Source organism: Tinamus guttatus, unplaced genomic scaffold, assembly GCF_059628265.1.
Source record: "Tinamus guttatus ecotype Peru unplaced genomic scaffold, ASM5962826v1 Tinamus_guttatus_pri_ptg000510l, whole genome shotgun sequence".
Taxonomy (NCBI): domain Eukaryota; kingdom Metazoa; phylum Chordata; class Aves; order Tinamiformes; family Tinamidae; genus Tinamus; species Tinamus guttatus.
In genome coordinates, this window is record NW_028289044.1 from 2,587,211 (window position 1) to 2,875,568 (window position 288,358).

Here is a 288,358-nt window from a genome sequence, read left to right on the forward strand (position 1 = left end):
GACATGGGCCTGCACAATCTGGATCAACTTCCCCCACATTTAGTGCTCTTAGCCTGAGGCATTAGGTTTCTTCTCCATGCATTCAACGCAATGTTAGCCTTCAGCCTGACCTGCCTTGTTGCACTTTGAGATAAACAAGGGCATAGCAGAAATAGAGAAGGGCAAGTGTGCAAGGGAGCTCCTGCTACTGCTGGCATCTTAGTCTAAATGGGCAGGGCAGTTTCTGGGAGGTAGAATTGATTTTATCTCCTCAGGTAGAAAACGGAGTTGAACTTGTGTTTTCCACATCCGAGGCAGGTCTTTTAAGCATTAGGTTATTGACGAAAAGTGTGCTCTGAAAGAAAGAGGTCACCCACAGCTCTTCATAGCTAACCCAGGAAGCTGTTGGCCTGCAGGACACAGCGCCGTGCACCCCTGCATCTGGCCCCTGCACTGAGTCGAATGCTTTAACCCTAGAAAGGGGCAGCACCGGAGACAGGTCCCTGTCCTCAGAGCTCCTCGAGGGCTTGCCAAAGGCCGTAACATGCTCTGGGGGTTGAACATCGGAATTTCAGTGGTAGTGAGGGTGACAGAGCACTGGAACAGGCTGCCCAGAGAGGTTGTGGAGTCTCCTTCTCTGGAGATCTTCCAAACCCGCTTGGACGCAGTCCTGTGCCACGTGCTCTAGGTGACCCTGCGTGTGCAGGGGGTTCGACTAGATGATCTCTAGAGGTCCCTTCCAACCTTAAGCATTCTATGAAATATGTATGGAATATCTATGTCCCTTCCATTCACTGCATAAGGCATGAGATGCTGAACACACATCTCTTCATGCACCAAGAAATTCAGCATACAACTTCAGAGACAGTTCTTTGGTTCCTCTGCCCAAAATCTTTAAAGCATTTTGCCAAAATATCTTATTCCTAACTATTCAGTGGAAACAGAGTGTTATTAGGATAAATGTAATCCTAAATAAATAAAATAAATAAAAAGAAAATTCTCAAGCATAACTGTGAGAGATGCAGAAAATAAGATGACATCTGTCCTGGCAAAATGATGGGCTTCTTAAACATATAAGACCACAGTGAAACATCTGCTTCTCACATACTTTCACCACAGATTATATATATATAGGAATAGGATACAGGCCCTATAGGTAGGATACAGACCCGGAGTTCCTCAAGTGGGAATCTTTTGATCTAGAATTTTGTGTTTCCTCCATTACTACATTTTACATTTATGCAGTGACAAATTAATGTATACTGGGAAAAAGGGAGCCTGGCAAACAAGGGAGGAAAAAAAGTGAAAAATTGTTTCCCCTTCTCTGATGTACAATGAATACATTGCACAAACATATGCTGTTGCATTTTCTTTGGACAGAGAATATTTGGTATATTAGCTTGAGCTGCAATCAGTGGTTAGCTCAGTCAAACAAAAACAGTATCATTCAAAGCTATTAAAGAGTTGCTGGAGTCTGGAAGGAGAGGCGTCTGTGACAGCGTCTGGTGCTCTGTCGATATTTCTATGCTAGGACTGGTGCCCCTATGAAAAGTAGAAGCTTTTCTGCATGATGTGTGACTCCCTTGGAGCAATGCTTAAAAGTAATTGCTAGCAGTGATTCTAGCGACTTGTTCTAGGGCTTGTTTTTTAAATGTGACGATCTTTGTGTTTGTCCAAAAAAAAAAAAAACAAAAAACACAATTTCAGTCTATTTTGAGAACCTGTTTGTGTTCTCTGTCCTGGTTTTACCTTGTTGGAGCTCTCCCTCGGCACAGTTTTGGCCCTGAGAGTGGATGGGAACAGCCCCTTCCCCCGGGCCACCGCTGATTCCTCCCGGTGCCTCCTCCACGGGGGGACCGTTCCCGGGGCTGCGCGAGCGACGCGACGCGAGCGGCTGCCCCCTTCTCCAGGCGCTTCCCGCCTCGCGCATCCCGGCACACCCGCAGTGACACAGCCAGCGCCGGGGCCTGGGAAACGGCAGCGTTCCCAGCTTTGCGGCTCCAGCGCGTTGCTCGGCCACCAGCTCCTTTGCAGAGCCGAATAGCTGAGGCGTTACCAAACGCATCCCAGACAGCGCGGAGTCGAGCATCCCGCCCTGCGCTGCCTCCATGTTGCTTGAGGTCAATTATTATAAACTATCAATTTCTCAGGAATGCCATTACTTTAACTGCTGCGTAAACTGAGTTTCTGCTTCTCAGCAATTACAACGCACAAGATCTCGAGCAGTAGTAAACCCTGAGTTTTCTCTGCTTCCCTCCTTCCCCTGCCTTTACAGAGTTAACAGTTTCCAGCTGTGTGTTTTTTGGATGCATTTCCACACGAGCTTTTTCCATAATATAGAGCCGGCCCACTTCCAAATCCCAGATGTGCTATTTATTTACTCTGAAGCATCTGGGCCCCGACATGGTCATGTCACTGCAACGTGGCAAACTTGTGAAAAATCCAACGGGCAGCCAGTTAGCAAATTGCACCGCACTGGCAAGCGGTGAGAAAATGCAAAGGGGAAAGGATGTGGCGGGAGGAGTGCAGATGAAAAAGGAGCAATTTCATGTTTTTCTGCGCTGTGCTTTCTAACGTTACAGATGACAAGTGGCAGTCAAATTGGAAACTGGGGAGTTGGCTGTTTTGTAAGCAGGGCCCTGAAGACCCTGCAGCCACAAGCAGCAGCGCGGCAGGGCAGCCTCTCTCGACAGGGATCCTTGGAGCAGCACTGTGCTCTCTGTTTCATGCCCTAGCATGATTCTGCACGTCTTATGTAAGCCCGTGCAGTCTTAAAAGACCCTTGAAATGACCACAGACACTAGAATAATTAAGAAAGGTACTTTAAGTTTGCCTCTAAATTTCCTTTTGCCGCAAGGGCTCTGTGGGAGGAATATTTTCCGCTCGGTCTTTATGCCTGAGAAAATAGCCCTGCCGCTATCATGCTGTATCAACAAACCTCTGTTTTTGTTTTAAAATGTAAAATACGAGAAGGAAAAACAGCCATGCTCTGAAATGAGAACTTTTTACAAGGCTGCAAAGCAATACCGGGAGCTAAACTGCAGCACCTTGGTTACTGCTGGAGACTTTGGCTTACATTTAGCATTATGTCCAGCCAAAATTCTGAAATTGCATTAGAGTTACCAAGCTTTAAATCTTTATGTGGCCCAGGAGATACTGTTGTTTAAGCAGGTGTCAGCATTTGTTTTAAGAAATGGAATCAGAGTCGCATGTGAAAGACTGAAGAGTTGGAAGACTGTTAAAGACAGCATGGGAGAAGCAAACTAATCTATGAAAATGAAGTGTTCCTAAGGTTGAGCTTAATCATAACAATTTTCGGTCATACAGAAATGTAAATGTTTCTGTTCCCAGTCTATCCTTATTAGCCTCACTGCCCTACAGTTTTCTTTACATTTAAACACTAAAAGTATATATGTTCTCTCTTTAAAACTGAAGTAGGATACCTGCCAGGAAAGATGAAAAAGTTTATATAGATGAAAAAGTCTATAGGAATAGAAAGGGCTAATACAGGAAAAAGGGTTGGTGACATTGTTTTCCTGAAGCTAATGATGTGCTTTACTTCATGATAGAAGAAAGCAGTCTGTCACCCATGCCACATGGCAAGAAGAAATACATGGCAGATTTGTCCCTGTCTCTATGTCCATCACACTCTTTCAAGAGTATGAAAGAGAAGAAAATATGTATATACACTGTAGCAGCATAGAAATTTATCTATCTGCCTCAGGTCATTCCTTTCTCTGTGTCCTGTTTACCATTCAAATGGGCAATGAGATATTCAATAATATAAAAAAGTTCCCAGGAGCTGCTGTAGTTCTGTCAAGAGCTACTGGAAGATCAATAAAAAAATCATATAATAAATGAAAATCATATAAAACATTTTTCAGCATTATATTCAGTGAGATTCTTCATTTCCAAGTCTCCTCTCGGCAAAACACTTTGGTAGCAATAGTGGTGTGAAAACATGCCAGGAATCTCCTGCCCTTCAAAAGCAACATATGCAAGAGAAGGTGCAAGAGCCAAGAGGACAAGGGCTGAGTCACTACTGACCCTGCACGACCAAATGCAGCGCTGATACACAGGCAATTTTGTCTAGTCCCACGTGTGTTCTTTGATTAAAACAATCATACAGTAGCATCGAGGACCTTCGAAGAAGTGTCCAGCTCCTGGGCTCTGAGAAACAAATGCAGGTGTCTTTGCTGCGTGGACACAGCTCCCAGGTGCAGTATCTCCCGTGATGCCGGGGCTTGTTCCACACCAGCATGTGACAATTTCTCTAGCAAGTTGAGAGAGACTCTGCTCTCAAAACCTGGCCACGCTGCTCCCCAGTGAGGGAACAGGAGACTCCTTTTTCTTGCAAGCTTTGGGGGTTGTGGTTGCCCCATGGCAATGGGGTGAGGAGTGGGAATGGGAGGAAGGCAACCATCTCTCTTGCACCTTTTCAAGGGAAGAAGGGCTTTTTTCCAGCAGTGATGAGCAGAGGACAGGAGGAGCATGTGGTTCCTGTCTCCAGTGCAGGCCGAACTCTCGTGTGTCCTGTTTTCTTCACCATCATAAATAGGGAACTTGCAGACAATGTAATTTAAGCGCTCAGACACATTTGTCTTTTCATCGTTTCTTATGAGAAAGCGCCACTTTCAGCAGCAGCCCATGGCTCTTCCAGGGCTCCAGCGTGGCAAGGAGGAGGCACAAGCTTCATCCTCGCACCCATAACCCATGTGCTGCCTCTCCACTCCTAAGGCAGTGCCCCAGGGTGCCACCGCAGTGGCAGCAATGACTACCCGAGCTTGCACAGGGAGGAAATTAAAGCACTTGGTCACTGCAACACCACCATTTCCTGAGATCACAAAATTACTGCAAAAATTAAACTTGACTTTTCCCTGTTGTGATGAAGCTTTAGGGTGCCTTTCAGAGCAGCTTATCAAACTGCCTGTTCAGTTCCTACGGAAGACACAAGTGCCACTTACTGCTATATGTGGCCTTCTACTGCTCATGGGCAATAGCTGCTAGGTTTTCCCTTCGCTCTGATACAACTCTGCATGTGATGGTATAGCACGTCGACTTATCAGTACAAAAACACAATTATCAGCCTTTTCATCCTGAGAACTGAGCAGCACTCAGCAAAACAGCAGTTCAGACACCCTCTTATTTTGGCCAATTGAAAAGCAATCCTCTAGCCACTGCTTGAGAAGCACTGAGTAGGTTTTAATTAAAAGAAAAAAAAATCTTAAGAGGTAGGAAAAAAGACCAAAGTTTTTGTAACCTAAATAATAAAGTACAACCGCCGTCCATGAGCAGAATGTTGGTTATTATTGATGGTAGATGTGTCAAACGTCTTACAAGATGAAGGAGCCAAGTCCATTGCGTTTGTGGCACCCAATGTGCCAGAAACATAGAAGGATAAATCTGGTTTACAGAACCTGGGGGCCCAGGTCTTTGACACAGAAGAGACACACACTGTTTCTGGGCCAAGTGGTTCTGTGCTGATGTCCTGCACCCACCTTCTGGACCAAGCGACACGATCCAGGTTCAGCCCTTTGCATGCTCGCTAGAAAATCACCCTGCCTTTATCGCTCCCTTTTGAAAAGCAAAACCCCAGGTCAGCACCAAACAACCCAATACACAGTAAATGTTAATCTGATTTAGAATCACACATAAATGCTTTGTGGATTAGTAGCCCTGCCATCATTCAAGGTCATCCCTCTACTGTAGCCAAAAGGGTAATGTCTCATTACATTAAACCCTGAGTGTTTGGGCCCTTGGCTGGGCTCAGCTTGGTGATGTAATGCTGCAGGGATAAGCTAGCACAAGATCCCCACCAGTGCAAAATCTGCCTGGAGATAGGCTGGGTCTGACCCGCTGCTGTGGTGGGTCGGAGGTGTCCATCACCCTTCTCTTCCAGGAGGTGTCAACAGTTTCCATAGCCCTAGATGCCCCTCACTCACCAGGAAGGCTGCCTAATTGCCATGGTCAAGAGCAACCCCTTCCAACACCAGCAAGGAGAGGGGGGCGGCTTTAATAGCTCCATGAAATGGAGCTCCTGCCAAGCTCTGCGTTCGGCAGGAAGCCACCACCTTGTCACAGACCTCTGGGACATCAGCACGGGCTGCTCCCTCCCAGGTAATGCCCTCTTGGAGACGTGGGCAAAGACAGATGTGTTTTTCCAGCAGGAAAGATGACCCATTTGCCTGGAGACTTCTCACAAGGTCTCTTTTAGCTTGTTTGGTGCCTTTCTTGGGAAACTTTCTCTTGGAAAACTAGGAAAGATGTGGTGGTCCCTGATTTCCTTTTTATTACCTATATCTAGAAAGTTGCATGCTCAGAAGCCCCCCTTCCTCTGGGCATTTTCTTTTTTATTTATTTATTTTTTAATTATGCCTCTTGGCCTTGTAGCTATATCTTCTCTCCTTCCAGAAGGAACCTGTGTTATTGTAGGCCACATGAACTTTTCTATAAATCAGTGACCTTGCTATTCCAAGGGAAAAAAAAAAAAGGATTAGGTAATTCTCATTCTAGAATTTTGGGTACAGAAATATTAAGCAAACTCGTTATTTTTGATAAATTAGGATATTTTTCTTGAGCCAAAGGAGCTGCCACAATATACGTCATCTTCTTCTAAGATTTTTTTTTTCCAGAGGCTGTACAAATTCGAGCCCATCCTGCTTGTTTTGCACGGAGATTCTGGAACCAAATTTGCCTCTGGAGTAATTCCACCAAAACAGATGGAATTACAGGAGGGTGAAACATTCCAGTACATCAGATGATAAAAACTTCCTGATGTTGATAGACTGGTATTTCGATAGAAATACAGTAGTGACTGGTCCCCATCTCTCTGATTTTTTCCCAGCTGCCCTGAGTTCTTCAGTGGAAAAGGGAATTGAGGAAAAAGCTGTCAATCCCTTGACAAAACAAAACAAAAAAACAAAAACAAAAAACAAACAAAAAGCAGACAGAGCAACATGCCAGTTTAATTTACACTAATAGAAGTCTTGGTCTCCACAACCTCTGATTACAGCTTCAGCTGGAATGGAAAGAGAACAGTGGGTACTAAGAATCTCTGCTGTAAATGAAGCTAAGTCATAAGATTTGGCTATATTCATCAAAAAGCACAGGGTGACCTAAGGCACACCGAATTCACACTGAAGGTCTATTGGTTTTGCTACAGTTAGGGCATACAGAAAAAATAAGCCTTTGAGCTCACATATTCACATACTTTTTGCATGAAGAACAATAAAAAGTCTGAATTTGTAAGCTGTTAGGAGCAGTTTCCAATATCTGCTGGAGTTACTGACTCAGGATATTGATTGCTCAGAATTGAATCCATTTGATGATCTCAAGTCTAAGTAATGATGCTGCTATTCCAACCCTGCCTCTGCAGTGAGTGGGACTTTTTTGGTAGAATAAGATGTAAAGTATTTGATTCACAAGCAGGAGAGAAGTGTTTTTAATGCATTTGTAATTCACGCAAAACCAATTCCTCTTTTGCAGCAAAAGGAGCTTATATCATGTCTGTTGGAGATGGGAGTTTAATATAAGTTGTATGTTACATCTGACGGTTTCTCAGAAGTAAAAACCAAAGCTATTTGGAAAGCTTAGTTTCTCTCAGTAAAAATATAAAATGAAATATTTTAAATGAAAGCAGCTTAATTTTGCAGGGCAAGTTAACAAATCAATAAAAATATAGGAAAAAAATAACTATAAGAGCTCCCCTTTGTTTCTTCACGAAGTGGAAATGTTCAGTTTTGTAAATGTTCAAAATTAAGCTATTGTTTTCAACTTTTTTTCTGAAGAAAATCTGAACTTTGGGACTCCTCAGTCATTTCACTCCTGCCACTGTGGAAGGGTCCCACCAAGGGCAGTCCCTGTGCCTCCCTCACTGCCCTTGGACCTCCCACCCTTTCTTCCCCACCTAATGCACAACAACCCTACTTTGCAAAAAGGGGGCAAGTTAAATGGTTGTAACACGTTATTTGGAGCTGCCAAGTGTCACTTATGCTGGCAGACTACCAAGCATTTGGCAGGCTGGTCAGGCATGTCCACAACTCCCTCACAGCACTGGAGGGAGGGGACAGCCCTGGATGTCATGTCGGCTGCTTGGAGGACACAGCAGAAACGGAGGGCGTAATGCAAAGGTCACCAGAAAGGAGAGGAGGAGGTGCAACGTGAGGGGAACCACGGTGTTTGCATGCCATTGGCAAGCAGGCACTTTAGCAAAGCAATTTGCCACACTTGTCGTGACGTGATGCTTCTCATCTCTGATGGACAGTGCTCTACCAAGCTATTGGGGTGTTTCTAGTGATGTTGCTGAAAGCACAAGAGACCTAACAAACTCATGGCTGAGTCTTAAGTTAACCTTGTGGGCCTTGTAGAACCTATCCAGACCTGATTAATTAAGGTTAGATTGTCATAAACACCACCCAATCTAGGAAGCCCCTAGTACCAGCCATAGGACGTTATCCTTTTCAGAAACGGTCCAGGCTCATTCCAGCTCCAGATTAGTTCCCAGGAGCATTCAGGAGATAAGATACTGGAACATATGCCTTGATTTTATTCATACTCCTTTCTTCCTATCAGAAACTTTGAATTATTACAACTATACTAATAAAGTCAGTTCTGAGCGGCTTCACAGTTAAGAAGTTACTTGTTAAATAGATGAATTTAGGAAGCTGTAACATTAAATGGCCACTCAATGAAATAACATGGATTTAACATGGACACAACTTATTATGTGTCTCAGCTCAGACAAATGAGGACTGAAGTTCAGTCCTACCTGCAAGTGAGGGAAGTAGAAGTCTGTATATGAAGTGTAGACACATGAACAGGCTTCAGGAATGATGCCAGTTAAACTGCAGCTGCTCTCAAACTGCTAGCACGGGGTGTTCCCACATCGTGAGGGAGAACAGCAGAGAGCAGCTTCTCTTCCTTCACAGCCAGAGTCAGTGGGAAGAAAAATTACTTACTTTATCACTATTCTCCATAACTCATGAGAGTCTCCAGTCTCTACAAAAGTCCCACTTAAATATTATTAATTATACGGACTCATACAGAAAGAGAAGGTGGGTTATAAAAATAAGATACCAATCCATTAGTCAGGAAAAGGATGAGAGCACAGCAAGCTGTGTGTATGTGCATATTCTCTGATTTGCTACATGTAATTGTATCTGTTATAACAAAACAAAAAATGTTGATCTGCTCAGAAGAAAGAGTGGCCAGCTGGAAGAGCATCACCTAGCAACTGGACATTGTATTTCCCTTCATGTCTTCAAACCAGTCTCTAGTCTCCTGCTGCCTTTTCATCTTTATTGATGTTTTTGCCTGTCACTAGGCAGAATTCGCCCTTGGCCTCTGAACAGTGGATTTACATCAAGAATTGATGTTTCATTCCAGCCTGGGTCCTGTAAATTGTCTTTATCCCTCCTTTCCCATTTCTGAAACGAAACAGTAGAGAAAGTGACTTTCTGTTAAAATTTTATATACTTATGTATTCTCCTAACATGGATAAGACTATGAAAGTCTGGAGAAATCAGCTGAGTAAAGATGTGCAAATTATTTTGCTGGGAGAAGTTAAGAGGAGCCAGGTTAAATCTGCAAGGAGCTGTACTGCTGCTTATTGCACATGCAGCTGCAGGATGAAACCCTAACCTGCACAACACAAGCAACACAAGGCAGCATGTTGACCAGAATCTAACCTCCAGGAAGTGTCACACGTTCAAGACCCAAAGGGAAGCATGAAGATTGCCATGAAGTTACTGAATAATCACCCCAGCGATGCTGAAGCAAAAGTCTGGGGGAAATGGAGCTCATGCACCCCTGTGTGAGCGCAGTGTGAGACCATCCTGAGGGCTGTCATAGCCCGCAGAGTAGGCAAGTGCCTGCTTGCACCTCAGCAAGATGCAAACCCTCCTGACTGCAGTGCCAGGCTGACCAGACCTTCGGCTCTCCTCTTAGTCCACTCGAACAAGGCAGGCAGTACTGAAAGTTACTTGGCATAATAAATAAAACCAGTGCTAAGTAGTCTACAGACCACTGTTTAGGTCCTTTATCCTGCCCTTCTCCAGTCTCAGAACTGTTAGGTTCTTCTCTTGAACAGAAGAAGCATCATTTTTCTCTAAAATCTTTTAGCAGCTCTCTGTACAGGGTTGTGTGGCTGCCTGCATCCCTTTGGGAGAGCACATGATTCCCCCTATTGATAGTCACTGCATCCAGCTGCTTCCTAAGTGACTTTTCAACCTGGACAGAACTCACAAATTCATTTTAAGAGACACCAAAACAATTTCTTCAGCTAAGATGGATAATAGAAGATTTCCATTTCCTGGCACACACAGATAGGCTTTAATCACTGACGGGGACATGAACACTCAGATTGACATATGCAATTTGCAGTTCCTGGAAATGCTACGTAGGTTTCGTAGCAAAGCGGTGGAATTTGGCAGAAAGATAATTCCAGCTTCTCTGGGGGCGCCACTTCTTTGCAGAGAACCTTTTGTTCCTTGAGTACCTTCTGCCTCTGAACATCACTGAATTCTTTAGATGTCCCCTTTCAAACAGGTCTCTCTCTCTCAGGAAAGCATCAATAAAGCTAATACTGTTAAACACTATTAGTAAGGAAAAATGTAAACTTTTTTTTTTTTTCTGTGAATGATACATGTTGATTTTCAAGATTTAGACAAATATGTCACTATCTGTTTATGTTGCTGCTGCTGTTCTGATCTTTCATCAGCAGAAATACATAAATATCTAGCTCCTAAGAAAGGCTGAAATGTTAACTCTGTGAAATACTACATAGAATGTATACCAGAAATGGCTAGAAGATTATGTTGAATACAGACTAGGAAAATTAACAAAAGATTAGGTTTTTTTTGGTAAATGTTATCAGTGTAGATATGTAGGGCTATATGTCTTCCATATAATACTACCAAATTAAATTGATTTACATCACCAGATAAGTCTGAATTCCATAAAACAGCTTTTAAACTCCTGGAATAAGTTTTATTCCTTTTTAGGATGTGGTTAATTCCCTGCATTTAATTATGGCTGTTTGCTTCACTGTGGATAACTTTTAGAGGATTCTGTTTGCAAATAAACCCCAGTATTACTGAAGCTCTGGTGTCCTGGATCCTGTGAGAACCAGGTCTTTTGGTTCACTGATTGAGGAGGAGCTCTGTCAGCTCTTCCCTTCTGTTAGTGTGTGATCAGTTTGCATGATCCAGAGGGATGGGGCTGAACTTTGTGTAATCAGAACATAGGCGGCTGCATTTACTTTATAAATAAAAAGACCAGAAAATGTTTGTTTGGATCCTTCCTTAGCCATGTACTATTAGATTATTTACAATCACAAGCTTCCGCTCCCTAAATTAAACTCCAGTTTTAATTTCCACTCCAATTTGGAATGAATATTCATCCCAAAATTTTCAGAGTTCATGACTATAAGTCAGGATGTTAGTCCAGCAACTTGTCCAAGATCCATGTCAGTGGATTGAGAAGTCACAGCAGTATCCCCACGAAAGAACTTCATGAACTCATTCTGACCTCTTTGCTTCTTGACTATCCCCCAAAAGCGAGCATCACTCAAGGGCCTCATGGTGAAGAGAAGTGCAAGTGATACAGCATCAAGTTATTTTTCTTGCTTGGTGGCATTTCAATCTATAGAAGATGCATAGAACTAATACAGACAGATCTTGGCTGTCTGAGCAGGAACTATGAAGAGGATTTACAAGAAGCTTAAGCCTGAAGTAAAGATGTCAGAGATGCTCAGATCACCTTTAGAGTCAAGGCCTGCTGTATTCTGAAGAGCCCACATTAATCACATTTTATATAGAAAGAGGCTTTCGAAAGCTATTGCTACCTGCCTGGTAAATTCAACTGTAATGATGTGTATTGAACATCAGTAGAAATATCTTTATGTTTACTAAATGGAAGAGTCCAAAGGTGATCTGAACTTCATAACAAAACCTTTTGTTATATATTTCTGATTAGACACTCATTTACATTTTGAGATGCCACAAATCTTGGCCAAGGGAAGTTTCTGATCAAATTTTGATGTAGAAACAGAGCACAGGATGTTTAGTTCCACCCCAGAATCTCTTAGGACAGTCAGGGATAGCAGCTTCCAAGCAGTGGATGTGTTCAATACGATTCTGCTCTCGTAGTGGAATAAAAAGCAAGCAGCAATATTTTAAAAACAAATGCTACTCTTTTAAAATCGTTTGGTATTTACTGTTATACCTTGGATTTATTGCAAGTCTTGTACCAGGACATAACAGCTTCCCTTTGGAAAGCTGTGTTCAGACAGTAAACCTTTACAAACGTATTCAAATAAGAGTCAACAAACCTCTATATCTGAGGATTTTTTCCTTAAATGGTAAAACAATGCTTTGTTTATACATGCTTTCACTCAGGTTAATAGCCTCTTTGGACCATGTTATTTGCGTATGTTCCAATCTAGGACTGGGGTAAGTCCCAAACAGTTCAGTATTGCTACTGATTTAGCCCTTAACTGATTTATGTATGTTTTAGATCATTTGGAGTAGAGAAAAAATATACTATTAATGTCTAAACATAAGGACAGATATTTTAAATTTTGGAATCTGGTTGTAAAGGCAGTAACATCTATCACTGCACAGAAATAAGTCAAGGTGTTCACACCAGAATCCCTGCTGCGTTTCCCTCTATTTCCCACCCTCAAGGCTCCAGCCTATAGTGAATGTCTTCCTCCTCATCTGTGAAAGGCAGCCCTCTTTGCCCACTGTGCTCCTGGTAATGCCTGAATTACTTCAGATTTTCCAATGCAATTAACTTACTGAAGCTGAAATAAAGTCACAAACAAAATCAGTGTTCCCTCCCTTGCCTCTTGGGGGACAAACCAGAATTTAATGAATTACAAAACTATGTTTTGCAAATAAACTACCTCTTCCTGTAAAATGTGGTCTGCATATAGAAACAGACTGGAGTCTTCATTGGTCCTTCCTTCTTCTAAGAAATGACAGAACAGAACTTATTTCCCAACCACAAGTTTCATGATAAAGGAGGTAAAAGAATAATCTGCTTATTCAACTTCTATTCCAACATGAATTCACATGCTGTGAAAATCTGTTTTCCTTCCAAGATCCACTATCCTCTTATTTTTCATCGTTGCAATAAGACAGAGACCCTGACACTAAATACTACCTAGTCAACTTACAAGTGTTTCCAAAAACACAGTAGAGCCCAACTTTTCTAGATCAGACATTTTTTCCCCATCACTATGGACCTTAACAAAATGTAGAACTTGGCCAAGACGGTACATATGTATTGCAAGCTCTGCTCTTTCCACCAACCACAACCCAAGGGCTTTGCAGAAAGGACTGTGCTCTGGTTTGTTTGACTTTCTGACTCTGGGGCCCCTGAAGAATCAGATATCACAGCTTAAAACCTGTTAAAACATATCTCGGTTTCAGAGCTTAAAAGCAGGTAACCCATAACTCAGGACCTGAAAGCACACTTAGCAGCAGGCAGGGATCCCTGAAGATGACAGCTGGAAGATGAAAGATACTTTATTTATACATCTCAAAACACTTCAGAATTTCAAACAGCAGTGCTCTTAACTCTGTGAATAGGTCAAAGCTCTTTGCCCCTTTACCCATTGGAGTAAGACTGTAATACTTTCTGAAGAATGTTACAGATCATTAAAAAGATGATTTTTCATAGAAACCAGCTACACCAACATACAGCAAAACACACTGACACCTGACTACCTGTTGACCTACACTATGCTTTAAATAAGCAAACTCTTTCCAGGTTGTTTCATTGCAATAATATGATTTGAAATCCAGACAGACATTGATATGTTTTTAACTTCTAGCAGTAAGCTTGTGTAACACGTGTGTCTTATGGAGGGATTATTTTAAGGGTAAGATCAGGACACAACCAGAAAAATAGGAAAGAATTGGGAAGAACGGAGAGAGAGCTTTCCCTCCCAGGCTGAGAGGGATTGTTGCAAGTGCACAAGGCAGTTCTTGGTGCTACTCCTTGGCAGATTGCAGGTTATCCACTTCCAGTTTCTCTGTAATGCTCCAGATCCGGAATTCAAAGTGATCCTGGACTTCCTTAGTGATTCCATACGCATGCTAGTTAAGAAGTCTGTTTGTGTGGTGCTTCACAGAGGAGCAGCCTTACCCATCGTCACTGGTCCACATCATAGAGTCATCATCATAGAGTCATTAAGGTTGGAAGGGACCTCTAGGGGTCATCTAGCCCAACTCCCTGCACACGCAGGGTCACCCAGAGCACATTGTGGGATGGAAGTTGATGGCAGAGTTGCCTGGGATCCTGAAGCTTCTCCTCTGATACGGACAGGACAGATGCCCTGAGGACCATCTCTGTGGCACAGGATGGCAAAGAGAGGGAGCACCCGTGCAGGTAGGCACCTGCACATGTATGTGAGGGGTTCTTGTGATGTTTGTGGCCTACAAGGAGGAGGCGTGCGTGCATGTTAGTCTGTGTGTGCATGCACATGGGTAGAACTGCTTGGAATTAGCTACAGGAGAGGATCTGGAAATACATACTGGCCTATCACTGTTTTGTAAGTGGCAAGTATGAAGCTTATCTGATCTACTGCTGAAATTGATCCTGAATGGATAGTTCAATAAATCAATAAACTGCTGAAATCCTGATCTGGTTTAAACTACGCGCGCTGGGCAATTTTCCCCTCCAAAGGTGTCTAGCTATTAAGAGAAGGGATCAGCCAGATCCTCCTGAATCTCCTTGAATCTGTCTGATAAAATCTGAAAAATAAGATTTCCTAGAGAAACCAGAGGATCCTGAGAAATGGCAACCCTTTTTATCTCATATGTTAATCCTCCCTAAAGCCTTCTCTGTAACACCCCTCAAAGCAGTATTTCACTGTATAAACAAGGCTTTGCATAGCCAGGATGTAGGTATGTTGGTCTGGGGGCAGTAGGCCCATTATGGTGACAACTATTACCCAAAACACAGTTCTGCTACCATTACCAATGATGATGCCCAGCCTAGATTGCCTTAGTCTTACTTAATTTTTTGATTTTGTGCCATTTTCTACTTCCTCTCCAGCAGAGCAGAGTAGGGTGTAAATAGTCACATGCCAGCCCGTCCCCCAAGTAAAGAGCCCCAGACATGAGAGGACACCACATAACGCTCTACATGCACCAGCAGAAATGCTGCTTCCAGAACTACTGCATTTTTTTGCGACAGGGGGTTTGAATATAGTTGCTACTGAGTTATGCTAGTGGGGATAATGTAGAGGAAGTTTTCACTGCTGTATCAGTATACAGCACTGGTTATAAGTTACCTGCAGTCATTCTGCCCTGAAAAAGGCCATTTTTCTCTATGCATATTTATACGCAGCAGTAAGAATCTCACAGAGAAATGAGAAGTAATTTAACTTTGATAGCTAATTTTAAGTTTTCCCACTACCCCATGAAAATGCAGTTGGCAGCAGACGCTCTCAGAGAGTGCATTAGCACTGAATTCATTCAAACCTATCTGCACGGGCAGCAAAAGAGCTGGAGCTTTTTGTACATTATTCATGGAACCCTTTGGCAGCTTCCTCGGTGTCAGCATTCACAGCTTCTGCTCTGCACTGTCTCCATTGTCCGACACGGCTCTAGCGTTTGAGCTCAGCGTTTCCGATGGTAATAAATACACTACAGGCTTCCGGTGCTATTGTGCAAAGGCAGAGCATGAAGACAGCCTGTATTCTAAAAGGATAGGCAAAAATCTTCATCCTCTATCTCTTTCTTTTGATTGTGATTCAGCTTTTTTTCCAGCTCATCCTTTTGGCAGGATCAGCCAAGCTCGCTCTCCACTTCTTTCACTTTCTTCTGCACCAGTTGAACAGTTGTCCTGAAATTTCTCTTGGCCCAGCAGGGACGAGCAAGGACAAAGCATGGGGTAGGGCAAGGAAAGCCAAGAAGTGGACCTGACAGCAGTAAATCAAGGTTTGTGAGTCCTCTTTTCAAAACTCTCCCATACTCCCCCATTTTTGTCAATGCATCATTATCACACTTCAACCCTCCCAGCTGTAATTCGTGGTAGCTCTTCTTTCTGTTGACATATGCATGATCCTGCAATTTCTTCAGTTATGTAGGCCTAATATTATATCAACTGGCCAACAATAACCACTTGAAAATGGAAGTTTTTAAAAATGCATGTATTTGGGAAAGTCCTTCTTGGACTGACATGTGGCATTTCTGATGTCACCTGGATCCTTTTGAGAATAAGGTCTAGATTAACGTTTTCAGAACACACGAGTTGGTTTGTAGAGAGTCTGGAGGAGTCAGTTTCAGGTGCAGCGCTCCCTCTCCACAGAAGAAAAGGATTTTCTGTCACTGCCTCCCACTTCCTCACTCGCTCTGTGTGCCCCTCATGTGCAGCTTCAGGAGGACTTGGCAAAAGAAATCTTTAGCATCTCCAAGTCTTGAGCCATGGTAAAGTATGTGCACAAAATTATATTGTAAAAATATCCAAAAGTAATGAAATGGTAAAGAACATGTCCCCAGCATGGTGTTGGGCTCCCAAGTCACTTTTTAGATGACTGAAATGTTTGCTTTGCATCACAGAGCTTTCCTGCAAAGTCTGTGCTTGGGCTGAACCTCAGTGGCTTTGTCTGGGTCTCTGCTCACAAGTGTCTCTTGTACCATGTTTAAGAAGAAATAAATCTGCCATGTTCCCTTTAAAGTTACAAAATGTACTGTCTGAGATTGTTGCCCTGGGGTTTGGTACGAAAGACAAATGGAAAATACAGTTTTTCTTAAACCTCTGCTGTCCTTTGTTTGGGGCATTTGACTCTAATCCTGCTTAGTCATAAGAAGTTTATTATTTGCTTAATGTTCCTTTTGCCTCTCTGAAAATAACTGAATTAAGAGAAACAAAATGATTAATAGGTCCCCATAAAAATCATAAAGTAAATGGACAGCTCCTTCCGATCAGCTCAACATTCAGGCTCACTGCAAGGGCTGGCAATCATTTTCTCTGAATACACAAGACAAAGTTCATGCCCAGCCTCACATGGAGACCTTCAGCTGCCATGCTCAGGACAGCTGCAATTCTCTGAGATCCGATCCCATTTATGGCCTGAATCCAGATTCAAGCCCCATTGCCATGGACAGGAGATGGCTGTTACCACACCTATGGGAGGACCTATGGCGCAAAGCCATCAGGTCCCTAACAGAGGCTCCAGGACCATCATCTGCAGAGTTTTTTGGTTCACCTTCTGCTGATTGGTCTTCAGTTTGTTCAATGGATGCCTCAGACCCTCATTGCAAAGAAATCAGTGGCCTGTGAAGGCAAGTGAAAATAAATACTCTTCACTTCACTGTGTCCACCAATCTCCTGGCAAATAGAATCCAATTTTATATTTAGTGAGTTACCCAGAGAGAAAGGCAAGATCTAATAGACTTCTTGCACTCCTGAGTGCTCTCATGCAGTTCTCCCCCTCCACATCCATTTGGGGAGTGAATTCAATTAAAACGTACTTGCCAATTTACAAAAACCATTAACATGTTAATGAATGATTTAGCAGATTTACGGATGGGGAGCAAGGACGTAGCTTAGGAAAGCCATCATATGATAGTGAGGAACAGTGCTGGAGGAGCGTGGTCTTGCAGGACGCCCAGCCTCCCAGGTGTGGATCGGATGGTCGCCAGCCCGTCCCTTGTGCAGGGTCCTCACAAGTGCAGCGCGTTCCTGGCTGCCCACAGGAAGCAAACCCAGGCGGAGCAGAGTGGCAGAGCTGCTCTTGGGCCCCCGGGTGACCACGAGGCAGCCATGGGCAAGGGCAGACCCTGGATAATGCTATCAGGGGGCAGGCAAGGAGGGAAAATGGCACTACATGCACCAGTTTAAGCCTTTCCCTCACACCCAGCAAAATGAAGATTTGTGGCAACAAAGCCAGCGGTGCTGCCCTTGCTTGGGAGCAGTCGGTGAGAATGGGGCCTGGCTGCAGTCTCAGCACTTTGGTGAGGGCTCCGGCCCAGCGTGGCCCGTGACGGCCCAGAGCTGCAGGCCGCGGGTTCACATTACGCCGTATTCAGCAGCTGCGAACAACAAACACATAAAACGTGGTCTGCACCATGCCACAGGCCATGCCCAGCGTGGCACCAGCCACGTCAGTGGGCAGCAGACATGGGCTCCTCGCTGCCCAGCACCTCCCCGCCAGGCCCAGCGGCCGCGCGCTCCCGTGGGAGCTCAGGGAAGGGCCTCCACAGCAGCAGGGTTTTCTTGCCTGCCTGAAGGATCCCAGTGGCTCAATGAGCAAAGCACCAACTTAGCATCCAGATCATAAGAAATTCTTCCCCCCACCTATTAACTCTTTGCTAAATCCGTGCTGGAACAAAAAGTGGTGGTAACTGTCTTTCAGGAGGGAAGCTGCCACTTTGGAACCGGCAGCTCGTCCCCCATGTGCACCTTTGCTAGCTCCCAGAAAAAAATGGTATGGATTTGGGAGCAGTGGAAAAAGACTCTTTCTCTTTTTATTTTTCCTGAAAGGAAGAAGCAATGCTATTGCCAAATCCCAAACCTAATGTGCCATTTATGCCTTATTCAAGTTTATTTAAGTTTAGGAGACTAGAGCTAGGAATAACGTAGCTGATGGCCCTCCCATACTTTTTCAGTGGAAACAAGTTGAATGAGAAGCCACATCATCATGTATTAAGGTTGGGGTGTTTCTTCCCTTTCAAGAAAAAGAAAAGAAAAATAAAAGCTCCTATGGAAAATGGCAGCGTGAAAAGCAAAGACACCAGGATTATTGCAGAGGCTAATAACTCATAATTTGTGTTTGCAATGTTGTTGACCAGATGAATCAGGCATGTTTTGAGGGGCATTCATCAGCCACAAGCTTGGGTTATGCAGTATTTGCCCAACACAGGTTCTCAGATCCCTTTTGAGAAGAGCAGGTGGTGGGAAGCTCCTGGGGCTCAGACCAGCTCAGCTAGCCTGGGTTTCAGGCCTGAAGTGTCGTGAGGGGCTCCATTTTCCCTAGCTTTGCATCAGGGTGTAGCTCCGAAGTCTTGGCCAATCACAACAGGGCCACGTGTGAAAACAGGACTCTGGGAAGACCCAACAACTCTTAACTAGTTATTTCCACATATTTTAGGTTGCAGCAGTTGTATAAATTGATGGTAGCTGATAGATTAACCCAAAGGCACTTTCAAGGTATAGCACATCAGATTCAGCTAACTAAGCAAACCTCTAGCACTAAACCATAACCGCTCTGTTAGGAGCCATTATGTTCCCACAGAAAACACTCTCTCTCCCAACATCATTCATAAACTTTGCAAAATTGTCTGGTTAGAGTATATTTTACAAGGAATTTTGGCAACAATGTCTACTTGCAAACCAGATTAATATGACAGACCATGACTAGAGTTTCCCTCTGAAGTCTGCTGGACCCTCCAGCTAGGCCAGGATTGCACAGTTTATCTGGAGCAGATGCAGCCTCAGTGCTACCAAACAATTCAGAAACTGAGCATCCTGCAGTCCAAAGAGGGGCCTCAGATGGACACAGGAATCCCTAGCAGGACCATGGTAGAGCTGGCTTATCTTTCTACCTGTAGGATATCCTTCTCCTTTCTATTTGAATACTGCAGGTGCTTTTTAATCACCTAATCCTTTACCTATGAATATTTATGATCATGAAATAGAAATGCATGCTTGTCTCTTGGATAAATTCTTCATCGTACATCTAGAAAATACAGGGACAAGTGGGAGTAAATTAGAAGAATAATCATTGAACAAGCTTGGGATTTCCCCTGCGCTCTTTCTTCAAGCTGGACAAGCTATGCTGTGTTTATTCAAGGAGCCTGTTCAGTCAGCCACCACAGATAAGCAAGGGTAGCCCAGTGCCCTCTCTAGCTGAAATGTCCAGAAATGGCTTAACCTCCCACAGTCAGTACTGGAAGCATCTGGATGGACCAGCATCTGTCTCAGCTTCTGCTGCTGCTGTTTGGATCAGGGTAGGAGATTTGCTGGACCAAGGCTTGGGGAATGGCTTCACTGCCCTGCAAATGCCACAGCATAGGAAACCAAGGGACAGGACTGAAAAGTAAGGGACAGTAAGAAAAGGGACAGGAAGAAAATATTATTTTTATGATTTATATTAAAATCTTGTATTGGTCAGGGAGATGCTAATTCTTCAGATGACAGTGAACTCACTGGACCTCTAGAGAGATTTTCTAAGCTCTCTGAATGAGTAAGGAAGAAAGGAAGGAAGGAAGAAAGAAAAAGAGAGAGAAAAGACATACTTTATAAAAAGCATCTATCTGCCAGTAAAATGCACATGACAAATACAAGTATCACAATTGAAGGGTATATTTTTCCAAATGAAAAATTAAAAAAAAAAAAAAGATCAAAAGCAAATATAGGTCATTCCACTAGAAGAGGGGACAAAACTGCTAGTCAGAAAGTCCTTTTGAAATTATTGGATTTATTGCTTTCTGGCTTATTTCATGTAAAACCCTTAATCTGGATTGAGAGGTGGCCCAGTCTCAGGCAGCACAACCAGTGCCCCTCCAGCTTACAAAACGGACCCCCACATCAAATTTGCCCTTCTGTCCCAATGTAACCCTCCTCTTTCCCTGGAATTACATGCTGGCCGCCAGGCTTCAGGATTACTGAAATAACTCACTCAGCCACTGGTTCTTGCCTGAAGTGGCACACAAGGCTCCAGCGTTTGTGTCAGGGGAGATAAAAGACGGTTTGAATGATGTGAAATTGCAGGTGCTACTCAGTTCTGCAATTCGTAAGTGGAGGTGAATAATTTTACTAGCCATCTTTTGCTGAGAACAGAGGGAAATAAGAAGGGACAAAAGGTAATCACAGTATCATCTCCTGCAGAAATTTTACACTTCACTGTCTTGATTTAAATCACACCAATGCAAGAGACAGGGATGTCTGTGACTTACTGAAGTGGCTGAATATAAAAGAAACCTTCAGAGCTCTCTATAACTCTGCTTCATGTGGATGCCGTCTTTGGGAGAGCGCAGAGGAACTTCCCTTCGCCAGGCCCTATCACCTAATACAACAATAACAACAAAATGCCCTTCCTGAAACCTCTCCCCTCATCAACAGAAATTTTAAGAAGGCCAGGTCTTTCATTAATGATCACGTATTTTTCCCTTCTACTTCCATCATGACACAGCATCGACTGAGCAAAAATGAGCAAAAGCAACTGTTGCCCCCCTGCTGCATTTGCTGCAGGAGCTGGGGGAGAGCAGCGTTTCAGTGCTGTTCAACACAGCAAGTCAAGGCCAAGCGCTGAACTCTGTGGGTAAAAATAAATATCGAACAGCTGCTCTTTCAGGCAGCATTATTCACCCTGCGCAGTGAATCAGGAGGGGATTCGGAGGAAAATATAATCTGCGATCCTATAAGTAGAGCATGGATCATGGCGCAGATGTGGAAGGGGAGGACTTAGGGCTGCTGGCACCACCTCTGCTTTAGTCGTCCCTTACCTCAAGTACTTGTCTTTGCACCTTTAACGTGCTTCAATTGTGAAATGTTTTGGGTGCTGAGAGAAAAGAAGTGGTCTCTGGGGTCTTTGTCATTTCTAAAATAGAACATAGTTTAATAGGACACTTAAAAATCCTGATTTCATCACTCTGCCACTGCACATCATCCTGCCATGTTTTTCTTTCTTTCTGGGCCATGCGACTCCACTCCATCTTCCAAAAGCTGGTGTTGACTTCCAGATCTTTTACTCCAGATTTTTTCAGTCAGATCTTTTCAGTCAGATCTTTTCAGTCAGAGCATATAGCTGTGACTGAGTCCTGTCCTTACCTGCTTGGGGATACTAGCCCTGAAAGAGTGGCCAGGGCTTCCAAGTGCCTTGTTCATTCACGCATATGCTTCACACTGGACTTTCCAAGTCACCCCTTTATGAACTGCCCCTGTGAAGCAAAGAGAAGAACTAATTAGGAATGGGGAAAACTTCAATCCACCATTTCCCCCTTTCCTCCTTGTACCAATATGAGCAGGGAAATGGGCCAAAGCTTAATGCTTTTTAATGTGAATGAGGCACTTTGATATTGCAGGAGATGTGGCTGATCAGACAAGCGTCGCTATTCCTAATTTGGGGAACAACAAGCAGTATGTTATCAAACTGCCTCAGGCTAGGCCAGCTTAGATCAAGCAGGAAACCAAATGTTGATGTTTCAGACATTGCTCAGCTCTGAGGTACTCTAGCACACTGAAATATTTGTGCCATAGCAATGAGATTCAATGTACTCGCTGTTTTCTCACACTGTTTGAACACCCACGAGGGGTTCTCATGAATGCCTGCCTGGAAGTAGGCAGGGGTTTGCTGATGCCATAATTATCTTGAAATGGTTGCATTGCTTTTTTATTGGATTAGCATTAAAAGCCTAAATATGAGCTTTCTGTGGGATGCTTCAGTGTAATTAGCTGTTAGAAGACATGTAAATGTGTATACAGCAGGGCAGAAACTAACTCAATCCATCACTTATGAACAGGCAAAGTGTCACTTTGTCATCTCTGGACTGTGAAGATGCACGGAGGGAGCAATAAGCTGAAGTTTTAGGTTGCCAGTGAACACAGGTCTATTTAAGGTCACTTATGACAGGAGTTGAACAAAGGACTAATATGAGCCTGACAAATCATGTTTGAAAATATATTTATTCTGTCAGATTTCATGAGTGGTAGCTATTTCTCCGTTCAAGCTGAATGATAGCATTCAGCTTGCATACTTACTCATCCTGACAGCTAACAAGATAAACATGTCAGCATGCGAGTTGCCAAATATTTTCCCATGGAATTCAGACATAAGTTGCCGACAGAGTTGGCTTTCGAAAGGAGGATCCTAGCATTAAAATACACACATATGCACAACACAAACACACTCCAAGCCTGCAAAGGAGATTTTCTGCCGTGCTGGACAAAACTTGTGTTCGATGGTGCACTTCAGCTCTGTCTACCATGACACTCTCTTCTGACCTGTTAGCAAGGCTTTGAAAGTCCTATTTTTGCTGCAGAAGATAATTGCCAAGGGAAGATCCGCTATTCATGCAAGTTCAATAGGAGCCAAGAGCCGGGCAATGTTCATTAGGCCTTGGCAGCGGTGGATTCAAAGGGCAGTACTGGCAGGCCCCAAATTGGCTTTACCTTTCATTGCAGGGTAATTCTTCACGGAGCCTGAGCTTGTGACCTTTATCAGAGTGAGTTTTATTTGCAGATTGGGAAATGGCAGTGTGTCCTTTAAGATGAAAGGAATCAAAACACAAGGGAAAAAGAAAGCTTTTGCAGAAGCAAAAGATCTGACTGAGGAACTGTTTGGAGAAGTCTGTATAAACAGACCTGTAAGGCTGATGATAGCACATATTTTAGCCACAGCTTTGGAGCCTTTAACTAGATAATGAATGGAATTTTAGGTTTTAGCGTCCTCAGCGAACCTCTTTTAATAATAACTGCACCTATTTTCTCATGTAATTTAAACTAATTCCAGTGTAATATTCTCCCTGGCTGCTCTGTTTTATGTTTCTCTGCCTCTCCTATTCCATGTAACCAACAGGTAACATTCACTGCTTAATATTTTCTATCTTGTTGAAGCTCAAAAGCATTTTGCAAACCACTAGCCTCATCCAGCTGTCTACTCCCATCTGTGGAACAGGATTAATGTTCCTCAATGGACTCAATGTGAAGGCTTTTATAGAGGGCTCATGTTATCCATCAGTGAAACAAATCTAGATTCATCAAAACCCAAGTGACTGTGCATGCACAGAGGAAAGATGTCACTTAGTTACTTGTTCCGTGCTTAGCTTCTAAGCAGGGAAATAAAAATACAATCCAAGTTGCTTGTCTCGAATGGCTGAGGAGCCTTTTCACACCCAATTTGAGACAAAGGCCATATTGCCTTGTCCACGCTACGGAAGGCACTTCTACCACTAGCAGCTGGCACTTCTGCTCCACACTTCTGGAAATACAAAGAGAGAGATACACAAAGACACCTGCTTTGTCCAGGTGTTGGGTGACACAACCTCATCTCCAAAAACAGCACTGTAAGGACGAGGTGGACCAGGGTCTTTTGCTGCCAGCACAGGCACCCGTTGCTATTAACAATGGGGATCTAACTTTTAGCTCTTGTTGGGAAGAGGAAAGCTCCAAATGCCCCCTATGCCTCACAGGATACCAGAAGATGAAGGACAAACAAGGGCACAGAACAGAAAGTTGCAATCCTGTTCAGACACTGCATAGCTCTGGAGAAGCCTTAGGCGATATTCAGTACTGGCTTTGATCAAAGGTCTCCAGTGCAGGAAAGTCCCCTAAAAAATACACTTCAGAACACTTCAAAACCCAGACTTGGGATGCAGTGGTGCAGTATTTGGCTTTCTCCCTGGGACACTGGCACACTAGTCCTCCACAAGAGCCTCGTGAGACTTTCTCGCTGGCGCTGGGGTGCGATGGTCCCTCCGCTCGTCTCAGCAGGCAGCTCCACGGAGCTCAGCATGGAGCAGGGCAGGCTGGGCCAGGCAGCCTCCGAGATCTCACTGGCCTGGCCCGTTGCCTGAGTGCCCCTCGCTGCACAACTGGGACACTGCACATTCCGGAAAGGATCCACAGCTTCCACCTCCCGATTTAGAGCATCTCTGCATCCTTCTGAAAAGACATCAGCATAGAGCTTGCGTCTAAGGTCCAAGCCAGCCAAAGTCTGTGTTTCTTTTGATCAACCAGTAGACAGGAGAATGGCACTGCGTCTGTCATGCTCTCGGGTGGCTTCTGGTGGCCAGCAGATCTCCGGTTTGGCTGGACAGGGCTGCCTGTCCTCGCACGTGGTGTTTGTGCAAAAACCAGGAGAGCAGGGCAGATGCCTGCAGGCCAAGATGGGGCTCACAACCACATTTAAGGGTCAGCTAATAGTATGTGTCAACTTAGGTCCTTCTTCCACTCTCTGTGCCACGAGAAGTCTCAGAAGCAACAACACTGTAGACAAAGACAGTTTCTCTGTAGAGAATGAGAAGTTGGATCGTGCCTCTTCCCAAAGGATAAGTCAACGCTCTGGCTTTTCCTTTGATCCACTGGCATTTCTGAAGGAATTTACACAGCATTTAATGTGGGCTGTTTCTCAGCATTAAACAGGAAAGGGATTTAAACTGATGCTCTGTTTACATCAGCAATCAATGTGCTGTAACACTGTGGCGTGCAGAGGTCATGTACACTAAAATAAATAAATAAATATATATATAAATAAATCCTTGAATCTCTTGGGTCAGCATTGTTTCAGTCTCATCTGTGGGTGCCAGTGTGGAGCCCCAGAAAGCAGAAAAGGAAGAGAGGTTGTGCAGGGAGACTGCATATTTCAGCCAGGCATGAGAGATGGTGATTTGGATGGAGATTGGATACAGAAAAGCTAACAGAAATAGCTCAAAGTTGGATTGCTCAAGCTCTGAAGAATCAGTCATTGGATGACATTACAATGCACTCAGAATCACAACCGAGAGACGCCATAATATACCATGTAATTACAGGCTGCAAACAGTAAGCACAAGATGACAAACTGGGGAAAGCAGAGCATATCATGCAGCAAGTGAAAGCACAGCCCTAAATATGACTGCCTAACGTCAGAGATTTGTTGTAATGCTAAAGTCACCAATACTTAGTGTTGTATTATGTTTGTAATTTTACCCTCTCGTAATTTAATGCTAGTCTATCTCTCATTATTTCATGAGACTGTCAAAAGGGTGAGCTGAATAAGCAAAAAAGAATCAAAGAAAGGCAGTATCTGAAAAAAAATACTGATATCTCCACATTTTTGAATGAATTTAGTGAAAAGTGAATTTTCTTCTGAATTCATTAGAATAGATAATATCCAAGGATATTATCTGTAGATAGGTTTCTACCTTCCCTCCTACTTCCCCATCTTTTAAGAGAGAGGGAAATAAAAGAGAGCAAAATCTTATAGTCTGAATATTCATTCCATTGCAATCAATAACAGAAGAAAGACAAGGACAAAAAGGAAATAAAAAGTATCTTTTAAGTCTCAAATTTGGAAATACTTTAGCAGAGCTCAGGAACAGGGGAAGGTGAGTCTCTGCAATGCATGAAAGTGGAGCTATTTTGCAGGACAAGCATTCCACAGCAATTTCTCTTTATAGGTGGCCTGTACAAGACAGGAAGTTTGTGTAATTAAGCTTGCACTACAATTTTTTTCCACCCATCACCCTCAAAATGGTGTTCTAATTGATGGCATTTTAGATTTTTAAGTAGGATTACTTGCATGTTTGTTAAAATAGCTAGATCCTTTTATTTCTAAAACACAAGGCCTGATGTATATACAGTTGAGTTCATGTCCTGAGGATGTTCATGACATGCAAACAGCCCATTGCAAACTCTGTAGGCTGGATACAAACCAAAAAGCTTAGTTTATCTCACATCTTGTTACCTAGAGGTGTGCCCAGCAGCACAGGCAATCCTCTTGGTATAGTTGAGGGCATTCTATAAGAAACACACAAAACAGAGGCCCAGGGTGGTCGCTTGAGTTTAACTGGCATTTTACAACTTTAATGCTTCTAGTGTTATTTTCTGCATGGCATTTACACGCACATACAGATGCAGGGTTATTATGGTAGGGAACTCAGACTTTTATTGATGACTCACAGGAATCTGAATTAAATATGGCTTATTATAGTAATTAGGACCGGCATATCTACACTAATTTAGAGTGAAGGTGTGGGAAGGAGAAAAAAGTCTATTGTTTCATATTATTTCAACTTCCAATGTGTTTTGGAAAGAGGGGTATGAAAAGACAGGAAGACTAAGTTAATTCTACCAAGGCTTTTAATGCTCTCCCTAAAGCAAAGAATATGTTGGAGCTGTGAATAAATAAATAAATAAATAAAAGAATAAGGAAGAAAAAATAGGTATCAGAAATCACTTAACTGATATTATTTTTCTGTAAAAGAGGCCTAGGTGGTCAATGAAAGCCTGATGGGCTGCATCACAGACATACCCTTTGCAATGGCAAAGGGGAAAGGCCAACAGCCTCTGCCCTCTTGCAGGGGCTATTGCTGTCGATAGGCATCTGTCAGCAAGAGCCACCCAGGCTGCAGGACGAGAAGAGCCCTCTCCCCCTTCCCATCTCACCTGCATCCTTCCTCTCCACCTTACTCACCTAGGATGTTATCTGAGCCCAGGACCTGCTTTGCTCCAACATAGCAGGATGGGATTTCTGAGACGTGAATTCTAAGAGATGGCTTTAAGGAAAGCTTCTTTACCTAGCAATCACTATTAGTGATAATAATGCAATAACTTCTAGAAGATTGAGACACATTTAGGCTCCTTCCTGTGAAGTACTACAGAACTGAATGAAGGGATCTGGTCTATTCCTTCTCCAAAGTCCTGCAAGTTTCTGCAAATCCCACACCTTGTAGAAGGCATGAAAACTGAGGGCCTGTTTTCATTAAACACAGCAACCAGTGCTCACCGCAGCCAGGGGTTCTTTTCCTGGCAGTGACTGTTGGCCTTTGCATCCACGTGTTGCTTCATGTATTTGATAGAAGTCAAATGGGAAGAACCAAGGGGAAGTTCTCTTGCTCCCGTCTGCAGGTGGAAGGAAACACTCAAACCTGCTGGTGGCCGACCCGAACGTGCGACTGCTGCTGCTGAAGACTCTGTCACCGTGCAGAGCTTTTCCTTGATCGCCTCGGGAGGAACAAAGGAAAAAGGCTCCGAAAAAAGCTAAAAAGCTCACTCTGCCTCTCTTTACCCAGAACACAAGCCTTGTAGCTTGAGGGAACTCAATGAGCTGGATAAATGAGCTCTCTTACCACTTCTTCACTTCTCCCAGCGTCTGTCCCAGCAACATGCTTCTTCCAGGAACTTTTTTGTATCTCTTTTCTTTGTATCTCTTTTATGCTGTCTTTTACACATGGAAAAGTTTCCTGGATCAGTCAAAATAGCTGCTACCTGTTTCCTCAACACCTGTTTCCTTCCTAGATGTACAGAACAGAATAGCCCAATTCGATGCACATGCAAAGATATTTTTTAACTTTTTCTTCTACAATTTTGAATTAAAACAAGCTGTGCAAATAATAATTTCTGGAACTGCGTGATCTGATTTTTTGTTAGACTCTACATCCCCTGTAAGACAGGAATGTGCCTCTGAATATCTTCTCTGTACATCTCATGTCTTTTATCACAGGATCAAAAACATGAAGACCTTTGTAATACACACTTTCAACTGAAATCTGTCTTTCCAATTTAACAACTCTCATACAGCAAACATCATGATCAGCATCTTACAAACACAGAGTACCTCTCTATATATTATTAACACATATGCGTTAAGCTAAACAGGTTTCACTCTTCCTGGCTCTCAGTAGCTGACTCTTCTCCCCAGGCCACCACATCCTATGAAATGTTTGCACATGCAGGTGGCTGTTCTGGTGGCAGAGTAAGTTTTCTTTGCTTTACTATCACCAGTGTTGCTCCTAAAGACCACTTGCAACTGTTTTTGCATGGAAAAAAGAAAACAGTAAATACAGATTAACATAACATTTTCGAACTAGCTTCTTTTTCCTCTCTGTACAAAATTACATATGGAAGAGTCCCTCAGCATGATGCCAAGGAGTATTTTTCAGATTAGAGCAGGGTAGAACAGTGCAGTCTCTCGCATGCCTGATGTTTATATCAAAGCTTTGCTGGTTGTTTTTCATGGCCACAACAAGGTTTATCTCAGGACTAGTGGCGGGACTAGTCGCTGTCACTGCATCCTCACGCAGAGCAGAGCAGAGCAGAGCAGAGCAGAGCAGCAGCTCGTTCACTGGCAGAACCAGTTCCCTGGCCAGCAGCAGGCAGATTTGTGCCCAGACACCGCGGTGGGTTACAGTGGTCAGGTCGCTGGCAGCTACTTGCACCCTCTCTGCGTGTTCATCTGAGATTCCCCATCTCCAGCACCCTCCAGGACCTGGACAAAATGCTCTGTCACTGCTTCACTGTGACTCTTGCACTGAGCCTATCACTTGAACGCTGCTGACGTCCAGCACACCAGACAACACCTTTCTTGTAAATGATCCCTCCTGCCAGCCCTTACTTCGCACAGAGGTTAGACGAATTGAATGGAGAATAATGTCAGAATTGACTTTTCCTGATTCAGAAACCTCCCCAGCCATGTGAGCCCTCTCCACCGGGCCTTCCTCAGCACTGCCAGGAACCTTTTTGGCTTGCTGTTTGTCCATAATATACTTAGCTAGCTTCATCAAGCAGTGTTTAGAGATCAAATATAAATGCCTATCCCAATAAATGGGGGGCCAGTTCCACAGACCACAAAAGTGCAAGCAGGCAGCCCCAGGGCTTATCAACAAAACAAGGTAGCACCATCAACCTGCAATTTGCTCTGCAAATAAGTGCAAAATCTTGGGTAAACACTGATTTAGTTATGAATAATTCATAGTTATGAATATTCAGGAGTGTAAGTTGATAGAGTTAGATGTATACAATTCACTCAGATTCCAGTTTCAGAGTGTGTAATGTGATTTTACACCATTTTCTATAAAACAGTGTAAATTTGAGTCTTAGCCTACATTGGTGCAAGACCTTGGATGAAGGCCTGCGAGTTTAGGCTGTCCTAGCTGTGGACATTCAAGATTTATGGCTTTATTACACTGTCTGTTTTAAGCACACCATAAAATACATTACCGGGTCCTCTCAATAAAATCTGAGATCATATTGAATGTAACTAACTGGCTTTATGCCTTAATATATATTTCATTAGCAGGTTTCCTAAGCTTCCTATGCTTTTACATGAAAGCAGGTCTATATATAGCAGCAATCTCGAGGCACTGAGAAATTTAGTTTTTCCACCATGCCTTAACCATGAAGCCAGAACACATAGCAGTTTTATAACAGTTTTCTTTGAGAGGTATGGAGTTTCTTTAAACTGGAAATTAAAAGGAAAATATGGAAGTAGACTGCTGTGTCTGACTTGAGTGGTATTTCCTTTAAGCAATTGCTAGCACAAGAGAATCACATCCATAAGGCTGGTTCTTTCTGAGCCCATCTCTACTCACGTGGTCCTGATTCAGCCCCAGATGCAAGTCCCAGCATGCAGCACACTCATCTAAGAGGAAAGCTCAAGGGACAGCATCTCTTCTGCTTTTTTTCCTGCCTTTTATTTTTTTCTGCTTTTTTTTTTTCCTAAGACACAGTCAGAAACATTAAAGGGATGTGTGCAGGTGATCCAAGCCCAAAGGAATCAACGTGGAAGGCAGCATTTGCAGCAAGCTCTGGAAAGCAAAAATTTGAGAGCTTTGCCAGTTGCTAATGAACCCATGTCCCACTGCATCAGAGCAGAGCAGAACTCCACAAAGCTCCATAGATACATTCCAGTTAATATCAAGTGCTCAGAAAGCATTACTGGAAAATGGGGATGATGAAGAGTCTCTTGATGTAAACAGCCCACACCACAGAGCCTGACTGTTTGAAGGTAAATAGGCGGCTGTTTGAAAGAGGAAAGAAAAATATTTTTAAAGCTTAAAATACAGTCGGGCTTTTGTTGTTGTTGTGTTAAACCCTTGTTTGGTTTGAGGTCTTGTTGGGCTTTGGTAGTCAGATCTTAGAAATTGGGAAGAGATCTGAAATAAAAGACTTCTAACAATGGAGCGAAAGACAATAGGGAGCATCGACAGGAGCGCTGGGCTTTGTTCCAGGCAGAGCCCTTTCATTTCCCGGATTACAAAGGGAGACAGGAGTGGGTTTTCTCAAGGCAAAATGAAAGAGTCTGCCCCTTTGCAGGCAGTCGGGAACCCAATGCAACGTTTTCTGAAAGGCTGCCAAGGTGACATAGTTATGTTGAGGGAATCATGTTCAGTTTCTTGTGAAAGCTCTTGTTTTGCAGAAATTTGTGTGTTGTAACACTGTGCTTGGCTTCACTGAGGTTCTGATCATCTTTCCCCAGAGATCCAAAGAACCTGAGGCTTGAAAGCTTCAATTCTTAGAGGCATACTACCTATGCATTATAATATCCCTTTTTTAATGACCTTATGTTGGTTTTCGGGAAAGTCAGGTATTGATCTTGAAGTTCCCTTTATTAGCTGCCATTAAGAGACTTTCAGAGGACTTGCTACATCATAGCTCTCTGATCTTTTTTCTCTTTATTAACCACACAATGTTAAGGGGAGATTTCTTATAAGATATATCCTCAGACGAATTCAGTATTGAGAAAATGCACATCTCCCTTTTATCTCACACGCCACCTCTCTCCTGCTAGGAAATGTGCACCTTCCTATGTGCAGTATCTTCTGCTCCACTCATAAACAACATTTTTTTTTCTAAAGATTAAAGTACAAAAGATTCTTTGATGCTCTCTCATTCCTATCGTTTACATGTCAGTATTAGAGGTCAACCTACAGGCTTGCACAAAACCTTCCAGGGGACAGGGGGCAAATTTGGCTATTTCAGAATCTCCTTGATAAAGAAAGATGAGACACAGATGCCCTTTGGATTTTGTAAGCCTTCTTTGGATATATTATTGAGATAATGAATTTCTAGTGGCATATTGAAAGCAAATAGCACAGCAATATGATGACTGAAGAGCACTGCTTACATTATTTCTGCAGCAGTTTTCACCCTTGCCACCAGGCTGCTGCTGGAGCGCCACAAGCCAAAGGCCACCAAAGGCTGGAGAAGCAGCAGAACAGTTGGCTGGTTTTCTTCTTCCATTAAGCATCACTGCGGGTAATGTATGTAAATCATCAACATTTGGAGTCATATGAACAACATTTTCTTCTAGAAGACAAATTAAAGGCCAGATTTTTCCTCTCTGAAAATTATGCAAGCACCCTGAACACCAGTGCTATCCCACGGGTGAGTTACAAGCTCCGAAGAAGTTTGTAGAGAAGATTCATTGCAAAGAAAACTTGCTCGGGGGAAGTTGTGGCAAGCCCCATCAAATTCAAACTTTAAAGTCGACCTCGACGAAAGACTCAGAATTCATTGCATGAGGCAATCATCTTCTCCAAAAGGAAAAAGATGAATGAAAAATCCTGTGGCAGCTATATTATGCTCCACAGTTTCCAACCACAACTACTTTTGGCATTGTGGATTGGGATTGCAAATTTCATCTGAACCAAAACTCTAATATTTGAACCACCAAGATCAGCCAATTTTCACCTACTTGGGTGATGGAGACGAACCCATAGGTTAGACACTTCCTCCGTGCAGCTGCCTCAGGTTTGTTTACAGCTGCTTTAAACTTCCAAGCCTGCCATCAACCTGGCCCAAATCTTGGTTCTGTAATAACATCTGAAGCAATTGTAATGTTTTTTGGATTCAAACCTCGTTAATTTTCAGAACTTCTTAATTTTTATCCAGGTTACTGAATACAAACATTTTGGTCTTCATTTCTTTCAACTACAGCTACCAGGATAGTTGAATACTTAGGGTATCTTGGTGCTATGTTAACTTACTTGGACAAATTGAGAAATTCATATTTTATCATTTGCAGTTCTGGATCTCTTGCCTTATATATTGCATTTCCCTAAAGATGTTCTGTTTCCTTCCACCCTAGAAACAAGAGTATGTTTTTAGAGTATATTAAATTGGTGTTAGTGATCATCGCCGGCAAACTGACATGGTTACTAAAATCTGCAGCCCTATTCCAATTTAAAAACAACTGCTGCATTTCAGATTGAATTGCATGTAGTTGTTGGTACTAGTTTTTTTACTCACTACTTTTTGATTACACCAGTGGATGCAGGAAGAAGAAATTCTCCTCTTTCTACAGGCTGTGTAAATTGTGAATACACATATTATTATCAACAGAATTTGAGGCAGATTTTTAAAGAAAGACTTTGGAAAAATATTTGAAGGCAGTGAGTCATTTTAAAAATGGTTTTAGCTTCACCTTAAAGTACAAAGAAAAGTTTCATATAGCTAGGGTCTGTTGTAATTTCCTTTTGAATTTCCTTTAGCAAAGAGATGCAATTAATACCATATATCAAATCTAGAGCCAATGGTGGGCAGATGAAAAAGCAAGTTAATTGATTTGGGAATTTGAAAACTGAGTTATCAATAAACCATCTTCATAAATCAGTAGCATTATTTCAAAATTTAACTTTAATTTATACCTGAAGAACTATTCACTATCATTAAATGTATCTCCTAATAAAAGAGAAAGTAAGTGAATTTGTAATAAAACTGAATATAGGGGAAAATCCTGTGACATTTCAGTAACTTGTAAGTGCTTTATGAGGGATAATTTTTAATTACTTTTACAAAAGACTCAGTAACCACTCTGAAAAGCAGCAGAATATATGAATTTCAGGTAGGTTTCTATTCAGAATCATGAAGTAGCGCAGAACCTATTTCTGTTTGTGGCACTTTTTCTGAGCTTATTCCAGCAGAGTTCATTTCCTGCAGTTATACAAAAATGACTTTGGAGTTTAGGATTAAGCATAAATTAGACATTTTATTTAATGTACTTTGCAGTTTTATTATGCTAACTCTCATTTTTGTAAAAGGAGTTCAAATTTTGAATATCTTCCCTTTTTCCAGGGTCATGGTGTTACCATGTACGAAAATTTCTGCAATTACCAATTTTATTTTTTTCCGCCTGATGCTATTTTCTAGAAGTCTCAGTGCAGAACTTTGGGTGGAAAAGTCTACTATTTCATATGCAGCCACATTCTTAACAAATAGAAAATACCCTACAACTCCCGTGTTTCAACTGTTTTGAGGCCAAAACCATACAAACCCACCAAATTCTGATGTGTTTCCCATTCCAAACAATGAATCAGTCAAGTCCGTCTTCACAGTGAGGATGGACTGCAGGATTCAGATTTCAGTGAAGCTAAAGCAGTATTTGGTTTTAAGGTTAATTCACCTTTGGAGTGTAAATTAGATGACATCAAAACCTCAGCTGTTTTCAGGTTATAACTGATATCTCTCTAGAGCAAATAATGTATTATATTTTTTGAAACATGGAGATGGGGAACTAGACCCTTTTTTAGTTTTTGACAAATTATATCTGCACAGAAGGTGCACCTTTAAGGAGCGCCAGGACCACCCAGCATGATGGTTACGAAGCCAAAAACGAGGCCTTGGGAGTTCCTCGTTTATTGTCCGATGTTGAAACCACTAAACTGAGCTTATTTTTAAGAAAAAACATGGCCAAAAAGTAAACTTTTACAGCATAGTAAATTTAAAGCTTATTAAAATGTTGGAGATTAATGGCAATAAGAAGATTTTTGTAGAAATCGGGATAACTTTAGGAATAAGAGTGAGTCTAATGTAACTGCTTTGTTTGCTATAGTGCAGAACACCAAATACCATCACTCCACATTTGCAAATGTTTTTAGAGAAATTCCTACTGACTTGGCTGATCTTTATCTGAAGTTGCAATTTTCATTGCTTCATATTTTAAGCCAATGTAAATCAAAGGAACTCTGGGATCCTATCCCACAGTTATTTTAAACTGGGCTGATGATTTTTTCCACAAAGGAATCTAAAAGTGGTAAGAAAAAAAAAAAAAAAACAGGTATTAATTTCATTCTGCTACATTACAACAGCATCGTACCAGAGCTCTCTCAAGGACCTAGCTGGTTAGCAATATGTTTCCGTAGATACAGCAAAACTCCTAAACGTCTGTTTTAAAGGACCATTTACTACTGTGTCAATAAACACTGCACAATAAACAGCATTGGCACATTTGCAATTTCTGTGAAGTTTGTCAAATCCTGATGTTTTATATAATCTTACACCTCAAACAGATTTAGAAGTGCTGCAGCAGCTACTCTTAAGAGTAAGTGCTGTAAAAATACCGAACAGTAATGTTTTCCCCATCCATCACTTCACAGATGAGGAAGGGAGGGATAAAGTTTCCATTGACACCTAATAGAGCACACACAGCAAATGTTTACTCAGTTCTTCTGCTTTGAAGATACTGTCAAGAGCTCCGTTGACAGCCATTTCTGTTCCTGCTTGTTTAGACACAGCTCTGAAATGCAGAGATATGGAACATGAGAAGTATTAGACTCCCGTGACTTTGCAGCATGATGACAATGTTACATATTACAAAGCCATTGCAAATACAAATATAAAAGATGTTCGAAATACTGCAGTACTGAAATTCAGGCTACTGGGGGAGGAAAAAGAGCCTGTGACCCCAGAGCTTTTCATGAACTTCTAGCATTTGGAGTGTGAAAAAACACATTGGCCTACACACAGTCAGTAGGCATGAAAGCCTTCTACTCATCGAAGCTCTTTGGGTACATGGAGGCTGTGAGGACTGAAGGGCGAAGCCGAAGTGTGCAGGAGCAGGCACACAAACGCAAGGCACACAGTGCTCAAATTAAGGCTTTTATTACCTCTGCCTCTGCACTGGGGTTCCCCCTGTTTCCCGCTGGGAGGAAGAGAACAACGGGGAGACTCCAGTCACCTCTGAGCACTGGTCCATGGCGTGGAACAGAGGGGAAGCTCTCATACAGCTACTGAATGTGTGATCATCCCGTGTTACAACTCAATTGGTGCTCATAGCAGGTAGACAGCACGTAGGCATCATGCGGTACCATGTAGACAACAAGCAGAGTCTGTGTGTGTGGTGTATGTGACATGGCCATAGGCCAAGCATGGAGTATAGCATAGTTAGGTCAGCGTGCACCAGATCAGTCTTTTCATCTCAAGGCTTTTCGTCTCCTCCATATTCTTCCGCATCCTATTCTCTAGAGAGGCAAAGGATTTGGGTACCCAGGGGACCGGGCAGAGTCCCCATGGCAATCCTACAATGGACGAATAGAAAGAAGACCGGGAGGTTAACCAGCTCCTAGACTCTGGTCAGGAATCTTCATCTCTTGGGATGAGTTGAAGCCTGGAGCCATTGCCCTTCTCAGCGACAACGGGGCAACCAGCGGGGCTGACACGAAGTGTTAGGCTGCCCAACTACCGGCTTATTACTTATCTGTAACACGATGAAGTGGCATCACCAACCGCACCAATCATTTCTTGCAAAGCATTCTCAGCAGATGTTTCTGGCCATCGCCCCATAAATTTCAGCTTACAGAGTGCTTGTAGCTGTTCATATCACATACCCATATCAAACACCTACAAGATGGGACAACCCAGTAACCCTGAATCACCACAGAGCAGTCTCTCCTGATATCAACATGCACTGTTGAGAGTTTGCTCAAGAGAGAAGTATATGCAGGTTTTCCTTATTTGTCCTCTGAGTTCAAGTAAATACCAAATGTGGTACTTTCAAAATGAGATTTTATTCAGTAAAGTCTATGCTTCCTTTTATCATTATGCCTAATTAATCTTCTTTTTATAATTTGAGATTTGTTCCTGCTGATAAATGGACTTGCTTTTTGCGACATTGATGGGTTGTTGTTTAATGAATATGATACTTTCACCCAGTTTATGGAATTATTTAATATCTTTTCATACCTATGGAAACTCAAGACAGGAACAAAGACAAGTTTCAACAGCTGCGCATGCAAAGAACTAAGTTTAGCTAAAGGTATTTATACATTGAAAACAATGTACTTTTGTAATTTTATGAACACTTAACAGGACAAAATTTTAAAACAATCACTTCTGTTGCTCATGCTTTGCACCAAATGGGTGCAGTTGATCGATCCGGTGTCACAGGTCTGTGTCTCGTGCCTGCTGTTTTGGGACATATCTAATTTAGCAATGTGCAAAGTCATCATGTCTGGAGTAGACGGGTGAAAATAATAAATTAGGGGACTTGACATTTGAATCTGGGAAGCCGCTCTGGCCAAGCGAGCTTCCTCTTTTCAAATGGGAAAACCCCGAGTGCAGTTACTGCTGAGCAGGCTTATATTTATCACAGCCTCTAGCGGAGGCGCAGGCGGTGGTGACTGGGGAGAAGGAGCCACCTCAGTGTCGGGGACGCCCGGCCGAGACCCCGACTGAGGGGGGACCCAGTGCCTCGTGTCACCGATGCTCGTGCCCTCTCCTCCACACGACTGAGGTATGTGACCACACTCGGGTCAGCCATAGGGCGCCTTGTAGCTTCGTTTACTTGTTCCTCCGTTTTCTCTAACTAACCCCTGGAAGTCCCTGGTTTCCTGTGCAATATAAACAAACCGTGCGATACCGCACCCGGGATGGAGTGTGTGTTCCCTTGCACCCTGGATGGAGTGTGCATTCCCTTGCACCCGGGATGGAGTGTGTGTTCCCTTGCACCCGGGATGGAGTGTGTGTTCCCTCGCCGCCCGGAATCCGCAACCCCCACTACGTGCTTTTCCTTCCAGTAAGTTTCCCGTGTAGCCAAAAAGGACCCCTGCTTGGAGGGACAGCAATATCACAGCCAGGCTTTGCTCCCAGCCATAGTAAATATGTAAAGCCATATCCTGTTTACTATTTTAGAAAAGGCACATAGGAATCCGCAATCCCATTTGCTTCTTGACATTTGATGTTAAAGATTCAGGCTACATTATAAAGGTTTAAAATAAACACTCTGCTAAACCCTGCATTGACAATTGCTGCTGAAAAGCAGCATACATTTTCTTCTAGATATTTATAGCTGTCTCTGCTTCTATGATGAGCAATTTGGACAGATAGAACCATCAACATTTCATTTCAATTCAGAAGCTATGCAGTGATTTACGCCTGCTAAATTTCCATGGTTGAGTATCTTATGACTCACATTTTACTAATTCCTTTTATTAAACTCAACTTACTTGATGATAGGCAAAGAAAGAAAAGCATAGCCATTTTATCAAAAAATATAGGCATTTTCTTATCTGGATTTGAACAAGCTTTAGCCTCTCTATACTTTGAATCATGTTAACAGCTGTGATGCTCTTCTATCCCGCTGATAGAAACACAAAGCAAAAATGGGCATGATGACTTCAACTGTAAGAGAAGCATGAAAGTTGCAATAAGATACGAATTTTCTGCACCTATATCGCAGACATAGTATCCCTGGAAAAGGCAGAGGTATAGAAGATCGAAGTTAAATAACATATTGAATAATCACTTTCACAAAAATGAAGTAAAATATTCCAGAAATTATAATACGACTCACAAGGAACCTCTGTGAAAGCAGTTTCAAAGCAACTCTTCCAGAGTTTCAGTCCACACAAAAATCTTCAGATCATGTTGCATGCCGCTGCTTTTTTTATCTTAATTCCTACTATTGTTGCCACTAGATATCACCAGAATTTTTTTGGCAATTTCTGCATAAAAAGTATATGTGTATGTTATGCATAGAAAAAGAAATGTGTGTAGGTACATGTCAGAATATGATTTAAGGCTAACAAAAAGGGTTCACCCCTCTTTTCTTCCTTATAGAAGTCACTAATTCAGTTAGCTGGGAGAAAACATAAAATGATTTTGTAATTTCAGACTCAGAAATGCTACTTTTGCACAAAACTTTACACTTCAAAATGATCTCAGTGACATAAGAGGAAGTCACTATGTCTTTTACAAGCAACACAATATGGATTGGTAGGAACTTTTGTGTCCCAAATGGAGCTTTAGGACTCACTAGCTGCATGGATTTTGGAAAATAATTTAAGCTACTCTGTTTTCCCCTCCTGAAAAAAAATTTCCACAGTGATACTGTCCTACTACAGAGTGATTTTGTGAGATTTAGTATGCATGCAACAGTCCAAACTTCTGAAATGACATATATATATATATATATATCCCACTGTGTGGGTAACAGACACTTACATATAATTGCCCCACATCCTTCCTGTATGTAAACTCCTCTAGTTTGAAATAGATTTGCCTGTTGTCCACATCCTGGCTTAAAATGGCAACATCAAGAGGAGAGAAATTTTGTTTGTTTGTTACGACAAACAGCAAATGCAAACAGAAATGTGCTGAACACAAAATACGCGGTTTAGAGATGAATTCTCATGCAGCTAAAAGGCCCTAACTTCTTATTCTAGTCCTCCAGATGAAGCTTATCTCTCCTATCAACTTATATTTCACGCGCATCATGAATGTTACACACAGTGTTGTCAAACCAGGCACAACACAGACAATCATCACTACCACCATTTACCAGTGAAATGTAGCTGGGCTTGGGTAGTTCTTCTCAATTCACCCAGCAGAGCAGAGTGAAAAAAGAAAATCTGAGGTCGCTTTCCCTGCCTCAGAGTCACTTTGCTCCAGCACTTCATGGTCCCCCTCCAGAGCAGTCTTCCTTCGATTCTACATACCTGACTTACACTTGATTTTATAGAAAACCTTGACTTCTGATGGAAGGTCACTGCACTGATCTGCCAGTAACATCTACCAGCGAAAATAGTAACTGCAAGCCCTGATGCAGTTCTCACCCGTTTGCTTCTGCCTTGTTCTTTGTAATCGTCTCAGTTGCTTCTTGCAGTTTGTGAGCCTCAAGGCATATATTATTGAGATTCTTCTCAGTGAGTAAGTCATTCCTAATATCCATATTACAGTACAGGTACTGAAAAAGATAAGAGGGAAAGACCGAAAAAGCCCTGGGAAGAGAGAAATGTGACACAAACTGAAGGAAGTTGGTGTGTCCTGCAGTGGGATCAAACTGCAGACTAAGGACGGAGCTGGATGTAACATCCTAGAGTTCATTCCTTGGGGGGCAACGTGCATTACTGAGAAGGGAGGTGCCTCAAGGCTTCCACTGGGTCCTAATACAATATAATAACTAAAAGTTTGTAATTATTAAAAGTTGTAAATATTTGGCCACAGCTAGCCAAGGCTTAACCCAAGTGGGTTGGAGCTTCCAGAAGTGGTGAACATTAAAGACTAGAACATCCACGTGAATAGTGCTTCTAGGTATATTGTGTAGATAGGAAAATAAAAATACAAGTTTCCATAAGTTGCCTGCAAATATAAAATGGACTGTGTACAAAATACATTCCTTTCTGTTATCTGTGATCAGACTCCACTATGATTTAGTAGAAAAAGAAAAAAAATTACCATATTTCTCTTTCAGAAAGTCTTGAAATTTCCCATTGAGCAGTGAGCTGAGATACACACATCATTAATTTCTATGCAGAAAATATTGTTCACTTCAACCAGCAATTAGTGGTAACATTTCTATCCTGTGCAGTGATGAGACTTTTATGCTAATCACTCCATAGCAGTAAATTAATCATTTGGGCACATTTAGATGGTATGTATATTTCATGAGACAGATACAGATATCAAGATCAGTTTGATATTTACTTGTGGTAAATGGCAGTGTCTCAACTCGTTATGAGGGAAGCATACTAACTAAATATACTGCCAGAGATGTTTGCGGTGCAATAGCAGAAAAAGCACAGCTCCATCCCTCGAAATATCGAAATATCCCCAGAAATATCTCTTTCTGTACCAAGAAATATCTCTCTTTCTTTGTTTATAATTATTTTAAGGGTAAAGGTAAAAATCTTGCAGGATCACCTAAAATGAAATCATTCAAAGACACAGTGAAACTCCAATAATGTCTTGACATATGAAGGACAAAAGCAGCAGCTTGGTTTCTCATCCTGTAATTCTTCTTTTATTACTGGAAAAATTACCTACTTTATATTAGGCAGTATTGAAAAGAGACTTTTCATCAGCATTTGTGCTATACTCTAGTCAGCTAAATGAATTATGTATCTGACTCGTCCTGCTATAACTCTGTCTGATAGCTTTGAGCTGTAGCAGAAAGGAAGCCTACCCAGGGGCCAACCTTCTTCTCAGCAGATGCAAGAGATTTATAATGTCTTCAGGAAAATGTTTATTGGAAATTTAAATTTTTGACACATATTTAAATACTACTGCTCTTTCTTCAATTCCAAGCTTGCAGACATTTCAGCAGAAAGCAATCTAGCCCATAGCTGAGAGCATTTTAGTTTATCGGAGGGAAACACACATGTGGTGTCTTTATCTTAGTGTCGTCATAATACTTGAGAAGAACAGAATTTTATGGCAGCTGGGCATGACAATAACAATAAGAAAAATAATATCCTCAGCTATTACTGTCTCAACTAAAGAAAGTCAACAGGGTTCCTTACTCTAAGATCAGTGGCAGTATACGAGTGGAAAGCAAATGTATGTTGGTATACCTGAATCACTTAAGAAATGCTCTTGGAATAGAAAATTGAACATCCTATATGTGGTTAATTGCCAGCAATTTAAAGACCAGAATTGCTACAAAGATTAAGATGAGCTATTGCACAAAAGCTACAAAAACTCTGTGGGAAAAGGAAAGAAACTTATTATCATCTCACTGCTTATGGAAATTTTGAGAGGTACATCTGGGGTTATTATGAGAGCACATTTAACAGCTAAACTTTTAGATCTGAGAACTATTACAAATAAGACAAGAAGGAACTGGTGGATCAAGAAAACTCCTTTTGAGCAAAGCCTGTTTATAACTAAAAATATATTTTGTTTTCAATTTGAGAAGTAAAAGATGTTTAATGTAACTATTAATATGAAATTAAGAGGTTATTTTTTATTCTTGTACATTTTTTTCAAAATCTGCTCTTCAAATCTGCTCCTAGGAATTGTGTGCCCAAAGTTAATGCAAAAGTTAAACTCTCCTCAGGGGCATCATGGCTTAATTTCAGTGGCCTATCTTATGACACCCATGATCCAACACGTATCTCAGGGAACATATTTTGGAGTTATGTGCATATAACAGCATTTGTTGTCTTCCACTGAGAGAATTCTTGATTCAATGTATCTTCTATTTGACTTTATGGCAATTAAGCATCTCATTCATTAATTGAGGAAAAAAAAGCAAATAAACCCTTTTTCCAAATAACCCTTGGTTAAGGCTAACAATATTAAATTTAATTTCACACTGAATATACTTACAAGTCTGTGATGCTCAAGTGACATAGGAGGACTGAGGAAAAAAGATGTGGAACAAAGTTCAAAAAACAGTCAATAATATTCTACCAAGGTCAAAAGGTTGGACTTAGAGACAGCTGGGAATCTGTCAGTGGTAAATACAAGAGCTGTGCTCTTGTCAAGCATATAAATAAAAAGCCAAACATATATATGATGGCATGAAAGCTGAGGAAATTTGTGCTAACTGTATTTCAAAACTGTTTCTTCATAAAGAAAGAGCAGAATATGTCTAAACATTTTTTTATGTTCCTGGAGTGATTTGGAGGAAAAAGGGGGAAATACTTAATAAATTTTATGTAAAATTGCTATTAGGGCTCTACCATGGTAAACAGATACCATGGTTATTGCTTCTATAAACATGAATGGCTCATCCCTAAGCTCAACCACAGAACTGATTAACAGCACTGGGAATTGCCTGCCATTCCCTTTAATACCCTTTATGTTGTTCGTTATGTTAGTGCTTTTGATTATATTGCAGAAGTTATGCACAAATCAATAAGACTGCTTGTTGTAAAATTTAAAGGCACAAAGGAGGATCATGTCACAAATACATAAGCAGAAATCATATACCCTAAAGTCTTTCTTCCCCCAACACTACCTATATGCTCTTAATAGGCATTTCCAATACTCAGCATCTGAAAAAACATAAACTTATGGTAAAAATACAAAATCCAACAAAAAATATGCAGGAATTAAGTTTCCCCATCAATTATCATTAAGAATGCCTTCCTCTTGCCTGCACTGTGGTAAGGAGATGCCATCCCACCAGGCCAGGAGCAGCGCTGTGACCCATGTGAGCTGGTGGGATCAGCATCTGCTCTCAGGCTCCATGTGGGTCAGTGGGCTGGTGGGGAAGGTCCCACATCACAGTGCTCAGGGTGCTTCTCCATAGCATGACATTCCAGAACAACAACAACAACAACAACAAAAGCAGCCATGTGAGGTAATTGCATGTTCCTATGATGAGTTTTCCATCAGAAAGCAAATGACACACACACACTTTTCCATGTGGGAGTGACCAAAGAAACACAAAACGGGCTCTGGTTTGGACATCTGGAACTAGCCAGGAAACGTCCAGGCTGTGAAATATGGCCAACAAATGCCTGCAAAGAGCCATGAGAGGCCATCCACCTGGGGAAACACATCTAATTCCTGTTATTTACTTCCCATCCTGTAAATCCTCCTTCATCTGAGCCCTGCATGAAGCAGCCTGTATTAAGAGCAAGCAGGGGGGGCTGACTGAACTATTAAAAGCCCTGTTATTTGATTCTTACCATGCTACTTACTAAGATTAGTCCTATAACCAGAAAACTGTACACAGAGTAACATTATCTTAAGAGAGTACAAAGGAAATGCTACTTTATTAAAAGCACGTCATTCTAATAGATTTAAAGAAGACAGAAAATAAACCCATAAACTCGTACACTCACTCAATACCATAACTGTGCTGATGCAAAAGATTTATTTGGTGTATGTTTCCTGTTGCACAGGATCACTTTAAATCACATTCAAAGAGGTATCATACATTGATCAGACATTAAAAAGCATTTAAAAGAAGAAACTTTAAAGGGAAATCACAATGGAGATATTAAAACAGGAAAAATAGAGAGGAATATTTAAAAGAGGATGTGCTTTGAGGGAAAGAGAAATAAAATGTGCAGCGTGAAAAAAGGAATTTCCCACAGATGTAGACTGCACACATTAGGGGACTCATAATCTTTACTGAAGAACAGAAATCTTCTCTCTTGCTGTTTTATTACCTTGGCAACATCTCCTCCATGTCAGCAATTACATAGGAGACGACAGTCCAAACAGCAGCACAGAGATTCATCTGGTTTGGATCCTGAACTGTCATTGTGTCCCCACGAGAATGATGAAACCAGAAGTATTTACTGATGTCATCACGCAAGCTGGCACCTACGGAGAAAAAATGGGCAATATTCCATTATATGAATACAAATATTTAAAGAAGAATATAAATATGAATCCATTCTTGTGCTGTTTATTATTAAAGCCACAAGCATCTGTATAACGTTCCACAGTGTAACTGCAGAGAGCCCTGGCATGTGCAGTTTCTGGGTTTTAGGGTAGATGAATAAGCACAAGGTAGCAAAAGCTCATAGAGGGGAAGAGCTGCACTTCCCTGGAGATACACATCTCATTAGTAACAGTGCACATCCATTTTTGCTCTCTGACTACCAGAATGCTGTCAGGAAAATCCATACAATAACCCCACACGTGGTGGCACTTCCTCTTGTCCTCGATCCAACAGAAACGGATTCTTTAGTTGTCAGATATAATATCAGCATTTATGACTACTACGATGATTAGCTGTGACTTGGTAACGGGTCCTTGCGTTACTGGTATTTGTGTTGAGGGAAGCTTGGGAATCAGCTTCTGCTTTTGAGCTTCCCTTCACAATGGGGATGATAACTCCAGAGCAGCTTTTCCATGATCCCAGCCAAAGAAGCTGATCCTGGTGGCTTTCAGGAGCCTCCATCAGCAGCAGCTCCACTGAGATCCCAGCTCTTCCAATTCAGGAATCACCAACTCTTTTGGGGACACCGGGGGCATGGAAAGGACAAACCTTCCTCAAACTGCATAGAATCATAGAATGCTTAAGGTTGGAAGGGACCTCTAGAGGTCATCTAGTCCAACCCCTCTGTGCATTTGAGCTGCACAAATAGTGCTCAGGAGCAACGACTCAAGATCCCAGAAGAGATGACAACCAAGAGGAGCAGGAAAAGCCACCGCCACAGCAGGCACAGTGGAGGAGACGCCCCTGTTTCCCAGCCTGTACAGTGTACCAGCCAGGGGTCTGTCCTCTCTCTGATGCCCTCTCCCCTTGCAGGTTCCTCACTCCCAAGTTCATTAGCTTTGCCTCTTCTTCTCTGGTTTCACCAGAGAAGGTTCCCTCTTGCCTTTTTTTTTTCCTTTTTTTTTCTTCTTTTTCAGTTTAATCAACTCTCCCAGAGACAAAACTCTGCCCCACTTACTTAGAAAATAAGTGTGACATTTGCCAACAGCACACTGATTCACGGCTTGTAAATCCTTTGGGTTGACTCATTTGGCCTGCAGGCTTGCCAGGGCTGAAGTCTGCAGTCCCCAGTGTCAGCAGCCTCTAGCACAACAGGCTCCACTCTTGCTTGGTCATAGAAACTCAGAACAAATGCTGACACGAACTTGAGAGTGCCAGTTATTGCACCCAGTCAAACACACAGGCTGGGTTTAGATACTACTATGTAAAGCAGTACAAAAAGATGGATTGTTTGATTAAAAAAAAAAACACACAACTAAATAATTGTCCAGATTTATTCATAAATAGCAGAAAAATCAGCATCAAAAGGTAAGGGCTTTGATAAAATCATGCGTGTTCATAAGAATTACTATTGTGATCTTCCTTGGTTTCACTGAGATGTCTGAAGCCTTTAAAGAGAATGAAAGCAAAATTTCTTGCAGTGTAGCTGTACATTCCTATAATACAAATCTTTTGATCACTCCTATAGTCACTCAGGGCTCACTCCAACTCTTACTGTGGTTAACAAGCATATTTCCATCACTGCACAGGGAACTGATTTGGACTGCTTGTTTCACTGCAGTTTGCAAATCCATCCAAGAGATACGAGATATAGAACGCAAAAGCTGCAGCTTACAGTTTTACAGTTTTGAGACTTAGTTTTAGGTTCTCTTCTTGCTCTTATGAAACTTACCTGCCCTGACTTGAGCCCATGCAATCCCACAGAAGTCACTGGGTGGGTTACAAGTGTTGAATTATTTTCCAATAGTTTTAAAATTTAAATTATGTCAACTGATACACTTTTAAAATTTGATTCTGAGTTCTTTTAAATAGGTACAAGTATAAAACAATAGAACTATGTGATAAATCATAGAATCATAGAATCATAGAATGCTTAGGGTTGGAAGGGACCTCTAGAGATCATCTAGTCCAACCCCCCTGCATACGCAGGGACACCTAAAGCACGTGGCGCAGGACTGCATCCAAGCGGGTTTTGAAGATCTCCAGAGAAGGAGACTCCACAACCTCTCTGGGCAGCCTGTTCCAGTGCTCTGTCACCCTCACTGTTAAGAAATTTTTCCTTAAGTTCCTATGGAATTTTTGATGTTTCAGTTTCTGGCCATTTCCTCTAGTCCTATCAGTGGCCACCACTGAAAAGAGACCATCCCCGTCCTCTGCACTCCCTCCCTTGAGGTATTTATATACACTGATTAGATCCCCTCTCAGCCTTCTCTTCTCCAGGCTGAACAGGCCCAGCTCCCTCAGCCTCTCCTCATAGGTCAGATGTTCCAGGCCCCTGATCATCCTTGTAGCCCTGAGCTGGACTCTCTCCAGCAGCTCCACATCCCTCTTGTACTATGGAGCCCAGAACTGGACACAGTACTCCAGATGCGGCCTCACCAGGGCTGAGTAGAGGGGCAGGATCACCTCCCTCGACCTGCTGGAGACGCTCTTCTTAATGCAGCCCAGGATCCCATTGGCCTTCTTGGCCACGAGGGCACACTGCTGCCTCATGGTCAACTTGTCGTCCAGCAGGACACCCAGGTCTTTCTCCGCAGAGCTGCTCTCCACAAGCTCGGTCCCCAGCCTGTACTGGTGTCTGGGGTTATTCCTCCCCAGGTGCAGGACCTTGCACTTGGCCTTGTTGAATTGCATGAGGTTTTTCACCGCCCAGTTGTCCAGTCTGTCCAGGTCCCTCTGGATGGCAGCGCAGCCCTCTGGGGTATCGGCTACTCCTCCCAGTTTGGTATCATCAGCAAACTTGCTGAGGGAGCACTCTGTGCCTTCATCCAGGTCATTGATGAATACATTGAACAGGACTGGACCAAGGACTGACCCCTGGGGGACCCCGCTAGCCACAGGCCTCCAACTAGACTCTGCACCGCTGATCACCACTCTCTGGGCCCTGCCATCCAGCCAGTTCCTAATCCATCTCACTGTCAACTCATCTATCCCACACTTCCGGAGCTTGCCCAGGAGGATGTTGTGAGGGACGGTGTCAAAAGCCTTGGTGAAGTCGAGATAGACGACATCCACCGCTCTCCCCTCGTCTATCCAGCCGGTCATTTCATCATAGAAGGCTATCAGGTTAGTCAGGCAAGATTTTCCCTTGGTGAATCCATGCTGACTACTCTTGAGCACCTTCTTGTCCTCCATGTGCCTGGAGACAACAGCCAGTATGAGCCGTTCCATCACTTTTCCGGGGACGGAGGTGAGGCTGACTGGCCTGTAGTTGCCTGGGTCCTCCTTCTTGCCTTTTTTGAAGACTGGCGTGACATTGGCCTTCTTCCAGTCTTCCGGCACCTCCCCCGTTCTCCAGGATCTTTCAAAGATGATGGAGAGCGGCTTAGCTATGGCATCTGCCAGCTCCCGCAGCACTCTGGGGTGCATCCCATCAGGGCCCACGGATTTGTGGGTATCGAGGTTCCTTAGGTGCTCTCTGACCCAATCTTCCTCTACCCAGGGCAAGTCTTCCTCTCCACCCGCTTCTTCTCTTGCCTCTAGGGCCTGGGGCTCTAAAGGGCTGCCCTTGGTAAACACCGAAGCAAAGAAGGCATTGAGCAACTCTGCTTTTTCTGTGTTATTTGTAACCAAGGTGCCCATCCCGTCCTCCAGCGGACCCACGTTCTCCCTGATCTTCCTTTTGCTGTTAATGTATTTGAAGAATTTTTTTTTGTTATTTTTAACGTCCCTTGCCAGCTTGCCTTCCAGACGTGCCTTAGCTTTCCTTGTCGCATCTCTGCACTCCCTGACTATGTTCCTGTATTTCTCCCAGGGGGCCTGTCCCTTTTCCACATTCTGTATACCGCTGCCTTCTGCTTGAGCATTGCCACAAGCTCCCGGCTCATCCACGCAGGTCGCCTGCCCCCTCTGCCTCCCTTCCTACACACAGGGATGCACTGCTGCTGGGCGTGGAGGAAGTGCCGCTTGAAAACTAACCAGCTCTCTTGGGCCCCCCTGCCTTCTAGAGCACTAGCCCATGGGATTCTACCGAGGAGGTCTCTGAAGAGGCTAAAGTTGGCCCTCCTGAAGTCCATCGTCGCAAGGCTACTTACAGCCCTGCCTCCTCCTCGTTGAATCCTGAACTCCACCAACTCATGGTCACTGCAGCCGAGGCTACCCCCCACCTTAACATCTCCTACTAGGCCCTCCCTATTTGATAGCACGAGGTCCAGTAGCCCACCTCTCCTCGTCGGCTCCTCCACAACCTGCGTCAAAAAGTTATCGTCGACGCTCTGCAGGAACCTCCAGGACTGCTTATGCCTGGCTGTGTTGTCCTCCCAGTTGATGTCGGGGTAGTTGAAGTCCCCCATGAGAACCAGGGCCTGTGACCGTGAGGCAACATCCAGCTGCCTGTAGAAGGCCTCATCAACCTCCTCGTCCTGGTCAGGTGGCCGGTAGCAGACACCCACCACAGTGTCTCCCACATTAGCCTGCCCTCTAATCCTTACCCACAAGCTCTCAACTCGCTCATCCTCGACTCCCAGGTTGAGCTCCATGCATTCCAGTTGCTCTCTCACATAAAGAGCAACTCCACCACCTCGCCTTCCCAGCCTGTCCTTCCTAAAGAGCACATAGCCTTCCATGGCAGCGCTCCAGTCGTGCGAGCTATCCCACCACGTCTCTGTGATTCCGATGAGATCATGACGCTGGGACCGCACACAGATCTCCAGTTCATCCTGCTTATTCCCAATGCTTCGCGCATTGGTATACAGGCATTTCAGGGAAGCAACAGAGGCCCCAGGTTTCCCAGGAGGGGTGAAAGAGGACCCTCTGTGATCATTTCCTAAACTCTTTGAATGATTAAATTCTCCACTGCAGATGCATTATAAGTTAAGCCATTGATGCAAATTCATTACAGTTTCTGAACTGTCTTTTATAAGACACAAATTTATTGCTTGGAATTTGTAGCACACATTGCACTAATCATAATAATTACGGATTTAGAGTAGTGTTTTATCTCTGTGAAAGGATCAAGAACAAATACCTTTTACTTTGTAAGGCTTAATTCATTGAAATGCTAAAATACATTTGTTCCTCTAAATTATTTTTTTGAATCATAAAATAACCTAACTTTGTCATCAAACAATTACTGTGCAAAACCTCTTTCAGCAAAATTTGTCAGAGAGTATAAGAACACAGAATATCAAAAGGTTCCTAAAGTGGCTGTGATTTAGACTGTCATTGAAGACAGGAACCCAACAATATTTTATGAGACTAATGAAAGGACCCCAAGAAGGCAGGTTATCCTATGTAAATAAAAACAAAAGAGAAAAACTCTGAGCACAAGAAAAGATTTTTACAGCCAAGGACCTCATGAAAACCTCTAGACCTAGGGTGCCACAAATAAAACTGCAAGCAATTTTCATGTCTCCTGTTCAAACTTGAGATTACTCCTTACTGACATTACTTGCCAGGAGGTATTTATGACTTGTGGAGGTGGCCAGGCTACAAGAAGACACTGAATATTGCTGCTTCACCAGCAAACATATTCAGGATTGAGCTCAACATATGCAGGTGATTCTGAACCGTGAAGCTCTGAGACACTCTGCCAATACTCACTTCAGATTTTTGATAACAGAATTACAAATTCTTGTCTAGGAAATGTCTGTAGATTACTTCCAAATTGGTAGATTTGGGAGTCCTGGTTGACAGCAAGTTAACTGGGAGGCAGCAGTGTGCCCTGGTGGCCAAGAAGGCCAATGGGATCCTGGCCTGGATGAGGAGGAGCGTTGCCAGCAGGTCGAGGGAGGGGATCCTGCCCCTCTGCTCAGCTCTGGTGAGGCCGCATCTGGAGTATTGGGTGCAGTTCTGGGCTCCCCAGGACAAGAGGGATGTGGAGCTTCTAGAGAGGGTCCAGCAGAGAGCCACGAAGATGATTAAGGGACTGGAGCGTCTATCTTATGAGGAAAGACTAAGCGAGCTGGGCCTGTTAAGCCTGGAGAAGACTAAGAGGGGATCTGATCAATATGTATAAATACCTGAGGGGAGAATGTAAAGAAGATGGGGTCAAACTCTTCTTGGTGGTGGCCAGTGACAGGACAAGGGGTAATGGGTGCAAGTTGAAACACAGGCAGTTCCATCTCCATGTGAGGAAGAACTTCTTTACTGTGAGGGTGACAGAGCCCTGGAACAGGCTGCCCAGAGAGGTTGTGGAGTCTCCTTCTCTGGAGATCTTCAAACCCCACCTGGATGCCACCCTGTGCCACGTGCTCTGGGTGTCCCTGCTGGAGCAGGGGATTGGACTAGATGATCTTTAGAGGTCCCTTCCAACCTCAACCAGTCTGTGATTCTGTGATTGCAATCATGTGGCATTATCTAAGTAAATTCAGCAGGATCCTACAGCCACTTTTCTGAAAAACTAACAGAAGAAAAAATGATTTCAGTATAGCAATCATTCTACAGAATGCAGGGGAAGGGAAAGCAGAAGTCTGTGTAATGCTTCACACAGCAAGATTTCAGAGTCAATTGCATGACTAATTATACTGTATCCTAGATAGCCACTCTGTTATTAAGCATTCTGAAACAAAATCTGCCTGGAAATCAAGCCTGCCACTTGCAGAAGCTTGAAAGATAGTAAGAAACTGAAAAATACTAATTGGAAATTTTAAAAATTCCAGTTGCCAACTTTCACCTAGAATTGATTTTGCTGTTGTGGTGGTGGTTACGATTTGGATGGTGACAGTCCCCTTGGGAGCACTAGCTATTATTAAATGGAGGCTTGTTATTGCAAGCTACACAAGCTAGCAATAAGGGCAAACAGATGAACAGCCTGCCAATAAATTATTTACCTGTCTCCATGATAGCCACCGACAAAGCGGTGAGTGCATTTCCCAGCACAGCGTGGAAAGCCTGAATTAAGTACTTAAAAATCCTCCAGTGGAAAGTGTTACATAGGCATTTGTCAAGTAGTTAATTTTGATTTCCAATGTAACCTGCTCAGATTAAAAAAAAACAAGTGAAGCTCTGGGCTCCACTATCACACTCGTGTTCTTCACAGTTAATGGAGAACGCTCTCGTGTGTGCCAAGACTGCAGAGGAAGAACATTCAAAAAGAAAAAGGGAATGTTTGCCAAGTAACCTTTCTTAATTACCCTTTTCTGGTCTGTTCACATTTACAGCGATGCAAATCACATGAGAAACACTGCTGGCTAATAAGGAATTTGGGAAGAAACTGCTTTTAGCTGGATTTAGCAACTGTTGTGGCATGAAGAGAGAGAATTTTCAAAATTGCTGCCCTAACTACTGCATTTATTCTATGAGTGCATGAAAGCATTGGAAATTAAAAACTAGAAATAAATTATTATTTGAGACATTCTGGTAAAATGAGACATAAATAATTCATAATTCCATTGCAAAGTGGCAGAAAACTCTCTTTAATACAGTGGTGCATACAGTGGTCATACAGTTGAAGTCTGGTATCAGAGACAAACACTGAGGCTATTCATTCTCAGTTTGGGATTCTGGTTTCTTTGTTATGGGGGCTGGGGATTTTTTCATTTTGTTTTGTTTTTGTGCTTTCAGCTCCTTCTGAGATCATTTCCTCACACTTGACCTGCTCCTGAGTCTTCATGCTGGGCAAGCCGCACATGAAAGTGATTCTTTTCCACAGATTACGCTAGAAAAGATGTTTCCCTTGTGCCAGAACACGGCAGCAGCTATTTGTACAGTACTTGCCAACCAGATCAACTTACTGCTTAAATGTGATAATTTTAAAAACATGTAGAACCATTATGTGCTCTTTTGTGATCAAATGCTTGTTGAATACTCAAACTGCATCAGGGGACTTGGGATGATGTTGGGGTAATGATGGTGTCATCGAGGCTGACAAAATCATTAATCACTAGGGTGCCTTCAGCATAGCAGAGAGGTATTTTGTGACCAAATCCAGTTTCTAAGACACTTATTGATTTCAGGTATTGCAGGCTGACTACTGCTCATTGAACTACCCAGTTCAATGAGTGTCTCAGAAATAAATACTATTCTCTCCTTTTTCTTTCCTCTTTCCTGCTTTTTAGACTTGACACCTTCTAGGCTCTGCCACCAAGGCCAAGTGTTTCTGCATGAATCAATTCACTGTCATGCAAGTGTGACAAAAATAGGCCAGTAGTGTAAATCTGCACTAAAGCAGTCAATTGCTTTTTAGTTAATTGATTAAATCACAGCCATTGTAAGCAGAGGCAACCACCAAACACCACAACTCCTGTTGCTGACCTTGCCACCCTGTGCACTTGTCCTGTTGGTGACTTGCTGGAGGTGCTGTCCTGAGAAAGTATCTTGTGCCCTGGTCCCTCACATGGCACGAGGCTCCATGTGCCCCTTCCTGTGCCGCTGCACCAGGATCGTCACCTCCAGAAATGGTACCTCTCTCTCTCTAGAGCGTGATAACCCCTGGTGCCATTTCCTTGATTAATTCAAATTTCTGTTATATTGGAAATAAAACAAATTCTTCACTTCTTTTAGCTCATTCTTACCCTGAACTCATATCAAGAGTTTCTGTAAAGCCAGTTATTTTATACATGGTTTGACTCAGGACATAAGGCAAAAGGTGCTGCTTTGGTAGCTGATACTAAATGCAAAACGTGAATATTCGTTAGCTGGTGACCAGAATACCTATCCGCCCTATATCTACATTAAATAGCAATTCTTTGCAGATTAGTAAATTCTCTCTTTTTTTGTTTCTTCGGACAATTTAATGAGATAATGCTACTAAGGCAAAAGGATGAACGAACCACAAAGTGAATGAGTTTGTCAGTTAGGACCTGGCTTCTTGCCAGGCACAGTCAAATACCTGCACCTATTTGCATTGCTGTGCTAAGTCAACGTTAAACTCTACTGTCATTTTTAAGCTTTAAGACTACTGCCATTTTGTGCAAGCAATGACTGGCAAATTAGTTACTGATTATCAGCACGACTGCAAAGGAAGTTTTCATAAAACTCAAACATCTTTGGGGGTAATCTGCATTATCCACAGAGTATTTTTTTAATGCAACACATTTTGCATTCATTTTTTCCTCTGCATTTTCTTTCACTTTTTATGTACTAAATAACACTGAGTTGCCAAGTGAAGCCAATTATCTGAGTCTTAAAGTCATATGTTTGCCATATAGCCCTATCAGTGTTTTCCCAGTTGTTTTTGCTTTCAAGAAAACTTTACAGCTGTTCCATGAACCTTTCAAAGACCTTGGAAATTCCCCACTGTCTTTGTAATTTCTCTTGAGGGTGCTGGTTCTTCAGTATCCCAATTGCATCTTTGGGATACTGACCTCTACACCCATATATAGTGAAGTAAATACAATAATGAACAGCGGCTACACATAAGCAGTAACTTTTTTAGGTTGTGTTTTACAGCAGGCCCTAGAGGATATATCAGAACACTCCAGTGTTTCACGCACTACACATCCCTATCCAAAACCAAGTCTCCTGCCCAGAACTGGCACTCCAAGGAGGCAAGAGGGACACTGCAGGACGAGAGAGGCAAGAGGATATGAAATGACACATTTGTTTTCTCACAGCAACTGAGAGAGGAATAAATGATAGAAATGTGAGTCTAGACCAGTGCCTTGCTATGCAAGCGATACCACCCCTGACAGCAAAGATGGAAATTCCTCAGCAAAGGACCTTTTGCACATTTCCATAAGCTTATGAAGCTCAAATAAAAGCTTTGCAAGACAGCTTAGGTGCACGTCTCTCCCGTCTCTCACATCTGTGTGCTCTAGCTTCGTTTTACAGCAAAGACAAATCTGCATAATATCGAAGGAACTGCTGGCAGTAAGATGTTAATGCAAGCACCTGATTTCAAATCTTGTTTTTATTTCTGCAGTGGTTTAGCTCACCACAAAAGACAGATTCTATTTTCTTCATCTGTTAAACTCATGATTGCTTTTGTTTCCCACTTTTCCTCAGAAAACAAGAAAAGCCTCCTTTACTGCCTTATCAAGTTTATTCTAGTCTCAGGTCTTTTAAATGTCAAAGACACTACTCAGAGTGGCACTGAAAAACTGCAAAGCCCTGGAAGGGAACCAAATGTGATGAAAAATGTATGCCATTCTTTTATGCAAAGAACTTAGAATTAGCAAAAAATATGTAAAGGACACATCCCAATCTTCTGTGCAGTTAGAGATGGCTATATACTATGAAAGTAGAAAATACTGAAGGCAAGTGCAATTTTCTCATCCCATTAGAGTGCTAACTCAGCGCTGGGCTCCTACATGCCCTGCTGTACATGTCCATGCATGTTCATGCATGTGCAGCCCTCGCGTGTCCAGCAGCAGATTCAGCAGCTTCTCCCTTCTCATATCGGCCATTTACCTGCCCTGGAAATACTGGGAGGCCAAAACTGCAGGGCATATGTGAGGAGAGTGCCCTCAGTTTAATGCAATCTTCAGAACAAATACTATAACAAAAAAATATTTATTTTAGCTGGTTCCTGTATGTATTTTGCTGCACATATTAACCTCTTTTTCATGAGTTAATTCTTCTTTTATGGGTAATTGATAGCTGATTTTAATGCCAATTATTTCATTATCTATTTTTCAAGTAAACAAAGACAACGCAGAATGTTCGTGTTGTTTAGTGAGGCACTGACAGCATTGGTTCTCCTGTCATTTACCCTCAAATGATGAAATTACAGGCTAAGTTGCTTGAGTTTCCTGGCTACAGACACTGAAATAGTTTCCTGTATGGAGCTTATAAATAACATTAGAAGTCCTGCTGCTTCACCTCCTGAGTCATTCTCTCAAAAGTCTTTAAAATTCATGATTCAAACAACAAGGCAGAGGGAAAGCTTCCAGCCAGTTGTTCCAGTGGCCAATTAAATGAGACCGCAGCACAAGCAAGACAATATGAAGTGTACATTATTTCTTGTTTTGTTTAATGCATTTGAGAATTTATCCTTTGGATACACTCATCGGTCTAAATTACAGCTCAGGATTATCACAGCTACTTTTGCCACATATTAACCTTTTACTTATTGCTGCAGAGGAACGGTGGCAGCTGGAGATTCAATCTAGACTTGCATAGAATCCCATAAAATAAGGAAGGGAAGTAGTTCTACTCCACAGGACATAGGTTGAGCTGAAGCTAAAACAAGATATCGAAATCTGCTCTTGCCTTAACAAAACCACATGAAACTTCAATAGCAAGAAGGTGCTGGAAGCTCTTTCTCCACCCAACAAGCTATTCCTTTTGAAAAGGTCACTCTCTCTGGCTTAGTATCCACGTGCCCCCACCTTGCCCTCCGTCGTCCCCCTGCCTGCTCATGGACAGGACACTGCAGGAAACTGTGGGGACAAGAGGCTGGGCAGGGGATTTGAGAAATAACATGAAAAATAGGGAGAGGATCCTGCATCATTTCCCTGGGACATCCGCGAAATGCCCCAGTGCTCCAGAAACTGAGTTCCAGTTTTCTCAGCTCCAGAAACTGAGAAGTCCTGAGCTGGAGGCTGCATCAACTCACTGCATTTTGGCCATCTCTGACTGCTCAGTCCTCTGCAACTTTATCATATCCGTTTTTTTATACCTATGCACCCCACAGCACCCCATAGCCATGGACTTTGTGCACAGCACTTTGTATCCTGCCAAACTGCCGCCTGGTTGCTTCACAGAGACACACTATGGTTCTCGTTTTGTGAAAAATAGCACCCTGCCACTCTTCATTCCTCTCTGCACCACTGGTGGATTTATACAGTTTTATCACGTCCTAACTCAGCATTTTTTTGCCAAGCTGAAAGAGCCCTCCTCATATGGAAATTATTTAATACCTCTAGAGACACTAGTGACCCTTTTGTCCATCTTCTAATTCTGTTTCATCATTTACGAGATGAGAAGCCCAAAACTGCTTACGAAAATTAGTATGTGACCAGACTCATTACGTGACTGCAGTGTACCACTACACACTACAATAATGATGTTTCTGTTTGTTATCTCCTCCTCCCCCTGTAGCACCAAACACTGCATTTTCCACTGTCCCTGAGAACTGAGTGGATAAATTCAGACAACCATCCACAGGGACTTCCAGATCTTTCTAACTAAAAACAACTAATTTGCAGCCTGTTGACATGTATGCATAGCACACGCTATGCCCAATTTTGCATTTATTAACAGAAATATGTCCTTGGCTGATGCATTGCCTAGACACTTACTCCTGTGAGATCCTGGTCCCATTTTCACAGTCAGCATTAGTTTGGGTACAAATTATTTGGAGCATTCATCAGCAACCTTTGTGAACTTGTTATTCACTCCCTTTTCCCTAACGCTGCTGTTTCATGGCTTTGTCACCAGCCTGCGTCAACACATTCCTATTTGGGCAGGGCATTGCAATTTAGAAGGATTACATATCTGTGTGTGCACTTATACATATTTTTAGCACACACATATATATATACACACACACACATATAAATACATGCAATACATAATTGTATACATATATATATGTGTTCTGAATACTTCTATATAGCTTGTTTTATTTCTGATTTCTTTAAAACAAGGCACATGACTGCACATGTTAAGTAGGGGCTACTTAAAGATGATGATAGGTTTAAAACTGACTTGAAATCCTAAGTTCTTTACGTTTTGCATTCTTTTATGAACACCACATAAAACACATAAGTAATTGAAAAACATTCAATTTTTCTAGGTTAGTATTCCTTTTTATGTGTTTATGCCTCAGCTCAGCAAAGCAATTATTATTTCAGCACATGATTTATTTCAATGACACTAGGTTTTAAATGTCACTCCTGAGGTCCAGGCAAAGTACTTTATAAGACTGCAATATATGTGAACCATTTTTACTAGGCAAATGCATTTTTTTATTCCCTATATTCTCCATATAACTGCACCATGAATATCTGACATTATAAAGTTGCCTAGAAACCCAAAATACTAAAACACTTTCTTCATTGTCTTCTGCTAGTCAAAGAGCGTCTTGTTAATGTTCAGTAATAGACATTTGTTCCGCACAGACACCTCATGCTCCAACTTTCCAATAATCCCAGAAATTCAGTGTAAACATGCATGCTCTGCTACACTTCGAATGGGCTAGAGAGCTGATGTCAAGACCTGGATCAGAGCCAATGATCCTTATATCAATTTTTTTTTTCAGTATTTGTGTCTGCAGTAACTGTGAGTATCCGCTTATATTTTCAATCAATTCAAGACGCTTCTTTGTATTCTACAATTTATGGAGATACTTTCCAAGCCAAACTTGCAACACATTTTAATGCAGCTGTTTAGGTCTGCTTTCACAGAGCAGGATGGGGAGTTAGAGCAAACATGCAGCTTTCCCTTGAACTTCCATTCAGACTCAAACGTTCCCCCACAGCATAGGAATATGACTGGATGTTTAATCACAAACTTCCTCTTTCTGGCAATTAGCAACTTGTAGATCCAGCTACATGGAGTTATCATTCTGCCCACATGGTAAACAAAGACCATTAATGACTATCTTGGTGCTTAACAAGCTATTAAAAAAAATGGTCTTCCTACTGTAAGACATATTCTCCAAAAAATACAACTTAATTATATTTTATGTAACAAAAATTGAGCAACTCTGAATTTATACAAACACATGAACAGGATGAACAATGTTTTTAACTGCCTCGTTATACATATCTCCCTAGGATTATCAAACACTTCAAGGTGATATTGGATTTCAGATGTATGACCACTAACCAAGGCTGGAGGAATGCCATGACTGCTATAACAAAACACGCTAATAATATTTACGGTTAATCTGATTAATGCATACTTGAATAATAAGCCAATAGAGTCTTTCTACTAACAGATGTTAGATGCTTCAGATATTGGTGATGAAAGAGCTCTTTCATTTGATCTACAAACAAACATGCATCTAACTAGTTCATTATTAATAGAAAAACAGAGACGTGCTTGAAACACAAAGTTCAGATCTATGTTATCACAAGGTTCAGGGCTGTTCAGAATTGGGCGTTTGTGCCATTTCTAAAACAAAGTTCTGGTAATTCCTCCCAATCTGATACACAAACTGCCTTTTTTTTTTTTTTTTCCAACTGTCCATAAACACAATGTAACACGATTGTGGAAGAGCAATTGAAGCTAACTTTTCAATGTTCTGAACCAATAAATTGAGTATTTTTTGCCAATAAACTGAGAGGGCTGTTTTTAGGCTTCATGAAGTAAGTTAGAGTGCCCCATCCAGAGAAGGAAACAAATTGAAGGATTTCTGTGGGACTAACTGGGAGAAAGGGAGTGATTTTGTACCTGTTCTGAATCCATAGGACATCACTTACTGTATGTGGACTCTTGACTAATCCACATGGCAGAACTACTATTAGAAAAGGACAGAGTAAATAAAGCTTTGTCCTTTTGACAGCTTGATTTTTTTCTATCTGTAATTTTGAGCTGATGTGATAGCTGTTTTGTTGTGGTGCAAAAAAGCTGAATGACTTGACAAAACACTAATATATGAAAAGTAAAACAAAACTTACACTCAGAGAAGCGAACACTGAGTAGGAGGTAATTGAAAGGTTACCTTTTTAACTTGTTTTTTTTTTTTCTCTATAAGATCCATAGCTGCAAAATAGCCTTGCATGATTATTGGTGGAATACTTTTCATTTCCAGCTGCTACATGGACTGAACAAGAAATGACAGGTCTCATTAGTCCTATGTAGGCCAACCATAGCTAATATCAGATTCCTCAAAAGAGGTGGAAAAAAAAAATCTTTTCAAAAAAACAGCCATAGAAATGTCAATGCATTGACTAAAGAAGTGAAAACTTTCTGCCATCACATATTCTTTACAGAGTCAAAAATAGACCAGTAAGGCTTCAAATGAGTAACCCATTTCAGGTAAGTAAAGTCAAACTGTTGCAGCCTGACTTCACAGAGCTGCTGGCAGGGTCCAAATGTGGCCCTGGGTTTAAAAAAACCCAGTGTAGCAGAGAAGGCAGTAATAATTACTTCAATAATTAGATTCTGTCCTGTGCTCTCTATCTAGAGCCCAAGGCTTATCTGGAATTAGAAAGGGCACCCTGCATACCTTTACGGTAATCTACTCTGGTGAATGGAGCAGCCAAATACTCTTCTCTTGAAACAGTGAGAGCGCAATCACCTTTTTTCCTGTCTCAATGAATTTAAAATATACTGCAAATCAAAAGAAAAGAGAGAACAAATGAAGAAAAGAAGCAAAAAACCCAGAATAATGCTATCCAGGAAGGGTGCGTGTATTGAATATTACCTGATTTTTTTCTGCAGAAAAGATGCTCTACATTCTTTGTATTATAAAGAAGTTCAACAGAATCCTAAACAGGGAGGAAGAATATTTTTTTTGCACAGGTTGACGATGCAGAAAGGAAATGATCCTGAGCAAAAAACATGGTGCCAGAGAAAAGCATCTAAGCAGGAGCCTTCACTAATGGGCACAAGACACGTTCCTCACAGCAGGGGAGGCAAAGCCAAGGGGCAGTTGTCCTGGGAGGACTGACACAGTGTTCACCTAAGACACTATTAAAGCAAGGATCCGTCCCGTTTCCGCAGACACACGAGAGCTGGCTCAGCAGACGGGAATATTCATCATGTTAAGTTACTAGGGACGTGTTTCTCAGCACTCTCTTCGCTAAGGTCGCAGCAGGAATTCGGGCAGAGCCCTGTGATTCTGAACAGGGCACCCTACGCCGCTGTCCTTTCCAACATACTCCCGAATTAGAAACTTGAAGTCAGTATCATAGAATCACAGAATCATAGAATGCTTAGGGTTGGAAGGGACCTCTAGAGATCCTCTAGTCCAACCCCTCTGCACACACAGGGTCACCTAGAGCACGTGGCACAGGACTGCGTCCAAGCAGGTTTGGACCAAGTATTTGGACCAAGCATTAGTAAACTGAAATTATTACTGTGTATTCTAGGTAAAAATCATCAAAAGTACCATGATAAAATTCCCCAAAACATTGCACGATGCCTCAGAACTGTTTTACAATAGGCCGCTTGTTAGCTACTTGTCAAACCTAAAGAGCAGTTCTACACATAAAACAGAAAAAAAGCAAATGTCATTTTTAACTATGGGATGATCTCTTTTTTCATCCAAATGTATAAAAAAGTAAATGCAGAACACTTGGAGGCTTCGAACTGCATCCAATTTATGGCCTTTTAATTGTGCTTGTACACAAATATCTGCACTATAAGCTAGCCAGCAAGTTTTGGTGGACAAGGAACCTACTCAGAGTAATTAGGAATTAAAGGCAGAGACACACAGACTAATTAACTTTCCTCAATGATTCCCATTTAACACATCTTAACGATTTAAAATTAAGCCAAGCTAATTGGGGACATTTTCTTGATTAAGATTTTAAAACATGTTGATTTTGGTTGCACAATGGAATTCACTTCCTAGTTGAAAAGGCTGGAACTGTGCAGCCAAGAAAAGAAGTCATTGCAGCTAACTTTCTAAGCCCTGATATGTTCAGTCCATGGTTTGGAAACTTCCACACAGTGAGAGTGCAGGAGCGGCTCTGCCAAACCCTGTCTATATACTGGTCTCAATTATAAACTTGAGACTAATGGTGGTTGGAGATCTAGGAACAATTTTCAGCGTTGATGGCAGCACTGCAGTGCAAACAGCTCAGGAAGCACATTGTTAAGCTCCTTGGATCTTTTGTTAGAGGGAAAAACATCCCAAGAATGAACTTGTGCTTTGCCATATTTCTTCTGTAGCTTTCTGAGCACAGGCTGTGAGCAAATGAGTGCACATCCTGGCTTGCTTGAAAGCAGTTTAAACTGTGTAGGTACAAACTGCATGTCCAACACTTTTGGCTCCTTTCTCCAAAAATTTCTATTAATGCAACAGAAGGCCTGATTTAGTCTGAGAAGTGAAGCGTACCAAACTACAGCCTGAGTGCAAGAAAAACATCTGGAGAGCCTTCAGCATTAGTTTTCTAAAGACTTCTTTTAGCAACATGTTGCATGCACCAGGGGCCTTAATTCTGTCCTGAAATATAAAAGATAACATACTAACGAACTAGCTATATATATGTATTTTTTAATTAAAATTAAAAATTAAAATACATATATATTTTAATTACAAACACATTCATCTTATTTCAGCATCTTATTTTGAATGGAAGGTCTGCTGGTGCAGTGTCTCATTTGCTTGCAGATGCATTTAACACAGAAGTGAAATAACAAGCAAGGAGTCAATAGGGATCATTGGTATGAATAATAATTCTTGTTTATCTCTGGCCTAATTCTGGAAACACTTTAAAAGTTGCTTTCAGTTGAAAATAGCTAGCCTTTGAAGTTAAAAGCCTTCAGCTAGCCCAAGAATCCAGAAAACACTACCCCGTTTCTCTCCTCTTCCCTCTTTGCTTTTAATTTGTGTTGCACTGCCTTTAAACTTGGACCAAGTTCTGCAGTTGAAATCCGCAGACAGTCAGTTGCAGAATGGGGGGGCTAAGATTTATATTACTTTAGAGACAAATGCTCAAAGGAAAGAGTGCAGCGTAACTCAAATATTAACACTTTAAATAACATGCAGGACATCCTTTCATATAAAAGGCCCCTGACTGTATGGAGTACATGGAGCACTATCTAGGCTATATGTGGACTCAAGCTACTTAAAACATAAAAGCAGCTGATTTGGGAAAAAACACAAGAGGCCAACAAGCCCGCAAAAAAACAGAGCCACTGCCCTCCCTACATCTATCCAGGCATCTTTCTCAATCTGAAGCTGTGGGACTTTTCTCCCATGTAGCACTCCAGCTTTTTTAAATGAATGCTTGATCTGGGTTGTCAAAACATCTTGTGGTGCTATTTTTTTTCCATTCAGTTATTCATTGACTGAAAAAGTACCTTATGTCTGAGATACGAAGTCAGGGCCGATACTCTGATCCTACAGCTATATAAGAAAGGAGGCTTCCTGACAAAGGAAGGAGGGAGCCTGATAAAACCCAGAACTAGCTTGGTTGTTTATGTTCATGTTTACATCAAACTCGGTAGAGAAGCTTATACAGTTTAAAGAATGGTTTGCTTTGATTAAACTAATAATTTATAACCCACATTTCATCACTGAAGTAATACATGATGTGAAGAACTACAGTTTAACGAAATCTTGAAGACAGTCTGGCAACTAAAGGCAGAGCTATGGAAAAGTTAGGCTTTTCATTTTGTAACAAATGGCAAAATTCTGGGGGGCAGATGTTTCTATCTCAACAGAAAAGAAATCCCAAATTTTTCTCACAAAGTGTAATTAAACAGTAAAGTCAAATACTTCAACCATGTAAGTTTTCATGACTGAATACATATGTGAAACAAAAACCCTAAAAGAAAAAAATACATATTTTCAATCGTTTTTCTAAACTTGAACAAGATGTTTGTTCTTACTGGAACGCATAAAAATATTTTCTTTTATAATCTCATCAAAACAGATGCTACTTATAGAGGTCAGTGTTTCTCAAAGCCTTTCCTGCAAAGCTTGAGGAGCTAGTCTACCTATGGAAACTACTTCTGCAATGAATTGTGAAATATGAAGTATGTAGAAACACCAAATAATATATCTAGGGACAATGTCTTTAGTATAATAACACCATGGTGACTTCAGACGCAACTAGAATACAGGATGCTCCAGCACCTTTGAGTACTCAGTATGTATGATACTCAGAACACATAAAATATGGGTTAACCTCTGAGGTTAATACATCCAAGTAAGCCCTGAGGCCTCCAAAAGAATTACCAAAGTAATGCCAAAAGACACAAAGAAACTGAGGTATATTATAATGTTGTCCCAAATGGGTTGGACAGTGTGCTTAGGGATGAAAAGCTGAAAGATAAATGTATATATAGAATGGGACGGTCTCAGAATGGTCTGAGGCCGGTCACTGTTTTCATTATAGATCAGAATGATGGAATGGAGTCTGCCTGTGCTAAGGGGCAGCGTTGACCAGGGAAGCACAGCAAGGACCCTGTGGGCAAGATTCCAGGTGACCTTGACAAACTGGAGGTACTGGAAAAACAGGACGCTGTTCAGCAGGGTCAGGTGTAAGGTATTACAACAGGAAAGGAAAGGTCAACCTCGCATAGAAGTCTACTGCGAGAGAAACAGTCGTGTCCCTGGGTTCCCAATGGGGAGAAAACAGATCTAACAGGCTTAAACTGCGACATGATTACTTAGGTTAGATATTAGAAAAACCTTCCTATGTACTAAAAATAGCTCTGTTACAGACGTGAGGCTGGTGAGACTGGGTTTCCATTATGGTAAGTCCTCAGGAACAGCATAAACAGCTATGAAAGACTATGAAGACACAGACACAGCAAAATCATGCAGGGGCAGAAGGATAGTTAGAGATCAGATCAGGGGGATCTCTAGGGACCTCCTGGCTGGCTCTGTCATTCTATGAAATCTAGTTTGTTGGTACAGATTTCTGAAACAGCTCCTTAACAGACCACAGATCTTTGTCTGACTTTACTTCATCTATGACTATGGCCAATTTTGGCCTGCCGGGTAGAAGGAAATTCAGAATCACTATTCCAGGTGGACCTTGCATGCACTAAAACAGAGGGCAAACTTCTGCAGAGCCTCATGTTGCATTTCTGCCACAGTCTAGAAATAAGAACTTGACATCAGAAAAATGTCCTACTCCTAAATATTTCACATGTATGGAAAATAGTTGAGAAAGTCTTACCTCTGAAAGCCTCCCCTCCATCTGCTCATGTATGGACAATTAAAGACTGATGTTCCTTAGCCTGCTCCTAACACCTTCCACAGTTTTGTTTTGCTTGGTGGTCGTGGTGGATGTTGGGTAGTGGAGACAGGCAGGCAATCCAGACATTCCTTGTCCAGGTAAAATCACTTTAGCATTCCTACAGTAAGTCCTCAGATAGATAGAAATATATATATATATATTTTGTCTCATATTCCAGCTGATGACTTGTTCGTAAATTATATATCAACAAGGGTATTTGGTCCAGCTGTAAAATTCCAGTGTTTTAAATCCTCACATCTTTGCTGGTAGGGATATAGAATCCCCATCAGCAAAAAACAAAACAAAACAAAACAAAACAAAAAGAAATCCCTTGAGAAACCAAGGTGCAAAACATTTTTCCCGCACAATGTCACATAAATCATTTTAAACTGCTGCAAATTTTATGATTCATAAATATTTGCTAACACACGGTTGATCCCTTCTGACATCAGTTGGATAATGGAGTCCACTGACAACAAACTTGCTCTTAGTTGCAGATGACGTTCTACAGTTTTAGGAGTAATCCACAATCCCTCAGGAATCTGGAGACCACACTCTGAAAACCACTGTTTTCAGCTGTTTCTTTACTTTAGCTTTCTTTAAACATAGTAACAAGAACTACAAACATTCTACTGTTCTAGAAAGTCATTGCTCAGATTAGTTAATAGAACAGAGCTGTTTTTAAAAACTAGTGTAGCCAGGTGAACAACAGAAGAGTGCCCATTTTCCTTGGTGGATATCCAAGCTCTACGTGGTGACTGAGGCAGCACTCTGTCAAAGGCACCACAGACAGCCAAGAGCTGGGGAGAGAGTGGCCCTGATGGATAATAATTCTTAATTAGGTTTTCTGGCTCTTTGGATGGAGTACTTGAATAAACTGCTGCTCACATTCAGGTGTATATTTTTAGCTTGAAGACAGATTTGTTTACTGACTGTTGCTAAAATACATTTGTAGGAAGCTTTTTTCACATAAGCTGCTATTTTCTTTACAAGCATTCAGTAAATCTGAGCAGCTAAACCTACTCTTACGCTAAATACAAGCAAGGTCTGATGACTGCAGTGGGACTGGCTTAACTATTATGGGAGCAAAGCTTCTTTCCTCTTTATTGCATGTTGCCGAAAAAGATTTTCTTTCACAGTAAGTTTTTTTTTCTGTGACCAATTCTATGCCTGTTCAATGTTTTTATCTGATTGGAATTATATGAAAACACAACATAAGATCACTCAGAAGAGGGAGATCTGGAAAAAGTCTGTCCAAAAAGGTCATGTTGCTCAATAAATTCTGCCTTTCAGAAATCCAATGGCACTGCACATTTACCCTGGGACCAAATCTGTAGAAATCAGTTTGAAGACAAAAACTTTGAAGGGTTGCAATTCTGAAGTCTGCAAATGTTAATATTTTTGAGGACAGACTGTTTTCAGGACAGACGGTTGGCTTTGTTTCAGCCAACAAAACAATTTTGAACTTGTTCTTTTGAGGAAGATATCTTTATAAATGATTTTTTTTCAGATAAGTTTACCATCAAAAGCATTCTCCAGAAGCCTCAGAATTTACATATAAAATGCCTGCTGCGAATTAAACCTTGATGTGTTAAGGAAGGGACAAGATTTCTGACTAATATCCAAAAGTGTGTTACTAAAAAGCTTTTTGATCCAGGATCAAAAACATACCTGGACCAAAGCTATCATGTGCCCTGTTAAGATACTTTTACTGCCTCCTTTCCCTATAGGACTTTCAGATTGCTAGGGAAAAAATGTTGCAGAAATGCTATATTACTAGCTATATTAGCTGCACTGAGTATAGAAAGATCACTAACAAAGTAATGAGCGTAGTTTAACATTAAAGTAACATTCATTGCTTTGCCTTTGTCCATTCCAGGTTTCTGTTATAAAACCTGCTATATCTCTGTCCCTGTCGGATCTCTATGAATGTATCCTCTTGGATTTAAGTTTTTGGCCTCACCAGACTGGATCATACTCCAGATTTTATTCAACATTGTATAGACAATGTCTTTCCAGATGGCCCAACATAATATACCTGCAGCTTAGCCCTTTGAGAACATGAGACTAATGGCAGATTGCAACTTATTTAAAAATAAAGAACGATTATTTGACTTAATTCCTGCCTGGTATTTTGTCCCTAGCATTAACTTTGGTGTCCACCAAAGCTCTTGCAGTTCTTCAACGTGCAAACCTCTTATTTAAATCATTATAATCCCTCTATTCTTCTGTGCTCTCAGATAAGGCCATTCCAAAGGAAAAAACAGCATGCAGAGTGATTAGGAAGAAAATCAACTGTAGAACATGGAAGTTCAGGTTATCATCCATTAATTATCCTGTTCATGAAGAAGTCATCTATTTTGAGCTTCTCTTTTCCCAGCAGCCTCTTATTAAAAGGAACAGATACATTAATCCAATGAAAACATGTAATATTCAGAAATTACCATTGAAAAAGAAAGCTAAGGAGGAAATGCGAATAACTGTATCAGTTGCTATGTGTCTGTTCTTATGACAAATTATTAGCAATACAACGGTGCTTAAGGGCACACACCAAGATTGTGGCTTTAGAGGAGGAGCTTTTGCACTCCTGCAATGAGTATATAACTGCAATAAGTACATAACCTGAACATAAAAGGATCTGCATGGATGGCTGGAAGATGAGAAGTACTAATGCTCCTTTTCTTTCTCTCTCTCTACAACTGACTAACCAATTATCCCAAACCATTTTTTTTTTAACAAAGACAGGAAACAGACAAAAATCTCTAAAATAACAGTGTCCTAGTACTCCAATATATAGTAAAATTATTGGGTAGTTATTATTCAGTAGTTCTATAAGGCAGCACATATCCAAAATGCTTAGAGGCACCTCTAAGCATTTAGAGGCACCATCCACGCAGTCATGAGCAATGGCTTTTTGTTGTTGTTGTTGTTGTGTTTTATTTAAGGAGGTGGCGTGAAAGTCTTTCTACAATCTAAAACTGCAAAACTGCATCAGTGCCTTGTGCTGCAGAATGATACTGAGAATTGATGATGAGTTGACCTGACCACTGTGACTCTTGACAGGATCCTATAAGGGACTTCACTTATCACAGTACCAGTCAGAAGAGCACAAGCAATCTGGAAGATTTCTGGAATGTGTTAGGAGAAATAAGAAAGAAATGATTAGCAATACATTAGCCAGCAGCAGTCTTAGCTGCAGTGACCATGATATGGTATAGCTTAATTTAAGATCTGAAGGAACTCAGAAAGCCACGCAGCAAAATAACAAACTGAGCTTCTTACGAGTCAGCTTTGGTTTGCTTAGTGAACTGGTCAGCGTGATCCCAACAGATATCACAGAGACCTGAAGGGGAAAGAAGCCCCAGACAGCTAGTTAAGCATTAAGGACAAACTCTTCAAAGCACACGGATGGTCTATCCCGAGGTGTCAGAAAATGGGCTTGTATGGCAGGAGGCATTTTGGTTGAAGAGAAAACACCTGACTGAGCTCAAAGGCAAAACAGGGAAGGGACAAGACATAGTAGCAAGGATAGGCTACATAGAAGGAACATAAAACACCATCCAGACACTCAATGATGAAAGTATGAAGGCCAAAGCTCGGCTTAAGTTGAAACTGGCTGCAGATGTGAACGGCAACACGAAAAGCTTTCACAGATACTTCAACAAAAGGGGGACAGAATAAAATGTTAGCTCACAGGCTACTTCATGATGAAGAACGAGGAAAAGCTTCATGTACTCAGGGTCTTCTTTCTCTGGATCTTTACCAGCATGGTCTGTTCAGGCCTCCCAGGTCTCTGTGTCCAGTAGCAGAGTTGGAGATGCACAGGTACTACTCACAATATCAGAAGATCAAATTAGGAAGTAAGTAAACTGGGCCTACATAAATTTATGGGACTGAATGGGCTGCAGGAGGGAACTGGCCAACACCACTAAGAGGTTGCCCTCTATCATCTCTGAAAAGTTCTGATAAACAGGAGAAGTCCCCAGTGACTGAAAAACGCAAATGCTATTCCCATCACCAAAAAAACAGCAGGATTCAAGAATTATAGGCCAGTCAACTTCCCATCTCCAGGAAAGGCATGGACTGGAGGGTGAAATAAAACTTCCTTATGGCAGACAAACCTTTTTTTTATATTTACTTCATTATTTGCATGAGCTTCAGTGAAGTGGAGGACAGGTGTAGAAATAAGACTTATGCAACTTGCATTTCCAAGCTGCATATTTAACACGTTGACACTGAGCACTGTGTATTAATGTCGCATACTTGGTCTTTTTAGGCTCAACAATGGCAAATGATTCCATATGAACTGAATATTCCCATGCACAGAAATATAATTCAGCTTTCCTAAGCAGTAAACAATAGAGAATTAATATGCCTCTCAGAGGCAGAAAAAAAAAGAAAAAAAAAGAAAAAGACACGCACCAAAAACCTAACTGGGATCCTCAGTTAGATATTTTTCAGTCTTTCTTTTTTGAGACAGTTCGTATCCTCCTGCTAACAAGGTTTGTGGCAGGAACAAATTTGTTGATGACTTATAAATGATTAAGAATTTTGTGTGGCTAAATAAGAAACGTATTCAATATTCGTTTTTAGCCTTAATCAACTTCACTGAACTTCTCTGAAGAGCAAACATCCAAATATAGGAGTATTACAGGAGTGTTACAGAAATAACATTGAAAAAAACATATTAAAGAGAAAGACGTCCATCAAACAAAAACTCTGCAGGACCATTAGAAATTACAATTTTCTCTAAATCAATTTAATTTCAGTTTTCCCTACTAGATAAATGAGGTTATTTAGTATTTATATAATGTTTAATGCACTGGAACAATTTTATTTCTTCTGGGTTTATGAAAGCAAAACAAAATGTCACAGCTTCAAACTCAGCTATTGCAATATTCATGTAGGATTATTTCATGACTTCTTTGCCACAGATTTTTAAAACAGGAATATAAGCAGTATCTAATATCACTTGCTAAACCAGTGCGCTGGAATTCTTAGTAAATAATCACAAATAACATTGTCTATTAAAGAGCATCTGATACTTAAAAAAGAGAGCAACTAGAAATAAAATAAGAAATCAAAGCTGTTCAGTAACATACCGTAAAACTTAAGTACTTTTGATTTCACATTTAAATTTCTTCTAGAACTGTCAAGTTAACCTGTTTCTAATTATTCCTGTGTCTAATCATAATTAAGATTCCTAGACATTGTACAGGTCAAGGACAAGATGTACTGATATTCAAAAAGTAAATATATTTGAAATAGGTGATTAAATAGGAAGTAGAAGCATTTTCATTACAGAAAATGCTTGTAAGATTTACGGGCAGATTTATAGATTTGCTTAAAGCTTACATAAGCTATTACCGTCTAATGAGATCTTCTGAACAACTCATTGGAAAGAGCCTCACCTTGTAACTCCAGCATCAAACCCAGTCCTCCAGCCTGAATTATCTTTGACTTTTTGAAGGACACCCAACTCTTTATTTTACACATTCAAAATAACGGAGAATTCATCAAATGTGCAAGCTCCTTCTGTAGTTAAAAAACCCTGTTCTTAAAAGGTGTTCATTTTCTACTATTTTGATCTTGTTTAAATTTGGACAGACTGAATCTCTAATGAATTACTTTTTAAAACAAGACTAAAAGGTGTTGTCATTAGAAAAATCTTTACTCAGCCTAATATGCATGCTGTAATTGAGTCATTGTTTAAATTGCATAAACTGAAAATAAAATCAACATTTTTCACTCAAACGTATAATTTCTAAATTTAGAAGTCTTCCCATATCTTCTTTTGTGATCCTGCTTTCGCTAAAACTTCACTGATAGTTATATATGAAGGACAGCCACTTAATGCACCTGCTAGTAAAAGCAGCACTCACCCTTGCTTACACAGACTGTTCTGTTCTGAAGATTTCTATCACTGTGCTAATAACTTCATAATAACTATGACAGTGGGAACTCATACTTAAGGTGGACGTTTAGAAAGTCCATTTAGAAGCAGTCTTCTTTTATGTCAGAACAAGTGTGTATGGGTGGTTTCCAGGTATTTGTCACAACCATCAATTACTTTGACACAAAGATGACATACCATTTTTTACCTGAGGACTGCCTTGAGCCCTAGCACTAGAAAAGCACATGCTCCGGTACAAAATGGGCTACAAAAGCCCTCTTAAAACTGCTAGTAAAATTTTGCAATCAGGCACCATGCCTAACCACCTAATTCCATCCCTCTCTCCAATGGTATCTCCCCTGCTGAATATCTGCATGACCTATACTTAGTCTACTGGAAACAAACAAACAAGCTTGGAATTTTGATGCTTTTCGTTAATTATTACAAGTTGACAAATTCCAATATTTCGCATTTGAAAACTGGAAGAAGTCCAATACTCCAAATGACATCTAAATCCAAGAAGAATACAGGTGGACAGAACTGTAAATTATGATCAAGTTTGTCTGGAAGTCAAATGGCACAGTTAGAAAGCAAATAAACTTTAATCTACAGACTATTTTTTTCATTAAATGATTAGTCTCAAAGACATTAGTGGTAACTATTAAAAACAGAAAAGGTGATATGATAGGCTAATATAAGTTACTCATCATCATAAAAAGTTGCAGTACATTAATTGTTCTTAATTAGTCTAGAGCAATTTCTAATTTCAAAAGCATATTTTATGGAACAATGATAAATTGGATCATAGATAAATTATTTGACAGGTTAATATACACAGTTCTAAATGCAATCAGAATTTTAAATGGTTCTAATAACTGTAGCACTTATAGTTGGTTCTTTAAGTGCCAGATAATTAAAATTGTTCTCTTAACATACCGGTTTCATTTAATATTTCCCAAGTTAACAGTAAATTTGACTTCTGCAGAGGATCATACTCATTCACCCTATTTCCTTTTGGAGTGATGGAGTAAGACATTTAAAAGGAGATGAATGATCTTGAAAAAGCAATACAATATTGCTAATTATTACACTGCAGTGTACACCCATGTCAGACTTACAGACTCACGCTTATCTCAGAAAATAAAACACCAGGCAAGGTACAGGTGTACAACAGCAGCACCGCGCTCCTCAATTGCAAGCAAAACCAAACCAGGCACACGGTGGTTGGCTGGTATTGGTAGCGTGCACAAACACATGTCCAGAGCACTGCGACCTCAGAGGGAGTTGCAGCATCTCCCAACAAGTGTCTAAATGTGGGTGACGTGTAGGAATGTGTACGGGGAGAAGGGGAGCAGCAGGCTCTGGAAAAGGAGGGCAGCTAAGGAATTTCACCTCTTAGGTAATAAGAAAGAAAACAGTGCGTGCAAAGGTCAGGTATCCGAAGACCAAAATGTGTCTTTTTTTAGATAAAAGTAATAAAAAAGCACTATAAAATATAAAAATGAGAGAAATGATATATGACAGCACTGGTTTGTTGCCTCTGAGAAAACGATTAATACATCTAAATATAAATTAATTTTGATTATTGGAGAAACGTTAAAATTAAATTAACTACTGATTTATTTGTTTTGGGGAGAATAATTTTTCCTGTGGGATAATGTAGCAAAAAAAGCAAGACAGGGTCACTGTGGAGACAGGGAGACAGGAACAACTAACAAGGTTCAGAGTGACACAGAAAGACTTTCACCTCTGTTTCTGGTTGAATTTTAAATAGAGGAATTGCCACATATTTTCTAAGAGATGTTTGATTTCCTGGGTCAATGCGGTCTCAAATACAGTTCAGTTCCTAATGGATAAGTGTTCCCATCATAAGCCCTGTATCAACAGATAACCTCATTTACAAACCCAACAGAAAGGAACATCTTGAACCAATACTCCTGAAAATACAGTGTCACAGTAGTTTGCAAAAATGGGAGACCACTACTTTTTCTCTTCCCTAGTATCTAAAGCTGAATTTTATTAATATTATTTCACTGCATACCATAATGAAAATATAACCAACTCATTCCCCTCATTCTCAATTTTTGAAAGTTTATAGGGAAAGCTGGCTCAGCCTTAGTGCTGCTACCTTAGGGATCAGTGTAAACAACTTTAGAATTAGCCTTGTGATCAGACACATTGCTTTTTTAACAAATACACCAAACAGCGGTCTAGCAGGGTTTGCTAAATGTTTTTCACCTTTCCAGACAAACAAGAAGTCTGTTGTAAAAAAGCAGGCAAAGAAACCACAGGGAAGCAAAGTAAAGATCCCCAACAAATCCCTCTTCCTCCTTTAATTTCAAAAGATAGTCAAACTTCTTGGTTAGAACACAGTGCTGAAAAAGCCAACAGTGCATCAGGAGTTTACATATATGCTTGATGAAAAATAAATACATACCTGAATATTTAAAAATAAGGCTGAGAAAGATAATTGCATAATTAATAAAGGAGTAGTCTTAGGTGGCCACCTCAAACTGAAAAACCGCAGCATAAAATGTGATGCCACAAAAATCCAATTTTATTTGATTTGTGCTTCATGAGAAAGCATAACACTCACTATATAAATATTTAGAGTAGCTGGAAACTGGTTATCATTAAAAAAACAAAAATGCAGACATTTCTCTTGTTGGGCTGAACCGTTCTCAACATAAGCAAACGTAAAGCCCACCGGTGGAAATATTTCTAACATTTTACAGTCTGCAGTCATACACCATTAGACTGCTGTGCTCTAAGCAGATTACAAGATTGTACTTGAGAGGTATGAGTTAAACTTCATACTACAGTTGCCAAGTACTCTGCACATCCCTGGCTTCTCTCATGCTAAACTTCAGGACAGTCAACACTGTTTTCGTGCAAATTCAACTAAGCAACATTATGAATGACATTTCATTGTGTGTCCATTGAAAACACGTCATGTGGCTTTTTCTGGATCTTTCAGACCAAAAGGAGAGAGAGGAGTGGAATTTTAACAGTAAAAGTTGACCATAAACTCAATATACTAAAGGAAAATTTTAGAGAAATGATGTCAGAAACCATCTTGTTTTTCAAGTAGTACACCATATTTTCTCTGTTGCAGAAACAAAGCCATCAAGTGCATTTTCAAAAAAAAATTTAAATAAAATTGATGACATGTCAACACTTGGCTGCTTGTTTAAGTTGGACAAAATTATAAAAGCTGTTACAGTGTGTTCAATTTGTTCTAATGTTATTATATACCATAAGGACTCATTGAAGCAGTGAGAAAACTGCAGACAAGGCGTGAAGATTACAACATGTCTTAAAGTTCTCCCCGATACAGCATGAAATACAATCTGAATCAGCAGAAGTTCTTTTAGTGGAGTTAATTCTTTCACATCAGGTCCCAGTAGGGAAAAAAGGATCGCTGCTCTTTACTCTCTAAGAACATTTTGTTATTTGCTTAACAGGAAGTTAAATGAATCAAAGCTTCAGACAGAAAAGAAAAATAATTAATGTGCCAAATTTTTAATAGGAAGGTAAATCAGATTTACAGAAAAAAAAAAAAGTAGTCTCTGCTCTGATGCACTTTGTATTTTCTCAAAGTTTAAAGTGATCTCACAATTTATGGTATTTTTCATAGCTTTTGCTTTCTGAAGACACTGTAGTTAGTCTTATCTGAGTGCTGAGCCACATGACAAGAAATCTGAGTGGTATTCCTGCTTTTTCTGCATTTTGTTCCTGAGAGTAAGTGTCACGGCAGGGTCATGCTGCGCAGAAATCGGAGGCCTACGCAGGCCGCACACCGGGAGCAGGTCCTGGCCTGCACCACCGCCTCAGCCGGGCCCTCGTATTGCCTGGGAAGGGGCTACCTGGAGCGGGGTGTAAAAGTGCTGGGAAGTGTGCGATCCTTCAGAGAGCATGGACAACCATGGGACGGTGCTCTGGGCTCTGATGAGTTTATTTTATACACGGAGTCCATCTTACAAATCAACCTGCTGGAGGAGTGGGGATTGGACTCGATCATCTCTAGAAGTCCCTTCCAACCTCAACCATTCTGAGATTCTGTGGTTCTGCCCGGTTATTACTAGTGGAATAGCAGGGCTCAGTACTACCTGCCATCACTACCACCATTGCATTTTCAGCTGAAAACACATTTGAATATTAATTTTTTCTCTCTTCCATCAGCCTCTCCCTCGGACCGGAAGCACAATGAAATTGCCTAGTTGCTGCCTGCCCAACACGCAAGCACTTCTAACCCGCCAAAGCCTTTGGATGTGTTTTCTAAGCACCAGCTCAATGGTAAATTCTCATAGTTGTCAGGCTACAACTCTGGGCTACTGTGCCCTTGCACGGGTGCCTAGAGGCAGTGGAGGATGACATAGAATCATAGAATAGAATCATAGAATGCTGAAGGTTGGAAGGGACCTCTAGAGATCATCTAGTCCAACCCCCCTGCACACGCAGGGTCACCTAGAGCACGTGGCACAGGACTGCATCCAAGCGGGTTTTGAAGATCTCCAGAGAAAGAGACTCCACAACCTCTCTGGGCAGCCTGTTCCAGTGCTCTGTCACCCTCACTGTTAAGAAATTTTTCCTTAAGTTCCTGTGGAACTTCTGGTGCTTCAGTTTGTGGCCATTACCTCTAGTTCTGTTAGTGGCCACCACTGAAAAGAGACCAGCACCATCCTCCTCACTGCTTCCCTTAAGGTACTTATAGACACTGCTCAGGTCCCCTCTCAGCCTTCTCTTCTCCAGGCTGAACAGGCCCAGCTCCCTCAGCCTCTCCTCATAGGGCAGATGTTCCAGGCCCCTGATCATCCTTGTGGCCCTGCGCTGGACTCTCTCCAGCAGCTCCACATCCCTCTTGTCCTGTGGAGCCCAGAACTGGACACAATACTCCAGATGCGGCCTCACCAGGGCTGAGTAGAGGGGCAGGATCCCCTCCCTCGACCTGCTGGAGACGCTCTTCTTAATGCACCCGAGGATCCCATTGGCCTTCTTGGCATGTAGCCCTGGCCTCTCCACAGGGTTTACGGTGTCCTGAGGCCAGCACTCAGCTCTAACGCTCAGGCAGGACACGCGGTCAGAGCCTCGGACAACGGCTGCCTTCCAGGGGCACACTCACATTGCGGTATTACACTAAATTCCTTGAACCTCAGCTGGACAACGGCATGCCAGATGTGCGAAGCTCTGGGTTTTTAATAATACCATTCCTCTATACTTCTTGCCCAATACACATTTTCTTTTTGCTTTGAAAAACAGATTTCCATTACATTTATCAAGGTAATCAATATCACAATATCTTTGTACACCACAGAAAGTGAGAAGCAAAGAGCTCTGTACGTAAATATGAATCATGTATTTTGTATGTTACACCTTCCACAAAACCAGGTAAGAAACAAGGCAGTTAATCGTAAATTAGAAGATTTGAAGGCTATAGAAGTACTGGTAGAACTAGCATGATACACGCAATGGCCTATTTCAGTCATAAATCACTAGAAAAAGAGAACCTTTAACTTTTAAAACTGATCACAGTTTTAACAAATCAATGACATAAATTTATTTTTGTCATGCTATTATTCGAGCATGGCAACAACAATGGAAATTCCCTGCAGTTTTATTCAGGCCAGCTCCTAATTGGAAATCTTTTATTCTGCAAAACTTTATGCTAGAGCACAAAGTCCTCATAGCGGGGTTAATGCAGGAGTGGACTTCCCTCAATGCTTACAAACCTCTTTTCCAACAGCTGCTCCTCCCTTAGACACAGATAGTACTCCAAACCAAACCGGTTTGAAATTGAAAAGAATATTACCCCTTTAATATACATTAAAGCACTGTAATCTTTTAAAAGACAAGCCCCAAATAATTGTTATCTCAGCATATAAAACAGTGAAAAAACCCCTAGATTTCCAATATATAATAATGATAATAATAATAAAAATAATAATAAAAAATACTTATTGTGCATTGGAGAATTTCTCTCTGCTTTAGTTTACTATTTATAAACCACCAGTCTGGGATTAATTATTATAAATCCTTAAAGCCGAAAAGAAGATTTGAGGCATGTTACGTTATGTATAATCTATACCATTATTAAACTGAAGCTCAAATACACATGATGCCCTATTTCTGTAGGTAAACTTTAAATATTTATCTATGGTAAGTTTTATTCCCCTAGAGAAGTTATTTCTTATTATTTTCAAAACATTAGACTGCCTGATGTGATTCTGTATGGAAGAAATAATATTGTTTGTAAAGTACTCAGCATACTCACCTGGCACCCCGGCCCTCATCCAGTGATCAATGTCTGTTCCTTCTGCAGGGTCATAAATATCCGTAATATTGACAGGCAGCAGGAGCGTCATGATCTCTCTCACAATGTCACGAGCTTCATTGGTACCAGTAAAAGCCAGTCCCATTGGCTTGAAGGTGCCCTCATCAGACTCCATGACAATATCAAAATGGGAGATATTTTCCTAAATGTGTAAGGAAAGAATAAATTATTTCCGGATTTCTGTTCTTAACTATCAGGATATATTGTAATAGCAGACAATATCAAATTTGTTGAACAAGCAGAGAAATGTCCCCTGTGATCATATCGAATATAAACATAATTTAATCTCTTGGATTAAAAATATTGCAATAATTCAAGTTTGGTTTTGAGGTAATTAGTATTTTATTTGATCCACAACATGGCTGGTCCAGTGTTCCCAAAATAATTGTACTGAGGCTTAGAAGGTATCGTCTGGAAATGTAAGCCATTACCACCATCGCTTTATTTTCCTTGCAGCTCTTGTTTTCTTCTCAAACCTAAAGCTTAAGAAGTTCTACTGCAGAGTGGAGAGCATGCAGTTTCTTCAGCTTTAAGTTAGACATTTTAAAAGTCACTGTGGTCACTGTGAAGGATATCCTACCAGCTGTTGTCTCTTAAAAAGCATATTATTTTCAATACACTGTGTGGTCCACTCTGACTTAGGTAAAGGACTGAAATTCTAAAGTTCAATCTGACCTGAAGGAATTAATGCTTATTTGAAAGAAAGCTAGTGTTTTCAAGGTAAACCTTTAGAGGAAAGATGAAATTTTAAGAATATATCTATAAATGGCATAATAACAATTGCTTTCATGTGCACTCGGAAAATTATTTTTTAGATAAAGAATAAAACTTCCAGAGCCATTTATTTGCCTCTTAGGCACTCAGAGCACACAGTCATGAAGGTCTAATTGAAATAAAGTACTTATGAACTTCACAGGAAGGTAAGTTTTATTCTTTGGAAGAGCCACTTAACCTGTTTTTGCACAATAATGCAGCTTACGGCCAGTCCTGCAGAAAATGTTGTACTTCAAAACAGCTTAAAAATGATTAAGAGAACTTACTCACACTTGTAAGGGTGAGAGATTTTACTTGTATGCCCAGATCTGCTTTCAGAATTGTATTACTGCCATATCATTAAAAGGACTACTGCTGTCAATGAGTAAGTCAGTAAGTAATTCCTTCAGCTTTTCCTGGATATAAATATGAACTACAATATGGTGGCTGTGAACTACAGGTGGCTGTGAATACAATATTGCACAAATACCAAACAAAACCCCATATGTTTGCAGAAGTTTATAGAATCTGCCAAGAATTTTGTCTTACATTATTGTATTTATGTTTATACTTTTATTTATACTTTTCCAGAATTTCTCTCTTTTGAGTGAAATAAGTTCAAACATAACAGATATTCACTTCTAACTTAGAAATATATGTATCAGCTAAAAAAATGGTACACACTACTTGCAAATGAAGAAACAACCTTAAAGTTTTATAAAACTTTCAAATAACCAATCCACCTATCCCTTCATCTGCTTGACTGCTGAAAGTCAAGACGAAATAAGTGCCACTGTCACTAAACTGGCAATTGCTATTTTTGCATAATAAAAAACCCTTAAGTCTTTAAAAGTCTAAGCATAAAGAATTAGAATACATGTGTGTGACAGGGTGTCTAACCCTGTTATCAAAAGCGGTATTAGAGGTCACAAATCTCAACATGAGATCCTGATACGTTGATCCTGAATGTTGATAATGAAGTGGAAGAGAAGCAGGCCAAGGAAAACACACTATTGCAAAAGGGACTAAGGATGCTAAAAACGTTCAACAGAAAGAATCTCTTCTTGAATGAAAATCTTCTTCAGATTATAAGTCAAAGCTGAGGCAGTGTAAGAGCTAGGGAAGATGCTACAAATTTCTGCTGGTGAATGGAATCAGAAGCAAAGATTTGCCATTGAAGAGCCAGTATTTACTGAAGTCAGCATATTCATGCTTTGTGAAGAGGTGGAAAACAGAGCAAAGGGATGGTGCCAGGCAATCATACGTGATCATTACTAGCAAGAGGGAACTCAATAATATTGCCCACTGGACAATACTGTGATGGAATTGATTCAGAAACTGACCTTTTGGCTGAGGTTTCAGAGCAAAACTTCTCATAATTCTTAAGGAAGTTGCAATGGGTGGGAACAATAAAACCAATGGAGAGGATTACTCAGGGCTGGGGGAGGATGGCACTAAGGTAAGGGGAAGAGAAAGTATGGATGGATACAGTGCGGATACTCACAAGAAAAATCTCCACCTACCAGTATGTGGAACAGAATTCCTAACTTACAAAACTGTAGAAACTGCTGCGGTAGGAGGGCATTTGCCAATTGCTTTCTTTCTCATATAAATGTACACATGTGCTTTCAATAGGAAACTGAGAAAATGAACCACCCAGAAGGCATCACACTGTATTTTTACACTTCATTTATACCATAAAGCTGTTGAATTCTTAGAAAATGCTGTAGTGAAATGAAAACAGAATGTTTTGGGGAGAGAGAGCAGACTCATTGGGGATCAAGAAATAACTACCTGAAGTGCCATATGTCCTTGAGAAAGCTTTTTGTCTGCTTGGTTCAGTAGAAGGTATGACTAACTTTAAATCTGTTCTTTGTCAAACTTGCTAGTAGGAGATTCTAAATATATAAAAAAAGGTGGTGGGGGGGGTTGGACTGATTTCATCATACCCACTTCTGTATATATATATATATGTATTTTAGCACTTCTACTTATACAGAAAGAAATATGCTTTGGAAAATGTGCTATGGAGAAAAAGCCTCCTTCGTCCGACTTGGAGTGGGAATAACTGCTATTTATCAAAGCAGCCTGAGACTGTACATTGGCCAACGAAGTGCCCAGCAATATGTAACAATAAAATTTTATAAAATACCTGTCGGCTCAGCTGTTTCCTCCATCTCCCCATATTGAATGTATCATTTAAATAAACAAGCTCAGTGTAAAATCAATCCACAGTTGTTTTTCAGAGAATAATCCCTTTTGCTGCATCCTGTTACTGTGCCACTTAGCACACACCAGGACATTAAATCTTGTTAGTGTAGCCTGCTGCCTAGTTCTCTGAACATCAAATGAGATGTTTTTCCTTATCATTCCTATGACTGGGTCAGAAGAAGTCACTTCACTTTATCTTATCATGTTTACATCTTATAAAAAGGATCTAAATGAAACATTACAATCAAAATTATAAGGGAAAACTGGCTTTGTACAGGTCATTATTTTCACTGAATATGCAAATAGACAGGCTCCTTGCTAAAACCTCCTCTAGTTTTTAAAATTTCAAGTTCAATTTCTTTTATTTGTTTTATTTATAAAACAATCTACTTTTATCTCTGCTAAGCAAAACCAAAATATACTTTAAGTGTTTCTCATCTCAAAAGCAAGAACTTGAAAACATTAAAATATAGTCAGATATTTCTAACCAAGAAAACAGAAATATTATACGTTTGACAAAGATTACTGGTACTTCTTTCTGTAAAAACAAGTCCCATTTAGAGTAAACCCTGGGAAAGTCACCACTCAGCGAGGCGGTTTACTTGCTCCGTTGAAAATCCCCATAATACCAACCAATGTAAAAGTAGATTCCAGAATCTCATGACTAAGAGACTGAGTCACTGATTGAAATTCCTCCTACTCAGCTAAAGCAGTAAGAAACCTGAAAGGATAAGGGAGGAAAGAGCTGCCCTGAAAGACTTCAGAAACCTGGCGCTATTTAAAATGGTGTTAACTACTTGTCCAACAGCACATTTTCTGGTATTCTTTTTAATCCTACTGAGAAATGCCAACATTTTACAGAGAAAATATTTAAGCTTTTAATGGCAATTCATTGTCCTTGACTAAGGGCTAATTTGTTCCAGTAATAAGCGGCATCAGTTATTTGACAGTGCACTTCTAGCTTTCTGTTACTGATTTACACTTCGCTTCAGGAAACGACACCACTTGTAGCCCTGTCTCCCAGTGCTTGATTCAGAGCCATTTGGAGCGAAGCACAGCATGGCAGCAATCATTTCACACAGCTTATGGTGAAATGACAGTCATCTCACACTACTGAAAGTATGTTTAAATCAACTCCCATTTGTTAGTCTAGCATCTAAGAATGTAGGAAAGACAAAAGAGAACATCTGAAATACCTAAGTGGATGTGACAGCTGAAAGCAAAAAAAACAGATAATATCCTTTAAGTATTTAATAATATATAAATATTACATAGTATAATTTTGAACTGCTGTTTGGGATCAAGATTATTTAATGAAGCAGAAGATCATAAATGGAAACTAGAGAAAACAGCCATTAGGAGCAGGAATCTGCTGGCAGCAAAGGATAACACTTACCAGCCACGAGCAGGATCATACACACAGCTCAAACTCTTTGATTGCGGGCAGGGAATATCAGGATCAACATAAGATAGAAATTTTTGTAAGTTACTGTGTCATTAAATGGGAGAAAGTCTCAGTAAAACTAGAGATAGTTTTACTAGATGATAAGGTACGAAAAAGACTCAAGATTTTGCTAATGGTAAGATGAAATATTCTTCTGCCACATTTTGTGGCAGTCAGTAAAGCTGTCAGTAAAGGACAAAAATGTTATGACTTGTTTTCTCTTAAAGTCATGGCATGAAGTTCTGACCTCAGAGAAGCTAGTGACAAAAGTCCCAGTAGCTTCAACAGGCTTGGAACCAGATTCAGTCATTCACCTATTAACATTTCACTCATACTTAACATACTACTAGCAACACCACTGTCTGGTGTTGTTCAATACCACCACTGTTTCTCTCTGCAACCATTTGCCATCAGTCACAGAGAATCCCATTCTGTTTTATAAGTTCTGAGGAATGATATAAAGAAGAAAACAGCCAGCTCTAAAGACAGCAGCATGTGAAGGGAGATATGCACCAGATTACCTGTAGCCTTCTCTCAAGGCATTTTCTTGACAAAGAGACTTATCAAAGAAAAGTGCTCTTCCTAGAAACCGTATCATATCTTAAATTCTTTCACTGTACAAAAATAAGGGTGTGAAAACACTGCCAGTGACTCCGACGGATTCTGTCTTACTGTCAGATGTATCTTAGGTTTTCATTTGAAAACAGGCAATACTGCCCAAATTTTCCAATTAAAAATTCTGGTTTTCCTCTTCCAACCAAATCCTCTTTTTATTGATGTGTGCATTTTTAGGAAGCAAATAAGCACTTTCGCAACTCTCAATAACAGATTAAAAAGCCAGCAACAAATAATCGCATCACATCACTCATCTTTAATATTGCATGCTTTTATGTAGAACGTTTTTAGGCTCTCATCTGGGCAAATGGTGCAGTGCTTAAGTGAAAAGGAGTCATTGAGGAGAAAGCTCATCCTGGTCAGTCAATAGGAAGGGACAATTCTGTGTGTTTTGCACGGCTGCAGGGAATTTGGATATAAGCTGAGCATCCTCATTACATCCCAAAGTACCTAGAACCTGGAGGTCGGGTCCACACCAATGCCTGCACACAGGCTGCTCAGGCCTCCTTCTTCTGCTTAAGAAACAAGCAGAACACAAATTCCTTCTCATGCTGTGAAATCTCACATTCCTTCATGTGCAGAATCTCTCTCTCTCTCTCTGCCACTTGGAATAGTAGCAAATTGTTCAGATTTGGTTCTTTCCATTCATTCCACAAGCTGCCTAATGTGCCCTTGTCTTTGTAGACAAGGCAAATCAACGAGTTGATGGATGGAACTGTGAAAAATTAGTAGAAGAATTTGTCTTTCAAGCGCTGATGGTGCTTCTTCTCTACCCTTCCCAGTATATACGACTCATTAGTCATATAGAGTCTGCCTGCAGTGTGAAAGCAGAGCAAAATGTGTCTCCTTATAACCACTCCAGTGGGTTCTGCACCATGACAGGACTGATGGACCATGCACCATGGCAGCGGATCTTGCAAGGTCAACGTGTTAACAGCTGTTGACTTTGAGAAGGAGAAAGGACACCCATACTGCCAATATGTACCTGGAGGACATTCTCATGCATATTTCAGTATTTTTTGCAGCTGAAGCTTATAGAAAATAAAGATACTTAATACATAAGTTTTCATTTGGGTGTATGTGTACGCTTGTATACATAAAAAACAGTCTGTGTGTGTGCTTATGTATAGACACTATATTCTGTACACTGGATATATATCCTATGCATATACACTACACTAACATTACTAAACTACCATCCTACTAAAGTACACACTATATACATTTTTAAAGTATTATATAAATATATTTACATTAAAAGTGCTATGTACATTTAGTTACTGAAGCTTGCTCTCATGAGGTCTAAATTATCCTATGATGAATAATTTCCATTTTTAAGGTAAAAGAAGCGACACTTATGGGGTAACAAATAAAAAAATACTAAAAGAGTCGCTGGATTTCATCTGATGTTCATTGTGTGTTACTTGTACCCAAAATTATACAAAGAGCCTAGTATTTCCTTCAGGATAGGACAGGCAGAATTCCAACAATTCAGAAGTTTCAGGTGACAGTTCTGTTACTTTCAAGAGAGAAAGGAAGAAAAGATACAAAGACAAACATTCGCCTAACACTAGACCTGTATGAAATTTGCCCAAGAGTAACTTTAATTTAATACTAAAATTACGCAGCCTAGACACCCAAAGTCATGACTGATTCTAGGTCTTGTTTCAGGCAGAGTAGGGAATCAATCTCTGTGTGTGTTTTAACAAAAGCTGTTTTTTTTCTGCATGTGTCACTAAGAATATGATGCTTCAATATTAAAACGTATACATTTTTCCTGACCCTCAAGAGGTGTAAGATGTATAATGACATTGACTTTCATGTGGTTAACACCATAAAGGGATGTTAACTATGCATGTTACTGGATGTGAACTATGACTCTGGCAAATACAGTGCAATAGCTTTTCTTCAGTTTTGCAATTATAGATTTTTTTTCTTATTAATTTCTTTCATATCTTAACTTAATGACCCATAGAATAATGTTAAAAAAGTGCGATCTCCCGAACAGAGACCTCCACACCAGGTTATTTACCTAAAATAGGTAAACATGGAGGTCACAGAACTGCCAATATACGCACTCTAGAGGCAAGTAGGTACTATGACCAAAGACCTGAGGCTTCAGGTACTATTTTTTCACTGTTTTGCAGTTTCTTGTTTTGCAGTTTTATCTTCTCCTTTGCTGAAATAACCCCGAGTAGTGGGTAAACAGCAGGAGATTGGCAAGGAGGCAGGAGCATGTTGACTAATCAATTATTCCAACTGCCAAAACACTTTGTGTGCAGAACCCGTAAGCGATGGCAGATCCCGACCTCGAAATTTGCGCCCCTTTGGCATCAAGCCGGGCTGGCGGATTCCTAAAGAATTCCTGCTTCCCTTGCCAGCTGCAGCACAAGGGCTGTCTCCATCCCGCAGCCCGTTAATTCACCTTAAACCCTCCTCGTGCACCTCGCCATGGCCCACGCTCGGCAGTGCCCACGACAGTCTAGTTGCTTCTCCACAAGGTTCCCAGGGCTCCCCTTGCTGCTCGGGGATTTCAAGGTAATAAACACTCAATCACCTTACTTCAGGGTGGTGTCTTCTACCCCTGCTTAGTCCAAGTGCTGTTAACACCCTGCATCCAAAAGTAAAGCAAATCCTTATGGCTCAGTTGCCCTTCTCTCTTCCTCAACCCCTACCCGCTTGTTAAGTATCATATTGCACAAATCTACAATGTTGAAACAGAAAAAAGATGACGTATGTCTTAATTCACTAAACATACCCCAAATCATAATGAAAGAAAGCATCTAGAGAGAAGTTCAGCAGTAAAAATCGGGCAGGAGATCATTTTCAAAACCTGAAAATCTTTAATAATTTTGCCTCCCATTTCAACTCAAGTCAAAAGAAGAACCACTACCCACTATATTTCTCCGCAACGGCCAGACAGATGGTGTTAAGGAAGATTATTATGCACTGTAGTCAACCACAGGAGGTTTTATTATATCCAAGAGTCCCCTGCGCAAGGTAGAAACACAAAAGAAAAGATCTCTCTTCGACAGCCTCATATGCTTTCCAAATGGAAGAAAAGGTGGAAACAAAGAGAAAACAAGGGAATCAAAGGCTACCACCAGTGGCCAAAACAAGCAATTGTTTTATGGAATTTTTGATTTGAGAGGAATTTTCCTAAGAACAGTTAACAGCCAAGCGGTCAGCTACTTTTGCACTCCTGCATGTGCAGAGCTGCTGTAAATGGTAGAGGGCATTTGCCTGTCACCTGGGAAAATATCATACGAAGGAAACAATGGGTTAGGCCACATGGGGACTGTCAGATTCGCTCCAAAAATATATCTCATCCAAAGAAAGAAGGTTTGTACTAGTATTTACTGGATATTGCCAAAACTCAAGACTGTTATACTCAACTTTGGTCAACTCCATACGGCAGCCCTCATATTCTCATAAAGCTCTGAACAGCCAGTATTCTTAATCATTATTTTTTAATGATCAAACACTGCAATACCTGGTTCTGCAGAATTACTTGAGAGCAATACAAATAATGCTATTATGTAGAGATATGACTTAATTATCTGCACAATAATAAAATCACTATGTTGCTATCTCAGTAATTTCTGCAGTAAATTATCCCCTTTACACCAGTGGCAACCTACAATGACAAATGAGAAAGAAATATATCCTCAAGACCTGAAACTAATTTGAAAGAAAAATAAATAAGCTACAAAAGTAACAGTACTGGTACTTGTCCACTGCTATAGCATCCTCATTTTTTCTCCCCTGCCACACTTCTACTGATACAAGGAAGTAATTTACAATGTCAAGGAAATCCATGTCTGTCTGTGCTGAATTACAATATTCATATTTCTACTGTAGTCTGTAGTGAACTAAAGCCATAATAAGCCCAGCTATGTTGATGAGTCATACAAGCCATTTTTCATTTAGTAAGGCATCTTCAAATATCACTTTTACTTCACTTGTAATAATTACCATCAACAAGCAATGTTTGTGCCATCATATCCTAACTGCAAGAAATTTCCACAAATAAATCACTGAAAGGTTAAGATATTTTTCATGCTAAACATAATGTGCAGGATTAATCTGCTTTATTTTGCTATTGTTACTAGTGAGATATCCTGTCGTCGTATCAATTTATAATTATGCCAGATCACATGGCGGGGAGAAACAAGAACAACAAACAACAGATGGATGTCATTTTTGCTTAAATTTTCAGGGTAAGTTATACATTTATGTTAAGTTCATGAAGCACAACATCCAGATGGAAGTGCACTGGCAAAACAAAAACTGAGACACGTCTTTTTGTCAGTTTAATAGCAAACTAACCGAGTATTTTTCAGACAACACCCAGCTCTGCTTTACATTTCCCTGTTTGATCCTTTAGTCTACTTTTTGGTATTGATTTGGAATAAAAATCCCAGAGATAACACTAAAATACAGGCTTTGTTTTGGCAAAAGATGAGAGGTGCATGAGATAACTGCACACAGTGCTGACAATTCTCAGACCCCCGGGTGGAGATTGTTTTCCAGCATGGAAATGGGTGTTGTTTTCAACATATCTACACCAGTGACACTTTCCTCATAAACAGGATGCACTTCTGCAAATGACAGGCACATCATTACTGCACCATGTGTAACAGAATGTTTCATGAACACCAGAGCATCAGCAGCAAAGTCCAGAGGTCTAAATACACCGGGTATGCATCTGCCACCTCCCTGCTCCTGAGATCAAGCTCCCTTGCCTCTACCGAATGAGAAAACTGAGTTATCTCAATCAGCATGGTAGGGGGTACTCTATTATATATGAGTATCTAAATACTTCTCTTAGTAATAATAACCAAGTTAGTGGGAAATAATTGAGTGTTCCCAGTTTGCCTGAAAAGCAGAACCAACAAGATGCCAGGTGAGACCACTCTACTGCAGATGCAAATTGACTTCATTTTGCTCATCACAAAGAATTTGAATTTTGTATCTCCTCAAAATGAATTTTCCATTTACCTGCTCTGTTAAGTTGCTTGGCACTAAAAATTCCTGGGAATGTCTGGTAAGCCTGCTTTCATACAGCTGCTAATTCTTTAAACACAAGAACATTCATCATACCCTTGTCTTTGCCTTGCATATTTTAACCTTTGCTGAGATTAACTACTCCTGAAGTATGGAAAAGAATAAAAAAGTTGATTTTAGTTACACAGCTATACCATTTTTTTTCCGAGGGACAAAAATCCACATTTCTATTTTAAAGGCTTATCTCCTAAATAGCTTTAAGCAATTGATGTTTGTGTCATGATGTACTTTGGAGAGGCAGATGTTGGCAGATGAGATTGATGATTGCATCAGCAGAAATCAACCATTTAAAATGTTCCACAAGACCAGTGAATTAATAATCTGCAGAAAACAGATTATACACCATTGAAATAAGTTAGCATACTGAAGATTTTTCTTTGTACTGCTTTTTGTTTTACAATGTCACATATTATGGGAAAATGCAATGAAGCAGAAACATATAACGCAAACAAAATTTATTCAGGATACTGATATATGTGGATCATTTATTGCTCATTCTCAGAAAGTTAGCTATATTTGAAAGTCATGACAGGTACCATTATGAAATACTTGTTTCAGAAGTTGTTTGTGATGGAGCATGTTAGATCAAGTAAAATATGCTCACGCATGATCATATTAGGTTAAAAACAACATGAAGCTTACAATAATGATAAAGAGCAGGAAATATTTCAGGCAAAACTGGAATCACTATTTACAGTGAAATATCAAAGTGAACATTCTGATACCAAATACTTGGTTGAAACCAAAGTCTAAAAGTCAGGGAGATAACTATACTGAAGCAGATCATCTGAACTCATTATTTACCTTGTGTAACTGATAGTATTGCTCCGCACCTATTCCTCCTTGTTCTTCTCCTGTCCACAGCACCAGGCGCAGAGTCCTCTTTGGGCGAAGCCCTAAAACATAATTTTAAATACTGTCTTTAGTACTAAATACTCATTTATTTCAGCATTTTTTGCACCGGTCTCTATCCTCCAAGAGCTTAAAAATCTGGGTTTCCATTCAACCACCTCTCACTTGAACAAAAAATGAACTTTTGCAAGTGTGGGGTTTGTTGTTGGGAGCATTTTTGCTTACAGGGAGTGACTGGGGTGTGGGGCAAGGAAAGGACACAAGTTTTTGAGGCATCTCCTCTCGAAGGCCTCTGCTGCAGTAGCATAGGAGAAACAACAAGGAAACTATGTATCTGAAAAACATAAAATGCCAAATTAATTATCTTGATTGATTTCTGATACCATTGCTATGGTCTGCAGTAAATAATGTGTGTATGCTTTCTGAAGATCCAGATCAAATTTTCATAAGGATTATCATTGTTTTGTCATGGTTAATTTATTACAATTAATTGAAAACAAGCTTGGATTTTTTTGATTAATGTTTTCAAGAACTGAGAAGCACTGCAATATTATTTCTTCTTTTAATCAGACGAATGAAAGAGCAACAATCTGTACTTCAGAATCTGGAATAAAATCAGCTGTTGAATGTATGCAAATATCCTAAAACAAGGCAAATGCAAGGCCATTCTGAACTTTGTTCTGATAGCTGAGTAAGAAAGATAACTTATCAGATATATTTTGAAATAGTTTATTGCCATGGAAGAGATGAATAGATAGAAGTCGTTACCCTTTATTTATTTGATTGATTCTATTCAGAAATGAATACGTTTGAGATATCAAAACTGACAGCAGAGAACAGCAAACAAACACAGAATAAATAACATTTTCTGTACAGTGCAATGTTAATTATGTTAAAGCAAAAATAAAACCCACCAAAAATACATATATTTTAAAACAGAAACCAGTTAGCAGAATATTATAAACTGTAAAGCATAAGTTAACACACACATTTCTGTGCTTAAAAGAAATAATATTAGTATCCCTTTCCACTCTTACTTCCTAGCTGAAATGAATGAATTTTAGAAGTAGATCTGACCATTATTTTTTTTCTCTCAACACAAGGGGAAGTGAACTAAAGATTTCTCTTTATAAACTACACACTAGTAATGCTAATATATGAAGGCAGAGGAAGAATATTCAAAATCTAAAAGATTAGATTTAGATTTCTGATGATTTTATAATAAAGAAAGTGCAAGCCAATGCACAAGTGATCAAAATTTCTGTTTTCTCAATGTAGACCTGCTGATTGTAAGCCCAAAGGAGGTGGCCCCCCATTTTTTAACTCTTCCCTCCTCCCCTCTCCCCCATGTGGGTGGGTTTGTCCCTCTCCTCATGCATCACAGCAGCAGGTTGGGCTCCCTCACATTCCAGAACAGCCACATGTCCTATTACAGTAAGAACATGGCAAATGAAACAGCATGGGTTAGAGAGAAAAAAAGAAGAAGGAAAAAAAGAAAAGGTATGGAGGTAGGTTTTTTAATACAAAACAAAGCCTACAGAAGAAAATTTAATTTCCTCATTATCTTAATCTGAAGCTGATAAGTATTTATCTACCTTTTATTAAAAACTAATCTATTCTGACCATACTACATCAAAGAAAGCTATTATTCACAAGTACAACTGCTATGAATAATATCAATGTATGTTTTTATTAAAAAATATCAAATACAGTGTTTAAGCCACGATCTTTTTCTTTTTTTAATGAGGTTTATCAATTTTACAAACTTTTAAAAACCTACTGATTCCTAAGCAGGGTATAATCCGAAGTCTTTCAGATCACAGTCTAAACGTATTGAAAAAACATGACAAAACAGTACTTGCACAAAAAAACCCCTACATTCTGTGATGAGAATATATAGCAAATTTTAAATCAAAAGAAAACAGTAGAACAAATAAAATAGTGCCTTTTTTACAGTCTTCCTTTTTATCCATATAAATAACTTAATTACAAAGTCTAAAAAAGGACATCAGACAAAAAGTTATTTAAAAAAAAATTGGGCAAGTGAAGCAGGTTATTTTCACATTTATTGATGTATCAGTGCAAGGATCCTTGTGTGTCCTCAATGGGTCACTCACATCTGAAACTATGTAATTCAGATGAAAGATGGAGAGCATTTTAGCTGCTCAAAACCACAGAAATCCCAGGTTTCATCCTAAAGAGAACACCAGGGGGTTTACAGGACCATAACAGCTTGACTTCAATAGAGTGTCTCTTACTCAGATGTGTGAGAAAGCACACAAAAGGCTTAAATATGTACATAGGTCAGCACTTATGTTCATTTTACTGACCAGCCTCTACATCCTTATAATCTATTTCAAGCACAACAAATACTACAGGCTCCTAATTAAAGGAAAGAACACCTGGGCTCCTAAATTAAAGGAAAAAACCATGTCCCCAGTCCAGGCGATGTCAGGGGAAAGGGTGTTTGTGTGTGCTGTGTACACCAGGACACTTGTTTATTGCACTCCCTCTGTGCTGGGGGGTTATTGGCCATTTCACCATCCCTGTGTGGCGTGTTTTAAGATTACCCTGAACACTTCAGTCATAGTAAGATGCGGTCCTTATCACTACCATGTTCTGTTTCTTCTAAATTACCATAAAGGACTCGCATTTGCAGATGTCGTCAGAAAGCCTAGACTTGACCAAAATGCCTGACCAAATGCTTGAGGGGGAAAAAAAAAGATTTGCAATTGCACTAAAAAAGTGGCATTCATTAATCATCTGCTCTTTGATTTCAGCTGCAATGAAGTATTTTGCCAAAACGTTTTCTTTCATAATGTATGCAAAAGGCATTTACCAGTATATAAAAATGGAAGCCCATACAAATAAATAAATAAATAAAATGCCCGTTCACTTTACATTAAGCATGGGTTTTGTCTACCTTTTCACAAAGCTGAACATGTAGGTTTTATGATCATCAAAAAACTAACAAAAAGAACCTGTGCAAAAAGCACAACAGGGCTGAAGAAATATAATTGTTCGATATATAGAGCACCATTTTAAAAATCAATATAAAGATGAGAAATGTAAATACTAAATTTTGCTTTGCAAATGTAAATGCTTACTGATGAGGGGTACTAAGTAAAATGATACAATATTTTCCAAAAAGACAGTGTTGGCTAATCAAAGTTCCTCCAGAGAAAGCATCACGTTGTTCTTGGCCCGCGTATCTCTCTAAAACATAAAAAGCATCCCCACTTTGTGAAGAAAGGGTTTATCTTGCAACCCATGACACTGGGCTTGATCCACAAGCAAATCAAACAGCTGTTCATATTGCCAGCGCCATATAAGTGAGTTGTCAATGAACTAGATTAATCCATTAGAAAGACCGATAAAATATTTTTTAAAGCTCTTACACAGCATTCACTGGTAAAATGCACCCTATGTGCCAAAAGAAGGCCAGGTCTGATTCACCCTGTTTTGTCTTCTGGTCTCAATTTTCATACTCTATTTCTACCTCTTCTACCAATGTATTTGTTTCAGGAGTGTCTATGGAAGGGTAAATATAAATCTATCACTCCCATGTCTGACCCACTGTCATACACAGCACCATAAGCTACTCATTTTTCTGCATTATTACTCTGCTGCCTGGAATGGCTTTAAGAGGATATTAATACAAAAAGCAGTAAGATGCATGATGACCCCGTACAGCATATTTTACTGCTGTTATTCATTAAATTCTGAATGCATTGTCTACCTTTTCCAGATCTGCAGCTGATTAGACACAGGAGATTTACTGGATGGCATCAGCCAGGGTTTTTCTATCAAGCTCGCACTTCTCATAAAATGCCTTGGAGTAAAAGCTCCACCATGGAATAAAAAATAAGCAAAACTAATAGTCCATGTTTTGCTAAGGAAGACATTAGAATTCATCATCAAACACAGCAGTCAATTCAATTTCAAGTATCAGCATAATTTTCCATAAACAAAAATGAAACGGAGCATTTAGTATGATCTCTGCTAACCCACCTGAAGTAATATTAATAATGTGGGATTTTGATGGAAAACTTCCCCTGTTTCAGCTGCAGCACAATGGTGAAATTCCACTTGTGTAATGTGCTTCATACCAGGTTAAACTAGTTAAACAAGGTCATCATCTTGCAAAGCTCAGAGCTGGTGCTCTTAACAAGGGTATTACTACCTGTGTCCTGTCTATTATTTTTGGGAGATAACATCTATGAGACTAAGTATTTATCTGGGAATTATTTATTTTCTCCTAGGCACACTGCGACAAAGTTTTGATACTCTCCCTTGATATTCTGTGCCACGCATTCGCCTTAAAAATTGCTCTGTGAAGAATCTGCAAAATGCCTAAAAGAGCAGCCCCGCGCAGAGAGTTCAAGCGTTGGCATTCCGGTTTTACAGGAGCCCCTTGATCAGAAGTAGCATTTTTAGCTAACTTGTTTAGCACGTGAAGCTGCAGTGCCCACCTCTCCCTCCCCTGGCAAAGCACTCGTTGTAGATACTGGAAAAATCCTGCTGTTTTGTGTCCCTTCTCTCAGCAGCCCTGCACAGGAGAGCGCTGCCCTCCCCTCAGCCACCTTCCATTTCGGACTCGTGACCTCCTCACTCCACAGCGCAAGAGGTTCAGCTTACACTGTCGACACCTTCGATGTAGAACATTAAGGAAGAAAGGATTTTCCATGGATATTTTTAGATACATTGAGCTTTTCTGTAGCTCTGCTGTTTTAATTAATAAGACCTATAAAAACAGAGAGGCAGAAAAAATTGTCAAGCTCTTTTTAAAGATTTTACCTCCTTCTTTTAAAGGAATTTACATATAGTGTCTATTGCCTTCTAAACTGTCCCCTTTTTGTGGAGAAACCACAATATTTGCCTTGGACTCCATGACATTAACAAAATTAAACGTATGAGTATTGTCCTTTTTAATGTGGCACTTGTGCTATTCTTTATTGATAAAATCTGCTCATTTTTTCTGTAAACATCTCAGTTTAAAATCAACTGGGTTTATTCTAGAATTAGTATCTAAGCAAACCGCACCAAACCAATCTGTGAGTTTCCTGATGTTATGTTTTCTGCTCCACCTCCTCCCCTGTCTTTGTTGCAGCTTTCTTGGAAAAGTTGCAAGTCTCTTGTGACTTTAGTATTCTACAAAAAAGGTGATTTGTGGTGCATATTTTATAGTCAAATTATCTGTAACAATACTCATTCTTAATTGCTTTGCATACAACAGAGCAGCAATCCCTTTATGCATCACTTAAATCCTCTCCAAACTAGCAATGCTCTATTAATTTTTTAATCTTATTAAATATTGAGGGATTTTTTTAATTTGATCTACTAACGTGAAAATTGTTTCAATCATTAGCAGATTGGGAAACTTGGGGGGTGATTCTCATAGTTGTCGAAATATGAGATAGAAATATTTCAATATTCCCAAGTTTTTAACAGCACATTACCTAATATCCTGCACCATGGGTGAAGCTGTTCTTCATTTTATAGAAAAATCTCTTCACCTCTGTGTCCTGTTTCTCTGGCTGAATGATCCATTTCATAGAATACACAGACAGCAACAAAGTGCAACTTATGGGATGACAGTAACAATGCCATTTATTTAGGATGTTCAGAACTTTCCTTCTGAAAATCAACCAGAAGTTAGCGTGCTGAAACAGCAGCATTGAGGTTTTGGGGATTCAGGGAAAGCACAACTACCAACTACCTCGAGAAGAGGGGTGGAATCACAGGAAGGAAAAGACAGAAGCTAATGTTAAGGATGGACAGAAGAAGGAAAGGAGGAAATGAAAACTGAGACACAAACACAGCTGAGCTCCCGAGGTGAGGGCCAGCAGCTTAAATGGGACTTGCACAGAGGCAGGATGCTGGAGAAGGGATTAGACAGCAAGTTTTGTGTGGAAAGAGAAAAGAGCAGGAACACAGACTGAGGAGTATTTTGAATGGGCTTCTGAAATAGGGTGAATGGAACGAGGGTTGCCTAAGGAAAGCAGGAGTAGGAGGAAGGAGCTACAGTAGCACTAGCTAAAGGCAATGAGAAACTGAGCTCAATACGAGCATTTTGTTCCCTTTTTCTAATGGGAGAGTAGGTTGATGAGTTTATGGCAGAACAAGAAAGGCAGAGTTACAGAAGAGTAACATGAGAAACATGAGACCTTTTAGATAGGCTTATTTTAAGAAAGTAATGGAATATCCAAGAGGAAATGTCAAGGAAGTAGCTATATATACAAAACCAGAGCGTAGAGTTGTGAATAATTTGTAAGTTTAGTAACTAAAAATAGTATATATCAAGTCTTTTAATTGCAGAGAGGGAGAAAAAAAGAAGAGGAGGGAGGAGCCCTGCACATTGAGCTGCAATGGGAAGAGCAGGCAGACAGCAGAGCTGCTGGAGCTCGGGCTTGAGGAGCCAGCTCATGGCCCCGGACCAGGGCAGCTGTATGAAAGTTAGGAGGAGAAGCACTGAGAAAGCTGCCCTTCCGTATTTAGCATTTTAAGCAGTGACCCAATTAGGGGAGAGTCTTGAAGTCAATGCAAATCATATCTACAAAACGAAACCTTCCTCTACCTGCCTGTAAAACAGCAAAGCAAATATAAAAAGAAGAGGATGCCGCTCCACTTCTAAAATGCACCTCCTTTCTCTTAGGGAAACCTCTTTCCTTAAAAGCATCAGAGACCTCATAAAATTCTTATGGAGCAAAAAAAATGTCGCCTCTCTCTCACTCTTTCTGACGTTATAGAGCAAAGCTTGAACATTATTGAGTTGTGGCTCTGCTTTCTGCCCTGCTCTCCCTGCTGTTTCAAGTGAAATAGATAAACCTCTTTCAGTGTCTACATGCTGATGATATAGAAATTGTAGCAGCTGCAATGTCTGACCATACTGAAAACATATACATTAAAAAAATAAATAAATAAAACGACTGTAAGGGCAAGATGACTCTGACCTCATCCAGAAAGGATTTTACATTTCATCATTTCACCTGGCTTACAGATTTGGGGACAAAATACAAAATCACAATAACCTCTGACACTGGGCTTTGAAGATGTTTATAGATAAACAGAGGTTTATCTTTGTCTTGTATGTCCAGAGTAAATCACAGCTTCCAGAGAAGCAGCAGGGCAGCACAGTTAAGGAGTGCTGTGTGCCTAAACTTACCACCAAATTAACAGCTTTATATGGTTAAATTCCCCTTTATTATGCCAATCCAGGATAGAAATTTAAGATTTAAGTGTTTGCCCAATTCATATCCTATGGAATGTTGTCAGTAAGGTGAAACTGTGCTTGAATTATAGCAGTACATGCACGTATTTCATACCAAGGTGATTTAACAGATTTGCAAAAGATGAAGGTCAGGGTAAAATATGCAACTTTTGGGAAGTAGAAAGAATATAGGCACAAAGGCTTAACCATCAGCTATATATTTTAGCTCAAATAAAAAGTAAAAATAGCCATTTAATTTTGTTTCATAACATTCATCCTACAGAGCAAACAACTACAACACTACCAAAGTTACAGTCAATTCAAAAATATTTAACAAAAATTTATAAAGTAGGTTAAGATTGCAATTATATGACTTCAATTAAAATTATAGCAAATTAAATAAAATATTACACTGGCAGAAAAGGAATGACTCCATTACTTAAATATACATACATATATTCAGCCCTCATATATTAGCTGGGGACTTGGGAATCAAGAAATATAACTTAGTACAAAGACCACAGTGAACTGCATAAAAATCTATCTTATGGCTTTCAAGTTACATTAGTCATAGGTATAATTCAGAGGAGAGTTACTATTTCCATTGTAAATAAGTTTTAAAGGGAAAAAATGTAAAATCAACTTCTTATGAGCTATATAAATGTAATATTGGCAGTACTGTGATATTTCTGCCTGAACAGTTTAAAAAAAAAAAAAAAAGTTCCTGTAGTCTTCTGTGTTTTTATCCTTGGAAACAGAAATTTGGTTGTACCAGGAACTCATATCCACATCTATAGTAAAGTTAACTCATTAAACTTAAATTTCTCCATAATGTTGGCAAAGAGAGGAGGAGGAAGAAGTATATGTATCACCACTCACCATAAATCTTTCTATTTCTCATATATGTGTGGATCAAAGGCCAGGAATGTAGGCTGACCATATAAAAAGTGGGATGACTGGGATTAGACTTTGTTAACAACAATCCTTCCTGCATCAAGCTGCAATGGCATCATGCATCTAGGCCTAGTGTATGGAGAAGGAAAATATGATCCATTCATCCACTTGATTCCTAGTATTCCTTGCCTCTGGAAGGTTTCTATAGGAAACATTTTTCATACATAGAAGAAGCAGAATTGTCAGAATGTAGGCACAATCACAGCTTCTTGGTCCTGTATGGCATGCAGAACATGACTGAACAGGAACACATAAGATGCACATAAGGTAACAGCAAAAACAGGGAAATACTCATTTTGTGCCACAATCCATCAGCAGTCTTTGCAGTGTGGAAGTCCCTCCTGAGCTTCTTCAATATAGGCAAAATCTCTGATAACAGTAACTGGCAACTGCTCAGTTCAAGTCTGTGATTCGGGAAAATTCAACCCCAGGCAACAAACTTTACCTGCTGATGAACTAGGGAGATTGGGCAGTGGTGGTTGGACACCTGTGCACCTCCAGGTATGGGAGAACACAAAGAGCTGACACTGTGAAGAAGCAAGAGCCAAACACGGCCATGGAAAAGTAGAAAATACATCTCTGAACAAGGAAAGTGGGTGTCTGAGCAAAGGTTGCTGAAAGAAACCTGGAATTTGAACAAAGGACCTTCCGACTAGCTGATTTCTCCTGTGGTAGGGAAGATAGGTCTCTGAAAATGAAATACAGTCACGTCAAGTAGCAGATCCCATCTGTTTCCCTCCCAAATGAAAGAAAAACAAAACTAAACTAAACTAAAAAAACCCTTGACATTTGGCTCCAGCTGCTTTAATTAAAAAGAGATGCAATACCCATCGTGACTGAGGATTTTCAGAAGTAAGAGGTAAAAATTCATCAATCAAAATGTACTGCATTTCTAACTCTCTACTGAGCTCTCTACTGCAGTTAGAAGGTACAAAATGTTACTCCTGGAAAGAGGACAGTGCCGTACGTCCACCTTCTAAAGACTTTTCACTGCCGTCCTCATCCGTCAGGTCTCTCAAACTCACTTTAAAGATTAAATTTGCACCTCTCCAGGAGCTTGAAAACAAGGTTGTTTTGCCAGAAGGATTTGCTGACCACCAACACTGCACTCCTCCGTGCAAGAGCATGGGAGAATTTCTGTGGCTTCCAATGAGAAAAGTCCGCTTGGGCCAAGAGATATAGGAATGCAGCTGGATTAGCAGCAAAGAGCTAAAGCTCTGCAAGCGCTGGCTAAAGCTCAGAAACCATCAGTTACAAACTACCTGCTCCTTGCTCAACGTGTGTCTGTCCTAAGCAAGTATTAGTCCTGAGCAAGCCCACCATGACAGTAACAAGGTAGAAGTGGTGGGGAGCAGCACAAATACCTCCTTTATAGAAACAGGCAATCAACATTGAGAGCTGGATGGGGTCCCACAGACTGTCAGTCCTACCTGTAGAGCCAACTAAAAGGAAAATATGGCATCAAAGTGTATTTAGGCAATTTCATGGGGATTATTTTTATGAACAGTTGTTTAATCTTTCATCTCAGCTGGAAAGACAGGACTTTTTGTAAGCTTGTGTGACACAAGTACAGGAGAACCTATGTTTTAAACGACACACAAGAGCAACCACTGTAACATCAAAGTGCTGGAACAAATAGCACTGGCTATCTCCAAAGAAATATTTTTGCATAAGAACACATGTAAATTTGAAGGATTATAAATTCAATCCGAAAACAGCTTGGGTTTGAGGTTTCTAGACTGTAGTTAGTCATGCAGCTGTTCTGCAAAACTAGTAAAGCCTGATTTCCTTGAGACCTGTATCTCTGCAGTTCCCCAGTACACTCAGACCACATCACAGCTCACGCAACACTCCAGGAATTCCCTCTGCATAAAGACATGAACCACTCCGCAGCTCTTCCTCCTCTCTGTTCCTTTCCAAAAACTCCCCCCGAGAGCCCACCCATCTGTCCTCAGTCACTCATTTACAAAGAACACATTAGGACTTTATATGCTAAACATTTTTAAGCCTTTATAAAGTTTAGCTGAAATTGTTCAAACAGTTAAAAATCGTGGAGGGCTGGGGAAGGTGGCTGCTGACAAAGCAAGCTGCAGGCAAATTACACAAGCTTCCTGCCTCACAAACCCTGGCTAAAATTTTGAAGTCATTTCTTAAGCATCAGAAACGGGTCAAGTCCTCAGCTAACCGTGACAAGTGTGATTCCACTGAAGGAACTGGAGTTCACCAGTTCAGACCAGCTAAGGAACTGTATCAGTGCCTCCAAAAATGTCTTTATTACAAGAACAAAGAGCAGCAACTAGCTGAAACTTTCATCTTTCTTCTCAAAAACAATGTTTGTAGCAGCGCTTCAGATTCTTTGTTTCTTAAGTAAAATAACCACGAAGAAGCTTGCTAAAGAAGTAGCCAATCAGCAGCATATAAAAAATCCAGGAATACTGAGGGGGAAAGGCACGTTTTTTCTTTCCTTTGTGCTTCATTAAACTTTAGAGCCAACCAAGACACAACTGGATAACATTAGACAGTTGTAGTCATGTATGAGTTGGTGGTTTCTTTTCAAGTCTAGCTACTAGCAAAGCAAATACAGTGCACTAAATATGGGTGCACTACGTAAAATACTTCTGCTCTCTCATAGAGAATATATGTGTAAACGCTGCTAGTACCAATGTGCACAAACCAATGTTGATAGTCAATAGGATACCATGCAACACAGCTATCCACAGATTAAATCTGATGACACCAAAGTTTTCTTCTAGTCTTTTATTCCTATAGCACATTGGTATAAGAGAGGCATAACATAACAGCTAGCAGAGGGCATCAGCAAAGGCTCAGACATTTCCCAGCTGAGAAAATACCATTTTACGACAGGTTCTACAGCAAACACACAGATACTACCAGAGGAAATCAAATATTTGAACAAGCAGAGAGTGATGCATTTCATTCACGCGTGAAAGGGAAGCCAGTGAATAAGAATCACATGCAATGCCACCAGAAATGCCAGTGCCTTAAGAAGTGCAAAGCTGTTTATTTTAAATGGAATAAAATCAACAAAAGAGATTTATTTTTCCTGGAGGTGGAGGGAACACAGACATTTTTCCAAGAACCATGCAACAGAGGAAAGATCAGAAAACATGGAAAGAAAGAATAGGCATGGATTCTTTTGTACAATAATCATTTGTAATCTACTGTTAAAAGAATAAAAGTTAAAACTGAGGTACTTTTTCAGCCTCAGAATGATTGGACTATTAGTCTTTGACTGAAAATATTAAAGATAAGGGGTTCAATAATGCAGAATAAAGGATTTTGTCAGGAATATCTGGCACTGATCACTGTAGTGTTAGAGTGGCTAATCGCGTAAGGGAACTCATCTATAAACAGATCTCCAACAAATACTAAGAATTACTCAAGTGCACAAATGCTTCTGATTGGAAGCAGGGAGGGCTATTTTCTTTCTTAAACTCAGCCAGAACTAAAAGCTGCAGCTGGTGAATTTATTTTTCAATGCATACTTAAAACATTCCCCTTGACCACAGGTTAGATTTCTGGAGGAAAAAGACAAAAAGGAATGACAGGGAATTGGCAAAATATTTCCATCTGATGAGAAGGGGAAAGCGCATCCATTGATAAAAACATGACAATCTAAGGAAGGGTGACGTTCTTCCAGGTTACTTAGATATTGTATCTTACACCAAACTTCCATTCTATGGTGATGGTGACTGTGCAAGCTTAAAGCACTTTCTAGGTCACCAACTGATGTGTTCCTCTTGAAGCACAATGGGTTCCTATGAAGGAAGAACTTGTAAAATATTTATACTAAGTATGAATATTTGTGCTCAAAATAGTCAATAAAATAGAATACTCTGCTTAGACAACATACAAATGTCCCAGAAATACAAAGCATTAGAAGTATTTAAAATTAAATATTTACCCAGGTCCTTAACAAGAGATAATGCTTCCCATGATACGAATGCTCCACCACCATCGTCCATAGCTCCCTGCCCAACATCCCAGCTGTCCAGATGTCCACTGACCAATACAATCTGAAAAAGCAATTATGAGAAAATGTACCTATATGAAAACAGGGAATGAGACAAGTGAGTTCAGCATTGAGGCACTGGAATTATATTTTTCATAAATTTGGCTTTTTAGCTTAAAACAGGAAGCAGGAAAAATTTAAGATAAAACTAGAACATTTTTCTCTAGTTAGTGAACAAAAATCTAAGACCACCAAGCACAACCTGCTGATTCAAACCATTGTCTAAATCAACCTACATATACTGTAAGGAGTATTTAAATGAAAAGCTTAGCCTTGTATATTAACAAAGTGCATACTTTCCAGAAATACAGGTCTAATATATTGCAGAATGGTGAAAACTTCTTTCATATATCATCTGCAAGCTGTTTAAGCCCCTAGGCATTAAATCTGATTAACCCTGTTTTTGGATGCATAACTAAGAAATATGAACTTAGACTGAAGTGTTCCCAGACAGAGGTTGTTATTTTATTATGTATCTCTGGCCCTTACCACAGAGGACCTCTAATTTATTACTGGATCCCCTATGTGCTACAACAATGACAAGGTATTTTATAGTTCCATTAGTCATAAGGATATTTTAAATTAAAAGCTACACAGTAGCAAGTCCCAGGTGGTTTTTCTGCAAAGAACGTTTTGTGGCTACAGTAGAGTATAACAGCCTATGTGTCTTCAGAAACATATTCACTTTCAGACTCGAGCCCTGCCAAAGAAACAAGAACTATCAGACCAGGAGAGAAGTGGAGGCAGTTCCTTAACTGGAGTCAAGTTGAAGAGTTGATGATCTGTTATTGCAACGGAGAGCTCAAAGACAAGAACTCTAACAGGGTATTAGGCATCAGCAAACGGAGTAACCAGACAAAAACAAGAGCAGGGAACTGCCAACGTGCCCAGGAGCCTTAGAAAAACAACGAAGGGAGCCCTTGGGATAGGGTGGAAGTGGTACCAAAATATCCGACCTGTGACAACTCAGCGTGGGCACGAACGGAGGGCTGCTTCCAAACTGGGTGGCTGCAGGGAGGGCTCAGGCTGAACCCTCCTCCTGCCACCTACTTCTCCCTAAAGAATGAAGGGATGCGGATCCCCTCAAATTTTAATCTCAGCTTATATTCACCATAGGATAATTTTTCTAGTGCTGATAATAGTTTTTCCTGTTATCACCGCTACGTTGCAGCTAACGCTGTACATTGTAAGGAACCATCTTGGGGCCTAAGGACGGAGACCTCAGTTTTCTGCCTCATATAAGCAAAGTCTTAGTACATTTTTCCTGAATACTAAAAACAAGTTACAAATAAATCATGGAAATGGAGTGCAGCAAGATACAAAACATGACATGTTCAAACAACTGTTACTTCATTTGACCAAATACGAGCTTAGTTAACACAAGTAAATACAACCATTTGTTTTAAACGAAGGTCATGAGAAAACATTAGTCATATCTATTATATTGCCATGTGTCTAATCAGAACACATGAAAACCCCTTAAATTAGGAAATACAAGATGAAATGTTTGCTAAAGTATGTATTACAGAAAGCAGAAGTGCCATGCTTTAGAAGCTGGAAAAACTTATTAAAATCTGAAAAGCTGCTTATTCCTTCCTTCTCAGATGTTTCAATGCTCTTTTGTACTTATCCAACCTTAATTAAACATGTGTTTGATTTCCAGAAAAAAGATATTTTCTTGGTAGTAGACAGACATGCTGCAGCCTTTATTCCTAGACCTCTGCTCCATCATTTAGCCTTAATTTGGAGAGCAGAGCCTTTTGTAAAAGCCTCAGATTTCCTCAAGAGGTATTTTTGCAATTTAAGGTCATGCTTCTTCCAGGCCCAGAAGTGAAGGATGCACACAGCATGTTTTCCAAGGACAGTTCACTGCAGTAGAAGCACTTAATCTGTACAGGAGGCAGGCCCCTGCTTCAACAGCAACATAGCCTGAAACCAGATAATCTAAGAAAAGCCAGGCCAGCTTTTGAGGTAGAAGAAGCCTTTTTGAAATGAGGGGGGAAAAAAAGAAATGCCCACTGCATTAGTCACTGTCCTTTCTGTGTCCTTTTAAGGAGGACAGAGCACACACACACCCACACACAGAATGTGGGCAATGCTGCAGTAAACTCTGCTTTGAAAGCTTGAGACACCCGTGCAGCCCCAGTGTGAGTGCAGAGGGCAGCTCTCACCAAACACCACCTTTGCAGCTGACCAATACAGACTTATTACGGCCTCCTGAGGAAGGAATTTATAAATTAAAATCAAAGAATGACAGAAAAGGCTCTGAGAGAAAGCATAGCTGTGTGCAGCAGGAATAACAAACTGTAATGGCAGGAAATTTTGTTTCCAGCCACAAAGCATCTTTACCAACTCCAGAACATTACACCCAGACAGATTAAGGTCCAAGTGGATTGAGAAAGTCAGCGTAACTTTATAGATGAACTTTTGCTTAAATTCATTTAAACTGTGCCAAAAGCAACGACATAAACACAACCACTGTCCTTCCATGTGCAAGTCTGAGCAGAAGAGTTATTGTTTTTTCCAAAGGCCATGCCCGCGTAGCTGCCTTTGCAATGAATGCTTCAGTGAGCTTGCTGCTAACCAGCCACAGACATTGTTCCAGTAAGGCACAATCACAACATAACAAAAACACTGTGTTTGTTCTGGCCTTTAAGTAGCTATAATGTATCCGGGGAAAATGAGTGCAAATATTTCTGATATTCATCCTAAGCCATTCTATTATTTAGAATAATATTTTAGCACTCTGTCCACATGGGCTCTCAGACGAAGGCAGTTACTGCTATCAAGGATCTACGACTGTACTTCCCAGTTGTGTTGTTCTCAGCTCTAAGCCCCTACACAGGCTGATGACTTCTGCTTGCACAAAACAGAGAAATCATGTCAGTATGGGTCAACAGTATGGAAGCACCACAAAGCAATTTTTGAATATATTGAGAAATCACAAGTATCTGAGCATGACAGTACAAACGCAGAATTCACATTTGTCAAATCGACCAAAAATAAATGTAGAATTTGAGACCTTCCATGCAACATGGCAATTTAAGGTTGGGCTTTCCTGCTGTGACACACCTAAGAAAATGCCGTAAGAGATATAGCCCTGATAAAGTACAACAGGAGAAGTGAAATTTCAGGAAACATTTCAAAGAGAAGATAAGTTACAACATTTCATTTTGTACCAACATTATGACCACTACTGGATGTCTGTAAATCGTGTCCAGCATTTCAAGCAGACTATATTTTAAAAACAAGAAAATTAGAAAAAGGAATTGCCATTGACTTCTGCATAAATCACAGTTATCCTTTTCTAAGGGTGATGCTTATTGCCACCACAAAACAACCTCCCATTCCATATGCATTCACACATGCCCATTCAATTTGTCATGCATTAACTTCAAATAAATTTAGATGAACTACCATCTGTTTGCTAAGAGGGAATTTGAAGAAAAACCTGCTCCAGTTTTAGTCAAGACTCTGTACTCTCACTTGCTTGTAGAGGTACCAGTCAAGGGCTTCTCTCCATGCAACATTAAGAGATCATAAACAATAAATGTTAGGAAACAAGTGTAAATAACAGTTCCAGTCACAAAATCTGGTCTTGAATAATATTTGTATCAAGTTCAAAACCAACATGCAGTGGCATTTCACATCACTGAGGAACACAGCAATAAAATGAAGCAATGAAGCCATGTTCTTGCAGATGAAGACTGAGGCTAGGATCCACAAAGTAGGATGGGACACAAGATAGGCCCTTTATTGATGGAATGTGCCCATTAACACACTCATTTAGGAATGCTGAGTAAGAACTTTCATTGTCTGATCCACTGAAAGGCTTTTCTCTTGCATCTTCTCTCAAGTAGACACAGAAGATAAGGAGCACACATCTTAACTTGCATTCTCATACACAACGAGAGTGAGATGACAAAGAAGTGACGAGGACATCAGAACCAACTCAGGTATCTGCAGATAAGGTGCACCCAACGCCCAAGTTTCTGCACACTTGAACTTTCGGCTAAAACAGTGAAGCACTCCAGACTGCAGCTCAAATTATCCCAACTGCTCAATCTGCTTGATCAGCCAAATGCCACCATCAGTTGTTCTGTTCTGATCGGGGATCAGAAACTTCTACCTATGAACACTGCATAAAATTGTTCTATACTTGAATCAAGGAGGAAGACAGAGTCAGGTAATAATTACAATCTTTGATTCAATCTAATCTAAAAATTGCTTATAAACTCTCTCCTTCCCCAGTCACTCCTCTTCTTACATACACACAGGCTTACTTCAAAATTTTTGTATTTTCCCCAGTCCCAGACAAAATTTCTGATCCCACATCATGACTTTAACACAGTTAGTACATATTTCTTATAGGACTCCACAAAAAAAATTAGACTTGTGCTTTTAAACCTAGGGAACACACTTTGAGCAACTTATCCATTTATGCAGTGTTACAGCTATGAACTGCTAGATAGCGGCAATTTATAAAAATAAAAAGATTTTCCCTGTTTTACTGTATAATAGCATAAGAACAAGGAACCTGACCCTGAACTTTTCCCCTTAAACTCACAGCCCAAAACAAAAGGGAAATTAAAGAGTTGTCTACCCTCCCTACTCAAGCCCTGGCAGAACCACATTTGTTTATACAACCCAACATTCCTCAGATTTTTTATTTGTATCATGCAGTAACATTCTGTAAATCAGCCTGTTGCCTATCCCATCAAAGGCCTCCTTAACCCTAAACAAATTATATCTTTTTATCTTTCTACAGTTTGATGATGTGCTTAAAAGGCTGCAGAAAATTTGGCAGGTGTGATCCTTTCTTCATGAATCCAGTTTAACTCTTCAGCAATGGAACTACTGTCACTACTAGGAAACTTTATTAGCACTGCATAATAACTGTGTCCATTTAACTAAACAATTTTAATATCTGCATTTACAGGGACATCACATTTTGTATCGATACTGCCATTATTTCAAGATAGGCATTTCAAAATTTAAGGAAGACTAAAGTTAAAATTCACAGGAATATGAATGTTATTTTTGTATATACAAGAATATTTCTTAAAATTAATTTTTAGCTTCTGTGTCTAAATAATGTGACTTCACTGTACAGCTCCTTTTATTAGATTTCATGCATATTAGGAACGATTCTTAAGTAATCAGTCTAGCTGTCTGAACTAATTTACAGTCCTGAAGATACAGTGAAGCTCAGAGAGAAAATATTATTAAAACGGAATTTGTCTTTTCTATTTAATATGCAGTGTAATAAGTCTTAACTTCCAGGCTTCTGATTAAATGATAGACCTACACATGAAACACAAGTGACTCACTTAGTCACACAAGAATCAAATCTTATTACACCTAAAAACTCGATTAACCTCCAAAGAGCCTCTGTGTCACAATACACTGTAAACTCTTTAGAGCTGAATTTGTGCTTTATAAAAGGGATTGAAATAATGCGTTCTCCGAGAAAGCAGCATAACCAAATGTGCTGGTTAGAAGTGAAGCTTACAACCGTTAAACAGCATGGGCAGATATCATTTATGCCATACACAATAATCTAGCAGAAAATTAGTCTGAAAACAAGTTACTGCTGATAAAGGAATAGTAGTAGAAGGCAAAAAGAATAGAAACTAGATGTGTTTTCAGAAGATAAGTATCTTCTAGAAATCAATGACCATCGTTTTCTCATTACATTTTGGATTCTAAGAATCAGCATTTCCATTTTTTAATTTCCTAGAACATAATACTTCCTCATGCTGTAACACAGTTTCAGGAAAAAAAAAAAGGCACTGTATTTCCAAAATAAGGATTTCTATTTATTCAGCAAACCTCTTAAAGATTTAAGAGTAAAAAAAATCACATCAATACACCATAATCACAATTAACCAAAATCTGGCATCATTGAAATACCATTTACCAATGGATAAAGATGATGACGTAGCCATCATGTTTCCATGTCTAAACACTAGCAAAGAATCTCAGCCAGGGTGACTGCATAAAAGCTGAAATATCGTCTCACTCAATGTGTAGAGAGTAACAATCCTATCTTTATCCTTACCTGTACTGATGGTTTCTGAATGAGGAGATGGGATTATTTTACAACCTAGAGACCCTCACCTATATTTTTCACTTTAAGTATATCTATGACACTACCAAAGGTAAGGTAGCAACAGGGAGGGTCTAGCAATGGTCATAAATATTTTATTTTTGAAATCTCTTCTGTCAGGTATTTAAACAAAACTCAGCTAAAATAAACACTAAAGCCCAATCCTATTGCTTTCATTGAAGCATTTGAAAAAACTGACTTATTTGCGGACTGTGATAGCGTACACTACTAGTAAACAACACTTCTCACCGTAAAGGAAGAATTGCAAGACTATTCTTCAGAACAGCAAAGTCCAGAGTCAGACCCTATGCCCTGCCAGCACTACTATGGAGTATTCTTATCGTCCAAAATGTCCTGTAAGCAATCCTAACCTGCTCTAAACTGTCCTCTAGTAAACAGATTTCATTTTACAACTCTGCCTAAAGAAACTGATGATATAAGTCAAAGTAACCTGTAGATGGTTGCAATTAGCATCACAACAGGCTTCAGAACATACTTGTTAAGTCTCAAAACCAAATGCTTAGAATCACAGAACAGCTGAGATTGGAAGGGAACTGTGGATGGTCATTTACTTGAAGCCTTGTTCAGAATGAGGTTGATTTAGATCAGACTACTCACGGCTGCTCATTCTGTTGAATTCTGAAGGTCTCCAGAGCTGGAGATTCCACAACTCTCCGGTCAATCTGTTTCAATATTTTCCCATTAGGAAAACATTTTTTCCTATAATATGTTCATACTGTATCATAACATCAGCTCTTCTCAAAAAAAAAAAAAAAACCTTACTGAGCCCTTACTGAGGCACTCAAAGGCTGCGCAGGAATCTCTATGCTCTCAGCTCACACATCTACCTCATAACGCTACATCGCCAAAAGCTTTTGCCTAACTCATCATCACCAGCTGAATACAATGAAGACAAAATCCTTTCACAGAATCTGGTTCAGATTGGTTGAGGTTGGAAGGGACCTCTAGAGATCATCTAGTCCAACCCCCCTGCTCCAGCAGGGACACCCAGAGCACGTGGCACAGGGTGGCATCCAGGCAGGTTTGGAAGATCTCCAGAGAAGGAGACTCCACAACCTCTCTGGGCAGCCTGTTCCAGGGCTCTGTCACCCTCACAGGAAAGAAGTTCTTCCTCATATGGAGGTGGAACTGCCTGTGTTTCAACTTACATCTATTACCCCTCGTTCTGTCACCGGCCACCATCCTGGCCCCATCCTCCCTACAATCACCCCTCAAGTACTTGAACATGTTGATGGTTCTTAGGGTGCAATTTCTGCTCAAAATTGAAAGTAATTCACTGCATTAGAACCAGTAAAGCAATGATTCTGAAATTCATTGGAAGTTCAGTGGACTTAGGAAAACCTGGTGAAAAGTCCAGCTGTACCAGAAAAAGGAAAAGCAGCGGCAACACACAATTCAACACATTTGGCACACCACAGGGCTGGAAAGTGGTTCTAGGGCAAGAATTGTCTGGGTACTGTATGGGTGTTGCCCGCTGCCACCCCTTAAGATGTCCACGACAGGCATAAAACTAGTGCCTCCCTTTCTCAGGACCATAGAGAGATAATGCTATCTATCTGGATATGCAAAATCTGGACAAATCTTGAAGTAAGGTGCAAACCAAATCCACTACAGCAACAGAAATAGAGAAGGTACCAGGTCCCTTGTCCTGACTCATTCCAAACACAGGCTCTAACTACCACAGGCCATAGATATCCAAAAATATCTAAGATATCTATAATGTTTTCTGATTTCTATCTGCTTTAGAACTAGTCTTGCTTACACAAAGCATTTGAGCATCCATTGGACAGGGACACGTAGAATAAGGCACTCAAATGTGGGACACCAGCCTCAAGGCCACATTCTGAAACCAAGTTGAGCTGTGCTCTGCATCTGGGTCTCCCTCTCTCCTTTATCTAGGGCCTTAGGAATGGGACTTCTGACTGCATGCTGGTAGCATATCTGGAATTTTTCACAGGCAAAAAGTCTCTGCTTGTCCCTGCCATGGAATGTAAAATCTTCTGGGGTTGTGAAAGTGTTCGCAGTATAATTTTTTCTCCCTGTGTCCAGAGGAAATCAGAAAGAAGACCAGAAACTCCAGCTAGATCTAAGTTATACAAATAGATTTGTGTGATGTGGATTTCTGTCTACTTGGACTTAACATCAAATTTATGTCCCCAGGCCATTTGAAATGTGCCAGTGCTAACAAACACTCTGTCACTTCACCTTAGATTTGAATCCCTGACCTTCATCTGAAAGGTTCTCTGTTTGTTTCACTGCCAACACAAGGGACCATGCCATCTCCCTCTAGTTTCTTGCATGTTGCTGCAAATAGAAACAACTAACTAACTTCTTAACTGTCCATGCACAACTCACACATCCCCATTCCACACGTGATACCGGAATGCAAGTTTTTGGGAATTCTGACGTGTGTAGCACTGGCTCCCAGCTGGAAAGGACTATCAGGAGCTCTAACAGAGACATCAATCACCTCCAAAACACACATTTAAGAGATTCTATATTCACTCAGCCTCCAAAGTCCTGATACTTAAATATGCTAGGCCTCTGGACTTTTTTAATGAAGACATTGCTTCATAATAAAAATATTATTGCCATTCTATTAGTACTTCATTTCATACCAGTTTGTGCTGAGGTTTAGTGAATTTCTCCTTCAGGGCACTGTTCTCATCAGCTCCTCTTCTAATTTTATTAGTTTTTGTATCTCTAAGTTTCAAAATTGAGCACAATGGTTATAACAATAGTATGCAAAACTGATGTCAAATCCCAGATTAATAAGCTTGAAGGCATGTTTGGTTAAGATTATATCAGGCTGTATCTGTTTAAATATTTTAATGTTTGAATGTTCAAAGAAACTTAATTCTAGCCTTAAAGAAAAATCTGAGAGGGCTGCATACATAGAATTAGGAACAAGAGGAACAGGACTCTTCTTATACATCAGCTTCAGTCCTTATTATCAGAAGTGTGTTAAAAATTTCGCCCAAATGGTTAGTAGTACAGTGCATTCAGTATTTTTTTCCTATGTTAGTGCATTTAATAACACAAAAATTTGAGAATAACTGTCAGGAATATGTAGTTCTCTCTAAAACATTCTCATACTGATGTCTTATAAAATTTATTACTTGTTTTTCACGACATTCTTGGATGCTTCATTCCTGTTGAAAGAAGAAAAGATGCTAGAAGGTTGGCCAGCCTTTCTTATTTTCATGACTCTCCCTCAAAAGCCTGGAGCCTGTATGCAGCCCATACTGTCCACATGAGGGTAGAAAAGACAGGTGAATGTTGGCCACTGGTTCTGAAGCTAATAGCACTGGAGGACGCAACACCAGGCTTTGACAAACGCTACAAGACAAAGGCAGGACAAGCAAGAAACCTGATCATTAAGCTGGTCTTCACTGAAGAGTGAGCAAAAGTAAATACTTGGATTATTTGGATTTTGCATGCTAGAAGCAAAACAAAATACAAATTAACTTTCTAAGATTAAAGAAGGCATAACTACTGTGGCAGGCTGCTATTCCTGTCGTACAGAAACACCTCAGCTTGGCAGGACAACTCGAAGAACCCTGCGGATGTCCACAAAACATGTAAGCGACATATTCATTTCTGAAACCACCTGTGTTGACAGGATCCACAATACAGTCACAGATCTCACTCTGGGGATTAACTCTTACTTTTTCTATTTGCAGGACATCTGTAGTAACACTGCTTTTTTGTAACATAGATTACTATAATTACACCATTGTATTATGAGACACACAAGTAAAAGGACACAGAACTGAAATATTTCTAGTACTTCTAGAAATACTGCAGTTTAACAGGAAATCTTATAGTTTCTTTCTTTTCCACAACTGGGCAGTGGTGATCACCATTCTTCAGTTAACAGTTTTCCCAAGAAAGCATTGTTAGCTAAGGTTTTATTTCTTTAAAAAGGTATTAGAGAGGAAGTTAGCAGAAACAGCAAAGGAGTCAAATGAGGTAAGTAGCTGCAGATAAAAAGTTTCTGCAATTCTGTCGTAAGGGTTGACTCAGATTCAAGTATGTCATCAGAATTGCCCATGACTTGTTGCCAGTATCATCAAATCAGTATAGGTTGGAGGGGAAGGAATTTATATAAACTGCTGCCTGGGAACAGATCTTGGCATCTCATATATTAGATGGCTGTGCTTTAACATGTCATTTGCTCTGAGGATGTCACCAGTGAAGACAGAATTGAACAAAGTTCAGAAAGCAGATGTATGTACACACAGAGGGAGAGGGAGAGAGGGAGAAGAAGGCAGAGAGGGAAAGGGATGTTGAAGTTGCTGCTACATCAACTATCATTTTCTATTGGGCTACAGCAGATCCTTATACTGAGGAAAGATCATCCAATTACTCCAAGGAAACAGTGAAAAATAAGATTAGAACTGAAAACAAGATTGTAAATGAGTTATAGAAGAAGGTTTTAGGTGGTTATAAGAGATATGAATTTCCTCTGGGAAAAAAAAAGAGGAACAAAGAAATAAAAGCTCAAGGCACACTGGGCAGTAACTGCACACAGCCACAGTGTGCAATACCTAAAACTGCACGATAGCTACAGCTATCAGTGACTTCTATCAGTGACTATCCATCACAAGGTTGTATTGTCTTCCCTACACATCAGCTTCACAGTCACAGCTTCAAGAGTGGCTGGAATCACAGAACAGTTGAGAATCACAGAAGGGACTCGTGAAGATCATCTAGTCCAACCCTCTTGCTCAAGCAGGGTCACCTGTAGCACATTGCCCGGGACCTTCCAGATGGATTTGGAATACCTCCGAGGATGGAGACTGCAATCTGTTCCAGTCCTCAGTCACCCTCACTGAAAAGATTTTTTTCCCATGTGCAGATGGAATGTCTTGCATTACTTTGTGCCCACTGCTTCTTATCCTGTTGCTGGGCACTACTGAAAAAAAGCCTGGCTCCATCCTCTCTACACCATCCCTTCAGATACTTATTATTTGCATTGATAAGATCCCCCCTCAGCCTGCTCTTCCCACTGAACAGTCTCAGCTCTCATGGCCATTCCTCAGATGACAGATATTCCAGGTACTTAATCATTTTAGTAACTCCAGCAGCTCCATGTCTCCTCTGCCCATCTCTCCCACCTGTGGAAGTCCTAGGAATGGCAGCACACTCCTCTGGTGTATACATCAGTCACTCCTCTCACTTTTTGGATCATCTGCAAACTTGATGAGGATGTACTCTGATCTTTCATCCAGGCCATTATTCATTGATGAATAAGTTGAACAAGACTGGATCCAGTATTAATCCATGGGGAACCCACTGGCCCTCAACTCCCAACCAGGCTTTGCATTACTGAGCACAACGCTCTGAGCTCTGCCATTCAGCCAGTCCTCAATCCACTCATCCAGCCTATGAGGATGTTATGGGAGCCAATATCAAAAGCCTAACTGAAGTCGAGGTGGACAACATCCACTGCTCTCCCCTCATCTACTCAGCCAGTGTCATAGAAGCCATCATAGAAGGCTATCAGACTGGTTAAACGTGCTTTCCCTTTGGGAATCCATGCTGGCTACTCCCCGTCACCTTCTCGTCCTTCACATGCTTAGTGACGGCATCCGGAATGACCTTTCCAGAGATGGAGGTGAGGCTGACTGCCCTGTAGTCCCCTGGCTGAGGGCCTTCTTCCCTTTCTGAAGGCTTGAGTGACACCAGCCTTCTTCCAGTCCTCAGGCGCCTCTCCTGATCTCAACGACCTTTCAAAGATGATGGAGAGTGGCCTAGCAATGACAGCTGCCAACTCCCTCAGCATTCACGGGGTCATTCCATCAGAGCACATGGACTTGTAGATGTCAAGTTTTCCTAACTGATTTTTAATCCGATCCTCCCCACCAAGGGAAAGTCTTTCTTTCTCCAGACTTTCTCCGTGGTCTCCAGGGCCTGAGATTCCTGAGGACTAGCCTTAGCAGTAAAGACTGAAGCAAAAGGAGGCATTCAGTAAATTCGCCTTCTGTGTATCCTTTGGCACCAGGTCCCTTCCCCACATTTCCCACAGCAGCAGGCCCACATTTTCCCTAGTCTTTTTTTTGATGCTGATATAAATAAAGACAACCTTTCTGGATGTCCTTGAGATCCCTTGCCAGATTAAACTCCAAGTGGGTCTTGGCTGTCTTAGCCCCATCCTTGCGTACTTGCATGATGGCCCTGTGTTGCTCTCAAGTGGCCTGTCCCTGCTTCCACCTTCTCTTCACTTCCTTCTCCTGTTCAAGTTTTGCCAGCACCCTCCTTCGCTCACTCTCCAGACCCTGGATCAGAGATTGCATCCATATGTTCACACTGATCTTCACCATCAAGAAAAGTGTAATTTGCAGGGTGTAGGTAAAAGCCCCTTCTCCCTCCACCCCCATTCTTTAAACTTCAATGTAGAATCTCAACCTATTGAATTTGAAAGGATTTCCTTTATAGATCTAAGGTGAGCTTTGGTGTGTAACTGTGGCTAACTTAAAAAAAAAAAAAAAAAGGGGGGGGGCAGGGAGAGCACTTCACATGATGTTTCTCTCTCTCTCTCTTATTCTCTTATTGCCCTGATTCAGGCTAAATTAAAGCAACATAATCTGGAAGATAAAAAAAAATATATTCACAGTGATGACAGAGGAGAAAGGGCAACCTCAAGTCAGCAACCACAGACAGTGAAAATTAGAAATGCAGGGATTTTATCACATTCCTGAAAAGCTTCTTTATCATCCAATTTCATTCTTTTCTCCTGCCTCCACAAAATATAGCACCGATTTCCCCTCCATTAATTCAGCCCCTGGAGCCTGTTTATTGACAGTTTGCCTACCTTGGAGGACACTAAAAGAGCAGAAACAGAAAATGCTTGATAAAGTACCATATATTGTCAGAATTCATTAAACACTATGTATCTTCAGATACAATGTATGCACGCACTCTAACCACAGCTTGTCGCAGTTCAAGTACTCTTTGAATGTCTCACAAGTTATTATATTTTTAATTTCAGAATCTAATCTCAGATCATCACAGACTTAAATCAACAATGTGAGAAAATGCATGCACATTCAAAATACAACGGAGTGTTACAAGATTAAAGTTCATTTAATTACAAGATTAAAGTTCACAGCATCTGAAGCAAATGCCATTTCTGAAACAATACTGTGGAACCTAGAATTATACCAAAACTAAAGAAGTACATTTTCTCATACTTGGGAGGAAATACTGATGGTTAGATTATCTAGGCCAATAATAACAATGCACAAAAGCAAAATAAAGAATTTGCCTTCAGTGCTTTTGTGTTCTGCTTTTGAAAGGATTTGTCCTTCCCCCACATCCAGGACTTTAAACACAATTTCTCATAAACCTGTAACTAACTAGACATTAGATCATTTTTGTCTCCAGTCTAGATATTTGTAAAGACATTCTCCTCCTGCCAGTCAGCCATGCCAAGAGAATCTCCCTTTTCAGGATTCAAGTTGTTCCTGATAATATGTAATGTCAGAGATATACTAAGAAGTTACTAGAAGAACTAAAAACAGTCTCAATTCTTTCTTAAAAGGAGTCAAGTTCACATGATCTGCAGGGTCTGGACTGTATGTTGAGTTCAAATATTTTTTGATTTTTTTTTCTGTAATTGAACATATAACCTATTATTTTATTTCACAAAGTTTCTCAGAATCCACCACAACATCTGAGTAACTTCCATGTTCTTTAGGGAGGTCTGTGGCATCCATGTGTATTCCCACCTCAGAGCAGGAAATTGCTTGTTTGCTCGTTGTCATACTCTGCTTTTCAGCAACGTCCAAGACTTGTGCTCAAAATGAAGATGCCTACAAGGACAGACTATGACATTTTGCCACTCTCTGCAGACAAGGATCAGTATTTTGAACCTGAAGTAACATTCTGTGGGAAGCAGGTTAGCAAGCAAAGGACACGTCTGATGTTTTTGTCTGCAACGGTCACATCTTACTAATCAGGCTGTCACTTTTTTGTAATGTTCATATATATTTACTGAATAAAATTACAGTTTTCAGCTTCAAGGTCTTTGGTCGAGTACCCTTTATGAACTAAATCATTATTAGTTAGGTTTATCAGTTGGAACATGTTAACCAGATGCACAAAGAAGCCATTGTGCATGCTTGGCAATTTCCTCTGAAATTTCTCTTCTCTTTGTGCTTGCTGGAATAACTAGTCTTATACGGTATTTTGAGCAACTGAACATTGGCCGCATACCTAAATTATGAAATAGATGGCAAGCTAGGTAACATCTCCTACATCAAAACAAAAAAAATGCAAATTTTGATAGAATTTTTTAAAAAGCATGGAGAAAGAAAAGCTTCAAGGGGAACAGGGGGAACAGGACTTGGAGATTGCTTAATTAAAATTCTAATAAAAGCAGTATAGTAACTTAAAACATTTTTATCTAGAGTAGTATGGCCAAGGGTGGGAGCCACTTCACTTTTATGAAAAGAGGTGCATGAGATGAATAGTGAATAATGTACTCAGGAAAACAGTCTCAGGAAGAACACCCCTATCAACAGAGTGGAAAAGCAAAGAAGGGCACGGCTTTTTTTCTCACGGCTTGCATAGAAGGGAAGCATAGGGAAACTCTGACCCTGCATAAAGCCTTTGAAGCTGGAAATAAGCCCTGTCGACACTGGCCAAGAAACAGTTTGTTGAACCTCGTCTAAACACTTGAAACTAACACACTTCAAACACAGTTTTGATTAGTCTAGCTGCATCCATCTGAATTAAGTAATATTTATGTTATTTATTATTTCTTTCAGTTTATGCTCCATGCACTGATCTTCCATGTAAATAGCCAGAAATTAGGACTAATGTCCAGCAAATGGATTGTCCTCAAATTTCCAGGATCATCTTGATGTAAGAATTCTTAGACAGCAGTTAGTCATTTCATCTATTTTTCCCATGGGAAGATTAAATGTAAACACAGCTAGATTCCAGTTTATCCCTAAGTTGGGCAAATTCTCTTTAAAAAGATATTTGGAGCTATTTTCATGCAACTCAGCAACACATATCCAGCTTGGACAAGCCATTAGTAACAGCAAACTAAAATTTAAGATACTCTGCCTTGGGATTTCACTACACAAAAAGCATCAGAGAGGGTTCTAAAAACAGGTCACTAAAATGCATATTGGGAAAAGATTATTTCAGAAGGTGGAAGACATTATCTCCAGAAAACTGCTGAAAGAGCCCAGGCAAGTTTCGATTTCCATCAGGATAGAAGACATCAAAGGATTGGATGAGCAAGAGGCAAACACACTAACTACACATTGCGAATATCAAAGCAGCATCAAAGATGTACAAGGTTGCAAGTACAAGGCCAGCAGAAGTTCAGCCAATTCCACAAGTCTGTTATAGAGAAAACTCCAGCAGAGTCTTCTCCCAACAGCTGTGTAATTTCTGTCACTACCACCTTTAACTCATTCATTTTCTACCACGTGGATGGCCAGTTATCAAATGAAGGTCGTCCTTCTTTTCCAGGCTGAATACAGATATTATATAGAAGCTCCTTTCTGCATTTCTCCCAAACTTCCCAGGCCACAGGAAAAAAAAAATCACACATTGAATAAATGAAAATCTACCTCACTAGTAGATCAACATGCTTCTGTCATGCTCACCAAATGAACAACGACCAGAATGACTGGGGGAAGGAAGAAAGAAAATTCAGCTTTGAGCACAAGCAGCAGTTCACAAGTCCAGAGCCTGTGGACTAGGATATCATGGCTCAAAATCCTGTACTTGATAGGATAGCTCACAGTCCTGTACTTGACATGATAGCTCACAATCCTGGACTTTCCCTCTCTTTGGATGTGCCCTGCTCCAAGGCCACACCAGTAGAGAGCAAGCTGAGCAGAGCTCAGCTGATTATTTATTCATGTGCTAGAATTTATTTTTCTTTTTTAAGTAGAAGTTTGTTTAATAAGTTAGACAGACTAACAGAAGCAGGCAAAAAGTTAGAAGAGACATAATGTGACAGCAAGTTTATCTCCTTGTCAATATTTTGCCATATTTGAAATATTTAAAATGTTATTCAAGGCAATCTGGGAGCTATGTGATCAGCCATTCTGCAGTCAGTTGAACATCTCTCTCAGGAAGCTTTTGATGATGTTACATCTAAACTTTCTTTTCTTAGTTTATCTCAAATAATTACTCATGCTATGTGGAGACATTTTGTCCTCCTCTCCCACCAACCCACTCACTTCAGAAATATTTAACTATTCCATAATCATTTCTCTCCTGCCATTCCCCAACCTGCACTGCATTCTATTAAAATGATCAATATTTTTCTTTTATAGGATTGAAAACTCGGTGCTATAGATGAAGCCCCATCTAACATACCTACATTTCAACAGTTCCCTGCAACTTCATTACTTGGGGTGCAGCAGTTTCAGAGAATTCAATCCAGTCAATTACGCGTGCTGGGAAAAAAAAAGGCAACTAAAACCATGGAAGTTCTGAGAAATATTAAGTTATAAAAAGGACTGGAAAAAATGCATACAGAATATTTAAATCCAGCTGTTACCATTGGGAATAAAATATTTGAAGAGGATAGTTCAGGACAGCAAGAAGGCCAATGCACAGAAGCCTGCATAACCTGCAGTAGCCTGCAAAAATGCTGGCTGCGAGAACAGACTTTAGCTTGAGAGCAACTGAAGAGATAAAAGAGACTCAGATTTGTCATCTGCCATTTCACAGAATTTCCAAAACGGGTCTCATTTCCTCTCACCATCTTCTGAAGTCAGCCTTGTCTTTATTTCCATGAACACATACTCTGAATCACACCTCTCTGCATCCTTTTTCTTTACTTCCCTTTGTATCCTTCTTTTTCCTGGCATTCCTCATTCTACAATTAACAGCAGATAAAGATAACTAATGGTAGAGAAAAAGGATTTCTCTTTCACTGCCCAATCATGTCACTCCCCATCTCTTAAATTCCTCTTAGAGAATTTAATCTCTCATCTGCTGTTAAGCAGCTTTCTGTACTTGTTCTAAACTTTGGAAGTTTTATTTCAAAATCTGTACTTCTTAATTTATAATAAAATAGATTTTTAATTGTTCCCTATGTGCCATCTTCTTAATCCTCTCTTATCTCCAGTTTAGACAGTAAATTTTTGGGGATAGTGACTACCCAGTTATTCTGAAAAATAAGCCCTGAAACCTTGGGATACTATGGACACAGCTACAACTCTCTGAATACAGCTAAATTAGGAAGGCAACCACATTATTATTTGTCATAGACGAGGACACTATGCAGTCTTGTTTTCTTATTTTTGGACAATATGTCTAGCAATTACCAAAGATTTCCAGAGAGCATAACTGTATAAGGGTTGCAAGATTTGGGTACCTGACTGCAGACTTTGCAGGGCTTGGGGAAATCCATCATTGTACCAGTGCAGAAGGTACCTTTTCAGCCACATGGACTACAGTGAAAACAACTAATCCCCTTCATCCATTCCACTGAGCCGACCATCTACTCAATGACAAACCTTCAGTCCTTATCTTCAAGATGTTCAATGGCCTTCAAGATGTTCAGAAAACTGGAAGCTCAACCTGAAGTCCACAGTCAGGGCTCTGACATGTGTGCCCTTGCTGTGGTGCATCAACAAAACAGCACGGATGTTCAGGAGTCACCACTCACACTCAGTGTGATGGAGCATTTAACACAAGCATTTTAAGCTACGGAACAGATAACTTCTGTTCCCCTTATTAAGGGAGAAAGATGCTCTTTTCAAAATAAAATACTTTCTTCCTGGGAAAGAGGATCAGTGCCTGACCCACAGAGTGCAGAGAGGCCTTGCTCCCATGCTTGAGTACCTGTCAGCACAGAGCTTTAGCTGGTCATTGCTCACTACAATCACTAGCACAATATCAATATTTACCATAATATACATGCAAATCATGCAGCTCTAAACCTTACCTCACTGTGGAAAACCTTTTTCAATAAAATGTTGCATTAGCTATGAAATATTCATCATGAATTGAATTTCCAAAAAGCAAAACTTTCCGTTTGAAACTGATGAACACAGTAATGTTATACAGAGGCATATACATTTTATGGCTAAATTCAGAGATTGCATCCATCATATCCTTAAAGTTGCCGATCTTTCTCATCTCATCCTTCAGGCTAAATATCAAATTTTCAAATGTCTTCTCAAAAATACTTTATTCCATCTAATAAAACCATATTAAGTGTTTCATCTGATTTTGAAACTGTCAGGGTTCATGGCATCAACATTTTTGAGCTATTAACACTACAGTTTAACCGAATAGGGTCAAAATGCAACTCACTAATACCTATTGATGCATCTTCTTACCTATTCCCTGCACGTGCAACAGTTCTGGTATTGTGATAAGATGATAAAAACATCTACCTGCTTTATTTCCTGAAGTCTCTTTACCACAGGTTATAAAGTAGAAGTTCCTCATATATTTCACTTGCCATTATACATTCTACTGAACTACTTCTGTTGAAGTTTTCTGTTGAGTTTGTAATCAAAGAATTAATCTAGCTCAGCAATAAGAATTTTGAGCTAATAACATTTCAGCACAAGTTTTAATGTCGTTTTAATGTATTTTAACAAGCAACAGTTTGTTCCTATTCTTTCTCTTTAAGCCTCCTAGCTTTACAACCACAATCTGCTTGAAATAGTCCTGGGATGAGAAGCAATTTCCCCAACAGTCATTTGCACACATATTTGCTAATAAGTTTGGAAACTCTGAAGTTATATTTCACCATGGTTCTTTTCAAACATTTCCCAAACCAAGCAGCAAAACATTTTTTTTTTCCCCCTAAAATCATTCTGCTTTGTCCATATCACGGTCATCTGCCCTTCTGTCATTTTGTTTTTAATTCTTTATAAACAATTTATAGAAGAAGAGCAATTCCCATGATCAGATTTTTAAATATAGATGCAATCTTTTGTGCACTGCTAGTCACTATATTATACAAACCACAAAACTCTCACCCAATTTTTTTTAAAGTTCTCCACCAGAACACATGGCAAAAAGATTCCAGTGCAGTCCGGACTGCACCGTTTCTGCATGGAGGACAGAGTGAAAACTAAGCATCGTCTTCTGCCTTTTATTATAAAGATATCACATTTAGTTAGGCTTCTTTATAAACCTTCTGAATGGACACAATACTGGCGAAAGCAAATAAGGCCCCAGTCAAAACAAGTCATCCCTTTGCTCCCCTCCTCTGCCTCCCGTAACGGCTCGATGCAATTCCTGGCTGGGAACATGTTCTATGTTCTCCACGGCGCGGACGCGGCCGGGCGCGCGCGGCGCTTGCCGCGGGGCTGGCACCGCCACAGAGCGCGGCCAGACGCAGGCTGAACACGTGGGGCTGTTTGGTTTCTGCTCCCGAACACTGCACTACAGCGCACGAACCTTGTTTGCTGGCTCTAAATAGCCCAAATGGCACATTTCACGGTTACAAAGTCCACTTTCTGCTGACTTACACGTCCCTCAACAAACGCTAAGCAAACACATTCATAAAACACCCTCAGTGTAACAACTGTTAAATATTCTATATGTATGAAAGGACCTTAGCTGAGATTGCAAAAAGCCTGAGGGAAACGTGACCGGCACAAATGAAGTCAGGAAATCACAAACCGGGGCGCTGCTGATAGTTCTGCTTGACAAGCGGGCACAGACAATTCTACAACAGGCATTTAGGATAGATCCTGAAATTCTTAATATATACCCTAGTCTGAGAGAATATCAAAACACTTTAGGAGCAAACAAAGCAAACACCAAACACCTAGAAGCCTCTTTAAACAAGTTTTATACTACACGTATAAAACTGTCTCTCATGTGGAAGCCCAGTATCGCTTCCTGCTAACTCACCTGGATTCTCCTCCCTGGGACACTACGAGTTTCTCGGGCTTCTCCAAGCTTGCCATGGAGCAGAGCTGGTGTGACCAGGTTCTCCCCCTCCCCGTGCAGCTTCACAGAGCTCAGGTCCAACTTCACAGCCCTGCTCCAGTGGCACCACCGTCACCTCAGACAGAGCAAGACTTGCAAGCGGCTCTGAGGCGATTCCAACACCAAAACGGGATCAACAAAGGAAGGCCACGTGTTTCTTCAGCAGAATTACTTGTGGGGTCTTAATAAATCCATTGCTTTATCACGTTCAAAATCTGTGTAATATATGTAATATGCCGAGTCTCCTACTCTTCACCCAGTAAAATGATTTATTTCAGAACAAAATCCTACATTAGCTTATCACTCAGTAAAAGCTCAATTCAAAATATTTAAATCCACTGTAAAAACCTGTTACTGTTATTTTCTTTCTTTCCTTTTTTTGTTTTTTTTTTTGGCAATTCACAGCTCCAAGTTACTAAACCAGTAATTTATTAATCATTCTGTCTAGCCTGGTAACTGTTGCACAAAACACACTAGAAGAAAGTCAGATACTATTTTTCTCTTGAGCTGTTTTTCCCTTGGTACACAGCAATCTATTTAAAGCATGCAGAAATTAGCTACTCAAAGGACTATAAAAGGGTTTTTTTAATCTTTAAAAGAGTGATAGCTCCTGAGTAGAGTGTCACTAGGAACCTCTTTCACATATGCTTTCAAACAAGACAGTAAATTAAATCTACTTTCAGATGCAGTATTTTTCATCTCTCTCTATCTGTATATATATATATGGTGAAAAGTTCATATATATGTTCATATGTATATATATATATGTGTGTGTATATATATATATATATATATATATATATATGGTAAAAAGCTGAAAAGCAGCCTCACAGCTTCAGAGGAAGTCTCTATACATTTACAAATGGAGTATATCTTCAGCTAACAGAAGAAAACATACAACAGTAGTACCATAAACGGGGAAGAAAATGCCCCAGTAAACAAAGAGTCAAGTTAAGTTTTATTTCGTTATGTAAACGGGTCCTTTGACATCCAATTGAAGAAATAGCTTTGTAAGCATTAATTAAAACAAGAGTTTGAAGACATAATACTGGTTATTAGATATAATTTAAAAAACCTCTCCACTAACTAGCTGAGCATGGCCAGAATTTCAGAAGTGACTTGCCTTAGTTATTGTTTTATAAATATGTACTCCAGCTCATTCCCAGCTCTGATGACATTCATTGAATATCTCACTGATTAGATCACAAGAAACTATAAATCCCAGCCTAATTATTTATATAAATATACAAGTATATATATTTGTGCAATACCACACACAAATGCAGCATCTTACACAGAAAAAACTTATCACAAATTTTTCCAACCGTTCTTGGAGTAAGCAGCTTGAAGTGAACAAAAGTATTTCAGTGCAGAATATTAATTTCCAGCCCATCAAAAGTTTTCTTGAACGTATGTAAGCTGGGTGAAGCCTGTAAGTGTATAGGCTGTGCAACACAAAACTTCCAGTAACCAAAAAGAAGATTCAGCTCATATGGTGTTATTTTTAATAAAAACAAGTTTAGAATAGGTTTTTCTTGATATTTAAGGTACACATCATCATTGTACCTCCCACAGCTGCAAAAAATAAAATAAAATAAAAAATAGATCTTTCCCTCCTAGTCTTCTTTCTGAGAATGTAAGCAAGTAACGTAATTCAGTTGCAGGTTGGCTTGCTTGGGAAAAGGAATATGCAAGCAAAAGGGATAAAATTCAAATAAATGGACATGAAGCTTGATTTTTTTTCTTGAAAGGATCTATTTCATCATTTATACATAGTTCCCTTGAAAGTTATCTCTTAGTTGTACAATAGCTGACATACGAACTAGAGAGGCTTTGAAAAGTACATTTAAAAATGGAGCTATGCAGAGCATTGAAACTATGATGCAAACATCAGATCTTGTTTCTGTATTCAGCAGGAAACACTGAGATGGCAACTCAGCAGATGTTATGTGTTACTGGCGGAGACTTTGACAGCTTTTTCATTTCCAGTTACAAAATAAAATGAAATATAGAGATCATCACAAGTCATGAATCTGGCCGACTTAGTCTTTCAGCAAGTTTAAGCCAGTGTTTAACAGCATCATGAATATTTGGGTTACCACAAGTACTACAAAATCCAAGAGAGTCCCCAGGCAAAGGAATGACTTCATCCAAGGGTGGAACTTGCAAGCTTGCTTTGGGGAGTTGGATTTCTTCTTCCTTGAGGGGTCCTGCATGTGAATCCTCCCAGGGTTAGCTGTGCTGGACTGCAGACTCCCATGAGCATATATGGGGGTACAGGGGAAAAGACAAATGACAAACTACTCCAGGCAGAGAAAGCAAAGACAAAGACTCTGGAACAGAAGGTCAACGAAGAGTACTTAATTCCTGATAAATTTAATTCTACAGTCTGGGTCCAGCTCTTAGAAGTTGCCTCCTACAGACATGCTTTAGCTTTGTTATAAAGAGTTCTGTCATGGAACAGGAACATAGCTATTGAATTCACACTCTTCATCTTCTGTTTTCACATATCACAGGCTCAGAAAAAGAACGGCAGTAGAGAAGATTCAGTACATTGAGCATGATTCAATCAATCGATCAGAACTGGGTACATATCTTCTGTAGAAGACAAGAGATTTACAGATCCTTCAGAAGGTCTTTTTTGCCCATCAGAACTATCCTTTGCCAAATCCACTTTCATCTAGCTGATCTCTGTTCATGAGCTGATCTCATCTAGGCATAAAATCACCTTGGTCCTATTGCTATAGAAATACATGGTGAGAAACACATAGATCTATGTCACTCACATATTGCTATGTAAGTCCATACTGTCTAAACAGTTCAACCCATCAGTGCCGGAGGTTGTATGAAAGCAGGCACAGAGAACTGAATGTTTAGAGTTTCCTTGCCCCTCACTGCTCATGTGAACTTCGGGAAGGACATAAAGTGCTTCTGTAGAAAAAAATAGGAAGACTTGGACGGCATCTCTTAACTCTTGACTTTGCAATACAAGTGGTCCCTCTGGTCACAGACTTCGCTAATACTACTCCGAGTATTCCTGATTCTACTCCGGAATGAGAGGCTCAGTACAGAGCAGGAGCTGCAGCTGGCATGTTCAGTTTCTTCAGGGTCACTGTAACTCTTAAACATCTGAAGGCAAAACTATTCTCTGAATACTTTTCTCTTCTGCCTCCTAATTGAACCTTCCAGCACCAGAAGTAAGGTAACAGCAGGTAGCAAAAGCAAATCCCTGCAGGTCACCTTGAAAACAATCAGAGAGCAATTATTTTAAGTCTGTAATTGAAACAAATGTGTCTCACACAACTAATACTGCATGGATTACATCAAGTGGTCAACTGAAGAGGAAAAATCTCTTTAGAAACAATCAGTGGCAAATCCTGACCTGCGACTGGCTTCTCTTTTAACTAACACCTGCCCCTACAGAGTCAGAATCCAACAGAAAACTCGACATCAAACAACACTAGAGGAAGGCATATTCACCATGCAGGCAGGGACTCAGCTGGGGAATGGCAGAGCAGGCTTTACGTTTAAAGCACCACAGAGGAGAATTCCCACCAGCACCACCCTGAAGCTCACCATGAAATCACAGTCTTCAGACCTGCACAACACTCCCTTCCTCTTCCTCACACTGTAGTCCTCCTACAAATTGACTCATTTTGTGATCCACCAAAAAGGTTCCAAACACTTGATACTTCACAGGCAGCGGTGCAAGAATCTTGGTGTCACACAGAACTGAAAAAAATCATTCCTGCATTTAATTCCAAACAAATGGGAGGAAGAGGAAAGACTAGCCACACCACTTCAAAAAGGCAGTGCAGTATTCCAGATGGTGGGGATTAAAAATCTGGGGGCAGGCTGTTGATTTAAGATGACAGAATGTGAGGGAAGGGGAGCTAGAGATCTGGTTTCTCCACCAAGGCAGTGGATATTGTTGTAATTGGGAAGGTTGTACCTCCAGCTGAGAGACTGAAACACTTGGGCACACGACAGTATCTTGAACTCACATTTGCTTTGCTTCTGCAAACTTGGGATAGCTTTGATGCATAGAAAGTATTTTTAATAGTCACAATTAAATATTTGCATGTCATTTATTATGAACGTGAAAAGAGATGCACAGTTGACCCCAGTTTAAATTATCTTTGCTTTCTGTAATATCATTTTTCCTGATTTTTTATTCTTTTTAAAAGAGCATTAAACAAGGAACATAAGAAAAATTAAAGAGATTAGTTACTTTCAGATCCCTTTTCAAAGTTTAAAAGCAGAAAATCCTTCAAATCCACATATTCTCTCTGCAACATTTTAGATCTGTAATTTTTTTATATATCAATCCTATGTATTGACAAACAACTAATGAATTCCAATTTCATCTGCAAGACAAAATGTTAAAAGATGCTTGTTTGTTAAATCTGCAACAGAAAATTATTTTGTTTTATAGGCAAGGGTTTGATATTATAGTAAATCTATTTCTGAGTTAATGCAGAGTAAATGAAGAGAGCTTGGAAAAACAGCAGGACTTCTTCACAGGAACATCCAGAGAACTTCAGATAAATGCAGATTTTTTAATTACTAAATCAGTACATCAGTTCTAAAGCAATTACACAAGTATTATGCCAAATGTTGAAGACAAATAATTTGTGTGAAATCTTATTTGGTATTGTTTATAAAAACTGCAGTGGGCTTACCAAGGCAAAGAGGGAAAAAAATGACACCTATTCTCCACCACAGGAGAGAGGAGACAGATGTTTGGAGTTGCAGGATGGGAAAGACACCGGCTGCCACTCCAGTCCTGCTCCAGGTCAGCATGACATTCAAACAGCAACACAGTCCAAGGCCCCTGGTGCTGTCTTTAATCATCGCATGCAACAAATTCATTTAGTTCAGCATGGTTCAGTATCCCAACGTTAAATTGGTATCAACAAGTACAGCCCACATCATAGCGAAATTGGGTGATTTGGGGCAAAGAAAAAGAAGCAGTTCTCTACTTCCAAGAGTCAACATGAGATTTTATAGCGATCAAAAAAGCAAAATTATTGAAAATATATCACTTTGAGAGAAGAAATCCTGATCTATCCCACAAAGACACATATTTAAATGAAAATGCAGTTACAAAGAAGATTCCTTAAAAATACTGAGCTTATGTCTACATTTAACCCAGCAGCTTCAAAAATTTCAGCGATACCGGACGTAAGCACCTAAAATTACTGCAATGTATGTGCTGCTTCCACAGCTTTTTGGTGGCTTTGGAAGAACCTGCATTAAGTGATTCTGGGTTCAGCAAGGAAAGGTTTTGTTGCAGCAAATGATGGGTTGTTATTGTTTTTTTAACATACACAACCTTTCCCAATTAGGGTAAAAGCTTCCTGTTAAAAAACAAAACTGAATTTTTATTGTGCTTTCAATGTAAACTCAGATTCCTTTCACAAAATCTAACTTAGCAGCAAATGATTTAATTTGGCAGACGTGCAAATTATGTATTTTCCCATATATATATTAGCTAATGGATCTTAAATAGCTAACATTCATGCTTCACGGTGGTGCAAAATCCTATGTTTACAGGTCACGAGCAGTTTTAGACATGCTGCACAGATTAATTAGAAAAACAAAACATCTCTTCAGTGCCCAGGCTTTTGAAAGCAACTTCAGCATCTGCAGCAGCAGTTACAGCATGAGAACAACCAGACACTCTCTCGGCAGCCTGAGCTTTCTGCACTTACAGAAGATTGTCTAGATGCCTCCTCTCCCCTCCATACAAACATCCACTTCACATGTCACCCTTCACCCCTCAGTTCATGCAATTGCCTAAAACATGCTGGCTCACATGGCAGGACAGCTCTTCCAAGCAAAACCTTGTTGGCATCACTTTAGAATCATAAAATCATTAGTTTAGAATCATGGAATTGTTAAGGTTGGAAGGGACCTCTAGAGATCATCTAGTCCAACCCCCCTGCACACGCAGGGTCACCTAGAGCACGTGACACAGGACTGCGTCCAAGCAGGTTTTGAAGATCTCCAGAGAAGGAGACTCCACAACCTCTCTGGGCAGCCTGTTCCAGGGCTCTGTCACCCTCACTGTCAAGAAATTTTTCCTTAAGTTCCTGTGGAACTTTTGGTGCTTCAGTTTCCGGCCATTTCCTCTAGTTCTGTCAGTGCCCACCACTGAAAAGAGGCCAGCATCATCCTCCTCACTGCCTCCCTTGAGGTACTTCTAGATACTGCTCAGGTCCCCTCTCAGCCTTCTCTTCTCCAGGCTGAACAGGCCCAGCTCCCTCAGCCTCTCCTCATAGGGCAGATGTTCCAGGCCCCTGATCATCCTTGTAGCCCTGCGATGGAATCATTATGGTTGGAAAAGACCTTCAAGATCATCGAGTCCAACTGTACTTTTACAGTTAATGGTTTAGAGTTAGCAGTTTACAGTTAACGGGCACCTCTCTCCCTTCAGTGCCCGTTAAGCTCTGAATGCTCCACAACTGTTTCCAGCAAATATAGCGAGGTCCCTGCATGGCCCACCTTAGCAGAGGCTTCTTCTCCTTTAGTGACCTGCCAAACAGGACAATTTCACAGAAACACGCAATATTAAAGCATGAAATGATCCTTCAAAATCGTTCAGCTGAACTCCACTGTGCAGTCGAGATCAAGCATACTTGTAAGAAACATTGACAGCAAAGACGTACTTTGTACCAGGAGGCCTTCATGTGTCTGGGAAGCAACACGTGCTTCTAAAATCTTCCTACATCATGCCTCCCTACTCTGCTATCAATATATATATATATTTTTCATATTTTCAGTAATATACCCTAATTTCTCATCCTGCTTGCCTACCCAGGGAAGAACAATTAAACTATTATTAGGCTACGCTAGAGTAGCCTCTTAAACACCCCCAAAACTGATTTTTCTCTTCTGAACTACACAAACCCGGATTCCCCAGCCTTTCTGCATACGCCATCATTTCTGGCCCTCACTTCCCATGTGGCACCCAAAATTGTTCTCAGATTTCCTTATCTGGAGGAAACACTCCATAGTGCCAAAAGCAGCAGAATAAACAAACATGCTTTCCCTGTCTACCATATAAAACATCCATGGAATATACTCCTTATACCTTTGCCACTTTAGGCAATGAAACTGTATTACTGACTCAATGATTTGTGGTGTATGATATCCCCTTCACCTCTTTCTCGTCTACATTGTCCAGTATGGCAGATATTTCCCTTTTTGTATTTGTATATTCAATTTCTTCTCCCTGAAGGCAAGTATATCAATATTGATCATTTTAATTTGCCAATATTAATCTGAATCTTTGTCTTGTCTCATAAAATATTTAATATTTCATCTTTGTGATCCTGGCAAACTCATATCACATTCTATATTCCCTCACCTTTTTCCAGAATCACCCTGAAATGAGACCTAGAACATCCCCTGACTCGTATTCACAGAATAGAATTTGAAAAAAAAAAAAAATTGTCACATAAAAAAGAGAAATTTATACACAAGTAATTTGAGCCTAAGCCTTTGTTAACGTTGTGGAACTGAAGTTAACATCCATGGATGGTTTGTCATCCATTCTGACAGGCTGTTGGCTACTTGGGATTGGGGGGAAGAGAGGAGTTTATTATGTTGCTCTCTAACATGACACTGTAAATGTAATAAAAACACCTATAAAAATACAATCCTTATGTATTTTGATATAATTCAGAAAATTATTATAACAAATTTTATTTAAAAAGATTATACTTAGCTGTATCTCTCTTCTGAAATTCAGCATTTAAATTTGTCTATGCAATGTTGTATTACATTACCAAATTAATCAATGAAAAAGTAAACGCACTATATTCAGTGGGTAAGGGTGTAATCCAATTATCTTTTCTAATTTATTTGAAAGTTAGAAACTCTACTGAATGAGGAAAAAAAAAAGAGATCTTCAGCCTGGGTCTTGCTATATATAGGGTTATTAACTGTAGCCTATTTATACGCACAGTATAACAGCTGCAGACTTCCATTAAGACTTGCCAAGCATGTGTTAAGAGACAGTCAAATAAAGTTCCTCTGAATATTATTCCATTTAAATTAATAGTTCCTGGGAAGACTTTAGCACATAAGAGGAGGTGAAGGGACTTCAAGCAGAGAACACAGACCAAGACCTCAGAATCTCTGAATTCAGGTTTACAGTGAAAAGAAACAAAATCATAGAAGCAGAATAGGCCAACAGATGAGGTATCTGCTCATAAGACAACACAGAGAGGGACATATTTGTCAACAGTCAAGATCTTGTTTTCCCTTCTCTTCACAAAGAATAAGTTAATCTCAGGTCCTATATCTGATTATTTGAAAGGAGGAAAACAACAGGGGAGGAAGGACTTCATGTCTCAAAAAAAAAAAAAAAATCTCATGTTTGTGTTATTTCAGAGCTTAGTAATCACTATGATGCCAAGAAGTTGGAGACACATATTTCCCATTTGGAAGAGCAGAATATGCTCTACCCTGCTGAATGGCACGCCACAGAAGGTATCCTAAAACTATCATACTTACAGCAACAAATTCCATTAGAGTGAAGCACTATTATTTCATTAAATACCTTCTCCTACAAGCAGCACATTAAATTTGGCACGTGCAGAGGATGAGAAAAATCTTTGTCCAGTTAACTGAAGGCAGAAGTTAAGCCAAACAATAATTAGACCAGGCAGACAATTAAAAGAAATCTCAGAATTCTAAATGATACTGAAGTACTACCACAACATTATTCTTCTTCCTCATTGAGCTAAAATATTTAAAACACAAGGAAAATTCTACTTATTTTTATGCACACTAAGAAAAAGTGTTGATTCAGTGCAATTTCTAAAGCAATACAGTTACAGAGTAATATCTCATCTGACATCATGATATTATCCCATTCTCCACCCTGTGTATGATTTTTTATATATATATATAATTAGATGAAACAGGACAGAGATTTTCTTTGAATAACAGGACATTATATAGTTTTGCAATTAATATTTCACAATGAAGACTGTAAATTCAAACATTGTGATAGAAGTCAGATGCCAAAAGGACTATGAATACACCGCTTAGTTTATTTTTGTTCAAATCAGCAAAACAGCCTACAGAATAAACAGAATAAAATTATTATGAAAAGTGAATTCAGACTGAGGGACACATTTTTCAGCATGTTTGAAGACTACAGAACCTGGACCGCAAAACAGATTTTCTGGTAAAGACCTTACAACTTGCCTTTTTGGTTTACACCTTCAATAAAAACCGTAGTCTCAGAAAGAAGCAGAAGGAAAGATGGAAATATATTTTGTATTTTAGCAATAAAATCAGAGTAGTACTCTTTATTTTAGTTTCTTTTGTTTTTCTACTCTCACTAATTCATACGCTTACAGATCCATTTCCAGATTATATATCCTCCCTGCAGAGCCTCAATCCTGAACACATAGAGCAGCTTACTGGTCTGACTGGTCCCTCATCCTATTGAATGGAGTCAAACATATAAGGCAAGAATTTGTCCCAAAATTCTATCTATACCTGGTGCAATAAACTAAAAATTGTATTTTGGCATAATGAAGTTCTCCATAGCTTCCCTACTATATCAAGATATAATTGTTGGTACAAGATTTGATAATCATTGAGAAGGTCTCTAAACAAACCTCAGTCCTCTAAGATGTGTGTCTGCCAATATTAGAAGACCCTTAACATATTATTGACAATAATTTTGGACAAATTATAGAGGTATAAGGCGCTTTACGTTTTATTTTACTTTGCTGAACCAAAGTAAATACTTCCGTATTTATGAGTACATTCACAACACAGGTAAAGTGGCAAAATGCAAGTTTTTTAATGTCTCAGAAGCTCACAGGATGCCTTTTAGGCTGACAAAAATGGAACTAAAACAGCAGTTAAAAAAAAACAGTATCAATAATCAATGTTTCATACTAATTCATACTAATGAAGCAAGCAGAGGAACTGACACTAGGTCCTTGAAGGGTCAAAGAACCTGGGATTAGCTCATCATTTTCACTACCTCTCCCTTCTCCTTCCTCTCATAAAGCTGAAACGTGAGGCATGAAATTCCAGTAAGTGCATTTAGAGCAAAAGGAGTCACTCACAATTCCACAGCTTGTTGGATGCTTCTCAATGCTGCTTTCTCTCTGACCTTCAAAACTACAAACTCTGCTATAAACTTGACTTCCCATTTCTCTCAGCTGATGCAACTCCACATTTCAAGTACTAGTTTGGGTCTTTTTTTCAGTTAAACCATGGCTGTCAGTATTTCCTTGTGCTTGATCACACCAGGTTCTCTCCCCCTCTCTTCTCAGCCCCTGCCTGAACATCCCATATCTCATTTCTTTTAGCCTTTCCCCTCCGCTCCAGTAACAATTCCGGCTTCCTCCACTACACAAGATCTCACTGTCAGATCGTCTTCCACATTAGACCGAGGAGTTGAAACCTCTAATGGAAGACAACTGTCTGTTCAACCTAGACACTCTTAAAGATGCAGTTTTCCACAGACATGCATGGAAAAGGATGGATTTTTTCTTAAACACTACTTATATTCCTCTGATTCTCCAACTGCATCTGCGCTCCTCTCCTGGATGGCACATGCCCTGGCAGGATACAGGATATTCACTAATAGGCCAAGGACATAGTCTGCACCTAAGGAGTAAGAACATATTACTACAGTTAGCTGATGAGCTCTCTAGTGAATAGATGATTTTAAACCAAGCCTTGACATTTGGCACTAGTATTTCTGGCATCTACTTATTCATAGTGTAAAGTATGACACCCTCTCCTCCTCCTCCCTCAAAAGGCAGCTTTCCACTTCATGCCTTAGGCAAGGGTTACACCTGCCACATGCAGCAGCACCTTTCACCTGTGCTTGCATATCAGAGTGGAAGAGGGACCTAGATAACGATTTTATGTGGAGAAAATAAGTTTCACAATCATTCTATAGATCTGTGTGTGTTTGCAAGTTATTACTGAAACAAAATACCACAGTAATTCTTTAAACTGCTCTAGGGGAGTAGAGATAATAGAAAGGGTGGGATGAAAAAAGTGTTAGAGTACATTTGAGTAAACTCATATAATTGAAAGGGCAACAAAACTATGTGCTGCTTAAATAAAATTGTTGGCCAACAGAACAAGCACCTCAAATGTTACATCTTATGTTCAGCATCACTGTTTAATTGGTTGCAATTTTGGAAGTGCAGGAAACAAAAACTTGTCCAAGCATCTGAAAGAATAACACATGGAGCTAAGGTCTAACATCTCTCTAGAGACAGATGTTGAAGGCAAGTAAAGCTAACACATTTTTTCTTCGTATCGCAATAGCTCATAGGCACTCACTGCGTTCCAGCTGGGAGAGGAACATCCATTCGAAGCCCTGCAGCCTCCCTTGCACCCGCCGGAGCCCACCCGAGTCCACTCCTGGGTCACCAACCGGAGCCACATGGGAATTCCGGCTCTCTTGCAGATCAGAGGGGATCGCGACTGGCCAGGCCCTTCATGCCGTTCTCAGTGCTAGTTTGTGTCAACAACAGTCATAGAATCATAGAATCGTTAAGGTTGGAAGGGACCTCTAGAGATCATCTAGTCCAACCCCCTCCACACGCAGGGTCACCTAGAGCACGTGGCACAGGACTGCGTCCAAGCGGGTTTGAAGATCTCCAGAGAAGGAGACTCCACAACCTCTCTGGGCAGCCTGTTCCAGTGCTCTGTCACCCTCATTGTCAAGGAAAAATTTCTTAAGTTCCTGTGGAACTTTTGATGCTTCAGTTCCCAGCCGTTTCCTCTAGTTCTCCTCAACAAAAACTCTCAACTGTGCATGTATAGATACAGTACCATCATATTCATAACATCTGAACATTACAAGGACCATATTACAGTAACTAACCTGATTTGTGTACCTTCCAGCAAAAATATTCTCAGGAAAAAACATCTTTTTAATTAAAGCTGTTTTGAATCTTCCTTCCACATGCAGACATCCACTCATTTCATCAGTATTTCAGACACACAAACATTTTAAGCAGAATAATGTCCCTCAGCAACATCAGCCACGTATATACAAATCACGCACGACGTATTCATTGTATAAAGGTATCGAGTCTTCCAAAGATCACATATACTGAAGAACTTCCTGGTCATTCAGAATTGCAAGGCAAACTGTACCCAAGTTCTACCCACCATAACTTCAGTCAGTTCTTGGGTTTCGAATGGACAATTCAAGTTTTACACGATTTGTCAAGCTCTATACCACGAAATTTAGCATGCACTGTAGAATTAAAGTTAGGGTGGCCTTCTGGCAGTTTGAAAAAACATTTTCTAATGGTCAGGTTATAAATAATTTTTTTTCTGCCTATCATTTTCTTAATATTTTGACCACTTTCAGCATGACAAGACCTTTGTTTGGGAACAAATGATGGCGTTTTTGCCATTCCCTTGAGGCACGCTATAAAACCACCCCCAGCCACACCACCAAGTACAAAGCTCCATTACTAATAAAACACACACACACACAGGAGGAGTACTACTACTTTCAGCAATAACTGACGCAAACAAAAACTTCTGAAGAAAAGATTTCCTAACAGTGTCAGCGTTTCATCTTCACCCTTTCTCTTGTTTCTTCTTCATGCTTCTCCTCCTCTCCTCCTTCTTTCCCAGTCCACTATTATGAAGCAAAGGTTGGCCCTCTGGAAAGCCCATCTCCACAATCATCTGTCAAATGCCTCAGGGAGCTACGGAAAAGCATCAGTCTAGTCAGAGGAGACAAGCTCAGAGAACTGCACTGAGAAACACTTCAACAGTTTGGAAGGACCAAAAAAAGAAAAAAAAAAAAAAAAGCCACGTAGAGAAAATGTGATAATGGAGCCACAGTTTGATGGCACCAACTCTTAACAAATCTCTGCTCAAAGCTCTGTTGTGTCCATGATTCAGTTTGAGCAAAGGGATATCTGGAAGCCACATCAAAGGGCTAATGGATAGACATTTTATTAACATATGTAGAACTGATGCCAGGCCATAAAATAGCATTGTACTGAGTATTAGACATCTTCAGAGAAGTTTTTTCTTGTCTTATTTATTTCTTTTCAGTCTACAAATCATCTTTTCCGTATGTGCATGAATGCCTAACAGACTCAGAAGCCCAGACATTTTGATGCTCTCTTGTTCCCTGGAGTTATGCCCCGTATCACAAATTGCCCGTTTTTGAAACAGGGAAAGGAAGAGCAATGAAAAAAAAAAAAAAAAAAGAAGAAGAAGTAAATAAACTACAATTTCCCTTGTAGAACAGCTTCTGTTACATCAATCTAGGTTTGGTGAGGAACTTCATAATCTATTACCTTAGCATCTCTGTTTCTCAGGTCATTCCTAGGATTGCAGCCTTTAACGTTCTGTTCAAACTTGGCACAGAAAAGAATATTTTATGCCTGCAGCTTTCAAGTCAGAGCCACTCTTCAGTGGCACATTTTGTAGATACAGTACTCTATAAACAGAAGGCAAAAGAAGCAGTATAGAACGAATTTTTGGAACAGCTATTTGTTGTTTTAAAGAAGCCACTTATAAGCCTCTTCTTTTGTGTTCTACAGTATTTATGCTAGATCACAGAATAATGAGTGACTGTTAAGTTTATGCACTTTCTAGTGCACTAAGGAAATAGTTTTTGCATGACTTCTTAACTGAAAGGTAACTAAGACAGCCCTGCACACCAAGAAATACACAGCAGGGAAAAATCCTGAAAGTTAGGGCTTGGAGAGTTCTAGAAGAGCTACCCACTTTGATATCTTTTCAATTAGTCTAAAATTTTATTGTTCCATATTTGGCACATTACATACACAGAAGCCAGACTAACAAGAAAGAGTCGCTATTTCTAGTATTTACTTGGAAATGGGAATGGTTGCTTCTGCATTTTAAGGTCAGTCAAGTTATATCTTTATTAATATGAAAAGACAAACAATTTACTGCCAGCTCTGTCTGAATCTCAAATGAAAGCACACTAGTCGAGGTGTGAATTTCTCAGTCCGTCTTCAGTGTCACACAGAAGGATGCTAACAAAAGTGTCCTTGGTTCAATAGCCTTTGTCAAAGCAATGTCAGGAATGGCCTGCAAACATGTCTCACCACAACAGCCTGGAACTCAGCAGGTTCTGGTACCACATGTTCCCATTTTGCAAACTGTTTGCTTATGGTGCTGTTGTCTGGAGATGTGCAGGCCTAAGTATGAGGCTTTCCACTCTCGCAGCCGGCCTGAGCACAGGCAGGATGCAAGCCCAGGCTCTGGAAGACCTTGTGGGCTTCAAGTCACAGCGTGTTTGGTCCCACTGCTTCCAATGGATTTATATGAGGAGTTTGACCTTGAATTCAGTATCCCACCTGTGCACACCTACCTCCTCTAGCTGCTATTAGGATTTAGGCTTCAGTGGCCACGGAAGGAGGACTCCAGGACATATGCTGAGCATGGGGAATGTGCTCAGGATGCCCATGCAGTCATGGCTGCTCCGACATGAACAGGAGGCTGCCTGGCAAGAGCAGCGCTCTCCTGACTCACAAGGGATAACACCAGGATAAAACAGCAGAGACATTTGTGATGCTGAAGGGTCTGTGAGACTGAGCCAGTGCAGACACCAACGACACGATAAACATCACTATACCTTTTCTGTTCAAATACTTGTTACAACACTAAGAACTTAACAGTACAAAGTTGCAAAGTACAGAGGATTTCAAAGTACCTTTGCCTTAGTGGGAGCAACTGAAGCTAATCCATGTGCTTACAGCTGCCCAAGCAGATGGGATGAATGAGAACAGAAACTGGAAGCATCAGCGGGTTCACTTTTCAGAAGTGACACTGCGGGTTGAGCAGGGAAGTGCCTCAGAAAGCAACAGCACATCTGTGCCCTAGACACATCACTGCTCAATGGGGACAAACCCATTCTCCAGTGCTTGATGCTTCCACAAAGCAGTAATTATTTCCTTTTTCATTGCTTTAACATACTGAAATTTCTGAATAACATAAAGTTAAGCATAGGTGCCTAAAGTTTGCAAGTTTGACAGCTTTCATGATTCCAAACCTTTGTGCAACAAAACAAAGCATGTATCACAAGACTTAAGAAAACCAAATCTAAAACATAGCAAATATTGAAGAAAGCAAGTCGAAACATGTTTTAACTGCTGTATTTCCTATCTGTTCTCACCAATATTTTCCTAGTATCACTTTGAATGTATTATTTAGTACTATATGCAAGACTCCACTCAAAACATGGAAAAATGCTTAAAAAGGAGGCATTGACCTGAACATTCTGGAGAACACAACCTGATTATAAAAAGTATTTTAGAAATTCCCCTTTAATGTATTTTAATAATAATATTTAACAATGATGTAACAGATATTTGTCTGAAAACTTTATGCTTTCAGCTCTTAGATCATTTTTAATAAATTTTAATAAAAACACTAAGATCTGAGAAAGGAAAGCAATGAGTTATTTACAAAGCAAGCAGTATATTAAATTCTGGTCAATATATAGACAAATACCAGCATTATATACACAAAATAATATCTAGAACTAGATTCATCAGATTTGCTCAGTATTCTGCAGTCAACTTCATGGGCAAACTCTATTTTTTAAACTTACAGCATGGTGCAATACCTGCTACCAGTTCTACTTCATGGGCTCATTTCAAGCTGCATTGCCTTTAGACCTCTGTGGTAGCTGTACCACCCACTGCTGATTTCTCATTCAGAGTTCTGAGATCTAGATTAGCTTTTGTCTCAATTCAAAATTAAAAATCAAAATTTTGACCGCTGAAAAGAACACCTTTCTATTCCACTGGATTCTTAATGCATTTCAAAACACTTTGGTCTACAAAACACTGTAAGGGTTGAGGTCTGCATTGTATTTTATTGCCTAAGTAGTTAAGGATTCCAATTTTTACCACACTAACAAAGCCAAATTAGCACCCACAAAAGTTTCGAGCTCTAAAAAACCTAAACATTCACTTGTTTTATTTTTCTGTTTCTTGGTTACATTTCCAAAGTGTGTAAGCTACCACTGGCATTAACCTCAGCAGGGGGCTTGTGAATAAGGCTTTACTCAGTCTTTCAAGAAACTGAGCTTCTCAGTGTAAGAAGTGAGGAGATCCCAAAGCATTTTGTGACTGAAAAAAACAGCAGGACAGCAGAGAGAAAATGAAGCACATGCCTGCATTGTAAAGCACCCCTGAGGATTTATTTTTATTTTATTTTTAAATATTTGAACATTCTATCCTCTGAGTTGAAATAATGTGATTTAGGAAAGACTGCATATTAGCTAGTTTACTAAACATTCAAATGACAGAGAATTAGGTTAGCTGCATCCTCATTTAGTAATTAAGGTATTGTCTTTAAATGAGTAAAGAGGCTTTCCCTGAAGCTAAATTCATGGCATATAAACCAATCAGGCACAACGGCCACTGCTTTTTTCCTGCCCAGTGATGAAACTTTTGGAACTATATGTATTAATACCATAACTGAGGAATTCTACATGTCACAAGTCAATACCACAAAATGTCCATCTAAGAACAGATAAAATTATTAAGAACTATGCCTTAATAAAAGGACAAAGATAACCATTCATATTTTCCATTGAGGTTAGGAAAGAATAATGTTTAAAAAACAATCATAGTTCAGTGGATCTACTTTAGCAGCAGTTTCTGATGCTGCTGTAATTGAGGTTGCCTCAGCATTTTCATGATAAACTACACAGCCAGAAATCCCCTTCTGTGCTGCAAGCTGACATAAAAGACCTTTCACTAGGCACAAATCCTCCAGCATCACAATTTTGGATCGTCTGATTTTAGCCTGAAAAGTTGGAAGAGAAAGCAGAGGGGAAAAAAAAAAAAAAAAAGAAACTTAAAATGGAAACCATCAATTTGGATCAAGAGCTGCAAAGAGAATTTGCAGCTACTCTTTAGCATAGATGCTTTATTCCAGCAATCTGCAGAAGAGAAAACATTTAAAAAATAAAGTGACAGCCTATATTCACTTTTGTATTTGAGGGAAAATACACACACACACTTTTTTCTAAACAGCAGGACCTAACTTAGTCAGACTGATCAAGGAACTACTCACAACTTATTGCAGAACAATGAGAAACATACAAGCACAAATCATTATGGCAACTATAACCCAATACTTGTTATTTAATAATTGTATTTGTTCTAGTGCTAGGGTTTTACCTCTGTTTACATATGTGCTCCTTTGTAAGCCTATGCAGCTGGTGCTATTTAACATGAGCTTTAAGTCAGGGAAACAAAAAGGAGGAGGTTAAATTGTGTATACAATTTAGCTCAATTTCCTGTTCTTAGAACACAGGAATTCTTTTGGTCTTGTAAAACATGTCCCAGTACATCAAGACTGAGCTTAGTGGTTTCAAATGTGCTACCTGAAGAAGCACGTAAAGCCAAGATGCCTGGAATGTATAAGAGTAAGTGACTGGGAGCTACACATTTGAGGGGTTTCTTGGGAAAGGATGTTCTTTGGATTTGTTTCATGTTTTTTAAGAGTGAAGTTGTTTTAACTTCGTGTATTCTCACTCACCTGCTCTGGGAACTTGCTTCCAACTATCTCTGCCACAGTGTTAAAGGAAGTAGCATCGGGATAGGTCTTGGCACCCAGCTTCAGGTACACAACAACCTTTGTGCCCCGCAGCGACATTCGCGACATCATTTCAGCATCTTCCACAGAGATGCAGGCAGTAGGAATCGGGGGTACACCCGGCTGGTAATTCTGCCATCCAGTATGAGGGCTGTAAAAAATAATAAAAACCCCGAGTTAACAACTTGGCTCTTTAAGTTAATAAAGTGATCACAAAATTAAGACCACCGCCTTCATTATCATCACTGGCAGACTGCCAAAAGGAAGAGAGTCACTGTGATTTAAGGAAATCTTCAACAGAGAACATTTAAAGTGGTTTTATGCTCATCGGCATATCTGACCACCACACATTCTGTATATTTCGACAGTTATTCTGCATCAGCACTGTTTAGGTCATTGCTATGCTTTACATACAATGCTCAATCCTCTGACACCATGCTCTCTTCACTACTCTATCAGGAAGAAAAGCATTACTTATTGAAGTTAACAGTTAATTGCTTTATTTCCCCTCTGCCCTATTAAAAAAGAAAAAAAAAAAGACAAATACTAAAATAAAAATTCACTATTTCATCTATTTTAATATCAGCCCGGACATGAAAGACACATTTATGTTGAAGAGAGCTAGTACGAGAGACTTCAGGACAAGTAAGACAATCAGACCATGAACAACATGCATGTTTCTTCTTTCTTAACACACAAAAGATCTTAAGCACTATTTGTAGATAAGAGAATTTAAAAGAGAAAAAAAAAAGAAACAGTAAACTCTACAGTAATTATGATTCTGTCATATTTTCCTCCAGTTTAGTTCTTTACTGGTAATATCAGTCAGAACATCAGCAGGAGAAAAGAAGAATTACAGGAGACTTTTCTCAGTAGAAGCTCTCAGTCAGTAAGAGACAATCAAGAAGAATAAATTATTTGGCAAATGGTATCAAACTCAGTCATTGTTTGAGAAGAACATACATTTTCCAAAGGACGGTTGTTTCATTACATTTGCAGAAGTGACATTCTCCAAATATAACGCACTGCTATAAAGCGTAGACCAATTCTGTGTTTTGTAGACCTCAAAGATACGTCGTGAACAAGATAAAATTTTTCATTTCCCCTAAAATTACATCTCTTCTTGTGGGAAGAGAACGATTTCCTGATTAACCAGGTTCTACATTTGTCATCAAAACTTTCTTTAACATTAATGGACAAATTCCTTAATGTAAATAACATTATTTCTCATTTTCTAGGTGCCTTGGTTGAGGCTTGTGGATCAGATCTGCAGAAGCGCTGAGTATGACACCTGCAGCTTATGTCAATGCTTTTAAAGTGAAGTTTATATATAAACCTAGGTATATCAGAAGAAAAAAAGCTGAAAAAATAAATAAAAGAAAGAAGGATATGAATATATCCCAGAATTTGTCAACACTCCTGATGTTACATCATTCGTAGCCTGTATTTTCCAGTTGTAAGGTAGAAATCTGTTTCACAGACTGTGATGATGACAGATTCAATGAACACTTGAGAAACATTTTAATACCTTGGAAGCTGAGAACCATTTTGACTATCCTGCAAATTGACTGCTATACAACTAAAATTCCTAAAACATAAATGTAGAATTGCACATTGAAATATTAAAATTATGGAGGAACTCTACAGTACCCTCTACAGTGGTTCTACAGTACCCATTTTCTGCAGTAAAACCATAAACTGAAATTTCATATCTATCTGCCCCGTTATTTCATTGTTACAGTTCTCCTTTGTAATTCTTATGTTTCAAAGTCAAAACTCAAGAGGCATTTCCAATATACATAAAATATTCACTCATACAGCGGCTTCCTCAGCCTTCTTTTGAATCTGCTGCTTGCCTCAGTTAGCAGGGAAAAGCCTGCCAGTAATATTTCCAAAGGAAACCTCTAAAGCCAGATCATATTTTTACACACTTATTATCCTATGAAGAAAGGCCAGAGTTGAAACTTCCAAGATAGCTCATGGACATTCTTCACATTAGCGGGACACCATTTTCACCTTTTTTTTTTTTTTAAAAAAAAATTTATTTATTTATTTTTTCTACAATGCATCACTCTTATAATTTTAATGTTCTTTCTATCTACAAGGCTAACTGTGTAAAAATGTGATATTGCTATTGACCCAAGAAAACCCCAAATATACTTTTCTGAGTCTTCTATACTGGAGAAAAAAAGAAATAAAGAAAGAAAACCCCACAATATTCCTAGAGTGCTAGTGTTGAGGAGAAGGGAAGAAATCCTCTTTCTAGGAAAACAGATTAGATAGATTAGATAAATAAGAGGGGCTATTCATTTCTCATCTTGACAGCAAGAAGACATATGGCAATGAATAACATGAACAGCAAAATAGATATGTAAGAAACATTCATTGAAAAGAAAATGCTAAAAATCAGTTCCAGAGGTTTTATGGGAGCTGCTTCCGAGTGCAGACAGATCTGTTTATTAGGTGGCAACAGTTTAAGAAGTTATTGCTCCCACTTGCTTCCTACTGAACCTCGCAGGAAGGCTCGTGCCTCATCAGCTTCTGCAGAGCGGGTCTCAGCGACTCATCTGCAGCGTAACAGCCGTCCCATCTCCAGGGCATCTCATCCCATCTCAACACCAGGCAGCCAGCAGCTCCCTGCAGCACAATCCTCGCCGGGCAGAATAAACTCATGTAGACTCGTAACCTTCAGACCTCGCATGTTTTCTCCTTTTCCTTTGTCCCTGTAAATAAACCCCTTCCTATTTTCAAACTACCACAGTCTGCTGCAAATGTTTAACATTCTTGGAGTGTTTGGTGATATATCCAACATGTTGACCACTAGACTTTCCAAAAAACATAACATAAGCACTCCAGAAAGAAATAACAATATGACAGCTTCATGTATTAATGGTCCAGAAAACCTACATCAGATCAAATAATCAGATCAAATAAACAGACAGTTCATTTTAATGAATCCATTCACTTTTGTCTTCTGGCAAGTTTACTTAGCAGGGGCCAATAACATGCCAAGCACACCAAACTGCAGTAATTCGAGTTTTATCACTACCTATTTCGATTTCATTCCTCTCATTATTTCCCAGATGCTCAACAAAAGAAACTCCTAAAACTGTACTTGCTTCTCCAGTTTAAGTAGTAATTACATTTCTTCAGGATGCTCCATCCTGAGGTTCCAAAACTGTGAATAAACCTACTGACAATATATTATGTGCCTGCTAACACGTGTTCAGTGACCAAGTATTTGCAGGTTTAGAGTTAATGGCAGCTAAGACAAAAACTAAACTTTGAAGTCAGTTAGTAGCCCTGGCATTTTTTAACCTCAGACTGCTATTTTGCTGACACTTCTATGGTAACAATAATAAAAAAAAAAGTCACCATCATTCAATCCAACTTTTCTCCTGAACAGCTGACAATCTGGATAAATACAGCTTTTGCATTTTGTTTTTAATAAACACCTATATTTAATAAACACTAAATTGAAATGTATTCAAGAGAAGTATCGCAGCATGAATAGAAACATGAAAGAAAAGACTCCAAAAAATAAAGCATGCTCCATTAGAAGTGCATATCAGATGACCTATAAGACACAGACATGTGCCTTACATCTGACAGAAGAGCGCAAAGGCACAGTAAGTTAACAGTCTTCTATTTAGTTATCTCCTGAGTAAAATAGTCAAGTATGTACAAACGTAAAGCTATAAATGTAAAGACGTGCTGCTGGTGCCAGGGCAGTCCTAACCAGATTTACTGTGGTAGCTGGCCTTGCATGGTTCATTACTTTGTTCCTTGATTGCCACCCCTTATCTCTAAGATAAACTAAAATGCCCGAAGACAAATAAACTGTATGAAACAGTTTATACAAGCTAGGCTGGATGCTGTGATAGGAAACACATCTCAAGTTGAGGCCATAGACTAAGAGAACAACCTCCTAAAGGGAATGACATCGCAAGAACTCCAGCGTAAGCACTAATCTTATGAAGTAATTCAGGGTTCAGGAATACAAAACTAAGGCTCAGGAGCTCCAATTACATACTTGACAATATGCTTTCTATAACTTCATAAAATCAAGTTTCGATTAATAGGTCTGATCTGTATATTCTTCAAATCTGTTGGATGTTGTCAGCTGAGAGAACGAAAACAACTTCCTTCTTCGTCTTCCCAGCCATTCAGAGCCACACCAGTCACACAGTGAGGAATGAGGGTTTTTTCTTTCATGCATACTGGCAAACTTGCTAAGAAATTCCAACCAAAGCTCCAAAGCTTGCTTCATTCATAGGTTTTATAAGCTCACTCACCAATTCAGTAAAAGTTATGGCTGTTCTTTGGATCATTGGCATGCAGCACTTCCCTACCACGAGCTCTGTCAACAGATATTGTGTTGACAAAGGAAGAATTTTGTATAACGATGGAAAGAGGTAATATATCTGTCTCCTATCAAGGACAGATTATTTGCGGTCTGGATTATACAATCTTTTCAGGATTCTTTTGTAACAAACTTTAATTGATGTTGTATCCTCAAAACTGTAACAAAATCTAAGATAAATTCCAGATGTGACTAGCCTTACTGAGTAAAATCCCCTTGGAGAAGTACAGCATCAATTTTTTATAATAGGGATTCCATCAGAGTAACATTTGGAAAACTGCAGCTAATCAATGCTAAACACTCACTAAAATTAGGCTCAACCAAATTAGCACAAAAGCTCTAACATAATTATCTATGAAAGAGTCTACAGAACACAATTAACACACATCTATTTGTATTTCATTATAATATTCAGCTCCACATGCACCAAGGGAATTCTGTGACCACCTCAGAAGCTTTTTTAAAAGCAGCATTGATTGGCTATGGCAATGTCACTCTATCTAGAAGCAAAACAATCAGAAAAAAAATTCATTAATGGTAAAACGATCAAATAAAGCAAATCCAATAAATTTAATCTTGAGACTGTAAGTGGAAAAATCTGCACAATTCATTCCAAATATTTACAAAAGAAAAAAAAAAAAAAAAAAAAGCTTGCATCAGCTGTTCTCCAACCAAAGAGAAAACTGCTTCTTACAGACACGAGGCCATTTAAGCCACATTGAGGAGCCATTTAAGCCACACACACCTGTTTTTACTTCCTGGTGTTTGGCAGGAACCAGCACCCTCCTTCCTGGGAGGCCTCCACGCCTGCCGTGCGCTGCCACAGGCCTCTCCAGAGGGAAGGCTGAAGCCGGCCCTGATCTCCAGCAGCTGCAAGGCCTCTGCTTCGGGGGTGTCTCCTTGTTCTGGTGCCTCCTTGTTCTCAGCCTTGGGCAGAAGCTGCCTTTATACTTTCAGTGACTCCACAATCACCAGAGACTAGTGAGTGCAAAGGACAGATTAAAAAAAAAAAAAAAAAAAAAAAATCACAAGGCTAACACTGCATAAGTAAAGTGAAAGGTGTCTAGATCTTGCCTTCATCCAACTTCCATTTAATGCAGTGCCTCATTGCTAACAACACACATCAAACTAAAACCATGAGGCACAGACAGGTGGGAAGAGGCCCCACAGCTTTCAGCGTAGGATCACAGTGCAGCTTCCAACTCTCCACCTCACTGCAGCCTCTACAAGACAGCAGGAAGAGGAAAGGTGCAGATTTTCTGTAACCAGCACATACATTAAGTTATACTACAAAATGAGCTTCCTCTGCTGTAGAAACCAAGTGCTATGGGAGAGTAAAGGGACATCCCTTCTTCTGAAGGCACTGAAGGGCAACGTGCAGCCACAGCTCTCAGGGAGCCAGAGGAACAGGAAGGGAGACAGTCATCTTTTACCCACCATAAAACTCACTCCTCTTAATCTGGTGATTGCAGAGGTAAATAGAGGAGAGCAAGGTCTGAAAGGGGATGTGGGAGAGTTTTGGACTCGCAGAAGAGGGCAGGGACGGAGCTTTTCCTCCTCCCTTTCCACTCTGTGCTGCACACCAGCTAGGACAGCACTCTCTGGGCACTGTCCTCCACAGAAACCTGAAACACAAACCTTAAACAGAAATGTATTTAGAAATAGCTTTGCTGCAATGCAAACAAAGCCCTGGGGAGATACATTGCACAGTTTAGAAAGGCTTATGAAACAACAGGAATACAGGAGGAGTCTAGAAAACCCACACGGCAAGAACATGAACAACAGAGACGAAAAAAGTCTCTGAAGAGAGAACACCATGCTAGGGCAAGAGGGAACCGTTTGGACTAGGTAACAGAAGTCTTTAAAACACAGATAGCAGAATGGCATAGGTATTTTCATCACATATGCCATGGAAACAAACCCCAGCAGTGAAAGAGAGTAAGAGATGAAAAGGAGAAATCTAGTGATCTTTTATGCTGCTTACGGATATAAACCTGGCTCTACTGAAAATCAGTGGCAAACCTTCCACTAACTCCAATGGAAGGAAAATAAATAAACAAACAAACAAACAAAAAGGGTTTAAAAATCAGTTATCTGAGGTGAAACGAGGAAAAAGAGCAAAGAACTTGACCACATCCTGTCTCAGACGGTGAAGAGACCAAGAGCTATTGCAAGACACTCATCTGAGCAAGACCCCGCATGGCTAGGGATATCTAGCACACAGCTGTTGTTTTCACGAAAAGAATGTAGGAGTTTTCCAATAAAATGTTAATATCTTGAGAACTTGGGTCATTTTCCTTCTTAAAAAGAAAAGAATCACTGTCAAATGGCAACACTTTCCCTCATATTGTTTTATTTTAGATATCAAGTTTATCAAGCTTTTTGGTATAGAATATATTTATATATATACATATTTTAATTGTCTGAAGATTTGGTCTCTTCCTTTTTGATCCAGGAGATATGTTGATGCCTTCCCCATCTACTTAAAGAGGAAAGAAAAAAGTCCCAATCATGCTCTTAGGTTTTTTGCATTTCTTTAATATCTATTAAGATTGCTTGGGATAGTCTCTCTTGAAAAAGAGACTGACTGAAACAATGTAATTTTCTTTCCACTTCTTTCCATGCTGCTGAGGAGAAGGTTATGGAATAAAAAGGCAGCAGGCTGGAGGTTTTGTCAGAATGTGTAATAATGGATCACAGCTTTCATAGTCTCCAAGCATATTTAAACATGCACCATCCCCTTGGACTTTAACCAAGAGATACATAACCACACATTTCAGAAGAATTATGGTGGTAGAGCAGGTGAACTGGATTTAGGGATGCTAAGAGACTCCAAACTACAAGTGACAGCTATGGGAATGCCACAGCTCTCCTGGCTCAGCTCCGGAAGCTCCAGCACAACAGGACTCCTCTCTTTCCTCTCCTCCTGTCTGTCTTGATGTCCTTCCTCCGCTCAAGCAACATCCATGGGGGAGAGCAGGCAGTGAGCCACTTCCATTCATACACTTGTGTACACACCAAAAAAAATGCCTTAAAACTCAAGGTAAGGAAACACTGAAACCCGCCTAGTGCAACCAATATTCAACCAACATTCCCAATCTTCAAATGTTAAATAGGATTGAAGCAAGAAACTAGGCCACTATGCAAAAAGAAAAAAAAAAAAAAAAAAAAAAAAAAAACACCCTAATTGTTAATAACTGACCTTAACATTGAGACTAAATATGGAGCTTCATGAGTAAAATAAACGGAAAATCTGTTAAAAATTGTTTCTATTTAGAAGAAATGGTAGCATGTAATTTTGGAAGCATAGTTAGGTGGCCACTCATGACCAGAACTCCTGGTTTAAAGGACAGTAGTCAGTCAATGCCTTAACCACTGAACTGCTTCTCTGAAACGAATAGCTGGGAGCCGATGTGACCATGCGAAACTGTAAGTCACACATTATCACTTTGACCTGTCACCTTAAAACCAGAACATGGACACCACTATGTGGACCAGTGAAACCACGGGTTGCAAAGATTGTGACAAAACATGTTTTTCTTTGGAAATTCCTAATTTGTGAGCCCTGAAATAGTTTCCATCATCTGGGAGGATCCTTTTGAAACCCTGACAGCCAGGCTGGTTCCAAACTCCTGCAGCTCTGCTCTGCTCCCTGCTAACCCTGTAACATCTTCCTGAAGAATACAGCTGGAGGCAAAAAACAGTGCACTTCTGTCTATATTCCCTTAGCCAAAAGCATACTCAGACTAAATACCCCTTCAAGTTTCACAGGTGCTTTCTCTAATATCTAACAGTCATCCAAAACGCACCAACCTGATCGACTGCTTTGAGAAGCCACTAGTTTGTCATGTCTCAGCCAGACCTGCTTCCCCACTCTGCATAACCTCTCCTGCTTAGATAGATATACAACTAAGTATGATGAGTTGCTACTGATCTAAGCACTCTAAAATGTTCTTTTTTTTCAATCTTGTACTAAACATATGACTAATTACACTAGCTAGTTCAGTTCATCTGTATTAAGAGGGAGACCCTCACAGGAATGAACGGCATTTGTTCTTTTTATTTTGATACCTTTCAAGGACTACAATTACATGAAAGTCTCCCGTGTTTTGCAGCAGTGTTTTCTGGTTCCTTGTCATCCTTTCCCACTTGCCTGTATTCTGCCATTCTTTCACTAACACTTAAATTATTGCACTGAATAAAACAGAAAATATTGAGTAATAAAAGGTACAGCTTTATATGTGAAAGGGTTAAAGGAATCTGTCACTGAGAAGTACCATACAGCATTACACTCTGAAACCTAATTTTAGGCACTGAAAAACAGCTATGCTTCTAAAATCATAAATTGCAGCTGTACATATTATCCCAAGTAGCTCTGCTGAGTTTTCTCATAGGTATGTTTATTCACATCACACTTCTGGCAAGCCTGAAATATTAGAATTCTCCTAATACTTCATCATACAATTTCTGTTTTCCAGATTTTCATCATTATAAAGTGAACAACAAAGAAGCAAATTGTTTTCTCAAGCTGCAACCTTGGATGGGCTCTCAGGGGAACCCAGCAAACTTGGATATTGATCTCCAGGTACTGGCTGCAACCAGGGTCAAATCCCTGCTCAAGCTCTTTGGGCTTGGAGCACATCTCAGATCCCTCCAGCGTCCTTTCTGGACATACAGACTCTGTTCTCATCCTCTGAAATTCTCTCTGGCTTTCCCAGGCCTCCCTAGCAGCAACTGCACACAAGTGTGAATGTGGGAGCCCTGCAAGCTGTTGCTCCCTGCTTTGGAGCCTGCAGGAAGAGACAGACCCAGACAGACAGAGTATTCTTTTCCTCAAAGAGATTTCTATAACAGCCACAATCTACTCACTGAAAAGGCAATAGACAGATTATAGCTCTCTCTTTCCAAACCAGGTTTTTGGCAAAATCACATCTGAATCTCAGGACCTAAATTCTAGGTTTGACATCCTCTTTTTGAAGATAAAGAGTTGTTACTAAGAACAAGCCTTGTGCTTTTATGAAATTCCAGCTCCTTCACACTGTTTCCAGCAGCTTCCAGTCTTTCATGGTGAGTTGTTATGCAATTGAACTCAATAACCACACTCATTTTTTTTTCCTTTAGGCTACAATCAACCAGTTGCTTTCAAATGCTTCCATCTGAACATAAAACCTTCCAGGGTAATGACTTGTTCTCTGCCATTCACCTGCTGCCAGGTATCCTCCTGACAGTTCTCCATTAAATCATCCTTGACTTCCAATCCAGCAGAGATTAACAATCACACACAGCGCACTTTATAATAAAAACATGATTATATGGAGGATTATTTACCAGCATGCCCACCCACTGTTAAGAAATAATACAGTTGTTTCTTCTGGAACAGGGAAATTATTGCAGAAGCTCCTATTTGCTGCCTAATCACAGCTTAGAAAAGTCTGCTTTTAATGATGTCCTCTTTACAGCAAGCAACATACAACTGTTACACTAAATTAACATTCCAACACGATACCTCTGTTAGCAAACAGGGAAAGAGAGAAAATACAGTGAGCTGCTAGAGCTCCCCCAGGGACACAACTGCAGAGCGATGACTGCAACTCCAGAGCCCCTAGTTTTAATCCACAAGATCATTCTCCTCCAGGTGACAAAAGCATCTCCTTTGCTGCCCTAAGGTCTGGAACTGATGTGGGTTTTCTGGAGCTGAACAGGCCATTTCAGCATCTCTTGTGGGGGCACATGTCGTGTGCTTCACTGGCACCTGCAAGTTAACGTGAGAAACCGCAAATGAAAAATGCACTTCAGAAACCTCATGGTTCCTTTCTGCTTCTTACCCTCAGAAACAACATGCCATAAAACCTGCAAATGTTCTTTTGTGATCATAGTGAATCAGAAATCCAGTAACAAACAGGTATGCAGGGACTGTAGCCCTGCAAAGTAACAACAAAAAGAACCACAGCAAAGGGGGCAGCTCTCAGTTTCGGCGTGTTTGCAATCTCTGTGTTAGGCTGTCAACGCCGAACCACTGCTGCGAGCCACTGGGAAAGCTACGTAATGACCAAACAGGTAACAGGAGTCACATATCATCACCCACCTAGTGAGGGACATATGGGAACGATCTATAAATACCCTATCAAAGGTCAGTGTTGAACAGGATCGCTGAAGTTTCGGCATACTTGCACCATCCTCCTACATATAGAAGCAGCACGAGAGAAATATAGGGTGCCTGAAGGAGACGAAAACATGCAAGTAATCAGAGCTGGCATCACTGGCAGGGCAGAGGCAGGAGTTGGCATCTCTCATTTAATAAACCAGATGGAGAAGGATTTTCACCATTTAGCCTTACCCTAAAGGCAAGACCAAGGAATCAGCAGTTGATGCAACAAGATGGACACAATGAGAGAGCTCAGGTGACTGCTGGATCTGAAGGGGACAACAAAGACAGCAAAAACAACGAAAAAATCCAGACCAGAGAAAAGGGTTAGAATAATTGAAATAGTTACACATATGAGGCACAAAATATTACTTTTCCAAGGAAGAGCCCATTACTACTATTAAATATCAGACTAAATCTAGAAAATTCTAGAATAAGCATGTAATAACAATAAGCATGTAATAATCGGTTTCGACTTCTTAAAAATAGAAGTCAAAATTTGTCTCCCATCCATTTGATCACACGGAAGTGCCTGACAAACTGCATTGGAGCAAATATACCAGAGTAAGGGAATCCTGTGCAAAGACAGCTTTGAATGAAGTAACACAGAAATATCCTGCCATATGGACAACCCACCAGCAAGTCTGTGGGAAGTGGAAGAAACAGTAAAAACAGAGACACGAGCTCTACCCCCTGGAAAACAACACAAGAACTCTTGCAAAGGCAAAGGAAAATACATTTGAGCAAACAATACATGTTTGCTCATATGTTTGAGCCCCCAAGGCAAAATACAACAAGGAATCAGCATTTCCAAATCCAATGCATGCTTGGGTCATAAGTTGGTGACTTTGTGGATGTTCGCATGTGAAGTGCATTTAAGAAACGGCACCTATATTTGTTTGCTTGTTTAAGTAAAAGGTTATACATCAAATAAAACATTTTGATATACGCATGAGATTTTGAAACATGCAAGTCCAGTCACCGTCCCTAAGTAAATTTGTGTTCACTTTTGGAAATCAGCAGCAAACTTTGAGCAAATTACTTCAGATGTTTTACAACACATATAAGATGTTTCATGAAAAAAAATCTGTAAAGCACACTCAATAAAACTGATCTGTAATAGGTACTTTTTCTAAATCCATTTTGTGTTGTTCTGGATCTGATGATAATATTTAAAAAATATCTTTAGTAAAGGAAGAGGAAACCATAGTGAATGGAAAAGTACAAACTGGAAAATCAATTGTAAGATATGAAAATAGTATGACTGGCTAGTGTGACAAATATATAGTGTAGACCTTCATACAAACTGTTTCAACGTTACCTAAACCAAACTCAAAATCTGAGTCACAACGCTCTGGGGCATTAATGGCGTTAATTCTAGGACACACCAAGGAACACAGCCTTTACTCTCATTACTTAAAAAAATAAAATAGTAATTCAAAAGGAGAGTATTAGGTTAGGATATATGAAACACCAATGCTGTACCATTCTGGCACAACCATTCTGGTACTATTTGATCTCCATCAGTTGCCCAGAGCCACGTGCTCCTGTGCTTTGCAGATAACCACTCCAGGTAAAGTCCTCGTGCTGCACATACACAGGAAAAAAACGAAGAATCCGGATACACTCCACGTGCTCCTCAAATCTTATAAGCAGTTGAAAAGAAATCCTCCCCTTGTAACAACAATTTGTTGGCACTGTGTTACTCACACCCTGGTTTGGAACCCTTAACTGTATTTTGTCTTTTTTTTTTTAATCCTCTGAATTTACAGTCTTTACATACTGGTGAGTATGTGACAAACTTATTGTCAGTTCAATCAAGAAAGACAAGTGAAAAATGCCAGAACAGTAAGACAGGGCTTGCAGTTGATGCAGGAAGGCACCTCGGCCGTACTGGGTGCTTCGGCCCTCGCTGGTTGGGTGTTCGTCGGCCCTCAGACTTGCTCAGAACACCAGAGCTGCCTGGGGTTAAAGCAACAGGAAATCACAAAAACTACTAAAATTTCCTGTGTTTAAACCACTGCAATTACAGCTGTAACTTCTTAAAGTTCACTATGAGAAACCCAAGATTTGACAGTTTCATAAGCTCAAAATCTTTATATAAAGGAACCAGTAATTCAAAGGCAGAACACAACTACTCCTTTAAATCTTCTTAGTAGAATATTATCAAACGGAATCAGTGGGTGTTCATGGGACCTGAATAAGATCAGAGTTAACATATGTTCCTCATGATATGGATGGCCATCTAACCATCAACCAAACGTAACAGCCAATGGTGTTAGGAGCGGGGGTGGCCAAAGGAAAGAACTTGAGCAGTGCCTTAATAAAGGTCTGTCCAGTGATGCTAGGGGAGGGAGCTGCGACGCCAGAAAGACCTTTATCCTCACTGCACATTTCTGGATAAAACCTCCATACCCAAATAGATTTTACCAACCTCTTACTTGCCAAAATAGAAGGACGCTGATTATATTACTGGATACTAAATGGATAAAAATCTTCCCTATCACAAGAAAGTATCGCTGAACAGGAGGAGCCCAAACTAGGGGGGAGTAGAGAGAACTCGTCTCAGACACAGCAGTATTTTACCGACTCCCATAAGAAACAAATATGCCAGATCTATGAAACTACCCAAAGGTTTCGTATCACACTTCAAACCCTGCCTACTGGGAAATACAAAGTTATTATAAGTCATTTAAAAAATGGCAAAAACTTTGGCCAAAGTCAGACTGGGGCTTAAGGAACCTCATTTCTCATCATTATGAAGTTACTTGAAATTTGGGTTTTAATCTCTGCCCAAATTGCACCAACTGCTGTACAATATGGTGAAGTGCTGGCAAATTACCTCCTAAGGAGATAAAGTTATCTTGCTGGCAGTCAGGATTTGCCCAAAAGGGAGCATAAAGACTGCACTGCAGAATGGAGTCTGGCATTTTGGCCTTCAGGGAACTCAGGGAGCAAAGCAAACATCAGTGAATCAGTAAGCAACAGCAAGGAAAGCTCCTGAGGGGAGGGCAAGAAAATAAATCCCAACATCAACGATTCTCTGAAGGGAACAAAGATAACACAGCCAGTACCACCAGTGTAACTAGAATCTTGCAGGAGCTCACTAGAGATCTATGAAAAATGGTGTGTTCTCATTTCTCTATGTTATAGCATAAACATGGATAATCTTTAGTAGAATAAAATCCTTAATAGGATAAAAACCAATATGTCATCACTCGATTGCATAGGATATTCTCCTATGCAACATCCTATGGCCACGGAATACTGCCTTAGGACAACTTCTCATTGAAATGTTTCCTAGAAACAATTTTTGCTGCTATCCTAATCCCAAGAGTAAAACATGTTCACAGATAACCAGTGGTGCTTCCCAACTTCTTCATCCTTGCCATGAAATTACAGTTACCCCTCTACAGATTAACCAAGCCGAGTTTTCTGCTACCTTTATTCCTTATATCTGCACAAAATGGAGAGAAGACGCCTCTCCAGAACGAGACCATTTTTGAAACTGTTCTGCACAATACCAAACAGTTGAGAATCAGGCTCATCAGTTTTCCAGTTCCCTTAGAGATCAATCCTAATCCACCTTCACCAGGACTGCATTCTCCTCCTTGCTAAAAGGAAGTAACACCTCAATACACACATCCCACCACTTTAGCCAGTGACAATAAAAACTCACAAGATAGGGGTAAAGAAACACTCTAAAAACACAACTAGGCAATTGCTTAATAGTATGGGCCATGATCCAAGGGACCTGGCATCATGAACTAGGCATCCCCTAACTCAGCATCCCAGATACCAAGTTTGCATTGCCACATGTAAAAACACAGAGTGTTTCTATACTCAAGAAATACCATAACAGCTTGTTTTTGCATTCAAAGAAACGTCCCATGCTACAGACAAACACAATTTTTGGAATCTTAACTCAGTAACTTTCTCTCTTTGCAACAATACACCTTCTCAATACTTTTATTTGACAGAAAGGAAGTCTTAACTTAGTCATTTCCACCAAAAATAACATCTGATTTTACATACACACCAGCAGCAAGGAGACACACGAGGTTGACTGCAATAAATACCTCTAAGTTTGTCTTTCTTGATACCCAGAAAGCCTAGACTTTGTCTCCGTTGTCCCTCTTGGTATTATCATTTATTCATAAAGAGACCACAGGGCTTCTTCACCAACTGCAAACTGCGCCTCTGAAGTAAATCTTTGCATCAGAGAAGATGCATCTCTGGCCACTACAGTAGAAATTATATCCTAAACATTTTGAAGCACTATGTTGAAGATTTCAGTTTCTTAAAAGTCCCATGAGGCGTGAGTTAGCGTTTTAATCTGAATGACGAGTGAGCTTTTGAAGTGAACCTCCCCACATCCCCTTGGTGTGGCTCACATCACACAGTCTGCTCAGAGCTCCAGGGCTGGATCCCCTTCCGATGGCAGCACTCAAGGAGCTCCCTTGGCATGCTCCAACCACCAACACGCGTCGTCTCAGCTGTTGCCCCTAAAATAACGAAACTTTAATCGCAGCTTTTTGAAAAGTGATGTTTATTTTAATTAGTAGTCAAATGGAAAAAGTAGTTCTAACCTAAGGACATTTGTTTTGAAAGGAGTAAATATGATTTGCAATTAAAAGAGGAAAAAGTTCAGACAAGCAATTCTTGTATTTCTTCCAAGAAAGAGAGACATAAGATTATTTCATTAACCAAAGAACAGGGATGCAGGCTCACAGATGGATTAAAATATAACCCCCTTCAGCACACTGGAGAGCTTAATTAGAAGCCAAGAAAAATCAAAAGAACTGAAAAGAACAACAGGGAAGTAACTTACAACCACATTAGTTTTAGAGACCAAAGCCTAAAGTAACTGAGGTGCTACTAAAGCAAGTGCTCCTGAAGGGACTCAGCATGGGAGGGGGGAACCAAGTTTCACACGGAGCCAGGTCTGAGACGACACACGCTGTGGTTGTGTCCGCTCCAGCTGCGCATCCTCTGTGCATCAGCCACACCGGCCTCTGTGTGGCCAGCCGTGCCACTGGGCTCGTGCTCCTTCAGCAGCCGAGCAGATGATGCTGGCACTAGGATGTTGTGGGTATATGAGAAAAGGGCAGCTGTGAGCACTGGGGGAACAGTGAAGTGAAGCAAAAACTCACAGACCTAATTACATAAAAAACCTACTTCATTCTGTGTATATAAGACAGTTTCACTCTTCTCGTCTTGAAGACAGAAGCAATGAACAATCTCAGTTAAATTCAAATGCCCAAGGAAAACTAGTAGTTTCCTTAGTTGAAAAGTAATTTGGATGACAGGTCCCGTGTGACAGCAGACGGTGTTACTGAAGCAAAAGTGATGACAAATCTACCTCCTATTTTGTGCTATAACAGCTTTGTTTTTTATAGCATCATCTACTTTGCTTTCTAAATAACTAAGAAAAAAGAAGCAAGTAGAAATGGCTAGCTGAAGAGTTCCTGAAATTATTTTATAGATTAAATTTTAAAACTTTGCACTCAGATCTAAACTTTTTGGCAGGAAACACCTGGTGGTGCCGGTCCTGGCCCTTTCCTCCTTTACTGGTCATGAGGGGCAGCCTCCTGCAGCAAAGCGCCGTGTCCCACCTGGTGACACACGGAGGGGGCTCAGGGAGGCTCTGCGGATGCTGAGACCCTCTTGGCTCCTCTCGAGCAGGCCGGACTCGCGGGTTCTTGGCCTGCTTCCTCTCAGGGGGGTTCCTGAGCTGCAGCACCGCTCCCCATCGCCGCGACGGGGCGGCACGCGGCAGAGCGCGGGACCGGCAGCCCAACACGGCGTCAGCAGGTCACAGCAAGAAAGAACCCTAAAGTGCCAGCAAAAACCCAGGCACACCGAGATTCCCCGCGGAAGGAAGGGCAGGACGGAAGGGAAAGGGGCCCCCGGGGCTCACATCACAGCCAGGGGAGACCCTGCAAAGCCGGTGCATCCGTTTTGAAGGCCAGATGCACCTCTTTGCCAGAAAAGCAAATAAAAATAAAAGAAATGCTACCAAAATCACTACAGTACTGCAGATTTCAGAAAACACAATAGGACAGACAGAAGACGCTGGGCCTACCTCTACTAAAAATCTCCAGTTGCACTCACAAATTCAGCATTCACACAGCACTAGATGAGAGTTACTAGAATTTCACAAGGAGACATAGCTCTTGGCCATGTCTAGCTGTGAAGAAGGAGATAGAAAGTGAAGGAAATTGCTTCTTTCAGATAAATATAGGATGCCGAATTCAGCCAAAAATAAATTTCAAGAATATATGCCCTTGATAGGTCTCCAGAGTACTTCTCTCTCTGTTTTGGCCTTGCAATAGCTTGTTCCTGGTTTATTATCTGTATATTGGAGAGTTTGTGCTGAAGCACTTCTCTCTCTCAATCCTGGGGAACTTTCTTCTTGAATTCTTGAAAAATACTCAACTTTGCCTCCTTGTAGTGCTCTTAAAGGGGTTATTATTACAAGACACAGTGTTATGACTTTAATCTGTGGTTCTCAAGAAACAGAAGGGGGTTCTTGCCGTTTTAGACTGTTAAAAGTACATGCACCACATTATAAATACTACTGGACCATTTCAACAGCTGAATACCTTTTGCCTATAAAGATGTTCCAGATGAGAAGCAAATGCTACATTGCCTTTTTGGCTGATTGATGAAAGACATGGTGTTGCTTGGCAAGATGATAATTGGTTTCCAGCATGGAGTCAATCTGAGGATCTCTCCTAAGGAGAAAGAACTGCCACTCCACATGGTAACATGGACCTCATGCAGAGACTGTCATATCTTCTACAGCAAAGGGAGATGTCATTGGTAATATTATTTCCTATCTATTTACCATCTCTGTCCTAGATAACCAATCCAATCCCAGACATTAAGCAAAAGTTCACCAAGTCCTCTCGTCACCAAACTGCCCCAATGTAAACATGGGAATATTTTTTTCCAAAGTCTATTCAAATTCATCCTTTTTCACCCTTATTCAAAACTAGGATGCCTGAAACCCCAGGCTGCCTCATATAGCCACGATGGCTATAGTATTGCATGGTAAAGAAAAGCAGGCTGCCCACATCTCTGCCCTTCAAGGTCCATAGTTTTTGCCCCTGACAACACAGCTCGTCCTCTCTGGAACAAGGAACAGCAAGCACGCTGACAGCCAGGGAACACTGATTTAATTCATGCTGGGGTTTTACCAATTCTATCTTGTCAGTAAGTTTTAATAACCAGCTGTAAAAAGCTTAAATGTGAATCCACTGGAAAGCACCTGTTTTTAACCTACAAGAACTACTCATGTTGCAAGATGACCTAGAAATCCCACCATAAAGTGGCTTCTCTTATTCTAGATTTTTTTTTTTTTTTTTTGCACACAGAACAGGCAACGAGCCCCATCCAGAAGGGGTCACAATCTGAAAAAAAAGTCAGATAAGAAAGATACAGTTCAGGAAAAACTGTTAAGTTTTACTCTACATTCACCTGAGGAAAACGGGACGGGGTAGCACGATCTCCAGAGATCCCTTCCAGCATAAAATATTCCACAATTCTGTGATCAGAAGGAAGGTACCTTCTTGTATAAGGACTAATACATTTTGAGGATGTTTGAGAAAACTGCCGTTATCAGTACATATGTGCATACATAAACACAAAGAACCGAAAAGGTTCTGGTTAACGAAGGCCCCACATCCAGCAGAGGCCACCGAGCACAGGAGGAGGGCGGACAAGGAGATACACAGCCAGTGATCAGGAGAAAAGAGAAGGAGGGATGGACACAGGAGCGTCCACCCTGCCTGTGGAACTACTTATTTTCTGCTAGAGACAAGACAGACAGAGGTGGGCATCACAGAGTGGCAGAAGTGACAGACTGGACTTGATATATGTAGCACCATAGCACTTGATACATATAGCACCAAAAGTTCCATAGGAACTAAGGAAAAATTTCTTTACTGTGAGCACTGGAACAGGCTGCCCGGAGAGGTTGTGGAGTCTCCTTCTCTGGAGATCTTCAAACCTGCTTGGACGCAGTCCTGTGCCACGTGCTCTGGGTGACCCTGCGTGTGCAGGGGGGTTGGACTAGGTGACCTCTACAGGTCCCTTCCAACCTCAGCCATTCTGTGACTCTGTGATATCTCCCTTATTATAGGAAAAAATAGACTAACTGATCCCCCCCCCCTCCACATAAGAAAATCTCTATGCAAGTATAAAAGTAAACAAAGAAAGAACAGAAAGGACATTTAACACACACAAAAAAGCTTCCTGGCAGTATCTAAATTTGAAATTACTTTTGGGAATGACGCTTTGCCTCCTATCCTAGATTAAGGATTCAGTATCTCTAAACAAATATGCATTTGGCATCTGTTTCTCCTCTCTATTCATTTAATTCTGAAATAACTGTAATGCCAGTACCCAGACCTAATAAACAGGCTTTACCACCTCCAGTCTCCATCTCTGTTCCACATCTCTAAATTTTCCGCTACATGCTAAAATGAATTTCCATAAATAGTCTGGCAAACAAAATATAAAAAGTACCTTTCAGATGAACATCCCTGCAAGGCACCAGAAGTAAGGACAGGATAGATCAGCATTCAGATCAGCTTACAGTTTTCAGATGATTGATGGATTTAAGCTGCCATATTCTTTGATGATACCAAATAAGACCATTTTGAAAATGTAACATTAAAAAAAAACCCAAACATATTTTATTAAATATTAGAAAATACACTGTAAGCATCACTACGTTCGTAGAGCTTCTCTCACAAGGAAAAGGTTAACACTTCATCAAGAAATACAGTAATATATATTGTGAATAGTACCTGAATATCAAATATTTCAGAAAAGGCATTTTAAACAGGTAATCATGATTTGTTTAGAGAAATATGGAACAAAAATTAATTTAAAAAATGCTTTCAAGCAACAACACTGGCAGCAGAGCTGTCCTCTGCAGATAGGCAGATACAAGTGCCATCACTGTATTTCTCAGGTGTGATGCTTGCACGCTTTCTGTACTGTTGAGACGTGCCCACGTTGCATTTCCATCTGAAATGGCAGAATCCACCGGGCCTTCAAGCACCTGCCCAGGCCACTTCCCAGCCGCGGGCTGGAGCACAGCCCACAGCCACAGCAGCCCTTCCCACGTCCCGGCCAGGCTCCTGCGGAACGCACATAGCAGAGCGCACGGGAGCCGTGATCCCAGCTCATGCCATGGCACACAATCAGGGTCACGTTAGCCATAGCTAAGCATTTTCACAGAATTTTTCTTTGGGTTAAGAGCTACTGGGCAACTCCCGAGAGAGGTAAATGCTCTGTGTTGCCCAAAGATGCCATCCAAAGAGAGATCAACGTTACAAAATACAGCACCTCTTACTTTCATAAACACCTTTTCAATGCTCTTTTATGGAAGGGGCTTTATTACCACTGTTTAAGCAGTCAAGTTTGTGTCTCATATCACTTAAATCCCAGCTACACAGGTGGCTCCAACCAGGCAGCTGCTGCTCAGACAACTCAAGTCCAGGAGGGTGGGCAGGAGGAAGCGTCCACCTCACACCAGCGCTCAGTCCAGCCCAGGCCCTCATCTCAGCCTGCAAGCCAGGCATGCAGCCTGCTGCAGGCTTCCAGCTCACCAATAACTATCTCAATTTTAAAAATGCTACACTAAAAGTCAGCTGTACCTGTCACTCCTTTATGTTGTGCCTGGACTCTTCCCCACATCTACTCTCTCTGTGACTCAAATTATCTTTTTCAGCAGTGTAAGCTTTCTGAGTTGGAGAAAGTACACTAAATAAAAGTAGTTCTGTTACCAATCAGAAAACTAGAATGAGCTCATTTCTGTATTATAAAACTATAGAACTTCACATGATAAGAAAAGTAAGTAAAGCACTAGGAGTTTGAAAAATATATTTTTTTAAGAAATCATGGCTTTAGTTTGTCTTATTTAAAAAGCAGAATGAGAACTCTGTGAATCTAACTTCTAATATGTTCAGACTAATTGTAATCAAAGCAGATTACTGCTTCATCTAGTACTTAACTAGTTTTAGGAAAATGACCATTAGAGAAAAAACAGTCACCTACATTCTACTCCATTATAGGGAGTTAGAATTTCATACCCTCGCTAATGATCTAAGTTGTCTCCAAAAGCATTTGATTTTGGTTGATTTCAGAATATTTATGGGAGCCTTGAGAATGCAGGAAGTTCTTAAAACCACACCAATTTCAGACCAGAAACAAAAAAGAAAACATTCTGAAAGAAGAACAAAGCACCGGGGAAAAGAATGAATGTGCAGCCAGACACCCACCCGCAACCGGCGACGTGCAAGTTGTAAAGAACCACAGCGCCAGCCCACAAATGACACAGGAACGCACGGCTGGAGCGTGAGTCACAGGGAGCCAAACCCACTTACCTACGGATAGAAAGAGAGGCCGCGGATCTAATGAGGGATGCCACTGCTCCGACCTTCGCGGCTTCCACGGCGCCCCGCGACCTGTACTGCACGCTTTGCCAGTACGTGATGAACGGCTGGTTGTAGACAACGATCTTCCCCTTGGCTTCTGGAGCTCTTCTGCGGAGCTCGTTGAAAGAGGCCACCACGATGACTTCTGCTGTAACTCCTGAAAGAAACACAGGCAGGTGGCAGGGCGTGGGCAGGGGTTTAAACGACCCTCCTCAGCCCGCGTGCCCTCGCAGAAAAGCGAGGGCCATGCAGAACAGGGCAAATCCAAACACCTGGGTGGAAGACTGTGTGAAATGTTTCGTTGGAGACTGGCACTAATTAGCTGCAACAGCCCCCTGACCTGCAGCACTGATCCTGCCCCTCTGCTCAGCCCTGGTGAGGCTGCATCTGGAGTATTGTGTCCAGTTCTGGGCTCCACAGTACAAGAGGGATGTGGAGCTGCTGGAGAGAGTCCAGTGCAGGGCCACAAGGATGATCAGGGGCCTGGAACATCTGCCCTATGAGGAGAGGCTGAGGGAGCTGGGCCTGTTCAGCCTGGAGAAGAGAAGGCTGAGCAATGTCTGTAAGTACCTCAAGGGAGGCAGTGAGGAGGATGGGACCGGCCTCTTTTCACTGGTGGCCACCGACAGAACTAGAGGAAACAGCCGGAAACTGAAGCATCAAAAGTTCCACAGGAACTTAAGGAAAAAATTCTTAACAGTGAGGGTGACAGAGCACTGGAACAGGCTGCCCAGAGAGGTTGTGGAGTCTCCTTCTCTGGAGATCTTCAAAACCCGCTTGGACGCAGTCCTGTGCCACGTGCTCTAGGTGACCCTGCGTGTGCAGGGGGGTTGGACTATATGATCTCTGGAGGTCCCTTCCAACCTTAAGCATTCTGTGATTCTGTGATTCTATGGTTCTAAAGCACGCCGTGGGGACGGTGCTGGAAGGCAACCTGAGGGCGAGGAGAGCACGCGGGGCAGCGGTGCTGGGCAGCGCACGGGGGAACAACAGCTCTTCCCTCAGCGGGTCCTGCATGCCCGACTGCAATCACACACAGCACAGCAACGCTGGGAAAGCTGCCTGGGGATTAATAAAAAAGGACCGTAATCTTTTCATGTAATTGTTTGGATATGTTGCTAAACAACTTCAGCTAACATCAGACAAGTGAAAGCACATACTTTTAGACTGAAATATATAAAAATGATTTAATCCATAAAAGACATGAAATTAAGGTTTTATAGTTTCAAAAAATGCAGAACATTTGTAAGTCAAAAAAAAAAGCTTTGTATTTAATTCAGGAGACTAGAGTTTTATTGGATCTCCTTCTGGGGGCTTTCCCAGGGATCCATCCTTTCCCAGTTATGACACGGAGAACACAGGCAGATACTTCGGGAAAAATATTTGCTCATGGTAAGTTAAATCCCACCCAGCTGTTCCTTTTTAATAGTCAGAATAGTTTAAAGTCGCTAAGTTTTCTTTCTTGAAAAAACAAAGGAATTTATAGACAACTACTTTCTCCTAAAGCCAGAGAAAGCTTCTAATATTTTACAACCTTAATTTAGGAACAATATTTCACAGCTTTTGAGAAGCAATTCATAAAAATGACCACTATGCTTCAAATCTGATTTTGCTGACTGGTTGCAAAAGTAGGTGGAAACTGTTAAACACCACAGGCTAAGACTTTTCTTCTTAATATAGTAGAAGCAATAGACCCCTGAAATTTTAGCATTGCTCGCTTCACCTAAAAGCCACAAAATACATCAGTGAAAACTCAAACTAAAGAAGAAAGGCTAGGAAAAACTTATGGAAGCAGACCAAGTCAGAAGATCACCTTCACGTTTAAGTTACTGTTGGCAGGTAGGTGAGTGTGTGAACAGGCTCCAGCTGCTTCTAATGAACTACTGGTTTTGCTCTCTACCTACGGAACATCCCAGGGACAGGAGCATTCCGGGCATGGAACTGTGCCACTGGAAATAAAGCCAGGCGGCTGCAAAACTTCATTTTCCACACGAAAAGCCAAGGTCTCGGCAGGCTGATCCTGCAATCCGCACTTCGTATTAGCTCTTGAGGCGCTCACTCCAGCGCTCCGCTCGGATCCCGCGGCAAGCGCGGGACTGGCAGACATCGGATTAGGGAGTTCAAGGACTGTAACTGCTCTTGGCACTGCTCTACTGTGTTAGCGAACAGTCACCAGCTCTGGAGGGTTTTTAAGGAATGCTACCAACGTCTAGAAACTGTCTATAATCCTCAAGAAAAAAACATGGAGAAGCAGATTTTTTTATCAGGCTGGAGTTACTACAGGGAGCTTCACGGCAAGACCAACAGAGAGGAGGGATGCAGTGAGGGAAACTCATTCCCTGTTCTGGAGTGTTCCCAAGTAAGCTAAAAAAAGCATCCAAAGAATTCAAAGGTTCCCTCTGGGTGTTCAACTTAATGGCAGCACGATATATATATAAGGCATCAATTACAGTGCTTCCTATACTAAAACAAAACTTGTGTAACTTCTGACTAATTCAGTGTCTCGTTTGCACTTCTAGTTCCACATTCAGTCCCGTTTCAGTCTCACCTACTGAAGTGCAAAGAAAAAGCCTTTACTTTAAGTAAGTACAAGAACACACAAGGCCGCGCTAAGACCTCCCATGCAAAGGCAGAAATGCAACAAGTCCGACACTTCATCTCAGGGGAGACTGGAATTTTTTTAATACAAAATGGCTCACTTTACTGAGTCTTATTTAATTAACCAAACTCTACCACTGCCAACTTAGTGCCCCAGTGCCTCCTTTGCCCATCTGCAGGTTTTCTGTATATTTCTTACTCCTGCCATTATGTGATCCAGTCTTTGGTTATGTATTACAAAATGGGATCACCCAGAAGACTCATGCAAGGAGGCAGCTGAATTGCCTGCTTGCTTAGGCAGAAGATCATAACCCACACAATCCGAAGGATTAACATGGAGCATTTTAGAAATTAGCTATGTAAGAGCACCAAGTGTAGAAGACAAGAATTAACAACATAAATTAGGCTGAGTGTACAAAACTGAAGACTACATATTTGTTCTTGCCAGGTGAAACACTATAATATTGTTGAGTTGGGTTAGTAAGCAAAGCTATTTATTTAATTTTACGTGTTTCATCTCATTTTGCTCAGTAAGTAGTAAATTGTACCATGTCATCTTTCAGAATGAGGAAGGCAAGATTGATTATAAGCAGCTGTCCGCAGTGTTGCTGTATATCAGAAGTCTTGGTGCAACGAGTCTCCCTGGAGCGTGATCCCCCAGCCCCTGCTCACCTGCCAGGAATCCTGCCAACACCAGATCAGCTTAAAGGGAATTCCCCCAAACACAATCTATTCTCCACAAGATTAAGACACACTAAATATTTTTAACATTTTATTACCTGGAGCTACCCATCTATCTGTGTTACTAATAGGTTTCAGAGACCACCAAGAAAAAACAGAATTCACCTGGGAGTTCACACGGGAAACCTCCTATCGAGTATTATTGTTGATTTTGGCCCCCTCAGGGCAAGACACAGCAAAACTTTCCCATGTTGAGTATCAGGAATTCCTAAGATCTAGAGATCTGGTCTCTGTTGATTTGTGTTTATTATGATCCTGCAAAGATTCAGTTTTTAAATACATACAAATTCAACCTAGGCAGTTATAACCAAAAGCTATATTTAAAGAAGAATTTAGCAAAAACACACAAAAAAATAATTTGCATACTGTTTAATGACATTGGATACTAATTTCCTCATCACCTGATTATGACTAATCTTACTCTTCCTTTTTTTGTTTCTGCACTCTCATTTTTGTTATCCACTGAAAGAGCAGCAGTCCCTTGGAGACCCAGTTCTAAAACCATTTGCAGCCATTATTAATTTGAAAATAATTTTTTATGTAACAAGAACAGAAGAAGTGAACAACTCTACTCTACAGACCTTCCAAAACTTCATTTAATTCACACTGTGCTACTGAGAATTACGATTTCTCTTACAGATAAGACTGTGGAACAGCAATGCTGATGATCCATACCTAACGGAGCTACCACTGGCAAATAAATAGTCTGGTGGGCAAGCCAGTTTCTGCTCAAAACAATAAAAATATCTTATTTTTAGGTCTAGACATCACAGAGCTGGAGACTACGTTAGCTAAGTCTCCACTAAATTTTTTTTTGCATGGACATGGACATGGAAATGGAAATAGCTCCACATAAGATACGGCGTAGCAGCTGGGATGTGCTGTTCTTGGATGAAAATGGCATTTTGGACCTGGCTTCCTCCACATGCTCCAGCATCCTGTGAGCACCTGAGCATGTGCCAAGACCAATGCTTCTGGGTGGGCATGCGAGGAAATGAAACATTCAGAGGCAAGAAAGCAGAAATATATCCCTGGAGATAGGAAAAAAAGGACGTTCCTAGGACAAGTCAAAGAAAACAGGTTTTGGGGAGTAGGAGGAAAGGCAAATTTATTCTTGAAAAAACAAGAGGACTTTGCTCAAGACTGGTAGGTTGCACTCAATTAAACAAAAAATAAATAAAAATAAAAATAAAAGCACTTCTCTTGTGTGTGCATGTTTAGAAACATGGAAGGAAAAGCTGGGGAACTCTTCACGTTGGGGCATTTTCTAGAGCAAGCAAAAGGAGAAGTCTTTTGCAGCAGCACTCAGTGTCCAGGTTGGTTAAACTTTTCCTATAAAACTTCTCAATGATTTTCTCAGACTTCCTGAGAAAATAAAGGTTTAGAAGGAGTCATCACTTACCAATGCACTTATGCCAAATGCTTCCTAATGGAATTGCTTCCAACAAGCAATGAATTTGCAATGGAAGCTCCTGCTTATCTTCCTCTGCATCTCTAAAATCATAAGCTATGAACAAGTATGATTAAGAGCTAGCATCTGTCATTTTTTATACATTTTTCAAAATATGTTACTTTCTGTCTCTCTCTCCAGGAATCAGTTCAGCTTTATCCAGAAGCGTCACAGAATTCAACAAGATTTTCAGAAAAACTAACTCAAATTTTAAATTTGTAATGAAACTCATCAAATAAAGGCTCATGTCACACTGAAGCAAATGAAAGATTCACATCATCACAGTTTTTCTCCTTTAAAAGTGATTAGTATGTACTAAAAAATTTAATATTTTTAATTTAACACCCAATTAAAATATTTTTAATTTAACACCAGAAACATCTTCTCCTATTTAACAGACACAGATAAAGTAAATAGTTAGGGGAGACAGGGAAAAATGAGAGGAAGGCTTTTATGAAAAGGAGAAATTTTTAAAAATCTGAATATGCTTTTGGAAAATAGGACCTCACCTACTTTGTGGAACAGCATAAAGAATTACTTCGTGTAACTAAAATTATATAGGAGAGTTATCCAAAAGGAGATGAAGCTCTTCAGCTCTGATGCACCGCACAGAGACTAAATATATTACACAGTTCTTTAAGAACACAGAGAAAAATAATCACTATAAAATGGTGACATTTTTGAAAACATTGCTTACAATTTCCTACAAGTCCTGGATCTCATTACAGCAATTTGGTTTGAAAAATCTTACAACTGTGTGGCAACGAATGCAAGCAGCAAGGGGGCTGGACCAGCTCCCTAGCACAAAATCCTGGAAGCCAGGGAAGTGGAGCTGCAGATCTGGAAAGGGCTGCACTTTAGCACCGCTATATCCCTGGATGGGTACAGGTTGCCTACACAGTGTGTGGGGATAGCCAGGCCCCAAAGATGGGATCCAGGAAAGCCAGTTTCTGAGCAGAGTCACCGGGAATCACCAACCATTCCCTTCTCAGACTCATAAGCTCACGCCGTGAATCTACAGCTCCCTGTGCTACACAGAAAATAGGCATCCACTGAGGATTCAATGAAGGATGTGCCTTGCACTGTTCTCTGATCCTCTCCCTTCTCTCCTCTCTGTTCTTAGCACTGAAGCCCCCAATAAAAGCGCAAACCTAAGTCCTTCCTTCAAAAGGATCTCATTTTCCCCAGAGCTCCAGGCCCATCCATGAGACAGGCAACTCAAGTACAAATATTTTGAGAAGCATTAAAACTAACTTTCTTTTTCATAGCTTTTTGGTAATACAGCTGAATTCTGTAATTCACTTCACCACTGAGAAACACAAAAGGAGCAGGAGGAGAGGGAAAAGCAGCCAGGACCGGCGCCAGACCGCTAACTTTAGCGGCAGCCCTGGCTTAAAGGCCTGTCAGCCTAAAGCAACAACATCAAGAGCTTCAACTGCTTCGTGACACTCATCAGCCCCATTTTCTTAAATAACAGGCTGGAAGCATTTTCATGCTACGTAGGTGGCAAAACTCCCACCACCTTCCGTAAGACTGGACCAAATGTTGTTGATAGTTAAACAAAAAAACCGCACACTTCTATCAAACAAACCAGGAAAGTCTGTCAATACTTCATCGTTTTATTTACATTATTTCAGTTTCTCTGCAATAAACAGTAAATAGAATGCAGAGAATGCTCCTTTTTAGGGAAAACAGGGTAGGCTCTGCTCTGAGGTTTATTTTACTTGTCAGTATTCTTTAGAATGAAATGGCAAGGTCAGACACCCATCACGAAAAATAACATGCATTTTAAAACACATGCAAAAAATATGAATTCTTTGATACTTTATGGTCGAACATCTGCTAAACCACTACTTTTTCCTCAATTATGGGATTCCCAAAGCTGCAATTATATCCATTTTCCTCAGAATTTTGGGTATATAATCAGTACTACCAGAAATCAACAGAGTCTTTCTATATATATATATATCTGTATGTCTTGCCAATGTTAAAACACTGGAAATGAGACAAGGAGATTGTCCAAATATGGTAAACCTCCAGTTTATTAGCTCCCTAGAATAAGCACTTTCTAACATTGTATCTTGTTTTTTAACTACAAATCTGCTTCCATGAGGCAGTGACGATTCTTGATTCTCAACTTCTGTTGACTTCTGGAAATCCAGGTCACTCTGTGTTTTTTTTCTTCCCCTTAATAACACAGGCATGAAATCACTCTCTCCTTGTTAGATCAAAGGAAGTGAAGACTTTTCTTTTGACCCAACACCTCCAAATCTTGGAATACACTGAAAGGAAATATGTTTTTTTTTTAATGAAAAGCGCTAACCTTTCCTCCCCTGCCTCCTTTGTTGCTCAAGTCGGAGTGAATGTGAAGGCTGACACCTTGGCATATTGCCCAGGCCTCAAGAAGAAAATACGGAAACGTGGATTTTATCCACAAGATCACAAGGTAAGAGTCACCACCTCATATACATAATCAGAACGGTTCCTGGCCTGAGCAAGCCAATCAGCTGCTTGCCAAAATTATATCCAAGCTGAAGTCGGGAAATCCAAGCAAATCCAAGATGTGGGGAAAACTCCTCTGGCCGAGTCCCATAAGGCTTCCAATCCTATAGGCATGGGCCAGATAACAGACTTAGAGGAAACGAGATGCTCCTTGTAGCTTCCAGCCAATGTTGGCTCCACTCTCGGGCAAAACAAACAAACAAAAATAGTATTTAGGGCTTCCTGTTTCTGCCTCAATTAATCCTGGATTCTTTTCCATGCACTTGTACGGTGTACGCAGAAATGGAAAGTGAATGGCCTCAGGATGTGTTCTGGCCATTGGGTCCCTCTTAAGAAATACAGGTTTGAATGGCCATTTCTTTTGTCCATTCGAATGGACAGAAGAGAAAATAAACCCTGAATTTCTAAGACCAAAAGCCAGGTTGCTAATCACTACGATGCTACTACAATGTTAATGAAGAGCCCTTCAGAAAATTTGTTGTAGAAGCTGACTTCAAGGAAGAGCTCGAAGGCCCCAGAAGAGCCCCTGAAGCCCAGCACATGGCACTATTCCCACCTGGAGAGAAGCAGCACTTTTTCCAGTCAGGATTTCCCGCCCTCTTAGCTGAGCAGGTCCAAGGTGAGTCTGGGTACGACGAGGGCGGGCTGTGGAACGGACATCCACAGGTTAGTCCTCAACATTTACACTGCCCCAGGGCCAGAGCTCAGCATGAGATCGAGAGATCTTCTAAGCATCGGATTCCGTGCAGCAAGAGCAGTTCAGTGCCAGGAGAATCAGCATTAAACATCCCATAATAAATTGTATTATTTTGATTACAGGATGACTCACATTCCCACAGCTTGTTGGCCCAAAGAAAATAAATTAGTAGTGCTGATATTCCCTCAACAAGAGAAATTGTTTAAATATTTCAAATATGATTTACGGTAGCCGCTTACTCCTTCTTTTCTCAGGAAAAGGGCACAGTGAAAAGCACTGGTTAGACCACAGGGAACAGATCTGGGGGAAAAATTCCTCAGAAGTCAGAAGCAATGGAGTGATGGTTTTAAAAAATTTGAATATGCATTTTTTATTCCATGTCTGGGACGAGTTCCAGGCTAGATGCCCACCCCTGCCTGCTCCCCCCCAGCACACAAATCTGCCAGGACACGGCCAAAGTGAGGTAAGAGCAGCAGAAACGTTAGCAGCCATGGGCACTAAGATAGATTTTAAGCAACAAGGTGATGAGTGGAATCAAAATGATTCCACTAGCTGTGAGGAGCTGCCCACTTTCACCTCAGAGATTTAGTAACAATGCAATTTTCTAATACTAACACATATACAACTTGAAAAGTATGGCAGATTTCAGGGGAAAGTAAGATGCTGCAGAAGAATATACTGTGTTTTACTGCCTTTCTACTGCATAAAGCAGCAATGAATAATATAATTTTATCTTCCAAGATATTACCAGTCATAGGTTCTAGCCTGACCATTCAGTTGCCAACACAGTAAGATGATAACAGATGAAAAATAACCTGGTAGGAAATTTTGAGCATGTTTTGAAGTGTAAATTCAGGATCTCACCTAATGAAAAAAGCAAAACCTCGGAGTAAGAGAACACAAATGCCAATAACTAGACCACTAAGGAGGGAAGCTGCAAGCAGGCTAGTTATTCCTCACAGATGTGAGTATGCTCAGCAAGATTAAATTGCAGGTTCTCTTTGCAGGTTCAGTAACGCTTGCTCAAGACCAAAAATACTGTTGTAATTTTAGCTTTCTTTTTAAGAAGTTTGAAACAGGAATGAGATGGATACAGAGTAAGTCGTAGGTTTAACCTATGCTATAAATATTCACCTGCCCAAGCGTTAAGCCTTAGACATATTATGTGATAAACAAATGTTCTTAGTGGTTTTGATTGTTTTGCATTTTGGACATGTGCTCATCTTAATATCACAGAAGCAAATCAGACAAAATTTACAGCAGCAGTTTTTCTAATCTAATATATTTTTTCCAAATATATTTTAAATTTCCCATTTTTATTTTGCTATACTTTGAAGAGCTACACACTTTTTTCCTAATAAAAATAGCTTTTATGTATTATTTGTTTCACTTCACAAAGAAAATTTGCTATCAGATAAATTTACCTTTTATTAAAAATGAGCATCAGCTTACCCTTTATTATACCCTTAAATTAAATTTATTGTCTCATAAAAAGTATGGATGTATTTTAAGTATTCTAGAAGTAAGTCACTAGTTATATATGGAGAGCAGTCACAGAAGTAGGTTACCATCTGGCCTTTAACTAGCAATCCTGACAAAGCCCCACTGCAATAGGTACAAAAAAAGAACCTTACACATGTGCTCTTCAGAGATCAAGTTAACATTCTGGAGCTCAAAATACATGAATTTTGCTGAGCCCAGTTAGAAATCATTCCTGTTCCTCAAGTAACACACCACACACGATCTATTAAAACACACTCCTGAAACAGGTAGAGGGCCGAAGACTTTTCCAGGATGACAAGACTGAGCGGGGGAAAAAAAAAAAAAAAAGAAAAAAGAAGAACAGAAAGCAGGTGTGGGGAGGAAAAGAACAGACAGACACTGACTGCCAGGCTCGGCAAGGGGACTTTCCAAGCTCAGCACAAGATCCTGCTCCTCTTCCTGCTGTCGTGTTTGCGGCCATCGCGGAGCGCTGAGCTTCACGGGACACGGCAGGGTACGGCGGGAGGAGCAGCACTCAGCGACCCCCTGGGGATTTCTCTGGCTAAAAAGAGGAAACAGAAGGCCTGGAAAGCCCCAAATCGCAGGAACCAGTTGCCCACCAATCTTAACAGAGGAACTTTGGCAAGAAGCTTCAGCAGTACTAAAAAACGAGGCTTGCTGGAGATTTAACAGAGCAGTGATAGTACACACTCGTTCAGCGAGACTGAATGTGACAAAATTGCCTCACTTACAAACAGGTTACCCAGAAAAGTTCCAGCAAGACAGTATCTCGTTTTGCAGAACTATTCTGGCAGGAAGAAAACTTCAGTTTGTCCACCAAAAGAGGATTTTTCTAGTGCTATCATATACTTTTGATCCTGAAAAGCAACTGATAGTCAATTGCAAAGGGAAGTACCGTTACCTTCTGGTGCAGTTGCAATGCTGTTCCCAAGTCCTAAAATAGCAATGCTGTGTTTCCTTGGTTCCAGCATCATGGCAAGCTCTTCTCCTCTTTCCCAGTGAGGCACTTTTACAGGCTCCAGGTGCACATTTTCCAGCCCATCTTCCTGCAGGGCCCTGAACATGTACTTGATGGCTGCATCAAGATTCTTGGAACCACTCAGTCTCGGTCCTATGGTATCAGCAAAAACTGCTAATCTTTCGTAGGACCTGTTCTGAGCTTTTCCATAAACAGCAAGGTCAATAATATCTTTAGCAATGCTGGAATATCCAGCAATCTCTTTTTTAATGTCTTCAAATGCTTTGGGGTAATTGCCATCTCTGCTCAGAGACTTCCCAGCATACTGTGTTAAGAAATTCATGAAAAGTATTAAGATTGGGTACTTCATTTTTTCTTTTCTTTTCTATGGATGGCCTGTTGGGAGAGAAAGAGAAAAAAAAAGACCATATCAAACCATACAGCTATCAGCAATACTCTTTTTTGTTATTTGGATTGGCAGAGAGAACAAAATGAAAACAAATCAGTTTATCATGAAAATGCTTTGATCAGAACTGGCAGAGAAGTAAATTCCACTTGGAGGCACAATTATTGAAAGCAAATGAAAAGGATACTTAGACAACTGGACACAACCTTTATTGTGGTCTTCAGAAATGTCCTTGGAATGCAGCATCTCCTCAAATAATCACATCCTTCACTAAATAAAAACCCAGTGCTGCTTCCATCCAGCAAGAGCTTTGCAACTGCTTCTACTAGCAGCAGTATATGCCAAAAGTGTGGAATCAAATGTCTTCACACAAAACATCTGGACAAAAAGGTTCCTTAAGCCATTCATGAATAAAACTGCTTCTAAATCTCTATATTCACAAATCAGAAAAGCACTTTCTATTGCACTACAAAAATCTCAAAACAATTCAGATCCAGTGTCCCCTTGAAGAATGTATTATTTTTTTTCATTGCATAAACCTATAATTACCTAAGAAATAAAACTTCTGATTTTCTGGTGCGTCACTTAAGGGCTGATTTCAGCAGTGCTATACAAACGTACAGCACCAGAGGTACAGATTCTCTTTTGAGTACTGAGAATTATCTGTACTGAGGCCTTAGAGTTTATCTATCTTTCCAAACTTTCAATGCCATAAAAATGACAGTGTATTAACTGAACGGACAAAGAAACCTCTGGAATCAGCTGGAGTGTTTGCAAAGCCCTTTCATAACACAGGAAGTATGACTATCAGAACCCAGAATATATAAAAGCTTTTACTGTTATATACAAAGGGGAATATAATAGTTTCATTTCCCTTGAATTTAAACTGAGCCATTACTTAAAGGCTGTAACACTCTTGAATACTAAACACCTAAAAATTAATAAGGCCGTTAAATCATCCCTTCGTCTGATGAGTACGAGACTTAACAAAGAATACGATAGTGACTAGCAACAATTACTAATGGCCCAAAAAGTGTTTGATACAGGACTTTTGCCACTTTCATGAACTTTTTATAATTCGTTATAAGAAATAATGCTATTTTTCATACAGGATAAAGTTTGCCATATAAAACATAGTAACACTAAAGACAAATGTTGATGATTACTCTACAAAACATGGTTTTCTTGGAAACGACTGTTCTATGAATTGTAAAGGACTAATTAGTTGGCTAATGTGGACAAAACAGCAGACCTGCATGGCAGAAACAATTCTGAATGTTAGGTTTTCTTCCCTTTTTGCACTTATCTGGCATTTCTGAAGACTTACACTTCTTGTTCTATAACCAGTGACCTGAGGAATCATGAAAATACACTCACCTTGCAGTCTTTGTGTTTGTATGGTACAGGCACACAGACAGCCCATACAGTATATATGTGTTTGTGTGTGTGTGTGAGTGCCTATACCTCTCTCTCTCTTTCTCTGTATATATATGTAGACACACACATACATATACATATATATTTGCATGTATTATATTCACATCCGGTATTCACATACAATCTACCAAAATGTATTCCTACTCACTGCATTGTACTGGAGCTTTAATCGAGACTATTAACTCTCAGAGCTTCACAATATCCAAGGAACTTTGCAGGTGGTAAGACGAGAAGAGACCAGCGTGTGCGTTTCACTTGCAGCTTGCAGAGGGCAGTTTGCAAGATGTTCCTGAATTAGCTCCCAACACTCGAAGCTGCACTGCAAACCAGCAGCCAAGGCAATTCCTGAGAGTACCAGGGAGGTTACACTGGCTCTGCACCTCCGGCAGCGCTTGCCACATCTGTGTGCAAAGCCTCTGCAAGAAACAACCCTTCCATGTGCTTGTTACAACAAACCGCAGACAGCTGAACTCATTTCCTCAAGGTATTATTTCTCAGCATTTGTTAAAAAAAGACAACTTTGGAAAATGAAAAATGAAATTACCTTCACTTAGCAATGAATTCTGTTATCTCCTACATTTCTCAATTCTCGTCGCAGTTTCTCTCCTGTCCCCGCAGCAGTTTTGTATATATCTGTATTTCCACCTAGAAATCTTTGACTGTGAAGCCTTCAGGAACTACCAGTTCGACTTCCTCTCATTCAAAGTGAATGTCAAAGATGTTGAGATCAACAAAAATGCATAAAATTCAAATGTGATGTTAAAGTCCTGGCCTGACCGTAGTACACAAACATACAATTGCCACATTACTTCTGTTTTTTCCCTGCTTTTAATTCACCTTATCCCTTCGAAGAGGCTTCATCAGCCTTCTAGCTGTCTAAAGGCTTTAAGTGGTATTCTCCTTCCCCATGTGGGAATCGCAGAATCACAGAGTCATTATTATTGGAAAAGATCTTCAGGATGATCGAGTCCAACTGTAAACCCATCACGATCTTATCTGCTAAACCATGTCGCTAAGCGCCTCATCTACCCATTTCTTGAACACTGCCAGGGATGGTGACTCCACCACTTCCCTGGGCAGCCTGTTCCAATGCTTCACCACTCTTTCCGTGTAGAAATTTTTCCTAATATCCAACCTGAACCTTCCTGGTGCAACTTGAGGACATTTCCTCTTGCTCTATCCATAGTTATTTTGGATAAGAGATCGGCCCCCGCTTCACTACAACCTTCTTTCAGGTAGTTGTAGACAGTGATAAGGTCTCCTCTGCTCCAGACTAAATAATGTAAATAATGCATTTACTCCAAACTTCACTCTTAAAAATGGAAAGCGAAAAAGGAAAGATTTCTATTCACAAGGTTCCTCTAGATCCTACTCAACCCCTGGTAAGGAAGAACACACAAAGTACTCTCATATATATGTGTGTATGTGTGTATATATATATATATATCTGTCTGTCTGTCTATCTATCTACCTCTATATAGTATCCAGAAGACAAAGATCAGGCCCACAGGCATGCTAGGAGAAGCTGAATAATCACCCTCAGCAAACAGTGGGGTTGGGACTGTGAGAGTGCACGCTTATCCTTCCTATGACACTCTAAGACAGCATTTGGAAGTTTTAAGCCTAACTTCTGGAACGTCGGGAAACTGCCTAGCTTAGGAGCATGGATTCAGCAGCGGGCCCAGAAGAGGCAGCCCCAGGGTGTTGTGGAGAGCTCTGCCTGTCGGGCTCCGAGCGCCGGGGCAGGCCGGGAGGGAAGCGTTCGCAAGACGCCGCTCGAAATGCCAGCAGGTTCAGTTAGCGCCTGCGCTGCGGAGTTAACGCACGGCAAGAGGGGATGGCACTGAAGCCTTTCTCACTCAGCAAAAGCAGCAAAAAAGGCACAACAAACTGTTTCTGATGCACCAAGCCTACATCAAAGGATATCAACCCAAACTACTGACCTTTCATAGGTTTTTCTAAACGTTTTCATAGACAGTAAGTTAAATACAAGCTTTAGCAATATAGGAACATTAAGCTATCCTCCTTAACTCAAATGCCTCTTAAATTTAAGGTAGTAAAAAATCTTCACAGGAAAGTGTTGTCTTCCCTCCAAAACATTCTGTGATTTCACATACGAATGAAAAGCCTGTTACACAGATTTCCTTTTCCCTGTGACACAGACAGGTCAGAAGTCTTATGTGATTGGGAGCAGAAGACTCAGGGTTATCTCAGGTCACTGACAGAAAACTCTAAAGACCTTGTTGCAGACTGAGTTACTGCTTGTGGTTACATTACACCGTATATATTGGTGTGTTTTTCTTACTAAGCTCCTCATGTTTCTTCCCTTTGGACCAGTTAACTATATGCTCATCGACATCCTCTGCTAGAGGCATCAGTAATTTTCTCAGGACACCCATGTTTTTTCCCTGATCTTTTGCCAGGGTTATCATCCACAAATAGGGAAATGAGCTAATCTGACTTCTGTCATAAGACAAACTCTTGCTGAGTGGAGTAAGACCAGGATTTTGCAGAGTTAGTTCCAAGATCTGAAGGTCTGGGCTCTTCTTTGTTTAAGGGTTTGCAAACCCCATCTGACAAAGTCGATGTACTCAGCAGGAGCTATACAGAAAATGCAGGGGAGATTTTTTTAATTAGCATTTACAATCTCAAATAGCCCCCAGCTACCAATTCACTACATTTTTTTTTTCAATGGATAAATGAAAGCACAGATATCACGTTCCCCTTAACTGAGAACTGCTTCCTTTGCTGCTCCTGGGCTCATTCAAAACGAGCAGCAGTCTCACCCCACAGGCTACCCAAGAGGAGCTGCATTTAAGAGTAAAACTTCAAGGAATTTCCTATCCAACCATGAGATCAGGCATGTTCGCACAGTTTTTCTGCATGTGACACACTCCCACCACAGCCAGCATTTCCCTACCTCCCTCCCAGTGCTGTGTAAGAGGAGCATCACTGGATTCCCACCTTGGCCAAGGGCACAAGAAGGGGACCAGGATTCGTTGTGCTTCCCTCAGTGGCTCAACATAACCTGGCCAATAGCTAGGAGCAGCATTTAGGAATATTCCCCTGCTAGGGAAAGCAATGTCATACTCCCCTGGGCTGCAATACAGGATTCACTCCACTCCTCTTTCAGAGAGCACATCTGTTCTCTTAGTCTCTGCAACATTAAGTTTGTCATCCCAGTAAAGCAGCTGGGAAACAGAGTGCTGATCCTGCCCACTCTACCAGTCACACTTCGCAATGGGCATCACTGCGCCAGCCAAGCTCAAAAGTTAACAGAACGGTCACTGTTGTTCAATACATTTAATTGTAATTTAACATTCTCGGTAAAAGTTCAAAGCACAGACTGCGAAATGAAACGGGAAGTGCATTCCTTTCTTCTGGCCTTACTAATGCATCTGATTCCATGACTCTAACACAAGAGCTGTAACCACTTCCTGAAGTTTCTACTTCAGGCCCCAGGACTCCCCTTTCCCTGCCAGGGAAGGATGCTCATTAGCAAGCTATGGTTAAGCTCCCTGTTTTATGTTCTCCCTCTGACCCTGTAAATCCTGCACGCTTGGGAAGGCTGAAGAACAGTCCCATTCCAGTCTTGCCTGCAGCCTCCTGTTTAGGCTGTTCTCCTACAAAGTGAAGTTTTCAAGACCACGTAAAACCTGCAACTTTCATCTCTCACTTCTTCAAAGGAACCTCTAATCACTGGGGTATTAAGAAAAAAAGTGGGAGCCACCTCTGTTCTTCTTGCAGTTTTGAGCAGAACCGAAAGCCATGCACATGTTACACACTGCATGTTTATGCCAGATGAGTTCAGTCTTTCCAGAGACTTCGTCTGGACTCAGGCATCTCCTTAACCACTGCCAACTTCAAGGCTTTTATCTCTTTTAAATTAAAGCTGGCTTCTAGCTTGCCAGAGCCAGAGCTTGCCTATATTTAGGAAATACAGGAACTCTGTAGTCCACTATGAAGATAAAGGTAAAAGGCAGTAATGCAAAAAAAGCTCATTTATTTAGCTTCAAGTGTAGTCACCCAGACAAATCACTACCTGGGGTGCATACAGAAGGAAGCTTCTCTGAATACACCCATAGGAGAGAAAGACTTTTTTTTTTTCTCCCTGAAAATTGTCAGGGAATAAAAAAGCAAGAGATAGTTGGCAAAGTTGAGAATCTGGGGAAAAATGAACATCTTCAGATCATGAACAGAACATATAAACAGAAGTTGAGAGGATTCAAAAGATTAGGGGAGAAAGGTCAGCATCGTATAGACCAAAACCAGAAGCGTGGGCATGAAGTAAGTCTTCTCCAGCTCCAATGAGTAGAGCAAGAGAATGAAATGTACAGCACAGTGTCACCTGCAGCAGTAAAGACAGTGCCGTAAGCAGATGCACTAAACAATAAATTTAAGCTACTTTAAGGCTGCTTCCACCTATTGTCTGATTCATTTGTTTGGAGTCAACGACTATTCTGATTGATGCTAAAGAGGGAGAGCTAAGGAGGAAGATCATAGATTTCTTGATCTTTTGTGGTGTCTCTGTATAAAACAACTTTAGTATATCTGATTTGGAACAAGGTAACTCCCATCACCATCGTTAACATCATTACACTATAACATATTTTAATACTTTGAGCAAGGGCCAGAGCATAAAAAAAGACCTCAGCTGAAAACACAAATCAGCAATCAAGATAACTGAAAGAGGGGCAGAGGCAAGAGAAGTAAGATAAAGCTAGAACAATTCTTCTGATCCCACGGAGCAAAGTTTTCCCCAAAGCCCAATTGAAAACACAGACAAAAGGACACAGACAGTTCACAAGAGTCATGGTTATGGGTAATGAGGAAAGAAAACAATCGATTCAAGATAATAACCACTTAATTGCTAAAGATCTGCTAAATCTGTGAAGTATCTATCAGTTTCCTAACCATGTACCATGGCTGATTTCCCTCCAAGGAATGTAGAAAACCTTGAAATCACAGTGTTTTTTGATAATATTAGAATAGACTGAAAAGCCCCAGGGTAACAAACTCACTTGCTGCAGAGTGATGTCTGATACATTTAACAGCATCTGAACGAAGGTTTGTTGTGACAGCTGGAGAGCAGGATGGCTGGAAGGTCAGGTGGACTTGCAAAATGGGGAGGAGATTTCTGCTTAAAAATAAAGTCAGAGGGTTCCATCATAGAAAGATAAAATGATAAAAAGGCTTCATAATCTTAAAAAGTGGAACAGCAAAGCAGACATTTCTCAAAGACTGCTCTCCAGAATTGTCATGATTTCTTATTTGGGAGGATGTTTCATTCACAAGTGAGGTAAAATATTCAAAATATGAACACAAGAATTTGAATACAATAATGCCTTGCCATACATGGACTAAAACTCCAAAGGAAGTGTTAAACCCAGAACTGGGCCTGTTTAGCCTGAAGAAGAGAAGACTGAAGAAGATCTGATGAATATGTACAAGTACCTGAAGGGTGGTTGTAGGGAGATGGGACCAAACTCTTCTCGGTGGTGGCCAGTGACAGGACAAGGGGTAATGGGTGCAAGTTGAAACACAGGCAGTTCCATCTCCATGTGAGGAAGAACTTCTTTACTGTGAGGGTGACAGAGCCCTGGAACAGGCTGCGCAGAGAGGTTGTGGAGTCTCCTTCTCTGGAGATCTTCAAATCCCACCTGGATGCCACCCTGTGCCACGTGCTCTGGGTGTCCCTGCTGGAGCAGGGGGTTGGACTGGATGATCTCTAGAGGTCCCTTCCAACCTCAACCAGTCTGTGATTCTGTGTGATTTTAAAAAAGATTACCACAGAGCAACGCATAGACCACAGAGCAGCTGAAATTATTCTTCATGAGCATTCAGAATACAAACAGTACTCAGAAGGGAGCACATTATTGTTTCAGATCAGAGGCAAAAGACAGGAATTCAGCGGGAATTTTAGAGGAGAGGAACTAAATGGAACAGAAACGTTCAATGAAAGAAAGACGGTTGGGAAACAATAACACAGAAGTACACGGTGCTGCTCGTGGTACAATGATGCCAAAGCAGAGCTGCTGCCAGCTGCCGGCTTTAAAAGACAACTGAGGGGGGCGGGGGAAGAAAGGATGATTTTGTACAATTAAATCAAAATATAACAGAATAAGGATGCAATTATTTTCTCTGGTATTTTGATGCTCAACTTCAGCTGACATTTCTCTCAAGTCTGCAATTATTTTTTACTTGTAAAAAACAAGAGAGAGGTTGCAATCACACACAGGAGCAACTGCTTTATGAAACAAACAGATACACTCAGGCACTCTCAATCTAAGACTAGAAAGTAGAGACCTCTTAACTTGGAGAAACTTCCTAAATTGTAAAAGACCTTGGGATAGACATATATCCCATGGCTTTTCATTAAAATCACAGTTAATTTAAATATAAACTCTTTAAAAAAGTGTATTAGCCATTCCTCCAGGAGAGAACCCTGTTTTACTGGGACACAGTGTTTTCTGGGGCAGCACAGAAAACTTTTCTCACAACCTCTTTTATATTTTCTTGTCTGAGAAGATGAATTAGGCTATGGAAAAGAATGAATTGACCAAAAGAAACAAATGCAGGAGCACAAAAGAAAAAAACAGCACATAAGGTCCAATACTGAAACATCTATCACTCTAAACTATATTTCTTTTTGAGAACATATTCAACCTGTTATATCCTAGATTTACATGTAAATTATTCCTGGAATCCTGATGCCAAATATTTTGTTTCTGAATTTTTAGTGAAAGACCAGCTGATCACATTTGGCTATAGAATAAAACCCTCCTTCCCACCTGGATAAAGCTCAAAACAGAGGGTCCTTCTGAGCAACTGCCCGATTCAACACCAGCTCCTAGAGTTGACAGAGGGGAGCTGTGGAGAAGCAACCCAGGTGCTTGAACGACAGTCCCTACGTGACTGTCACTGTCCCGGGCTGTCCCCATGCCAAGTGCCTCTCTCGGAGGGCCTCCAAGTAGCGTTTCTGCACAAGGCTGCTGAGTCCTATAAAACCCATATACGCTTTATGCTGCTCCAAATTTTTGACAGAAAATACAAACCCTCTGAACACCTCCTGGCAACAACTAAATCTGAAAAAAATTTGAAGGATTTTTTTAACCCAAATAAAGCACCAACAGGGGTGCCCTGAGTCACTAATTGTGTAATGGATGCAATCGACCCAGTCTGCTGGGGATGGGACCCTCTCGGCTCTACTAAAATTTAAGAGAGCTGATAACCTCATCTATAGACATCGTAGACCGTCGTAATTTGGAGAAACAGACACACAAAAGCAGGCCTCCTCCTGACGCTGAGGACAACCCCAAGACCGTCTGTTTGCCAAAGCTACTCCCCAGCACATCCAGTCTGGCCACACAGCAGACATTTGTCTGCTCTATCATGGCTATCGTGCATGGATGGACAGGTTCTGGTTCAGGAGTTAACTTTAACCGCCATTTAAGAGACAAAAGTTATCAAATAGTTTGCCATTGCCTCACAAAAAAAAAAGTTAATTATTACAGAATACTTCTCTAATTTCAAATTTTGTTTTGTTTTGCTTTTCAGTAGCATCCAGCACAGCAGTCTCAGCTAAGATTAAGGTCCTCAGTATCCCTCCTAGCCCTTGCACAAACATACTGAGACAAGCATTGCCATTAGGATTTTACAAGTACAGACAGACAAAACAGAGAAATGATTAGGGGAGAAGGGACCCAGAAGAGGGATCTCCAAGTTATTCCATGAAATACATCCCAATTAGCTTGGCTATGACCAGCTCCTGCCTGCCGCCTCTCACAACAGGTACCAATTAAAGGCTTGTGGCAGTCAGGCAAACAGCAGCATTACAGAAAGGGAATCAAAGTGAAAAAGAAACAAACACAAAGACAAAATAAACTCCAAAGAGCACAGCAAAGAACAATCATGCCAGTTGCATAGAGAGGAGGATGACAAATGCTGACACCAGGGAGGCTGGCTAGGAGAATTCCTATTTTTCTGTGTCATGCAATTCTACTTTCAAAAGTGAGCATTTAAAGATGCATTCATTTTTTTTATAGAGATTAGCAAAACTGTTATAAATGTAAACACTTACTGCATCTGGTATGCTGCTAATAAATATCTGAAGACGCCTGTTCTCCATTTATTTTTGCTCACACAACAACACAGCTGCCACATTTCCATCCAGGATTCTTATGCAGTGGCTCCAAAGATTCAGCAGCTTACACTGCAGCTTAGCAAATCTTAGATAAATACTGGCTTCTCTCTAGACAAAATTTTAGGATGGAAGAAGAAAATAGGTACGGGGAAGCCTAGATGTATAAAATTTCCACATGAAAGGTCACCAGTGCAAAATCTAAAGTTCCTTTTTGACACTAAGTTCTCAAACATGCACCTTGTTACTTCCAGCTACAGTACCTCATAATCCTTTGTTATTCCAATGGGAAAAGGAAGATCACACCACTCAAAACCAAAGGAAAACATCAGAACAAACAGCAATTTCTTAATACCTTTTGAAAAATCCACCTTCTAAGCAGAAGGCACAACAGCACAAACTTATCTGAAGCAGCCAAGAAGTGACAGTATAAGCCTGAGCAGATGTTCATAGTGGAATCAAGAGTCTAAAATATCTTTTAGAAGACTGCTTATTTCTCAGTATGTAAAAGCAGCACCACAAAAAGTACTTGTATTAGCAATGTATATGTTGACATGCCATTGGGTACTTATATCACAACATTGAATTGAGGACAGTAACACATATAACATACTGCTTTTTCTGTTTAGTAAGACAGTTACATAGTGAATTGCCTATAAAGCTAAAAGCAGAATATGCCGACAATACAGTTTTCAGGTCCACCATTTCGAGCCATGATCCCACAGAATTCTGTCACAAGATTTACAAATGATTTGAAGTCTACTACCAGTACCACATATTTCAGATTTTCCTCAGGAAAAGTCTTTAAAAACAGATCAAAGAGAATTGAACAGAAAAGAATATAATAACAGAAAAGAATATAATAACATATTGTATTACATTATCTCAATAACTGTCCAAGCAAAAACAAATGCCATATATATTCATATATGTATATATATACGCACCTGAAGAGACACCATGCAGCAACCACAAAAAAATACCAACAGCAGCTTTCGAATAAACGAAAGCAAGCGAAACTGCCAAAACATATCAACAGCCACAACAGAGACAGCCTTCCAAAAAAAATTTATGAGAGGAGGTTAGTGTAAAACATTATGAAACAACCTCTTCTCAACACAATTATTGTTTGAATCTCATGAGAGTAGAATTATAAACAGAGCTTCATTCTTTAAAATCCTCTTTTTCCTTGCTGCCAAACTCTGCATGGCACCATTTGTTTTACCCGGACTCTTAACAGGATCTTGGATGTGACAATACAGAAGCAGATACTGTACTTGAGTGTCATTACCACTGGAAGCTCAAGTATCTGAATTGTAGGTTTGATATTTATCACTCACACAAGTTTGCAAGCAGGGACAAGTGGTCAGAGTAGCGATCACATGAAATTACAACTGCTCCGTCATTCAGAAGCAGTCAAAAATCATCCTTGCTTTGCTGGTAAAACCGTGTTCCTTTCAGGCTGACAACCCAAGCACTTTCATTTGCACCTCTCCAATGCTCATACTCAAGTCACTCCTAAGAAGGATCTTCTTTAAAAATATTTAGAAGCCAGGCCAGGATGTAAGCTGAGCTTTGGGCAATGCCCTACGTATTGCTGCTGGTGCAGATCTGGAGGTTTTATTAGACAGATGCCCACTCTAGTTATTATTATTTATCCAGGGTGCATCTGTTTTACATACCCATAAATGCACATACTAATAAACTCGCAACAGTTATTTTTATATAACATTCTTTCAAAGAACTTTCCCATGCTCCCATTCCTGTTTTATTGGAATCTGTGTTCCGGATTTGCAGAAAACAGGCTTCTGATTACATTTAATTTTAATAGCAATACACTGAGAAAAGTAGACACAGAAAGTGCTATGTCTCCCAGCACTAGAATGAGGGAAAGCCAAAGGAGACAAGGTAGCATGTGAAAGAAAGAATTAATTAGAAAGCAAAATGCCCTTTTGAATTTTACTCCCCCAAAAGGCAACTGCTCTGGCTTTGATAAACATGCGACCTGCAAAGACAGGATGGTGGGTCTGACAAAAGCCTGATGTAACACACTGATGAGAGAGCAATCGTAAGAAAACAACACTGGTTTAAAAAATAAATGAGCACATAAATGTCAGCTATGTTTCAAAGACACACATACCAGGCTAAATAGTTTTTAATTCTTGGATTATTTCCTGGCTTAAACTCCAGGTCAGCAAAACAGGATTCATTTTGTATGATTTTCTGAACCTTCTACTTCAAATAAAACTTACCATATGATCTGGATCCAAGAATACATAGGATATATCACTAGTGGCAACAGTAACTCCTCCTTACACTCATCGAAGAGCTTAAAATATGCAGCAACTTCTTTCAACCTAAAGCTTAAGCTATAAAGCAATTTTCACAAATGATACAAATCCAAATAACATCAAATGGGAGGTGTTCTCTCTCTGGGGTGAAAAAAAAGCTGTCAGCATTTTCTTTGTACTGAGTTTGAGACTAGAGAAAGCATGAAGTCAGCCTCATTTAAGAACATAAAATAACTCATGCTTTTGTGTTAACAGGATTATATTTACTTGGTACCAATATTCTGGGCCAAAAAAATCAGACTGACTTTGAGCAGAGAGCAGACTGTTAACAGAAAAAACACTTACCGCTGGGAAATACCTTTCCCTCAAGGGAAAAAAGACTGGCTTTAACATATTTTCAGCTCACACATAGCCACACGTAAACACAGGGGGATAATCATACTATTTTGACCACGTGCCTTTTTCCAATGAAACAACACAACTCACTGTCCAGCAAAATTTAGATGTGAGGCTGAAGACACTATTTTCATCTCCTATGAGTGTAGCAAACTCTAAGAGATGTTTGGCCACTGCATAAGCTTCCCCCACCCTCCAAACTTCTACCAGCCTGACCAGCTCCTTCTGTATCACCACCAGGTTTGCTAGTATAACCCAGACCCCAAACCAGGCATCGTTAGCCCCAGCTCAGACAGCCTTGAACTGGTTCCTGAGGGCAACCTGTCTCATGCCAAGGCCCTCCAACACCATCTCCTCTCAGTTTTCTGGAAATGTTCACTCCCAGTTAAAAACAGCAGTGCCCAAGGGTTCAGAAGCAGTCCAAAATCAGACAAAAGCCCCAGCTGATCATCCCATACTGGATGTATTGTGTTGCACTTGGATAGAAATCGTCTTTTTGATAGCCACAGTTGTCCTGTACTCCAGACAACACTAACTACCTCCCACGTATTGGCTGCCTGGGGTGCTGCTTCCAGGAAACAAGCACAGCTCTCCGCACTTGGTAATTCTCTGAAGGGTGGCCAAACACAGATTCCTGCTCACTACTACTCTTTTTGCAAGTCTTCTCCTCAAGCATTATAGACAAGCCCAAAATAAAGCATGGGTCAGAGCCCCTGTAATGCATATTTGCACACCAAAATCAGTGAGGATGGTCTTTGATAGCCCATGGAAAAAAGGCAAAAGAAACATGGGATTAGTTGTGGGTTAAGACCATCTAGGTCACAGCTACTATGGTTTTGCCCTCCGATGGCAACTCACTTGTACCAGAACTTTGCCCTTACGGACACGCAGCAAGTTGGTTCTGGAACCAATCCAGTAAAAAAGTCTTTGTTTGCAGAAATGAATCATGAGCATTAGCCCCCGTAAATTAGTGCCAAAGGAGAGAATGAGGACACACTATTCGGATGCGGGCCGGAAAATGGCAGTCCCAAATTAGGTGAGGTTACCCTGGCACGGAGCTGTGTCCTGAAGAGGGGACAACTCTGTTCTTCGTGACCTCTAAGTGAGAATCTCTGTGGAAGGGGCTAGGTGAGTGCCTTGGGTACTAAGTAACCTCTGCAGTAGCTGCACCCAAATCTGACAAGGGCTGTCATTCAGAGCCCAGGCACAGAATATTCCCAGCCTATTCCTAAAACCTATTTGCTTCAGAATATCCTCCAGGGATTCCTTGCCTAACAGCTGTTTCAAGGCAACCAAACAAGTAATCAGAATCAAGTTCGCTTTGTCTTCCATCTGGGGTGTCTCACAACAACCGTTGAGGGAAAAACTGTCTTCTCTGTATATTTTTTGCAGCACTTAATATATTACCTGGGATTAGTAACATACTCTTCTGCTTTATCTAGTTGTCATAATAGAAAACATTAATAGCTCATTGCAGCATATGAACAATTTTACAATTCTTTTTGCTTCCAAAGCAACACACAATCTCCACAACGTGAAACCCCAAGAAGTGTTTCTGCAGGGAAGAGCACCCGAATTTTGTAGAAGAGAGCACTAGAGGTGAACTCTGTGATTCAGAGCAATAGGAAGCAAGAGACTCGAAGGTGCTGATCTCAAAATTTGAGGAGAGTTAAGAGGAGATTTATCTGTTTCAGATAAATCAGATTTATGCTTTGGTCTTCAACAGTTACCAAACAAATAAAGTGGATGCTCTCCCACCTGACTCTTCTAGTTCAGGTCTGATTTTAGGGCCTTGTAAAAGCACATTTTACTCAAATGTCTATTGCCACATGTATAAAATTTAAAAAGACCATTTTGTGGGGCTATTTGAAACACAAAATTACTTTAGACTCACTTGTCTTAGCTGAGCTCACAGTCAAGTGCCTTCTCTGAAACCAAAAGGTAAAGGCACGGGATACCAGCGCTTGTGGAACCGATGAAAGCTGGAACTGGAATGCGGAGAACAGGGATCTCACCCCCTTAACCCACAACATATTAGCAGGAGATTCGCTCCTGCTAATTCCGAGTAAAAGATCATACAGCATAAGCAGTAACTGCAAGAAAACATGCCATAAATCATACACGCTTCTGTCAAAGTGTATGAACTTAATTTTCTGCAGATGTGTTTTAATCTGAATGCCTGTTCATTAGATACTTCTACTTCCCTCTTTGGCAACAACAGCACCAATGAAATTTTCGCTTTTTTTTTTCCCCTCCTCTCAGCCACTGTGGATAAAATTCTTCAAACAGACATATGTAAATTAGATTTGGAAGGCACCAGGCAAATATTCATATTAATAATGCCAGAATAGAAATAAGGAATCCAGATGAGCTTGGTGTTTCAGTGCTGTGCATTAAAAGAAAAAAAAATGTCATTGGATCATTGGTCCTTGCTCTCCATTGAGGAAGAGGGAGGATGAGAGGCTGCCTTTTGAAATCAAGGCAGCCAAAGTGTCATTTTTAAAACTAAAGACTAACGAGGCTAATATTTTTCTCAAGCTGACACATTTTTTTCTTCTGTTGTAAAACCAAAACAAAAAAAGAACAAACATTCTCTACAGATTCTCTCAGAAATATTGACTTAATTAAGTAATTGGCATTTAGGAGGTTACAAATTGGAGCTAAGTTTCACTATACCATCCGAGTTGAGTATGTAAGGGGCTCAGGGTAAACTGAAGAATTTACATTTTACATTGAGATTATTGCAGTCATTTGGCAAAAAAAAGTGAAATATTACTGCAATGCAGTTTTTCACAGATAATATTTCCTGTCGAGGCAGAACAGAAAGAACTGTAGAACTTCAAGATTGTAATCATTTCATACATTTCTATGTACAAAGTACTTTTTGAAGCAAAATATTTCTCCCCTGCAGCTGCTATCTCTTAGATGTATTGCCATCCTTCATCTTCATCCTCCCACAAGTAGAAAGGAAGGAAGAAATGACAAGAGAAAGTTTTCAATCTTAAAACAAAAAAAGTTTTATATATGATAGCAGGAATAAATAAATGAATCCAATGTGCATTATGAGTTTGTGCAATTAATCAACAATAAGAGTCTGTGTAAGCTGATTCCTGATTTGGCATTGCATACATGCAGCATTTGCAAAAGCATGTTGTAAAACAAATAAGAATTTGTATGAGCTTTCACTGACAGATGTCTCCCAACAAGGGTCAATGCCAGTTTGTTCTTCCTCAACCCAGACTTGCAATCTGTTCTTATCTGATTTCGTATCTTATTATTCTGCCATTCAAAAGAATTATATATATTTTAAATACCAAGAAACAAGGTTCAGTAAGACAAAGGCTTCGTACGAATCGGCAAAGCTGGCTGTGATCCAAGTGTATCTGTACAGACTTCAGCAAAAAGACTGAAGTTCGGGTATAGTAATGCTCAATACAAGACTCAGAGGTACTCTCTAGGCTAGAGGGGTTTTATCTGAGGAAATTAGTCAAAATTTGCAAGGAAAGAAGACATTTAAGAAATTCTATGGATATGGTAGGTTTTATTTATTTATTTAGTCATTCATTCATCATGTGGGGCTTTTTGGGGTGAAAGAAGCAGGTTTTATTCAAGGTAAGAGTACAATAGAAAAAATAGATAAGACTGAAAAGTGTTTTCTAAGGAATGACAGCAGCTAAGCCTGAGAATGACTTTTAGCAAAGCTTTTGTGCTTGCAGGTAAAAAAGGGGCAAAATCAAAGGCAACCTATGCAACCCGTGCCATTCTTGCTTAAAACTCAGGAGCCTCTGGCAGCCAAAACAAAGATGCAAGCAATCCTGCCATCCTCACACATGGCGTCTGTTTTACGGTCATGTCAAGGTTACTTTATAAGAAAAGAGCCACACACACACACTCCCCTTCAATGGAGATTAAAACACTCTTACAGTGCTTTAATGTAAAAGGGGAAGCAGATTCAGACCAGTTTCCAGAAACAGGACAAATTAATCCATTTCTGCACTGAGTGAGAAGCACAGAGAAGTAAAGCTCTGCAAACCAAGGCCTACCAAACAAGAGCGATGTGGGTCTGATCTAGGGTGCTGGCCACGTGGTCACCCCTGCCAAGCAGGCATTCCGGGCGCTCGCTCCGCGATTTGGGAAGTCACGTCCTAGGAATTCTGGAGCTTGAAGGAAGAAACAAATAATCAGCAAACAAACAGAAATCCAGGGAGTTATGAGCTATGCTTTCAACATCCCTCCAGTACTCCTCAAGGGTGACTTGCAACTTGTCAGAGACACAACCACAAGGGACAACCGCAACCACAACCACTCTCTTAATTCAAAAGCCTCCTCAGTTTCTTTCTTAAAAAAAAAAATAAAACACCCTGGAAGGTGAATTTATGTCACCTCATTTTTTTTATATCTCATGTATGTTTTTATATGTGTGTGTGTGTATATGTACACATACATAAACTGCTGCTTTTCTTGAATACTTATCTGCATAATCTGAAGAAAAAAAGCAGCCTTTGAAGAAGAGCCGCTGTCAAAACCGACGCGGCCCGTGCCAGCTCCAGGAATTCCCCATGGAGCAGCCATGAGCCGCGTTACAGCCCGGGGCCCCTTTTGGCGAAGGGTGCCACGAACACCAGCACCTTCTCCCCTGACCTTGCCTCTCGCTGGTGCCGCTTACACCAGGGGGGCCTCCGAACGCCTCACCCGCAGGCGAGCGAAGCGCCAGTGCCAGCTAAAACTTAGTGCTGTCCCTTTGGAAAACATTTTTTTTATTATTCTGTTTTTTTTCTTGTTTTCCCCCCTTAGCTGCCGTTAAGAGCGAGCGGGCAGCACTGACCGTTATGGCCGCTGCAGCGACGCGGCCGCTTCCCCCTTCCCGCCCCCCATCCCGGCGCCCGCGCCGGGCCCCACGGCCACGCGAGACGGCCCCTCCCAGCCCCCTGCCCCGCGAGACAAGGGCAGCGGGGGCAGCGAGCACGCACCTCGCCCGGGCACCCAGGGCACGGCGGAGGCGGCAGCGCCGGCCGCGCCGCGCCGCGCCTGGGGGCGGAGAAGGAGCCGCCCCGGCCGCGCCGCCCCGCGAGCGGCCGCCGCCGCCCGTGTAGGCCGCGGGGCAGCGGTTCCCCACGCGGGGCAGCGGTTCCCCGCGCCCCTCTGCCGCGCAGCCCTCTGTCAACACCTCCAGACCCGCTCCCCAAGCAAAACTCCCCAACGCCCATGCTGCAGACAGTGTCTGAGGCGAGATCTGTAAGTGGCATTACTGTCACGTAAAGGCTGGCTCCTCCGCTGCTCTGTTTTAGGTGGCTCGCTCTTTTTATTTCTTTTTCCCTTTTTTTTCCCCACTTGTATTTTTTCAGTGCTCAATCTAGATAATAAATTCTTGCAGCTGGGGCCGTGTCTGCTCCCAGGCACATCGCAGAGCACTCCAGCGGGATGAAATAATACGCTTAGTATTAAATGGCTCAAGCTGCCACAGCCCTTGAGAGCCCTGAGGATGATGAAATAACTGTTTAAGGGAAACACAGCACAACTCAGTTGTTACCATAGAGCTTCCCGTCTAGCTGTTTTATTTCCCGTGCTGTCTGTATATTCGTTACTGTTCCTGTGCTATAAGGTTTGTGTCGCAGCCCAGCACTGTATCTCTGACAAGAGGTTATACGCTATGATTAGTAGTTGTAAATGACCTACTGTAAGTCATACTGGAGAATATTCCATCCTCAAATATACCTGTTGCGCCCTCAACATCTTTAACTTAACAATTAGATTTTCCTTTTTGCTTTTAATGAGAGATTGAGAGAGGGCCGCATGAGGGGGGATGATGTAAAAGTGCCATTTTAAAATGTGAATGTAAGTTTTGGGTTGATACTGCAGGATGATCCCTTCTCCCATTTTCTCCTCTTACAGTTAAAGTACTCCCTGAAACCTCTTTACCATCATTTTAACCTTAATTAGCTTATTTTATTGATCCTTCCACAGGCAAGGAGTTGGAAAAATGTGTACTAATAGGCTATCTTTTTTCACTGTCAAAAATTAGGGAGAAGGATGGAGAAATCCTGACATTGTTGTCCACAATCCCAGCTCGGAGGGAGGAGAACGCTCTGCCCCTCTCCATGTTGTTTTTGCCTGGGAAGCAGGCGGTCGGAGCCAGGGAAGAGATGTAGTAACAAAATACAGAGCTCCACCACCAATTCTCTTTAGCGAAAACATGCACAAATCTGCCCCTGGGCTTGAAATGCAGCAGTACCCAGGGAAGCCCCAGGGAAGGTATTTCCGTCACACCCATCTTTTCCATTATTTACTTATATCTGCATTATTCACTAAACGCATAGTCTTTGTTTTCCTTTAGTCTGCAGTTTGAGGATTTTCAGATTATTTTTCTTCCCTCCTGGGAACTGTAATTGTAAATCAGGGAGAGGCAGGAGCTGGGGAGACCTGCATGTCCCAGACTTTATAAACTATGCTGGAGAAACCCCTACCGCATCCCATCCGGAAAGCACCCACGTCAGCCACCCCGCACACTTCTGAACTCATTAAGACTATTCAGGTGCTTGAAGTTCCACCCATCTTTACAAGGGTTGGATAATTACAACAGCATCAGAGTAAATAATTTAATATTCAAAAAAGGGATTTTGTTATGTATGAATGCGAAAAAATAAACAAAATTATCAGATTATAACTTTGTGCTTCACAGAATAAGACAGAATGCCTTCCTAATGCCTAGAAAGGGGAATGAAGTCTCATGTGAGGAACGATGACATTTAGCTCCTGCCGAATTCTTTCACCTTCTGTTATTAATGGATCTTGAATCTCCTCCCGTGTGGCAGTTGCTTGGTAAAACACATCTCCGTACATGCAGAGGGAATGTCATTACTTCTCCGTGCTTCCTTTTCCTAGTCTGTTCAGGCTGCATATTTTCTGGAGCAAGAATTGCTCCAGTGGTGTCCTCAACTTCACTGAAGTCTCTAAAATGCTATTATATTAAAATAATATGAAAAAAATCACAAACGTATTCACATACTAATTACTATGTAAAGTGGGGAGGGAAGAAAGCATGAGATTCCTTTGAAAAGCTGCCAGCACAGGTCCAAACACAAAAGGTGTTTGAAGTGGGATCACACTGTACCAGCCTGAAGGAATTACCAATATACCGCTACCCTTGTTTGTAAGCATGCTCTAAGTTTTATCACATTTGTTTGTTTTACTGAAGTATTTATCATTTTTCAACTCTTTCTCCTAAGGGTCTACATTGTATTTCAGTACCACTAGAAAGTGTTTTCTTCATTTAAAATTTCTCTTTGGTGCTTCCCACTGCACATAAATATGAACTGCTAATTAATGAAAAAAACTCAGCTTTTATTTCCTCTTCCCTTCTCAGTTAAAGGAGAAGAAAAGAAATATTCTTAAGTTCCCATGAAGTGCTGTTCTTCATGGGAAAAAATGTTCAAGCTTAACCCTGGCTTCGACATCTTCCTGTTTATGTGGCCCAGCAGAAAATTAGTTCATGTGGTGGGGTAAAAGGTAAGGAGATTATGAAAGAAGAAGAGCAAATATCTGATGGCATCTAACCTTTCACACAATTCCTGCTGTTCTATCCCCTTGTTTTCAGATTTCAAGAGCATAGATATCCATAGGGAAGAGAGAAATCCACAGAGAGCAAAACCTCTGAAAGGCCTGTGTTGGTAGGATGTGCTTGTTTGGAAGGCACCAAAACCAGGTCCCGTGCTCAGCAGCTTTCCTGTCCAGAGTTAGTTACCCCAAGTTGCCTCAGGTCTGCGTTTATTCTTTACTAAATTGTTGCAAGCCAACAAAATTCAGCCTCTCTTGCTAAACAAAATCTCTCTGACCAACACAAGCCAATGTAAAGCTACCAGCAAAACACCATTGTATACACGCTCCAAAAACATGGTAGTGCCCTGGGGCCTCGCGCAGCCTCCTGCTCTTACAGCAGCGGGGAAGGCAGCGCTGAGCGCCCACGCACAGGGCGCTGCGATGCCGGTTACCTGGAACCTGGCAAAAGTTCTGGCAGCAGAACTTGCCAGCACAGACGTGGCTGGTAGTGCCCGTTCTGCAGATTATGACAGGATCGTGCTGAGCAGCAATATCTTTAACATACCACAGGGGTGTGTTTGTTAAGCACTGGTGAAAATGATTCCCGCCTGAATCTCCTCATAAACTCTGTGACTTGTCGCTGCTGGAGGTCAGCACGTGGGTGCTTGATGTTACACCAGAGGAACCCGCTCTGCCTGTGCCTGTGGGCAGGCTTGGAGAAGCAGTTGGTCCAACAATGTATACGGAGGAGTCTGCCTTTACCCCTGTGTTTACAAAACAAAGGCATATGGATGCCTAGGATCAATTATCACATATTTGCATCGAAAACACATTAAATATACTGCTCTAAATAGCTTCCCTTATGCTGAAGGAATTCAACTATAAACACTTTCCATCTCCATGTACATTAAATATCAGCGATGAACTCTATCCACATCAAGTATGTGATATCAGATATGTGATATCAGGTATATGATACCTGATATCAAATATCTCATTGGGCTATTATAATAGCCTAATATTTCATGTTGATAAGATCCAGGTTCATATTCACACATTTGTGGCAAACATATTTAAATCCATAGATACTTCTAGAAATCAAAATAAAATACATCTTTTATTCCTATTACTAGAGTAATAGGAATCCTCTACCCCACTATGTACCAAAACAGCCGTTTATTTGTAACTCATCAGCTGTACTCTTGAGGTCAAAGGATACTCAGAGTTAAACCTGTGCAGGCCCCTGACCCAGCATGAAAACATAATTACTCCTTCAACAGGGCCAGGGGCTGGGTTGGGGTATGTGAAAAATAATACAGACAATCTTCGTGAAGGATGCATGGATAAAACATGCATCCAAAACTGAGGTAGAGGGATGGCAAAGCGGCAGTTTGGAATCTCTAGGTAAGAACACTTTTGTCAGCTGTTTTCCTGGCTGGAAAATAGTAGCTACAGACAGAAACCGAGTGCCAAGAGTGTTTATTGCTATCTGGACTGGTTTAGAAATGAGAGAGGTTTGTGCATGGTACATTTTGAATGTAAAGAGACAACTTGCTACTCTGTGTAAGGGTGCAAGATTTGAGACCCAGGTCTAGCAGTATCTCCTTCTGACTAGGTTTATCTAGAAGATTCAGAATTTTGGCTGAGTCTTTTTTGGCTGGCTGTCCAAGTCAAGTAGAAATAATGTAACATTATAGCACGTGCAAAACTGCAATTCTGCAAGACAGCCAGTGTGTGACTCACTGTCAAAAGTAAGTTCAATTTTGGTGTTTTTCTGCTATGGACAGTGGAAGAAGTTGTACACCTCTTCTGATCCTCTACAGAGTAATCAGAAAATGATAGGATTCTTGCTCAGATCTGCAGTCTTTCGTAAAGATTTGATGCTTATACTGAAAAGGGAGATGATACACTTTCTCTGTAAAAATCATGTATTGCTCATTTAAGAGTAGATATATGGCTCATTTGAGAGTAGATACAGTACTTCTTAGTGACTCTCGGATCTTCATGGATACAGACATATCCACATATCCAGGAACAGCAAAGAGAACACGAATTGCTCTAGGGAAGCACGGGCACTGACCAAGGGAGAAATGGATGAGTGGATCTGAGGAGAAACCAAAGGAATCCAAGGGAATCAAGAAAAAAAGCAGCACTTGTAGCTTAAGAATCACCATTAAAAGTCTCTGCAGGAAAGGCTGAAGTAAAATTTTGCTTAGCCTTTTAGTGATTGAATGTCTGTTATAAAAAGCACAGATTAGCAGAAAAAAAAAATGTGTGATCATTTCTTACTGCTAGAGCTGTTACAAAAATCAAGCCATGAATTGGAAAAGTCAGATGGTTGAGCACCTGTGACCAGTTTTTGAGATGACAAGAAAAACTTCAGACCCTTCGATGATTCATCTGTAGGTATAAAGTTCTATATATTTTTTTCATGTTCAAGCTTTTTTTTTCTTTTTTTTCAATAAAGCAACTTATGAACTGAAAAAGCAGGAAATCTTGTGTTCTTCCAACCTATGAGGAAAAAAAAAAAGACTGAAACCAATGAAAGCTACTGGTTTTAAAACCATACTGCAATTGCTCAGTTCATTCAATTCAGTAACCACTAATATTTTGCCTAAAAAGTTATTTTCAATGCATATACTTAAAACATTTTTGATGGACTTTGCTCTGATGTGTCTAATATTTTTCCTAGTAAGAACTTTTGTCATGAAATTCCAATGAAATTCCAATTTTTATCAAAAACACAGACTGAAATAAGTACTTACCATTTTTCACAGAACAGAATGTGAAAACTACAATATAACTTAATGTATGTTAAGCTATGTCACTGCATAAATATTTGTTTCTACACAGCAAAGAGAGGTACTTAGTGACACCAAGTCTTATTTACTCACCAGCAAAAACCAACATTCTTTTGGAAAATAGCTAAGCACATGCAAAACATGGTAAAAGCTGGTGACTTAAATCAAGGCCTCCTGCTGCTGCGTGATTTATAAGTAAGATCAGTCATTTAAATTCACCGTGACCCTCGGGGGAGCTTTTCCCAGAAGTTGCAGATAATGGGTATTAACTAGAACCATTTTGAAAGTCTTCCACCAAAGGTATGCAGGTCTCACAGGCTACCCTGGAAGCAAGCACCAGGCAGGAGAGTCCGTCCTTCCTTCCAGCTTTCCAGGCTGCGCAGAAGTTCACGTGGGCCATCAGCGGCCTAGGACTTAGTTCCAGAAGCTTCTTCCCAGGACACCTCATTTCCTGCTCACAGGAGCGGAGCTGGTGCTGCGAGCTGCTCCTGAGGGAAGCGCACGCTACACTTTCTCCCTTGCAAGAGATTCTTCCTTTAGTTCTGTGGTAAGGAAAATTATAGGGATGAATGGCAAAAACTGAACTTCAGACTGTTTTACATTCCTTCAGTACTGTTTAGTGTGATGGTTGTTGACTTCTGCTGTGCTGTTATATTTAGAAAGGGGAGTGGGAGGGAGATGAGTGTTAGTATTATGGGTTATGACACAAAAACATGAAAAAGGAAGTCTGTTCCCATTGCTCTTCGGTATCCTCTGGGGAGCTGCAGTGTTTGGAGGGCACTCTAGTATTTGGAGGGCTCTGCAGGAGCACAGGAGGACGGGCACCAAGCTTTGCTCCAACTCGCAGACTGCATTGGGACGTAGCGGTGCGTGGATAACTGAGACGCAGAGCCCGTTCACCCACCAAACTTCCCACAGACATTCGGGCTCCTTCTCAATCAGAGCTGGGGCAGAACTCAGAGACTGAGCAATTCTCTTGACTGGACCTTCAGCCATGAGAGGTTGTGGTCTTCAGCCCCAGCCCAATTACTCATTTTTTTAAGCCACAACATTAATTTAAAAACTGAAGAGTTCTGCAGACTGTGCCATAAACATTTTATTTCAAAGTAGTTGGGACTGGCGCAAGCTTAATAACCCTCAAGCACAGAGAAAAGAAATGGAGAGTTGTGTCAGCATCCAGCAGCATGTCCATCTGCAACCCCAATACAACCCGCAGCCTTTGCCTCCTGCCCCCTCTCAGCACCTCCCAGGGATGGCAGCAGGAGCCCAGGGTCAAACCTGCAGCTGCTCCACACGTTTGGCTCCAGCAGTTCCCCTGCAAGGCCGGGAGAGCAGGGAGCAGCAGAAGCTGAGCCTTGCACTAGCAGCAGCAGGTAGCTGGGCTCCACAGCTCTTGGGTGGCTGTGTACAACTGAAAGCATCTAGGCTATGACACCAACATCTGCCCGCGCTCCTGCGTACAGATTCTCTGTGCAAAGAGCAAATCCAGTGCGATGGCAACAGCCCAAGACAGCAAAATTGCTTGTGACTCCCAGGGGAAAACCTGTGCTGTCCCAGGGCAGTTTTTCTTTCTAGCTTTCTTTTTACTCACCCCAAATTCATTGTCTGGCTCTACACGATCATTCCTTCTCCCCTTCCCAACTAGAAACTAAGCTGAAGCACTGCGAACACTGCACAGAAATTTGCACCACCTCCACCCCCGTGAGAGGCTACTTTGCACATCTGATGCACACGTGAGATCAGTTCACAGGGGTCAGGCCCGGAGACCACGTTTCCATTTGTAGCTATGCAGGGCTTAAGTTTTATCATTTGTTTATTTTTAAAGCAAAAATACACAACTAACTTCACTTCTCAGGGGAAGAAATCTCTACAGAGAATCTTTTCCACCAGCAGGGTTGAGTTACAGCCTCCTCCGCTTCCCACCCACACAGCCGAACCCAAAGCCTGGTCATCCGAGGAGTCCGTAGGAAATAAGATGCATGTGTCAGCAGCCCTGGGCTCTCGTGCCAATTCGTTAGCAAACCAGTTCTGTTACAGCCACAAACAATCCCAGAACCAGAACGGGTGCCAGGAACAGGGAGACTTGCAGTCTTTTCTCATGGACAAACTGCATATCCATCTCGTGCTTCCACGAGCAGAAAAAAGTCACAGGCAGGGAATGCTCTAACAAATCACAGCACTGAGTTTTCTCATCAAGGTTCATCAGCTCTGCAAGAGCTAAAATATAATGAAATTAGTATTAAATAAGTCTTTAAAATTCATGGTTCATAATGTTTATTAAAATGGACATCAGCGTCAAATATAACTGATTGAAAGTTTCAAAAATTGTTTTGATTTATAATTTCTCTGTAAAACTGTCTTAGAACTTCCTCTCTTTCCTTTCTCCATATTTGCTTATCTGAACAGAGAATATAATACTAAATATACTACTGTCATCCCCTTCACAGCAATAATGTAGATCTTATATTTATCTGGATACATTATTTCCTTACACAAAGGTTTCCTTTATTCCATATGTTGCTTAAAAATAGTATTTGACATTTAAGACTCCACTCCTTAATCATTTCAATACACAAGTCTAGGGGAAAAAAGAAACAAATATAGACAAAGTTTTAAATATACTATTTTCTCATTACAAAATTAGTTTACTAACAAAAGAAAAATGTACATGGTTTTGTTTTTAATTAATCCAATTAAGTGTAGTGCTCAAAGAGAAAAACAAAGCTATAGAGCAGGTAAACACACACAGCTACTTTTAAAGCCAGAAAGCAGAGGAACCAGGATGTCAAATTCTGAAATTATTTTTCCATGAAAGGAACAAAGGCGAGGGTGTTCTTTTCACATTAACTTTAGGTAACTTTCATTGGGTTTCATTTGCAGGGAGTCTGCAAGGGAAGTAACCATTTATAACCCAGAGTAAATCAAAGCAAATGGCATTTAGGTAACTACTGTAGTGTATCAGTCCCAAGGAAATGCCGTATCGGGTTGCTGAGGAGTTTCACAGTTGCTCCAGCAGCTCCAGTGGAGAACAGCCAAGGGCCTTTAGGAAAAGCCATCCCAAAGATGCAGATGCCACGGATGGCATGAGGGGGAGCACCCAGTGCTTGGCACTGGGACCCGTCTGGCAACATCTCTTAGCGGCCAAAAACATGTCCAGGAAGGCGGCGACAAAAGAGGAGCAAAACTGAAGCCCAACTAGTGCAGGGGAGTCTCAGTGCAAGAGGAGGGCACTCGGCTGCCGCTCGCTTTGGAACGGGGCTGCTGAAGACGGGCATCTGCGGCAGCCTGCGTTTCACACTGATGGAAACAGAACCTGTTCATAATCAACAGGAGAGCTCTGTTGTTAGAATTTTACTTTAGCAGTAGAGCTTGGCACTGAAAACAGAAGGGAAAAGAGCTCAAAAGATAGTAAGTGCTATTAACATGTCTACTGAATGTTAAAAATGTTTCAGGTGTCTCCTTGAGGGTGGGAGGAAGGGGAGGTCCTTTGGGAAGCATGTGTACATAGGGCAAGTGTTCTTCTGCACATGACAGAGAAGGGAATGGTTCTGTAGGGAAAAAAAAGAGCAAAAAGAGAGAGGTGAAGCAGAGCTGAAACACTTGACCACTCCTGCTTGCAAAGAAACAAAAGAGGAACCAGAAAAGTGTCATATTTGATAGCCAGGATACTTAGAACAGCATGGAATCTACTGAGGGTAAAACAGCCTTCACATTAGGTATAGAGACAGGGTGTCAAATTCATAAAGATCTTAATATCAATTAGCTTGTGAAAAAGGAAGGAGATAATTTATCTGGGGTTTTTATATTCATAACTATATTTACAGTGATATTCATTATACCCTTAAAGGAAATTCAGATCTCCCTTAAGCGAAGTGGGCTTCAAAAAACTGGATGTCAGACTATACAAATAAAGTATTAGTTTAGGCATGGTAGACTTTATTTTGGCACTTTAACAAATGCTTTATTTTACAGCAGTGGCACAGCATTTGCCAGAAACTCTCTTTTCTTGGCACAGTTATTTCAAGCAGTTATTTTAATAATTGAATTTTACTAAATATTGCACAATAAGATATACCTGTTAAATTCTTACCCTGTTTTTACTTGTTGAACTTGTATGGCTTTGAAAAACTGCCAGTAAATGTAAGTAATTTAAAAAGCAATATATTAAATATTTTAGCGCAGAATAGCTTTCATTTTTCCTAAATGACCACTGAACTTGGGACAGCAACAAATACAAGTTATGCAACTCTTACCAAAGAGCTACCAGATCTTATTTACAATACATTGCTATTTCTGAGAACCAGTTCGATTTGACATTCTGAACAGGTCTCTTAAATTTCAAAATTAGAAAAGTGAGAGATAACAGGCCAGAAGACGAAGCCATTTGTCTTATAAAGCGCAATATAGGGAGGCAGACTATCGTCTTCTCCATGTGTCCCTCTATCCAATACCTATCTGTGATCTAAGCAACAGAGCCTTTTCTCTTCTACTTGGAATATTTCTTTCTTCTCTTATGAAGATATTCCACTTGTCTCAGTTCTTCTGCTGTAGTCCGAGCAGAATAAAAGAAAATTCTCCAAAGGTAGGGGAAAACAAACCCAAACAACAACAAAAAAAAAAATCAAGAACTGATATACATAATAAACGAAACTGGGTACTCCTCTGAATTTTACAGCACTGAAAAGAAGCTGCAGGAACAACAGGTCTGTGTCAATTCTGCCATTAAATATAATGCAAAGGTTGAATGACTCATAATTCAGACTAACCTTTAAACATCCCAGGTTTTCCCTGCTACTTCAGCAATAAATCTGGTGCAAGAATTAGCCTTATCAACAGCTTTTTTCTTTCTTTTGGTCTTGATTTCTAAGATCTAATAGATGTAATTTGTGACATTAAAACATAACCAAGTAGTCATAAAATGAAAAACGTACAAAAGTATTTCACAATGGAGTTCTCAGTATTAGGCCACATGATTTATTCAGTAGTGTTTATGTTCCCAAATTACAATTATGTCTATCCATGTAAGACTACAAAAGTTACCATTAGAATTGTCTGTGCTTATAAAATACCAACATTTTCTTTTACTGTTATATACTCATTAACACCAGTCTGCGACAAGTTACATGTAATCATAGGCACTTCAAAGGCTTTAAAAGACGTTTACAACTTAAATGCATTTTTAAAGAACAAAAATTTAAACCCCTACTTGTACCTTCAAACTGCAAATAATTGACAAATACAGTGGCCATAGAAATCTGCAGCAACTTCTCAAAATACTGTTAAGAGTCTTTGGGTTTGCTTAGGTTTGTCAGTAGCTTACTTCAAATCCTCCTTACAGAAGATTTGTTTAGTAAGAATATGACTATACAGTTGGTGTTAATAATCCAATTTTACACATTAATTTGCTGTTACAAATCTCACTGAAGCTACAGGTATGCTGAGGAACAATGCAAAGTGTAAAATTTATATTGTGACACTTAAATTTATACAAAGTGGAGGTTAAAGTTTACATAGCTGAAAAATTACATTTACACTAAAAGTTACTGTTATCTGAATTATCTGAAGACAAATTGCACCATGACAACTACAAAAGGCATTTTTTTGGAAACAGATAAATTAATGAAATAAAAACTAACTTGTAAGATCAATCTGAGACATGCTGACAAAAATTAAACAACTTTCATTGAACCATATGATAAAACAATCATTTTCATTATTTTATATTTATGCATAAAGTTTTAAAAATGATTCGGTGAACATCAATGGTTTTATAAAATAATGCTTTGCCACTGTTATTCACAGAACACTGCAAATGTTAAGTCTTAATTTTACATTTTTAAAGGAATACATGAAAAGTTTTAAATACAATGGGATTTTTATCATAAAGGTGCCGTAATGGCTCTTGAATGAAAAAAAAAAACAAAAACAAAACAAAAAATCTTCATTATTCTATGCAAAAGCTTTATTTAAAAAAGTTCAGTGATCTCATAAATAGAGACACTAAATAGGAATTTTATGCATAAAACTCCTTAGTAGGTGCCTTTTGATAGGCAGCACTAGATGGTTTCCGTTCGCCAAGGTCGTAGCTGCCTTCATCCTTCTTTCTCATGCGATATACCAGCAGCAGGATAAGGAAGATTGCGAAAAGAAAGCCGATAACTCCCCCAGCAATAACAGCTGCAAGGAAAGGAACAGAGATTCACAACATGCCAGAAGAACAGGTTCAGCACCACGTTTCTTTTCCAGTTCACACCACGAGTTTACCTTTATTTCCAAATTACAGAAAATGGCACCCACTGAGTAACTGTCTCAGTTATTAGTACCCTGAAATACATTTTGGGGATGTTTGTTTTTCTGAAGGAAAACATTTAAAAGGACATTCCATCAGCAGTTCAGTAACCCACACTTCTACGAAAATAGCAAGAATAGTTCAAGCCCCCTCAATTAACAGAGCTACCAATACTGACAAAGCATGAAGCAGTCTTCGTTTATAATAAAACCTAGCTCCTTTCAAGCTGATTTTTCAACAGTTAAGATGTAACTTTCACAGCCTCAACAGGACTATTTTTTACGCTATCTAAAAATGGATTATCCCATTTGCCTATAAGATTTTACACCATGACTCTAGGCTAAAAGTAATTTCCAAATGATGAGTAATAGGAGGGAACATTTCACGTAACTCTAGAAATAGAAGCAATACATTCATCACATACTTCCTAGTATGTAGAAACTAACAACTCCAATTAAACTGCAGCAGCAAACCTGCACGCTTCCACAGATGTGGCTGCTCATGCTATTTTTATCCCAACATTTCCATGCTCAGAGAATGTCCAAAATTGTGCAGCCTTTATTCCCCTTCTTGGCTCCCGATACCCCCTCCTGGGACAAGAGGGGACAGTATGCCTATGAAAACAGCGCTTGGGCCAAAAAAGAAAATACAAACAAAAAATCCCCACACGTTTAGAAATATCCTACTGGCAAACAGCAAAACAAAACCAACCATGCTCAAGGCCACGTGCTCTCTTCAAGGCCGGTGGCCAGTCTGTGCCAGGGTTATGCATGGAAATGTGCCCATGTAACCTCATGGCAGGGATCTCCCTGCCCTTCCACCCCTTGTCACTCTGTCCATCACCTACTTTCCTGCCTCCACGTGTCAGCTTTTCGCAGGCATTGACCCTCTGTGCTCTTGGGAAGGGGAAGACATTCCTGCTCCACAGAATTCTCCTTCAATAAACCCCTGGCTGGCTACTCCATGGAAATCCCTGATGCTTTAGGAAGCTAGCAGCCACACACTAGTGGTGGCAGTTGCATTATTTGATAGGGATCACTATCTTCTATGTCATTTCTGGTGGAAGGGACCTTGGCAAAGTACTCCTTACCTGCCAGAACTTCTGTTCTCTGAAAAAGATTTTCTGAATGCTTCTCAGTTAACACATCAGTGTCGTCTCCTGACTCGTCACTGTTTTTCTTGGCATTTGTCTCAGGCCTTTGCTCTTTATCAATTTCTTCAGGTGACTGTGGTAGAAAAAGCAAAACAAGTGTGTTTTGTAGCCCCAAAGCACCGCAGGTCTGCACAGCCCCCGCTAGCCACGGCGGCCAGAAAGCTACAGCTCAACACACACATTCTACCAGACTGACAAACACAGCAAACGTGGTGGGTTTTGTCAGCAGAAAGTTGTACTTAACATTGTAAAGGGATACAAATGGTCAGAAATAACTTTTCACTTTTGAGTTTTGTCTTTTAGGTTCTTTTCCCCAGCTTTTCCCTGTGCATATAACACTGTTCTGGATTAAGTCCCAGGTCAGCCCTCTGGGTAAGCAGTGACTGACTATAAAGCTCTGTGCTCAACAACCATCAGTTCAGCAGACAAACCTTCTGCGGGGAAAGAACACCTTCCTTCCTTACATTTGAGTATCAACAACATTAGACAATAATCTGACCTACCCTATTCTAAGTGTCTACTTCACAATTAATAAAAAGACTTGACATAAAGGGCATTAGTGCATCTACAATGCAAATATGTAAACTTAGGTGAGATGACTCCCACCCTGACATGCTACAATTGTCTTAGCACCCACTTGATCAGGAAAGAGATGCAAGAGACACAGAAAATTCTCTAGTTTTATCACTAGGTTTCATGTAAAAACAAAATAAAACCAACAAAAAAAACCCCATACCCAGTTTATGTAGGGAAAGAACACCACTCAACAGCATAGTGCCCTCCCCACCCCAAACACATGTCAGCAAATAGTTGCTAAATGTTGCTAGTGTTTCTAAGTATAACAGCCTTTAAAAGAAAGAGCAATGCTGCAATTATCCCATCAGACACCTTTGTAAGTGTTTTGCGTGTAAAGTAACTTGGAAGATTGGTGGTAGAAGAAAATTCTGCAATATTATATGGTACCTGGGGCGTATTCAAAATGCAGTTAAACCAGAGTTTTCCTTTGAGAGGGAACTTTCATATAGTATTTTAGATTTTACCTCTCAAAAAAAGATTGAAAAAAAAGAGAACAATAACTAGTAGTATATCACTATGAGTTGAGGCAAAGGCAGCAACAGTTGTTAATCTAAACTGAAGAATTTCCAAGACAGCCTGGAGCTTCAGCTCACATTCAGTGATGAGAAATTGGGCCTTCTTGTTTACGTATCTCTTTCTGTGCACATGAAATCCAGATGTCGCCACCCAGGCTTTCTACTGGGAATGAAAGTGTCTGAGCAGCCCAGCATTCATTTAACAAGCTGTAATAACATTCAGTGAGGGCTTTTTTTTCTTTTTTTTCTTTTTTTTTTCCCTATAGATGTAAATCATCCACTGTTAACATCAATTCCGCAACAGGGCACTGCACCTTTGTTTGCGCTGGCATCTTCGTCTGCGTTTTCAGCGTGGTCGTCTCGGCTCGCGATGCGTCACTCGTTGTCGGTATCTTTGGAAGTGTTCTGGATGTTGCTGCCACTGCATCGTCCTCATCTTCTTCAGCACCTGAGCACAAAAAGGTTGACGTGTCATTGAAGCACAAGATTCTTCTGGAGCTATTATTTTTTTAATGTTAATAATGCTGTAGGAACTCTCACACAGGGCTTCTTTGGCAAATGGCTTACGTAACCACATCTAATAAAATAACAGTGCAAACTGTGTGCCCCAAACTGGCAGAAGGATTTACCGATCATATCGAAGGAAGATGACACCACCTGGTTCAAGAGAGAGCCAGGAAATTACAAAAATGGTTCTGAAATGGAAAATGAATCCAAGTAGAAGTATAAAGAAAATATGAAAGTCTCTAATGAGAAGAGGGATTCTGTAATGGAAATGGTGGCAGGCAGGGCTGCCATTTCTTTAACATAATTTCTTCAACAATAGTAACAGCAAAAACTCTTCTACCTGTTCACAGCAAACCTATTTTACACCTAAATATTAAAAAAAAAAAGAGTAGTTGCTATCATCTTATGCTTTGGTCACTAGGAATTCACATCTTTTCTTTTTAAGATACACATAGTTCAAAAGCCTTTTTTTCTTTTGAAATAAAAGGTAAGGGGGTAGGAAATTCCCTAAAGGTGACCTAAACTTTATATTTCCTCTGTATCTAAAGCCACCCTCAAGTATTAGGGCTCCTTTGGAACAAGATAATGGACATGACTAATTAATAACCTTTTGTGGTATTGGAGGGAATGAGAGGCAAACAACAGACTAAGTTGCAAGGGCTGAAAAAGGAAAAGAATCGGACCATTCCTCAGGAATCTAAATATCTGTTCTGGTCACTACAGACGGTGGTTGCCAAATAACTATTGGTAATAGGTCTTGAAAACATGCACACATGTAATTCCTGACGAATAAAAATATGACCTCTGACAACAGAATAGTATGACTTAGTCATTCCAAATTGACTTTTATCTTATTTTTGTATAAAAATATAATAGGCTGGAAACCTAAATGTAATAGCAAAATCTGGTACTCAGGATTAAGAATTATACAAATTTGACTTTGAAAGAAAAGGTGTTAACAAGATAATAACTAAGACTCCACCGTAGAAAAGCTCATTTGGCAAAGTTAGGAAGGTATTATACTAAGCTACTAATACTGAATAATATGCAACCTTAAACAATAAAAGACCTCACACAAGACGAATCAAATATGCTCTTGAAATATTACTCAAATATATATATATTTTTTTAAAAAATCCTGCTTCAAAACAGAGATGAGGAAAGGAATCCATTGGGAACATTTTCCTTGCCATGCCTCAATATTTTGCTTTGAGAAACATGTGCCCAGTGGATAGCTCAGCCTACTTTATTTTTCCTCACAGTTAGATCAGACTTCCACATCAAGGCAATTAAAACTTATAATCAGATCAGAAACCTGGCAAAATACTCCTTGAGAGAACTTTGTTTTTTCCTTTCTATAGGATGATGAAACCCATTTAATCACAATCTAAATGCATCCTCCACTTCAGACAATAGTCATATCTGCCATATAAAACACTTCTTGTACTGAAAAAAAAAGGAAGATTACTTAGGGAAAGGCTGTATTTCTCTGTGTTTTATGCCAAAGTAAGTACGCAGGTAAGTTACAATGAGCCCTCATAGCAACGTAACTGCATAGGTGAGGATCCGTTCCTCTTCTAAAACCAGGGACCCAAAATAAGACAGTTCTATTTCTTCCCTATACAGTATAAAATACTATAAATTCTTCATCTTTCACAAGATGCCCAAACCAGTCTGAACTCCAATCTCCACTGCAGGAACTTTTTAGATATTTTGCAACACAGATTCATTGGATTTGTGTGAACAGCACAGAAGCTAGGGCAAGATTTGGTACTCTCAGCATCCTAGCAGCTGCCTAAATTTGGTCACCTCTGTCCTTGTTCCTCTATTTCCTCCCATAAATCCTGCACTCTGGGCAAATGCAGCCTGTACAGAGGAGATGAGACACAGCCTCATCCCATCCTCCTGCTTGGAACATTCTTCCAGATGAGAGATTTAGAGAAGTCTGAACCTCTGACTAAGGCGGACACAGATCAAGGCTCAGCATCTTGGTGACTAATCTAGCGCCTGGACTACTCACCAGACTTCCAGCAAAGGTACCCAACTCCCCTTCCATACAGCTTCAAAGGAGGTCTACCAACCCAAAGAACCAACACCGAGGCACCTATCGTTTAGATGTGCCTAACGTATCTGCTCAGACACAGCACATAACAGCTGCTGCTTCTAACTAGCTTTCTCCAGGCAGGTTTCTGCTTGCCATGAAGTAGGTCTAATGGGAGGAAGCCATTTCCCTTCCTAAAGGGAGAGGAATCTTGCCCAAAAATAGAACAGGGGGATCAGAGAAAGTTCTCTGCCTCTCTCTGAAAGGGCAATAGAATTTTACACAGTATCATGTTCTCTATGAGAGAAAAAGAAAATCAAAAAACCCTCTGTCCAAAATATGAGAGGAATGATAAAAAAAAATCAGTTTCTTTAGGACGCCCAGATATTATCTTCATGGTGGTCAAAATTACTGTAGATTGTTCTGCACTGTTGGAAACACCCAATAAATACCTCAGTGAAGTGCCCTACTATCAGCTACCCCTTGGCTAGCAGGAACACAAGTCTTTCTGCTTGAGGAAACTTGTGAGTAAATCAATAGTGTGTGCCAGTTTAAATAACTGCACATTAAGTATGAAGACAATTCAAGAACTTTTACCCTACCTGTAGGGGTAGTTAGCATTCTTACTTGCAAGGCAGCTAATGAATAACTCACGCTGTCAAACAAATCCAACCATTTCAGCCCATCTCTTGTTTGGCACCGTGTTTGTTTGCTATTGCATCTCTCATTGGGAGCCCTGGCACCATAAGGAAACTTGTCATAAACTGGGCTCACACTTAATTCAGCATCTCTTTCATACCTTCTATCTCTAATCATCGATGTAACATGCACTAGAACGTGCTAGGTATTTTCAGCTGCCTTACCTCACCCTCATTCCCACAAGAGCTGCCAACCCAACCCTTAGCACAGTGCTAGACAACCAGGGATAATACTGCGAACGTAACACTAGTGTCCTAACGAGAACGGGAGCTGAAAGGAAGGGGGACTGTTCAAGCATGGCATCTCGCCTCACATTCTCATTTGAGGAAAAAGAAGAAAAATGCATAAATAAAAGGATGAGCCCTGACTATACTTAACCATAGGATTCTTTCCAACACGATAAAAACAATTAAAATGGGAGCAGCACTCAGCACAACAGAGAGCACCGGGGCTGGCCCCAGGGCCAGACACCACCACCACAAGGGACTTCCTGATAGGGCCCAGGACTCCCACCTCATCCCACAACTCTAGGTGCCCAGACACCCTTTCTGCTTCAGGACATGACTTTGGTTTCCAGTTAGGCCAGGAAACTTGCTTTTACATTTTGTGGAGTTAGTCCCCTGTCATTGCAACTTCCCCCAGATGTCTAAGCTCCCAGTCACAACATCATTCTGGACCTGCTTTGTCCTAAGCCAGCTAAGATACTTCTGAACTTAGGTCCCAACTGACTGAGAAATATGTGGGCTTGGGAATAGAAAGAGAGGGAAAACCTTCATAGGATTACAATAATTATTGCACAGACTTGTCTACCAGCAATATTTTAACATCCAAGAATTGAATACATTTCCATGGAACTTCATGGAGATTCATTCAAAAATTTAGTAGAAATGGTGCCTTTCCTGAACTTAAGAGCAGTTGGTCAAGCTGCTTAGTGCTTACTTGTCTGGTACCTGCAAGACCAGCAATCTGGTTAAGATTTTTTTTAATACTGGGGAAAAAGTAAAATGTTAGTTATAAAAGCATTTCAAGTTGTCTATAGATAGGAAAACTTATGTTAACTCTTTTATTGTGCTATGTACAAACTTCCACACTAAAAATTGTGACAATATGGAGAATGAAGAACCTCTGCAGAGATAAAGGCTATTAGAAGGGGAAAAAAGAAAGGACTAATGAATTCACTATGGTCTTTCTGCTTTTGACACAGAACAGTCAGAAAGCAGAGATGAGCAGACATGGTTTCCTCAAAAACTGCTGACCAAAGGATTCTGACTGGACACTTGGGCAAGGGAGCTTCAGCAGATGCATATACATGAAGAATAAAGAGACTGTGAAGAAAAGAGTGGGGAGGGAGCAGAACCACCTTTTCTAATCTCGGAAAAAGCCCTTGGCCAATTTTCAACTTGAAATGTGTCACGCTTACAGTGACATTCGTCCACATTAATGCTACTTGCAAACCTGCAAGGGCATTAATGGTGGTCCTGACAATTTGTGTTTATCTCCATAGGCCTGGTGGCAGCTAGCAACTTCCATATTGAAGAAGGGAGTCTGCATGTTGTCATCTTGGATCTGTTTGCTGGGAGTGGAATTATATAGCAAGAAAACCAGTCTCGAGTGAGAAGTCTCCTCCAGCTAGGAACACTGTATTCCTGAGCATCAGGTAGAGATAGAGACATTCAACACTATCTGAGGGAAAAAAAAAAAAAAAAGAAGTGAGTAGTACATGTGCGGGACATTATCTGGCTCCAAAATGGAGACAGCAGTAAATGTATCTCATCCCACACTCAGACAAATTATGTGAGGATGAATATAGGGAAAGGGAATGGCAACTTTTTTTCCTCTAAGAATTTGTCCACAGGAGAACACAACTGGGTTCACAGATTGCTCAGAAGATTGTTTAAAATTGGACTTCTTCCATTTTTCGACAGCATTCCATTTTGGTACTGGCACAGAAACCTCTTTAGATGGGCATAGAGGAGCCTCAGTCTACAACAAGACTCCACACAGGAAAGGAACAGAGGCTGCCAGAGTTAACACGGGTGTCAGAGCACACGATTTCCTTAGTGCACATTAGGCACTCTAACTTCCACCTATGGATTATGGCTGAGCACAGGAAAATAGAGGAGGAAGCAGAGATGTTACTGGTGGTCGCATCCAAGGATCCTTTTTCCATCCTTCTGCTTCTACTTTTTCTACTAAGATGAGATACTAAGATGAGATGAGAACTGACGCCAGTTCTTGTATAATCCTTTCCACTTAAAAGAATGGCTGCATTTTGAATCATTAGAAAAAGCTAATATCTGAGAAGAAAAACAGATAATTTTTCCATACCTCTCTTTATTGTAAGCCTGTCTCCTTTCCTGAAGTTTACCAGCTACTGAAGACAGGTCAGAATGGGATGCTGACTAAAAGGCTAAATTTTTCAGAGTTCAGATTTTCCCTTGGATAGTGATCGGAATTTGTCCAAATTACTGAATCTTTTTTTTTTTTCATGCAAAATTTCCCTCAGAGAAGCACAAAAAGAGGTCCAAACAAGCCATTGATAACACTGACATGTCAAATCCACCCTGAAGAGGACTCCAAAATGCAAGATATCACTCAGGTGCCAGTGCCAAACAGGCCTAAATCTTCCCAGCAGCAGAAATCAAGCATCCCCATAATTAATTTTAGCATACCTTTGAATCTTTACAAAAGAGAAAATCCATATAATAGTAATATTGTAATAATACTGATAATCCCAGCCATGACTTCCATGAGTAACAAAGCCAAAGCTCTGCATGAAGTGTTTATACTTAAAAATTCACAAGTAGCCGTAAACATCAAAAGACAGATCACAAAAAGTGCAGTAACAAACAAACAAATAGCACACTTGGAAGATAAATGGGATTTCCACAACGACTTTGCAAATACTAACATCAATAAAGACATTTCTCATTCAAATCAGCAGTAAAAGCCCATACTTAATTTCTAATGATTGTAGTCTCCCAGCTACTCTAGAAGACATTCTACAAAGAGAATGTCACAGAAGCAATTGATGAATTTTCACTGACAGCCTCTTGAAAAATTATGAGCTAGCTACAAGCCTCTAATGAGTATAACAAATCTAAGGAATCTAATGAATAAGAAAGAAAAAGATTGCTGCTGCAATGTTTCCATAAAGGCTGCAAGGCTGCTAAATCACGATTATGTCATGGGATAAGTAAACCTTCTATAATCCTTATTTCTAAACTCCAGGGAGAGCTGCAGAGAAACTAGGAGGGACAGCAGAAAGAAAATAGCTAGGGGCACCAGGGAAAAATGAAATGATGCAACCAAGAAGTAAGAGCAGAAAGCTAATATTTAAAAGCCAGCTGGCAGAGGTGATGAACAGGTTGTAAATACAGAGTCAAGTACTCCAGATTCTCATCAAAAGAATCACCTTCAACTCAAAAAGCAAAATCACAGGGCTTACCCCAAATTTTTAAGTTACTTCTTGTACTTTTTGAAATCAAGTTGAAACATTTGGTCTTACCTGAACCTGACCCCGAAGAATAGTCATCATCATCAATTGGATAGACACCTGATGCTTCTTCAACAGAGCTGTTGTCAAGGTATAAATCTTTATCAGAGGTCACGTCTGCCCTCTGGAAAACAGATAAGAGTGAATGGTTAGAAAGATAATGGTTCTCCAGTCTAGCAGTCTCTTAATTTTCACTCCTATTTCAGAAGTGAATGTTGGCACACTGAGAAGTTTGTAGCTTCAGTTTATGCAACGCATTTGTCTAAGGTGTTAAAGAATTTTGTAAAAATTACAGCATTAAGAAAAAAACCATTCTGCACAACGAAAACTCAGAAACCACACAATATGTAGGAAGGCCCTTTCAAATCACACTTCATCCCATTAAATGCATGAATGAATAAACAGGATTTGCAATATACTCTGAAGAGCTTTTGTGACAAGAAAGAAGCAAATCCCAGGACTGAAACCCTTGAGTCAAGATATCGAATATACAAATCTAAGGACTGCCAGCTGAAGTCAGTCATTTGATCTCAAGTGGCAAGCAACAGGAGCACATATCAAAAGCCACCTTTGATGCACATCAGGCCAAACCTCAGTAAACTGCAAGTTACAATGCATGACTGAGACTAGATTACAAACATTAAAAGACAAACTTGTTGATTAAAAACCATGGCATTCCCAGCTGGATCAGAAAGCATGCCTTTAAAACTATGCTTGGACAAAACACTACAAAAGCATTCCCCACTGAAGAGAGTTTCTATTAAAATGAGTTGATAATAAAAAAGGTATCTATATTTATTTCATGTTAACTAAATGCTTCAGGCTTTGAAAGATTAGAAACTAGCTTTCTCCATAGCAGCTTGCACTTTGTCCACAGAGCATAAGCAACCTTATGGGAGCCGTGTATCTTTGATTTCTTCAAAACAGTAGTAGTAATATAGGCAGGTACTTTCATTAACCAGCATTTCTGTGAAGAGCTGTTTGCCATGGCTTGTTAAAAAAGTGTGCCAATTGTAAATGGAATTCTAAGCTAAAGAATACTACTACGCCGAAATGTGTCTACTGAATTCAATACAACCTCCAGAACCTCCTGCTCCTCTCCTGAGTCCCAAAGTTTCCAAGTTCAGGGTTATTTTTCACTACAAAATATTTATTGGCCATTTTATTCCACAGAACACTTGCTATTGCTTTCCTAAAGGGAAAAGCAATATCCCCCTGGAGGGGATAACACTTCTATGCAAAGACCCAAACATGACCTTCTAAGGTATTTTTTTCCTGCCAAAGATCCTAAAAAATTGAGGACACTTGTGATTTTTTTTCTTTTTAAGTAGATTTTGGTAACTGCTTACTCTTCCAACCTTCTGGAGTTCCTGTTGACTGTCTCTACATCAGAAAACCATTCTTCAGTTTGATTTAAAGTACAAAAATATTCTCAAGAAAAGCAGGTATGACATCCTGATTAACAAATATACTTAAGAATGAGAGACAAAAACACTCCAGATACTTAACACTTCTGTGAACAGCTCTGAACTAAGGAAGCATTATCTTACTTTTCTTTTAAAGAAGAAAGATAATATAATACTTGGTAAAAATCTGCTCTTAGTACTGCAACTTTTACCTGTGGGGTATGTGGAAAAGGACCCCTCTTTCTAGGGTGCAAAAACTGTTTTGTGTGGGGTGCTTTGCTTTGTTTTGATCTGGGTTTTTTAGGGGGAAATCAGGTTAACAAAAACTTTCTTTTCAACTGCTACTTCTGGTTCACACGGTCTGCCTGAAACTGGCAGTAGCCCAAAGCAGAAATTCAAGATGACGTCTGGCCACTACCAAATGACTTAATTCCTTTGCAAGATGTCTCCAAAGGAAGCACTGAAGTGCCTTGGTAGGTACATAGTTGGTATTGTAATTAAGACTCAGCAGAGACCGTTTCCTTGTAGGAAAACAACTCCCTTTCACAAGGCAAATATCCTGCTATTGATCACATTGCAACAATGGAACAGGCAACTTCACCCTACTTTAATTTCAGCTGCAGTCAGGATACAAAATAACCCACTCCTCAATATCAGGAAGGAAAAAAATGAAATACATTTAAAAAGAAATGCAGGTGGCTGACAATGGGTATAGACCAGGCATACAATATTCAAAAGTTATCAGAGGTAGTAAATATTATCAAAGGCAAACTAGCAAAAATGTTAAAGCGCTACCTGTAGAACTTAAACTGCAGAAATTGCCAGTAGAGTTTGACATGTTCAGAGCATGGTGACAGCTGAGAAACACCCCAAGTTTGCCAACAAGTGTTAGAGAATGAAAACTGCTTTGTATGAGAATAGAAGCGCCACAAATCAATGGCTGGAACTGCTAATGTTGAAGAAAAACATGAATTCACCAATCAACTTATTTTCTAGGCCATTTCTCAGTTCTGTCTTTATCAGAACTAAACTTATTAGAATTGTAAAATAAACAAAACCCCCAAATCCTCCCCTCGACCTTGCCATAATACCCCAAAACAACGTTTTGTTGCTTTTTCCAAACTCAGGGAATCAGAGCAGATTAAAGTGATTCCTGTCAGTTTTTCCAAAGTTTCCAATTTCTTTAGAACAGCCAAGCAGCTACCCAGCCCAAACCAAACTTCAAGTGCCTAGTGAGCCAGGCTCCCCACCATTCACATTCACTCCCTTTCCTTCAGTGAATTACAGCTTACTGGCTGCCAAAAGCTTTCATTTCTAACTATGCTGAAATGTTCTCAAGATTTAAACCAGCTGAAAACAGAGAAAATAAAAATGGAGGAAAAAATGTGTAGTTTACAGCAATAAATTCGGCTTCTCTTGTGTTTTATTCTGAGGGTGCAAAGGATATAATGTAAAACACATTTAATAATGTCTAGTATTGTGGATGCTACAACTATATCAGAATGAGAAAGCTATTCCCTACAGAATGAGTCTTATAAATCTAATGCTTACTATATGGGGACCCATAAGGTTCGGTGAACCCCAAATGCATTCAGATTGGACATCCAGGTCTATCTGAGGAGTATGTTCTGCTCCTTCTCCGGACTGAGAGCCTCTTCTTTTAGCCACGGTTTCCAGTGCAAACAATTCTTTTCTAGCAAGGCGCAAGCAAAACATGAGCCCAATCTCAAAGTAGAGACACAAACAAGCACACTTTGACTTAAGAGAAAAACAAACCAAAGCAACAACCACCACCACCCAGACATTTGCACAGACAAATGCATTGCACGGCTCCTAGATGGACTCTCTATGCTAGATGGCTAGCAGACCTGGGATAGGACCACCCGCTATATGCCCACGCCTTGTGTTTCTCCTGGTTGCTTAGAAGCACACAGCTGTCTCAGTCCACTAGAAGTTATAACTGATTTAAGTTAAAAATAAATAAATAAATAAAAGATCCAAACTCAACAAAAAGTGCACATGCATTAAAAATATTTCTGCTAAGATTAAGCTTAGCAAAAACAGAGCCACCCTTCATGGCACTTAACTGAATATCAAGCACTGAAGCTGTCCTTCACAATTTCATGTCACACACGAATGCATTTGATTCAATATTTTCTCTATCAATGTTTTCTAGCTTTTCAGATGGAAATCCATGGGGGCCCATGGACAACTTCCAAGCTATCCACAAAAGGTAAGCAGGAAAAACAAGTCCACTGCCAGGAAGCAATGTTAAGGAAGGAGAGAAAAAAAAAAGTTTGCAAACTCTAGCTCCATAGGTCTTTTTTTAGTTATTATGAAGGCCAAGTATCTAAGGGACTATTTCCCTTAGTTAACAATTGAAATGATGGTCCCCATGTAACAGTATTATTTTCAGATCTATTAAAATGGCAGGAACACCAGGCAAGGATGTCTCTGTTATCAGCCCTTTAATCTGGCCCTGAAGCCACAAAAACTGCTCATTACCTCTTGACAGCGATTGCATTCTCGTCCATCATTGCTACCCCACTTACATTTTTATTCCAAGAATATAATGCTGCAAAATCCTGTGACCTAAATACTTCACATACTGCACGCCAATGGTCACTGATTCCTGTCTGGTTATTGACTACACTGGCATAAATCTAAATCTCATGAATGTACTGTAGATTAGCACCCATTAAGTAATAGCTAAAAGATATTCCTATACATGCTGAATTTGAAAGTTTTGAAAAGGCTTTGAAAAGCCTTTATTTTACTCATTCATTTTTGACGATTTGTAATTTAATAAAGTCTGATTATCCAGGGCATATTTAATAAACTCTCCATTTGACACAAAATGAGAGAAGGAAAAATAGAAACCCGAAGTCTTTGTGTGACTCATCTAATGAAATGCATAAATCATTGATCAAAATTAGAATGGCAAAAAAATGAAAACAAGATCTTCAGACAATGGGAGGTCTGGGAAAGGATGGAGCACTTCATAAAGAAAAACTGTGTCCTGTAACAGCCATTCTGTTGTTACAGTCAGTCCTCCCATAATCTTTAATATCTTTCTCCTAAATCATCTCCAGATATTTATGCCTTTTGGATGTAGCCAAGGCGGCTGATGTGAAAAGAAGTGGAGAAGAAAGAGCAGGAAGTAATATGTACCATGCATGTAATGGCTGTTTGAAACTCAAATGGAATAGCGATGAGTAACCAACATATGGAAGGAAACATTTTATTACTTACAGATGCACTCAAATTTCAGTTCTCTGCCTTTTTTGGTATATCTACGGGACATAGAATTTGAGGTTTGCAGCAGAGTTATTAATGGTACATTGCTGCTCTTTTTCCCCAGCTGGAACTCTTTCATATGTAACTCGTTTAGAATGCACAGAACCAGAGACTAATATTTTTAAAGTGATGTTATATCACAAATCTCTAAGGCAAAAAGCTCTAAAAATTTGCAAACATTACAGCTGTTGATTAGTCGGAGAACTTACACATAAGAAAGGAAAACAGATTTTCTTCTTCTATTAACAGATGCTGCAGTTCTATTAGTAAAAAAAAAAAAAAAAAAAAAAAAAAAAAAAAAAGTTTAGCTGATGGTTTTGAGTTCATAAAAGCAATGTTTTCTTCACATACACTACATTTTGGGAAAGCTAAATCCTTGAGTATATTCTTCTAAAGCCCAAGGGGTATTGCGGAGATTCCCACAGAAGACTGGCGAAAAGGCTGCTGTGCAAGTGAGGAACTAGATTTTTTTCAAGGCTGGCAGAAGGGACGATGATCTGCCACCAAATTAGAACTAGGCCTAGCAGTCCTGAGTCTCCGCGCTGGAGATGCTCACGTTAAGGATCTGGTAATACTATTCACAATTTCATTGCCTTCCTTTATCCTACCAGGAAAGCTATTTAGCTGGTGAGACTGTCTCCTTAGGATTGCCCACCTTCAGAGGAATGAGTCTCAAGATTTCATTAAATATATATATATATGTGTGCATATATATCATTGATAGATAACATAACTGGGAGCAGAAGAAAAAGGAGGGAAACAAGCAGTTCCTACTAATTCTATCAAGTTTCCGTGGCCACTTACAAGCACTTGCAGGACAAACCCTGCCTGGCAAACCCCACTGCTTTGCAGTGGGCCAACCACAGTGATGTCTTCAGTAGAGTGGTGGTTGACAGCACCGCAGAAGGGTCTTGTGAGTTTTTTTTTTTTTTTGAATAAAATGTTAATAATTAGCAATATAATTTAACTGCATTGGTCTCTGTTTTTTTCCTTGGAGAAGTACTACCGTCTGCACAACTGCAATGTTAGCGGGGTGGAAAACGGCCACAGAAAGTTGCTTAATGTAATAGTCTGGATTGCAATCACGACAAAAATATTCTTCCCATGACAACAGGCACAAGATTGAATTTTGCTAGTCTTATGGCCACAGCTTCATACAGAAGCTAACATCTGCACTGCTCATTTCCCCCAAATCCTTTCTGACACAGTTACTATTCCCTAGTTTTACCTCGTAACTGCATGAAACCCTTTAAGCATTCTCCAAGGCTTATTGACTTTCAGTGCCAGTCCTACTACTTAGCTGTATACACAATGTAAAAACAGTCTTGCGATGGGAACTGCCTGTACCAAATTTATTACTGCTTTCCCCGTCATTGCTTTTGGGCCAATTTAATGCCAAATTTTTGTCTCAGTGATTAACCCCAAAGAGCTCATTTCCAAAGGTATCTCTCAAACCTTGGAGGATGTTTTCTGCCCTTCTTCAGGTAGGAGTGAAGCAGTAAGTCGGCTCTGCACAAGCATCCCTACTAAAATAGTAACTCTGGTATTTGCCCGGGGCAACGCGCGCGCTGCCCTGGTGCTGACAGCAGCGTGGCAGCCTCAACCCGCGCCTGGTGCAGCGCAGACTTACTATAATGTCTGCAGTACATGCCAGAAAGATTATTCACGCTCCTTGTATCTCGTGTAGAAGAACTTCCTGATGCTGCACAAAACTATAGCTTTAGGCCTCGAATCTCTCATGACAGATAAAGAAAGGATTTGACCGTTCGTGGCTGCCGAGGAGGAGAGGAGAGCTCAAAATAAACACAAGCAGTGAAAACTGCTTCTATCACAGCTAGCATGCAGCAATATCGGAGTCTACTGATTTATAGAGCTGATTTATAGAGACTGTCTAATGTCGAAGCCAAGAGTCAAAAATATGCTGGGGTTTAAGATGCACACAGTCTGCCGTGCCAGGCTAATTACCAAAACAGAGGCATATTTAGCAGCGACAGTTTTAATAAAAACACTCTCATTGCTGTCAGACATTTCAGCAGCCTCATAGCTCCGGCTGAAGAAAATATATCACGTGCTCAATGCTTACAGGCAAATATTCAAAGTCAAAAAACACCCCAGGGTAAGAGGACAAGAATAAACCACCACAAAGTTCACGTACAGGTACACACCAGAGTAATTACTGTGCTGCAGTTGATGGATTTAAGTCCACACTCTAACAAAGTCGCAAAAACTGTTGTGTCTGCTTCCCAAGTCATCTGTGCCCTTACAAATATTCCCCAATGCGTAATTTTGTGCTGCATGGTACATTATGTGATGGTAGAATTTCAAAGAGTAACAGGAGAACTTGTTCAAGCTTACTTGAAAATGTTTTTCTTCCCACTATAAAAGCACACGGATCTGTGTAACGGGTCTTTGGCCTCCTTTCAGTTTCGGAGCCAAGACTTGTCCTGCCGTGAGAGGAAAGATAAAATAAAAAAATCCTCTGAAGTTGTGACCTGCTTGAGAGAAATCCCAATGGAAAAAACTACTGTCTTTCCACTTCGTTTCAGAGTTTGATTTCCAGTTGTGCAACATTTAGTTTCCTATTAATCTACTCCCTCACCCAAAACCCACACTTCCCTGGGAGGCACAGAGGTTGCTGTACGAAGATGCAAGGAGGAGAAAAGCAAGCACAAGCAGCAAGAGGAGGCCATTTTCTATTATTACGCCAATACCAACAAATTTGATTTGTGACAAGAGGACAGATCAAAACACTTGCTCCATTCTCTCCAGCTGCCACAGTTAGTTAGATGAATAATAAGAGAGGCTCATCAGTTATCAAATGTGTCTCCTAGTCCATCCAACTAGGCCAACAAAGAGCCACTAACTGAATGAGTCCACAGGTGGATCTGCCCCAAAAGATGCCTTCATTTCCTTCCCATGCAGGAGATGACTGCATGCGTCTGTGAAGATGGAAATAGCAGAGCTTTTTGGAACAGCAAAGCCCAAGTCAGTACACACAAACCACCAGCATTACAGACTATAAAAACACAGTGTTTTACTTCTTTGCTACAGCAATAAGAGTCTCCTGTTCTACTGTAGCTTATCCCAAAAATTCATGCTCTGGAGATGACCAAAAACCGTCCTGAGACCTGCAGGGAGACATACATCTGATCACCCTACTCATCCAACCACCTCATAGATCTACTCCAACCCAAAAAGATCACCCAAGTCAGTAACACTGGAAAATCCTCAAGAATGGCAGCTCTAGTTTTCCTTGCACAGGCAAATCTTTATATTAAAATTTCTCATCCAAAGCCCTTGCAGCTTTCATACCAAGACACTGATCAGGGCAAAGAATAGTTTCTTCTTCAACTCAGCGTTTCATGTAGACACAGTAGAAGAGGGCTACAGCTGAATCATCTTCCAAAGCTCTACTTTAGTCTGAAATACTAAAGGGCAATATGCAGGCAAACTAGTATCAGAAGCCAACCAGCCAGACAGCAATATGCATCACAGATTGATTTACCTCAATTAGTACAGCAATTTTCTGCACATTTTTCTAAGAGCACAAATCAGTTTCACCAAAAATAGGATCAAAGATGCCATGCAAATCATAGTCACACCTCAAAAATATTAATCAGTAACTTAAGGATACATCAATCACGTGAAGACAGGTAAAATTTAAGGCATGGTCGTGACCAAGAAGCTAAATGCTTTTGAAATACTGAATGAAGAGGTTAGCTTGTCTTTATTGGCCAACCATGAGCTTGACACTAACAAGAGGTTCAGGTAACTTTTGCTCTGCAGGTCATCACTATAAATACCTGCCTCAATCAATGCTTTTAAATACAACGTGCACCAGTTATTCCCTGCACACCTCCCCTCTCCTTTTATGCTTTACCGATCCTTTTTTCTAATCAATCAGAACTAACACATATATTTTCTTCTCTCTTCTTAAGGATGGCAATGAATGATTAAAGCTGCCAGGGTAACCTCTTTGGCATGCATGCCAATAACTCCCCACCTAATAGCCTTTCCTCTGCCTCACTGCCCTGGCCCACTGGTGATTACTAAAATCCCTTGAAGTGGTCAAATTGCAGGGCAGCCCCCATGGAAACCTATTTGGAACTGTTCAAGCTCATACCAAAGAATGATGTTTTTAATACAGATTGTTCTTTTTAAAGCATTACAAAAGCAGCTGTAATCAAACGTAGTAGGAGCACTGCAAACCTCCACCAGTTTCAAAAGTCTATATTGATTTCTTTCGAATCCATGATTTCAGCAAAATAACCATGCGATGAATGCAGAATCAACCATCATGAAATCCTTTAAATTAAGAAATTTTTGCAATTGGCAACAACAATTTGCAATAAATTATCTGAATCAATTACATTTGTTTAGAATAAACAGGAAAGTTACACACAAAACAAATATATTGAAGTAACATTGAACACCAATTAAAGTTTTATTATTCTCCATTAACTTTCTGTATGGCAACCTAAGTTTGTCAAAGGTGGTGAGCAATCAGGCTCGTTTAAGACCAAGCATTTCCAATACTTGAATGCAGCACAGAAGAAAGAAAATCTGTTCTACAACATACATGTTCTTTGAACAACAAAGTCCACACATTTTTTAGTGGACAATTCTGTCTGCCGCCTGCGGTCAGCACACTCTGGTAATCTCCCATTAAAGCTCCTAGCAGGTGGAAAACATCCACTGGAATATCTGAACTCTGTCTGATCTATCCAAAATTGTGTTTCCATAGTAATATGCTGAAGAACCACCCCCCACCCCAACATACATCAGAAGACGATCATAATCTGCTCCAAATAAAGAGAAATCCTCAAGAACAGACATGACTGTTGGCAATAATGCATTAATAGATCCATTTCCCTAGGTTCTTACTCAGGAAAAGTAAAGCTTGTATAAGCTTTAAGTATGCTTAATTGAAGCATCTTTGTGTTAAGATTTTTATTTTGTATTGGGAGTTTTATTAGAATAGGATACATATGCTGTATCTTCAACATGTGACTCATTTCTCAACCTTTAAGCAAAGGTTGGCTTAAAAAGACAACAGAAAACATGCAAATTATCATTTTTATACTACTTCTAGGTACTGGCACATTTCTGCTGAAAAACAAAACTAAAAACTTAAAATGTTAATTAAGCTGGGAGTCATTGTAAAGACCACGCAGTACAAGCAGATTTTTTTCCTGGAGAGCATGAGCATGATCATGACCTCACTTGGTCACGTAACTACCCTGAGCTGCTCTGGTGGTGACTGGAAGCACAGAGCTAGGTGATCGAGCTGATGGGTTTGTTGTGTGGCAGAGCAAGCACTGGAGAGTCCCAAATTGGCTTAAGTTAGGCCAAAAGCCACAGTCTCTGCAGTCAAAGTGATACCACCATTACTCTTTCCAGTGGTATTCTACTGAGACACCCAAAGCATAGAAAGCATGGAGGGACTAGGTACACCCTTGTGAGACACCACTTCAGATTCCCAAACATTAAGGGAAAAAAGATTATTTTCCTGCTGTTTCCAGGGGCCAAGCAGTCTAATACCCACCCGTTTTGATGGTCTGTAAGATTAAGTTGTTGGATTCTGCACGCTGATCCCATTTTACCTACTGAATTTCAACTACAAAGGCTTGGTGTTCATATTCCCTTTGATGCACACGAAGATAAGAAATGAGTTTATTTCATAGAGAATAAACACCACTCTAATAACGCCAACAAAAACAGACGAGAGAAATCAGAGATATGGCAGCATGTAGAGGCCATACAACTGCAGGCACCGTCTTTGGACTAGTGTGTTGCCCTTCGGGCATGACTCCTCACCTACCAAGGGTGGGAGGAACAGGCCTGATGCCTTCATAGAATCATAGAATCATAGAATGCTTAAGGTTGGAAGGGACCTCTAGAGATCATCTAGTCCAACCCCCCTGCACACACAGGGTCACCTAGAGCACGTGGCACAGGACTGCGTCCAAGCGGGTTTTGAAGATCTCCAGAGAAGGAGACTCCACAACCTCTCTGGGCAGCCTGTTCCAGTGCTCTGTCACCCTCACTGTTAAAAAAATTTTCCTTAAGTTCCCCTGGAACTTTTGATGCTTTAGTTTCTGGCCATTTCCTTTAGTTCTGTCAGTGGCCACCACTGAAAAGAGGCCAGCACCATACTCCTCACTGCCTCCCTTGAGGTACTTATAGACACTGATCAGGTCCCCTCTCAGCCTTCTCTTCTCCAGGCTGAACAGGTCCAGCTCCCTCAGCCTCAGAGAAAGATGCCAAACAGTGAGGAGACTGCACCCGGCCTGGGCCGTGAGTGGACGTGGTGTCCTGGAGCACCATCCATGTTCCCAGACTGGCAGGGCTGGTTAAGAAAGGGGCTTCTTGCCCCCCAGCGCCTGTCCTGGACCTTCTTGGCCACAGTGTTTCCTGAGGCAGCAGCAGACGGGGAGAGGGATCCGACAGCACAGTTTCTTCCAAAGTCAAACACAGAACTAAGTTATATTTGGAAATCAGGCAGATGTACTGAGGAGAACTGCTAATAGAGAAGCTGAACTATATTGGTAAGAGTTTCTCCAGCTCAGAGGCTGAACGTTATCAACCACTGAACAAGACAAAATCAGGCAGCACCTCAGGGGAGCTACTCTGGCGGGAGTTTATATATTCTGCTTTAAGACACTTCCCGACATGGTAACAATTAACATGCATTCATATTCCTAGGAAGAACGAGCTATCCCATGTCTGCTCTTAGAAATATAGCTAAATATAAAGCCTGAAAGCGAGGCAGCATAATGTAAGGAACATTAAAATCAAAGTTATTCTATGAGCAGTGGAATGGCTGACACCTATTTCCTACGAAGCAACCCAGCTCCACTATGCTTAATTTCCCCTATGCTATTCCCTCCCTGTGAACTTGCATATGGAGGCATCAGAACGTGACCAATTTCTGAAAATGAATATATAGGAATTTCTCCAAGAAAAAGTTTTGACTGGAATTACATAGAGGAACTACCCTCTTTGACATTAATTTTTGTTTTAAAGTATGGTCCAGAAAGCTAGTGCTTTAACTGATAGATGAGTGAACTAATAACAGAATGCTTTCCAGAATTCTTTTCTGGCTACCATTAAGGTTCACTTGCTCAGTTAGGCTTATGCATATGGATTATCTTCATCTGATGTTTTAAAAACAACACTACTTAAAACTAGAACAAAAGAATCACATTCACTCACTGAAATAATCAAGACAGGGATAAATTATTCTGCATGTGATAAATTGTGATAAAAAGCCAGGTTAGTTGTTTGACAGCTTTTTTTTTTTTTTTTTTTGACAGTCACAGATCTTCCCGAAGAGTAAAATACAGTATTCTCAATTGTATCAAATATCTGTTAAGAAAGACCAAAACAACTCTCTTCCCTAGCTTTCATATTTTAAATCAGAGTCCTGCTGGAAGGAACAGAGATTTCATTAGTTCTACAGGCAACTCTAAATCCTGATAAAAGTGTCTCGGCAACATCAACACAAGGATAGCAGCCCTCTGCAATCCGCACTACCTGATCAATGGTCTAAACCTTTTAAAAATCCATATGCCTACAAAACCTCCCGAAGCTGCTGCACATTAAGGATTTCACAGCATTATTGACCTGGGCAGCCTCTTTATCCTCAGTAAGTTATTTTAAGCACCTTTCTGCCAGCAAGGAAATCTCTTTGTTAGACTCTGTCCATATTATTGCTAAAGCATTGCTTACAACGCAGCACAAAATGGGGAAGCATTAAGCAGAAACCAGAAAGGGGTCTGTGGAGTTTCTTTTATTCTTTTTTTTTCCTCTTTCCTCATATGCTTCTAGTATCCTGCACATCAGTGTGTTGCTCTTATGAATCTGGTTAACCACCTAAGCAGCTGCCTTCTCAGGGCCCAATTTTCTAAAGATAGACAACATGGATGCATAGAAAAAACAGACCCAATTCACCTATCTTTTTGGTCACACTATTTAATCTGCAGACCTTCTTTTACCTTTTGGACTATATTTTAATTTATATACTGTAGAAGATTCTAAGAAATAAGCTAGCAAATATGTTTATACAATCAGTAAGAAAATATGTCACCTGGCCTGGAAGGTGAGGAAGGAAGAGGAAGAAGGTAAATTTCTTGTACTTCAAACTCAAAAGAACAAACACCACACTTTATTCTTAAATCTCTTATGAGATAAAGGTCTTCCATTTGAGGAACATATTTCTGTGGAAAAAGAAAGCTCAACTTGACATGCATCAGCACACATCAAACAGCAATAGCACAACCTTCTGCAAGCATGTGCCTCAAGGTATCACCTCGAGGTGATACCAAGTGCCAGCACTGTATTCTTGAGCTGTAATCTACAAACAGGTACAATCAAGTAGCCCAGACTCCTAGTCTGTGCTTATCTAGTCTAGGCGTGCCCTAAGAGCTTCATCTTTCTCCTTTATCCTGAGTTAACAAGGCACATCCATGCTTCTTCCACCTTTTTAAAATTATTTACACAGTATTTCTACTCGAGGAAGCAACTCTGGGCTCTAGATCAGGACCACAGTGTGAGCAAATGAATATTCCTCCTGTACCTCTGCCCATCAACCCTCTTACACCCCACAACCGAGTCCACCTGGCAGCGCCCGTGTCCGCTGCGCCATGGCTGCGGCCTGCACGTGGCCATACCAGCACAGACAGAAACCAACAGCCCTTCACAACATGGGATAGTCATGTAAACGGTGATGCCTGAGGAGCAGCCCCTGCTCTGTGACAGCAACGTCCTCCAGCAAACACAGGAGTGGGAAAGGCCTGCAAAAAGAACAGCCGTAGTTGCCATGGCTAATTCTGCCTCGTAGAGCACTATCTACAAAAACCCACCCTTTTACTTAGAAGCTTTAGATTTTGAAATCTCATGTGGCCAGTGGCCCATGCTATTGCTTGTCACCAGAACTGCCCAAGACCTGGGTTGCTTTTAGCAAAGGGCGCATTTAAAATTTACTCAGATAGGTGTGCGCAGGCTCAGCGCTTTCAGTTTGCTGCCGACTCCTGTACCAGGCTTGATCCCCGGACTCTCAGCTGCGGGCCAAGACATAACGAGGAAGCTCTGCAGGGAGAGGGGTAGCAGAAAGATTTAAGGCTAAAGTTTAAAAAAAAAATCTTTAAAAAATTAAAAATCTTTAAAAAATTTTAAAAAGTTAAAGATTGTTAAAACGAAAGATTTAAAGTTAGATTGTGCCCACAAAATCTCTACTGGTGATATTTTCTTTTAGGATTTCAGAACAACTTCCATATTTCCTCATTAAGTTTGTATCTTGTTGAGTGAATGGAAGGAAGAGCTGTTTTCCAATTTGGTAAAGCCTGACAAAGTGCCAAATTACTAATTCAGCAATGGTATCTTTCAGCTACCTAACACAGTCAGGTTGTAGCAATGGAGTGGACATAAGGGATAAATAACGTGTCAGTCTCTGACTGCTTTAGATACAGCATGAATCTAGTCCAATTACCTGCATCTTCTTTTCTTTCCAATAGTCCTGCTGCAAAAATACAGCACATAACCTGCTCCTAAGAGCTATGAAAAAAAATGAGCAAGTTCTCTTAAAGCTTCCTTGTAGGTATGTCCAAAGCAATTGTACTTTACAAGACTGTCCCTAAGTTAATAAGATATATTTAATTCAAAAGACGAGTTTCTCTCCACAACCAACAAAAAGGCTGCTACACACACAGCATTAGAAAGCTTCTTAATACCTGGTTCTGCTTGCTCCAGTAAAAGGGTCACTTAACACTGAAATGGAATGAACAATAAATAAGGGGTTTCATTCACCTAAGCGCTGGGGATGTCAGCTACTTAACAAACCTGTCCTCATGCAAGCCTGGAGTCTGAAAGGTTAAAAAAACCTGAGGACAAACAGTACAGAAGTAAGACTGCTTGGAGAGAGTGTCTAGAAAGATATTCAGATAAGCAAGACAGCACAGAAGAGTTTTGCACAGACACAAGATCCATCTACATAAGTTTATCTGAGAGAATAAAACAGCCCAGGCACTGTGTTTCAAACAAAAACAATGCAAAGTACCGTATTTTAAACACAGACATCCAGCATCTCTAGGCAGATAGACAGGAAAAAAAATAAAGAATGCACCTATAACATTTTTACTAGAAGCTATAGAAGCCCTGCTTTCATCAAGAATAAATTTCTTTACAGAACAAGTTTTCAAATCAGATTTTTGATAAACATGTGCCAGCAAAATTAGATCAAAATCTTGTTGTGAAATCCAGCAATGAGCAAATACTGTTTTTTTTTTTTTAACAGTATTTTGGGGAAGTCAACTGCAACAAGGCAACTGTAATAAGTCATATCATGGCAAACAGTATTTGTTTATTGACACTGAACAGATACAGGAGGCTAGAAAGATACTTTGATATGCCCTTTCCAAGGCTGAATGAAGGTGGAAGATAACCAGCAAGCATTTGTGAACTCAGCAAAAGGAGAATTTTTTTTTTGCTAAAACAACTCATATTAGTAGCTGAGTCTATTCTTACAAGTCATTCAGTTCATTAGCCTTTCTAATTATACAGCAAACAAAGATGATTATACAGAAGAAGGGAAGAACTGCAGGCTCTTCAATAAAGCAGACTCATCAGCTCAATTCCTTTTTTTTTGAAAAAAAAAAAAAAAAAAAAAAAGGAATGAATCCATACTGGACTCATCCTATAAAAATTTGTGACACTAGTCAGTAGAGATACATAGCTGCACTGCACTTACAGAAAAGTTGGCTTGTCAAAATAAACTGACACCCTAAAAGCTTGCCCTGTTGAGACTGTTCATTTAGTGGAGAGTGAGTGCGTTATCCCCTCTGGAGAGGATGGGCCCTCGTTCAGCTCCTGGCAGTGATTTTCTTTTCTCCATTAATTACGTGTGCACACACATATACTCATGCTGCAATCCCCAGGGGTAACGTGCGAAGGTCTCAGAGAACAGATTACTTGGCTTATGGCTGAAATACAGAAGGTTATGTAACCCAACGGCTTAACAAGCTTCTATTACATTTTTTAAAAAATTAGTTTGAAGGGGAAAAAATGAACAGTTGAAGAAGGACACTAAAAAAGTGACATAAATCCAAAAGAGAATGCAGGAGAAAACAAGCTGCAATATAATACTTCAGTTTTCAATTAACAGAGTGAGGCAAGAGTCATAAGACTCTGTTGACAGACCCATCTGCTCAGATTCTCCCAAGTCTGCTGTGAAGTAAGAACTTGCTCTTCATTTTCTGCCCAAATACCATTTTCTTCATTAGATTGTTTACAATTCTGAAAAGAAAGAAAAGGCAGCGTTCTGCAAACCTAATACACTTCCCAGCTTGAAACCTGCCATGAAAGCTATTTCTGCTTTCAACACAGACCATGAAGCAGTAGGAAGAAGGGCTAGGTGCAGTCAATCTGCTACGGAAACTAATGCCACAGGAGCCACCTGTCACCCTGGCAGAGCAGGACAGGGACTGCTGCTCGTGGCACCCCCAGGTCAGCAGCAAAGCGACACCAAGATCCCACCGCAACCCCCCGGGCAAGCCCCAGCCTGCCTGCACAACACCGACAAATCACAGAAGTCTTTCTCCTCATTTCTCTCCTATTAGAGCTGGTTTGAAGTCACACACAATTTGCATTCAGAGTGGAAACCTCATTTCGCCATTAAAAAGCTGATGAGAATTTTCCAGCTAGCCGTTCCTGTACTCCCACGCGTGGGAAGTCGGCTTCTCCTAACCCAGTTTATGTTGGCTGTGCAGCAAGTCTAGCAAGCCCAGCGAACGGGTCCCAATTTTTAGAAAGCCCATTTTGAGGAGATGAAAAGGGGTTCCACTGTTCCACTCTTTGTGCTCATTGCAGCTGCAATTCAAAGGCCACCAAAAAAGGAGAGTTTAGGCTTGTAACAGCCAAGTGCAGTTCTTCAGTATTTGTTACATAAATACCTCCTCAAAGTACAAAAGCTTAGAGTTTTACCATCCAATCTCAGCATTTATAATCTATATGCTAATGGAACAGGCTGCAACAAGATATCTTTTTTTTTTCTCCTCTTTCCAATGTGCAAGATTTGAGCAAGTAAAAGGGTATGTCTAATACAACTCACACCATTTCTGTACCTTTTACTACCTTTGGAAATTGATTTCATGTCCCACTACTGATTTACAATCAGCTCTATCATCATCATCATCTCCAAACTTCTCTTACAAGAAGGCTCACATTCATCAAATGAGTCATTAAGGAGGACAATCTTCTCATTCACTCCGAACTTGCTCCAATCAGAACATGCAGCTGAAGGTTTCCATTCTACTGGAATATGTTGTTTGTCGTGACATTATGCAGCACTGAAGGAGCCAAACAGATTAAATGGACATCTGCCTCTCCAGTCTCCTATAAAAAGTGGTTTAAAAGCAAGTAGTATTTAAATAGAAAAATTGTCAGCAATTGCTGCTCTGTAATTTGTGAGTAATCAATCTTGAAGCTGAACTTTGACTATTGCTTCTCTGCAAGCAACCGGAAAAATTTCCAGGGTACATATTCCATTTTTATTCTGTAACACTACAGATGAACTAACTAAAGATTCCACTTTGCATTCACAGTAAACAAGACTCAGACTTGCAAACATCACGTCTTAGGGTTGGATTTTCAAAGCAAAGCATAGAAGATAACATGAAACCCCCAGTTATGATAGCTATTTACCATATTATTTCCCTTCTGAATACGTTAGTCAAATAAATACATATTAGGTTTGCCAAAAGAAAACAGAATCTTTTCTCTCATCCTCATCGTCCCCCCTTTCAAAACCTCAGCCCTTCAGAAGAGAATGCAGAACCAGGCTGTGGTCTCCTGCTGTCTCCAGAGCTAGGAGACAAGCTTGAAGCAATCCCATGCAATTGCATGGGATTCAAAGTCTTTTTCAGACTCATTGTTGATGTTGTAATGACTCTGGGATTAAGGCTGTCATGTTCTGGATTCAAAGGCTTTCTTTTTATTTCTTTTCTTTTAACAACCTAATCTGTGTTGACATGTTTTTGTTAAGATGTAACTGTCTCTCTCGGAGCTATCTGAAGACATTTTTCATCCTTGTTAGCAGAAGTTACACACACAAGCAACTAACGTCTGTGCTGAAGAAAGCAGAAGTTCTCCTTTATGTGGGCGAAGGCCACGAATGAGACAGGCATGTCCTGGCCAAGTCATGGGATTTGAAGCTGGAATCAGGCCAGAGCTGAAGACAGGTAGGTCCCAGAGGGCTTGTGGGATGGTGTCATATGAGGTCGGACCTGGATTACCCTATTTCAGCAGATGACCTTTGACACTGGTCAAAGCCATCCTTCTTACATAAAAGATGGCTTCTAGAGTGGATTAATACTGAATCTATTAATATTTTTTAATTCTATTGCACATAGGTTATTGCACAATGCTCTGGTAGGGCATCTGTCACACACTTGTTCCCTCAGTCCTAAAGGAAGGATTTAGTGTGGCAGAGCGGCTTGCTTTATTTGGTTTTGGTAGATGGGTTGTCCTACAAATTTACAAAGTTATACTATTTAATTTAGATATGGCAAAAACATGAAATCAGTTCTGTATTATAGGGTTACCATTGGCTGATTTAACATACCTTAGTTGACTAGTCCTAAAAGATAGGCCCTGCTCCACAATATTTATTTAGTATCAATAAATTCTGAGCTTCTGACAAAAGCCAGGCATAGCAGTTGGTCAGTACGAGGAGCTGAGCAGAAAAACAGCATTTCTCACAGGATCTGGTGCTCCACTGAGATGAAGACTGCGGCCATCCAAGCAGGATGGGCCATTTCAGTTGACCCAGTGAAAAATGCCTCAGCTTAAAACACAGCATCAGCATTGGATGGGATCTAATAAATTTTTCAGACCTTATCTGCATCTGCTCCTACTCTCTGCCCTCCTTTCTGCTGGCTGTAGAGAGTCACGGGATCAAACTGGATCTCCATGAAGGGGTTGTTTAATCTAAGCTCTGTGCTGGTTGCCAGCACGTCCTGTGGCGTGCCACAGTGAAGACACGCTGGCAATGTACTTACATAACTGGATTTTTATCAACAAAGGTATTTTCACAAAGTCATTACTCTAAGTCCTACAGGCAGACCATGGTCTCACTGAAAGCCTGTGACCACACACCTAAGTACAGCTGATATCTGAGCACGTCAATTTGACAGGTAAAACCCCACATCTTCGGGCAGGTTTGTGTGACTCTAGAATTGCTTATAATGCCCAGAACATCCCACTGCTCAGGCAGCTGGGCAGAATAGTCGCACACACTCCTTCTGCTCTCAACACCACTCCCCAATCAGCAGCATCACTACTAATGAATTATATTTGCAATTTTAAACCCTCTGGCTTTGTACTGGATGATCCAGTTCAGGGCTTTAATACAATAACACTCAGATGAGATTGAGATGGGGAGACAGAAAGTCACTATGTACTACATTCAGGCATCTATTTTCAATTCAGTGTAGTCAAATTTAGGACCAGAAGCTCATTCCACAGATCACTGGAGAGAGGTGTGTTTCTCCAGAGGGTCATTCAGAATAGTGATTTTAGACACTTCTTCTCCAACCAATAGCAAACTATTCACAATACTGTCCATAGGAGACACGTGCCTTCCAAAATTTCTAGCAGGTACTTAATTAAACTTTGGGGGGTGGCAGGGCAGGAAGGTATTCCCGAGCCATAGGGCACAACCAACAAAATTTCTCTCTCTTGCAAGATGTCAACCCAACAGGTTAACAGCTGAGCAGTCACTCCAGGACACATTATCAGGGCAGTCAACTTCAAAATAAAGAGATATGACCCATAAAGTCAAGTTGCACAGATCCAAATGAGTTTTGAAATAAAATAGCATACAGACACTTCGCAAAGCCAGAAAAACTTTTGTATTTTCCAAGGGAACAATTATTGTGACAACAGTACAGATAGAAGACTCAGAAAGAAACCTCAAAAATCTCAGCACTGACATAAACCGCGCTGGAAAAAACCCAAAACCTACTACTTGAGACTGCAGACCCATATTTTTGTAACTGATGGTTACAGTAAGAGACCGCTGTTTATCTGTAATAACACAGTATAACCCATCCGAGTAGGTGACTCGTCCCAGGACTTGGAGAGCGGATACTCGTTTCTCTGGATGCTTTACGGAGGCGGGCGGGGGGAAAAGCAACAACGTTCTTGCTAACTGCAGAGCTCCTTCAGCAGTAGGAGGTGGCAGCGTTTGTGGCTCTGCCCGTGCACAGCAGCAGTTGTTTCTGCACACACCAGCATCGCTGTCTTACAACTCCATAGGTAGACCTGGCTGTATAGGAAGCCGCATTTTTCTGGACGATTAATATAGGAGTGTAGGAAGAAAAAAAGACAAATAAAACAAATAAAATCTCAAACACCCTCATACTTACACTTTTCACCTCTTCCTATGGTGCATATAGTCTCTTGATGATCTCTACAACAGCTATACTGTAGCATGCTTGGAGTGTTACCACTATCTTCCAGCTGCTAATGACTATATGGGGTAAGTTTAAATGAATGCCAACATATACCAGATCCTTTTGAATAGCACCCAGTGCTAGGAAAATGTACACCAAACAATGCCTTAGAAATAAGATTCTCTACATGCCACTTTGAGCATATAAGAACAAAAACGAAACAAGCAGCTGCATTAGGCTAATAGTAATCAAAATCCAAAAGATACACAACTATTTAGACTTGTACTACTTTAGAAGGATATAATGCTGTGTAAACCTTGGAGACTGAATAAACAAATTTTGCTTTCTCATGCACAATGAGAATGAAGTGTAGCCTACTAAAGGTGAAAATTAAACATCCCATACCTATCATGCAAAGAGAGAGAAGCCAATCATTCAGAGTTCACAGTTCTCTTTCATGAAAATTTAGCTTCGTTCTAGAAATCAACAGAAGCAATAAGCCTGGCATCCAAATGAAGTTAGACAGCCTCCCGCAAGTCAGCAACACAGTTAGCATCAGAAATCTCCCAGGTGTGAAATGAGAAACTAATGGAGTTTGCTAGTGGTAAAAAGAATTGAACCAGAATTGCACGTCAGGAAGCTGCCGCAGTTAAACAATGCTGATTATTATTTTAGCTACATCTCACCTACAGAAGCTTTCACGGGCCATAAATACACATTATGCTCTTCAATAAGAACATTGTGTACCTATCAATTACAGAATAGCAGAAAAAACAACCAGGGGCCAACCTCTAAATGGGAGATGCGTCTGTGTTAAAAATGATTTAAATTTCTGGTAATTATACACCTATTCTACCTCCAGACAATGAGGAGGTATTCCCTCAGTGTAAGACAGCACTCCAATTCCCATTCCTGTTTCAACAACTTCTCTTGAGTAAGGCCATTGATAAATGCCCACACAGTATGCAAAATCCCTAAGGATACCTGCGTATTAACACTGAAACAATAGTGTCCTGGTCAGCAAGATGAAATTACCTTCCAGTGGCTTAGAAAAACCTTCCAAGAGGGACATATTGTCCTAAGGTAATAGGAGGCTGTGGGAACAAACAAGCTGAGAACAAAACAAGACAATTGCACAAAAGCAACTTCCCAGTTAATGTCTGAGAGGCAATTACAGGATATCGGCGTGTTTCCTGGCCCCCAGCTCAAGTACCATCGCTGTTGTTCCGGGATAGGAAAAGAGGAAAGAAAAAGAAAAAACGCACAAACAAGCACGGAGAATTTAATATGCATTCCCAGGGAGTCCCAACCGCAAGGAGATATCCAGAGGACCAGGCACAGAAGTGGGGGACTCAATGCCAGGCCTTGAGCTCAGCATGCAAAATCCTACTTTGACCGGTGGAAATGCAGCCCCCGCAGCCAGTGGAGCTCGCGGTCCAGTTTGGTCGCCTGAACATGAACATGCAGTTTTGCCTGAGATGCCCCAGGTATTCTGCCTCATCTCTAGCTCCTACTCCAGAAGGGCTTGCACTTTCTGCGGATCTTGCCACCCTTTCCAGGGCTGCTCGCCTTTCCAACACTTAGGGCATTCCAAATGGCATAAAAACCTTAAGATTAGGCAGCTGAATCAATAGAGAGTCACTGTTCATGCTTGCTGGCTGTATTAACTAGATCTCTGCAGCTGAAATGGGAGCTTAGATATGAAGCTCACGCACAGGCTCACACATAGATCCCTAAATACAGGTGTCCTAGTTTCAAACAGGAAAAACTCTGTGAAAACTGGAACAGCAGGGCCTTTCCAGTGCAAAAATGAAATGGCTCGTGGTAAAACAACTAAATTTACATGCCAAAGTACTTGCTCAAGATCTGCTTTCCCAAGAGTACCTTTATTCTCATGAGAAGACATTTTGGTCTAAGTGAATGCAAGGATCGTAGGTCCTCTTAAAGCATCGAGAAGCAAATAAATTGCTTGTCCCAAACTGAAAAGCATAAATCCTGTTGATGTCAGCAGCAGCATGTACTCTGCACTGCCACTTGGATTTGAGGGTCTCAAGTCAGGAATCCAACAGGACAGATATACACAGTTGCTGCTAGACAGTGTAATGTCCTTTCAGTAGCTGCATCCCACGTCTCGATCTCCAAAAGTTTTCCAGCTTTCATAACAAACATGGCAAGAACAGCCCAGGATGGGTTTTCCTTCTCTGCCGCACGCATGGGGCTGCTGGCAGACGCAGCAGCCAGGGACAGCCTGTGCCATACAAGATAAAGGACCCTGAAGGAAGGCTGTGCAGATGTTTGAAATGCTTTTGGAGTGCTTGGCTTCAAAACCTCTACACATGTTCTCTAAACATAGATACTGAACACAGTGTGAAGCAGAGCTTATCAGTCTTCATTCTCAGTTTGTTGCTCCTACGCAGTGGGAACGGTTTGGACTACATGCCAAGAGGTCCCCAACAAGTCATTAGGAACACACTCAAACAACCAAGAAACTCCTTATGCAGGTGGCACTGCAAGAGCTGGGTCAAAACCAGCATTTTTCGTAACAGCAGACATAAATGCAACCTTTAATCCATGTGTGGAATAAGATCATATGGAATACACAAAATGAAACCATAACTTTTTATTGCAAGCTGTCTCCGAGCCAGAAATGCCAAGCAGAGAAACAGAGAGTTTCCAAACCTTCAAAGATCATTCAAACAACCTGTTGTTTACAGACAGTGAAAAGAAACCAAAGTCTCGTCCTACAGATCTGCTACAGGATTTTGCTTTAACATGCTCCCTTGGCAGCTGCAGGAAAGCCTTGGAGAAGCCAGGTTGCAGCAACGCGAGGAGAAGCACATCCAGTTGCATGGGACCTGGTGACAGCCCTTCAGTCACCAGCACTGGTGGCATCGTTGCTTCCTGCTCGCCACCTTGCAAAGCGCCGGGCGGTTCTTTCCAGGGAGCCACACTGGACATCACTGTGTTCCCTGATCCCCTTCTTCCTTCAACACATCCGTGTCACAGAGGCCGTGAGAGCACAGGGCGCTGCGGGAGTCGCTGCTGCTGCTCAGGGTGGCAGAAACAGCATCACAGCTGGGAATCCTCAGCGGAGCCGGGATGCAGCCTTGCTGCTCCTGGAAGGTGCAATCCTCCTCCCCTGCGCCATGGCGAGGGACTGGAGAAAAAAGGAGGGCATCTCCCCACCAGGCTTGTGTTTCCCTCTCCTGGCTGCAGCGAGCTCTGCGTTTTCACCAGCCTTGTACTCCACAATTACGTCAAGAAACATTTTCAGCTTTATGATCTGCAGACGCAGGTACGGCGCTAGAAGATGTTGCATTGGTGATACGTAATGGCATGGCATCAAGAGTTGCCCTCGCAGCTGGATTTGGCCAGGCTGGGGGGTTGATGGCAGCGCTCTCCTCAACGAAGTGCTGATGATCTCCAAAGCTTTCAAAATAAACACCGTGAAGATGGCACAAATCATCAATGTATAAGAGGCCTGTAAGCACATCTCAAAACCTAAACCAAGAAAAAGGCTTTTGCTGTCTTGATGAGAAGCCAGATGTTTCAGAGCCTCTGCACTGAAAACTAACAGGACAGGTCACCCTTCTCCTTCTTTCCCATGTTCCTGAAAACTCTTCACAAAGGCATTTTTCTTCAAGCATGAATCTGATTCCTACTACCAAGACAGTGCGCAACACAGTAAGTAGAATGTAGCTTGTCTGAGCAGTAAAAAAACGACCCACAACTACTCCATATTTCCCTGACTTCCATTAAAAAGACATTTTGTTTCATTGTAATGATTCTAAAGAGCAAGAGGACAACTTTAGAAAAACATATGCATTAAGCTGTATACATAGTACATGAAAAAAAAAAAATCCAAACACCACCAAGGAAGGATGTGTCCCAGATTTTAATTGCTCTTGAGGTTTGCGATTAAGTAAAGCATAAGAGCAGGTAACTTCTGTACAAGCAACATGTAAGCTTTACTGCATACACAACTAGAAAGCTCTGACAGCTTTCCACAGAACAGGCATTCCCACAGGGAGTTTAATTTGTTTTGAAGATAAGTACCTCTTGTGAGGAACAGAGGACAATATACAAACTCCTCATGACAGCTGGAGGATCAGAACATGGGGCGTGGGGGGAAGAGACGTTTTTGTTTTTAAATCCGGTTTAGAAAACTGTGTGTACTTTGAAATTACCATGGTTTTCATCTGACGTGTTGTAGCTGCTACAATAACAACAGCAATAAATAATGAGAAGTCATTAGCAACCTGCATATTCTATGCATGTTCTGTCCTTTTAAAGCAAAGCAGTGTTCTCAGTTTAAATGTTGCTTAATAAGCTCTATTTTCTCAGCTTAAAATTCTTCCTGTGTAGAGCGAGACATCATCTAAGCACTTCTGGTGCTGTCAGATACACATGTACCTTATGGTTGACAACTAGCTTATAAAGACAATACATCTTGAACCACTAGCATTAAATTGAATCCATCTTTAGGAACAGACATCCTTTGTAAAACTGATACTGCAGAAAGCACCAAGTATAAATACTTAAGTATTTTGCAGTAACTTTCCCTGATTAAAGATAAATAAATAAGTAACACTTTGTTTTGTTGAAGCTACTCACTGAAAAGTTGCTAATGCAACCTGCCATGTCTGCATTGAACCAGTAACAAACTTCAGGTAATATTATCGTCCTTTTAAGAAGGGGTCTTAAATTATGAAATTCCATTCCTGATCAATACCAATGAAAAAGAAGGAAAAAATGAAGTTCAGCAAAATTCAGACATCATCCTATTCCTGTAAGTTTATAGGTTGCTGAAACCTTGGAGCCAAACCTCAGAGCTCCCTCCCAGCCCTTTAAATAGTTAAATTATATGGGCAGGGGTGAGGGGAAATAAATGGGGAGGGAGGGGGAGAGAGAACAGAGATAGCCTGAAAAACTCTTTTTTATTGGACACTAATTGAAAAAGATACAAAACCTAATAAGTTTAGGAAACATTAACCTTAATTATACTGTGAAAATCCATGGCAGTTAAACAATCATCCACCTCTGACACTTACCTTATTATGTGGCTTAAGTAAAACTGGATACATAGCTCAAGGGAATCCTTGCTTAAAAATTAAACATAAGTAAACTGAAGCACAATAAGCCTTTATGATTTAAAGGCAATACTCTTAAGTACGGTAATAAAACAAAAGTAGCACTACAGTATATCATTTGAGATTCCATTTATAAAGATACCCCATTAGAGGATCTAATCTATTAGCAGAGCATGCAGCAATTCCTGCCAAGCTCTTTGAGAGAAACCAGGCACTGATATAACCTAATCTGTATAACTTCCCATTAACAATACAGCTTCCTAAAAGGAAGGCATTAAGGTTGAAGGGCTCTCGCAGCGGCTACTGCAATTCACTGTACAGAGCAGAGCAAGTGTAATGCAATTACTTTTCTAGAGGTAACATGATCGTTCCTGGATATCTTTCCAAATCAAAATTATTTAACACTCCTTGCCAGAGATGGGCTTGTAGCATAGTATAGAATTTGCAAGTAATTAGCTTATTTACTTCCTTTAAGACCTCAAACGAGATTTGTTATCCAATCACTTCCTCTGCAGCAGTCTGCGCCCATGCTGAAGATAACACCATCACTTTTTTCTTTCTACACCCCCCCCCTTTTTTTAAAAAAACAAAAAGAACTCAGTGTTCACTTAATACTGTGGCAAGAAATATTCTGGCACAGCACAGATTTGTACTTTTATCTCTGCACAATCTCACTGAAGACTACAGCTTTTTTATACAGCTAAGATAGTAAGTTTTAGCAAGGAGACCATAACACTGAGCTCTTAGTACTCACATTTCTTGAAACTCAAATTACCAGGAAAAAAAAATGTTCCCCTCTTACTAGCCCTTTATAATGAAATAGCTATTCATAGATTCCTAAAATACCTATGATTCTTTTCATTCACTACCAAGTAACTCTTATAAAGCTTAATGAATTACAGAAACATTATATGCTAACAAAGACAAGATGCTTCAAGAAACAGGAGGAATTTTAGTATTTTACAACACTGAAAAAATAACCCAGAGTTTAATTAACTACATCAAAAAGATGTTTTGTATAAAAGCTTCTGGCAGGATATACCTAAAGGATGTATAAACAGCAAAAGCTTTATAGTGTGCATACTATTTCTAAAAGTAGACAGCCCAAGTTAAGTCACAGAAAGAATGAAAAATGTAACCTACAGTAAAGTACCCTTGTTTCCATATAAATGTTTCACTGACTATTTTACACTAGCCCTGTTATGGTCTCCAGAGGCTGGTGAAGGAGGACAAGGTCACATACTGGGGGAAATTCTACATTGCAGATCATACTGCTCTTTTAAATAAATTCCAAGGCTGGTATTGTGTGAACTGCCTTGACATACACGAGGAGAGGTACAAAAGCAGAAACTTAACTTGGGAAAGCAGGAGGAAAGATGTTTTCTTGCATGTTCAGCCAGGGACAAGACCCACATGCTGAGGACAGACCTGCTGAGGACGTGTACCACACCGAGCATCTCACACCGCCAACGCGAGGGCTCAGCCCCGCGCACGGTGCTGTCACTGCGGCCGGCTGGGACGCTCTGGAGCTCAACCAGCACCAGGAGCACAGGGCAGGGAAGGCAGAGAGGAAAAGCCACCCTCCAGGATGTGCAGCAGATGCGCACGCTGCCCATCTAGCTCCTCTTTAGCAGGGAACCTCCAATAGCCTAAGAGAGACAAGTGACAAAGCTGCAGAAGCAAAACACAATGAATACAACTGCGATTGCAGAAAGGCGGCTTTTCATTGCTGATACACCCCAAGCACATGAATTATGGTGGAAGTCTTATTACACGGAGATTCAGCCACCTGGGGATTCATACAGTTAGCAGCCAGATCTATTTTTAATCACATTCCTCTGCCAGGCCTAAAGGCACAGAGCGAAGGATTTGGCACCGTCCAAAGCCGTTTTGCAAATCCTCCGGAATGGAAGGGGGCTTTGTAGGTACAACCCCCCTGCCTTCAGGGACGCAGGTAACTGCTGGTTTTCTAGCTCAGGGGCAGCAAAACATCTCTGGAGAGACAAGGGAGTCAACAACTACCCTCTTCCATGGCTCCAAGCACAAGGGTGGCAACAGGTTGATGCCCTTCAGGCTGCAGTGGCAGCTACTGCTCCCAGCAAGTCTCATCCATCAACAACAGCAGGGGAACCAGCAAACAACATCCTCTAAAGCGGTTAGACCACTCACTGCAGCAGCTCAGAGAAATGAGCCACAACTCCAGTGATGAATTCTAAGCACTATTCAGTTTTTCTTGTTCAAAGCATAAAAATGTTTGTCATAAAACAAAGAGTCAGAAATATGGATGGCCACCAAAGAAGTTGCATATGTAACACTAAAACCAAGGATGAGGGCTCAGCGTAGATATTAGATGTCAGCTAGTTCAGATGACCCTGCAACATCACATTCCTATCTCTCATTTCCAAGCCCAGCATTTGTGCTGCTTGGGCACTGCCTGCACCTGCAAGAAGTTGGCCTTCTCAATGCTAGGCCAAGACCTCCGTGTGCAGATGCTTGTTGTTGCCTGCACAAGGCACAGCAGTCCCCCAGAAAACCTCCATCCATTCTCACATATACATTCACAAGCACAGCCAGAGTTTGGTGATGGATTTGGGAGGAGAGAAGATTGAGAAACTGGCCTACTTACTAAAGGCCATCTGCAAGTATGAAGAACAAGAGTGCCTCATGAATAAGGCTGCGAGAAGAGTTTAGAATGGAAAGTATTACATAACCCAAATACATTACACACGCACACATATAAAGGCACTAAATATGCTTTGCTTTAGTCACACTGAAGAATGATATGCAACAGACTTCTACAGGCAATGGTCACTCCGGGTTTCCTTTGCACAAGGTGCAGAAGTGGAATGCTTGCACGCTTTTTCCTGATAGTAAGGTGAAAAAATGGGAAAACTTACATTTCTTTCATTTGGATTCTCTATCCGAATGACTGACAAAAATAACAGAGCAGCTTGTATACGAGTATCTTTTGGAGTTGCTCATTTTTTCCACTGAGAGCGCTCCGTGTTTATCTGCAATAATTCCACATCCCTCCCTCTGAGTGGCATTCATAATTTTAATTGCTAAAATGCAACACAGATTGACTTGGGTTTATGTAATTTGATTCATATTTTTATCCTCCGCTCCCCCTTTTTTTCCTTTTTTAAGCAGCAACAGTTAGTAGGACAAAATTACAAGGCAGCCAGTTGCCTCTTCTCTGCATTTGTCAGTTCTTCCTCCTTAACAGGAAGGTGTTTTGGTTTGCGCTGAGCAGGCTGCTTCTTTAATGCCACATTTGGTTGGTCTTGTTTACTTCACAGTCTTTTCACTAAGACATAATACTGAATAATCAACCTGGGCAGCTTTACTTCATGTGTTTATAATGAATTTTGTACTGCTCTCTCCTTTCTGTGGAGCAACAAAATTGCCTAGATTATTTTGCAAAGAAAAAAAAAAAAGAAAAGAAAAGCTTATCACATTAAGTTAAAAGTTAGGAGGGATGAGAGGAATGTTGAGTACTTGGAGAAATTCAGCCACCTACCAGGAATAAAGAGATGCAGATCTTCAGATCCAGTCATTAGAAAAAGGTAGTACGAAACACTTGGGGATGGAGAGGAGAACATGAAGGGACAGATTCCCACCCTGAACCTGTACACGTCTACCTAAAAAATAACACTACCACCAACTGTGGCTCCACAGGGGAAAAAGAACTGAAAAAAAATACATAAGCCAAAGTGTGGTTTCTCAAGACTCCAGGTAGTATTTAAAAAAGTCTCAAAGACAAATATAGGCATGTTTCTGTCATTGGGAAGAATGCTCTGAAGCACCTCCAAAAAAAGTGTTTTGCCATCACTGGGAAAACTTGTGATGACTTCTTGAAGAGAATAAGTTCTCCTCACTCAAAAGTGAATATCTTAGGTAAAAAAAGGAAAAAAAAATCCCCACTTCTCTCATTTATAAAGTAATCTACAAGAACTTGCTGTTTTTATCTCCTAGAGCAAGATGAAAGTGTGTGTGTGTGTGCGCAGTTTCATGCAAAAAGATCAGGCAATTGCTGACACAAAAGCACACGCTTGGGCCCTTCTTGGAGCAAACACCAACCACGTAGCCACCTCCAGGGAGTGCAGAGCCAGAGCTGCCAAATTCTGCCAGGAACGCGTTGGGTCAGTGTCGACTTGCCCACAGCCTCTCCAAGCGGTCAGAGACCCCCGACAGTCCCTTGCCTCACGCACAAGAAGGAGTCCCACTAGAGGACTCACATGGGCTTCCTTAACATGTGGAACATGAAGCACATGCTCAAGGCTTTGGAAAAATAGCCCAGGTCTCATTTCTTTTTAGTGGATGATGTAAAGAACTGTTCAGGAAATGTAAGTTCTCTTCATTAACTATTTTAATTCCCCTCTTATTTGCAACTCTAAAATATTTTAACTTATCACACGAGTATGTGCTTGTGCTTCCAACTATAGGATATTCTTATTTAGTACCCACCTGTAATTAAGAAGTTCTGGAAAATGACATAGGTGCCAGTGTAACAGGTGGGATGCATCTAACCTAAACATCATTACCTGCCTCCTTGGCCTCTCCAGACATCTCCTAAAACATCAAGCCCAGCTTATACCTGTCACAACACTTACACCATATCACTATCACACAAACCTTTATTTTACAGACAATAATCACAGGAGACTAAAAGAGCTAACTAAGGAGAAGGGTCAATTGCTATTTATTATCCTGCAATTCTTTCATTCTTCTACAGCATGTACCACAGGTATGATAAGTGAAGTGAGACTGGGGCCGATCAAGATCTCAACAAAATAAAGATCATGATCACCCAGAGCTAAGCGCACACATGAGCTGATGTTGATTCCTGGAAGAAGAAATCATCCCTCAACCTCTCTCCCCTGATGACTAAAATCCCCAAACCCCCTGATTAGTCTGGCTTTGAAAGCAGGGAGAAGAGAGACCCACCACCAAGTGACCAACTGGGGCTGAAGAATCATTTTAGTGAGGCCTATTTAAAAACAAACAAACAAACAAAACAAAAAAATCTTTTGAAATGTACCCTAACAAATGAAAGGCCATTTGCCTGCCTGTCACTTTACCTGCACAAGACACACTTCAAAGCATTTCCTCTCTTTGCTGAAAGGCCACCTAAAGAGCATTCTCTGTTATACCACATTTGTTCTCATCATTTGATGTTTATTCCTCTAGAAGAAGAAAAAAGTAGAGGAATCAGGTCAGTTATCTTTCAGTTATCTTTTCCATGTTTAACTCGGAAAGGGGCAGGGAAGAGAGAAATTCCTTTCTGTATTCCCCTTTATATTCGAAATTCTTTCATCCTTCAGTGCCTCCAAAGCTACATTTTTCTGTACGTTGGAGTAAGACCTCTGTCCCCTACGACACAAACTTCAGGCGATTCACAGACATTTGCTCAGATAAAACCAAAAGCAGAAGTGACAGTATCCCAAATTACTTAATGGAAACTACAAAATTCTCTTCCCGTAGCAAATTTTGCTCAGGATCAGGCAAAGGGAGTTTCACTCGCGATGCAGTCTAGATTGTGCTGATCAACTTGGGTATTCAACAGCAAAGCAACATTGATGCCCACTCTCCAGGGCTGGCTGCAGCAGTCAGCAACGCCAACGTCCGCTAAGTCACACAGCGCTTTATGGCACAGATTCAACACGGAGACCAGGATGGGCTTCCCCATGACTCACATAGACGTGAGACCAAGTTTTCCTTCGCGTGCCCAGGCTGCCCACGGTGTCCTCAGGTGCCTTTGCACCGGCGCAGGGGCACGGGCACATCGGGTAGCACTGCAGAGCTGTGTACACCCAAGGAATCCATCTACTGTAACCGTGAAGGCCTCTTAATGCCGGATGAATTATGCATTTGGGATAGCTCCGGCTTCTATTTTTGCTGTGCCGAGACAGTCACACGCAGCTGAAGGACTGAACTCTGTTTTCCTCAGAGCAATAGACTCGAAATAAGTTGGATGCCTGAGGGAGGAAGGGAGGGAGCCTCATACTCTAAAACAAGAACCTTTTCACTTCATTACTGTAGTTTCTAATTTAATGCAACTGGGGTAATGGTTGGCCAGTTTTAAGCGGGTGTTTTGGCTTAAATATTAACCCTTGTGGTACACAAGGCTTCATTCAAAGGGTAAGTTCAGCTGCATAGCAAAGAGTTTACAAAACCAGCATAACAGAGCCAAATTACAATTACACCCTTCAAAGTTACTTTTAATCCTCAAAGTTTCATATTCTGTGGTCTGCTTAAAAAAGAAAAAAAACTCATACAGAACATAACAGAAAAGGAAATTAACAATTTTATATTAAGTGTTGGCTTCTAAAATGGTAAAAGCATATAATTAAAAATCTCTCTATAATCTGTGCAAATCAGGCCCATAGCAAGGAAATCCCTGACCTGCCACACAAAAGAAACTTTACACTTGAAAAAAGTTAAGTCTCTAACTTGTTTTGATTCCAAAAGGCAGTTCACAGCAGCTGATGACAGTAAAACCAGTTAGACTCTGGGGAAGATTGCTTTTCATCTGGCCAGTTTTTACCCAACTGGTTGCTTTTTAAACAAGTAACAGGATCTCAGATCTGGCCAACTCTTCAGCTCCCTTCTCCTTCCTTTTCCCTGCCCCATAACTTATGATGCTTTCATATAAAAATATAGTTTTGTCCTTCCCATCAAATCACTGTAATGCAAACAGCTAAATTACTACAGATTTTCCTGTTCTGTAGAAATCCCTGATCCCTTCCCTCTAAAGCAAGGATAGTAACCAACAACTCTACATGCCCATGGCACTTGTTCTGGAAAACGGCATCCTTAGGACTCCCAGACCTGCCCTCCGCTGACTCTAAATCTTGCCCAGCAATCCCAAACAGCCTAATGCTTTATTTTAGCACTGCCTACTACTTTCCTCTCCTCAAAAAGAGTCTACTTTTGGAAAGAAAAATATCTGTCCATTCTGGATGCTTTAGAGATGAGTACATTGACATTTAAAAGCAGATTTTAGGAAAAATGTGCTCAAAATCTCAGCTTTGCAACATCCATAAGATCTACTCAACTCCTGGAGAAGGAATCATGGCACTTCTTGGAACAGGGGCTCCATTTCCATTCTCCCCTGTGAGGCAAATGAGTTCCCATCCCCCAAAGGGAGGTGATGTCCTGGAGAACTACTCCATTTCCAGATGCTAAGAAAATGTAGGATGCCCACAGATCCATCTGAACACAGGAACCAACTGTGAACAGCAGAAATTTCAACCTCAGGCAAAAAGCAGCAGGTGGGAAATACTTCTCTTAATGTAAAACCGCACAGAGGGAAAAGGGGGAGAAGGGCCATCACAGCTTAAGCTGCCTCCTGGAGCATCGCATTTATGAGACATTAATGACTAATATTCGCAGTTGATAAATATTCATTAGGTAAAAGCTAGCTATGTTTAAATAGCTCACATAAGTGTACATATAATGAAATTGGTGAATATTTTATAGGAAAAAAAAATCATGACCATAAGTACTGTAACGCATAAGCAAAACTACATTCAGAAATACAAACTTTAACCTAGTTGCTAATTCATATACTGAAAGCACTGGATCACGCAGAGATTTACAAAGATGAACCAACAACACAGAGGTTCTTTGCCCCTTACATGAGCACACAATTTTTTTTTTTTTTTTTTAAAAAAGAAAAAAGCAGTGATGCCACCCGATTTGCCTGTATTGCAATCGGGGCTAGAAGTTTCTCGCACTGTGCACTATTGACACAGCTGCTTGGTCTTTCTGTGTATTTTCACATCAATTCAAATACTCCCAGGGCTATTATTTGTTCTTTTCCCACCCAAACAGTGTGTCACGACCTGCCACCCTGTCCAGTGCCCCAGAGGGAGCAGCCGGGTCATCTCCTGGAGCCTCCCCAAAAACCCAACGTTACTCCACTCGCCTTCCATGGCTGCAGCACTCAGGCAGGAGCTTTCCTGGGGACGCTGCCGCTGCTCCAAGGACAGGGAGCCCCCAGCATGGAACCTCCTTCCCACAACATGGCCAAGGACCCACGCTGCCCATCACCTCTGCAACACGGACCCAGCCAACATCCTCCAAGCAGGAGGAAGAAATGAGATAGCAGCATGAAGCAGAAGAAAAAGAGTTAAGAGTTAGAGCAAACGGATTTTCTTTTTTGGCCTCTTTTGCCAAAAGCTGCCTGCCTCCAGTCTACAGCTGCAACCTCTTCCGAAGCTTCGGCTGCTTTTCTGGAAAGATGTTATTAGGTTGTGAGCAACTACGGCACGATTTTCATCAAGGGGAGTCACGCCGCAGCTCTTCTCTCCCCTGACTTACAGTCGGGCTTTCTTGATGCCCGCCATACCCACAGGAGATTAACAGCAGCAACACATTTTTCCATCAACTCTACCGAATTTTCAGCAAAATAAATACTTTTGGTGGTTCAGTTGCACATCAGAAGTGCAACCTTCCCAAATAAACCCTGCTAACAGCAGTTTCATCTGAGACATCAAAACTTGGCCAGTATAATGAAGCTACCTTTTCCTCCACGGAAAGTGCTGAGAAGCCACTAATGGAGCTTTGGGCTACTTAATCCCTAACCTGCTTTAATTGCACTACAAACCCCCTGCAGCAATAGCATAACTAAGAATAATCTTTAAAAACCATGAAACATGAAAAAAACTACAAAAATACTTGACCTGACATTTGTACTATTTCAAACACACTGAAGTCTGTACTGTGGGACAGATCCACAAATATTTTCAAAAATAGGCTCTTTACCAAAACACATATTTACTTGTTTGATCATGATGCTGCCAAAAGAGACATGCTGTTCTTTTGTTAAATGTCACCTATTTCACAACTTTCCTGAAAATATACTTTCTTGTGAACACTTTGCAGTACAAGCACAAGCACCAAAAATACATGAAAGCAAGCACAGAGTCACAAACCAACAGTTGTTTAATCACAGGCTTCTTCTAACCACCAGAAAAAATAAATCCTGTTCTGCTTCACATGCCGACATATTATTTTAAATAGGTAGGAGGTCTGAAAGAACATCCCCCTTCATCTCCCAAAACCCAAGAAAAAAAGGAGTCCATTCCAGAGTGTTTACTCAGAGACTGCCCAACGCTGCCTGCTCATTTTGGTTGGGCTTTGCAAGTCCTGCACCACACCTAATGACCATGCTGCATTCAGATTCCTTCCAGCAGCACAAGAAAATTAAAAATATACAAAGAAAAAGAAAGCAGAACATCCCTCAAATATTCTTCTATGAATGCCTCTCCCTTAAGCTTCCCTAATGTTTGTACCTTCTCCCTTGGACGGAGCTGTCACCTCACACAAGGTCAGGCTCCCAGTTTCAGGATCCAGTTGCATTTTTAGGAGAAAGAAAAAAAAGTTTTCAAAACAGAAATGTGCAGGATATGTCCTTAATGAATAGGGACTTAAGACACCACATTCAATTTTCCTAGAAGAGCTCTTATCCCATCATAAAGACTTGGATGAAACTGCCAGTATTTAGGCCTACAGGTTATTCTTCTGCTCGTAGGGTATCTGCTGCTTGTGTTCTTCAGACTCTAAGAGTAAAAATTTTTAGGTACAAAAGCTTTTTGTCAGATGTCTGTGTTTCCCCCTTCCTCAGCAGCCTTCCCTACATCAATAAGCTCCTCTTTCAGTGCCGACGCTGCATAGCGTGGCCTTGGCCCAAGCTGGGTGCATTTGGGAAAGGCTCAACTAGGCAGTTGGAAATGACCAAATGGTGGAAAGCCAGGAAATACAGAGCTTGTGCTCTACCAACACCTTAACTTTCCTCCTGTTTCTTCGCCCTAATGGGAGTATCAGAGCTCTTCTACAAATATTCGCTATTCTGGAAACATTTCACATCATTGATCCCAGATGAAGTGAGATGCAGATGTGCTTTTCCATAGCTGGCTGGGAAAGGAGCAGTGGCCAGAACAAGGCACTGGGTCCAAGCCGGCCCTGGAAATGCTGCTAAAATGCACGAGACAACGTGAGGGGAGCAGAGGGTGCCAAGGAACCTCTTGTGATACCTGCCCTCTGGGATCGGCCTTCCCTTGCTTCGCACCTCGGCCTTCCTCATGTTTTCAAGTGAGCATTTTAAATAACCATCCTTTCAAAAGCACCCTGTGAAAGTCCTGATGCATTTCATCGCACCTCTGTGTATCAAGTCTAATCAAGATTTATTTAAAAAAAAAAAAAAAGTTATTTCACTTCCAGTTCCTGTGTATCCTAACTAGAGAGGAGAGGTAGTAGATGGTTCGCAACAGGCAGAGCTGCCCTTCAGCACAGCCAGGCTCAGCAATTATGAAATTACACTTGCTTCTTCCACAGTTTTTAGATTTCTCATCCCTATCTTGCATATCCAAGCCTAAGAAATAATCCCTTCACCTTTTCAGAAATCAAGGCCCTTGACCCTGGGACTATCCCAGGAGCAAGGATCTGGCTATCAAAAACAGTTAAAGACTCACTTTCTCTGGAGAAAAAAAAAAAACAGCCCATCAAGAAAAGGCTTTGTATAGGAGCCTGACTCGTGAAACTTGGCCAATAACTTCACAAGGAAGCCAGAAACTACCATTTTAAGGTTTTCATCTATCTTACTCTTCGAAATAAACCTCTTCCCCACTCATGCTTGTCCTTCATCGCTAGGAAGGAAATTACACCCAAAATCTGCCAGGGCATTTTTGTATTTTTCCTGAAAGAAATACATCCCGGAGGAAATTTCTCAAGTCCAGCAGTATTATTAGACAGGAGACACAAATACAGCACGGGGAGAATTCCTACAGCCCAGTCCTCAAATAAGCCTCTCCCAGCAGCACTTCCAGGCCATTTCAAGCAACGCCTCCCCTTTCCCACTGCAGAGTTGCTGATGGAGTGTGTCAGGTTAAGCAGATGGAGGAAGAAATGGCTACCTAAGGGCAAGTGGGTGCTCTGTGGGACAACTCGTCCCCTCAGTGGGGACCGGCTCCCACCCGCAGCGCCTGCCTCCAACGCCGCTCATCGGTGCACCCATGTGCACAAAAATGCACTCTCCAAACAGCAATATCCACAGGTTTTCCCCTTTGGTATCCATGGAAAAAGGTTACCGCTCCCCTATTTCATCTTCAGACAGGACTAAGTGTTCCACCAACTTGTGGAAAGAATAAAAGCAGTGAGGTTGATCTAACTGGCGAGCCTTGGTCCAACCCCTTGGAGTATTTTGTTTCAATAGAGCGCAGGGAAAGCAGCTGTCACCTTGATTGGAGCGCCCTCAGTAATCCGATATTTCTCAAATGAAACCCAACTTCCGCCTGCGCTCCCTCTATTTGAGCGAGCATCGTTTCTCATCACTTGAGCAATCAAATGCTCATTTGTACAGAAGCAAGTTTTCATGCAGTCTCGTAAGCTCCCAGAAGAGCACCAGCTTCACCAGATTTCTGCATCTGCCTCTCCCATCCTTTCCCAGCCCCAGGAGGGGAATAAAAAGGATTCCAAGAAAGCCTGGAGAGCAAAAGCAAGTGCCAAGCTGCAAAGCTTGGCTACACACGCTCACTTTCCAGAGAGCACAAGGGCCAAGGGATGCGGCTTTCAGATCATCCACGTCTGCTCAAACGCTTGACTCACGTGCTCCAGCGCTGTGAACACAGACACCACGGGCAAGGAAAAGGCAGCACCGGCACCTCCGACACAGCAGGTCTTTTCCATCCCAGCTTTTCCCTCCCCAACTGGAGTTAGGCCAAGATTTGCCAGCACTTTGGAGATGCTTCTCCAAGAGCTTTGCCAGCACTTCAGTCACACCATTCCCATCCTGCTCCCTGCTGCTTTCCCTTCCCTTTACCTGAAGCCACCATGAGCTGAGCAAGCAGGGAGAAAGCTTCCTGATGGTGGGCAAAAGACCAAAACAGGCCCAATTTTTCATTTACCTTTTCTTCTACTCTTGGATCTTGTACTCACAACATAAGTGAGAGGAGTGTTGCCAATGCTAACAGTTACCTGGCCCACTTGACAGCACAAAAGCAGCAGGAAGAGGGAAAAAAAAATGCCGCCAGAAGAGACTGGAAGCACATTGTAGAGAAAGAGAGTAAATAGATACTTAAGATACTAATTACAATTAATTGTACTTGGTTCTTGTGTAGTGTGCAGTATTGCTCAGAATTGCTGGCAGCACAAGCCAAAGAAACACACAGTATTAAAAGCTCCATTTATGTTAGAAAAACAGAAGTATTTCAACAGCATTACACTGACAATAGCATGAGAAAAAAAAATGTACAAAATACCTGAAAGCCCTTCATTCAGGTTGCTATGTTTTTATTTTGGGATAGAGCAGCCTACACCCACACAGAAGGCAATCCTCACTACAGTGTGCTGTCTTGTGCAACTGTTGGAAAAGGGACTTTTTCCCCCCCATTTTGTTTAAAAGCGTATTAAAACATATTTGCATTAAATCTGCTCTGATTTATCCAACAGAAAGTTGGAGCATGTATGCTATACGCTTTAACAGAAAGATATACATAGCTCAGCAGACAATGTTTTATAGTTTAATGATTAACCTCACAGAAAAAGAAAGCAAACTTGTAGGTTACTCCATATTTTTGAGATGTTTTGAGATGAGTTTGGTGTACACAGGAAGTCTTTTCTCTTATACACTCATAGCTGGCTCTGCACTTCAGGCTTTGCAACTATTCACAAAAAGAGCCTGCAGAGGAGTCTTAAGAAGAAAGCTAATTGACAACTGCCCAGCACAAGGAACCACCTCTGCTTAATTGAAGGTCATTTCTGCTAAGCTGTGTCCTATATTTACCACCTGGCTTGTAACGACTGCTTTTATTCAAATGCTCTGCAGTAAAAACATAGGCATGTGTAGGGTATGAAAACTTTTATCACTGAAACCTGCTGCAAGAAATTAGCAGAATAACGAAGGCTAGCACACTTTCTCAGCAAAATTAGGTCAGGTCTCCTTTGAATGCTTCCATTTGAAGGTTGTGCCAGACTTCAGATCAAATACTTTTGAGTGCATTAGAAATAACAGCTTAAGAGATGAACTTATACACTACTGATAATTACTACTAACAGTGTATTGCTGTCTCCCTCTCCACCTGTGGATAATTATAAATAGCCTACATTCTCTCCCTGGTGTATACCACGAGGTTAAGAACAAATCCAAAAAAACATTCTTAGAAGTACTGGTCACGCATTTCAGATGAGAGAAGCACATAAATCCGCGTAACTTGAGAAAAATATTTCTCTACGCACCCTCTCTTTACCAAACGCTCCCCAAATATAGCTAGATGCATTAACGTTACAGCAGGGAGTGATGTCAAATAGGAACGTGCCAAGCTCAAACGCAGACCTTGCTCTGCCCTCCAGGGCTTGTGCACAGCCTTGAACCGGAGCGTCCAGGGGCAGCAATGCTGCAGCTGTGAGGGCAAAAGCCAAAGAGATGTCCCCAGGTATAGAAAGCAGCTAGTTACCCATCACCCTAATGCTACTTTACTGCTCACACCAGCCACTTCAAGGACTGGGCAACAGAAAGCACCCTGCTGCTGCCCACGTCCAGGCGTGGTTTGGCAAAATTTCCTTTATAAGTCAATCTGTAAAGCACCAGCAATACCCAAAACCCCAAACTGAAAGCTTCAAAGGGTAAAAAGGGTGTCCTATTAGCAAAACAGTATGCTTGGGGTCAAGCGTGCTCTTGTGGAACTTACCATTGTAACAAAACCAACAGTAAAAAAATAAAACAAAAACAAAGCACTCAACTAAAGAATTTAAGAGTTCAGAATCTTCTCTGTTTTTTTCCATTCTTAAAATTCCCAGATGAGTGCACTCTAGCAAACCTGACTTTTGGGGAGGGTTGTGAAGATGCACAGAAACATCGATCCCTTCTTATCATTCCTTGTTTTTGTTTTGCTTTCAACTTTCCTCCCATCAGGTGACACTAATGACTGTACAGATGTTACGCCTATTGCCAGAAGAACTAATTTTTTGCTGTTGTTGTTTTAGTTATAATCCCAAATGTCCAATTCTTGTAGGGCACATAGAGAATCCCAGGGGAAAAAAAAAATAGTAGCATGACTCCAGTAGACCTACTGTATTAGGTGCACAAGCCCAGCAGACTTCTTTTGTCCACAGAAGGACTTCTTATTCCTCAAAAAACATACTGAGGAAGCTACATCACTATTAAGTAGGTCTGGTTTCTGTTGTACCGTAACAATTTATGCCACTAGTCAGAAGACCAGTCACAGCTATCGGCCAAGAGACCTGCATCAAGAAAACAGGTCACAAGCGCTGGTTAAATTGGAGGTTGACAGTCAAGAAAGTAGCATTAGAGAAGGCACAAAAAATAGCCAGGGACAGAAAACTTTAAGGTTTTGAATCACAGTAAGAATAGGAACAAAAAGCAAGAAAGGTCATTTCCTCTTTCTAATGCCCTACCGTTACCAAGCACACAAGAAGTGACATTTTCAGCGCAGCAATGCTATAAAGAGCAGTATCCCAAACTCTTTCAGACTCGATGCTCCTGCGCCATTAGGAGCTCAGCACTGCCCTCCTTTCAGCTGGCTGCAATGTGGTTTTGAGGACTCGCTGGTGAAAGGCTGTTCCTGGCACTGATGGGGTGAAGGGCACTGTGCAGAGCAGCAGCAGCATGGAGGCCATCACATGTGGTTTTAACCGGTACCCACCTTCCTCACCTTCAAACCTCACCTGCGAGGAGTTTCCAAGCACTGTGCAATAGGTTGGAGAGGTAGTTCAGTGATATCAATATATCACTTTTTGGTCAGAAGGGAGGAAAAAAAAAAAAAAAAAAAGAGGCAAATCTGACAAATTCAAATCAACTCAAGCCGTTACATGGATAGACAAAAGAACGGGGAGCCCACTGAGACAGAGACAGTTCGGTCACTGTCTTTCAACCAGGACAGGTCAGTCCTGACATCTGCATTTACTCTCCTGCTGTTACTCCAAGCTTCTCCATTCAGGAAAGCCTCTCCAACTCATTCATTTTCACAGCACTGAACACAGAGCCTGTCACATTACCAATGCTCTGAGGCAGAGGGAAGGCTGCACTGGAGAGAGGGAAAATACATATATCTTTAATCTTTATATATCCATATTATATATAGAGAGAGATATCAGAAGAACCCGTGGGAACTATGGCAGATCAAATCATATTTAGGGAGGAAAACTGTTATAGAACTGCTGTACTAAATCAAAAGAAACAAGAGGAAAAAAAATATGTATACAGACCACCTTCTGTTTTAGGCTTTTTTCCCTGGTAAATTAGGTCAGAGAAGATGCTCTTCCCAGTCTAATTCCAGGCCAAGTGAATCACAAAGAAAGAAAATTTTGAAAGCAATTTTGTTCTGTTTATTTAACTACTTAACATTCTGCAGGGCATTTCTTTTCCTGACACTTGAAAGACATTTTGCCTTTCATAAAAGAAAATACATGCACACACAAATAAAAAATAGATATAAAAATAACAAATACTTAAAATAAGATTTACATTTAAAAAGGAAAAAAAAAAATCACACACACAAAGTTCCAAAGAACTTCTAAGCTAGAACCACCACAACTACAGAGAGCTGGAAAGCTCTCTGAAATACTCTCCACAGACACTTAATTTCAAACATACTCCAAAAAACTTCATCTCAAACCACATTAGATGTTACAGTCAAAATCCAGCCTTCATATAAGAGAAATAATCAAACAGAACATGACTAGGAAATTATAAATAATGCCAATAGAAGCAGTCTATGGCACTTTTGCAACCATTCACATCCATCTCCAGTGCTAGTCATCTTTACTGCTCTACCATGGAGAAAGAGATTTACAAGTCCTGCATGCTACAGATGCTTAAATCACTAATAATCCTGCAGTATTAATCTTCTAACACTATATGCTGCCACAACAGTTCTTGAGAACACTTCACCTTGCAATAGTGAGACTTTTGCAAGCAACTCATTAACAAAACCAATTTCACGAATTCTTCTTGCAGATGTTCCTTCCACCTGCTGCACAGAAACCTCCATTAGCTGCACTTGCCACTGCCACCCGTGGCACGTACAAGCACCGAGCATCTGGGAACGCCTGTTGCTGCAGTCCAACAGCCAGGATAGGAATCAGATGTTCTGAGTGACTTTTTAACCAAAAACTCAGAGTTTTCTTCCTCAGCAACATTATTTTATGCATATTTTTGCTTCAGGAAGAATATGTAATTATTATTTATAGGGCTAAGCCATACTTACTTTTATGTATGCAATGTCAGAAATTTATATTCAACAGAAGCTTAAATTTTGTATGCCCCAACAATACATTTACATTAATTTGAGCTGGCTTCACCTTACCCCTTTGTTTCCCTTGCAAGTTTTCATTTTAAATAATAAAAGGTGTATATATGCCAAACCTCTGTGACTGCATATTTGAATGCAGAGTCGCATAGTCTTTTCTTATCACCAAGAAAAAAAAAAAAAAGCAGGTTTTCACCTGGTAGTAAGTTTAAATGATTCAATGATTCTGGGATCTTCATATCCAGAAGAAGCAAGAACAATTAACCAAGCAAAGGAAGGATCTGTCTTCCAGGCAGCTCTCCTCTCCGAGGCTCTATAAGACCCAAACTCTCCCATCTTCAAATCCATTTTTAGCCTTCCCTGCAGATCCCAGTCTGAATACTGAATGTGCTTCAGCTTTTCAGGTCAGAAGAGACCCAACGTATGGAGAACAGCTACCAGCTGTGACCTTCAGGTGCTCTGTCCAGGTAGGTACTGCACTTTCATCAGCAACAACTTTCATCAGGCACAGCTGGAATTCACACAGCTCAGCCCAGAGAAGGAAGAGGACTCACTTGTGCTTGTGTATCTAGCAGAGGGACACAGACAGACCTGCTGAAGGACCTTGGGGAAGGCAGGGGAGATGAAAGACCTAGTGAGACTATTTGCTCCCATGGCAGCAAGCGCACAAAATATTTTTCTTCTTTTAGAACATCCTTAGCCTTGAGGCCAGGCCAGTCACACACCCAACAGCTCTCCAAGAAGTACTCCAGTTCCTAGACTGTATTTCTTTAGCAGCACTATTTCCCACAGCTCTGAGACCATTAGCTTCATGCTTCCGAAATGCTGTTCAGAAAATAAGGATGGGCCACTTCACACTGATCTGAAAGGTGACAAGCAGGCTCCATTAATGTAGAAGTGCCTCTAGAGAAAATTACACTTCATTACGGTTAATCAAGAAGCAACACACATCTGACAACATAATATTTAAATACAGACAATACTAGCATTGTGATTGGCAACTAGAACGTATCTGAACGTTTTGATTTTGCTCCTGGGCATACCACAGGCTGTTTGACCTTCTGCAAGGCCCTTCGTCTCCTTACCTTTAATAACAGTACAAAGTATGTATTTATTTTCATGCTCACAACTCAAACATAGTCAAACAGGTTCTTATTTGAACTTTCCCAAATCAATTCACCTTTGGAACAAAACAATTCAGTGCAGATGGGCGATTTCTGGGGAAGTCGCTTATATATAAGCTAAAAATAGTGATCTCGGATTGGAGGTCCGAGTTACGCTTTAGTTGAGCATGGCTTATGTGACACAGCAATAGCCTATGTACAGACAGGGCCAACATTTGCAGATTCATCACTGTGTTATTAGTGATTATTTCAGTTTGAGTGAACCCGCTACTTGAGGCTTAAACAAAAATAATCTGTTCAGCACAAAAATACTTATTGTGAATGGTTGTTTCATGCTATTTTTTTCCTTCTACTGCAATCAGTTTTCCAATACCTTTGAGGATTACATGTATTTTATATTTCTGCCTAAATATCTAGTATTCTTTTGATAGTATCCCTCAGGGTTGAGCTAATCAAGAAAACAACACACACAGAAAGAAATGTCATTATTATAGGGTCAAACACTAATGCAGTCTTTACTCAAGAGATTGCAAATTATCCTTCAACATGAGCAAGAGAAATCTTGTTCCCAAATCACCAGAATAGTGCAGTGTAACCTGTGAATAAATTACCACTCCTGAAAAGATGTTAGATAGCAGTTTATTATTTTTTTGTAAGCATGAACTGAAGGTAATCAAACAATCTGCTCACAGAACAGTCCAAAGTAATTCTCTCATGCTTGCAGCAGCATGGACAGTAGAGCAGCTTGAATCACCACCAAAAGACTCATGCATCTTATCTGCGGCAACACAGAAGGCATCTTTATGGCTTACATTCAAGGAAGGTCTTACACAGGGCCTAGAATAAGCCTCTCATTCTCAAACACAACATTTTCTTACAAAGCATACTCAAATCTAATAAGATGACTGAAAAGTACTTCTCCTTAACCAGACAAGAGTCCTTTGTTCAGGCTCCCAGCCTTACTAAAGCCTGTATTTGTTTGCCATAAGGAAAAATGTTTAAACTGGTCAAAGGCAAGAGTCAATTTGGTGAGATAATGTAATTAATAAATGCTATCCATATGGCTTTGCTTGACAGAGACAACTGTCTGGGACGAGCAGGGCAAACAAAGCTGTCCACAGGACTGGCTGCTTCCTGCTGCAGCCCTGAGAAGCATCTCTAGGAGCTCAGGCCCCTCACACAAGGACAGGAGGTGGGTCCTCTCCTTCCTCCTTGGGGGGAAGGCTCAATTATGATCTTCCTCTCCATCTTAGTTGGGCTTTCGGTAACTTGTACCCTTGCCTGGGTGGGGGTGGGGGGGAAAGCCTTATTCTGGTCATCCTGAGATTACACTAAAGATTAGAGGCTTAGATTCCCCAAAACTTCACATAAATTCAAGGCAAACAACAACTGGCTAATTCTCTGAAGCCCACCATCTTTAACCCCTGAGCTGTGGCAATTACATCGAACCTACTACAGAGGTATCCTCTGTTCGAGAACCACAATCCCCATAACAAGACTACAATCTACAAGAAATCTGTCCTAACTTGTCCTTGAAGACTAGGCTCTCATCTACTTCCTTGATAAGGATCTAGAAAAAAAAAAAGTAGAGAACATCTCTGCACTTTAGGCCTGAATATTAAGTTAGATCCAATGTAGACCTCAGGGCTAAGATGTTGAAAAGAGAAACTGCTTTAAGTGTTTGATCTCACATCAAGAATCATCTGTTGTTTAATTTTTAAAAGATAAACTAACCTGGGAGGGAAACCTACTCCCAGAAAGAGGTTCCTGAGAACATCCAGATAAGCAGAGAGCTCCTGTTGCGAGTTCAGCTCAGTGCTACAATCATAATCACCGAGACTGGAGGCAGAAGCTGGGGCTTAACCAAGTTTCCAGCGTATGAGATTGCAAGGAGCGGCTGGATGGGTGCGTGCCGATGCTTCCCTTCAGCTAGGAGCATCAGCCCTGTCGGAGGATGCTGCCAGATTGCAGATGCTGCCAAGCCACAAAGATGAACGGACAGCTACTTATTAAGTTTGCAGCAAGAAGAAAAGGCTCATGGAAGCTGAGGAAGGGTGGGAATAGATCAAGATGAAATAAGTTTCCTAGCTTTCTTTGGAGCCTACTTGGCAATGCAGATTTAACACGCTGAAGAGATACACTCATGGCACATAAACCTGAAATTCCACTTAACTCTTCAGCACCTCTCCTCCTCTAATAACCATCTCCAAAGTCGAGCTGCATATTTCAGAACAACATTCCTCCTCTCCCACACAAAACCAATTTTCCAAAATCCAAAAGCAACATAGCTCTTAGAGACAAATGTAGGAAAATTAAAGCATCACATTTCCAAAAGATTGTTTCTCAAAATGATAGCAAATATTGTCCTAGCATCATCCTTTAATAGCTATATTTATGTCAACAAATCTGTCTCGGATGCTTACAGAGGAAATGGGAGGACCACTCAGTTGATGCTGACACTCTCGTTGAGTGCTGTGTTTTAATGAAACCATAAAGCCCAACCACGCGCATTGCTGGGATGGCATGAAGCAAAGCACAGTGGTTATCAGCATTCTGACAGCACAGGCAGAAGAACCTCCGGCAAAGCTGCATCCACACATGCACCCTCCTGGCTGCGGGATGCCCTGATCACAGAAATCCCAGGAGACTATTAGTCCCGCTCATGGCAAACAGAAAAAGCAGAAAGATATTTTAACATCTTTAAAATGGGCACTGACCAGCACAACTCAGATACTTGGCACCAAACTCTGCCACTGTTAAAATCACCAAGTGCTGACTCTGCTATCAGCGGGACTGAACTTTTAGAGACGCACCAGACCTCCTACAGACTATGCCCTTTCTTTCCAGCAGTTTTATCTTGCCTTTTTTCCCCCTCGACTGGAAGGAGCACAGAAAACCAACACAGTACCTAGAAAGCACGTTTCTCACACTCACCCAAGGCCGGGTGAGCCACAGCATTCCCGCAGGCCTGACGGGAATTACTGCATCCCGCTCGGCCTGACGTCACGCCACCCGCTGCACCCACGGCAACAACGCAACCGGCCCTGGCCGCAACCCGCCGCTCGGAAAGGGGACAACCCTCCCCACCACATGTTCTTTGGCAAGAACGGGCCCAGCGCATCCTCCCCCCTCAACAGCCCAAGGCCAAGGAGCTCGGCGAGCACACGAGACAACCCGCGGCCGCACGCTCCGCTTCAGGACACACCAGCGGCACCCGACACACGCAGACTGACCCAGATCTGGGGTGGGTTTCTGACCCAGCGCAGCTTTAATGGTTCTGACATCCACTTGGTCCACCCCACTGCACAGTGGCGTTTGAAAAAACACGAGGCAAACGCGGCAAACTCGTTGCTTTAGGAATGTCCTAGGAAACAGTCTCCTCATTCCCTCTATTTCCTCCAAAACAGCCTCTTAGACACCTACTTCTTCAGGGGTATTTTTGTCTTGCCTAAATACAAATAATAATAAATAGCAGAATCAAACAAGGGAGAGAAATTCAGAGATGAAACCATTTGACAGAGCTCTGGGGGACTAGCAACATTTTTTAAGCATCTACATAAAATCCCTCTCGCTACAAGGACAATATTCTGCAGAGGCTACACGTTGGGCATATACCTCCTCCTAAAGCCAGCTCTATAAAATCCCATCTTGAGAGACCATGCAGCTACAGCCAGGCCCAGCAAAAGAAAAGGAAGGGGAAAAAAATAAATGAAAAAAAGCCTTTTACTTTTCCAGTCTTTCCACAACTTTCCCGCGGGCGGTTGGGCCCCACAAACCGCACGGCACCAGGGCACCCGAGAGCCCGTGCGCGCCCGTCCTAGGGCAAAGACACCTAAAACCTGATCCTCGACAAATTGCCGTGGCAGTTTAACAGTTACTACATCAGAGAACTTCAGGATAACAGCATTCCTGTCAAAATAAAATATATTGTACCTCTAGCAAACGGGCACTTCTGCAAGGTAGCTACATCCGAATCTGGAGTTAGTGGTTTATACAACCCATTTCCATTAGTCCGTAAGGAAAGTATTTTGCAATTGTATCCTCAGAAGCCATTAGCGACGAGCCAGACTTCATGAAGCCTGTGACGGGGCTAATTCATACAAAAACTAGACAACTTCAGAAGTTAACTGAAGCTAGTGACGTTATTTAGTTCAGTGAAGCAGCTCGATTTAGTGGGATTAAATTGCCACGGTATTTTAATGTCACATAGAAGCCTCGATTTATTATTTCTTCATAGTTGCCGAAACCCTGTGACGGTGCCATCTGCGCCCCCTTCCCCGCGGCCGGTCCGAGCGGCCACGGAGTGACCGCGGCTCCGCTGTCCCCACGCCGGGGTGGCCGCGCCTCGCGCGGGTCCCATCGCCACCGCCCACGCGCGAACCGGGCGCGGAGGGCGCGCAGGGGCCGCGGGGCGCGCACACGGCGGCCCTTGTTCCGCGGGGCGCCGCGCGGGGGAACGCGGCTCCCGGAGCCGAGCCGAGCCGAGCCGGGCCGGGCCGGCCGCCCCCGCACGGGTAACGGGCGGGTATTTTGCAAGAAAATTTCGCAGCAGGCGGGAGGATCGCGGCGCCCCAGACCCCGCGCGGCGCCCGCGGAAGCGGCGCGGGGGGAGCCGCGGCTCGCGGAGGGGCCGCGGCTCCGCGGGGCTTTTCGGTGCTCCGCGCCCCCGCGCGCAACGGCTGCCCCCGCGCGCACTCACCGGCTGCGCGGAGGCGCAGGCCACGACGCTGAAGGTGAGCGCCAGCCACACGCCCCGCATCCTTCCGCGGGGGCGGCCGCGGGGCCGAGCACAAAGGCGAGAGCGGCGCGCTCGGCAGCGCCCAGGTGGGCGCCCGCTCCTGCTCCCTGTCCCTGTCCCTGCGCCGCTCCGCGCCCGCCGAGGCTCCTGCTCCTGCCGCGGCTGCTGCTGCTGCTGCGCGGTGCCGGCCCCGCCGTCCGCGCGCGCCGAGTGCCGCTCGCAGTTAAAGCCGGCGGAGATTCCTGCAGGATTACAACACAGATTGGCAGCTGCCCCAGCCAGTGGAAGGAGGCGGCGCGCTCGCTCCCCTCGCAAATTCAAGCAACTTTCCCCCCCCCCTTCCTCCTCCTCCTCCTCCTCCTCTGCCCGCCCCGGGCTGCCCTGGCTAATCCCCCCCGGTGGAAAACATGAGCAGCGCCGCCCGAGCGAGCGGCTGCCTGGAAAGTCGCCCTCGCTCCGAGCGAAATCTGGGGTTTCTACCGTTCTGCCGCCGGATTTCGCGGCTTTGCTCCTTCCCACTCTGCCGAGTTAGCCGGGAAGGCGGTATCGGGTGTTGGAAAAACAGGAAGGGGGGAGGCTAGAAACGAGACGGGGCAGTTTGGGTTCCCCAACTGGCTTTCTCCCCGCAGTTCAGTTTTTCGGACTTTTTTTCCGTCACCCTGAGGAATGGGAACTTTTGGATAGGAGGAGGTGGTGAGCGAAGGAGAGCAGAGCTTTGGACTTCGTTATATGGATCCAGCAGCTGAGGCTTCAACATAAAGGCTGCAAGAATTGGCAGCACCAGGAATGTGCGCTGCAGAAGCCAAAACAAGAAGTCTTGCTATGACTAGTCTGTGGTATTTCTCAAGTGGGGAAAATGGTGGAGTTGCAGCCTTCAGGAGCCTCACTCAGCCTGATACACTCGGCTATGCCAGCGCATTTCCACCCCTAAATGTGTCCATTTATTACATAAGTCCTTGGACACGTGAAAGGAGCAATAACCGGGAAAGCAAAGTGTATCAGTCACACTCACAAATTACCACTTGTCATTTAGTTCAGAAAGCTGCGGGCTGCATTTTGTAGCCTGAGTCAAATGATCCCAGTGACCATAAGAGTCTCTCTTGCTTTAACAAACCCATCCATCTTTCTGCTCTCATCCATCTCCTCCCTCTCCCGGGGAAGCCGAGGAGATTCCCCCTGCAGATGTTGGAACATCCCTAGCCCTGCTTGTCCTGTGCTTTGCAGTCTCGGACTGCAGACAATCTTGAGATCCCATCCACCTTCTCATTCGAGTTGCCTGCTTATCAAAAAAGCATGCCGTATAAAAATAATAATAATTAAAAACATGAATTCAGCACATGCAGTCTGTCACCCCACTCACTGCCTTCCCAGCCTGTCCCAGTCAATGTGCATCCCTGGCGATCCCTGCAGAGCCCCGGCACAGGGGCTGGGACACAGCAGGGTCCCTCACCCCCATGGGCCGTGGCAGGGACTGGAGCATTCCCAAAGGCAGCCCGCTCCTGGGACATGCTGCTTGTCAGCAGTTCCAAGTTGCCTTTCCAGTATCCACCTTCCAGATAAGCCTTGCCAACGATTTTTAGGCTGCATTTCCTACTGAATCTTACCCCTTTTTTTGCTGATTTGCTCCTTGTGAGTGTAACATGATGATCAGGTAGTTCTGCCCTGAAATGGACTGTTTAATATATTTGTTTCCTTAAAGTACACTTCAGGAGTTTGCACTCAGTTTTGCGTATCATCTACCTTGGCAGGTGGCTGGGCTGCAATCTGGCTGAGCAATAATTTCAGCTCTGTTTCTGGATGGGTGCGTAAAATGCAAAGAAGTAAAGAGAGGAAACCTCCAGTTGGGACATATCCATGGACATCTCATTCACATGAATCTCAGAGGCATTTGCGGAGTTAGGGGAGTTAAAGAGTGATACAACTTGCCCAAAGTCAAAGCAGAAATCAGAAATAGCATTGACTATGCTGGCAGGATTCTTAATACCAGGAAAACAGAATGCAACATCAGAAACAAATAATACAGATGAGCAAGTGGAAAGAGAAAAGAGCTGAATACTAGAAATATCCTAAGGGCCATCAAAGACCACGGGGTAGGTGATTTACTGTAGATGGATATTTTTTTAGCACTCAGACCTTGCAGGCACATGCCTTAAATAAATAAATGAAGCTCGCTTCTTCATTCCGGTTAAAATCCGTGCTTATCAGGGATTTGTGCAGTCAGGGGAATCTGTCACAGACCAAAACTGCCACCAGCTAAGGCAAGGCGTCCCTCAGGTAAAGACGGCCTCTGCTAATGGGCTTCTCACAGGCTCCTGGTGTCCATATAGGCAGTGCCCGTTAAGGACTCAGGGTTAAGCTGCAGACACCTACGTGTGTCCTTAGAGCTGCTTAGGTGCAATCCCTCCTACGCCAGGCATGGATATCTGCACACACCAACACAAGAAAAATCCGGGCTGAAGACCAGAAGCTAGATAGATGATATGGAAAGGTAAAAATGAGCATGAGGGGTGAAGACAAGAAAAGAAATTGTCCTCATAGGTCACAGAAATAACAGAGGCTGGTGCCAGGACCTCTCTGTCCTGCAGCCAGGAGCCCCACGCTGCAGCAGGAACCTTCTCGTGCACAGCCCCGTGGAGAGCGGCTGTGCTCCATGGCCACGTGCGAGCGTTCCACACCTGCACCCGTAGACACCCTGTTTTCATGGGAGTGGAGGCAAGTGGGAAGCCCAGCGTGAATCTGAAACAATGCGCGCTTCACCCAAGGGAATGATGTAATGAGAACTATTTGTCCCTGTGATTAGGGACAGGCAACGTGACGAAGCTGCAGACATGGGGTCAGACTGTCAGGCGGGAATCACCACCAAGCCCTCGGCTCTCCAGCAGGCCCCAAGCAACCCATCCCAACTCCAGCTCCCCATGGACCAGACTGGAGCGGGATTAAGAGAGCCAGTGCAAAAATGAAGTTCACCAAAGACCTTTTTTTTTTAAAAAAAAAAAAAAAAAAGTGCTCCAACCTAGAAGACCTAGGGAGACCCCTGAGTGTAGCACCTTTGATCTCGTTATTAACTGCAGAAAAGCCCAGACTAGAACCAAAATGTCCACCAAACTGAAAGTCCCCCTCTGACTTCCTCTCAAGGTGGCAATTATTTAACCAATAACCACCTGGACTTGAAGAGTGCTCTCAGGTCGGACTCTCTGGCAGCCAGGACCTAAACTTCACCTAAATGCAGTCAGGCAGGGCTTTGAAGGACCATTGCAGTGGGATGTGCCATGGAGTTACAGGCATTTTAGGCATTCATAGTCAGAAAGAGGTGGGAGCTCTACAGAAGGCAGAAAAGGTTGGAAATCTCGGCAGAAAGACATAAACCAATAGCTGTTAAGTCACAGTTCACGATAAATGTGCTTAACAAGGTCCCAGGCACTTCTCTAGCCTTCATTTTTTATGTGGCCATGTCCTGCAGGTGTCTTGCACAATCACAAGGGATTAGGCAAGAGATCAACCCGAGGAGAAGAGCTCTTAAGAATGCTGTTTCTCCATTAAGATTTGGCCAATAATTCAAGGTGAGATAGTGCTTGGCCTTGGGCACCTGCAAACGCGGCAGAGCCGGACGCTCCTGCCGCATCGCGGGAGCGGGGAGGTGCTGTTGGCTGCAGCGACGTTTGCTGTGTAAGTGATCAGTGCCCAGGCTGGGACAGCCTTGGCATCGCAGTCAAAGCTAATAAGAGAGGATAAATTTTCCTCAATAACTTGTCCAAAGAAGAGCAGAATCTGTTAAAAAAAAAACAAATAAAGCAGCTGACGTTGAAACAGCTGCTGAAACAGCGTTGAACAGGCAATGATATGAAATAAGCCTTTTGGTAGGACAGTTCAGTGTGAGAATTATTAATGTCTTCTCAAATTGCTGATGTTTATGCTTCTAATATAACAACAATAAAACTACCTATCTCTTAAAAAAATACTTGCTAACAAACAGTCACATCCATTTCCATATTCACACCTGAATTCAGGGACATGGTAGGCTGGGATTGTTGCTCCTGGGACCATGTAAACCTCAGTCTCCTGAAGCGCGGGCGTCGTGGCATTAATTTTTGGTATTACATTACTGAAAGGTTTTTGGGGGGTCACTTCTTAACAATGAAAATATATCAACAGGCAACTTTATCTAAAAGCCTGCGCCCCAAGACATGGTTTCTTTTTGCTTCAGGGGCGGATGGAGAGCTCGGGGGAAAATAGGTGCTAAGGGCTGGCACTGGTGGCAGAGCGCGAGCAGCGATCCCAGTGCTGCGTACAAGATGATGGGCAGGATAAAAGCAGGCCAAGAGCAGCCGGAAAATGAAGTGAATTTGTGTTTGTTGTTTTAGAACGGGAGGAGAGAGTAGTAACACCAGGAGATGCGAAGATAAACATAGGCTTTGGGGCTTTGCTATCAGAAAGACAGAAGCGGGAGAGACGAATGCTTCAGGTGAGACTGCTGAGATTTTGCAATAATGTCTGACATGGCATAAGTTGCATTAATAGGTTTTCCAGAACATTTACACTCAGAGAATTGTGAGACTTGTGTAGACGCAGACAACTGACCCATTCGTGCATCCATGTTTGAAGATGGGATTGAAATCCTGATCTGGCAGCGCTCCTAGAGCACATCTAATTCCCTGCCATTCAGGAAGTCACTGAAATGTTTGGATATAAAATAAATATGTGCTTAAAGTGCCTTGCTGATTTGGAGTTCTCTTTTCTAGGCAGGACATCTACCAAACAAGAAAAGCAAAGCAGATTTGCCAGTGAGCCAATACTGACAGTGAGGGACACAACAAAATTACGAAACTTTGAAGAGAAACTTTGTATTCCTGACTGTGGCTCTGAATATTAACTTCTGTAGGAACTTAAGTGAGTCATTTTGTGCTGGCCTCCTGAATAAGGTAGAATTCATTTATATTCTGCCTAAATTCTGCCATTTTAGCCATTACATAGTCTTTCTTATTAGAAAAACAGCAAAAAATAGGCCCCTTAAAATAAAAAAGATAAAGATTTATCTTTGCGAGTTTCATTTAGAGCCGTAGCTCAATATTTGCCTGGGAAATTTGCATACCTGGAAGCGCCTCACACATGACAATCTCTGCAAATGAAATGCAGTGTTGATTTAGTTTATCATCCCCAAAGATAGGATCATGGTTAAGGTTTGTATGCAGAACATCAGGAGAGAAATACAGAAGGGCTGAATTGGAATAGATTTTAATTCTGCCAAGCACACTGTTGAAGTTAATGAAAGTCAGTTAGACCTACATTTGGCTGCTGCTGCTAACTGAATAATACAAGTAATAACAGAGGCATCTATTCAATTCCTGACGAACATGAGTAATTTCCATTATCTTAAAATGTGTAGGAGTAATGAATTATAGGTGCAGAGATTACCCAACACTTTTTCATTATTATAACTTGTTGTCAGTTGCTTATACATTTGCCAAAGTTTAATGCATCAAGCTGAATTTCCTATGCTGGATAGCAGCCTCTGGCTGACTTTGTTTTTGTTTTGTTTTATTTTTTGTTTTCAAAGTTTAATCTAAAATGGTGCATCTCTTTCCAAGAGCAAGGTTAGGGAAAGTATGTTATTTTGTCTACGGTAAGCCAAATTCTTTCAAACGTTTCTTTCAGAAAATGTAGGACCTCCATGCATGGAAGTAAAGAATAAAAATTTGGTGAAAGGAGCCTCCCAAACACCAGAAATTTACTTTTCAACACACCTGTGAAATTACTCCCAGATCTGGACCGTGTATAAGCACTGCTGTCTTTGCAGTTTGTACATGCTCATGCTTGGTAGAGACTTGTTAAATTCTCACATCTAAAAATCCCATCGACGTCGGGCATGTTCCAGCTGCGAGCCGCAGAAATTTCTGTGTGGTTGGTCTCCAAATAAAAGGGCTCCTTGCAGATTTCCCCTCCATGCCTGCAAGACAAGGTCTGCTGTGTGTGGCTCTCCAGCAAGGAGAGAGAGAAGGGAATTCAATTTAAATATAGAGGAATGGAGAGAGCAACGGCAGTAAGAAGAGCTGAGTAAGGAGGAATAGATGGGTCGGGGATGCCAAGGGCTGAGAAGCATCCTTGGTGAGGACAGGACCCATCACTGTGCAGCTGTGATCCCTGCTAGACCTCGATGTATGTCCTGGTCCTGGTGCCTCTGCAGCCAGCAACGCGCTCTGGGAAGCTGCCTGTCCCCACTGTCCCCCCGGGCTGATCAGCATAAGTAAAATAGGCTGCATAGTGCAAGATAATGCTGTCAGCGAGACCAGGCAGCATTTTGTTGCAGAAGTTGAAAGCTACGGAGACAAAGACATAGAAGATTGTAATTAAAGATGGTATCATAGGGCATTAGCTTCAAGGACAACCTTAGCTCCGATGTTTCTCGACTCTGAGCACTTGGCTTTGTGGCTTAAATGTTCTTGCAACAAAGGCCTTCTTAGTGCTACTGTTTAAATATAATGCACAATATGTCACATGTCGGGTAACAGATTTCTATTACCTGGCCTTGGAAATCTTAACTTATGAGTAGTGCTTTTCTATGAACTTATCACCTACCAGCATATGTGAGTAAATAGATACTGCAGGATTTTGCTCACATAATATGCTGAAGTTAGCCTAGATTTGTGTATAATTAGAGAAAGCATTTTAATACGGAATCTGCTACCTGTTGTTGCCTGCTCATTCTTGGTAATGTTTATTGTTGAGATATAAATCCATACATACACTTAAAGTAAACATATATTCTAACAGCAAGTAGACTTCTATGTCAAGCCTCATTGCAGCTTAGGTTTTTGCGTTTCTGTTTTTCTGTCTGTTGACGTTGCTTTGACCTTCTCATGATGGAACTGGATCCACAGCCAAAATAATAATAAAAAAAAATGTCCAGGTCACACATGTTTCAGCATATTTATTCCAATCTCGAGATATACATCCTGTGAGCATCAAAACAAATCAGTCTGCAGTACAAGGAGAGTCAATGGTCTGATCAAGTTTAAGCAAAACTGAAGCTGGACTTCTCACGCTGAAAAAGAAGTTTTCCTTTCACTTTTCAAGCTTTTCATTTTTTCTGTGTAATTGCAAACTCACCAGGTTGCTTATTAGGGGTTACATGAAACCCTGATATTACCCATGTATTTGAGTGTTTGTAGAGGCAGTACCTGGTGGGGGGTCTGACACCCAGAAGAGGCAAAGAGCCACCACCTACTGCCACAAGACACTGTGGTGTGGGGGAGCCTCTTGCCAGGGGCCATAGGGGCCTGAAGCATTTCCAGCTTGGGGCTTCTAAAATCAAAAGGGTAGCACGCACACACCTGAATAGTGAGCACCTTTGGTCACTTTACTAATGATAGTAAAATGGGAATTAGGTACTGCAAGCAGAGGACATTCTGAATGAGAGAAAACGAGTTCAAAGCATGTGATTAAACAGTGGTAGGCTTAAGGTCTTAATTCTCCTCTCACACTATGCAGAGCAGGAGTAACTCATTTGCAGTCAGTGAAGCTACAGAGATGTAAAATGGCATTGGAGGAGAATCAGGCCATTGTTCTCAGCAAAACTCACTGATAAGACATTAATTACCAAAGAGAAAATGCCATCAAAAGGATTTTAAATGCTTTGCAGAGCTCAGGAGACAAACTCATTAAATACTATGTTGTACAGGGAATTAATTTCAAATTTGTGAATGCAGAGAAGGCAAACGCTGAGCTACAGATAAATGGATGATCATTCTGAAAGCCTTTTTGGGAAGGCCTACTTTCTTCAGGAAAGGAAGCCAACCCCACACATCCAGAGATGTGAAACAATTCCAGAAAAAATAAATCACCCTGAACCTCCGTCCCTGCTACACGCTGCGTCTCAGCCAACTGCAGTTGTTTAAGGTTTGTAAGGGTTCACTGGACTCTGTTTCCTGCTCAGCCTGTCCCCCATTCCTCCCCTCCACTCCCAACTCATCTCTTAGGCTGGGCTTAGAAACAGAGAAGCTAAAACACCACTAGAGCAGTTTCGCATGAAGTGTTTCTAACTGTACACGTAATTAAAGTGCTAAAAATCTTACTGGAAAAATGGGAGGAAATCCCAGCTCCAGGCAGGTCACTGATAATATTTGACCTTTCCAAGAGCAGGATTTAACCCTCATCATCAGAATAATCTAGTCTAATTTTGCAGTTCCTGAAATAGGATGACCAAGTCGTTGAAGCATCTGCTATATTTCTGGGGGGAAAAAAAAAAAGAAGCTGAAGAGCCCCTTCATTAACCCTTCATTAAATGCAGCACAGGGGAAATGAAGCATATTAATATGCAAGAAAGATGTGTTATGCAGAGGAGCTATCAGTGAGCAAAGGAGACCATCTGCATTGCTCCAGGTTGGGACAGAGCCACAGCGTACGGGGAGAAGCCCTAACCCGTGATCCCTTTTCCATTTCATCCTGCTCATGCTTCCCTATGTACTCCCTGCTGTTTCTCATTCACACTTTCTCCCTCGGCCTCATTCCTGTGGAACAGCCTCCCTGGAGGCCAAACAGCCCCTTCCAGCTGGCCTGCTCCACACTCAGGTGTTTTGAGAGTTCTTAGGGACCAGGGATGTCCCTGAGAACTGAAAGCACCATATCATGGTGTATTTATGCACAAGGGAGGTACCGCTGCTGCAGGACCCACTGCACGGTGTGTCTGCGCCAAGCCGTTGAGCGTAGGGCATGGCCAACGATGGCGTGTCCATGTGTCCTCCTAGGTGACCCTCATGCATGGCATGAGATTCTACTGCAACTCTGGGGAGTTGAAAAAAGCTGGCATATTTTTCTTCAAACCCTGGAAGAGTCTCAGGCTCTTTCTCCCTCATCAGAACCTACTAGCAAGGCAACTGCAGTCAGATATTTCCGATCACTGGGTTCCCACCGTTTTCCCACATTTTGATTGCTCTGCTTGTGGGAGCATGTTCAGGGAGGAGAGATGGTTCTGCCTCGTGTGTCACCTGGTCTCCAGCTCATGGACACACACCAAAGTACTGTGGCAAGACAGCAGGAGACAAGGCTCTTGCATCTGTTACGTGTTGTAACACGCAATGCAGGACAAGAAGATGCTCTTGTCACATAAATCGGCAAGTACCCTCTGAGCTGCAAGTACCACTTGACTTAGAGCAGCAGCAAGATGGGGTGCATATCCCCCTTATGTGACCAGGACAATATGTCTCTGACACCCAAACTGTGTGCAAGACCTGTGATCTAATGGGGTGATTATGTTCCTATAACAGGATATGATGTGAAGAGGAGTGTCCTTTCCAATGCCCCCTACATCCCAGCTTTATTTTCTGTTGTTGAAACCTGGCTTGAAGCAGGAGAAGGTTCCGACTAGGTTATTGGCATTATCAGATACTGATCACACTTTGGGAATGGTGGCAGAAGCTCAAAAGAATTATTCATATTCTCTTGAGCTGCCAAAGGAGACGTCCGCTGCAGAAGGGCAGGAACTTGGCTCATGAGAGGATGGGTCTGCCAGGACAGCAACGGATTCAGCTGCAGTACTTGCCTCGTCATCCCCATCAAGCCTTGGACACCTGCAGTTTGGATTCCTAGGTGTTAGGAAGATCAACATGTACATATCACCACTGGTTGTGATAACAGTTTGAGTCCTCAAAATAGGGACAACTTGTGCGTAGGCCAGACACTGTCCTGATGACGTCTCTCATGGATGGCACCGCAGCCTGATTGACATCACCTCCAACTCGAGTGGCACAGCAAGGCCAACTGTACTTTGGCCTAGATCCTCTTCTGCTAAGTATCCCAGATACTTAGAAGACTTCAGAACTTTCTTGTCCTATATAGTCTTCAATTTTTTACAGTTCGGATAAACTTATTTGGAGAGCTGTGACTGTCAACTTGTAGTATAATTATAGGCAATAGTGGAGATGATACAACCAGCAATTTTTTGGATATCTGAACAAGAAGATCAAGAAAGATCATCTCTCTGTCATCACAGAGACCGTGGGCAGAATCATCACGGCTGCAGAATTTTAGATACGAAAAAGAGAATGATCTGCAGGGTGTCCGGCTGCACACTTTAAGGAGGACAGAAGATTTGGTTGTGGGGTACAACGTGGAGTTGTGGGGTTCAGTGGGAAGGTTAAGTGTGACTGCCCCTGTGCAAAACTACGTTGCTCACAGAGGTGACACTTCATCATGTTTACCAGCCCACAAGGCTGTGCCTGGCTGGGAAGTCCATACTATTAGTCAGAGAGCTGCACAGCAGGAGGTCCTTTAATGGGACCTTTGAGAACCTGGGGTACCTGTGTGCTGACCTGGCCTCTGCTGTGTGCGTTCCCATCGTGGGCAGCAAGACTGTGCAATTACAGATCAGGGCTGAATCCAGAGAAAGTGTAAGAGGAGCAGCCCAACAGTTCTGGGCAAGGTCAGAAGTCCAGGCACATACTCAAAGGTCAGGAGAAGGCTTAGAAAAAGCAGCAATGGATTTATATCACTGGATTAAATGCAAACACTGCCTGGAGTGGCCAGTCTTCTTACTACCCCCACTCTTCAAGGCTAGCTGAGAGAACTTCCCTATCCAGCAACAGGTCCCAGATGGAGAGAGTGCTGGTGGAAGGAACATTTTTTTCTGTGAACAGTATTCTTTCATTTCAAATCTACATGGGCTTTTTCAGTAATAAATTATTACTAAAGCCAGGAAAATCTCAGAGATTGGCTTTCCAAGACATTGTTTCAAAACAGGCTGAGAAGTGGATCCCATTAAGAAATGGAATAAAAAGGAATTAAAACAGCCAACAGCAGTATCATGGCTGCACTTCTGCAGTGTCCCATCACCGGGCATCGGCTTGTTGGAATTGTGTCTGTTCCAGTGTTTTGTTAAAATACTGCATTGGGAACAGTAATTAAACAGATTTGGATGATGGTTTTTAACACATGCCAGCTGGCTCCCATCCAGTGTCAAAGCAGAAACATTGTGCAAACTCATGGTCAATGATGACTTTGATCTCTGAAGGGCTTTGTAGTAGCGGAAGGAAATGGGAAGATAGAAGGGAGGGAGAAGGGTGCAAGCACTGGGGGAAAAAAAAAGACTAGTATGCAGTAGAGTGGAAATTAGCTCTTACACATTGAAAAAGGCAGTGGGTGCTTTCTTCCTTCCCCTCTTTGTTTTTGTGGGGCAGTAAACACAATCACAAGTATCATCATAAAGGCCAAATTTTGTTAAGGGGAACCCATATGAGTAATGGAAACTCCTTGAGCATCCCATGTGTGTACCCTTGGGATGGCTCTGTGAGGGACTTCCCTTGCATTCCCTTGCAGGATCCAGCCCTGCCAGCACATTAACGTGCCATAGACACAGAGCTGTGCTGGAGTCCTTCACGACAGAATGCAAGACCTTGGCCAAGAAGCAGCCTTACGAGGCTGAGAAACACAAACACATGTCCTGTCACAAACATCTGCTTCGATGTTGTCTGAAATGCTATAACTTCTCTTTAGGCACAAGAAAAAGATGTTGCTTTTGTCTCATAAGATTCTTGGTTTAGGTATCAAGGGACAGTGCAGCCTGGCACAGTGAACAAGTGGAATGCTCTGAACATAGCTTACATTCAGCAAGAATTTCTCATGTATATGAGAAATGACTCATGTATATGACTGCTAATATTCCCAGCTGGAATCCTGGCTGCCTCTTGGTTGGCAATGAAGCAACTTTCCCATCTTGTGCTGGAAGGCCCTTGACCACTGATGCACACTCTTTCAAGGGACTTGAAGTGACTTCAGAGAGCTCAGCTAGTTTTGATCTTTAATATTCTTATGAAATTCTTCACAAAAGTAGGATTGGCTTGGCAGTACAAGCTGCAATGCTTCTGAAGTAACACAGGAAAGCTGGGAAACCATGCAAACGTGATCACATTAAAAATAAAATCTTCATTTCCATTCTGAATTCTTTGCTATTGTGAGGTGGCGACACTTGATTTCTCACTCTTTCTCTTTTTTATGCAATAAACAGTATTTTTAAATTCACTAACTTCCAGCTCAAGAAGAACACATCAGCAGCCCAGGGCTTTGGTGTGACTGCTAAGAATTTCAGAGGAGAATAAAGTCCTTAATGAGTTTTCTTGTACTTTTGCACACACAGAAGTTGCTGTCAGCGAGGATAACCTTTATTTTAGTTCAAGGGCTCCAGCAGACAACTCTGTTAAGTAACTAACCTTGCATCAACTGAGCTGCCATAGATGTCAATAATTGTCTCTACACACTCCTCACCTGCTCTAATTGCAAGGTAAAGCAACTCAGCATGAACTCTAGTAAGACTTTCGAGCTAAAGCATTTTATTCCAGAACTGAATGCCAGTAGCTCAGTTTTGTATCTGAGCTACAAGAAAACAATAAGCTTGAAAAGATAAGTGCAATGTTTACCAGATATCACCTAGCTGCTTTGAGAAGAGACCTTGTCCACACAAACCCAGAATGCAACTACAAGCAGTTTGTGAATCTGTCTTGTGATTCCTACCAGGCAGAGCCTGTGTGAATGTATTTAATTGTTTTACAACTGCCTAATAGCAAATAAATTGACATAGATCAGCTGTAAAGCAATTTATGTGTGTGCAGCATAGTTCATCTGCTTAATTAAAATTGTATTAATTAATGCATTTCTTATGTTTACACAAACATATTAAAAAGCTCTTCTGGTAGTCCACCGTGGGCTCTGGCAGTGGAAATTGCTGTGGAATTGAGCCCCTGGTAGCAGTTGGAAACACAAGTGCCATGCTCAGGGAATGGATATGGGCAGCTACCCCTACTCTGGGTTTATTGTAGGACGATTTCCCATGCACTTCTCTGACACGCCTCACTTTTTGTCTTGTGGATCCTTACTGCTCCAGTTTGTTTGGATGCAGAGATTCACACACGTGCTAGAGGGAGGACAACAGGAAATCAGAGTTGTTTTCTTCAAAATAAGAGACCCTCCTCCACATTCCCACTTGGTCTCCTTGCCAGCTAGCAGGGAAGAGGCCTGAAAGCAGAGCAAGCCTAATAAACACACAATTCCTCGGCTGTTACTGTAGTTCTGTGGCAAAATCCTTGTTCGTAAAACCTGGAAGCAAAGAGCAAGCAGCTGCTCATCTCCAATGAGCTACCACGTCTGGCCATTAGCACAGGAGCAGAGCTGGCTTGAGCTCAGCCAGAGGTAGCGGCTGCCTTGGAAGTTGGGTTGTGGGGCCAGCAAAAGGCTCTTCTTCCTGCTGCTGGAGGAGGAGGGGGTGGCTGTGCAAGCTGGGGTCAAGTAGGGCTTCCTGCAGAGCCGACTCCTGTGGGCCTGAGTGGGTCAGGCACAGCTTCGCCCGGCGCTCCCGGTGCTCACTCCACTTTCATGCTGGCAGCAGCAGGAGCTGGCGCCGGCACAGGATGGAGCCATCAGATTGTACCCACCTCTACAAGGAGCCGGGAGCCGGATCTGCAGCCCAGGTGCAGGAGCGGTTCTGCTCCAGGATGTCCCTCTGCCTCCCGGATGGCATCTCCCCACGTGGCCCCAGGATGCTGCATCCCACGCTGTGGAAAGCTACCCGTGCTGCAAAGGGACACTGTAGCTACTTACCTTGTGCATTTTTAGTTGGATTTGTCCCATGTGAATAGACACATGGACATACACAGCACAATGTTAAATAACCACCTTACAAGTAATTGATTAACAATATCTTTTGCAGATATGTGCAGAATTTACAGCTTTTACAACAACAAGAGGAGCTGATGATAAATATTACATCCTACGATGGACTTCTCCTCTAATTACAGTAATATGGCTGTCATCATTGGCACCTTGTGAACATGTTCTTTTGTGAACGACCCTCCACATAAAAATAGAGTGATCTCATCCTACATCTAGAGACAGCAATGGTAGCTTACATTAGCTCGAATGAGTGTAGGACTGCAAGCTGTTAAGTTCCTAACAGCTGCGTGGGAAGGCATTTATAGTCATTTATCCATCCAGAGTTGTTTTACTATGGCAAAATGTATTTTTGTTAGGTAAAGATAACAAAGCAGAGGATCTTGGTTGAGAAAAAGGACCTGTTTACTGTAAGCACAAAACGGAAACAAGGTCAAGATTACTCTTTTCCAGTCATGTGAAGTCACTTTGCTCCTGGCCAGCTGTGGTGGATGAACAGAGAAAGAGCCATGTATTGAAGAGAGGTCAGTTCTGCTTCTCTCAGGGTAGCTGAGGCAAATGCCACCCACAAGAGCAAGGAAAGCTTGCATGGGGAGTCAGAGAGTGCACAGAGCACAAGGCACAAGGAGAGGAGCAACAGAAACACATTTGATTACCTCAAGACAGCAGCACCAGTTTGGGAACCCCAACCTCCAGCCTCTGCTCAATCCCAAGGCTGTAGTACAAGGCTGGGCCTTTGGCTGTGCACGGAGAAAGCCCTTCTCCACCATGTGGGAAGACTTTGTGATCAAGCCACTGAAGAGGGAGACGCTGCCATCCAGTAGGAGCAATTCAAGCATACCGTACAGGTAGCCATACTCAGGCTTTGCTTGGTAGCCTGGATACTTGGGGCACTTGAAAACGTTGTCGATTATACCTAGGGACTTGCATTCGCATCCCAACAGACATTAGGCCAGAGCAAGACAACAGCCAATGGGAGTAAGATGCTGTTAGAACCTTTCTTTACTTCAAGCATTATTTTCCAAAAGATACCTACATGATGTGATGAAACCAGTCACTGTTCCTTGGAAATGCAGATACCCAGATTACTGCATCTCTTATTCTGCTGAAATGCTTCTCTGTCCATGTAAATGATGAAAGGGAGTTCCTAAGAGATTTTTCAGTCAAAGCTTAAACAGATTTTGCTCTTTTAGTTGAGTTTGATGGCTTGCAAGAAGTTACTCCTCCCTTAATGAGCCCCTAGGGATCCAGTTGTGTATTTTTTCAAGATCTGTGATGCACATATGTATCTACCTGGCATCTGCCCAAATCTTTTCAAAGATAAAATGTGAGATGAACATCTGGTTCACACTATTACAATCTTTATTAAATCCTAATTTCTTCTCCAGAATAGCACCATCTGCCACAGCTCAAGTCCTTGTTTTCTAACACGAATATTTCTCCAGGAGTACACAAGGAAATAAATCTTAAGCAGTTACAGTCTTCAGAATTTCCTGAGATGAACAACAGTGACAGTAGTAGACCCAAGAACTGCTTCAAGAATCCTGCATTATTATTTAACTCAGAAAGAATCCATTTTATGAAGGATACAAGGAATATCCCTTCACTTTCAGAAGAATTCACTTAAGCATTTTAATAAATCCATTGCTGAAGGGCTTGATGCCTTTTCAGCAGCCTAGAGCACTGTGTCTCCAAGCCTTGATCATCATAGTGCAGATTTTGAAAAACATCCCTTGCTGCACACAAAATTTTCAGAGAAGAGAACGTGTCATAGTTACAAAGAAAAATAATTTAATTTTCACTCTAGTTCAGTCCTGTCTTTATGGTGCCTGTTCTTATGCACATTAGTATGCAAAGGCCAGAAGGAAAAATACCTCTGAGCTAGTTGCAGACGGGAAGGATGGAGTCCTTTCAGGGAACTCAATTCCCAGCCTTTTGCATGTCTGTGAACAGCACTGAATAACTCATTTCTTTTACACGACATTTGGAGATTCACACCACTCTTGAGCTTGAGTGTCTAAAAGGATTAGAGTCTCTTGGGCTCTAAGGTCCTTATTCCTACCCGTTACTAAAGCAAAGCTAAATAAATGCTGTTAAGAGACTAAATTAAATTTGCCGTCTGGTGTTCTCCCACGACATCAATAAGAAGCTCTGTGAACATAACCCTCTGCCTGAGGAGCACCTTACACCTAATGCTTTTACCTGGCTCTGTGAAGTGCAGGGTCTGTTCCTTAGCAGAGCCCCTCAGTTTAAAGGAAAGGCAACTTGAGCCAAGCGAGTCGCACGTTCAGCAGCAGAGCTGCACGACTGCCAGCCCCCTGCACTTAGTCATGCCTGTAGAGATAGGGCTGAATGAACACATTTAGCCTCATTTCAAAGCCCCTCAGGCCCATGCAGCTGAAAAGCCTCCTGCAGAATGTGCTATTGCTTGGCTCTGTGTCGTCCCGGGGCTCCAAGAAAAGAAGGGAGACACAGATGCTTCTGCAGTGAACCAGTTTGCTGCCTCGAGGCTGGTGCAGGCTGGATGCTGCTGGCCACCTCTGAACAACTACGTGGCACCCACGTCTGGGCCAGGTGAGCTCTGAGGGGCAGGCCCTCCCCACGACAGGGATTACAGGCTCCTCTCATCTCCCCAAAAATCTCTGAACCCTTAATTTGTACCTGCTGAATGGCTGGTGCAGAAGGGAGGAGAAAAAAGCTGATGGGCTCCACGATCATGGCACAGTGACGCTTCCCTCACAGTGATGTCCAAGAGAGCATCCTTCTGCCCCAGCTTCCAGTGATGGCATAAATTTGAATTCATAAATTCTTGCTGTCAAATGTGTTTTTCTACCTCTGACCTGTGCTGTTCCTGGTATGACAGCCTGGGAGTTGCTCAGCCCACAGAGCAGCACCGTAGGAAAATGCAGTCGGCGCGGCTGGTCCCCACGCTGTTCTCAATGAACCTGCTCTTCTGGGATGCCCTCCATGTATGGTGAGTGATACAACGAGGCCTGTAATCTGGCACTGCCCTCATACATCTTAGAGGAATTTGCTGCGCTTTATGGTCACGACAGCAACCAAAAGGAATAAAGAAAAAACACTCCTCCAAGACACAACTCCCCAGTGAAACTGTTAGTGAATATGCTACATACCGAAACTGTTAGTGAATATTCTACATACTGTACTTCTGAAGTTATATATTTCTAGTCCAGACCTGCTCTTTGAAGAATATTAGAAAGATGTACCAAATGGTGGCAACCTACTGGAGGAGCAGCTTGCCTTTTTAATGGAAATCAGATTCACCCCAAAGTTCTGTAGCCAACATAAAAAACGCTGAAGAGAGAGAAATTGTTCACAGGATTTTCATTAAAGCTATGACCTAGTGAGTGCAGGTGCTCATCTATATTAGCTTTGCAATAAGTTTCCAAAGAAGGAGGAATAAGCAGGTCGTAACTGAGGTTAGAGAGAGGGGTCTGACATAAGGAAGCCATAAGAGGCTGCTTACCCCCCTGCAGCCTTGGAAGGTCCGTGTGATGCAGCTCAGACCTTAGGGAAGCCGGAGGTTTTCTTGCAGAAGTTCTCCTAATCTACGCACCTAGCAAGAGGAGCATATGACTATCCCCTAGAAATGGATCCCAGTAAGGAGGATTCAAAGGAAATCCAGATGGTCCACGGCCCAACGAAGAATGACTTTCATGGATTTCAGAAGTGTTTGTTTTTGCAATCTTCACTCCCCCTCTCTAGCCCCAACACCGGGTAGCCCTTCCCTTGACACACAAGGGAGGAAGAATCACAGACACCACAGAGAAACGAAGGCTCCAGGCTCATTTTCCCCTTCCCCCGGCCTTGCAGAGTAGCTGGGGGCTGCTGGCAGAAAGGCCAGGTTTGCAACACCGTATCTGGCTTTAAAACTCAAAAAAAAAGAAAAAAAAAAAGGAGACTGGAGAAATTTCCTTCGAGCTCACCCAGCTGTTAGCTTTCCATGCCAACGCGGTCGCGTCCCTTTGCTTGGAGCGGCCTTCGCGGACGCCCAGGCCGGGCGGCGGCGGCTCCACAGTCGCTCAGCCGGGTGCCGCGCGGAGCCGGAGGTCAGAGCTGGAGGTCACCTCTGCGCTGCCCTCCAGGGTCAGAGATCAATCCCGTGGCATTGCTCAGAAAAGAAGAGTGAATGTGTAACCCCAGCGATGCAGCCAAAATTCCTTCTGTCTGCTAAACAAGCTGGAATAGGCATCCAAAGCCCTCCGAGCCACCGGGCCTGCACAATATGGTTGTGCAGTTGCTACCATCTGATGAATTTTCACCGCAGATTTAGATGCCCCAAGTGTGAAAAATGCAATACAAAGCCAAAACCCTCAGGATTTGTTTCCCAGCAATCTTAACATTGCGCCCAGGCAGGGCAGGTGCTAAAAGGTGAAATTAAGGTGCGGGGCGTTTTGTCACATAAGCAGCACTTGCAGCTAGAAGCTTTTTTTTTCAAAACCGATGGCCAAGCACATGCACAGACTGATGATACCCAAAGTGACAAACTGTAAATGTGTTCACTGAGTCATTTGTGTGAGCCGCTTCCATATACAGAGCCAGGAGATTAGGGGAACTTGCTGCACTGTATAATTCCAAAGGGCTATGAGAAGTTTTCGCTTATTGCCTCAGGATAGTTTGGTTGCTCTATAAAGTAGTAAAGTAGTTCTAAATCAAAACTTTTCACTAGGTACAGCATGATGCATGGGATCATCTGGCAAATTACAGAAGAAAGCCTTGTAGCATTTAATGTACAAGTATCTCCTTTCTACAACCTATTTTTATTTTATGGAAGAGAGAACCTATATTTCCTGAATTTTCAGGCGGTCTTCCTAATATGATCAAATTACCACGACTGCCAGACAACAATTTCAAAAGGTCCTAAAAGCCCTTTCTAAAAGCGTGTTCTGATTTTATAGGGAATTCCTGCTGCATGTTGAAAATTCTGTAAACATTTTCAACAACATGCTTTTAATCTAATCGGAAAAGTAAACAGTTTCTTTTTAGCTATTCAATGTATTTGAGCCACAAGCATTTTCCAAATGAGCGGCTATGGGGGTTTGTAATGCAGCTCAAACCAAGCACCAAGAATATAAAATCACACTTGTTCAAACAGGATTAGAGAGTTTATTCTAGCAGAGTCTCCAAGGATTTCAAAGAGAAAATAGTGATGGGTTTTTTTTTTTTTTCTTTTTCTTTTTTTTAATTAGAGAGGTGGAAAACATGTGATATGTGGACAGCGATTGCCGTGCGTAAGGTCCCACAGGTGCTGTGCAGTGCACGGCCGTGCTGGGCAGCGGGTCACGCACACCCCGTTTTTCACAACCTCTCAGCCTTCTGCTGCTCTCTCTAGTTCTGCCTTTGCTCAGCAATCACCTTCACTTCATTTTATTAATACAGACTGGAAGCCAACAAGGAAATAAAACCTATTTCTGGCGGACAATTTTTGATGAAAAACATAACTACTCCTTGCTTCCTCATGTAGGTTTTTGCAGGCAGTATTTAACAAATGATGATAAGGAGAAGTCAAAATTTGGTGTATAGACACACCATAAGGTGCAAAATCTCAGCCCTTTCTTGGGCAATAGCTCTTGCTTCTATGGCTGTGCCTCTGAGCTGAAGGACACTTCCGTCCCAAACTCTTCCTGCAGCTCTGCTTCCTCCCTGGCCCTCCCCATCCCTCCTGTAAATGTCCCAAGCAACTTCTTTTTGCCAGAATTTGCAGCAAAAGTCCTGGAAACCTCTGAGAGTTTGGGGCACCAGCCACCCTTCATCCCCTCTTAGCTGCATGGCCAACGAGGGTCATGGCCATGGCATGGGGACCCCACCAGCTCTTCCTGCATCCATGGCCTCTAACTGAAAACTTGAGGGAGGAATCCGGGTGCCACAGAAAAGGACAGCAAAAAACTTGGACCGGGCAAAATATTAGGCACCCAAGAGAAGGCAGCACAATCTCTCCAAAAAGTATTTTCTAGGTAATGTGGTCTGAATTTTCTTTAATAATAAAGCCAGAGTTGTTGCTAGGAGCTGTTAATATTTAGACCTAGTTTGTGGTTAGCAGATGAGTTTGTGAGCCCGCACCAATTTCTTAAAACGAGTTGTTTTTCATAAGTATTCATGGAACTGCTTGGACAGATGATTTTCTGATTACGGGTTGTGCACAAACTTTTTTGTTTCAGTCACCCACTATTCATTACTTGCTTTGTGTGATTGGCAATTTAAGTGACACGGTGTCATTTCTGATCCCGGATTAGATGGCTGAAGTATTTTAAAGAGAAGAGGAGAGAATGGCATATAGAAAACAATGCATTTCTGCTGTGAAGACACATTTGTTCCACGGCTCATGAAATTCCCAAACGATTTTTCTAGGCATCAACAGTTGCCCAAGTACTGTCAAAATGCCAGTAATATAATTCGGCAGTTCATAGCCAGCTGAACTCAGGGTATCAAAAATGGATCAAATATGTTAATTTCTTGTAGCATTTAGCTAGCTTCGAGTGGGATTATATATGTGTGTGTTTGTTTGGGAGTGTGTGTGCAGATGCACAAATACAAAAAGAAAATATCTACCTTGTGCAAATACTGTGTGTGCTGACTGTTTCTAGGCTTCTGCTGTGAAAATGTGTCATTTTCTGACCCTTCTGCAGAGCTGGAAATGCTCAGTGTCATCCACCACCAAACAAAACCTCTGAACATGCCCTTACTTTAGTGCTCCGTTAGCAGCCAAAACTCCTAGTCACAATAAGTCAAGCTGGATTTTTATTTGTTATTGATTTCCTTAACGACTGCATTCAAAATCAAATAATGTTGAGGCATTGCGAGGGTCCCTAATTTCTTTTTTCTACTTTAATTCAGGGCATTGTGGTGCTCCAGAGAGCTTCGATAAGAAGAGTGAAAATGTATGTTCTCATTCAAAGTTATGGCCATCAACAGAACCCCTAAAAGGAAATAAAAAATATCCATTCACGCAGGTTTTTCCAAAACGGGTGATGCTGACACCAGGCATTTGAATTCAGTGTTGTGCTGCCTTGCTGCTGCCATGCTAACAGGAGGGAAAGTTGAAATAAGCAACACGGCTGCTAAATAAGGTTCTTTTTTGGTGTGCTTGCTTTGGAGGGTTCCTTTCCCCCTCCTTTGATGGTTTAATAATCACATCCTTGACCAAATGTGGGAGAGTTTGCTTAAAAGCAGCAGGGAAAATGGATGACTAAACAGGTCAGATAATTTTGCCACAGGGGTGGAAAGATTGCCCCGCATGACTCACACGATTATATTGCAAGAACACCACATATAAAGGTGATATTAGGCAATAATCGTAATTTTAGCACGCTTTTAAGCAATTTAGCAGCTGGAAGTGGAAAGGGAGTCAATAACATGTGATTCACTGTGGGATGTGCTTGTGGGCCGCAGTTTGGGATGCCCTCTGCTACTAGTAGCTACTTCTGCATCGGCCGGCAGTGCCGCACCAGGAATCACTGGCAGCAGCACAGGGTGCGTGGTCATCAGTGCCCAGCATTAGCAGAGCTCCCAGAAATCCAGCTCGGGATTAACCCTAAATGCTCACAGCAGCTTTCTGATATTACAGCTAGCCCTAGGAAATATCCTTGCCCATCAGCTCAATGGCAAGGAATTTCTTCATGAGAACCGTTTCTCCCTTTGGCTCCCTAATGATGCTGGGGTTGACACGATGAAGTCCATGAATTAAAGAGGTAATTTCTCCTGCTGTAAGCCTCTCTGCAGTTTTTAGATACTTCTTGCTTGGTTAGTTTTATGCAAGTAAGAGTAATCTAAACTCATGAAAAAACATACTGCGCATTTTGGAACAGATTTCCAAAGCTTACCACCAGCTGAGACAGCCAGTTATTTACAAAATATTGAAGCAATGAGATTCTCACTGTTTTTGTTGAGAAACAGAGACCTTGGATAATTAGGGAATTTATTTCTGTCTTACCCAAACTGTCGGTGCTCGATGCCCAGTTTCCAGCAGTGCTGCCTCGCAGAAGCTGGCTCTGATGCAAGGGGCCGCAACCAAGAGCTATAGATAAGGCCCAAGAGCCCAAATCTCCCCTTGAACCCATGGTGCCGGCCTTCTCCAGCTGCTGTTTGTGCCGTGTCCTCATCCCATGTGTCCTGCCCATCACCCCGGTGCGGCAGTGGGGTCTTGGCTGGCTTGGGGCAGCCCCATGAAGCACAGGGCAAGGTGGGAGCTGTGTCCTGCCACCCGTCCCACTGTTGCCCACACTCCCATGGTCTCTGCATGTGCTTCTGCTCGTGGCAGAGCAGCTGCCGTAAGGAAAACCTGTGCGATGACAGGTAAGGAGGGATGGCAGAGGCTGGAAATGCTCTAGATGTTCCAGCTGCATAAGCACAAGGTCCATCCCGCTACCACGACACGGCAAATTACCACCCTGGCTCCTGCCAATATTATACCCCTTGCATTCAGCTATTGCTCATGTATTTCTTAGATGAAAGCCCTGGGATGATGGGGATTGCACCACAGCAAGAGCAATTAAAATAGATGAAATTCCCCTCTTTTGCAGCTGGACGTTACCATATATATGACACACACCCCTGCGGCCCCCAGACACATCACATCGGTTGTGGACAGTGGCAGCTAGTTAGGAACAGCGTGAAAGCTTGTAATTCCTGCCTTTTGTCATTCTGTTTCATCACCTTGTCATTAGTGAAGCATCGCTTTATTGGTAAATTTTGGAAACCAGTAAATAACACCGTGTGTTAGAGTGGTATGAGGTCAGCATTGATGCTGTGGGTGGGCTGCAATCTTAAATACCTCTGCAGACAACAGGCAGGCAACGGGCACTGGGATGTTTGCATTTTTTTGTTTAAATGGCTGCAGGTTGTGTGCTTCGTTTGCAATTAAAATATCAAAGACAAAACAGCCCCAGGAATACAGTGATTTTTGACGGTGGCAGTGAAAGAAAAGAATGCTGTAATTTCAGAGAGTGCTGTTCACAATCTCTTAGTTATCGAAAGAGCCATGCTATTTAGAGGTAGCTAATGGGTAAAATATGAATAAAGATTAAACTACAAAGGCTGAAAAGGATTATTTAGAGCACTACCATTATGTAGAGTCCTGCTATTAATATTTAGACACTCATGAACACTTACATAACTACAGCTTATTTTTAAAGGGCTTCTGTCTTGCTTTGTTAACAGGCTGACAAAGTGTAATTTAGAACTGTAAGCCGTGAGCCCCACACGGAGAGGAAAAGCCTCTAATCCTTACTGTGCTCTGGCTTTTAAGGCTTAGGAGATGCTGGTGATTGTGTGGCAGAATGCAGTTCGCAGGGCAATATCCATTTATGCGCCACTCCAAACCTTACGGCTATGAGCAGCACTGCAGAGTGCACCATTGAGAAAGAAAAAAAAAAGCCACTTTAGTCATAATTGAACTGACATGATGGCAAATTAATTCATAAGGTAAGAGGACGACAAGAAACCCTGGTTCCATCAAAGAGGTTATATACCCACTGGCTTTGACAAGTCTCAGACATCGCTTTGCCTCACTGCACGGTCATTCCAGGTTTTCTACTCATTCCATCAGGATACAGCTGCAATAAGGGGGGGCAGTGAATCAAACCCACTGTTTCCCAGGCACAGAGAAAGGCAAGCAGAACAGACATTTAAAAAATAACTGATTTTGTGACTATTAGGAAATCAAGGTTATTTGTTAACGCTTCTTTTCTCCTCACCCAGCCCGAGGTTAATAATTATTAAGCCTGTTTTGAGAAATGCAGGGCTAGGGCTTGCCCTACATTAAGCAAGCATGTCGCAAGTGACTAGCCACGACTATAGCTGATGTGCTCCCGATGTGCTCCCTCGCACCCCATTCGGGTGGGAAGCTGCTGAGGTGCAGCTGGGACACCTTGGTGATTTCCTACACCTCTAATTTGCATTGCTGCAGCTCTTTTCTGGTCGGAGGCACTTCTCGTCCATTAATGTCGTTAGCTGTTCCCTGAGGGAACCCCTCGCAGTGCCTGTGCCCTCAGGCTCTGAGCACGGCTGCGGCCTAGCGGCAGGGCAGAGGCCTCAGTGAGGGCATTTAGTGCTCCAGCTCCTTCCCTCCAGAGCTCCTTGCCTGCAACCATTTGTTGCATTCATCTCTAATTCCACAGCTTTCTTTTCCCTGAATTTCTGTATATAAAAATATGTTTCTGTTCCAGGTCTAGCAAATGCTGCCTTTGCTGCACTGCATCCTAAAAACCAACCTCCTCAGCTGGAATGTCAATAGAGACCACAGCAGCGTGTAGGTCTGGCTCTTGATGTTGTCCCCAGGGAAGATGTCAGACATTATCCCCCTTGTCCTCTCCCAGAATCTCCTTAGGTAAGGATCAGGCTTCTGGCTCTAAACAAGCACTCTGTTTAACAAAAATCCAGAGCCTGGGCTGCTGGAACATCCTTTGTTTTATGGCCCTTCAGGACTCACCAGCACTTGACTAGTGAAAGATCTAGATGGTGCAGGGCCCACCTTGAGGCAGGAGCTTCAGCCTGCTACCTTTTCAGCCTCCTTAACAGGCATCCTCAGATGGGCAGTTTGATTTATGCAGGCTAGGAAGTGACTGCTATAGTCAACATCCTCCCTCTGCCCACTGTGACTCCCTCCTGGGAGGCCGTAGGCACAACTCTAGGCCCCTTGTTCGATCTCCCAGGCCTGCCTACCAACCAGTGCTTCCCAAGCACACACAGGGTCCCATGCGTGCCAGAGGCTTGGCTGCATCTCTCACAGCTATGACTAGTGCTCTGTGGTGGAAGCAGTAGATAAGACTCACTGATCCCTACTTCTGAGGTGGTCAGGGCACTCTGCTGGAGCATTCCTTAGTGAAACAGACATTTAAAAGATATCTGGTGATGCCACAGCTTCACCAAATCAGTAGCTAAGAAGATATAGCCCATTTCTGAAGGTAAATAGTTGGAGAGGCCTGCTAACTGTGGTAGAAGGCTACAGGCAGAGAGTAGTGGCCCTAGGGTATGGCCAAATTGCTAGAATGTTCAAAAAATCTTGGTGGATTAGTGTGGAAGAGGGATGGGCGCCCACACCACCTAAAGAGACTCCTGGAGCTGAGTACTCCAGAAGTACCCTTCACCTGAAGATGTTTTCCTAGGAGTGCATTACTTGGGCCATCCTAAACCTTGCCTAGTTCAGTCAAGGAGCCAGCTCAGGGGTTTACTCTTAAGAGATGTTGTAGAAGTTGCCAGGCTGACTCTTCCTAGGTATCTGGAAGCTGGAAGAAATTGTGAGGGCCTTGCTCAGACTGTGTAAGGATATCAGCTTGGGTGGACAAGTTTTCTGAGAAATGGTGTCATCTTCTCCAAATCTTGAGAGAGAGGGGAAGAAATGCTGCTGAGACAGCTATTCTGCCAGAATAGACACAACTGTAGCTGGTTGATACCGTTGCGCCTGAGAACACAACATCACATGACATTACGTAACTGAGCTAATGAACTTACCTCCAGGTGAAAACAGGGAAATCTCACAGGTCTAAGCACTAATGGGAGACTGCAAGTAGCAAGAGCAGCACTTAGGCAGCTGCTCCCTGCCATTTGACTACGGCCGTGGATCATATGTGAAATGCAAGCTCTTGAGGGAAGGAAGAGACAAGAAATTCCCTAACCCACATGGATAATTTCAGGACATCTCAGTGAAACATGGTGAATTGCAAAGTTATTCTATGTGCTTGGACTTCTGTTGTGCTAATAAAAGCACAAGTGGCTTTTCACTAGGGGTGAAAAGGCCCTGGGTTGAGAAAGGAAGATAGTCATAAACTACAAAGGTCCTGCACAAGGTGCTGGTGCTGGACACCGGCTGCTGTGGTGGTCCAATGGGTCATGCTACACAACGATAATAAATTAACCCACAGACTCAACAGAAGCAGATCTCTGCTGAGTCTGTTGTTTTAAGTGGTTCCTAAGCAACACTTCTACAACCTGCCTGTATTTTTTGTGTATTAACACATATAGGTAACTCTCCAGCACAAGATGTCAAGCTATGCAAAAATCACAGGTAGATGGACTCTGACCCAAGCACTTCAACAGAGTGACTGGACAAAGCAAAGCTAAAGGGACATGCCAAGAGATGCTGAGGACTCCACTCATGGGACTTCCCTCCATGGGGGCTCTTAGGAAGGTAATGGTGAGTGTTGTTCATGAAGACAAGTTTGATGCCGCTGTTAATAAGTTAAACTAAAATTTCATTCCTTTCTATTGAAGTTTGCAGAAGTAACATGGGTGTGCTGATATAGGGAGGTCATCCTTGTAATATGGTAATGCCCTGTCCTTGCAGGATAAATTCAATCTAAGGATTGTCTAAGCAGCACACTACAAAAGGACACATATACTCATTATTGAACATTCCTGCTATTTGGGTAGTACTAAACAGGCAAACAGTCACGAAGAAAATCAGAAAACTTGCTGCTGCTTTTAGATTTTCTGGTGGCTCTTAGGAACTCCTGAAATTCATAGAAAATCACAGTACGAATTAGTAATATGGAATATTTACCAGCTGTAAAGAATAGCAATGCATTCAGCGTGCTGTTCAATAAAGTTCCTCTGCTGATTTGAACATAACATGCACATAGAGTTTTGAAGTAAACTGATTTCAGAGAAACATTTCTCAGTGTCCTGTGGTGGATGATGCTTTTGCTCTGAAGACTTGATCCAAAGCCACAGATGCCAATGGAAACAACCCTGATGCTGTTTAATGAATTTTGCAACTGCCAAGACACTGAGTGGAACAGGCACCTTTATCCAAAACAAGAATAATTTTGCTGTAGTAGCACCTACTGACCAGTGCCATTCATTTAATTTCACTTTTGTCTCATTATTCTTAATGAGAGACTACTCCATTAAATACCAGGTGACAGATCAACGGTTTGTAAATCCTGTGTGCAGCAGAGAGCCTTCTGCTCATTTCTTGCATGAAGCATTTGTCGAAGCTTCAACTGTTTATTTATTTCCTACAAAACTTGTAGACTGGAAATTCAGATTTTTAAATTGGGCATAATCCTCCCTAAACAGCAGGATAGCCACAATATTCCACACAAAACCATCTGTAGCAATAAAAATGCAATATAAGACACAATCCTTATTTTCTAAACCCTCAGCTCTGCGATAGGGATATTCTTCACTACCCTCTTGCTTACTAAAATTGTGAGTCCAGATGGGTCAGTCACACTGTTTTAATTTGCCTCTTAAAATATGAAAAACCTCCACTACAGGAGAAACCTAGTTATCAACCTGTCAAAGGAGGGCTTTCCCATGGCATGACAGCTGCTGCTTTGTTCTGTAAATCTGGATTTTTAACCTCTTTCCTTACTACAGGCTGGATACCAAAGAATAGGGATTCTTTTCATGCTGTACAGGCTAACAGGTTTCAAGGATATTTGGGTTTAAATTTGGCTTTCCTGCAATTTTTCCTCATTTCTCAGGCGCCACAGACAGTGAGGGCTCAGTGACTTGCTCTCCAGTGCCAGACCTCACAAGTGGGAGGAAGGACGTCCTAGGCAGCCAGAACTTGTGGTCTGGACCCCAGCTGAGGTGTCCTCCTAGCACACACGGAGTGTAGGTAGCGACTGAGCCTTCTTTTGGGAACAGACTTGGATCTGAGTCCATGAACATACTCAGTTCTTTAAGCTTTCAGTAGGCAAATCTAGCTTGGATTTCATCAGGGATTTGTCTTGAGCCTCTGCAGGGTCATTTCCTTGGTCACTTCTTGAGTTTACACATGCGAGTGTCAGGACTGTAGCTGGAGGCAAAGAATTGATTCTTTGGTGTCCTTGCAAACTAACAAAAAATCATTGCAAATGCAGGAATTTTCAGGCTCCTGTCTGCTTTTAGCTTTTCATGCTAGATGATTCTGGCTTCAAATCTTTTTCCTGAAATGCTCCAGAAATAAATAACCCTTAAAATCAAGCAACTTGAGTAAAAACTGAATGCATAGTTGCTGCTTACAATAAATGATCATTCCACTAATGGAAATTTTATAATCAGCTCATTCTTTTTATTTAAAAAAATAAATAAAGTTAGAGAAAAAAAGGGGAAGTGAATGCAGTCACTTTTCTAACAAAATACAGGGACCGGTTTTGCTCTCCTGTTTACCCGTGTGGTATTTTCCTGGATGAGAACAGTATCGACAAGCAGAAAGCCTGACTTACACATTCAGATCAACCAGGCCCTGACCTGCTGCTGTCAGTAGGAACGCTGCGATTCCCCTCAGCGTGCCTGGGGTCTGACTTTCAGACGTGTATTTTCCTTTAAAGTGATTGCACGACAGTTAATTGTTTGTGTGTGTATGTAAGGGTATGCAGACCAGATGCACAGATTTGCAGGCCCAAGAGAATTTCATTGCTTTCAAAGGATGTGAAGTAAAATTCGGTATGCTAAATTTATTTCTTCCCATGCAACTGCGTACAATCAGTTCTAATAGGAACTAGACACTTCCTGCACGTCTGTTTTTTAATGGAATCTAGTTTTATAAGGGCCGTATTTAGCTTTGCATCCTCTTAACTGTTAACTCTATTATCCTTTTAAGGAAGTCATTAACTGTTCACAAAACACTCTTCCTATAGTGGTTTTACAACGCATGTATGTTGCATTGGGGGTTCTCTGTGGACTAAACAGCTCTTCATAATAAAAGAATCAGTGGGTGCATATGTAACTAGAATAAATGTGGAGAACCTCTAAAAATATATGGCACAATTAGCAAATTATTTCTGCTTGTCAGCCTTCCAAAAGCTCCTAACATAAATTCATATATTTAAACAATTTCCTTTGTATGATGATCCTGGAATTTCAGTTCCATAATTCTCAGTTACATTTTCATTTCAGTTTGAAGGAGAGGGATGATTTTTGTATTCTGACAGGTTTAGTATTTGCAGCTGATGCAGCTTTTTTGGCTGCATCTTTCTGGACTAGCTCCTACACTTCACCTCGCCCTGTTCCTGTGTTTTCCATGCACAAAGTGGAACCATCAACTTTCACCCCAAAGAGTCTATTTCAGGATTAAGGGGAAATAAAATAAGGAAGACGATAGATGAAGTCTCCATGAAAAATTCACTGCACTTCCTGTTTTGAAAACAAACTGGAGTCTGCCTCTGGCCAACGGAAGGTTTATTTAAAGTTAAGCGTACAGCAAAGACTGCAATCCTTGTACCTGCCACAGTCCTGTTTTATGGAGTTTGTGCAGGGTTTAAACAGTAGTTTTAAATCCAAAAAATATACTACAGAAATAAATAGTCTGTATTTCCTGATAGAAAATGGTATAGTTCTCTGCTAACCCACAGGTTAGCTTTTTTCTATATCTCTTATGGACTCTTATGGAAGAATGTCGTGACCATTCCATTCTTCATTTACCTACATTCACTTCCTTTGCAAAATCCAGAAAGTAGCAATTATTATTTTCCAAAGTATGTATTTTCTTCTTGTGGTTTGTGGTCTTTACTCCCTCCACTTCAGATTCCTGAAAGTACATTAGTGCTCATCCAAATGATTCCAGGCCTTCCAAAGTCAGAAGAACTTCCCATTCCTACTCCGCAGAGCTCAGCCATTTGAGGTGGATCACTATGTAGAAATCCAGTGGGTAAAAGAATTCTTCACTTTATGTTCTTGATAATGCTGATGTTTGGGCTGAGTTTTTTTGTTTGTTTGTCTGTTTGCTTTTGAATCTGCCAAGGAGAAGGCAAGAAAGGACAGGGTCATATCTAGATGTTGTGCAGTAGCACAATGTTGAGATGTCAGCACATAAATAAGACCCAATATCCCTGTTGGCTGCCAACATACCTTTCGAGAAAAACAAGAAATAGGATGGGAGAGAGGGATGAAACCTTGAAACCGTGTAAGCTTAAAACACACTAGTAATGAGAGTTGCATAGCAAACATAAACTGGGGAGAGCAGCCCACCAGGAGCAAATGTTTACAGTATCTGCAATGAGTGCCAGGGTCTCCCAGCTCATCTCAGGATACTGGGGGCACCAGAGCATCAATCCGGCTGCTCCCCATGCTGGGCCCAGCACAAAGTTTCATGTCGTTAGTCTGGCCAAAGTGCTCCTCGTGCATTCTCAGGCTCCACGAAGCCAGAGGACCACACCACATCCTTCCCCAAAAAAGGGCAAATCCCAGGAGGCTGATAACTAGGAAAATCCAGAGCAAAACATGTAGAAACTTTCTAGGAGGTTTTTCCTTCAGCTGCTTTTCAGGAGGTGGGACTAAACTCCCAAGGTTTTTAGGCTAACATTTGGCATCCATTTAAAAATATTTATATTCAACATCCACACAAGCAAGATTATTTTCTTTCCCTTCTGAGGGAAAAAAAATGGCTGATGTGTTTCCAGGAATCTGTAAGGAACAGCAGTGCTTGCAAACCTTTCTGAGTAATTTGGCCCCTCTCCAACAAACACCTGTCTGCTGCCCATAAATTTTGGCTCTGCTCAGGTGCCTTTAGAATCTGGGCCCTTATGAGTGAAAACAAGAGCAATTAATTGATCCCAACATGCCTCAAAGTAAATATTCCTGAAGGATTAACGTAAGAACAACAAAAAGAAAGTTCTTTGGTTATTACAGAAAGTAATGGAAAAAGTGTCTTTCAAAAAAAAAAATCCTGTCTCCTTTTTTTGGAAATAGTCAGGACTTAATGTTTCAAAAATTTTAATGCATTCTCTTTTGCTGCTTAGCAAATACCACCGCTTATGTAGCAAGTAAAATTTCAGAATGGAAATGTGTACGCCAGACATGTGAGGTAACTCGCACAGAAAGGCCATGGCCTGTGCATTAGTCCTTTGGTGACATCTGTGGAGACTTCACTCACAGCTGGGACCCTGCTGAACGTGGCCTTGCTTAAGTTCACTGAAACACACAGAGCCAATTTACTTTTGAGAGCAGATGTATGCAAATAGTTGTTATTCATTACAAAAAGCGCGTAGAAAGAATCGTTCATTAAGGAGCAGTTTTTCTCTATTATGTACAGGAATAAATTACTACAGAGGGCGGCCTGAAAGTAGTTTTTCTTAATGAAGGATTTTGAGAACAAACCCCAAAGAAGTCCAGTGTCTGTCCTTGAAGAGGAATCACTGTGCACCAACACTGCAATGGATACGGAAAATCAGACTTTCTTGTCAGGCTCCTGGCGAGATCCATCAGGCCACAGGGACAAAAGGGCTTTTCACACCTGGACAAATAAGATCATACGTGGAATAACGTGATCTGTTTGTGAAAGGTCAGCGTGAACCTTTGCAATGTGGAGGTGTGACTTAGGGGTCTGTTGGGAGCTCTCTGTCAGGCCAAAGAGCTGGTGCATCATGTGGCAGACCTGACATTTGAATTTCCCAAAGAAACATAACAAAACTCCTCAGAGCAGCCTTGTGGAAGCTAAATAATTGATTATAAGAAAATAAACAAAATACAACTGTTTGCAACAGAGGAAGGTCATCTACAGACTTCTGCAATTTTTTATGAGACCTGCGTTGTTGAATATACTCATAGGGACCTAGAAGAAGAGGTGGGCAGCAAGGTGAGAACATTTTCTGATGATACTAAAGTTATTCAGGACAGTGAGGACAAGGGCCAGCTGAGAAGGATGGCAGAAAAGATCTCACAAGACTAGGTAATGATGGCAATAAACTGGTGGATGAAATTCAATAGTGATAAAAAATAAAGCAACGAACAAGGGACGATAAATCCTAACTTCTTTTTTTTAAAAAAAAAAAAAGATGGTCTCTGAACTAATGACTCTATGGATGAGCTGTCTGTCTTCGGGTTATGATAACTGGTTCAGTGACAATTACAGGTCAATTCTCAGTATTAAGGAACTAAGGAAGGACAGAATTAAGAATAGGACAGAAAAATATCACTGTAGAACGGCCCATTTTGCCCAAATCCTGCAGCCTGGTGCAGTCCTTGCCCCTGTCACTGCCAGAAGGCCAAGGCTGCAGCCACCCAGACAGCGTGGAGGGGCTGCCCAGGGGACACAAGCAGAGGCCACCATGCAGGCCCAAAGGACGAGGGAGGTCACTGCACAGCAAGGACAAGCTCAAAGTGTGTGGGTGTGAAGAGCCTCCCTCTCTCACGAGGAGGCTGGACAAGCTGATGGGGTAGAGGTCTTCGGAGAATTACTCAACCCACAGCAACCACATCCTACTCAGGAACTCTAAATTTCAACCTGGTGCATAAAGCAGATGACAGAAGCTCTTGAACACATATCCCCTCATAGCAACGCTGCTAGCTCTGGATTGCCAATGAGTGAAGGAAACTGCTGTCTTATGTATAACTGCATTCTAAATGGATTTATTTCAGTTTATCTTTTAATTAAATTCATCTATGTAAGCTACAAAAATAAACACTTCCTGGGGACTCAAAAGAGCTGCACCGGATGGAATGACATTCCTTGGTTTTGAATCAGATCTCACGGCTAGTGAGAAAGTATGATTAAGAAAGACTAAAACATCTGGAAAACAGCTGATGATGATGTCCCCTCAAGGGACATAATCAAAATATCCTGAAAGAATATTTTTGTCGCAGAAGCAAGGCCAATATTGCGCACAGATAGAAAAGTGAACTTTCTTGGGAATTTTTTTTTAAAAAAGTCCTTATCCGAAAGGCTTTTTTTATCTCTCTTCATTAAAAAAATAAATGGAAGCAGTAATTCCTCCTTTTTTGGACAATGAAAATAAATGCTTACTAATATGTCCATATTTAGACAGGCCAACATACTTGGCGGATAGAGTCATTCATTTGGCATCAAGGGCTCCTTTGTTTGCAGACATAAAAATAGAATTTGAACAAGCCTCGTGGACACTTCTGCCTTCAAGCATTGACATGGTTGTAATACGAAATCACGAGTGAAAGGTTCTTGCCTTTGAAATCAATGGCAAGAACCAGCTCTTTAAAAAGGCCCCACGGAGGCTGACTTTTAGGGTCTCTAGGTGAACTTCAGCCAAGTCTCACTGGGTTCAGTCCCCAGACTTTGCTTCTGGGTTGAGCAGCAGCTCCGCTGAGAGCCAACAGCCTCCTGATGGGAGGGCGCTCATTAGCGTTGCTTGTTAATTGAACAGCGAGATAGCTGCACAGCGAGGCTGTAGCTCCTGTCAGGGAAGGATGAGTGATTTGCCAGTGCTCCCTTTAAGGCCTGAACTACTTCCTGCCTGGCACAGCCAGAGATTTATTTTCCTTGGGCAGTTCAGCAGTATCGGCTGCTTAGCTCTGCCTCTCACAGCCACGTGCTGAACGAAGACCTTGTAGACAGGGTGCCTGGGCTGAAGAAGGCCTCGAGGGAGCTCTGTTACCCCAAGACCTTTCCTCTTGCAGATGCCTCTTCTACTTGCAGGTCTCATGTCTGGCAATGCCTCTGCTGCGCTGCTTCCTACTTTTCTGGGCAATGCACATTCCCAGGGAAGAGCTCCAAGTGCCACTGGTTTTTCTGTGGAGCATGAGAGCACATTCAGGTGGCAGGAGCAGAACTGGTCTCTAGCCCAGCTGAGCCCAGAATGAGGAACACAACCAGTCATTGCTCGAGGGCAGTGAGGAAGTGCTGGGCAGGCCACGTAGGGCAGAAGTGGGACCTGATGTCCCGGGAGCCACGTCAGCTTCACGCTGTGCTCTGAAAGGCTTCTTGGAAAGAAAAGCTTCTCAGGAACGCCTGCTTATCAGCAGCAATGATGTGGGTCATTAGACCTGTGCCACTCTGACATGGTTGTGCCATTTCCCTCTTGCTCTATCAGCACTATACGAGGTATTTCTGAGCTGTCTCCTCCATAAGGTATAGACATATCCTCCAGGTTTTGATCCCAAATGCTCAATCAAGCCGCCTTTTGCCTTGCTTCAGCCACCTGCATTATGATCAGATATTGAGATGGCAGAAAGAGAAGCAACTCTCAAAAGAGTTATTGCTGCGCAAGCTTTCCTCCAAGACCTGCTCTGCGAAACTGTAGATTTTATCATACTTACTTGTAGAAAATCTCTTAGACCAAGGATAACATTGGATGGCTTAAGAACAAAGAGAATGAAAACTCTATATTTATAAAGAGAGCAGAAAGAAAAACAATCTAGGTAATTAGAAAATTACTTATTACTATTTATTAACCCCACAAAGACTGGTCTTGGAATGGTGTATAAAATTTAAAATTCCTTTTGCAGGGAAAGGTAATTACAAGCATGGAAATAACTGGAAAATGGGATAAAATGTTAGATCTGCAGATTTTTATTTAATAAGTAGTTGATTGCATGGATGATGGAAATTTTATGGATGACAGATCTCATCTATCTAGACTTCAGTGAAGCAAAAAATGTGAGGACGCAGGGGGAATTATTTGTTGAAATGGAGAAGATGGGCATCTCAGTAAGAATGGCACAGAAAATGAAACAGGTAATAGAAAAGCATGAATAGCAAATTATGAGGTTAGAAGACAAATCTAGTAGAATTTCACAAGGGTCAAACTGAAGACTGATATTTTGAGGGATAGGAGGATATCCTGATTAATGGTTTTGACACAAAACTTAGAAATGGCTTTAAAAGGTCTACTTGAGACATATAGCTACAGAACATTGTCAGGTTGGAAAGGAGTATTGCACAGGAGGAGCAAGATAACTTTGAAGACCACCGGAGCTGGCAGCACACACTGCTCTTGCCTCTGCCTCAGATTTTGACACAGTGAAACCCCGGAGTGTGATCAGTGAGAGATGTGGCCCAGCTGGGCAGCTCCTTGATTTGGCCGATGAGAGGAGTTATGCCTTAAGAGCATCTTGCAGAGCATTCCCACCTCTCCAGCTCTCTGGCTGCTTCAGCCTCCTCTGATGAGACAGGACCAAGTTGGCCTGGCCTCTTCAGCCTACCAAAGCCAAGCCACAGTGAGTGATGTCTACAAATCCCTTTCCAGTAACCCAAAGGCAGTGAGGTTCTGGAGCTGCTCCCTATGGAGATGCTGTCACAGCAATGGGGACGAAGAGAGCTGATCACTTCCAAGATGGAGCTTGATTCTTTTAATAAAGGAGTTTAACGAGTTGGCAGACCACATCTCAGTGACCTGGGAGTCCCGTAGCCCCAGGAAGTCTTCACATTTTCTCATCGGTGCAGTACTAGTCGTATTCC

At 41.3% G+C, this 288,358-nt stretch overlaps 2 protein-coding genes across 2 annotated transcripts; both read right to left on the reverse strand.

The window, feature by feature from the left end:
• Positions 1-43,481: 43,481 nt before the first annotated feature.
• CPQ (carboxypeptidase Q) lies at positions 43,482-168,337 on the reverse strand. Its single transcript, XM_010222536.2, has 7 exons — positions 167,900-168,337; positions 157,457-157,664; positions 136,492-136,699; positions 98,760-98,871; positions 86,623-86,714; positions 75,669-75,870; positions 43,482-43,692 (listed from the first exon to the last, which is right to left on the reverse strand). Exons 1-7 carry the CDS (start codon positions 168,324-168,326, stop codon positions 43,532-43,534), a joined length of 1,410 nt encoding a protein of 469 aa, XP_010220838.2. The 5' UTR covers positions 168,327-168,337; the 3' UTR covers positions 43,482-43,531.
• Positions 168,338-194,878: 26,541 nt separating this feature from the next.
• SDC2 (syndecan 2) lies at positions 194,879-253,759 on the reverse strand. The gene is made up of 5 exons (XM_088533644.1): positions 253,576-253,759; positions 206,252-206,363; positions 199,811-199,944; positions 198,343-198,478; positions 194,879-197,140 (listed from the first exon to the last, which is right to left on the reverse strand). The coding sequence occupies exons 1-5, from the start codon at positions 253,633-253,635 to the stop codon at positions 196,977-196,979; spliced, it is 606 nt and encodes a 201-aa protein (XP_088389770.1). The 5' UTR covers positions 253,636-253,759; the 3' UTR covers positions 194,879-196,976.
• Between the last annotated feature and the right edge of the window lie 34,599 nt (positions 253,760-288,358).

Coding starts and splice junctions, on each gene's coding strand:
- CPQ (XM_010222536.2), bottom strand. CDS start 168,326: ATGAAGTACCCAATCTTAATACTTTTCATGAATTTCTTAACACAGTAT. Junction 136,700..157,456: donor GCCTCTCTTTCTATCCGTAG/GTAAGTGGGTTT, acceptor TATTTTTTACAG/CCCTCATACTGGATGGCAGA. Junction 75,871..86,622: donor AATACTATCAGTTACACAAG/GTAAATAATGAG, acceptor TTACACATTTAG/GAAAATATCTCCCATTTTGA.
- SDC2 (XM_088533644.1), bottom strand. CDS start 253,635: ATGCGGGGCGTGTGGCTGGCGCTCACCTTCAGCGTCGTGGCCTGCGCC. Junction 198,479..199,810: donor AGATGCCAGCGCAAACAAAG/GTGCAGTGCCCT, acceptor TTTCTACCACAG/TCACCTGAAGAAATTGATAA. Junction 197,141..198,342: donor GAGAACAGAAGTTCTGGCAG/GTAAGGAGTACT, acceptor CTTTCCTTGCAG/CTGTTATTGCTGGGGGAGTT.